The sequence below is a fragment of the Podarcis erhardii genome, assembly GCF_964252035.2.
Source record: "Podarcis erhardii genome assembly, chromosome: 13".
In the NCBI taxonomy this organism is placed as follows: domain Eukaryota; kingdom Metazoa; phylum Chordata; class Lepidosauria; order Squamata; family Lacertidae; genus Podarcis; species Podarcis erhardii.
In genome coordinates, this window is record NC_138502.1 from 37,359,488 (window position 1) to 37,585,804 (window position 226,317).

The following is a 226,317-nucleotide window of genomic DNA, read 5'->3' on the forward strand; positions in this document are numbered from 1 at the left end:
CCTGATTACTTGATACATGAAGTATTTACAAGGTATTAAGAAGCTGATGGGTGGTTAGTCTTTCTGTGAAGTCTACTTTGTCAAAATTGGTAAAGAGGTGAGAAGCAAGTCCGCCAACAATAAGATCACCAGGTTGGTAGTATTCATGTGGAATTCTGGACAGATCATGGATGGTGAGACATGTATGTTTGCACACCATATGAGGCAGATGAAAGAGAAGGGGCACAACAAACAGCAACATACTGAGGCAAATATTCTTTCTCATCCGACACCCTCATTTCCAGCTGGAAAATGAACCTTAGCTTCAGAACCACGCTCAGTACAATATTCTGCCTTGACAGGAACAGCACTTCCCTACCAATTCACAGATTAAAATCCTATTTTACACCTCAACAAAGAGAAATGCAGAAATCCTCCATCTTCCTCTTCCCTCTCCCTTGCTTAGAATGGCAGGAAGGGGTTTTATGCCCATGTTTAGACTCTGGCTGGTATTGTCTGGAAATCTATGGAGACATTATTCATTAGAGACTTAGTCATGGCGAGATTGATAATTACAGCTGTGATGATAACTAGGTCTCTCTACATCAAGAACAACAAAATGACCAGAAAAAAACACCAGCACATGCTTGTGTTATTTCATCAAAAGTGGTTTCTGTCTGTTTATGGGACAACAAAAGAGCATGCAAAAATAACTACAAGGAGGAAGAAAAGAACAGAACAGTGGTCCAGTCTGCTATCAGTGCTGAAAAGCTTCATCTGAACAGGGAAATGATCAGTCTGACCTCCAAATTCCCCCCCTGAACATCTGTTCATTAATTTACTGACAACTATACTAAAACTGAAAAATTGTGAAAGAGATTGAGTTATGACAGATGATTTGTGTAGGTAGCGAGATAAATTAAGTATAAAAAAGGAGAATTCCCTGGATGCCAAGATCCAGGTTTGGGGCAAGTGCTCTTTGTTGAGAGATCCCCAGCAGATATTTTCAATCACAAAATATTCAGCAAAGTAAAGTGTGGAAATATAGGTTGTTAGGTCTTAAAAATATACCCTCACGAGTTCCAAAACTTCCCTCTCCCCTTACCATTGAAAAGGACCACACATCTGGTCAGTGAAAACTGGCTTACTTACAAACTCTTCAAAGGTCAGGTTCATGTGTTTCTCCATACATCAGTCAGAAAACAGAGGCAGTAGCACTTGGCTTAGTTACAGTGGTGAAAGCTCCAAATTATTGGTATAGGAGTCCAAGAGAGGCTTCTTAGAGCCATGGTTTCTGAGCTTGTAGCAACCAGCTAAGACCTTAAATGTTGTGCCTCTTGGGTAGACTGATAGAGAGCAATAGGCCATGCATTTCTGGATAAAGCCTGCTGGCGTGGCCTATGATTCTAAAGGTTCGTAATTATGGTGAGGTATGCTGGCTTTTGCTATTTTGGGGCTCTGCTCAAATTCCAAGAGTGTCTTGGTATCTTCCTTAAATGTAATTATAAGGTAAAATGGTTCTGTTTGGTGCTGCAGTCTCTCAATAACGTATTTGCTTCTATTTGCTGCTTTCACTTCTTATTGTAGGATTTCATCTGAATCTGGTATGTAGCTGCTTGGTTATGGCTATAACTTGTGGGCTTGTGGCTCAGCAGGCAAGCTTTTTGTCTTGGTGAATCCCAAGAATATCCAGCATCCAACCAGAGTTCCATGACCCAGAATTTTGGGTGACTTTGCTGTGGTGCTGTCAGGGTTGGTTTTCCCTGGTTATCCTTTGGTTAAAGGGTGTTGTCAGGAATGAGGTGCAATAACACATCCCAATGCTTTTACCAGCTAGCAAGAATAAAGGAACAAGGTATTAACTACCCAGGGAAGCTAGGATATCCACATTAGCACAAAAGCTTGCTCCAGACCAGCAGTAACATAGAACTTCCTTCTCAAGAATCCATACCAATCATTTGAAGCAAAAGGGATCCAAAGGTCCAAAATAAGTTGACAAATAAATCAACAGTTCAAAAGTATTTGGTGTACATAAAAAGTACACTTACAGATTTTTAAAGACTCTTGCTTAGCCCTAAGAAATACCTGCTCACAAGCCATGACACCCCCCCTGGTTTATGCATGTTCATTATAAGGCAGGTGAAAACAAGAAGGAAAACTGAAAGCCAAGTTGTGAGTGAAGCATGAGGTAGATGGTGGTTTATACCCTTTTTCTGGAACCTGATATAGTATCCCCCAATGAGACTGATGAATCATGACAGTAGCAGTTCCACTGAAACCTTATTTACCAAATAATCACATAGAAAGGAATAAGCAGAAGCTTTTTAAGCATCCCAATATCGGCTTTCTCTCATTCAGCTTCTAATTAACTGTTATCTGGTGTTCTAGTCAGGTCTTAATACTTTGCAGTACCCATGACAGTTTCTTAGTTTTCCAAATGCACCCAAACATTGAAAAAGGTTGAGGACCCCTATCTCAGAGAGACCACAGAGGATTTTTAAAGGAATTGCACATAGGAATTGTAACAGATAAAATATAACATAGTTATAGGATGTAGAAAAGGGGAGATTAATTTACCCATATTCTGATAGAACAAATAAACAGAGATGATAGGTTAATTTGTTATTTCTTCTTTATTAACTTCTCCTTGCTGTTCAGATCAGGTCTCAACACAATGATGTAGCATTTGGGGGCAAAGATGGAACCAAGTAAGCCAGCACTGGAGGCCAAGATAGAGAAGATCTCCACAGCCACCATGTATTTCCCCTTGGTGCTCAGGTACACTGGAAGAAATGAGATCCAAACACTACAAAACAACAACATGCTGAAGGTGATGAATTTGGCCTCATTAAAGCTGTCAGGCAGTTTCCTGGCAAAAAAGGCCACAACAAAGCTGACAATGGCCAAAAAGCCCATGTAGCTCAGGACACAGTAAAACAGGGCAACAGACCCTTCGTTACAGCCTAGAATGATTTCCCTCATCACAGACTGCATGTCAGAATCAGGAAATGGGGGAGAGGTTCCTAACCACACAGCACAAATGCCTGCTTGGATAAGGGAACAAGAAATCACAATGGAGCTTGCCAGTCTTTTCCCCACCCACTTCCTCATTCGGGATCCTGGTTTGGTGGCCACAAAGGCCAGAACCACCGTGACAGTCTTGGCCAGAACACAAGAAACGGTCACTGTGAAAACAAGGCCAAAAGCCATTTGTCGGAGCAGGCAGCTCACTCTTTCTGGAGGGCTGAGGAAGATCAATGGGCAGAGGAAGCAGAGCAGGAGGAAAGTGAGGAGAGTGTAGGTGAGGTCCCGATTGTTTGCTCTGACAAGTGGTGTGTTCTGGTGTTTAATGAAGATGGCAAGGACCACCAGTGTGAGGAGAGAGAGAGAAAGAGCCAACAATGCTAAGCTCATCCCCAGAGGCTCTTTAAAAGACAGGAAGCTGATGGTCTTTGGAATGCATTGCAATTGGTCTCTGTGTGGATAGTAATCTCCGGGGCACCCAACACAGTCATCCATGTCTGGAGAGAAAATAATATATTCAGATTTCAGATGTTCTGGACAGCAACTACAAATGCTACCAGTGTGAAACTCTTAAGGTTAAAACAGAAATATCACAGATGTTTCCTTTATACATTTGAAAAGTACCATGTATATATTGTGTCTCCTACCTTTCTGTGATGAAATCTTGCCTTGAGGACACGGAGCACAATTATAGCAGCAGAATGGCTCCCCCTCCTTCTTTTCCTTCCTGGAACCAGGAGGGCAATTTGAGTTACATACAGAAAGGGGTGGAACCTACCCATTTAAATAAATACATAAAATTGTAGCACAGAGAAATTATTAGCATTTATCCCCACCCACCCCCCAACTAGAAATAGGAAGACATTAAACTACTTATTCCAAACTCGGGGTCAAACTATTCATTTTACTGTTCATGCTTTTTTTTTAAAAAAAAAAAAGTGCGTTCAACCTGACCATCTTTGTGCTCTCTTCAGGCACCCAAAAAGAATGCATGAGGGCTCAAGTTGGGAAGCAAATTCAGAGTTTATTTTCACCAGCCCTGCATCCATTGTACCCATGCACAATGGGAATAACTGGTCCACGCCCGATTTTCTAATCATAGCACATGTTTAAAATTTTGCTTCTTTGAGAGGACAGGCGCATAGTGTCAAGAATGATCTACAAATATTGATAGACGCAAAAGAGGTTTCTCTCTGCTGTATATAACATTATATTACAAAGCATCTTGTTTTTGTTGGTTGAAGGAATGGATGACACTGCAGATTCCACATATCTTAGATTTAGATTTAGATAATATCTATACATTGATTGATTGACTGATTGATTGATTGATTGGTCATGATAATATTTTATGTAGTGCAGAGAAAATATATTGAATCAGGCTGGAAAGCCAGGGATGGGCTGCACCAATGATCTATAAGTGCAAAAACATTCTCTTTTCCCATCTCTCATGGATGTAGGAATTATGCCTCACCTGGTGAAAGCTTTGGTGCCACACCATTCTGTTGTCATCAATGGAAATCAGCTGGCCTGGGACAGCCTCCCCACCCAGTCTTCCAACCTTGACTCTCCTGAAGGAGTTATTTGGAAAAGTGACCAGGTTGGTAATATCAAAGCCAGCTTCTACTTCCCTGCTCTCACTGAAAGATACCGTTTCTCCAGCAGAGTTGTTAAAGGAGACACTCCTAAGGAAGGGATGGAGCTGAATTGGAAGAAAAATAGGAACTATGAAGAAATGCATATGTCTCTCCTTACTGACACTCAGGATGTCTCCAACGTTCAGTACTGGCAGGGATGCTATGCAAGCAGAATCCACTCATTGGAATTAGTTCGTAAGGTGAGCATTCACAGAGAGAGCCAATGATTTCCTTTCTCTCCTATAGGGAAAATCCTAATGCATTCCCAACCAAGAAGAAATGAGAGAAAAATGCATTGTTTTCAGTTCCCACTGCTTGGATATGTCACACCCCACGGAAGAGAATCATAGGATAAACAGCCTCAAATAACCATCATGCAGACATCTAATCAACACATGAAGGGGGCTAATGCCATGGAGTAAGCAGTCCTACCAGGCTTCGTCCATGTCACTTCCCTTCACTTTGGGAGCAAATGGGCAACAAACCAAATTCACATTGTAACTTGCTAAACAGGTGAACTATCTTTCCGAAAGGGAAGTGGAATATTTTGGCGTTCACTGGAAAGAGCACATGTTAGGGTTTTGCAGTCTCTTATCTCCATGCCTTTATTTGCCTTTCTGTCAAATAAATTGTATGTTATGATAGGTATTACCTGCCAAGGCTGCAGTTTCTGAAGCTCCTGCATCCCTCCTTCCACCGCTGCCCTGTATTTGGTCCTTGACAAGAACATGGCATGTAGAGCATGTGCTATGGCATAGACAGCAGTATAGAGACTGTAGCTGTGGCCAGACATGCTCATCTCAAAGCCAGACGAAGGGAGATTCTCCAGCTTCTCCTCTCCAGTGCAGGTTCCACTGTCCTGCTCCTCTGTATTGGAGTTTGGAAATAAACAGAGAAATACCTGTGCCCAGAACTGCTTGACAAAGCCATTTCCATTTTCCTCAAAAGGATTTTGTGCCTGAAGAAAGGATTTGAATCCTTGTACAACATTTGAATGAACTGCAAAGGAGAGGGAACCCTGGAAGACTTGCATACCCATGCTCAGTTGAAAGGTCAGTGCTGGGAAATCCACCAGTGCTGTCAGAATCCACACCTTGCCCAAGGATGTCTTGGTCACATTTTCCAATTCACCAAGAGCTACTATGTCTCTCAAGGCAAGCATAGACTTTGTTTCTCCATAGAAAACCACCACCTTGGCTTTACTTTCCATAATAACTTGATAAATTTGAATCCAGTGCGGATAAAGGTCATAATACTCAGCCAAATATGTCGTTTTCAGGGTTGTCTCTGAGAAAGCCAAGCAAATACCTTTCTGGGAGAGCAGAGGTTTCATGGTCTGAATAAATCTCTCTCCACCTTCACTTTCTCTAGCAAGCAACCCAACCCACGTCCAACCAAAGTGCAGAAGTAACTCAACAATCCCAGTGTACTGATGGGCTTCATTGGGCACCATCTTGTAGAAGGAAGTGGATTGGCTCTGACTACCATCCTCTGGAGAAAAGGAGCCATAAGTGAGCTAGAAGGAAATACAGTAGCATCATGTATTATTGCAGACGGACTGAGTATGTGCATCCAGGGCCTTCCCATCCAGGAGGCAAAATGAGCCAGTTGCCTTAAGAAGGCAGGTTCCAGAAAGCTGGGAGGAGTGGCAGATTGCACCCTGTGTTTCTCAGCTTCCAGCTCCTTCTCCGCCATCCCTGCATGCCCAGTTTCCTGCTCTCCTGCTCTCCTCTCCTCCCTCCTCCTTTTCTTTCTCCCCTTTCTCCTCTATGCCTTCCCAAGCTGCTGCTTTCCTCTCCCCTGTTTCGTTCATGTTGCTTCACCACAACATTTCAGCTCCTGATTTCATGGTGTCTTCCCTTCCTTTCTCAAACCACTAACACACAGAATCCCCATGAAGTGTCACAATACGTGGGCAGCTGACTCCTGGTAGGCAGGCTTCCAGCTTTGCAAGAGAGCAGCTTTTCTCTCCAACCAGTAGGCCATGGAGCAAAGGTGAGAGGGTGTCAGTTGTCGGAAAGGAATTTGGATACATGTTTTTAGGTGTGTGTGGACAAGGAAGTGGTGTGAGAGGCGAACTCTTCTACCATCACATTACCTTGTGAAGGGCAGAATCACTCTCCTTTGTCTCTCACAACTATTTCTATATTAAATAAATCCTTTCTGAATAGAAGATATCATGGTGAATGTGTGAAATCCTCAAGGCAGCATCTTACCTGGGGAATCTTGTAGATCCTCAAGATGTTTGCCAGGTAGATGGAGGTATCCAAGTCCAGCCCCCCAATAACTGCCGCCAGGTGTTTCTGGTTGTTGCACTTGTAGTTGGGCACAAGTATGGAGGGAAGGTTCAGAGCAGCCCAGTAGGTCATCCTTTCATCAAAGTAACTGTCATAGATGCGGAATCCCAGTGTAATATTAGGCAAGATCTTGGCGTTCTCATTGATCTCCTTGACAGAAAGTTCCAAGGCCAGAATATGCTGGTAGTTCTTTGGCACAATACTGCAATGAGAATTTTATGCTGTATCATAGAGAGATATACTATGCATGTTTTTCAGTGGCCTCTTTATGATTCTTGAGTTTTTTATGGTACATTTTGCCCTAAATTACACATATCTGCAGAACAATTTCCCCTAAAAGAGCAGAATTTCAGCTTAAGGTAGGACTCATTCAGACTTTCCCACTCTTGCCATTTTTCTCCAGGAAAATCTGATCTTTACCACTGAACTCTCACCTCCCTCATCACGTCTCCCAACTGACAGTGAACTGACATTTCTTCACTGATCACTATCTTCAGCTGAATACACTTGGAATGTATCTATTCCAGGCCCTGTCTATAAATATTAAAGACAATCGTCTAGCCTGACTTGGATGAGAACCTGAGGGGTTATTCAAGCATCACCTCAAAGGAGAGGTGAGCCTTTAATACCCCCCACACAAGAGTTTCTGAGGTGAATATTAAGAACAGAGAAGGGCTTTCCATCTTAAACTAGGGAGGTTTAATCCTCCTCTTCTTAAACTCTCCTTGGAAGAGATGTGGTGGGATGTGGGGAGGAGAGAACACATCAACAAGACCAGGCTCTCTCATCTCACTCACACATTCAGATCTGCATTTCCCTTCAGTGGAAGTAAATCCCACTGAACTCGGGGGAACCAGCTTCTGAGGAGGCCTGGTTAGAGCTGGGGGATATTTCAGTATCATTTGATTATTTGACATTTGATGTCTTTACTGTGTATTAAGGCGCTGGTGGATAGTTAGTCTTTCTTTGAAGTCTTCTTTGTCAAAAGCAGCAAATAGATGAGAAGCAAGTCCGCCAACAATAAGATGACCAGGTTGGTAGTATTCATGGGGAATTCTGGACAGATCATGGACGGTGCAACTCGTGGTATGTTTGCACACCAGATGTGGCAGATGAAAGAGAAGGGGCACAATAAACAGCAGCATGCTGAAGCACATATTCTTTATCATCAGCCTTATTTCCATCCAGCACATGAAATTTGCTTCACAATCAATCTCAATACAATATTCTGCCTTGTCACCAAAGACACCTCTAAAAATTCACAGATTAAAATCCTATTTTATAACTTGATTAAGAGAAAGGTGAAAATCCTTCCTCTTTCTCTGTCCTCTCCCTTGCTGAGAATGGCAGGAAGAGGTTATAACACCCATGTTTTGATATTGTTAGTATTCTCTGGAAATCTTCTGAGACATTATCCAAGGGAGACATAGACATGCTGAGAGTGATAATTATAGGTGAGAAAATAACAAGCTCTCTTTACCCTGTTTCTGATGGTTTATTCAAAGTTCTTTCAGACTGTTTATGGGACAACAAAAGGGCATGCAGACTTTACAGCTACGAGGAAGAGAAAAAACAGTGGGCCAGGCTCTTGTCAGTGTTGACCAGTGCAAATGATTCATCTGACCTAAGGTTTCCGACCTGACAATTCTGACAATTATACCGAGATGAAAGAATGGTGAGAAGGACACCTATTTGTGTACCCGATGGAAAATAATAATAATAATAATAATAATAATAATAATAATAATAATAATTTATTTATTTATTATTGGTACCCCGCCCATCTGGCTGGGTTTCCCCAGCCACTCTGGGTGGCTTCCAACAGAATATTAAAATACAATAATCTATTAAACATTAAAAGCTTCCTTAAACAGGGCTACCTTCAGATGTCTTCTAAAAGTCTGGTAGTTGTTTTTCTCTTTGACATCTGGTGGGAGGGCATTCCACAGCGCGGGTGCCACTACCGAGAAGGCCCTCTGCCTGGTTCCCTGCAGCTTTGTTTCTCACACTGAGGGAACCGCCAGAAGGCCCTCACAGCTGTACCTCAGTGTCCAGGCAGAATGATGGGAGTGGAGATGCTTCTTCAGGTATATTGGACGGATGCCATTTGGAATTTTAAGGTCAGCACCAACACTTTGAATTGTGGTCGGAAATGTACTGGGAGCCAGTTTAGGTCTTTCAAGAATGGTGTTATTTGGTCTCGGCGGCCCCTCCCATTCACCAGTCTAGCTGCTGCATTCTGGATTAGTTGTATTTTCCAGGTCACCATAAATGCATGGGGAAGAGGACAGAACCCTGAGGCACCCCACAAGTGTGAGCCCAGGGGTCTGAACACTCACCTCCTCCACCACTTTCTGAATATGGCCCAGGAGGAAGGAGCGGAACCACTGTATGACAGTGCCCCCAGCTCCCAGCCCCTCTAGATGGTCCAGAGGGATGTTATGGTTGATGGTGTCAAAAGCCGCTGAGAGATCCAGCAGAACTAGGAAACAGCTCTCACCTTTGTCCCTAGCCCACTGAAGATCATTGATCAGTGCGCCCAAGGCAGTTTCAGTCCCATGATGAGGCCTAAATCCCAACTGGAAGGGATCCAAATGGTCCGCTTCTTCCAGGCGTGCCTGGAGTTGTTCAGCAACCACTCGCTCAATCACCTTGCCCAAGAATGGAAGATTTGAGACTGGGCGATAGTTGACCACATTGGCCAGGTCTAAATACATTTTTTTAAGAAGCAGTTTTATGACAGCCTCTTTCAGTGGGTCTGGGAAAGCTCCCTCATGGAGAAAAGCATTCACCACCCCGCAAAGCCCATCAACCAGCCCTTCCCGCCTAGCTTTTATAAGCCAAGATGGGCAAGGATCAAGGAGACAGGTGGTCGGTTTCACTCGTCCAAACAGCCTGTCCACATCCTTGGAGGAAAAGCACCTCACAACTGGTTGGTGGGAGGGTATATAGAAGTAATAAATAAAAAGTAGTGTGTGGTGGTATTATATTTACTAATAAAATGGAGCTTAATTTCACTCATGTTCAAAATGTTTTACTCCAAAATATTCATTCAGAAGCAGGCTGCCCCATTTTTTAACAATAAACCCATTAAAAAAACCAAAAATTGTTATTCATTGAATTTTAAGTTTAAAAATCCCCACGAGGAACGGTCTAGTGCTTATTGCCCATGACTACAGGAATCCCACACTGTACACAATAAATAAACAAATAATTTAATTAATAGCCAGAAATGGATCGAGAGAGCTGGAGAGTTCTCATGGCTTGTGAGGGCAGAGACTGGAGGTGCAGCAGGGGGTTGTTTTTGCTACTCAGCTCCCCCCCCCCCACGTGACAGCTAATGCACATAGAAGAGCAGCAGAAACAGCAACTTTCCCCACACATCCCCCAGTCAGCCCCCAAAATTCCACATGTGGGTATTTTATGTGCAGTGTTCTTGATCAGGAAAGGAGAGAGAGAAGTATAGAAGACATTCAAAGGGTTTTAGAGGGTGCTCTCCACTTATCCAATCTTCATTTATGTGTGGGGGGGGGGCACTTGAACATAACCCACAAGTAAGTGGGACTCGCTGTACTGAAATCTCTGAGACTGGCTAATCATGACAGTAGCAACTCTACAGAAACTTTGATGAGAGGAAAAAACCTAGAAAGGAATGAGACTTTTAAATAAAAATAACGCCTCTCAATGTATTATTTTTTCTGTTCAGTTTCTAATCAATTACCCTCTGAGGTTCTAGTCAGGTCTGAATATTTTATGGTACTGATGGCAGTTTTTTGGTTTCCAAATAATGCTTAAGGTTAAAACAAGATAAGGGGCTCCTGTTACAGAGAGACCATATTTTGGTTTTAAAAGAAATTGCACATAACAATTGTAACATGTAAAATATAACACAATTTAATGGTGTGGATAAAGAGAGATTACATTGCTCATATTTTGGTAGGAAAACCCTGTGATGTTACCATATGTGAGAGAGTGCTGGAGGGGAAATAGTTAAATAGGCTGCACAGACAGGACCCGGGGGGGGGGGGGTGGAGTCAGCGGGCCTATAAAACTAGTTCTGAGAGGAGTTCTAGGGGGAGTTCGTTGGGAGTTGTGGGTGGGTAGTTGGTTGGTTTTTGAGTGGGTTTGCTGGTTGGGAAAGGCAGTTGGTAATAGAGAGACAGTTAGGGCAGTTGGTCGAGTGTGGGGTGGTAGCAGAGATACAGAGAGGAACATAAGACTAAGAAAGTAAAGAGGAACACTGTTTGGAATGCTGTAATAGTTTTGTTTTAAGTCTGAAATAAAATACACTCTTCTTTATGAAATGAAAAGCTGACTGAGACTGAAGTGAATTTTACCAGGAAGGACCTGGTTGGTGGCAGAGGATTAGTGGGGTAAGGGTCACTAGTCTGTGAGACAACTGGGGGCTCCGTACGAACACCACAAAGCCCCCACAAAGATGAAAAGATAATTCATTATTTTCTCTTTATTAACTGCTCCTTGCTGTTCAGTTCAGGCCTCAACAAAATGATGTAGCATTTTGGGGCAAAGATGGAGCCTAGTATCCCAGCACTGGAGGCCAAGATGGAGAAGATCTCCACAGCCACCATGTATTTCCCCTTGGTGCTCAGGTAGACCGGAACAAAGGAGATCCAAACACTACAAAACAAGAACATGCTGAAGGTGATGAATTTGGCCTCATTGAAGCTCTCAGGCAATTTCCTGGCCAAAAAGGCTACAACAAAGCTGATAATGGCCAAAAAGCCCATGTAGCCCAAGACACAGTAAAACAGGGCAACAGACCCTTCGTTGCAGCCTAGAATGATTTCCTTCATCACAGAGTGCATGTCGGAATCAGGGAATGGGGGAGAGGTTCCTAACCACACAGTGCAAATGCCCACTTGGATAAGGGAACAAGAAATCACAATGGAGCTTGCCAGTCTTTTCCCCACCCACTTCCTCATTCGGGATCCTGGTTTGGTGGCCACAAAGGCCAGAACCACCGTGATCGTTTTGGCCAGAACACAAGAAACGGTCACTGTGAAAACAAGGCCAAAAGCCATTTGTCGGAGCAGGCAGCTCACTCTTTCTGGAGGGCTGAGGAAGATCAATGGGCAGAGGAAGCAGAGCAGGAGGAAAGTGAGGAGAGTGTAGGTGAGGTCCCGATTGTTTGCTCTGACAATGGGTGTGTCCCGATGTTTAATGAAGATGACTAGGACCACCAGTGTGAGGAGAGAGAGAGAAAGGGCCAACAATGCTAAGCTCATCCCCAAGGGCTCTTTAAAAGACAGGAAGCTGATGGTCTTTGGAATGCATTTTGATTGTTCCATGTTAGGATAATGATCTTCAGGGCATGCAGCACAGTCATTCATATCTGGAGAGAACATAATACTTTCAGATTTCAGATGTGTTGCAAAGCAGCTACTAATGGTGCTCGGTATGGAACTCATAAGCTTAAATTAGATATATCACAGATATTTCCAGAGTAACCAGATTGAGAGTGATGCATGAGAACCCCACCTCAGCACTTTGTGTTGGGTCATGTGCAGAGGCGGAGCTACTTGCTCTGACACCCAGGGCGGCATGTGGGTGGCACTAGCCAGTCCACAGGGGCAGGGCTAGCAGCCCACATGGCAAGCGTCCCTAGACGCCCTCCGCCCAAGCGGCAAGGGCGCTGCCAGTGCAGCGAGCGTTGGGGGGAGGGTGGCGTGGCGATGTCAGCCCACTCAGGGATTACACCCAGGGCGGTCCACACACCATGCACCCTCCTTCCTCTTCCACTGGTTGTGTGGGGTGTCCTGTGATGGCTTACTAACTCCCCATAAACCATGCTGTGCAGTTTAGATGGACAAAGTTGGTAAGTACAAATACAAATCACCCTCGCATTATAATTGTTCAGAACAGGAACTCAGGAATGTGTCATACCAACTCAGATAACTGGTCCATTCAGCTCAGCATTGTCTGCAGTGTATCATGGGTGACAAATCCTTTTTTTTTTTTCGGTGGGGGGCAAGGGCAACGTCCATATTCCATTATGGGGGCTGTGTGCCAATAGGCATGGAGGAGAAATTTGATTTTGTTGACATTTGGATGGGAAAGTTATTTAAATTGTACTTCTTGAACCAACACAAAGCATAATAGAGTTTCCCCCCAAAATGGTACAGTTCTCCAATCAAACAAAATGTACAAATTGCAAATTTCCATAACTTTCCCATAATTTCTAACATTACTTAGTTTTGAAAAGTATATCCCTTTTGTTTCTTACCTTTCTCAGATGAAATCTTTCCTTGAGGACATGGAGCACAATCATAGCAGCAGAATGGCTCCCCCTCCTTCTTTTCCTTGCTGGAACCAGGAGGACAACTTGGGTTACACACAGAAAGGGGTGGAACCTGCCCATTTAAATAAACACTTAAACATTTTAGCACACAGAAATCATTAGCACTTTTTGTTTCCTTTTTCTACCAGCCAGCAGTAGGAAGACACTAAACTACTTATACGAAACTCAGTGCCAAGCTACACATTTTGTGTTTGAAAAAAATTATACTTCATTATATCACTGTGGAAAAGAGGACTACGAGAAAATGGAATCTTATTTGAGTGATTGTGTTTTTTTTAAAAAAAAAATAATTATTGCTTTTAAACACTACAAAGAAAAAGAAAGAGAAGAGAAGAAAAAAAGAAAACAATACAATACAATATATAAACAATACACAACACAACGCTAACACAATAAACTAAACAAAACCAAACAAAAACAATTTAAAACACACATCTTACCATATCAATATCTTAACTTTCATTCCCTTGTTTCAACGACCTCCTCACACCTCCCTTTTTGTATTCCACTTCTATTAATTGTTTCAGCAAATCCTTTCCATCTTCCTCTATTTCTGTCATATAATTGTCTTAACATATTTTAACCTTATTTTCCCTTTAATACTCTAATAATCTATTTATACTTAATTCCTTATAACATTTCTACTAAAGCCGTATAACTCCATTCCAACATTTTTCTAACACTCATTAATTTTACATTATTTCTATAAATAGTCTTTAAACTTTTTCCAATCTTCTTCCACCGTCTCTTCTCCCTGGTCTCGGATTCTGCCAGTCCTTTCCACCAATTCCATATAGTCCATCAACCTGGTGATCTTCTGTCCAACGCTCTTAACTCTTTTCCAAGTCCCTTGTGCGAGTCTTCTTCGTACTTATACAAGAACTTTGCTTTGTCTTCTACTGATCTTATTTTTATTTTCCTTCTTTTGAAGCTGAAGAGTAGATCTCGGGGAAACTCCCACCTAAAGATGATTTTATTCCTTCTCGACAGGGCAACCAAACCTCTGTAGTTAAACCTAAGATCCAAAAGGTATTTCAGGACGTCTTTAAAAATTTCCTCTCTTGACTGTTGTTCTTCTAAGTTCTTCTGGTAGAGTCTGAAGGCCCTCACAATTTTAGTCTCTTCTTGGCCCAAGTCCAGGTCCCAAAAATCAGCAAATTCCTGTGTGAGAAAGTCCATCAAACCTTCCCTCCCCAGTTCAGGCAGGGCTCTGAGCCTCAAAGTCTGTTTTCCTTTAGATTCAATCGTAACAGGCATCAACTTATGATCGTCAAGTTGCATGTGTGAGGCTGGGACTCTTTCTCTCTCCAATTGTGTTACTTTAGGTTCAACGGCAACAGCTTTCTCCCTAGCCTTCTCCGCAGTTTGCCATGTCAAAGTAGATTCCTGTGTCAATTTCTGGATAGTTTCTGTATTGGTGTTCACCTTTTGTCCCAAATTATTTATACTTACTATAGTTAAATCCACCTTCTTGTGAAGCTGTTCCAATGAATCATTTATCTTACATAATACAGCCACTAAGGCCTCTTCTGTCAACATTCTTAACCGATTCAAGGTCATTCCCAAAGTCTCACAGCTTTATCTTGCAGCTGGAGATTCCCCCAGCTCAACTCTTGTAACAGTTTCTATTTGTATTAGTCCTTTTAAACACAGTTCAAACAATAAAGTTAGTTTCAATTTTCAGTTACTTTTACTCCTTTTTAAGAGCAGACGGAGAGAATAGAAACAATGTATCTCTCTTATTTAGCTAGCTGTCAGCGAACGTTCTATTCACTGTCAACGAACAATCCAAAAACGTCAGTCTTACTAGCAGCCCGTTTCCAGGTTCGGAGCGGTGGTATTTTGAATTTCTTCACTCTCTCCTGCAGGCACACACAATCCAAAACTTCCCCCCTCTTCTCCTGCTTCCAAGGGGGGTTTAGTATTTTCTACCAATGGAAATTTAGTCCTTTACAGTAGGCTTTCCAAGACTTTAGCTTATAGCCTCTTTGCTGCGATCTATTTACAAAAGGGGGAGGCGGACTTCCTGTTTTGAACCTCTCCATTTCGGTGCCAAATTAAGATGTTTGAAAACTCAATTCTCCGCTCTACTCACGGGTAGTTGCTTTAAGATCAAATTGTCCACAGGAAAAAGCGCTCTCCGGCAACAGCTATGCGGCTTCGCTCCGTGGAAGAAGCAGTCAATTCGAAGCACCGCGCCACTCACCCCACGTCGCTCCGGAACCCCGAAACTGGGTTTCCCCGCGAGTGGGGGAGGCGCAAAAGGTGCCAGCCGAATCCCAGGTTCACAGGCTTCACCCGCCTGTGATTTTTAATGGGTCTCCGCCTTCGCCGTGGCAGCCAGACCCAAATTTCCACGAGGCAAATTCCTCCCAATCAGAGGAATTCCGCCATTACCGGAGGCGCCAACCCGGAAGTCCCCTTATTTGAGTGATGGTTACATACCCCGAGTACCCAAAGAAAATTGGCCAGGTTTGAATGCACCTGTATTGATATTTGAATTACAAATGGCAATTGTCAGGGGACTGCCATCGGAAAGGGGGAGGGAGGCAGGGGGATACAGAGAGCCTCCAGTGATTCTGAGAAGCAGCTCCTTGTCTGGCAGTGGAGAAAACTATAACTCCAGCGGACCCGGGGGGGGGGGGAGTAGCCAGGTGAAGGGAGGGCTCAAAGATGCTACAGAGAGCCCAAGCGCCTCACCTAGCCCGGCCGGCCAGGAGGCACACACGCCGCTTCCATCACCCTGCTTGCGCAGAGGGGTGAAAGGTAAGGAGGGAAGGTAGAGATTTGGGGTCTCTAAGTTCTTATGCTGGGGGAGAAACAGGAAAGGGGCACTCTTGGAATCTGCAAGTGACTAAGACAGACATGAACTTTGGAGTTGTGCACCATAAATGTTGTTGTTTAGTCATTTAGTTGTGTCCGACTCTTCGTGACCCCATGGACCAGAGCACGCCAGGCACTCCTGTCTTCCACTGCCTCCCGCAGTTTGGTCAGACTCATGTTTGTAGCTTCGAGAACACTGTCCAACCATCTTGTCCTCTGTCGTCACCTTCTCCTTGTGCCCTCAATCTTTCCCAACATCAGGGTTTTTTCCAGGGAGTCTTCTCTTCTCATGAGGTGGCCAAAGTACTGGAGCCTCAGCTTCACGATCTGTCCTTCCAGTGAGCACTCAGGGCTGATTTCCTTAAGAATGGATAGGTTTGATCTTCTTGCAGTCCATGGGACTCTCAAGAGTCTCCTCCAGCCCCATAATTCAAAAGCATCAATTCTTCGGCGATCAGCCCTCTTTATGGTCTAGCTCTCACTTCCATACATCACTACTGGGAAAACCATGGCTTTAACTATACGAACCTTTGTTGGCAAGGTGATGTCTCTGCTTTTTAAGATGCTGTCTAGGTTTGCCACCACCTTTCTCCCAAGGAGAGGCGTCTTTTAATTTCGTGACTGCTGTCACCATCTGCAGTGATAATGGAGCCTAAGAAAGTAAAATCTCTCACTGCCTCCATTTCTTCCCCTTCTACTTGCCAGGAGGTGATGGGCCCAGTGGCCATGATCTTCATTTTTTTGATGTTGAGCTTCAGACCATATTTTGCGCTCTCCTCTTTCACCCTCATTAAAAGGTTCTTTAATTCCTCCTCGCTTTCTGACATCAAGGTTGTGTCATCTGCATATCTGAGGTTGTTGATATTTCTTCCGGCGATCTTAATTCCGGCTTGGGATTCATCCAGCCCAGCCTTTCGCATGATGAATTCTGCATATAAGTTAAATAAGCAGGGAGACAATATACAGCCTTGTCATACTCCTTTCCCAATTTTGAACCAATCAGTTGTTCCATATCCAGTTCTAACTGTAGCTTCTTGTCACACGTAGAGATTTCTCAGGAGACAGATGAGGTGATCAGGCACTCCCATTTCTTTAAGAACTTGCCATAGTTTGCTGTGGTCGACACAGTCAAATGCTTTTGCATAGTCAATGAAGTAGAAGTAGATGTCTTTCTGGAATTCTCTAGCTTTCTCCATAATCCAGTGCATGTTTACAATTTGGTCTCTGGTTCCTCTGCCCCTTCAAAATCCAGCTTGCACTTCTGGGAGTTCTCGGTCCACATACTGCTTAAGCCTGCCTTGTAGAATTTTAAGCTTGCTTAACCTTGCTAGTGTGTGAAATGAGTGCAATTGTGCGGTAGTTGGAGCATTCTTTGGCACTGCCCTTCTTTGGGATTGGGATGTAGACTAATCCTCTCCAACCCACTGGCCACTGCTGAATTTTCCAAACTAGCTGGCATATTGAGTGTAGCACCTTAACAACACCATCTTTTAAAATTTTAAATAGTTCAGCTGGAATATCATCACTTCCACTGGCCTTGTTATTAGCAGTGCTTTCTAAGGCTCATTTGATGTCTGGCTCAAGGTCAGCAACCACACTCCAATTTTCTTGAACAGATCTCTGGTTTTTCCGATTCTATTGTTTTCCTCTATTTCGTTACATCGCTCGTTTAATTTTGATGCTGCCCTTCTGGTGATGTCCATGTGTAGAGTTGTCTCTTGTGTTGTTGGAAAAGAGTGTTTATGATGACCAGCTTGTTCTCTTGACAGAACTCTATTAGCCTTTGCCCTGCTTTGTTTTGAACTCCAAGGCCAAAATTGCCAGTTGTTCCTTTTATCTCTTGACTCCCTACTTTAGCATTCCAATCCCCTATAATGAGAAGAGCATCCTTCTTTGGTGTCATTTCTAGAAGGTGTTGTAAGTCTTCATAGAATTGGTCAATTTCAGTTTCTTCAGCACCAGTAGTTGGTGCATAAACTTGGATTACTGTGATGTTAAATGGTCTGCCTTGGTTTTGTATCGAGATCATTCTATCATTTTTGAGATTGCATCCCAGTACAGCTTTTGCCCCTCTTTTCTTGACTATGAGGGCCACTCCATTTCTTCTACAGGATTCTTGCCCACAGTAGTAGATACGATGGTCAGCTGAACTGAATTTGCCCATTCCTGTCCATTTTAGTTCACTGATGCCCAGGATGTCAATATTTATTCTTGCCATCTCATTTTTGACCACATCCAGCTTACCAAGGTTCATGGTTCTTACATTCCAGGTTCCTATGCAATATTTTTCTTTACAGCATTGGACTTTCCTTTCACTTCCAGGCATATCTGCAACTGAGCGTCCTTTCGGCTTTGGCCCAGCCGCTTCATCAGCTCTGCATCTACTTGTTCTTGTCATCTGCTCTTCCTCAGTAGCATGTTGGACACCTTCCGACCTGAGCGGCTCATCTTCCAGCATCATAACTTTTATATGCTGGTTCTTTTTGTCCATGGAATTTTCCAGGTTGTGGGACATTGAACGCCAGGAACTAACAGCAGCAGCAAAGAAAACATGCTCCCCTCTTAACTTTCAGCTTTCTTGGGCACATGAAATTAACCACAATTATCTTGAATTTTTGCTCAATCCGCAAGAAAGAAGGGCATTTTCGCTGGCCAGGTTTAATTCAAATCCTTCAAACCTCCTATGGGGAAGCTTCTTGAGAATGGTGGAAGGAGAAAGAATTTGCACATGTGAAGACCATCAGGTGGAAACTCTTAAACATATTGTTCTTAAATGTAAACTATATGTTGATCTCCGCCAGCAGTTCCTAGGTATCTGAAGAAGTGTGCATGCACACAAAAACTCATACCAATAAAAAACTTAGTTGGTCTATAAGGTGCTACTGGAAGGAATTTTTTTTATTTTGTTTTGACTATAGCAGACCAACACAGCTACCTACCTGTACCTTACATGGTAACAACCAAAAGAATATCAACCCTAGATCAAAAGGCGAGAGATATTTTAATCTGACAACAAACTGGGAGAAGAGGTATGTTTTCACCTGGCGCCTAAAGATATGTAGGGAAGAGAGCCTCTTTGGAGGGGGACAGACTGATTTTTAAAAAATTCTTTGGCCCCCATTGTTTGAGTCTTCCTAAATCTAAGAAGTCCATTTCCTCATTGCACTGTTGGTGAGAAAAACAGCTACCCACAAATTCCATAGTCCCTGCTTCCTTCCCATCAGAGCAACCAACACCTCATTCTTGACAAGAGACTCATGAAATACCCTGGGATAGAGAGACACACAAGGTAACAGTCACTTGTACACCATATCCAGATGCAGGACAAGACTGGCCATGGGTGTTATCCTGGACAAGATGGGCCATTGGACTGATCCAGCAAGCTCATCTTAGGTTCTTATGTAGTGCAGCAGAGGAAAATCTAAAAATGCAATAATATTGTTTTCCTATATTTCATGGAAGTAATAATAATAATAATAATAATATTTTTTTATTTATACCCCACCCTCCCCAGCCAAGGCCGGGCTCAGAGCGGCTTACAAGCAATAATAAAAACAAGATGAATGATTACAAACTTAAAAACAAAAATAAAATACAACATTAAAATACAGTGGTGCCCCGCAAGACGAACGCCTCGCAAGACGGAAAACCCACTAGACGAAAGGGTTTTCCGTTTTGGAGGCGCTTCGCAAAACGAATTTCCCTATGGGGTTGCTTCGCAAGACGAAAATGTCTTGCGAGTTCCCGCAGGTTTTTTTCGCTTTTTTCGCCCTTTTCCTAAGTCGCTAAGCCGCTTATCAGCTGCTCCGCTGATAAGCCGCTTCTCAGCTGATCGCTAAAAGCCGCTAGACCACTAATAGCGCTAATCCGCTAAGCTGTCAATGGGCTTGCTTCGCAAGACGAAAAAACTGCTAGACGAAGAGAATCGCGGAACGGATTCTTTTCGTCTTGTGAGGCACCACTGTAATGGAACATTAAAATATTAAAATGTAGCCTCATCGCAGGAGGAGAAGGAAAAGAAAAGAAAAAAAGTAGGAATTATGCCCCACCTGGTGAAAGCTTCTGTGCCAAACCATTCTGTTGTCATCAATGGAAAGTTGCTGGCCTGGGGTGGCTTGCACATCCACCCTTCCAACCTTGACCCCCACGAAGGAATTATTTGGAAAAGTGACCAGGTTGGTAATATCAAAGCCAGCTTCTACTTCCCTGTTCTCACCAAAAGATACAGTTTCTCCAGCAGAGTTGTTGAAGGAGACAGTCCTGAGGAAGGGATGGAGCTGCATTGGAAGAAAAATAGGAACTGTGAAGTAATGCATATGTCTCTCCTTATTGGCACTCACGATGCCTCCTGTTTGTCTGCACTCTGTTTCTATACCACTATTTTAGGAACTGTAGCCATTTTTGTAACCGAGCTATGTTTGACTGCCTGCACAACTGACTGCTGTATGGAAAAGCACATGAATCTGACCTTTGAAGAGCTTTGCAAGTAAACAATGTATAACTTATTAATGATGCGACCTGTCTTTGTGCTAAGGAAGTGGGATGTTTTGGGATCAACTAGAAGGGGTACATTCTAAGGTTTTAATGCCTACATTTCATGCCTTTATTTGCTGCATGAGTTGCCATATTAAATCTCTTCTAGGGTTCTCTCACCAAAGAGTCCAACAAGAATGATATTGTTTAGCAAGCTCAGCAAAAACCTAAAAAAACAGGTTTTAAATCCTCTCCCTTACTGTTCCCCATCCCACTTCCCCATCCACAGCTACATTTTTCTCCAGGTCCACCGGCCTCTCCCTGCCAGCTCTCTCCTATTCATCTCAGTATAGGCACGGATCCTCCATGTAACTTGTATGCAGAGGGTCCGCCTTCACTAACAGGTTCTCTGCATGCAAAGGCTCACACAAAAAATGGGACAGGTCTGGTACTTCACTGTCTTACTCCATGAGTAGCTTTTCTGCACACAAGGGGAGAATGTGCTCTTACACAGGAGCTTGAAATTTTTCAGGGTGCTGTTTTACATATCACTGCCTACGTCTAATAAAGTATATCCCATGATAGGCATTACCTGCCAAGGCCAAAGCTCCTGCATTTCTCCTTCCACCACAGATTTGTATTTGGTCCTGGACAAGAACATGGCATGTAAAACATGTGCCGTTGCATAGACAGCATTATAAAGACTGTAGCTGTGGCCAGACATGGTCATCTCAAAAGCAGACGAAATTAGATTCTCCAGCTTCTCCTCTCCAGTGCAGGTTCTACTGGCCTCCTCCTCTGTACTGGAGTTTGGAAATAAACAGAGAAATACCTCTGCCCAGAACTGCTTGACAAAGCCATTTCCATTTGCCTCAAAAGGATTTTGTGCCTCAAGAAAGGATTTGAATCCTTGTACCACATTTGAATGAACTGTAAAGCGGAGAGAACCATGGAAGACTTGCATATCCTGGTTCATTTGATAGGTCGTAGCCGCGAAATCTAGCTGTGCTGTCAGAATCCACACCTTGCCCACAGATGTCTTGGTCACATTTTCCAATTCACCAAGAGCTACTATGTTTCTCAAGGGAAGCATGGACTTTGTTCCTCCATAGTAAACCACCACCTTGGCTTTACTTTCCATAATAGCTTGATAAATTTGGATCCAGTGGGGAAACATGTCATAATACTCAGCCAAAGATGTCGTTTTCTGGGTTGTCTCTGAGAAGGCCAAGCAAATGCCTTTCTGGAAGAACAGAGGTTTCAGCGTCTGAATAAATCTCTCTCCACCTTCTGCAGCAAGCAATCCAACCCACGTCCAACTAAAGTGCAGAAGTAACTCAACAATCCCAGTGTACTGATGGGCTTCATTGGGCACCATCCTGTAGAAGGAAGTGGATTGGCTTTGACCAGCATCTTCTGGGGCAAAGGAGCCATAAGTGAGCTAAAGGGAAATAAAGGAGCATCATCTACAAAAGCAGAAGGACTGGGTATGTGCATCCAGGGCCTTCCCACCCAGGAGGCAAAATGAGCCAGTTGCCTTAAGAAGGCAGGTTCCAGAAAGCTGGGAGGGGTGGCAGATTGCACCCTGTGTTTCTCAGCCTCCCCCGCCTTCTCTGCCACCCCTGCGTGCCCAGTTTCCAGCTCTCCTGCTCTCCTCTCCTTCCCTCTCCCTTTTTCTTTATCAACTGTGATCTCTCGGCTTTTAGAAGCTGCTGCTTTCTTCTCCTGTTTCTTTCATGTTGCTTCACCACAACATTTCAACTACTAATTTCATAGCATCTTCCCTTCCTCTATCAAACCACAAACACACAGAATTTGCATCAAGTGCCACAATGTGTGGGCAGCTGACTCCTGATAGGCAGGCTTCCAGCTTTGCAAGAGAGCAGCTTCAGTCTCCAACCAGTAGGCCATGGAGCAAAGGTGAGAGGGTCTCAGTCAGCAGAATGGAATTTTGAATACGTGTTTCTAGGTGTGTGTGGACAAGGAACTGGGGTGAGATGAGCAATCCTCTACCATCACATTACCTGGTGAATGGCAGGATCACTCTCCTTTGTCTGTCACTACTATTTCTATATTATACAAATCCTTTTTGGATAGAAAATATCATGGTGAATGTGTATGAAACCCCTAGCGCAGCATCTTACCTGGGGAATCTTGTAGATGCCCAAGATGTTTGCCAGGTAGACAGAGGTACCCAAGTCCAGTCCCCCAATAACTGCCACCAGGTTTTTCTGGGTGTCGCACTTGTAGTTGGGTCTAAGTGTGGAGGGAAGATTCAGAGCAGCCCGATAGGTCATCCTTTCATCGAAGTAACTGTCATAGATGTGGAATCCCAAGGTGATATTAGGTAAGATCTTGGGGTTCTCATTGATCTCCTTGACAGCAAATTCCAAGGCCAGAATATGCTGGTAGTTCTTTGGCACAATACTGCAATGAGAATTTTATGCTGTATCATTGAGAGATATGCTATGCATGTTGTTCAGGGGCCTCTCTATGATTTTTGAGTATTTTAGTGTAAATTTTGCACTAAATTGCACATACCTGCAGAACAATTTCCCTTAAAAGAGCAGAATTTCAGCTTAATGTAGGACTCATTCAGACTTCCCCACTCCTGTCATTTTTCTGCAGGAAAATCTGATCTTTACCACTCAATTGGAACTCAAACTTGCCTCATCACGTCTCCCAACTGACAGTTAACTGACATTTCTTCACTGACCACTACCTTCAGCTGAATACAGTTGGAATGTATCTATTCCAGGCCCTGTCTATAGCTATTAAAGACAATCATCTAGCCTGACTTGGATGAGAAGCTGACGGGTTATTCGAGCATCACCTCAAAGGAGAGGCGAGCCTTTAAGACACTTCACAAGAGAGTTTCTGAGAGGAAGATTCAGAACAGAGAAGGGCTTTCCATCTGAAACTAGCAAAGGTTAAACTTTGAGTCCTCCTCTTGTTAAACTCTCCTTGGAAGAGATTTGGTGGAATGCGGGGAGGAGAGAACACATCAACAAGTCCAGGCTCTCTCATCTCACTGACACATTCAGATCTGCATTTCCCTTCAGTGGAAGTAAATCCCACTGAACTCGGGGGAACCAGCTTCTGAGGAGGCCTGGTTAGAGCTGGGGGATATTTCAGTATCATTTGATTATTTGACATTTGATGTCTTTACTGTGTATTAAGGCGCTGATGGATAGTTAGCCTTTCTTTGAAGTCTTCTTTGTCAAAAGCAGCAAATAGATGAGAAGCAAGTCCGCCAACAATAAGATCACCAGGTTGGTAGTATTCATGGGGAATTCTGGACAGATCATGGACGGTGCAACTCATGGTATGTTTGCACACCAAATGTAGCAGATGAAAGAGAAGGGGCACAATAAACAGCAGCATGCTGAAGCACATATTCTTTCTCATCAGCCTTATTTCCATTCAGCACATGAACTTTGCTTCACAATCAATATCAATACAATATTCTGCCTTGTCACCAAAGACACCTCTAAAAATTCACAGATTAAAATCCTATTTTATAACTTGATTAAGAGAAAGGTAAAGATCCTTCTTCTTCCTCTGTCCTCTCCCTTGCAAAGAATGGCAGGAAGAGGTTATAATACCCATGTTTCGACATTGGTTAGTATTCTCTGGAAATCTGCTGAGACGTTATCAAAGTGATACTTAGCCATGCTGAGAGTGATAATTATAGGTGAGATAATAACAAGCTCTCTTTACATCAGGAACATCAGAAAATGCCCAATAATAATAATAATAACCCTGTTTCTGATGTTTCATTCAAAGTTCTTTCTGTTTATGGGATGACAAAAGGGCACGCAGAATTAACAGCAATGAGGAAGAGAAAAACAGTGGGCCAATCTCTTATCAGTGCTGACCAGTAGAAATGATTAATCTGACCTCCTAACATTTCCCACCTGAACACAAGCTCATTAGTTTTCTGACAATTATACCGAGACGAAGGAATGGTGAGAAGGACAACTATTTGTGTTCCTGATAGAAAAGTACCTCACAACTAATTGGAGGGAGTAATATATGGAAGTAATAAAAAAAAAAGAGTAGTGAATGGTGGTATTATATTTTCTGATAAAATGGAGCTTAATTTCACTCCTGTTCAAAATGCTTTTACTCCAAAATATTCATTCAGAAGCATTCTGCCCATCGTATTACAATAAACCCATTAAAAATACCAAAATCGTTATTCATTGAATTTTAAGTTTAAAACCCCCACACCAGGAACGGTCTAGCATATATTGCCCATGACCACAGGCATCCCCCACTGCACATGATGAATAACCAAATAATTTAATTAATACCCAGAAATGAAGGGAGAGAGCTGGAGAGTTCTCATGGCTTGTGAGGGCAGAGACTGGAGGTGCAGCAGGGGGATGTTTATGCTACTCAGTCCCCCCCCCCCACCTGACAGCTAATGTGCATAGAAGAGCAGCAGAAGCAGCAACTTTTCCACACATCCCCCAGTCAGCCCCCAAAATTCCAGATGTGGGTATTTTAGGTGCAGTATTTTTTATCCGGAATGGAGGGAGAGCAGCAGAGAAGACATCCAAAGGGTTTTAGATGGTGCTCCCCACTTATCCAATCTTCATTTATGAACGTGGGCCACTTGAACATAACCCCCAAGTAAGTGGGACTCGCTGTACTGAAATCTCTGAGACTGGATAATCATGACAGTAGCAACTCTACTGAAACCTTACTGATAGGGAAAAAACCTAGAAAGGAATGATAATTTTTTTTAAAAAAAATGTTGCTCAGTGTATTGTTTTTTCTTGTTCAGTTTCTAATCAATTACCCTCTGAATTTCTAGTCAGGTCTCAATATTTTATGGTACTGATGGTTTCTAAAATAATGCTTAGGGTTAAAACAAGATAAGAGGCTCCTGTCTCAGAGAGACCATATTTTGGTTTTAAAAGAAATCACACATAACAATTGCAACATGTAAAATATAACAGAGTTTAATGGTGTGGATACAGAGAGATTACATTGCTCATATTTTGGTGGAAAAAAACGAGAGATGTTAGATTAATTTGTTACTTCTTATTTATTAACTTCTCCTTGCTGTTCAGATCAGGTCTCAACACAATGATGTAGCATTTGGGAGCAAATATGGAGCCCAGTAAGCCAGCACTGGAGGCCAAGATGGAGAAGATCTCCACAGCCACCATATATTTCCCCTTGGTGCTCAGATACACTGGAACAAACGAGATCCAAACACTACAAAACAACAACATGCTGAAGGTGATGAATTTGGCTTCATTAAAGCTGTCAGGCAGTTTCCTGGCAAAAAAGGCCACAACAAAGCTGACAATGGCCAAAAAGCCCATATAGCCCAGGACACAGTAAAACAGGGCAACTGACCCTTCGTGGCAGCTTAGAATGATTTCCCTCATCACAGAGTGCATGTCGGAATGAAGGGATGGTGGAGAGGTTCCTAACCATACAGTGCAAATGCCTGTTTGGATAAGGGAACAAGAAATCACAATGGAGCTTGCCAGTCTTTTCCCCACCCACTTCCTCATTCGAGATCCTGGTTTGGTGGCCACAAAGGCAAGAACCACTGTGATCGTTTTGGCCAGAACACAAGAAACAGTCACTGTGAAAACAAGGCCAAAAGCCATTTGTCGGAGCAGGCAGCTCACTCTTTCTGGAGGGCTGAGGAAGATCAATGGGCAGAGAAAGCAGAGCAGGAGGAAAGTGAGGAGAGTGTAGGTGAGGTCCCGATTGTTTGCTCTGACAATGGGTGTGTCCTGATGTTTAATGAAGATGACTAGGACCACCACTGTGAGGAGAGAAAGAGAAAGAGCAAACAATGCTAAGCTCATCCCCAGAGGCTCTTTAAAGGACAGGAAGCTGATGGTCTTTGGAATGCATTGTGATTGGTCTCTGTGTGGATAGTGGTCCTTTGGGCACGCAACACAGTCTACCATGTCTGGAAAGAAAATAATACATTCAGATTTTGGATGTGTTGGAGAGCAACTGCTAACGGTGCGAGTATGGAACTGATAATGTTAAATTAGAAGTATCACACATATTTCAAGAATAACCAGAATGAACGTGATGCATGAGAACTCCACCTCAACACTTTGTGTTGGGTTATGTGGGGTATCCTGTAATGGCTTGCTAACTCCACATAACCCACATTGTTATTGTTCAGAACAGGTACAGTCCATGACCATTTTGCACAGGGGTTCCATTCCCAGCCCTGTTCACCCCCACGCCTATGCTGACCCCATTCCACCCTGCCCAGGTGTGCGATCACACATTAATCAGAGGCATGTGTGTTTGTTATTGCCTGAACTAAGACAGGTGTCTCCTACCAAGTCATATCACTGGTGCATTGAATTCAAAATTGCCAGCTGTATTTTAACCTGTGACAAAGATTAGATCATGGGTGACAAACAGATTCTTCTTAGGTCCATAATCCTTTATGGGAGGCTGTCTGCCAATAGGTATGGAGGAGAAATTTGGTTTTTATGCCACTTGAATGGGAAAGTTATCTAAATTGAACTCCTTGTAACAACACGTTAATCAAAGTACAGATGTCCTTAAAATGTGTACTTCTCTAAACATTTGGGATGAAAAACCTTAGATCCGGCAAAACATACAGTACTACACAGTCAAGAAGGGCTTCAATAGTAGGAGCAGCTGCAGCCCCGCAAACAAAACCTAAAGCTATGTCTACAGAAGACGCTTTGACAAAGGTTCTCGGGAAAATAAATGAATCTCTGGAATTTTTAACAAAGCAAGGGACTGACACAAGTAAACAAGTAGCTGAGATCTCAAAAAAATTGGATTTAAACACTTCTAGTTTAAAAGAACTGGGAACTCAAGTTTCTGCCAATGCTGAAAATATTGGAAAGCTTCTTGAGGAATCACCTACTACACGAAAGATTGCTGAGGAGGCAAGAGAGATTGCAACTGAAACACAGGGAAAAATACCACCGGTTGAAAAGAAACTGGCGGACCATGACTTATCTTTTGCGATGATAGATCTTCAAAGGAGGGATCGTAACTTAAGATTAAGGTTTGTCCCAGAAAGTGAACAGGACAACTTGGCGGACTTTATCACAAAAGAATTTTTTGATTATTGGCAAGAAGGCCTGCAGGGGGAGCAGCTTAAGATCATAAGTGCATTCAGACTCGGAATAAGACAGAAAAAGAATAAACCAAGAGACTGTTTGATTACATTGGGATCAAAAGAAGAAAGAGATAAAATTTTAAATCTACACTATCAAAATACATTGCAAATTGAAGACTCTTATGTGGAGATTTTTAAAGATATCCCGAAGGCCATTTTGGATGCTAGAGAGGATTATAAAGAATTGGTTGTACTACTGAAAAAAAGTAGAATTTTCTTCAGGTGGGAATTCCCCCAAGGCCTATCTTTTAAGTACAGAGGAAAGAAGGTCAGAATAAAGACACCAAGTGACAAAGATAAATTCTTGAGAGACTACGGAGAAGACCTAGTGAAGGAAGCAGAACTTGGAGAAGAGCCAGCAACATCAGGAAAAGGACTACTGGACGTGGCAAATTTATCGTTTGGACTACAGCTACCAACGGACGAAGAGCAAAAATTGGGAGCAGTAGGAGGAACAAGTAAATAATCTCATTATGGCCCTGCGAGTGCTGAGTTGGAACTGTAATGGTTTGAACATTCCTCGCAAGAGGAAGAACGTTTTTCATATTCTACAAAAACAACAATTGGATTTGATTTGCCTACAAGAGACTCATGTGACAAGAGCACATAGGAAACTACTCATCAATAAAAAATTAGGACACGAATTTATCTCATCAGACAGAGTGAAAAAAAGAGGAGTGGTTATATATGCAAAGGATAGATTGATGCCGAAACAGTTATTTAAAGATGAACAAGGAAGATATCTGGCAATTGAAATTCAGTTACAAGGTCAGAAATTTTTGATTTTAGGAATTTACGCACCAAATGAAGGCAAATCTGAATTCTTTAAAAAGCTACATGAGATTTTACTGGATTACCTGGACTCAAACATAATCTTGATGGGAGATATGAATGGAGTTGTATCCACAAACATGGACAAAGCGCAAAGACAAGCAATCTCTAAAGATGGGAGGTTACCAAAAGTATTTTTTGAAATGACTGACAATATGGACTTAGTTGATATATGGAGACTAAAAAACCCCCTTGAAAGAGAAGGAACCTTTTTCTCTGAAGCTAAAATGACTTAGACTAGAATTGACCAAATATGGGTCACTAGAGGATTGGCAACGAAGGTTAAAAAAGTAGAAATCTGCCCAAAGACTTGCTCCGACCATAATGCCGTGAAGATGGAAATGAATCAAACAACAGCTGGCACATTTAGATGGAGAATGAATGACTCTTTATTTAGAGATAAAGAATTTTGCAAAAAGGCCCAAAAAACATTAAGAGACTATTTTGAAATTAATATGAGGACAAATGTGGAAAAAAGAATAATCTGGGACGCAAGCAAAGCAGTTATGAGAGGCTTCTTGATTCAACAAAATGCAATAAAGAAGAAAAGCCAAAATGAGAAAAAGGATAAGATTTTAGAAAAAATCAAAGAAGGTGAAAAGAAATTGAGATTAAAACCAAAGTCTCAGGAGATTTTGCGAGAAATTAAATTATATCAAACCCAATATATGGAATTGATGAACCAAGAGATAGAATGGAAAATTAAACAAATGAGACAGAAAACGTTTGAATCTGCGGATAAATGTGGGAAATTTTTGGCTTGGCAATTGAAGAAGAGACAAAAATTGAACACAGTAACAAATTTAGAAGTGGACGGAAAGAACATCAACAATCCAAAGGAAATCAGATGCTGCTTCCAGAGATATTTTAAGCAATTATATGCACAAGGGCCAGAAAAAGAGACTGACATAGAACAATTTTTGAAGAAAAATGGGATGAAGGAAATTTCAAGTCAAGACAAAATATTTTTGAATCAGAAAATAGTTGAACAAGAGATAGAAGACGCCATTCAAAATATGAAACTAGGCAAATCTCCGGGACCTGATGGACTGACTTCCAAATATTACAAGACTTTAAAAGAATGGTTAATACAACCACTGAAGGAAGTCTGTAATGAAATTCTTGAAGGGAAAGAAGCACCTGATACGTGGAAAGAGGCTTATATAACGCTTATACCGAAGACAGAGATTGAAAAGACTCAACTGAAGAACTACCGCCCAATATCTCTATTAAATGTGGATTACAAAATTTTTGCTGACATCCTAGCTAAAAGATTGAAAAAAGTTTTGATGGGGGAGATTCACAGGGACCAATCGGGCTTTCTCCCGAAAAGGCATCTATCAGACAATGTAAGGAACATAATAGACATTTTGGAAATGCTAGAAGTTAATATAAATACAAAAGCTGTTCTGATATTTGTGGACGCGGAGAAAGCCTTTGACAATATTTCTTGGGCATTTATGAAGAAGAATCTCCATGGGATGGGGGTAGGTCAAGGTTTTGAAAATGGTATAGGCGCTATTTATTCTGAACAAAGAGCAAAGCTAATTGTAAATAATGTTATTACAGAAGAACTTAAGATAGAAAAAGGGACACGTCAGGGGTGCCCAATTTCCCCACTGTTGTTTATTTTGGTCCTGGAGGTTTTGCTGAATATGATAAGAAAAGACCAGCTGGTTAAAGGGGTTCAGGTCGGAGCGAGACAATATAAACTGAGAGCTTTTGCAGATGACTTGGTACTTACATTGCAAGAGCCAGAATCTAGTACGAAAAGGGTTTTGGAATTAATTCAAGAGTTTGGTCAAGTGGCAGGATTTAAATTAAACAAATTAAAAACTAAGGTACTAGAGAAAAATCTAACAGTAAGAGAGAAGGAAAAGTTTCAGGAGGAAACAGGTCTAACTGTGGTTAAGAATGTCAAATATCTGGGGATTAATATGACGGCTAAAAATGTGAACTTATTTAAAGACAACTATGAGAAATGTTGGAATCAAGTGAAAAAAGATTTAGAAATTTGGGCTAACATGAAACTTTCTTTGTCTGGCCGAATAGCAGCAATTAAGATGAATGTATTGCCTAGAATGTTATTTCTGTTTCAAACATTGCAAATCGTTGACAAGACAGAGTGTTTTAAGAGATGGCAGCGAGACATTTCCAAATTTGTCTGGCAGGGCAAAAAGCCCAGAATAAAATTTAAGATCTTAACTGATGCAAAGGAAAGGGGGGGATTTGCCCTGCCAGACTTAAAGCTATATTATGAGTCAGCAGCTTTCTGCTGGCTGAAGGATTGGCTGCTTCTCACAAACACAGACATTTTAGATTTGGAAGGTTTTAACAACTTTTTTGGGTGGCATGCATATTTGTGGTACGACAAAGTTAAGGTTCATAAAGGTTTTAAAAGTCATATTGTCAGGAAAGCATTGTTTAATGTGTGGATCAGATATAAAGATCTATTGGAGAATAAAACTCCAAGATGGCTTTCGCCAATGGAGGCAAAAGCTTTGAAAAAACTCAATATGGAGTCCACATGGCCGAGGTACTGGGAAATTTTAGAACAGGAGGGTAGCAATGTTAAATTGAAGAGTTTTGAGAAATTAAAGGATAAAGTCAGAGATTGGCTTCATTATTTTCAAATAATGGAGGCTTATAAGATGGATAAGAAAATTGGCTTCCAGGTGGAGAAATCTAAATTGGAGACAGAACTGTTAGAATCCAATACTAAGAATTTATCTAAAATGTACAACTTGCTGTTGAAATGGAATACGGAAGATGAAATTGTTAAATCAGCTATGATCAAGTGGGCGCAAGATATAGGTCACAATATTATGTTTGCTGACTGGGAAAGGTTGTGGACCACAGGCATCAAATTTACGGCATGTAATGCCTTGAGAGAAAATATTATGAAAATGATATATAGGTGGTACATGACCCCAGTCAAGCTTGCAAAAATTAACCACTTGTCAGATAACAAATGTTGGAAATGTAAAGAGAATGAAGGTACTTTTTTTCACCTTTGGTGGACATGCCCAAGGATTAAGGCTTTCTGGGAAATGATATATAATGAAATGAAAAAGATGTTTAAATACACTTTCCTGAAGAAACCAGAGGCCTTCCTCCTGGGTATGGTAAGCCATGTGGTGTTAAAAAAGGACAGAACGTTGTTTTTGTATGCTACAACAGCAGCAAGAATCCTTATCGCAAAGTATTGGAAGACGCCAGATCTACCCACTCTGGAAGAATGGCAGATGAAGATGACGGACTACATGGGACTCGCAGAGATGACGGGCAGAATCCGAGACCAGGAGAAGGAGACAGTGGAAGAAGATTGGAAGAAATTCAAGGACTATTTAAATAAATACTATAAGATTGAAGAATGTTAGTTTGACAAGGATTTAAAAAATATATTGGTTTTCAGAGACATTAGCGTAAGAAAAGAAATGGAACTAGTAAAATTATATGGTGAAATAAGGGAAGGGACTTGCTGATGGAATAATGAAACTAGAATACAAAATGGTGAGGTATGAGGAAGTCGGGGAAATAAGGTCAAGAAATAAGGTTTTGAAATTATTCTTGTTGTTTTTTGTTGTTGTTTGTGTTTGTCTTTATTGTAGTTGTTTTGTATTGGTATGTTTTATTGGAAAATTTAATAAATATTATTATAAAAAAAAAAAAAAACATTTGGGATGTAGTTCTCCAATCAAACAATATATACAAAAATGCACACGTTACCACAGATTTATTTATCTTTTTCCTCAACTGCTAACATGACTTATTTCTGAAAAACATATATCCTGATTCTCTTACCCTTCTGGGTCGAAATCTTGCCTTGAGGACATGGAGCACAATTATAGCAGCAGAATGGCTCCCCCTCCTTCTTTTCCTTCCTGGAACCAGGGGGACAACTTGGGTTGCACACAGAAAGGGGTGGCATCTCCCCATTGAAATAAACACATAAACATTTTAGCACCCAGAAATTATTAGCACTTTTTGTTTCCTTTTTCTTCCAACCAACGGTAGGAAGACACTAAACTACTGTACTTATTCCGGACTCAGTGCCAGCTACTGATTTCTTTTTCATTGGTTTAAAATAAAAATAAAAATAAAAAATGTTGAAACTTACCATGTTGGAGCCCCTTTCAGGCATTCAGGAAGAATGCATGAGGATGCAAAGGGGAAGAGGATTGGGGATTCTCCTTCACCAGCACTGCCCCTATTGTCCCCATACAAAATATAATACCTGTTCCACCCCCTATTTTCCAGTCATAGCATGTATAAAACAATTGTGCTTCTTGGAGAGGACAGAAACATACTGTATTTTTCGCACCATAGGGCGCACCTAGTTTTTAGATGGGGAAATCAATAAAAAAAATATCCCCCCCCCCAGCCCCAAAGAGCAGCTTACAGGCTGCACAGAACCTCTCCCTGCCGGAGGGGTGGCGCGGCTATGGCACAAGCCAAGGCAGATAGCGAGATGGATCGCGCTGGCTGTTTTGGCTTTCTCTTTAGCCCCACGCAATCTCTCCCTGCCGGGAGAGGCTGCGCAGGGCTAAAGAAGCCATAGCTCCATAGCTCCATAGCTCCTGCCATAGGGGTTGTGCGTGCCTATGGCACAAGCCAAGGCAGCGAGCGGGATGGATCCCGCTGGCTGCTTTTGGCTTCCTCTTTAGCCCTGCACAATCTCTCCCTGCCAGGAGAGGATGCATGGGGCTAAAGAAGCCATAGCCCCATGCAGCCTCTCCCTGCCGGAGGGGTTGCGCGCGGCTATGGCACAAGGCTGCATTCGCTCCATAGGACGCACACACATTTCCCCTCAATTATTGGAGGGGAAAAACTGCGTCCAATGGAGCGAAAAATACGGTACTCCAAAGAATGAGCTACAAACTTGGAGACTGTGTGGAGAGTGATCTTGTACTCAGGTCTAACTTGTAGGTTTCCCACAGGGTCATTTTCTGTATAAAACCACAAATATCTACCTTATACAGTAACAACCGAAACAATATCACCGCCAGTTCTAAAGGCCAGAGATACTTTAATCTGACAAAAAACTGGGGGAAGAGGAATGTTTTCACCTGGCACCTAAAGAGATTTAGGTTTGAGTCTTCCTCAATCTAAGAAATCAATTTCCTCATTGCACTGTTGGTGAGAAAAACAGCTGCCCACAAACTCCATAGTCCCTGCTTCCTTCCCATCAGAGCAACCAACACCTCATTCTTGACAAGAGACTCATGAAATACCCTGGGATAAAGAGACACACAAGGTAACAGTCACTTGTACACCATATCCAGGTGCAGGACAAGACTGGCCATGGGTGTTATCCTGGACAAGATGGGCCATTGGCCTGATCCAGCAAGCTCATCGTAGGTTCTTATGTAGTGCAGAGGAAAATCTAAAAGTGCAATACCATTGTTTTCCTATATCTCATGGATGTAGGAAGTATGCCCCACCTGGTGAAAGCTTCTGTGCCAAACCATTCTGTTGTCATCAATGAAAATTTGCTGGCCTGGGATGTCTTCCACATCCACCCTTCCAACCTTGACCCTCACAAAGGAGTTATTTGGAAAAGTGACCAGGTTGGTAATATCAAAGCCAGCTTCTACTTCCCTGTTCTCACCAAAAGATACAGTTTCCCCAGCAGAGTTGTTGAAGGAGACAGTCCTGAGGAAGGGATGGAGCTGCATTGGAAGAAAAATAGGAACTGTGAAGTAATGCATATGTCTCTCCTTACTGACACTCAGGATGCCTCCAGTCTGTCTATACATGCAGGAATTGCTATAAAAACCTAATCTGTTCCTGAGAAATAATTCGTAAGGCAAGCATTTGCCTTCTTGGGTGATGATTTCTATCGTTTCTTTGGGGAAAATCCCAATACATTACTCACTAAAATAAAAAAACAGCATCCTTTCTGTTCCCACTGCTTGGATATGTCCTGCTTCTAAGGAAACAGTAGGGTAATCAGTACACTTGAGACTAATTAATGCAGAAGGTGCTTGGTGCCATAGAGGAAGTTCTTCTGGCAGGCTTGGCCAATGTCACTTCCCCTCACCTTGGGAGGAAATGGGCAATAAAACCTTTGGCTCCACTCAGCCTACATTTGAATGATGTTCCTGTGGAGCTCTGAGCTGCTCCTACCAACCAGCTTGCTATGTTTCAGAGAAGAATGGAGTTGGAAACCAGTGTTTTCTATACCAATATTTTAGGACCTTTAACATTTTTGTAACTGAGCTATGTTTGACTGCTGTATGGAAAGCACATGAATCTGACCTTTGAAGAGTTTTGTATGTAAACAATATATAACTTACTAATTGTGTGGTCTATCCTTGTGCTAAGTAAATGGGATGTTTTGGGATTGACTTAAAGGGGACATTTTAAGGTTTTAACGCATAAGTTTCATGCCTTTATTTGCTGCATGAGTTGCCATATTAAATCTCTTTTGAGGTTCTCTCACCAAAGAGTCCAACAAGAATGATATTGTTTAGCAAGCTCACAAAAACTAATAGAAAGGTTTAAAGTCCTCTTCCTTGCTATTCCCAATCCCATTTCCCCAGCCACAGCTACATTTTTCTCCAGCTCCACCTGCCAGCCCTCTCCTTCTCTTCTCAGTCTAGGCTGGGACCCTCCCTGTAACTTGTGTGCAGTGAAGCTGCTTTGGAAGTAGCAGCACAGTGCAGGATTGTATCTGCACAGTGCAGGATTGGGTCGGTCTTCACTAACCGGTTCTCTGCATGCAAAGGAATTTGCTCACACAAAAAGGGGACAGGTCTGCTACTTCACTGTCTTACTCCATGAGTAGCTTTTCTGCACACTAGGGGAGAATGTGCTCTTACACTGGAGCTTGAAATTTTTCAGGGTACGGTTTGCATATCACAGCCTATGTCAAATAAATTACATATTATGAGAGGCATTACCTGCCAAGGCCAAAGCTCCTGCATTTCTCCTTCCACCACAGATTTGTATTTGGTCCTGGACAAGAACATGGCATGTAAAGCATGTGCCGTTGCATAGACAGCATTATAGAGACTGTAGCTGTGGCCAGACATGGTCATCTCAAAAGCAGATGAAATGAGATTCTCCAGCTTCTCCTCTCCGGTGCAGGTTCCACTGGCCTGCTCCTCTGTACCGGAGTTTGGAAATAAACAGAGAAATACCTGTGCCCAGAACTGCTTGACAAAGCCATTTCCATTTACCTCAAAAGGATTTTGTGCCTCAAGAAACGATTTGAATCCTTGCACCACATTTGAATGAACTGTAAAGCAGAGGGAACCATGGAAGACTTGCATGCCCATGCTCATTTGAAAGGTCCGTGCTGTGAAATCCAGCTGTGCTGTCAGAATCCACACCTTGCCTACAGATGTCTTGGTCACATTTTCCAATTCACCAATTGCTACTATTTCTCTCATGGTAAGCATGGACTTTATTCCCCCATAGAAAACCACCACCTTGGCTTTACTTTCCATAATAACTTGATAAATCTGAATCCAGTGGGGAAACATGTCATAATACTCAGTCAAATGTGTCATTTTCAGGGTTGTCTCTGAGAAGGCCAAGCAAATGCCTTTCTGGAAGAACAGAGGTTTCAGGGTCTGAATAAATCTCTCTCCACTTTCTGCAGCAAGCAACCCAACCCATGTCCAGCCAAAGTGCAAAAGTAACTCAACAATCCCAGTGTGCTGATGGGCTTCATTGGGCACCATCTTGTAGAAGGAAGTGGATTGGCTTTGACCAGCATCCTCTGGAGAAAAGGAGCCATAAGTGAGCTAAAGGGAAATAAAGGAGCATCATGTACAATTGCAGAAGGACTGGGTATGTGCACCCAGGGCCTGCCCACCCAGGAGGCAAAATGAGCCAGTTGCCTTAAGAAGGCAGGTTCCAGAAAGATGGGAGGAGTGGCAGATGGCACCATGTGTTTCTTTGTCTCCACCTCCTTCTCTGCCACCCCTGCATGCCCAGTTTCCTGAACTCCTGGTTCCCTCTCCTCCACCCTCCTTTTTTTATCCACTCTGATCTCTAGGCTTTTTCTTTACTGCTCCTTTTCTTTACCCTGTTTCTTTCATGTTGCTTCAACACAACATTTCAGCTCCTGATTTCATGGCGTCTTGCCTTCCTCTCTCAAGCCACTAACACACAGAATCCGCATCAAGTCCCAGAATGTGTGGGCAGCTGACTCCTGATAGGCAGGCTTCCAGCTTTGCAAGAGAGCAGCTTTTGTCTCCAACCAGTAGGCCATGGAGCAAAGGTGAGAGGGTGTCAGCTGGCAGCATGGAATTTGGATATGTGCTTTTAGGTGTGTTTCGACAATGAACTGGAGTAAGATGAGAACTCTTCCACCATCACCTTACCTTGTGAAGGGCAGGATCACTCTCCTTCGTCTTTCACAACTGTTTCTATATTAAACAAATCCTTTCTGGATAGAAGAAATCATGGTGAATGTGTGAAATCCACAATGTAACATCTTACCTGGGGAATCTTGTAGATGCCCAAGATGCTTGCCAGGTAGATTGAGGTATCAAAGTCCAGTCCCCCAATAACTGCCATCAGGTGTTTCTGAGTGTTGCACTTGTAGTTGGGCATAAATGTGGAGGGAAGGTTCAGAGCAGCCCAGTAGGTCATCCTTTCATCGAAGTAACTGTCATAGATGTGGAATCCCAAGGTGATATTAGGCAAGATCTTGGGGTTCTCATTGATCTCCTTGACAGCAAATACCAAGGCCAGAATATGCTGGTAGTTCTTTGGCACAATACTGCAACAATAATTTTATGCTGTATCATTGAGAGATATACTATGCATGTTTTTCAGTGGCCTCTTTATGATTCTTGAGTTTTTTACTGTCAATTTTGCCCTAAATTACACATATCTGCAGAATACTTTCCCCTAAAAGAGCAGAATTTCAGCTTAATGCAGGGCTCATTCAGACTGTCCCAATCCTGCCATTTTCCTCCCCAAAATCTGATCCTTACCGCTGAACTGGAACTCACACCTCCCTCAGAACTTCTCCCAACTAACGGTTAACTGACATTTCTTCACTGATCACTACCTTCAGCTGAATATAGTCAGAATGTATCTAATCCAGGCACTGTCTATAAAGATTAAAGACAATCATCTAGCCTGACTTGGATGAGAACATCAGGGGTTATTCGAGCATCACCTCAAAGGAGAGGTGAGCCTTTAATACCCCTCACACAAGAGTTTCTCAGGTGAAGATTAAGAACAGAGAAGGGCTTTCCATCTTAGACTAAGGTTTAATCTTTGAGTCCTCCTCTTGTTAAACTCTCCTTGGAAGAGATTTGGTGGGATGTGGGGAGGAGAGAACACATCAACAAGACCAGGCTCTCTCATCTCACTGACACATCCAGATCTGCATTTCCCTTCAGTGGAAGTAAATCCTACTGAAATCCGTGGAACTAGCTTCTGATTAGGCCTGGTTAGAGCTGGGGGATATTTCAGTATCATTTGACATTTGATGTCTTTACTGGGTATTAAGGCGCCGGTGGATAGTTAGCCTTTCTTTGAAGTCTTCTTTGTCAAAAGCAGCAAATAGATGAGAAGCAAGTCCGCCAACAATAAGATCACCAGGTTGGTAGTATTCATGGGGAATGCTGGACAGATCATGGACGGCGCAACTCGTGGTATGTTTGCACACCAGATGTGGCAGATGAAAGAGAAGGGGCACAATAAACAGCAGCATGCTGAAGCAAATATTATTTCTCATCAAACAATCTTATTTCCATCCAGCAAATGAACCTTGCTTCACAACCAACCACAGTACAATATTCTGCCTTATGATGAACAGCACTTCTCTAACAATTCACAGATTAATATCCTATTTTATAACTTGATTAAGAAAATAGTTAAACTCCTTCCTCTTCCTCTGTCCTCTCCCTTGCAAAGAATGGCAGGAAGAGGTTATAATACCCATGTTTTGGTTAGTATTCTCTGGAAATCTACTGAGACATTATCCAAGGGATACTTAGCCATGTTGAGAGTGATGATTATAGGTGAGGTAATAACAAGCTCTCTTTACATCAGGAAAATCAGAAAATGTCCCCCCAAAATAATAATAACCCTGTTTCTGATGTTTCATTCAAAGTGGTTTCTGGCTGTTTATGGGACAACAAAGGGCTTGCAGAATTAACAGCAACAAGGAAAAGAAAAATAGTGGGCCGGTCTCTTATCAGGGCTGACCAGTGGAAATGATTACTCTGACCTCCTAAAATTTCCCACCTGAACACCAGTTCATTAGTTTTCTGACAATTATACTGAGACGAAGGAATGGTGAAAAGGACAACTATTTGTTTTCCTGATAGAAAAGCACCTCACAACTATTTGGTGGGAGTAATATATAGAAGTAATAAGTAGTGAATGGTGATATTGTATTTTCTAATAAAATGGTACTTAATTTCACTTACGTTCAAAATGCTTTTACTCCAAGATATTCATTCAGAAGCATTCTGCCCATTGTATAACAATAAACCCATTAAAAATACCAAAATCGCTATTCATTGAATTTTAAGATTAAAACCCCCACACCAGGAACGGTCTAGCATATATTGCCCATGACCACAGGCATCCCCCACTGCACATAATAAATAACCAAATAATTTAATTAATATCCAGAAATGGAGGGTGAGAGCTGGAGAGTTCTCATAGCTTGTGAGGGCAGAGATTGGAGGTGCAGCAGGGGGTTGTTTACGCTATTCAGCCCCCCCACCTGACAGCTAATGTGCATAGAAGAGCAGCAGAAGGAGCACCATTCCCACACATCCCCCAGTCAGCCCCCCAAATTCCAGATGTGGGTATTTTAGGTGCAGTATTTTTTATCCGGAATGGAGGGAGAGCAGCAGAGAAGACATCTAAAGGGTATTAGATGGTGCTCCCCACTTCTCCAATCTTCATTTATGAATGTGGGCCACTTGAACATAACCCCCCAGTAAGTGGGACTCGCTGTATTGAAATCTCTGAGACTGGTTAATCATGGACTTCCAGGTTAGCGCCTCCGGCAATAGCAGAGCTCCTCCGATCGGGAGGAATTTGCTCCATGGAAAGTAGGGTCTGAACCGCCACGGCGAAGGCGGAGACCCACTGAAATCACAGGCAGAAGAAGCCTGTGAACTTGGGATTCAGCTGGCACCCTTTGCGCCTCCCCTACTCACGGGAAAACCCTTTTTTGGGGATCCGGAGTGACGTGGGGTGAGCGGCGCGGTGCTTTGAATCGACTGCTTCTTTCACGGAGTGAAGCCGCATTGCTGCTGCCGGAGAGCGCTGACTTTTTCCTGTGGACAATTGGATTTTAAACAACAACCCGTGAGTAGTACGGAAAATTGGATCTTTAAATATCTTAATATGACATCGAACGGGGAAGGTTCAAAACAGGAAGTCCGCCTTCCCCTTTTGTAAATAGACTGAAGCAAAGAGCTTACAAGTTAAGGTCTTGGAAAGTCTTATGTAAAGGATTAAACTTCCATCAATTGAAATTATTAGACCCCCCTTGGAAGCAGGAGAAGAGGGGGGGAAATTTTGGACCGTGTATCCTGCAGGAGAGAGTGATTAGAATTAAATTGCCACTGCTCTGAACCTGGGAACGGACTGACAGTGATTGACGTTTTGGGAGAGTTCATTGACAGCGAAGAGAACGGATGTTGACAGTCGGTTGAATAAGAGAAATACATTGTTTCAGTTAAAACAAAATAAAAAAATTCCTTCCAGTAGCACCTTAAAGACCAACTAAGTTAGTTCTAGGTATGAGCTTTCGTGTGCATGCACACTTCTTCAGATACACAGTTGTCTGCTTCTGCGTTTAAAAGGGAGGAAAAGTAACTGAAAATTGAAACCAACATTACTTTTTGAACTTTCTTTGAAAGGATTGATACAAGTGGAGACTGTTCCCCTCTAGAGGGAGCTTTTGAAACTGTTACAAGAGTGGAGCTGGGAAATCTCCAGCTGCTTGATAAGAATTGTGGGAACTAGAGATTAACCTTGGACATTCGAGAATGTCAACAGAAGAAGCCTTGGTAACTGCATTTTGCAAGATAAACTACTTGTTGGAACAGCTTCATAAAAAAATGGATGTTATGACTACTAAAACTGACAGTTTGGGACTAAAAGTGAGTACCAATACAGAAATTATTCAGGATTTGGCACAGGAATCTATTTTAACAGGACAAATTGTTGAAAAGGAGAAGGAGAAAGTTGCTATTGTCGAACCTAAAGCAATACAAGGGGGAGCCTTAGTCTTACAGAGGCAAATTGAAGACTACAAGTTGAGGCCCTTTATGATTGAAACTAGGAAAAGTCAGACCCTGAAGATCGGAGCCCGGCCTGGACTGGAAAAGGAAAGTTGGAAAGATCCCTCTATGCAGGGATTAACTGACTTTTGGAATATGGACTTGGGTCAGGAGGAGATTGGAGCTCGGGGGGCCTTTGGAGTTGGAGGAATTTTGAAATATGCCTTGAAATACTTTATGGATCCTAGCTTTAATTATGGAAATTTGGCTGACCTGTCGAGAAGGAATAGAAGTATCGTTGGATTGGAGTTTCCCCGAGATCTGCTCTTTAGCATCAAAGAATATGAAGAAGACTTGCAGAAGGGACATGGGAAAGAGTTAAGAGCCTCGGACATAAGATCTCCAGGTTGATGGACTGTATGGAGTGGACGGAAGTGTCTGGCAGAGTCCGAGACCAGGGAGAGGAGATAGTAGAAGAAGATTGGAAGATTTAAAGTCTATATATAGAAATATTGTAAAATTAATGAGTGACAGGAAAATGTTGGAATGAAATTTTATGGCCTTAGTAGAAATGCTATAAGGAGTTAAGCTTAAATAAGTATATTAATTTTAATGGAAATAAGATTAAAAATATGTTAAGACATTTATATGATAGAAAATGGAGAAAGGTGGAAAGGAATTGCTGAAACAATTAATGGAAGTGGAATACAATGAGGGAGGTGAGAGGATGTCGATGATATAAGGGAATGAAAGATAGAATATGGAAAAGATATTATGTATGTTTTTAAATTGTTTTTGTTTTGTTTTGTTTAGTTCATTGTGTTAGATAATGTGTTTTGTATGGTTTACATATTGTATTGTTTTATTTTTTCTTGTTCTTCTTGTTCTTTTTCTTCTCTCTTGTCTCTTTTTTCTTTTAAAAAAAGTAATATTTTTTTTATTTTATTTTTAAAGAGACTGGTTCATCATGACAGTAGCAAAGCCACTTCCGACCTCGGGAGGAGGTGGTATTGCAGGCATCACGCAACCAACACGTGCACAGAGGATGGCTCCCAGCCCCGCGCGATCTGGGAAATCCTCAGCCGTGTCATCCCCGGCCAGCCAATCGGCTGGCCCAGGGTGTGTGGCTTGCCTCATTTAAGGCAAGCGCAGCCGGAAATCTCCCTCTTTGGCCTCTCAGCTGCGTTTGTTTCCCACCCGCCCGCCCTTCAAGGTTCCTCTTTTGACTTTGCTATGGACCTCAGTTGGTCATCGTTAAGGGGCCTGGTAGGAATTTTTTCCACTTGGCAAATTGGCACCAGCCCTCTGGTTTTTTGCCTACCCCGTAACAAATCGTCACAACTTTCTTGGCTTTGGCGGTTAGGCATTGGTATGGATATTGTTATGTAGATGTATGGGAGGGGAGCACCATCACCTCCCCCGGATATTGAAGGGTAGTCCAGTAAAGGATTCCGGGGGGATTGGCCCCATCCGAAGCCTATGGAAGCCAGGGCCCAAGGTACGCCCCCCGAGCGGTGACCCCGGGGGAGTGCCTAGTTGATGTGCATCAGCAGGGCTCCCCTGCTGGTGTTAACCCTTCGAGGTATTCAAGCAAACAGACTGAAGCCGGATAGGACCAATGCCGATAGGACCAATGCCTAAGCCAATACCACTTATCACCGGTAACCAATAAATTTGTGGCTTAATTTTAGCCCATTAACCTAAATTACTGTGTCCTGTGTCTTTATTTCTACTGGTGGGAGGCGGGATCTCGCCACGCAACTCTACTGAAACTTTAGTGAGAGGAAAAAACCTAGAAAAGAACAAGCCTTTAAAAAAAATACCTCTCAGTGTATTGTTTTTTCTTGTTCAGTCTCTAAGCAATTATCCGCTGAATTTCTAGTCAGGTCTCAAATAAGGCTTAGGGTTAAAACAAGATGAGGGGCTCCTGTCTCAGAGAAACCACAGGGGATTTTAAAAGAAATTGCACACAGGAAGTGCAACATGTAAAATACAACCTAATTGAATGGTGTGGATAAAGAGAGATTAAGTTGCTCATAGTTTGGTGGAAAGAACCCAAAAGCTGATGGTATAATTTATTATTTCCTTTTTATTAACTGCTCCTTGCTGTTCAGATCAGGCCTTAACAAAATGATGTAGCATTTGGAGGCAAAGATGGAGCCAAGTAAGCCAGCACTGGAGGCCAAGATGGAGAAGATCTCCACAGCCACCATGTATTTCCCCTTGGTGCTCAGGTACACTGGAACAAAGGAGATCCAAACACTACAAAACAAGAACATGCTGAAGGTGATGAATTTGGCCTCATTAAAACTGTCAGGCAGTTTCCTGGCAAAAAAGGCCACAACAAAGCTGAGAATGGCCAAAAAGCCCATGTAGCCCAGGACACAGTAAAATAGGGCAACTGACCCTTCGTTGCAGCCTAGAATGATTTCTCTCCTCATAGAGTGCATGTCAAAATCAGGGGATGGGGGAGAGGTTCCTAACCACACACTGCAAATGCCCACTTGGATAAGGGAACAGGAAATCACAATAGCGCTTGCCAGTCTTTTCCCCACCCACTTCCTCATTCTGGATCCTGGTTTGGTGGCCACAAAGGCCAGAACCACCGTGATCGTTTTGGCCAGAACACAAGAAACGGTCACTGTGAAAACAAGGCCAAAAGCCATTTGTCGGAGCAGGCAGCTCACTCTTTCTGGAGGGCTGAGGAAGATCAATGAGCAGAGGAAGCAGAGCAAGAGGAAAGTGAGGAGAGTGTAGGTGAGGTCCCGATTGTTCGCTTTCACAATGGGTGTGTCCTGATGTTTAATAAAGATGGCAAGGACTAATATTGTGAGGAGAGAGAGAGAAAGAGCCAACAATGCTAAGCTCAAACCCAGAGGCTCTTTAACAGACAGGAAGCTGATGGTCTTTGGAATACATTGTGATTGGTCTCTGTTTGGATAGTGGTCCTTTGGGCATGCAGCACAGTCAACCATGTCTGGAAAGAAAATAAAAGATTCAGATTTTGGATGTGTTGGAGAGCAACTGTTAATGATTTGAGTATGGAACTGTTAATGTTAAATTAGAGATATCACACATATTTGCAGAGTAGCCAGAATGAACGTGATGCATGAGAACCCCACCTCAGCCTATTTGTTGGGTTATGTGGGCTGTCCTGTGATGGCTTGCTAACTCCACATAAACCACATTGTTGTTGTTCAGAACAGGTACAGTCCATGACCTTTTTGCACAGGGGTTCCATTCTCAGCCCCGTTCCACCCCCACGCCCTAGGCTGACCCCATTCCACCCCACCCGGGTGTACGATCGTGCTTCAGTCAGACACATGTTTATTTGTTATTACCTGAACTAAGACAGGTGTCTCCTACCAAGTCATATCACTTATGCATTTAATTCAAAATTGCCTGCTGTATTTTAACCTGCGACAAAGATTACAAGATGGGTGACAAATGGATTCTTTTTAGGAGTGGGTCCATAATCCTTTATGGGGGCTGTCTGCCAATCGGTATGGAGGAGAAATTTGGTTTTTATTCCCCTTGAATGAGAAAGATATCTAAATTGCACTCCTTGAATCAAAATGTAAACCAAAGTAGATTTTCCCTTAAAAATGTGTACTTCTGTAAGCATTTGTGATGCAGTTCTCCAATCAAACAATATGTACAAAAATGCACACGTTCTACTGATTTATTTATTCTTTTCCTCAACTTTTAAAATGACATACACTTTGAAAATTATATATCCTGTGTCTCTTACCCTTTTCGGATGAAATCTTGCCTTGAGGACATGGAGCACAATCATAGCAGCAGAATGGCTCCCCCTCCTTCTTCTCCTTCCTGGAACCAGGAGGGCAACTTGGGTTACATACCGAAAGGGGTGGCACCTGTTCATTTAAAGAAACAGATAAAAAGTTTAGTACCCAGAAGTAAGTAGCACTTTTGGTTTCTTTTTTCTTCCAGCTGGCTGTAGGAAGACACCAAACATAGTATATTCGAAACACAGTGCCAGGTTCCTCATTTGGCACTTCATGGTTGTTTTTGTAATAATAATAATAATAATAATGCATAAACTGACCATGTTTGAGCCCCTTTCTGGCATTCAGAAAGAATGCATGACTGCTGAAATAGGGAAGGGGATTGGGGGTTCATCTTTGCCAGCCATGCCTCCTTTTGTCCCCATATATAAAGTAATACCTTTCACACCTCCAATTTTCTAATCCTAGCAAGTGTCAAAATAATAATCATGCTTTGTGAAGATGACAGACGTGTAATGCTGAAAATGATCTACAAATGTGGAGACTTTGTGGTGTGTGGTCTCACCAGCTCTGCCCATATTGTTCCCATAGCTGTTCCACCAATCATCTTTGCATGCTAAGCAGAAAGCTCTGACAGGCTGAACACACTGTGAAGCCTCCCTGTAGGGTGTTCCGTACGACTGAGCTGTAATGGCTCTCCTCCTCCTCGTTCTCCGGAATCCATCTAGACACTCCTCCGACGATGATTATCGACCTAAGCCTTTGATGAGGCTCAGGCACGCTCGCCCATTATGCAGAGTATCCGAACAGCTGAAGGAGCCGTAATATGTGCTACATTGCTACATTTATTCCTAACTACGCAGGATAGAAAAGAATATGCGACTACTCTCTCTGTTAAAGACAGTGAACAACAGGAAACAAAGAAAGAGGAAACCAGTAACATCAACACCCGTCTCCCGTCTTCTGTGAGATTTCCAGCAATCTGGAATGTCAATAGAGTCTTGTGACTTCAAAAACTGCACAGTGGCACAACAGAAACCTAACTCTCCTTGTGATTTGGAATTTTGTGTTCTTTCTCGGTCCCCAAATATGAGTCTTCTAAAGGGGTTCAGCCAAATATTCTTAGAAGCCCCCTTCACACTCCCTGCCATGCATTTTATCTTAACAGATGCAATTTCAAGTGTATTTTATCCTACCAGACGTATTGTTCAAACCATTTTGGTCCTTTTTTGAGCTGAGAATGTACCACAAGATCCACAAAAATGTGAAACCTGAAGGATAAGCAATGATGTTCCAATACAGTGGTGCCTCGCAAGACAAAATTAATCCGTTCCGCGAGTCTCTTCATCTTGCGGTTTTTTCGTCTTGCGAAGCACGGCTAGTAGCGGCTTAGCGGCTTAGCGGCTATTAGCGGCTTAGCGGCTATTAACGGCTTAGCGGCTTTAAGAAAAAAGAAACAAACTCACAAGAACTCGCAAGACGTTTTGTCTTGCGAAGCAAGCCCATAGGGAAATACGTCTTGCGAAGCACCTCAAAAATTGGAAAACTCTTTCGTCTAGCGAGTTTTTCGTCTTGAGAGGCATTCGTCTTGTGGGGCACCACTGTATGTGTACTAGTCTGAGAGTTTCCATAAAATTGTAGACAATATGAAATTCTCCTCCATCCTTGCCTACAGTTCCTTTTCCCTTAGGATACAAGTGGCTAGCATAAGCACACGAGTAACCCACCCATAACCATTACACGTGGGATTCTGGCATTTTTGTAAAAAATAAAAAGAAAGAATTCAACAACTTTCAGGGTGTCCAGCAATATGTTATCCCTAGTATCACTGAAAGGTGTGATAGTTTCGGTGTGATTTCCCCTCCATTAAGTCAATGTAAGAAATGCATTAGAGGAATGTTTTCGGCTGGTGCCTAAAGATACAAAAGGAGGTGCCTGGCAAGCCATCTTGGGGAGGGCTGATTCTTCTCCAATCTAGAAGCCCCTTTCCTCATTCTACACTTGGTGACAAATAGCTACTCACAAACCTCCACAGCCCCTACTTCCTTCTCAACCATCAGTATTTGAACTGAAAGCAACAAACCCCTTCTTCTTCCCAGGAGACTCATGAAATACACTGGGATGAAAAGAGCCCCAAGCTGAAAGCCACATGCCATATCCAGATGCTGGACCACACTGGTCATTGGCATTATCCTACACAAGTTGGGCATTAATCTGAGCCAGCAAGATCTTATGTTGTGATTCCTGTATCACAGGCCAAATAGCTGTTGTGATGACTTCCAACTTAAAATTTTACTGGGCAGAGAGAAAAAAATCTAGACCTGGACTGATGGCCTTGCAAGTACAATATCATTCTCTTTTCCTATCTCTCATAGATGTAGGAATTATGCCTCACCTGGTGAAAGCTTCTGTGCCACACTATTCTGTTGTCATCAAGGGTGAATGGCTGGTCAGGTGTAGCCTCCACACCAACCCTTCCAACCTTGACTCTCATGAAGGAGTTATTTGGAAAAGTGGCCAGGTTGGTGATATCAAAGCCAGCTTCTACTTCCCTGTTCGCACTGAAAGATACCGTTTCCCCGGCAGAGTTGTTAAAGGACACAGTCCTAAGAAAGGGGTGGAGCTGCATGGAAAGAAAAAGAGTAACTTTGAAGTAATGAAAATGTCTCTCCTTTCTCACATGCAGGATGCCTTCAGACTGTCAACACAGGGAGGTAGTGCCATGCAAATATAATCTGTTTTCTGAGAAATGGTTTGTAGGGCGAGCATTCACATATTGAGCCAATGATCTCCATTGTTTTCTATGGGGAAAATTCCAATGCGTGTCTGACCATGCTTGGATATCTACACACACGCACACACACACACACACTGCCCAACAATCCTCATATAACCAGCATAAAGGTAAAGGTCCAGTTGTGACCGACTCTGGGGTTGCAGCGCTCATCTCGATGTATAGCCCGGGAGCCAGCGCTTGTCCACAGACAGCTCCATGTCACGTGGCCAGCGTGACTAAGCCGCTTCTGGCGAAGCAGAGCAGCACACAGAAACGCCATTTACCTTCCCGCCAGGAAGCAGTCCCTATTTATCTACTTGCACTTTGCGGTGCTTTTGAACTGCTAGGTTGACAGGAGCTGGGACCAAACAACGGGATTCGAACCGCCAACCTTCCGATCGGCAAGTCCTAGGCTTCGTGGTTTAACCCACAGCACCACCCGCATCCCTATATAACCAGCATGCTTGAGTCTAATAAATACATAGAGGGTTTAATGCATGAGTCAGCAAACCTTTTCAGCAGGGGCCAGTCCACTGTCCCTCAGACCTTGGGGGCAGACTATATTTTTAAAAAAATAAATGAATGAATTTCTATGCCCTACAAATAACCCAGAGATGCATTTTAAATAAAAGCACACATCCTACTCATGTAAATACACCAGGCAGGCCCCACAAATAACTCAGAGATGCACTTTAAATAAATAAAATAACTAAATAAAAGGACACATTCTACTCATGTAAGAACACGCTGATTCCTGGACCGTCTGCGGGTTGGATTTAGAAGGCAATTGGGCCAGATCCAGACCCCGGGCCTTAGTTTGCCTACCCATGGTTTAATGTCATAGAATTAGGTGTTCTGACAGACTTGGTCAATGTCCCTTCTCCTTACCTTGGGAAGAAATGGGCAACAAAGCCTATTGTTCTGCTCACTCTATATGTGAATTTAGTGCACGGGGAGTTCTGAACTGCAACTTACAGCCACATGGAATTAAGAAGCCTATATTTTTCAGACAAGAATTTAATCTGAAACTACCATTTTCTATACCAATAAAACGCTTAGGAACTTTTACCATTTTGTCTTCTACGTCTGCAACATTTTTCTGAGTGCTGTGTTCCAAAAAACTTTTGAACTTAGAAGAGTTTTGTAAGTAAACCACATTACGACCTGCTAAGCTTGTGGTCTATTTTTGTGCTAGGAAAGTGGGATCTTCTGGAATTCACTGGAAAGGGCATATTTTAAGATTTTACATCCTGTATTTCCATGCTTCTGATTGCTGCATGTTTTCCCATGCACACAAAGGAAGTTGCTCACAAAAAAACTGGACAGTGCAGGATTGGATCTTCCTGCTTAAGAGCTGTAAGCAGAACAGTCTGATTCTTCACTGAGCTAGTCCTCAATGAGCAGCTTCTCTGCACACAAATGGAGACTGTGGAGCTTCAAATTTTTTCAGGGTTCTGTTTTACATATCACTGCCTATGTCTAATAAATTATATCTCATGACACACATTACCTGCCAAGGCTGAAACTCCTGCATCTCTCCTTCCACCATTCTCCTATATTTGGCTCCAGGCAGGAACATGGCATGTAGAGCATTTGCTATGGCATAGACAGCAGTATAGAGACTGTAGCTGTGGCCAGACATGGTCATCTCAAAAACAGACAAAGGGAGATTCTCCAGCTTCTCCTCTCCAGTGCAGGTTTCACTGGCCTGCTCCTCTGTATTGGAGTTTGGAAATAAACAGAGAAATACTTCTCCCCAAAACTGCTTGACAAAGCCATTTCCATTTTCCTCAAAAGGATTTTGTGCCTCAAGAAAGGCTTTGAATCCTTGTACCACATTTGAATGAACTGAAAAGGAGAGGGAACCCTGGGAAGTTTGCATATCCAGGCTCATTCGCAAGGGCGGTGCTGTGAAATCCAGTTGTGCCGTCAAAATCCACACTTTGCCATCAGATGTCTTAGTCACATTTTCCATTTCACCGAATACTATCATTGTCTGCAAGGCAAGCATGGACTTTGTTCCTCCATAGACAACCACCACCTTGGCTTTACTTTCCATAGTAGCTTGATAAATCTGGATCCAGTGGGAAAACATGTCATAATACTCAGCCAAATATGCCATGTTCAGGGTTGTCTCTGAGAAGGCCAAGCAAATGCCTTTCTGGGAGAGCAGAGGTTTCAGCGTCTGAATAAATCTCTCTCCACCTTCACTTTCTCTAGCAAGCAATCCAACCCACGTCCAACCAAAGTGCAGAAGTAACTTAACAATCCCAGTGTACTGATGGGCTTCATTGGGCACCATCTTGTAGAAGGAAGTGGATTGGCTTTGACCAGGATCTTCTGGAGCAAAGGAGCCATAAGTGAGCTAAAAGGAAATAAAGGAGCATCATCTGTAATTGCAGAAGGACTGGGTATGTGCACCCAGGACCTGCCCACCCAGGAGGCAAAATGAAGCAGTTGCCTTAAGGCAGGTAGGTTCCAGAAAGCTGGGAGGAGTGGCAGATTGCACCCTGTGTTTCTCAGCTTCCACCTCCTTCTCTGCCATTCCTCCATGCCCAGTTTCCTGCACTCCTGCTTTCCTCTTCAACATCCACCTTTTCTTTCTACACTTTTCCCTCTATGCCTTCCTGTGTTGCTTCTTTCCTCTCCCCTGTATTTTCCACTTTGCTTCACCACAACCTTCCAGCTCCTGATTTCATGACGTCTTCCCTTCCCTTCCCTTCATCTCTCAAGCCACTAGCACACAGAATCCCCATCAAGTGCCACAATGTGTGTGCAGCTGACTCCTGATAGCCAGGCTTCCAGCTTTGCAAGAGAGCAGCTTTTGACTCCAACCGGTAGGCCATGCAGCAAAGGTAAGAGGATGTCAGTTGGCAGAATGGAATTGGGATACATGTTTTTAGGTGTGTATGGACAAGGAAGTGGGGTGAGATGAGAACTTTTCTATCATCACCTTACCTTGTGAAGGGCAGGATCACTCTTCGTCTCTCACAACTATTTCTATATTATACAAATCGTTTCTTGATAGAAGACATCATGGTGGATGTGTGAAATCCCCTACGCAGCATCTTACCTGGGGAATCTTGTAGATGCCCAAGATGTTTGCCAGGTAGATGGAGATATCCAAGTCCAGTCCCCCAATAACTGCCGCCAGGTGTTTCTGGTTCTTGCACTTGTAGTTGGGTCTAAGTGTGGAGGGAAGGTTGATAGCAGCCCAGTAGGTCATCCTTTCATCGAAGTAACTGTCATAGATGTGGAATCCCAGTGTAATATTAGGCAAGATCTTGGGGTTCTCATTGATCTCCTTGACAGCAAATACCAAGGCCAGAATATGCTGGTAGTTCTTTGGCACAATACTGCAACAAGAATTTTATGCTGTATCATTGAGAGATATACTATGCATGTTGTTCAGGGGGCTCTTGGTAATTTTGCCCTAAATTACACATATCTGCAGAACAATTTCCCCTAAAAGAGCAGAATTTCAGCTTAATGTAGGGCTCATTCAGACTTTCCCACTCCTGCCATTTTCCTCCAGGAAAATCAGATCTTTACCGCTGAACTACAACTCACACCTCCCTCATAACGTCTCCCAACTGACAGTTAACTGACATTTATTCACAGATCACTACCTTCAGCTGAATAAAGTCAGAATGTATCTAATCCAGGCCCTGTCTATAACTCTTAAAGACAATCGTCCAGCCTGACTTGGATGAGAACATCAGGGGTTATTCGAGCATCACCTCAAAGGAGAGGTGAGCCTTGTGTAAGACATTTCAAACGAGAGTTTCTGTGGTGAAGATTAAGAACATCTTAAACTAGGGAGGTTCAATCTTTGAGTCCTCCTCTTCTTAAACTCTCCTTGGAAGAGATTTGGTGGGATGTGGGGAGGAGAGAACACATCAACAAGACCAGGCTCTCTCATCTCACTGACACATTCAGATCTGCATTTCCCTTCAGTGGAAGTAAATCCCACTGAAATCAGGGGAACCCGCTTCTGAGGAGGCCTGGTTAGAGCTGGGGGATATTTCAGTATCATCTGATTATTTGACATTTGATGTATTTACTGTGTATTAAGACGCTGATGGATAGTTAGCCTTTCTTTGAAGTCCTCTTTGTCAAAAACAGCAAATAGATGAGAAGCAAGTCCGCCAACAATAAGATGACCAGGTTGGTAGTATTCATGGGGAATTCTGGACAGATCATTGATGGTGCAACTTGTGGTCTGATTGCACACCAAATGTGGCAGATGAAAGAGAAGGGGCACAATAAACAGCAGTATATTGAAGCACATATTCTTTCCCATCAAACAGCCTTATTTCCATCCAGCACACAAACTTTGCATCACAACCAATATCAATACAATATTCTGCCTTGTCACCAAAGACACTTCTCTAAATATTCACAGATTAAAATCCTATTTTATAACTTGATTAAGAGAAAGGTGAAAATCCTTCCTCTTTCTCTGTCCTCTCCCTTGCTTAGAATGGCAGGAAGAGGTTATAATACCCATGTTTTGACATTGGTTAGTATTCTCTGGAAATCTACTGAGACATTATCCAAGGGAGACGTAGACATGCTGAGAGTGATAATTATAGGCAAGATAATAACAAGCTCTCTTTACATCAGGAACATCAGAAAATGCCCAATAATAATAATAATAATAACAACCCTGTTTCTGATGGTTCATTCAAAGTTCTTTCTGACTGTTTATGGGACAACAAAAGGGCATGCAGAATTAACAGCCACGATGAAGCGAAAAATAGTGAGCCAGTCCGTTATCAGTGCTGACCAGTGCAAATGATTCATCTGACCTAAAGTTTCCCACCTGAGCACCACTTCATTAGTGTGCTGACAATAATACCAAGACGAAATAATGGTGAAAAGGACAACTATTTGTGTTCCTGACAGAAATAACAACAACAACAACAACAACAACAACAACAACAACAACAACAACAACAATTTATTATTTATACCCCACCCATCTGGCTGGGGTTCCCCAGCCACTCTGGGTGGCTTCCAACAGAATATTAAAATACAATAATCTATTAAACATTAAAAGCTTCCCTAAACAGGGCTGCCTTCAGATGTCTTCTAAAAGTCTGGTAGTGTAGTTGTTTTTCTCTTTGACATCTGGTGGGAGGGCATTCCACAGGGCGGGTACCACTACCAAGAAGGCTCTCTGCCTGGTTCCCTGTAGCTTTGCTTCTCACACTAAGGGAACCACCAGAAGGCCCTCAGAGCTGGACCTCAGTGTCCGGGCAGAACGATGGGAGTGGAGACGCTTCTTCAGGTATACTGGATGGATGCCATTTAAGATTTTAAGGTCAACACCAACACTTTGAATTGTGGTCGGAAACGTACTGGGACCCAGTTTAGGTCTTTCAAGAACGGTGTTATGTGGTCTCGGTGGCCGCTCCCATTCACCAGTCTAGCTGCTGCATTCTGGATTAGTTGTAGTTTCCAGGTCACTATAAATTCATGGGGAAGAGGACAGAACCCTGAGGCACCCCACAAGTGTGAGCTCAGGGGTCTGAACACTCACCTCCCCCATCACTTTCTGAACATGGCCCAGGAGGAAGGAGCGGAACCACTGTATGACAGTGCCCCCAGCTCCCAGCCCCTCTAGATGGTCCAGAGGGATGTTATGGTTGATGGTGTCAAAAGCCACTGAGAGATCCAGCAGAACTAGGAAACAGCTCTCACCTTTGTCCCTAGCCCACTGAAGATCATCGACCAGTGCGCCCAAGGCAGTTTCAGTCCCATGATGAGGCTTGAATCCCAACAGGAAGGGATCCAAATGGTCCGCTTCTTCCAGGCGAGCCTGGAGTTGTTCAGCAACCACTCGCTCAATCACCTTGCCCAAGAATGGAAGATTTGAGACTGAGCGATAGTTGACCATATTGGCCAGGTCTAAATACGTTTTTTTAAGAAGCGGTTTAATGACAGCCTTTTTCAGCGGGTCTGGGAAGGCTCCCTCACAGAGAGAAGCAAAGCCCAACACCCAGCCCTTCCCGTCTAGCTTTTATAAGCCAAGATGGGCAAGGATCAAGGAGACAGGTGGTCAGTTTCACTCGTCTAAACAGCCTGTCCACATCCTTGGAGGAAAAGCACCTCACAACTGGTTGGTGGGAGAGTATATAGAAGTAATAAATAAAAAGTAGTGTGTGGTGATATTATATTTACTAATAAAATGGAGCTTAATTTCACTCATGTTCAAAATGCTTTTACTCCAAAATATTCATTCACAAGCATTCTGCCCCATTTTTTAACAATAAACCCATTTATTGAATTTTAAGTTTAAAAATTTCATTGAATTATAAGTTTAAAAATCCCCATGGGGAACGGTCTAGTGTATATTGCCCATTACCACAGGCATCCCTCACTGCACACAATAAATAACCAAATAATTTAATTAATAGCCAGAAATGGATCGAGAGAGCTGGAGAGTTCTCATGGCTTGTGAGGGCAGAGACTGGAGGTGCAGCAGGGGTTTTTTTATGCTGCTCAGCCCCCCCCCCACCTGACAGCTAATGTGCATAGAAGAGCAGCAGAAGCAGCAACTTTCCCCACACATCCTCCAGTCAGCCCTCAAAATTCCAGATATGGGTATTTTAGGTGCAGTATTCTTGATCTGGAATGGAGGGAGAGCAGCAGAGAAGACATTCATAGGGATTTAGATGGTGCTCCCCACTTATCCAATCTTCATTTATGTGGGGGGGGCACTTGAACATAACCCCCAAGTAAGTGGGACTCGCTGTACTGAGACTGGCTAATCTCTGAGACTGGCTAATCATGACAGTAGAAACTCTACAGAAACTTTAATGAGAGGAAAAAACTTAGAAAGGAATGAGACTTCATAATAATAATAATAATAATAATAATAATAATGCCTCTCAATGTATTTTTTTTTCTGTTCAGTTTCTAATCAATTACCCTCTGAGGTTCTAGTCAGGTCTCAATATTTTATGGTACTTGTAATGGGAATTGGGGTTGCTTGTGCGTAAGCCGCAACTGCTGCAGACTGTCGGGCTAAACCTTTCCCTGGCTGGACAGCCCTTACTCCGTGGCTGTCCTAGTCACTGGCAGAATCCGTCAGTGGGCGTTTCCTGAACTTCTTCAACATAAAAGTTCTTTGACACCAAGTCTCCGCCTAGCCTCCCTGCGCGGAAGCTTCCGGGTCTTGGGGGGTCTTCCATTCCAGCACCGCCTGCACCTTGCTTGGGTCCATGGCTAAGCCCTTGTCTGACAACCTGTATCCCAGGAACTCGACCTCTCGGGCATGGAACTGGCACTTCTCCAGTTTGACCCACAACTGGTGCTCCTGTAGCCTCTTTAGCACTTCCCGGCGCATCTCTGACATGTTGCTCCTCGTTCTCCGAATAGATTAACACGTCATCTAAAAAGGCCACACAATTCTTAGAAACCAGTGGCATTTCTCCTGGGCATGGTCGGCCAGTTGGTGTCAAGGAAGGATAGAACGTTTTTTATGTACGCTACCACAGCAGCAAGGATTCTTTTAGCAAAGTATTGGAAGACACAAGAACTACCTACGCTGGAAGAATGGCAGACGAAGGTGATTGACTATATGGGATTGGCCGAGATGACTGGCAGAATCCGTGACCAAGAAAAAGAGACGGTGGAAGAAGACTGGAAGAAATTCAAAGTATATCTTAAGAACTGCTGCAAAATTAATGAGGGCTAAAATGTCAAGGGAAAGGAAAATATAGAATTACAGCTGTAACTGATTAAGTATGAGAATGAAACTAAAAAAAGAAAATGTTATTAATTGATTGGCGTGAGGGGTGGCTGAAAAAAAGTTTAAAACAAGGATGCAGAAAAGGGGAGGCAAGGGGAAGTCGGGGAAGCAAGGTTTATGAAAAAGAGGCTTTGAAATTATACATGTTTATATGTTTTTGTTTGTTTTTCTGTTTGTGTTGTTTTGTTTATAATTTGTGTTGGAAAATCAATAAAAAAAATATTATAAAAAGGCCACACAATTCTTGTACAGTAGGGATCCCAACACGTGGTGCATGAAAGATTGAAAACAGGCAGAGCCTGATTGTAATCCGAAAGGCATAACCAAGTACTCAAAGGCTCCCAGAGAGGTGAACATTGTGGGTTTCCATTCATCCTCCTCCCTCATCCTCATCAAATTGTACGCCCCCCGAAGGTCCAACTTGGTAAAAATTTTCCCCTTCCTTACCCTGGTTAAAATAACGTCAATCCGGGGCATTGGGAAGGTCACGGGTTCCGATACCAGGTTTAGGGCCCTGAAATCCACGATTAATCTAGGCTGTTTGGAGTCCTTTTTGTCCACAAAGAACACCGGACTGCCCCCCACCACCCTTGATTCTCTTATGAAACCTCTCTTAAGGTTCTTGTCAATAAACTCCCGCAACTCCTGCATCTCTCTGTCCGACATGGCATACAGCTTACCCACTGGCAGCTGAGCCCCTGGGAGTAGGTTGATTTGACAGTCAAAGGGCCTATGAGGGGGTAGTCTATCAGCCTCCTTCTCACTGAAGACATCCTCCATGTCAGCGTATTGCGGTGGTACCTTCCCCTTTTCCCCTACCGCCATCCCTGCCACCCTGGCTACGGCCATCCTCGGGGTTTCCCCCCCGTGGCAGTGTTCCAAGCAGTGAGCTGACCCAAAAGTGACTGTCCGCTGGTGCCATGCCACTACCGGATCATGCAGTGCCAGCCAGCTCATCCCCAGTATGATTGGTGGTCCGGCCAGTGTGGCAACGTGAAAGGCATTGGTCTCAGTGTGTCTGGAGACCCTCATTTTCATGGGAGGAGTCTGGTGGGTCACCTCCCCTCCCAGGAGTTCTCTGCCATCAATGGTCGTTACTTGTAAGGGATGCTCTAGAGGCACAACGTGGAGCTGGTGCTCTAGTGCAAAATCCCTGCTAAAAAAGTTGCAAGAACTGCCTGAATCCAGCAGTGCCTTCACCTTGATTGGGTCTCTGTTAGGGAGTTCTAGTACCACCTCTATGGCTATGGCTGCTCGGGGGGGGGGGTCTGGCTTGGGCACGTTTACTGGTTGCTGGCCTGGCTGCTTTGCCCGCTCATCTGCAGCCAAGCGCTGGTGTTTCCCTGCTCTTTATTATTCCCCTCCTCCTCACTACCAGCCGCCCCCACCATTCCTTGCCATGCCTTTCTCTGAGGGCAAACCCTGGCAAAATGTCCTGGCTGATGGCAGAGAAAACACTTCTTGGTCGTTTTCCCCTCCTTTTTGTGCACCTCGCTGGAGTTTGAAACCCCGCGTGCGCGCGCGCCCCTCCAATCTCCATTGGCTCCGCTGGCTGAGAAGGTTGCTCTGGCATTTCAGGAATGCGGTTGTCATGCCAACGCTCTGCTCTCCCTTCCCGCTTCTCTAGAGCACGCGCCTCTTGGCGTACTCCAACAGCAAGCACCATTTTAGTCAGCTGATCCATCGATTGCGGGTGGGGCGAGTGGGAAAGTTCGTCCTTTACTGAAGGGGCTAAGCCTTCCTTAAATAGCATCCGCACTGGTTCTGAACCCAGTTCCCACCCATGTTTGTGGATAAGCATCGCAAACCGTGACCAGTACTCTCTAACTGATTGGCTCCCTTGTTTGCACGCCATCAGTTCCCTGCGAGTCACGCTCTGCTCCACTTGACTGGAAAACATGAGGTCCATGGCGCCCAAAAATTTCCTAATGTCCTTTAAGGCAGCATTCTCCGATGCCATTAAGGGTCTGACCCATTCTCTGGCAGCGTCTTGAAGATGCCCTATCACATAGGCTACCCTTGCCCCATCATCCACAAAGTCATCATACTGCAGGTCCAGCGTGTACTGCACCTCCGTCTTGAATGCATTATAATCTCTGGGATTGCCCCCAAACTTATGCACCAGTCCCGGTACCTTCCTGGCGATGGGGGTGAGTTTCCCCTGGGCATCCTGTGTCCGCCTTTCATCTAGCCGCGCCGCTAGTAGAGCCAGCTGCTGTTCCAAATCTCTGTTTCTCTCCTCCAGAGTTGGTCCTCCCTGTGTTCCCTCTCCGGCCCCTGCTCCTCCGGTCTGACTCATGGTGCTGCCTGTCCTGCTTTGCGCACAAGCAACGTCAAGGACTGACGGATTGCTGTAATGGGAATTGGGGTTGCTTGTGCGTAAGCCGCAACTGCTGCAGACTGCGTTGTCCGGCTAAACCTTTCCCTGGCTGGACAGCCCTTACTCCGTGGCTGTCCTAGTCACTGGCAGAATCCGTCAGTGGGCGTTTCCTGAACTTCTTCCAACATAAAAGTTCTTTGACACCAAGTCTCCGCCTAGCCTCCCTGCATGGAAGCTTTCTGCTCAGAGTGGGCATCCCTAGCGGAGGTCCGGTGCTCTCCCCACCGGTCTCGGTGGAAGAGTCTCAGAGCCCTCCCTCCGAAGCCCTCTCCGACTCCCCTTTCTTCCTGGCGTCACACTGATTTCCTTCTGCAGAGGAAGTGCTCTCTCTCCCCCTGCTGGTCCCCTCTCCTGCGTCATTGTGGAGCCTTACCTCCACTCTTGGCTCTGATGGCAGTTCCCTGACAGTACTGATGGCAGTTTTTTGGTTTCCAAATAATGCTTAAGGTTAAAACAAGATCAGGGGCTCCTGTTTAAGAGAGACCATATTTTGGTTTTAAAAGAAATTGCACATAACAATTGTAAGACGTAAAATATAACACAATTTAATGGTGCGGATAAAGAGAGATTACATTGCTCATATTTTGGTAGGAAAAACCCCACAAAGATGAAAAGATAATTCATTATTTTCTCTTTATTAACTGCTCCTTGCTGTTCAGTTCAGGCCTCAACACAATGATGTAGCATTTGGGGGCAAAGATGGAACCAAGTAAACCAGCACTGGAGGCCAAGATGGAGAAGATCTCCACAGCCACCATGTATTTCCCCTTGGTGCTCAGGTAGACTGGAACAAAGGAGATCCAAACACTACAAAACAACAACATGCTGAAGGTGATGAATTTGGCCTCATTGAAGCTCTCAGGCAGTTTCCTGGCCAAAAAGGCCACAACAAAGCTGACAATGGCCAAAAAGCCCATGTAGCCCAGGACACAGTAAAACAGGGCAACTGACCCTTCGTTGCAGCCTAGAATGATTTCCCTCATCATTGAGTGCATGTCAGAATCAGGGAATGGGGGAGAGGTTCCTAACCACACAGTGCAAATTCCTGCTTGGATAATGGTACATGACAACACAATGGAGCTTGCCAGTCTTTTCCCCACCCACTTCCTCATTCGGGATCCTGGTTTGGTGGCCACAAAGGCCAGAACCACCGTGATCGTTTTGGCCAGAACACAAGAAACGGTCACTGTGAAAACAAGGCCAAAAGCCATTTGTCGGAGCAGGCAGCTCACTCTTTCTGGAGGGCTGAGGAAGATCAATGGGCAGAGGAAGCAGAGCAGGAGGAAAGTGAGGAGAGTGTAGGTGTGAGATCCCGATTGTTTGCTCTGACAATGGGTGTGTCCTGATGTTTAATGAAGATGGCAAGGACTAATATTGTGAGGAGAGATAGAGAAAGAGCCAACAATGCTAAGCTCATCCCCAGAGGCTCTTTAAAAGACAGGAAGCTGATGGTCTTTGGAACGCATTGTGATTGGTTCCTGTGTGGATAGTGGTCCTTTGGGCATGCAGCACAGTCAACCATGTCTGGAAAGAAAATAAAAGATTCAGATTTTGGATGTGTTGGAGAGCAACTGCTAACGCTGCCAGTATGGAACTGATAATGTTAAATTAGAGGTATCACACATATTTCCAGAGTAACCTGATTGAAAGTCATGCATGAGAACCCCACCTCAGAACATAGCTGTCAACGTTTCCCTTTTTGTAAGGGAAATTCCCTTATTCCGAATAGAATTCCTCGCAAGAAAAGGGAAAAGTTGACAGCTATGCCTCAGAACTTTGTGTTGGGTTATGTGCATGGCTGTCAACCTTCCCTTCTTTTGCGGGAAATTCCCTTATTCCAGCACCGCTTCCTGCTGCTTCCCGTAGACTGTTCCCAGGACAGGTGAGGCTGCTGATCCGTTATTTTCGAGGCTGCTGATCCCTTATTTTCAAATGTGAAAGTTGACAGCTATGGTTATGTGGGGTGTCCTGTAATGGCTTGCTAACTCCACAGAAACACATTGTTCTTGCTCAAAACAGGTACAGTCCGTGACCATTTTGCACAGGGGTTCCATTCTCAGCCCCTTCCACCAGCACGTCCTATGCTGAACCCATTCCAACTCCCTCGGGTGCACGGTCACGTATCAATCAGACGCATGTTTATTTGTTATTGCCTGAATTAAGGAAGGTGTCTCATACTAAGTCATATCACTGGTGCATTTAATTCAGAATTGCCTGCAGCATTTTAACCTGTGACAAAGATTTCATCATGGGTGACAAACCCATTCTTTTTAGGAGTGGGTCCCTAATCCTTTATGGGGGCTACCTGTCAATAGGTATGGAGGAGAAATTTGGTTTTTATTCCACTTGAATGAGAAAGATATCTAAATTGCACTCCTTGAATCATTATATATCCTGTGTCTCTTACCCTTTTCGGATGAAATCTTGCCTTGAGGACATGGAGCACAACCATAGCAGCAGAATGGCTCCCCCTCCTTCCTCTCCTTCCTGGAACCAGGAGGGCAATTTGGGTTACATACCGAAAGGGGTGGACCCTGCTCATTTAAAGAAACAGATAAACCGTTTAGCACAAAGAAGTAAGTAGCTGTCAGGGGCTCAGGAGCAGAGGCACAGGAGAGGGAGGAAATGGAGAGCGAGGGGGAGGAATCCGAGGGGAGTGTAGGCGGTGACAGTGGTCAGAGGGATTCCATGAGCCTCTCCAGCGAATTGGAAGATTCACAGAAGGGAGCGCCGATGGCCAGGGCAAGGGGGGTGCCAAGGGGGAAACCCCAGAAGGAAGGGGCCAGCGGGGACTCCCAGAGCAGCAGTTGGAAATCAGGACCAGCTTCCCCACCAGAGCGCAGTGGGGGGGAGGAGTCCCAGGCATCGGGACCAGTGTTCTCACCACCAGCGAGAGGAGATGAGTCAGGATTGACCACGCCTCCATCGGAGAGCGGGGAAACGGTCAAGAGGAAAGTTACCGGCTGGGCGTGCGCGCCAAGTTCAAATGTACAGGCGAGCGGCACAGCAGGTAGCCCGGATAGGGAACCAGGTCCTAAAGCCCGCCGGAAGGAGGGGCAAGACTCAGGGGGGTCAGCGTCAGAAGAGTCCAGAAAGGAGGAAACCCCAGGGGGCAGAAGGACCCAGAGGAGGAAAGAACAACGGAAGAGGTGGAGTAAGGCTAGAGTCTTAAACTGGTGTCTAGGGGGCGGAGACTCAGATGGAGCTTCGCCGGTCTAGGTTCTAAGACGTGGAGTTGCACGCTGCGGTTTGGAAATGGAAACTAATCTTCAATAAAGACTTTTATACGTTATTACTGACCAGCGTTGGTCCTCTGTGAGCTGGGACCTAGAGGCAACTCTGACAGTAGCACTTTTGGTTTCTTTTTTCTTCCAGCTGGCAGTAGGAAGACACCAAACTACTTATTCAAAGCACAGTGCCAGGCTACTCATTTGGCTCTTCATGGTTCAACAACTTTCAGGGCGTTGCCTTATTAGACTTTACCGATTGGTTGGGTGAGCGTTGCTCTCAGAGAGGGAGGAAAGAGTCAAAAGACACCGAGGTTGCTTCAGAGGAAGAGTTCTTTATTTCTGCTCTCCGGAGCACCAGAAAGGCACTTGCGTGGTCAGTTCACAGCAAGAGCACTTAAAAAGCAGTTACACACAGCTTATATACCCTTTCTGGTCCCCTTGCCCCCTCCCCAGGAATCCAGCCACATCAGCTTATACACATAAGTTGAAATCCATGATCACAAACAGATGTTCCTGTACTCTTGTCCATAAAAGGATGTTCCTATTCCTGTATTCCTTATCTTGGGGTAAGAAGGTCACTATCTCTAAGAGCACTCCTGGCGCCATCCCCAAGTGCGGGGGTGTCATGCAAGCTCTGTGCGTCAGTGTGTCAGGATATTTACAACCCACAAGATAAGATAAGCCCCAGCTCGGCCATCCTGTCTCCACTTTGGAACCCTAGTATAATTGAAAAGTTTGGTAGTTTGGGTGTGATTCACCCCCCCCCCAATTAAGTCTAAGAAATGCATTAGAGGAATGTTTTCGGCTGGTGCCTAAAGATACAAAGGGAGGTGCCTGGCAAGCCATCTTGGGGAGAGGTAAATCTTCCCCATATCTAATAAGCCCCCTTCCTCATTCTACACTTGGTGACAAAGAACAGCTACCCACAAACTTCCACAGCCCCTACTTCCTTCTCAACCAACAGCATTCAACTGCAAAAAGCAAATCCCTTCTTCTTCCCAAGAGACTCATGAAATACACTGGGATGGCCAATTCTGCACTAGTTGGGCATTGATCTGAGCCAGCAAGATCTTATGTTGTGATTCCTGCATCGCCGACCACATGACTTCCAACTCCAAGATTCTATGATTCTTGCACAGTGTAGAGAAAAAGTGTTTAGAATCTGGCTGGAAAGGCAGGTATGTGCTGGACTGATGATCTGTAAGTAGAACAACATTCTCTTTTCCTATCTCTCATAACTGTAGGAATTATGCCTCACCTGGTGAAAGCTTCTGTGCCACACCATTCTGTTGTCATCAAGGGTGAATTCCTGGCCTGCAGCAGCCTCCCCGCCTACCCTTCCAACCTTGAGTCTCATGAAGGAGTTATTTGGGAAAGTGACCATGTTGGTAATATCAAAGCCAGCTTCTACTTCCCAGTTCTCACTGAAAGATACTGTTTCCCCAGCAGAGTTGTTAAAGGACACACTCCTAAGAAAGGGGTGGAGCTGCATGGAAAGAAAAAGAGTAACTTTGAAGCAATGCAAATGTCTCTCCTTTCTCACATTCAGGATGCCTCCAGACTGTCAACACAGAGAGGTGGTGCCATGCAAATATAATCTGTTTTCTGAGAAATGGTTTGTAGGACGAGCATGCACACATTGAGCCAATGATCTCCATTGTTTCCTATGGGGAAAATCCCAAGGAATGACTGACCATGCTTGGATATCTACACACACACACACACACACACACACACTGCCTAACTAGCCTCATATAACCTTCATTCTTGTGTCTAACAAATACATAAAGGGTTTAATGTCATTTGAAAAAGGTGTTCTGACAGACTTGGCCTATGTCCCAGCCCCTTACCTTGGGAAGAAATGGGCAACAAAGCCATTTGTTCTGCTCACTCTATATGTGAATTTCGTGCATGGGAGTTCTGAACTGCTCCCTATAGCTTCATGGAATTAAGAAGCCTGTTTTTCATATAAGAATGTAATCTGAAACTACCATTTTCTATACCAATAAAAAGTTTAGGAACTTTTACCATTTTGTCTTCTACTTCTGCAACATTTTTATGAGTGCTGTGTTCAAAAAAACCTTTGAACTTAGAAGAGTTTTGTAAGTAAACCACATTATGACCTGCTAAGCATGTGATCTATTTATGTGCTCGGAAAGTGGGATCTTCTGGAATTAACAGGAAAGGGCATATTTTAAGGTTTTACATCCTGTATTTCCATGCTTCTGTTTGCTGCATGTTTTCCCATGCACACGAAGGAAGTTGCCCACAAAAAAACTGGAGAGTGCAGGATTGGGTCCTCCTGCTTAACGCTGTAAGCAGAACAGTCTGATTCTTCACTGAGCTGGTCCTGAATGAACAGCTTCTCTGCACACAAATGTAGAATGTGGAGATTAAAATTTTTCAGGGCATTTTTTTGCATATCACTGCCTATGTTAAATAAATTATATCTCATAATAGGAATTACCTGCCAAGGCCGAAACTCCTGCATCTCTCCTTCCACCATTCTCCTATATTTGGCTCCGGGCAGAAACATGGCATGTAGAGCATCTGCTCTATGGCATAGACAGCAGTATAGAGACTGTAGCTGTGACCAGACATGGTCATCTCAAAAACAGACAAAGGGAGATTCTCCAGCTTCTCCTCTCCAGTGCAGGTTTCACTGGCCTGCTCCTTTGTACTGGAGTATGGAAATAAACAGAGGAAGACTTGTGCCCAGAACTGCTTGACAAAGCCATTTCCATTTGCCTCAAAAGGATTTTGTGCCTGAAGAAAGGCTTTGAATCCTTGTACCACATTTGAATGAACTGCAAAGGAGAGGGAACCCTGGAAGATTTGCATATCCAGGCTCATTTGCAAGGGCGGTGCTGTGAAATCCAGTTGTGCCGTCAAAATCCACACCATGCCATCAGATGTCTTGGTCACATTTTCCATTTCACCTAGTGCTATCATTGTCTGCAATACAATCATGGACTTTGTTCCTCCATAGACAACCACCACCTTGGCTTTACTTTCCAGAATAGCTTGATAAATTTGGATCCAGTGGAAATACATGACATAGTACTCAGCCAAATATGTTGTTTTCAGGTTTGTCTCTGAGAAGGCCAAGCAAATACCTTTCTGGGAGAGCAGAGGTTTCAGCGTCTGAATAAATCTCTCTCCACTTTCTGCAGCAAGCAACCCAACCCACGTCCAACCAAAGTGCAGAAGTAACTCAACAATCCCAGTGTACTGATGGGCTTCATTGGGCACCATCTTGTAGAAGGAAGTAGATTGGCTTTGACCAGGATCTTCTGGAGCAAAGGAGCCATAAGTTACCTAGAAGGAAATAAAGGAGCATCATCTATAATTGCAGAAGGACTGGGCATGTGCATACAGAGCCTGCCCACCCAGGAGGCAAGATGAGCAAGTTGCCTCAAAAAAGCAGTTTCCAGAAAGCAGGGAGGGGTGTGTGGAATAATAAATAAATAAATAAATAAATAAATAAATAAATAAAAGCAGGAACGACCATGCCTGCCATGAGACGCTGAGGTTCTGTTTTTAAACTCTTTGCCCACAAGAGATTCGCAAAGGGAACCTTCTGTAGAACTTCTTATCTGTGCAAAATAATGTATTACAACCTGAGTTTAATTGCTGGAGACACTTAAAAGGAGACATAGCAGCTGTGAGGAGTAAACAGGCTAGCTGAATTGGATAATCCTCCCAAAGAGGCTCCTTTCCTTGTTAAAGTTGCCATTAGATGGCTAGGAACAGCGTTATCTGTGAAAGAATGTATTAGAAGCCCACACTGACCCTGGAGAGTTGATAGATGTATAGGGTCTGGGTGACTCAGAATGGCAGAGAATAGTTAAGAGAGCATTGTGCATGCTTAAAAGCTTCATGAATATTAGTAAGCACGCCCCAGGCGGAGATACAGCTTAATCGTGTGCTCCCTTAAAGAGGGCATGTGTTGCAGTGAGACCTGGAATCCGATCCCCTGTGTTGTGGGTGGGTTAGATTGGTCAGCCACAGCACCCAGTTGGTAGGTCCCTCGGTGCTGGGTTCAATTTGGCCAATGGGGCGCAGTCCAAGCAGATCGAGGGACCTATATATGCCTATGCACATGACCCAGAGCTTCCTCTTTGGGTGCATGCATTCGGAACACCCGCCCACCTCTTCCTACTTTAGGGCTTGTTGACCTTGCTATGCCGCCGTGTGTCGTCTGTCATTGGGACAGGGGCACGGCAGGAATTTTCCCCACTTGGCTGATTGGCTGTTGTCATTTGGGTTTCGCCTCCCACGTAGCAAATTGTCACAACTTGTAAGGTTGTGGATAGGCTCTGGTTCAGGTGATAGGGATGGGGGAACGCTCTCGCCATCCCTATGTGAAGGGTATTCTGTTAAAGGAATCCAGGGACTCAAATGGTTTGGTCAACCCCTGTGAGGGGGTTGTGTCCGTGCCTGAGTCCAGGGGGACATCTGGGTGGCAGACATAGTCCATTCCTGACCTTTTGCCTATCCAGGTGTTCACCCTTGGCTGACCTATGCTGGAACCCTGGGTCAGCGCTACCTGCATGGCAGGGAGCTAGTCCAACCAGAGCCTATGCAACCACTCACTTTCTGTAATCAATAAAGCTGAGACCTAAATTTTGCCCAAAACCAAAATTTGAGTCAAGTGTGAATTTATTTAGGGGGGAGGTTTCTGGGTCTGAACACTCAATTTATATGAACATGGGATGTATGTAAATGGACATGGGATGTATGTAACAGTTGGGAGCACATATCAAGAAGAAGACATCAAGAAGGCATATCAGAAAAGTATGTAACTACAGTTTCCTGACCAATAGGATACTGCAGGAAGGAATTTCAGACTGGTTAGGACTGGGGTAGACAACCTAAGGCCCGGGGGCCAGATGTGGCCCAATCACCTTCTAAATCAGGCCCACGGAATCAGCGTGTTTTTACATGAGTAGAATGTGTCCTTTTAATTAAAATGCATGTCTGGGTTATTTGTGGGGCATAGGAATTCGCAGGCTTCCAGCTTTGCAAGAGATCAGCTTCCATCTCCAACCAGTAGGCCATGAAGCAAAAGTGAGAGGGTGTCAGTCAGCAGCATGGAATTTCAATACATGTTTTTAGGTGTGTGTGGATAAGGAAGTGAGGTGAGATGAGCACTCTTCCATCATCACATTACCTTCTCTCCATCCAAAGACACTTTTCAGTCAGTAAAAAAACAAGCTGCCAAACTCACTCAAGGGGTTGGGAGAGCAGGACTGGAGAGTGTTTTGAGGGCTACATTTTGTTCCTGAATCGGATATTCCTAATCCATGCTCTAACTCAGCAGCATTAGCAAACTGCAGTTCCACTGGGGTATCATTTGCTGGTTCACCTCAGGCAGCAAAGGGTCTTGGGCTGGCCCTTGTGCATTTCTAATGCCTGTGGTGGTAAAAATAAATATGTTGGCAGGGTGGATGGGAGGGAGGGAGATATCTTCACTTCACTCTCCCCTTCTCCATGGCATTTGGTGTGCTGCTACAGCATTCTCCTGTGGAAAAAGCACTTGAGAAAAACCACATTCCTGCAGCTCTCTGGCATGCATTACAGTGGCAGACCCTCCTAGTGTCCCTATTTTCCAAGGACAGTCCCAGATTTACAGAAGCAGTCCCAGTTTCTGATTTGATCCCCCAATGCCCCATTTTTCTTAGGATGTCCTTCTTTTCATCAGAAATGTTGGAGGGTATGGAGTTATCCAATCCCCGAGCCATCTGAAGACAATCCCATGTAAGGAAGTTTTTTTATGTTTAATATTTTATTATGTTTTTACATATGATGGAAGCCACTCATAATGGCTGGGCAACCCAGTAAAACGGGTGGGGTATAAACAGTAACATTATTATTATGCAATAGGATATCCCTATGGAGGGGCTGCATCATCAGCTGAACCTGAGACACCAAGCTAGATGGACGTAGCATTCACTTCTCAGACCTCCATCAGAGAGAAATGGTCAGTGTGCCTAAGAATGGGGGAGAGGAATGGCCGCCTAGAGCAGACATGTTTTTATTATGCTGATAGCTTAATGTCACCTGGCAGCTTGATGCTACGCATTCTATTTAATTGTGCAAAGCACAATGGGAACACTTTTTGTGAAGGACAGGATCACCCTCCTTTGTCTCTCACAACTATTTCTCTAATATGCAAATCCTTTCTAGATAGAAAAGATCGTGATGAATGAGTGTGGAAACCCCCAAGGGTATTTTACCTGGGGAATCTTGTAGATGCCCAAGATGTTTGCCAGGTAGACGGAGGTATCCAAGTCCAGTCCCCCAATAACTGCCACCAGGTCTTTCTGGATGTTGCACTTGTAGTTGGGACTAAGTATGGAGGGAAGGTTCAGAGCTGCCCGGTACGTCATCCTTTCATCAAAATAATTGTCATAGATGTGGAATCCCAGTGTAATATTAGGTAAGATCATGGGGTTCTCATTGATCTCCTTGACAGCAAATACCAAGGCCAGAATATGCTGGTAGTTCTTTGGCACAATTCTGCACTGAGAATTTTATGCTGTATCATTGCGAGATAGGCTATGCATTTTTTTCCCCTAAGGGGTCTTTTTATGATTCTTCAAACTGCAGAAGTTTGAATTTCAAATGATTTTGAAATATATTGGTTTAGATATATTTTTAAGAGTAATTTTTTTGGTAGCTTCCCATTTACAGTAAATATGAACTAAATTGAATTCCCCCAATATTGATATTTACTTTGGGGTTCATTATATACTTGACAACACTTTTTGAACATCCAAGAGATGCTCTTGTTGACACCAGCCTCTAACGCCTTTTCTCTCATACCAACTTCCCTAAGCCTCAACTCCTGTCCAGTTCACATACAGATTAGTTTAGCAGCTAGGTACAATCTGCCACTGACTGTCAAACTCCTCAGATTATATTCTTGGCTGCTTGGACAGCTGAGCTCATTTAAGAAATGTGCTTTTATAATGTTCTTCTAATAAGAAGTGAGCAGCATTTTAACTTAATATAGGGCTCCTTCAGACTTCCCCAAGTCCTGCCATTTTCCTCCAGGAAAACCTGATCTTTACCACTGTATTGGAACTGACACATCCCTTAGAACTTCTCCCAAGTGACTGTTAAGTGACATTTCTTCACTGATCACTACCTTCAGCTGAATACAGTCTGAATGTTTCTAATCCAGGCCCTGTCTAGAAATATTAAACACAATCGTTAAAATAGGTGAACCATTTAACTTTATTCACCTCAGGCAGCAATGGGTTTTGGGCTGGCCCTGTGTGTGTCTCTAATGGCTCTTGTGGTAAAAACAAATACGTTGGCAGGGTGGGTGGGAGGGAGGGAGGGAGGGAGAGATCTTCACTTCACTCTCCCTTTCTCCTTTAATAGAGGTGAACCATTAAGACCACTCACAGGAGAGTTTCTGAGGTGAAAGATTAAGAACAGAGAAGGGCTTTCCATTTTAAACTAGGAAGGTTTGGTCTGTGAGTCCTCCCCTAGTTAAACTCTCCTTGGAAGAGATTTTGTGGGTTGTGAGGAGGAGAGCACATAATGTCACATAGCGGAGGGAGAAAGGTTGTTTTCTGTTGCTCCAGAGAAGCGGACATGGAGCAATGGTTCCAAACTACAAGAAAGAAGATTCCACCTAAACATTAGGAAGAACTTCCTGACAGTAAGAGCTGTTCGACAGTGGAATTTGCTACCAAGGAGTGTGGTGGAGTCTCCTTCTTTGGAGGTCTTTAAGCAGAGGCTTGACAACCATATGTCAGGAGTGCTCTGATGGTGTTTCCTGCTTGGCAGGCGTTTGGACTCGATGGCCCTTGTGGTCTCTTCCAACTCTATGATTCTATGATTCTATGATTCTATCTCACTGACACATTCAGATCTGCATCTCCCTTCTTCCAAGCCAACTCTTCAGCTTTGGAAATGCCCCCCTCCATCTGCCTAGATATAAATCCCACTTAAATCCATGGAACTAGCTTCTGAGTAAGCCTGGTTAGAGCTAGGGGGGATTTCAGTATCATCTGATTATTCGACATTTGAAGTGTTTACAAGGTATTAAGAAGCTGATGGGTAGTTAGCCTTTCTTTGAAGTTTTCTTCATCAAAAGCAGTAAGGAGGTGAGAAGCAAGTCCGCCAACAATAAGATGACCAGGTTGGTAGTATTCATGTGGAATTCTGGACAGATCATGGACGGTGCAACTTGTGGTATGTTTGCACACCAGATGTGGCAGACGAAAGAGAAGGGGCACAATAAACAGCAGCATGCTGAAGCAAATATTCTTTCTCATCAAACCGTCTTATTTCCATCCAGCACATAAATCTTGCTTCACAACCACCCTCACTACAATATTCTGCCTTATCATGAACATCACTTCTCTATCAATTCACAGAATAAAATCCTATTTTACAACTTGAAGAAGAGAAAAGTGAAAATCCTTTCTCTTCTATCTCTTGCTTAAAATGGCAAGAAGATGTTATAATACCCATGTTTTCACATTGGTTAGTATTCTCTTGAAATCTACTGAGACATTATCCAAGGGAGACTTAGCTATGCGGAGAGTGATAATTACAGCTGTGATGATAACAAGCTCTCTTTACATCAGGAACATCAGAAAATGACCAAAAAACAAACAAACCCCTGCTTCTGATTTTTCATCCAAAGTGGTTTCTGTCTGTTTATGGGACGACAAAAGAGCATGCAGAATTAACAGCAATGAGGAAGAGAAGAACAGTGGGCTAGTCTCTTATCAATGCTGACCAGTGCAAATAATTAAACTGGCCTCCCAAAATTTCCCAACTGAACACCAGTTCATTAGTTTTCAAGAATTACCTTGAGAACAGTTGCTGTAATTTAAATTCGGTAGCAGCCTTTGAACAACCTCTGTAAAAAATTCATGCAAAAGGAAAAAGACATGGATATTTTTACTTTATTACTAAACGAGTAGACAAGCTTATGCAATAGGTTTAAAATGAATGAAATATGGAAAGGACAGAAAGTCAGGCGCTTTGGATGAAAATTTATTTAATAGTTGTGATGAGATATGGGGCTACTTGTGTGTGAGCGCTTACACTCTCAGAGTTTTGTAATCAGTTTCAAAACTGTCCCTCTCCGCGCAGCCATCGGTGCATGGCTGCCTTAATCGCTGGCAGAATACGTCAGTGGGCGTTTCCGGAATTTCCTCCAACATAAGAGTTCTTTGACAGAAACTCTACTCCTTGATTCTCTACGTGACAGCTTCCTGCGCAAAGTAGGCGTCCCAAGGGGAGGTCCTGAGCTCTCCCCGCTGTTCTCACTGGAAGCGTCTCGGAGCCGTTCCTCCGACTCTGTTTCCGCTGAAACTCTCCCTCTCTCCCTGCTGGTTCCCTCCTCAGCATCCGAGGGTCTCCTAGCATCCTGGAGCCCCTCCACCACTTGGAGCTCCGATGGCAGTTCCCTGACATCCACCTCCCCTCCAGGACCCCCCTCACCCCCCGTTCTCCCCCTTTCTCTGAGTGGTGAAGCTGGGAACCCCCGGAAAGAATCTCCCCCGTCTTTGGATGACTCGAAAACTGCTCTCCACCTACTACTATCCCTTCTTCCCGAATAATCTTCCCCATCTGATTCTTCTTCCTCTTCCTGTCCTGATTCTGGGAACCCCTCAAACTCCTCTTCCTCGTCGATGGTGCTGAATTGCTCCTCCCAGAACCTAGCTACGGGCTGGGGCCTCCTTGGGAACCGGCGGTGAAACTCTCCTACAATAAACTCATCCTGGACGGTTTCTGCGGGTACCCAAGCATTCTCAGACTCCGGTTCCCCTCCCCATGCCACTAAGTACTCCACCTGTTTACCCTTCCACCGAGAGTCGAGTATTTCTGCTACATGACTGCTGCGCTCCTATTAGTAGATGTCGCCAGCGTCGAAATGCTTCATAAATGGCCAGCAGTTCCCTGTCGTATACCGTGTAATTCCTTTCGGACTTATTCAACTTCCGCGAGAAGAAAGCGCACGGCCTCCAGTCTGAGGGATCCTTTCCCGGCTGGAGCAGCACCGCCCCTACTGCTCGGTCTGATGCATCGGTCTCCACCCTCATTGGTTTCTGCAGATCCACGTGCAAGAGCTGTTCTTCCGAAGAGAACGCCTTCTTTAGGCGGTCAAACGCTTGCTGCGCCTCTTCCGTCCACACAAATTTCTTCTTACTGCTGAGGCAATCGGTGATGGGTGCCGTTAAATGGGCAAAGTTTTTGATGAACTTCTGATAGAAATTTCCAAACCCCAGGAATCTCTGCACGTCCTTCCTGGTTCGAGGTGTCTTCCATTCCAGTACCGCCTGTACTTTGCTTGGATCCATTGATAATCCCTGGTCTGACAAACGGTACCCCAGGAATTCCACCTCTCTTGTATGGAACTGGCACTTCTCCAGTTTGACCCATAGCTGGTTTGCTTGTAACCGGCTTAGTACTTCCCGGACATCTCTGACATGCTGCTCCTTGTCCTCTGAGTAGACCAGCATGTCGTCTAAGAAGGCTACACAGTTCTTGTACAGCAAGGGTCCTAGAACGTGGTGCATGAAGGATTAAAAGCATGCTGAGCCCTCTTGTAATCCAAAGGGCATAACGAGATACTCGAAGGCCCCCAGTGGGGTGAACATGGTGGTTTTCCATTCGTCCCCTTCTCTCATTCGTATCAGGTTGTACGCCCCCCTTAGGTCCAGCTTGGTAAAAATCTTTCCCTTCCTAACCCTGGTCAAAATGTCGTCAATTCTGGGCATGGGAAAGGCTACTGGTTCCGACACTGAGTTGACGGCCCTAAAGTCCACTACAAGCCTAGGCTTATTAGTGTCTTTTTTGTCCACAAAAAACACTAGACTGCCCCCCACCGCTCTCGACTCCCTTATGAAACCTCTCTTTAGGTTTTTGTCTATGAATTCCCTTAACTCCTGCAGCTCTCTGTCCGACATGGCGTACAGTTTGCCCACTGGTAGCTGGGCTCCCGGGAGTAGGTTGATTTGACAGTCAAAGGATCTATGAGGGGGTAGTCTATCTCCTTCCTTCTCACTGAAGACGTCACTCAGGTCGGCGTATTGCCGGGGTATTTCTCCCTTTTCCCCCACCTCCATCCCTGCCAAACTTGCCATGGCCAACCCAGGGTTTCCTCTTCCCTTGCAGTGTTCCAAGCAATGAGCTGACCCGAAAGAGACCGTCCGCTGGTGCCATCCCACTAGCGGGTCATGTAGCGCCAGCCAGCTCATTCCCAATATGAGGGGAGGTCCCGCTAGTGTGGCTACATGAAACGCAATGGCTTCCACGTGCCTTGCCACCCTCATAGTCATAGGCACCATCTGTTGGGTTACTTCTCCTCCCAGAAGTTCCCTCCCATCAATCGTAGTGACCTGCAAAGGACGACTTAAGGGCAGCGTCTGTATCTGGTGCTCTGATGCAAATTCTTTACTCATGAAATTGCAAGAGCTGCCTGAGTCTAACAAGGCTTTGATCGTGAGTGGATGTCCGTTGGGTAGCTCTAGCACCATCTCTATGGCGAGGGATGCTGGGGGGGGGGTTCAGGCTTGGGCACATTCACTGCTCCTTGGCCTGGCTGCTGTGCCCTGTCGCTGGCAGACAGGCGTTGGCTTTTACCTGCTCCTTCGCCCCCTCCTCCTCACTCCCAACAGCCCCCACCATTCCTTGCCATGCCTTCCTTTGAGGGCAGACCCTGGCAAAATGTCCTGGCTGTTGGCAGAGGAAGCACCTTTTGGCGCCCTTTCCCTCCTTCTTCCGCCAAAGCCCTCGCCTCTTGGCGCGCACCAATCGTAAGCGCCGCTTTGGTCAGCTGATCCATGGACTCCGGACGGGGCGCGTGGGAAAGTTCATCTTTCACCGCTGGGGCTAGGCCTTCTTCAAACAACATTTGTATCGGGTCTGAAGCCAGGTCTCAACCCAGTTTGTGTATGAGCATGGTAAATTGTGCCCAATACTCTCGGACTGATTGATTTCCCTGTTTGCACGCCATCAACTGCCTGCGTACCATGCCCTGTTCAATCTGGCTGGAAAACATCAAGTCCATCGCGATAAAGAATTTCCTCAAGTCTTTCAAGGTGTCATTATTTGATGCCATCAGGGGTCGAACCCAGTCTCTAGCCCCTCCCTCGAGGTGTCCAATCACAAAAGCCACTCTCGCCTCCTCATCGGCAAAGTCATCATACTGCAGGTTCAGGGCATACTGCATCTCTGTCTTAAAAGCTTGGTAGTTCCTTGGGTCACCCCCGAATTTCTTCACCAACCCCGGTACCTTCCTTGCAATGGGGGTGGGTTTCCCCTGTGCATCCTGAGCTCTCCTTTCATCGAGCCGCGCCGTTAGCAGAGCCAGCTGGCCTTCCAAATCTCTGTTTCTCTCCTCCAGAGTTGGTCCTCCTCCAGCTCCTCCCGCTCCTCCGGCTCCGGTTGGGTTGCTCATGATGCCTTCCTTCGCACAAGTAGCGTCAGGGACTGACGGATTGCTGTGATGAGATATGGGGCTACTTGTGTGTGAGCGCTTACACTCTCAGAGTTTTGTAATCAGTTTCAAAACTGTCCCTCTCTGCGCAGCCATCGGTGCATGGCTGCCTTAATCGCTGGCAGAATCCGTCAGTGGGCGTTTCCGGAATTTCTTCCAACATAAGAGTTCTTTGACAGAAACTCTACGCCTTGATTCTCTACGTGACAGCTTCCTGCACAAAGTGGGCGTCCCAAGGGGAGGTCCTGAGCTCTCCCCGCTGTTCTCACTAGAAGCATCTCGGAGCCGTTCCTCCAACTCTGTTTCCGCTGAAACTCTCCCTCTCCCCCTGCTGGTTCCCTCCTCAGCATCCGAGGGTCTCCTAGCATCCTGGAGCCCCTCCACCACTTGGAGCTCCGATGGCAGTTCCCTGACAATAGTGTTCGTATTTTATCCGATTTTTGATTATTCGGTTTACTGACAACAATGAATTTAGGTTTATGTTGTACAGATGTAAGTAAGTATAATAAAGCATAATTTAAAAGCAAAAAAAGAGTTTTGTAGGTGGTTTGCATTGGTAGAAAGGAAAAATAGGAATCAAAAAAGGAGAATGCTCTGGATTCCAAGATCCAGGTTTGGGGAACGAACATTTTGGTGAGAGATTCCCACAAACAACTATTTGTGTTCCTGGCAGAAAAGCACCTCACAACTAGTCAGTGAGACACTATATAGAAGTAATAAACAAAAAGTAGTGTGTGGTGGTATTATATTTTCTAATAAAATGGAGCTTAATTTCACTCATGTTCAAAATGCATTTACTCCAAAATATTCATTTAGAAGCATTCTGCCCTTGCCGATCAGAAGGTCGCTCGTGAGGGGTGAGCTCCTGTTGTTTGGTGCCTGCTCCTGCCCACCTAGCAGTTGAAAAATGCATCAAAGTGCAAGTAGATCAATAGGTACCGCTCTGGCAGGAAGGTAAACGGCGTTTCCGTGTGCTGCTCTGGTCCACCATAAGTGGCTTAGTCATGACCACATGACTGGCCACATGACCTGGAAGCTGTCTGCAGACAAACGCAGGCCTATAGAGAGAGATGAGTGTGCAATCCCAGAGTCGTTCGTGACTGGACCAGTGAGTTTAAATAAACCCACCAGGAACAGTCCAGCATATCAAAATAAATAAATTAATACCCAGTTATGGAGGGAGAGCGCTGGAGAGTTCTCATGGCTTGTGAGGTCAGAGACTAGAGGTGCAGCAGGGGGTTGTTTACGCTACTCAGCCCCCACTCTCACCTGACAGCTAATGTGCATAGAAGAGCAGCAGAAGCAGCAACTTTTCCACACATCCCCCAGTCAGCCCGCAAAATTCCAGATGTGGGTATTTTAGGTGCAGTATTCTTGATCTGGGATGGAGAGAGAGAAGTATAGAAGACATTCAAAAGGATTTAGATGGTGCTCCCCACTTGAACATAACCCCCAAGTAAGTGGGACTTGCTGTACTGAAATCTATGAGACTGGTTCATCATAACAGTAGCAACTCTACTGAAACCTTACTGAGGGGAAAAAGCCTAGAAATGAACTAGCCTTCTTAAAAAATGCCTTCTTAAAAAATGTGTATTGATTTTTCTTGTTCAGTTTCTAATCAATTATCCTCTGAGGTTCTAGTCAGGTCTTAATATTTTATGGTACTCATAAAAGTTTTTTGGTTTCCAAATAAACCTTAGGGTTAAAACAAGATGAGGGCTCCTGTCTCAGAGAAACCATAGGGGATTTTAACATAGCAATTGCAACACATAAAACACAACATAATTTAATGATGTGGATAAAGATAGATTATATTGCTCATAGGTAAAGGTAAAGGTACCCCTGCCCGTACGGGCCAGTCGTGTCCGACTCTAGGGTTGTGCGCCCATCTCACTTAAGAGGCCAGGGGCCAGCGCTGTCCGGAGACACTTCCGGGTCACGTGGCCAGCGTGATGAAGCTGCTCTGGCGAGCCAGCACCAGCGCAGCACACGGAAACGCCGTTTATGTTCCCGCTAGAAAGCGGTACCTATTTATCTACTTGCACTTTAGTGGTGCTTTCGAACTGCTAGGTGGGCAGGAGCTGGGACCGCAGACGGGAGCTCACCCCGCCGTGGGGATTCAAACCGCTGACCATGCAATCGGCAAGCCCTAGGCGCTGAGGATTCACCCACAGCGCCACCCGCGTCCCATATATTGCTCATAGTTTGGTGGAAAAAAACAAAAAGATGGTGGTATAATTTATTGTTATTGTTATTTAGTCGTGACCCCATGGACCAGAGCATGCCAGGCACTCCTGTCTTCCACTGCCTCCCGCAGTTTGGTCAAACTCATGCTGGTAGCTTCGAGAACACTGTCCAACCATCTCGTCCTCTGTCGTCCCCTCCTCCTTGTGCCCTCCATCTTTCCCAACATCAGGGTCTTTTCCAGGGAGTCTTCTCTTCTCATGAGGTGGCCAAATTATTTCCTCTTTATTAACTGATCCTTGCTGTTCAGATCAGGCCTCAACACAATGATGTAGCATTTGGGAGCAAAGATGGAGCCCAGTATCCCAGCACTGGAGGCTAAGATGGAGAAGATCTCCACAGCCACCATGTATTTCCCCTTGGTGCTCAGGTACACTGGAACAAAGGAGATCCAAACACTACAAAACAAGAACATGCTGAAGGTGATGAATTTGGCTTCATTGAAGCTCTCAGGCAGTTTCCGGGCTAAAAAAGCCACTACAAAGCTAACAATGGCCAAAAAGCCCATGTAGCCCAGGACACAGTAAAACAGGGCAACAGACCCTTCGTTGCAGCCTAGAATGATTTCCTTCATCACAGAGTGCATGTCAGAATCAGGGAATGGGGGAAGGATTCCTAACCACACAGTGCAAATGCCCACTTGGATAAGGGAACAAGAAAACACAATGGCACCTCCAAGTCTTTTCCCCACCCATTTCCTCATTCTGGATCCTGGTTTGGTGGCAACAAAGGCAAGAACCACCATGATGGTTTTGGCCAGAACACAAGAAATGGTCACTGTGAAAACAAGGCCAAAAGCCATTTGTCGGAGCAGGCAGCTCACTCTTTCTGGAGGGCTGAGGAAGATCAATGGGCAGAGGAAGCAGAGCAGGAGGGAAGTGAGGAGAGTGTAGGTGAGGTCCCGATTGTTTGCTCTGACAATGGGTGTGTCCCGATGTTTAATGAAGATGACTAGGACCACCAGTGTGAGGAGAGAGAGAGAAAGGGCCAACAATGCTAAGCTCATCCCCAAGGGCTCTTTAAAAGACAGGAAGCTGATGGTCTTTGGAATGCATTTTGATTGTTCCATGTTAGGATAATGATCTTCAGGGCATGCAGCACAGTCATTCATATCTGGAGAGAACATAATACATTCAGATTTCAGATGTGTTGCAAAGCAACTACTAATGGTGCTCGGTATGGAACTCATAATAAGATATATCACAGGTATTTCCAGAGTAACCAGGTTGAGAGTGATACATGAGAACCCCACCTCAGCACTTTGTGTTGGGTCATGTGCAGAGGCGGAGCTACTTGCTCTGACACCCAGAGCGGCATGGGGGTGGGGCTATCTGGCCCACAGGGGCTGGGCTAGCCGCCCGCATGGCAAGCGTCCCTAGACGCCCTCCGCCCAAGTGGCAAGTGGGGGGCGCTGCTAGCTGCCCGTGTGGCAAGCCTCTGAGGGCGCTGCCAGCGCAGTGAGTGTTGAGGTGGGTGGTGGGTGGTGTGGCCATGTCAGCCTGCTCAGAGATTACACCCAGGGTGGTCCGCACCCTCCTTCCTCTTCCACTGGTTGTGTGGGGTGTCCTGTGATGGCTTACTAACTCCCCATAAACCATCTTGTGCAGTTTAGACGGACAAAGTTGGTAAGTACAAATACAAATCAGCCTTGCATTATAATTGTTCAGAACAGGAACTCAGGAATGTGTCATACCAACTCAGATAACTGGTCCATTCAGCTCAGCATTGTCTGCAGTGTATCATGGGTGACAAATCTTTTTTTGGGGGGGGGGCGAGGACAACGTCCATATTCCTTTATGGGGGCTGTGGGCCAATAGGGATGGAGGAGAAATTTGAATTTGTTGACATTTGGATGGGAAAGTTATGTAAATCGTACTTCTTTAACCAACACAAAGCATAATAGAGTTTTCCCCAAAAATGGTACAGATCTCCAATCAAACAAAATGTACAAAAATGCATATTTCCATAACTTTTCCATAATTTCTAACATTACTGATGTTTGAAAAGTATATCTTTTGTGTTTCTTACCCTTCTGGATTGAAATCTTGCCTTGAGGACATAGAACGCAATCATAGCAGCAGAATGGCTCCCCCTCCTCCTTTTCCTTGCTGGAACCAGGAGGACAACTTGGGTTACACACAGAAAGGGGTGGAACCTGCCCATTTAAAGAAACACTTAAACATTTTAGCACACAGAAACCATTAGCACTTTTTGTTTCCATTCTCTTCCAACCAGCAGTAGGAAGACACTAAACTACTCATTCAAAACTCGGTGCCAAGCTACTCATTTTCTTTTTCATGTGTTTTTTTTTAAAAAAAAATACACACAATTTTTGATGTTAGTTAATCAAAGGTTTGAACAGAAAATTAAAGTAATGAAACATACTTTTTAAAATTTGCCAATAAGCCTGGTAAACTGTTGGCATGGCAACTTAAAAAAGAAGGAATGAATCAGACAATAAATAATATCATGGATGGGGATAAATATTTGATTAACCCAAAAGAAGTAAGGAAAGTGTTTGGAAAAAAATTATACTTCATTATATCACTGTGGAAAAGAGGACTGCGAGAAAATGGAATCTTATTTGAGTGATTGTAACATACCCTGAGTACCCAAAGAAAATCGGCCAGGTTTGAATGCACCCGTATTTATTACCCTGATCACTAAACAAGATAGTGACTTAGCAAAGACAAAAAATTACAGACCTATTTCTTTATTGAACTGTGACTATAAACTATTTGCTACAATTGTAGCTAACAGACTAAAAAAGACATTGACTGAGTCAGTCCACGGAGACCAAGCTGGGTTCCTACCAGGCCAACAAATGAAGGACAATGTAAGAAATGCAATTAAGTTAAGAGAGTATGTGGAAGTGAGAAATGAACAACAGGCCACATTAATATTCTTAGATGCAGAGAAAGCCTTTGATTATATTTAATGGTCATTTTTTTATTAAAGTATTAGAGAAAATGGTAATTCTTTCCTGGCTGCAATTAAAGTGATCTATACCGATCAATCCGCAAAAAATTTAATAAATAATATTCCTTTATGCAAATGCAAAATAGAAAAAGGAACAGGACAAGGAGAACCTGAGCTTACCGGGTTAAACAGCTCAGAGTGTACACCCTGCCTACTTTTGGGAGGGGGGAGATTTCGTCATTTCCGAGAGTCTCCAGCTTTTCTTTTTCTCTACTTTCGCTTTTGAGGAGAGAGGACTTTTTTCACAATGCTGTTCGCTGTGATAGATAATGGATAGTCTGCTGTAAATAAAACTGCTTTTAGCTGCTGAGATCCTGTGTGGACTTTGTTTGGGCACACTGAAGAAAGCACTGGAAGTTTTGCAGCTTTCTCTGGCCGCTGCTGAAACTCTGCTGTTGCTCAGAGCCTTTGGAATGTGGCCTTTGAAGTCTGGAGGCCTGTCTGTGCAGCCGAAGCGGGCTGGACGCCAGGATTTATCTGAGCAATAAATCTTTCCTTAACAGCTGTCTAGGTTTGTCATAGAATCATAGAATCATAGAGTTGGAAGAGACCACAAGGGCCATCTAGTCCAAACCCCTGCCAAGCATTGCATTGCATTGCATTGTCATTGCTTTTCTCCCAAGAAGCAGGTGTCTTTTAGTTTCGTAACTGCTGTCACCATTTGCAGTGATCACGCTGACTGTATAGAGCTTCTCCATCTTTGGCTGCAGAGAATATAATCAATTTGATTTTGATGATGCCCATCTGGTGATATCCATGTGCAGAGTCATCTCTTGTGTTGTTGGAAAAGAGTGTTTGTGATAACCAGCTTGTTCTCTTGACAGAACTCTATTAGCCTTTGCTCTGCTTCGTTTTGAAATCCAAGGTCAAACTTGCCAGTTGTTCCTTTTGTCTCTTTACTCCGTACTTCAGCATTCCAATCCCCTATAATGAGAAGAACATCCTTCTTTGGTGTCATTTTTAGAAGGTGTTGTAAGTCTTCATAGTCCCAAGAATGAGCTACAAATCTGGAGACTGTGTGGAGAGTGATCTTGTGCTCAAATCCAACCTGTAGGTTTCCCACAGGTATCTAGTTGGCTACTCTGACAACCAGGATTGTTTGTTTGTTTGTTTTATATACCTCCTTTCCTCTGATCACAGGGTCATTTTCTGTATAAAACCATAAATATCTACCTTACATGAAACAAAATTTAAAAAAACCATTCCAGTAGAACCTTAGAGACCAACTAAGTTTGTTATTGATATGAGCTTTTGTGTGCATGCACACTTCTTCAGATTTTGTTTCGACTATGGCAGACCAACAAGGCTACCTACCTGTACCTTACATGGTAACAAACAATATCAACCGCAGATCAAAAGGCCAGAGATACTTTAATTTGACAACAAACTGGGAGAAGAGGTATGTTTTCATCTGGCGCCTAAAGATATGTAGGGAAGAGAGCCTCTTGGGGGGGGACTGATTTTTAAAAAAATTCTTTGGCCCCCATTGTTTGAGTCTTCCTCAGTCTAAGAAATCAATTTCCTCATTCCACTGTTGGTGAGAAAAACAGCTGCCGACCAACTCCATAGTACCTGCTTCCTTCCCATCGGAGCAACAAACCCCTTATTCTTGACAAGATATTCATGAAGTACCCTGAGATAGAGAGACACACAAGCTAACAGTCACATGCATGCCATATCCAGATGCAGGACAAGACTGGCCATGGGTGTTATCCTGGTCAAGATGGGCCATTGGACTGATCCAGCAAGCTCACATTATGTTCTTATGTAGTGCAGAGCAAAATCTAAAAGTGCAATACCATTGTTTTCCTATATCTCATGGATGTAGGAATTATGGCCCACCTGGTGAAAGCTTCTGTGCCAAATCATTCTGTTGTCATCAAGGGTGAATGGCTGGTCAGGTGTAGCCTCTACACCCACCCTTCCAACCTTGACCCTCACAAAGGAGTTATTTGGAAAAGTGACCATGTTGGTAATATCAAAGCCAGCTTCTACTTCCCTGTTCTCACCAAAAGATACTGTTTCTCCAGCAGAGTTGTTGAAGGAGACAGTCCTGAGGAAGGGATGGAGCTGCATTGGAAGAAAAATAGGAACTGTGAGGTAATGAATATGTCTCTCCTTTTTGGCACTCACGATGCCTCAAGTCTGTCTGTACAGTGTTTTCTATACCAATATTTTAGGAACTGTAGCCATTTTTGTTCCAAGCTATGTTTGACTGCCTGCACAACTGACTGCTGTATGGAAAAGCACATGAATCTGACCTTTGAAGAGCTTTGCAAGTAAACAATGTACAACCTATTAATTACCTGTCTTTGTGCTAAGGAATTGGTGTATTTTGGGATCAACTAGAAGGGGTACATTTTAAGGTTTTAACACCTAAATTTCATGCCTTTATTTGCTGCATGAGTTGCCATGTTAAATCTCTTCTGGGGTTCTCTCACCAAAGAGTCCAACAAGAATGATATTGTTTAGCAAGCTCAGCAAAAACTAAAAAACAGGTTTAAAATCCTCTTCCTTGCTGTTCCCCATCCCATTTCCCCAGCCACAGCTACCTTTTTCTCCAGCTCCACCTGCCAGCTGTCTCCTACTCGTCTCAGTCTAGGCTGGGATCTCCCTGTAACTTCTGTGCAGTGATGCTGCTTTGGAAGTAGCAGCACAGTGCAGGATTGTATCTGCACAGTGCAGGGTTGGGTCGGTTGTATTCCAAGACCCCACTAACAGGTTCTCTGCATGCAAAGGAAGTTGCTCACACAAAAATGGGACAGGTCTGGCACTTCACTGTCTTTCTCCATGAGTAGCTTTTCTGCACACAAGGGGAGAATCTGCTCTTACACTAGAGCTTGAAATTTTTCCAGATGGTGGATAATTTTGACCTCTATGACTCATGGAGAATTAAACACCCTAATGGGAAAGATATTACACACTTCTCGGAAGCTAAAAAATCAGGGGGGAGGTTAGATGCTATCTGGATTTCTAAAGGGCTGACCCTCTTCTTAGAAAAAGCAGAAATTCTGGGAAGAACTATATCAGACCATAATCCAGTAACAATACATATGGAAATTAAAAAGCAAACAAAGGGAAGGTGGAGGATGAACAATGAGATATGGAGAGACGACCAATGGGTGACGCAAGCAAAAATAAAGTTAGCGGAATTTTTCGGAGATAAATGGGAAACAAAATACAGATATAAATGTAGTTTGGGACGCAAGTAAAGCATACATGAGGGGGCTTGGAATACAACAAATGGCTAGACTGAAGAGGATAAAAGACAATAATATCCAAGATCTAACTAAACAGATAAGAATTAATGAAAAAGAGTTGATCAAAAATCCAAAAAGTCATGAAATATTACCAAAAAAAGATATTGCAATCCCATATCTCTAGTATATTAAATAAGGAAGTAGAAAATAAAATTAAATGGGCAAAACAAAGGTATTTTGAATCTGCCAATAAGCCCAGTAAGTTGTTAGCATGGATGATAAAGGAAAAGCAAACAAAAAAAGTTATAAATAAAATTTTGGACCAAGGGGAGGAAATAACAGACCAAGTAAAAATAAAAATAAAATTCTTAAACTTTTATAAAGATTTGTATAAACAAGAACAATTAGAGGTTAATAAAATGGAAGAGTTTTTACAACAAAATAAATTACCAATAATTGAAAAAGAAGAAGTTGAGGCCCTAAACTCCAATATAGAAATAGATGAAATAGCACAAGTAATAAAAAAAAAAAAATGAAGAGTGGCAAATCGCCAGGTCTTGACAGAATCACATTAATGTACTATAAGAACCTGGAAGAAGTAATCCTGCCTATATTACAAAGAATAATGAATAATATACTGGGAGGGAAAGATATACCACAATCATGGAAAGAAGCACTGATCACTCTAATCCCAAAACAGGGAGTGGAGTTGACAGACATGAAAAATTATAGACCAATCTTCCTGTTGAATACAGACTATAAAATCTATGCTGGGGTGATGGCTAATAGATTAAAAAAGACTCTAAACAAAATAATCAGCAGAGATCAGGCGGGCTTCTTACCGGATAGACATATAAAAGACAATACAGGAATAATAATTGACCTGCTGGAGTATGTGGAAATGAAACCAAGTAAAAAGATGGCCATGTTATTGGTTGATGCAGAAAAAGCTTTTGATAGAGTATCATGGAATTTCCTATTGGAAACTTTCAAAGGTCTGGACATAGGGGAGAAAATAATTAATGGAATTAGGGCGATATATGATAACCAAAAAGCAAAATTGCTAATAAATAACGAGATCACCGAAGAGTTCAGCATCGAAAGGGGGACAACCAGGGGTGCCCTCTCTCCTCACTTCTTTTTATTTCCACCTTGGAACCACTTTTAATAGCAATAAGAAAGGATAAAAACATAAGAGGAATTAACCTAGGAACTTGATACTATAAAATTAAAGCCTTTGCAGATGATGTAATCGTAACCACTGAAAACCCAGTGTAAAGTATCCAAAAAACGCTTGCACAACTGGAAGAATTTGGGAAGGTCTCGGGGTTCAAACTGAATAAAGGAAAATCCAAATTATTAACGAAAAATTTACGTAAGTTGGAACAAGAGGAACTGGAAAATACAACAGGTTTAAAGGTAGTCAATAAGGTAAATTATTTAGGGGTTTGGATCACCAATAAGAATATAAACTTATATAAGGACAATTATGAGAAGAAGTGGAAGGAAATAAAAAAAGAATTAGAGACTTGTGGAAAATTAAATTTGTCCCTGTGGGGGAGAATATATCCACAGTTATAAAGATGATTTTTATGTTCCAAACAATACCTATAATTAGAGGCATAAAGTGTTTTAAGGAATGGCAGAAAGACCTTGCCAAGTTTTTTGGCAAGGGAAAAAAACCATGCATGAAATTTAAGCTACTAACAGAGTTGAAGGAAAAAGGAGATTTCGCGGTCCCTGACCTTAAATTGTACTTTGAGGCAGCGTGCTGGACATGGATTAAGGACTGGATATTAATTAAAAACATGGAAGTCCTAGATCTGGAGGGATGGGATATTGTGTATGACAAGGTTACATCCCACAAAGGATTTTTAAATCATATTATGAGAAGGGCATTATATGAAGTATGGGAGAGGAGTAAAAAATCAGTAGTTTTGCATATCACTGCCTATGTCAGATAAATTACATCTTATGAGAGGCATTACCTGCCAAGGCCAAAGCTCCTGCATCTCTCCTTCCACCACAGATTTGTATTTGGTCCTGGACAAGAACATGGCATGTAAAGCATGTGCCGTTGCATAGACAGCATTGTAAAGACTGTAGCTGTGGCCAGACATGGTCATCACAAATGCAGATGAAGGGAGATCTTCCAGCTTCTCCTCTCCGGTGCAGGTTCCACTGGCCTGCTCCTCTGTACCGGAGTTTGGAAATAAACAGAGAAATACCTGTGCCCAGAACTGCTTGACAAAGCCATTTCCATTTGCCTCAAAAGGATTTTGTGCCTCAAGGAAGGATTTGAATCCTTGTACCACATTTGAATGAACTGTAAAGCAGAGGGAACCATGGAAGACTTGCATATCCAGGTTCATTTGATAGGTCAATGCCGTGAAATCCAGTTGTGCTGTCAGAATCCACACCTTGCCCACAGATGTCTTGGCCACATATTCCAATTCAACTAGTGCTACCATGGATCTCAAGATAAGCATGGACTTTGTTCCTCCATAGACAACCACCACTTTAGCTTCACTTTCCATAATAGCTTGATAAATTTGGATCCAGTAGGGATACATGACATAATACTCAGCCAAATATGTCATTTTCAGGTTTGTCTCTGTGAAGGCCAAGCAAATGCCTTTCTGAGACAACAGAGGTTTCAGGGCCTGAATAAATCTCTCTCCACTGTTACTTTCTCTAGCAAGCAAACCAACCCACATCCATCCAAAGTGCAGAAGCAACTCAATAATCCCAGCGTGCTGATGGGCTTCATTGGGCACCATCTTGTAGAAGGAAGTGGATTGGCTTGGACCAGCATCCTCTGGGGCAAAGGAGCCATAAGTGAGCTAAAAGGAAACACAGTAGCATCATGTATTATTGTAGAAGGCCTGGGTATGTGCATCGAAGGCATATCCACATAGGAGGCAGAGTGAGCCAGTTGCCTTAAGAAGGCAGGTTCCAGAAAGCTGGGAGGAGTGGCAGATTGCACCCTGTGTTTCTCTGCCTCCAGCGTCTTCTCTGCCATCCCTGCATGCCCAGTTTCCTGCGCTCCTGCTTTCTTCTCCTCCTTTGTTTCACCACAGCATTTCAGCACCTGCTCTCATGGCGTCTTCCCTTCCCTTCCTCTCTTAAACTAATTATATTGAGAATTCACATCAAGTGCCACAATGTGTGGGCAGCTGACTCCTGATAGGCAGGCTTCCAGCTTTGCAAGAGAGCAGCTTCAGTCTCCAACCGGTAGGCCATGGAGCAAAGGTGAGAGGGTGTCAGTCAACAGAATGGAATTTGGATACATGTTTTTAGGTGTGTGTGGATAAGGAAGTGGGGTGAGATGAGCACTCTTCCATCATCACATTACCTTCTCTCCATCCATAGACACTGACAGTTTGATGCTACACATTCTATTTAACTGTGCAAAGCACACTGGGAACACTTTTTGTGAAGGGCAGGATCACTCTCCTTTGTCACTCACAACTATTTCTATATTAAACAAATACTTTCTGGATAGAAAGGATCATGAAATCTTGATAGAAAGGATCTTGAAATCCCCAAGGCAGTATCTTACCTGGGGAATCTTGTAGATCCTCAAGATGTTTTCCAGGTAGACAGAGGTATCAAAGTCCAGTCCCCCAATAACTGCCACCAGGTGTTTCTGGATTTTGCACTCGTAATTGGGCATAAGTGTGGAGGGAAAGTTCATAGCAGCCCGGTAGGTCATCCTTTCATCAAAATAATTGTCATAGATGTGGAATCCCAGTGTAATATTAGGTAAGATCCTGGGGTTCTCATTGATCTCCTTGACAGCAAATACCAAGGCCAGAATATGCTGGTAGTTCTTTGGCACAACGCTGCAACAAGAATTTTTTTTGCTGTATCATTGGGAGATATGCTATACATGTTTTAAACGGGCCTCTTTATGATTCTTCAGTATTTTAGTGGAAATAGTGCCCTAATATACAGTGGTACCTCGGGTTAAGAACTTAATTCATTCTGGAGGTCCATTCTTAACCTGAAACTGCTCTTAACCTGAGGTACCACTTTAGCTAATGGGGCCTCCTGCTGCAGCCACGCCACTGTCGCACAATTTCTGTTCTCATCCTGAAGTAAAGTTCTTAACCAGAGGTACTACTTCTGGGTTAGCAGAGTCTGTAACCTGAAGTGTCTGTAACCTGAAGCATCTGTATCTCGATGCATTGTATTCCCCTTTTATTGCACTTGCACCAATATATTCATTTTTATGGACACTTTACGTCCATATATTCATTTTTGTTTACATTGTTTGGTTGGAGAACTGTACTGAACAATTTGGAGAAGTGTGAATTTCAAATGATGGTTATGTTTTAGTTTTGATATATTTTTAAAGCAAACAAATTTTGGTAGCTTCACCTTTAAATATGAACAGATTTGAATTCCCCACTTCACAATAAACAATATTGATATTAACTTTGGGGTCCATCATATACAGGGTGAGTCTTTTAAAAGAGGCCCCATGGAGCATGTGTGTTCTGTATCCACGGGGCCTCTTTTAAAGGACTCACCCTGTACTTGACAACACTTTTTGAAGATCCAAAAGATCCTGCTGCTGACACCAGCATCTAAATACTTTTCTCTCATACCAACTTCCCTAAGACTAGGCTCCTGTCCAGTTCACACACAGATTGGTTTAGCAGCTAGGTACAATCTGCCTCTGACTGTCAAACTCCTCAGATTATGTTCCTGGCTGTTTGGACAGCTGAGCTCCTTTAAAAATGTGCTTTTATAATTTTCTCCTGGTATGAACTGGGCAGAATTTTAGCTTAATGTAGGGCTCATTCAGACTTCCCCTAGTCCTGCCATTTACCTCTGGAAAAATCTGTTCTTTACCACTTAACTGGAACTCATACCTCCCTCAACACTTCTCCCAACTGACAGTTAACTGACATTTCTTCAGTGATCACTACCTTCAGCTAAATAAAGTCTGAATGTATCTGATTCAGTCTAAAATATTACATTCATCTAGCCTGACTTGGATCTTTGAGTGCCATCTTAAAATGGAGGTGAGCCCTTAAGACCCCTCACATGAGAGTTTCTGAGGTGAAGATTAAGAACAGAGAAGGGCTTTCCATCTTAAACTAGGGAGGTTTAATCTGTAAGTCCTCCTCTTGTCATAATCTCCTTGGAAGAGATTTGGTGGGATGTGGGGAGGAGAGAACACATCAACAAGACCAGGCTCTCTCATCTCACTGACACATACAGATCTGCATCTCCCTTCTTCCAAGCCAACTCTTCAGCTTTGGAAATGCCCCCCACCATCTGCCAGGATGTAAGTCCCCCTGAAATCAGTGGAACTAGCTTCTGAATAGAGCAGGTTAGAGCTGCGGGATATTTCAGTATCATTTGGTTATTGGACATTTCAGTTATTTACAAGGTATTAAGAAGTTGATGGGTAGTTAGCCTTTCTTTGAAGTCTTCTTCGTCAAAAGCAGCAAAGAGGTGAGAAGCAAGTCCGCCAACAATAAGATGACCACGTTGGTAGTATTCATGTGGAATGCTGGACAGATCATGGACGGTGCAACTCGTGGTCTGATTGCACACCAGATGTGGCAGATGAAAGAGAAGGGGCACAATAAACAGCAGCATACTGAAGAAAATATTCTTTCTCATCAAACACCCTTATTTCCATCCAGCACATGAACCTTGCTTCACATCCAACCTCAGTACAATATTCTGCCTCATCACGAACAGCACTTCTCTAACAATTCACAGATTAAAATCCTATTTTATAACTTGATTAAGAAAATAGTTAAAATCCTTCCTCTTCCTCTGTCCTCTCCCTTGTAAAGAATGGCAAGAAGCTACTATAATACCCATGTTTTGACATTGGTTAGTATTCTCTGGAAATCTACTGAGACATTATCCAAGGGAGACTGAGTGTGATAATTATAGGTGAGATAATAACAAGCTCTCTTTACATCAGGAACATCAGAAAATAACCAAACATAATAACAACAACTCTGTTTCTGATGTTTCATTCAAGGTGGTTTCTGACTGTTTATGGGACAACAAAGGGCTTGCAGAATTAAGAGCAACGAGGAAGAGAAGAACAGTGGCCAGTCTCTTATCAGTGATGACCAGTGCAAATGATTAACATGACTTCCTAAAATTTCTCACCTGAACACCAGTTCATTAGTTTTCTGACAATTATACCGAGACGAAAGATTGGTGAAAAGAATGAGTTTTGTAGGTGGTTTGCGTTGGTAGCAAGGAAAAATAGGAATCAAAAAAAGAAGACTGCTCTGGATGCCAAGATCCATTTGGGGGGCACAAACTCTTCGTTGAGAGATTCCCACAAACAACTATTTGTGTTCCTGATAGAAAAGCACCCCACAACTAGTTGGAGGGAGAAATATATAGAATAAATAAAAAGTAGTGAATGGTAGTATTTTCTAATAAAATGTAGCTTAATTTCACTCAAGTTCAAAATGCTTTTACTCCAAAATATTCATTCAGAAGCATTCTGCCCATTAAAAGTACCAAAATTGGTATTTATTGAATTCTAAGTTTATTGAATTCTAAGTTTAAAAAACCCTCCAGGGATGGTTTAGCACATATTGCCCATGACTACAGGCATCCCCCACAGCACATGAATAATATTGAAATAATTTAATTAATACCCAGTTATGGAGGGAGAGAGCTGGAGAGTTCTCATGGCTTGTGAGGGCAGAGACTGGAGGTGCAGCAGGGAGATGTTTATGCTTCTCAGCCCCCCCCCCACCTGACAGCTAATGTGCATAGAAGAGCAGCAGAAGCAGCAACTTTTCCACACATCTCCCAGCCTGCCCCCAAAATTCCAGATGTGGGTATTTTAGATGCAGTATTTTTTATCTGGAAAGGAGAGAGAACAGTAGAGAAAATATTCAAAAGGTTTTAGAGGGTGCTCCCCACTTATCCGATCTTCATTTATGTGTGGGGGCACTTGAACATAACCACCAGGTAAGTGGGGACCTCAGAGAATGGCTAATCATGACAGTAGCAACTCTACTGAAACCTTACACAGAGGAAAATAACCTAGAAAGGAATGAGACTTTTTTTAAAAAAAGAAATTGCCTCTCAATGTATTATTTCTTCCTATTCAGTTTCTAATCAATTACCCTCTGAAGTTCTAGTCAGGTCTCAATATTTTATGGTACTCATGACAGTTTTTTGGTTTCCAAATAAGCCTTAGGGTTAAAACAAGATGAGGGGCTCCTGTCTCAGAGAGACCACAGGGGATTTTAAAAGAAATTGCACATAGGAATTGCAACATGTAAAATACAACAAAATTGAATGGTGTGGATAAAGAGAGATTAAATTTCCATAAATTGCAAGGTAATTGTATGATGTAGGTGCCCATATTATCATAGAACAAAAAACAGAGAGGACATGCTAATTTTCTATTTCCTCTTTATTAACTGCTCTTTGCTGTTCAGATCAGGCCTCAACACAATGATGTAGCATTTGGGAGCAAAGATGGAGCCCAGTATCCCAGCACTGGAGGCTAAGATGGAGAAGATCTCCACAGCCACCATGTATTTCCCCTTGGTGCCCAGGTAGACCGGAACAAAGGAGATCCAAACACTACAAAACAAGAACATGCTGAAGGTGATGAATTTGGCCTCATTGAAGCTCTCAGGCAATTTCCTGGCAAAAAAGGCCACAACAAAGCTGACAATGGCCAAAAAGCCCATGTAGCCCAGGACACAGTAAAACAGGGCAACTGACCCTTCGTGGCAGCCTAGAATGATTTCTCTCATCACAGAGTGCATGTCAGAATCAGGAAATGGGGGAGAGGTTCCCAACCACACAGCACAAATGCCTGCTTGGATAAGGGAACAAGAAAACACAATGGAGCTTGCCAGTCTTTTCCCCACCCACTTCCTCATTCGGGATCCTGGTTTGGTGGCCACAAAGGCCAGAACCACCGTGATCGTTTTGGCCAGAACACAAGAAACGGTCACTGTGAAAACAAGGCCAAAAGCCATTTGTCGGAGCAGGCAGCTCACTCTTTCTGGTGGGCTGAGGAAGATCAATGGGCAGAGGAAGCAGAGCAGGAGGAAAGTGAGGAGAGTGTAGGTGAGGTCCCGATTGTTTGCTCTGACAAGTGGTGTGTCCTGGTGTTTAATGAAGATGGCTAGGACCACCACTGTGAGGAGAGAGAGAGAAAGAGCCAACAATGCTAAGCTCATCCCCAGAGGCTCTTTAAAGGACAGGAAGGTGATGGTCTTTGGAATGCATTGTGATTGGTTCCTGTGTGGATAATGATCTTCGGGGCATGCAACACAGTCAACAATGTCTGGAAAGAAAATAATACATTCCGATTTTACTTTTTAGATACTTTTTAGATTTTAGATTAGAGCAACTGCTAATGCTGCAAGTATGGAACTCACAGAGGTATCACAGATATTTCCAGAATAACCAGATTGAAAGCGATGCATGAGAATCCCACCTCAGCCGTTGTGTTGGGTTATGTGGGGTGTCCTGTGATGGCTTGCTAACTTCTCATAAACCACATTTTTTATTGTCCAGAACAGGCACAGTCCATGACCATTTCCACAGAGGTTCCATTCCCAGCCCTGTTCCACACCGTTTGCTGAACCCATTACACCCTGCCCAGGTGTGTGATCGCGAATCAATCAGACACATGTTTGTTTGTTATTGCCTTAATTAAGATAGGTGTCTCATACCAAGTGATATCACTGGTGCATTTAATTCAAAATTGCCTGCTGTATTTTCACCTGTGACAATGATTACATCATGGGTGGCAAACCTATTCTTTTTAGGGGTGGGTCCCTAATCCTTTATGGGGGCTATCTAGCAATTGGTATGGAGACAATTTGGTTTTTATGCCACTTGAATGAGAAATATTTTTTCCTTAAAATTTGTACTTCTCTAAACATTTGCGATGCAGTTCTCCAATCAAACAATATGTACAAAAATGCAAATGTTACCAATTCTTTATTTATCCTTTTCCGCAACTTCTAACATGCCTTATTTTTGAAAATCGTATATCCTCTTACCCTTCTGGGACGAAATCTTGCCTTGAGGACATGGAGCACAACCATAGCAGCAGAATGGCTCCCCCTCCTTCTTCTCCTTCCTGGAACCAGGAGGGCAATTTGGGTTACATACAGAAATAGGTGGAACCTGCTCATTTAAAGAAACAGATAAACCGTTTAGCACAGAGAAGTAAGTAGCACTTTTGGTTTCTTTTTTCTTCCAGCTGGCAGTAGGAAGACACCAAACTACTTATTCGAAACACAGTGCCAGGCTACTCATTTGGTTCTTCATGGTTTTTTTAAAAAATAATAAACCAAAATAATGCTGAAACTGACCATGTTTGAGTCCCTTTCTGGCATTCAGAAAGAATGCATGATAGCTGAAATAGGGAAGGGGATTCGGGGTTCATCTTTGCCAGCCCTGTCCCCTTTTGTCCCCATATATAAAGTAATACCTTTTACACCTCCAATTTTCCAATCGCAGCAAGTGTAAAAAATAATAATTATGCTTTGTGAAGATGACAGAAGCGTAATGCCAAAAATGATCTACTAATGTGGAGACCTTGTGGAGTGTGGTCTCACCAGCTCTGCCCAAATTGTTCCCATAGCTGTTCCACCAATCATCTCTGCATACTAAGCAGAAAGCTCTGACAGGCTGAACACACTGAGAAGCCTCCCTGTTATTTGGAATTTTCTGTTCTTATCTCAGTCCCCAAATATAAGGAGTCATCGAAACAAGTTCAGCCAAATGTTCTTAGAAGCCCCCTTCACAGCCATGCATTTTATCTTAACAGATGCATTTTCAAGTGTATTTAATCCTACCAGATGTATTGTTCAAACAATATTGGGACTTTTTTGAGGTGAGACTATACCACAAGATCCACAGAAATTTGAAACCTGTTCTAATATGTGTACTAGTCTGAGAGATATAAAATTGTAGACAATATGAAATTCTCCTCCACCCATGCCTACAGTTCCTTTTTCCTTAGGATACAAGTGGCTAGCATAAGCACACTTCTTGTTTTTTTTAAAAAGGAACATGAATAATGGAATGTGTGGTTTGTCTTAAAGGTAAAGGGACCCCTGACCATTAGGTCCAGTCGTGACCGACTCTCAGGTTGTGGCGCTCATCTCACTTTATTGGCCAAGTGAGCTGGCGTACAGCTTCCAGGTCATGTGGCCAGCATGACTAAGCCGCTTCTGGAGAACCAGAGCAGCGCACGGAAACAGTGTTTACCTTCCCGCCGAAGCGGTACCTATTTTCTATTTGCACTTTGACGTGCTTTCAAACTGCTAGGTTGGCAGGAGCAGGGACCAAGCAACGGGAGCTCACCCCGTCACAGGGATTCGAACCATTGACCTTCTGATCAGCAAGTCCTAGGCTCTGTGGTTTAACCCACAGCGCCACCCACGTCCTGTGGTTTGTTTTAGGTGTCTCAATAAAATTAGGGCTGCCATATGTCCGGGATTTCAAAGGCAGAAGCGACGTCCTGGGGAAAGTTCTGGAAGGTGGAGGTTTGTCCTGGATCTTTGGCAAGTAAAACAAAAATAGTGGGATTTTGGCATGTTTGTCGAGGGAGATTCAGGGGGTCCTGAAATAGGTCAACCCTAGTATAATTGAAAGGTGTGGTAGCTTGGGTGTGATACACACACACCCACACACCCATTATGTCTAAGAAATTCATTAGAGGTTTTCGGCTGGTCCTCTTCTTCTTCCCAAGAGACTCATGAAATGCACTTGGACAAAAAGAGCCCCAAGCCAAAAGCCATATGCCATATCCAGATGCTGGACTAGATTGGCCAATGGCATTATTCTGCACTAGTTGGGCATTGATCTGAGCCAGCAAGATCATCTTATGTTGTGATTCCTGCATCGCAGACCACATGACTTCCAACTCTAAGATTCTATTATTCTTACATAGTGCGGAGAAAAAATGTTTAGAATCTGGCTAGAAAGGCAGGTATGTGCTGGACTGTAAGTAAAATAACATTATCTTTTCCTATCTCTCATAGATGTGGAACTATGCCTCACCTGGTGAAAGCTTCTGTGCCACACCATTCTGTTGTCATCAAGGGTGAATGGCTGGTCAGGTGTAGCCCCCACATCCACCCTTCCAACCTTGACCCTCATGAAGGAGTTATTTGGGAAAGTGACCAGGTTGGTAATATCAAAGCCAGCTTCTACTTCCCTGTTCTCACCAAAAGATACTGTTTCTCCGGCAGAGTTGTTGAAGGAGACACTCCTAAGAAAGGGATGGAGCTGCATTGAAATAAAAATAGTAACTGTGAGGTAATGGATATGTCTCTCCTTTTTGGCACTCACGATGCCTCCAGTCTGTCTGTGCAGTGTTTTCTATACCAATATTTTAGGAACTGTAGCCATTATTGTAACCAAGCTATGTTTGACTGCCTGCACAACTGACTGCTGTATGGAAAAGCACATGAATCAGACCTTTGAAGAGCTTTGCAAGTAAACAATGTATACCCTATTAATTATGTGACCTGTCTTTGTGGTAAGGAAGTGGGATATTTTGGGATCAGCTAGAAGGGGTACATTTTAAGGTTTAAACGCCTACATTTCATGCCTTTATTTGCTGCATGAGTTGCCATTTTAATTCTCTTCTGGGGTTCTCTCACCAAAGAGTGCAGCAAGAATGATATTGCTTAGCAAGCTCAGCAAAAACTTTAAAAAAATGGTTGAAAGTCCTCTTCCTTGCTGTTCCCCATCCCATTTCCCCAGCCACAGCTACATTTTTCTCCAGGTCCACCTGCCTCTCCCTGCCAGCTCTCTCCTACTCATCTCAGTCCAGGCTGGGATCCTCCCTGTAACTTGTGTGCAGTGAAGCTGCTTTGGAAGTAGCAGCACAGCGCCGGATTGGATCCGCCTTCACTAACAGGTTCTCTGTACGCAAAGGAAGTTGCCCACAAAAAAGCAGGACAGAGCAGAATAGGATCCTCCTGCTTCACAGCTGTAAGCAGGATGGCCTGACACTTCCCTGTGCTAGTTCTTAATGAGCAGCTTCTCTGCACACAAGGGGAGAATGTGGTCTAGTAGTGAGAGCTTGCAATTTTTCAGGGTACTGTTTTGCATATCATTGCCTATGTCAGATTATAACTCATGAGGCATTACCTGCCAAGGCCAAACCCCCTGCATCCCTCCTTCCACCGCTGCCCTGTATTTGGTCCTGGACAAGAACATGGCATGTAAAGCATGTGCCGTTGCATAGACAGCATTATAAAGACTGTAGCTGTGGCCAGACATGGTCATCACAAATGCAGATGAAGGGAGATCTTCCAGCTTCTCCTCTCCGGTGCAGGTTCCACTGGCCTGCTCCTCTGTACCAGAGTTTGGAAATAAACAGAGAAATACCTGTGCCCAGAACTGCTTGACAAAGCCATTTCCATTTGCCTCAAAAGGATTTTGTGCCTGAAGAAAGGCTTTGAATCCTTGTACCACATTTGAATGAACTTTAAAGGAGAGGGAACCCTGGAAGACTTGCATATCCACGTTCATTTGATAGGTCAATGCTTTGAAATCCAGCTGTGCCGTCAGAATCCACACCTTGCCTACAGACGTCTTGGTCACATTTTCCAATTCACCAAGAGCTACTATGTCTCTCATGGCAAGCATGTACTTTGTTTCTCCATAGAAAACCACCACCTTGGCTTTACTTTCCATAATAACTTGATAAATTTGGACCCAGTGGGGATACATGTCATAATACTCAGCCATATATGTCGTTTTCAGGGTTGTCTCTGAGAAGGCCAAGCAAATGCCTTTCTGGGAGAGCAGAGGTTTCAGGGTCTGAATAAACCTCTCTCCACTGTCTCCACTAGCAAGCAACCCAACCCATGTCCAGCCAAAGTGCAAAAGTAACTCAACAATCCCAGTGTACTGATGGGCTTCATTGGGCACCATCTTGTAGAAGGAAGTGGATTGGCTTTCACCAGCATGCTCTGGAGCAAAGGAGCCATAAGTGATCTAAAGGGAAATAAAGGAGCATTATTTATAAATGCAGAAGGACTGGGTATTTGAACCCAGGGGGCAAAATGAGCCAGTTGCCTTAAGAAGGCAGGTTCCACAAAGTTCCTCTGCCCTCCTTTTCTTTATCCACTGTGATCTCTAGGCTTTTTCTCTACTGCTGCTTTTCTCTCCCCTGTTTCTTTCATATTGCTTCACCACAACATTTCAGCTCCTGATTTCATGGCGTCTTCCCTTCCCTTCCCTTCCCTTCCTCTCTCAAGCCACTAACACACAAAATCCCTATTAAGTCCCAGAATGTGTGGGCAGCTGATTTCTGATCGGCAGGCTTCCAGCTTTGCAAGTGAGCAGCTTCAGTCTCCAACCAGTAGGCCATGGAGCAAAGGTGAGAGGGTGTCAGTTGGAAGAATGGAATTTGGATACATGTTTTTAGGTGTGTGTGGACAAGGAAGTGGGGTGAGAGGAGCACTCTTCCACCATCCCATTACCTTCTCTTTATCCATAGACACTGACAGTCTGATGCTTGGTGGAGAGGAATGGCCACCTAGAGCAGACATGTTTTTATTATGCTGATAGCTTAATGTCACCTGACAGCTTGATGCTATGCATTCTATTTAATTGCGCAAAGCACACTGGGAACACTTTTTGTGAAAGGCAGAATCACTCTCCTTTGTCTCTCACAACTATTTCTATATTAAACAAATCCTTTCTGAATAGAAAACATCATGGTGAATGAGTGTGGAAACCCCAAGACTGTATCTTACCTGGGGAATCTTGTAGATGCCCAAGATGTTTGCCATGTAGACAGAGGTATCCAAGTCCAGTCCCCCAATAACTGCCACCAGGTGTTTCTGGTTGTTGCACTTGTAGTTTGGTAGAAGGGTGGAGAGAAGGTTCAGAGCAGCCCAGTAGGTCATCCTTTCATCGAAGTAACTGTCATAGATGTGGAATCCTAAGGTGATATTAGGTAAGATCTTGGGGTTCTCATTAATCTCCTTGACAGCAAATACCAAGGCCAGAATATGCTGGTAGTTCTTTGGCACAATACTGCAACAAGAATTTTATGCTTTATCAGTGGGAAATATCCTATGTTGTTGTTTTTTAATCTGCTTCTTAATGATTCTTTAATATTTTAGTGCAAATTGTGCCCCAATATACTCATATCTACAGAACATTTCCCACTGAAATAATGCATTGTATTCCAATTCTATTCCAGTTACACTAATATATGAATTTTTATGCACACTTTGCCTACATATATTCATTTTTGTTTACATTGTTTGGGTGGAGAACTGTTTGGAACAATTTGGAGAAATGTGAATTTTGGTTTTTATAACTATTTAGAGCAAAGAAAGTTTGGTAGGTTCACCTTCAAATATGAACTGATTTGAATTGCCTCCTTCCCAAGAATGGAATACTGATGTTTACTTTGGGGTCCATCATATACTTGACAACACTTTTTGAAGACCCAAGAGATGCTGCGGCTGACAGAAGCATCTAAAGCCTTTTATCTCATACCAACTTCCCTAAGCCTCCATTCCTGTTCAGTTCACTCACATATTAGTTGAGCAGCTAGGTACAGTCTGCCTCTGACTGGCAAACTCCTCAGGTTATATTCTTGGCTGCTTGGACATCCAAGCTCCTTTAAGAAATCTGTGTTTCTAATGTTCTTCTGGTATGAACTGAGCAGAATTTTGGCTTAATGTAGGGTTCATTCAAACTTCCCCTAGTCCTGCCATTTCCCTCAGGGAATACCTGATCTTTACTGCTCAGTTGGAACTCACACCTCCCTCAGAACATCTCCTAACTGGCAGTTAACTGACATTTATTCACCGATCACTACCTTCAGCTGAATACAGCCTGAATGTATCTGATCCAGGCCCTGCCTATAAATATCAAACGCAATTGTCTAGCCTGACTTGGACGAGAACATCAGGCATTATTCGAGCATCGGGAGTTATTCAAAGGAGAGGTGAGACTTTAAGACACTTCACAAAAGAGTTTCTGAGGTGAAGATTGAGAACAGAGAAGGGCTTTCCATCTTAAACTAGGGAGGTTCAATCTTTGAGTCCTCCTCTTCTTAAACTCTCCTTGGAAGAGATTTGGTGGGATGTGGGGAGGAGAGAACACATCAACAAGACCAGGCTCTCTCATCTCACTGACACATTCAGATCTGCATTTCCCTTCAGTGGAAGTAAATCCCACTGAAATCAGGGGAACTAGCTTCTGAGGAAGCCTGGTTAGAGTTGGGGGATATTTCAGTATCATTTGTCATTTGATGTCTTTACTGGGTATTAAGGCGCCGGTGGATAGTTAGCCTTTCTTTGAAGTCCTCTTTGTCAAAAGCAGCAAAGAGATGAGAAGCAAGTCCGCCAACAATAAGATGACCAGGTTGGTAGTATTCATGGGGAATGCTGGACAGATCATGGACGGCGCAACTCGTGGCATGTTTGCACACCAGATGTGGCAGATGAAAGAGAAGGGGCACAATAAACTTCAGCATACTGAAGAAAATATTCTTTCTCATCAAACACCCTTATTTCCATCCAGCACATGAACCTTGCTTCACAACCAACCTCACTACAATATTCTGCCTTATCACGAACAGCACTTCTCTAACAATTCACAGATTAAAATCCTATTTTACAACTTGATTAAGAAAATAGTTAAAATCCTTCCTCTTCTCTGTCCTCTCCTTGTAAAGAATGGCAGGAAGAGGTTATAATACCCATGTTTTGACATTGGTTAGTATTTTCTGGAAATCTACTGAGACATTATCCAAGGGAGACTGAGTGTGATAATTATAGGTGAGATAATAACAAGCTCTCTTTACATCAGGAACATCTGAAAATGCCCAATAATAATAATAATAACCCTGTTTCTGATGTTTCATTCTTGTTCTTTCTGACTGTTTTATGGCTCAACAATAGGGCATGCAGAATTAACAGCAATGAAAAGAGAAGAACAGTGGGCCAGTCTCTTATCAGTGTCAACCAGTGGAAAAGATTAATCTGACCTCCTAACATTTCCCACCTGAACACCACTTCATTAGTTTTCTAACAATTATACTGAGATGAAACAATGGTGAAAAGGACAGAGTTTTGTAGGTGGTTTCGTTGGAAGCATGAAAAAAATAGGAATCAAAAAAGGAGAATGCTCTGGATGCCAAGATCCGGGTTGGGGGCACAAACTCTTGGTTGAGAGATTCCCACAAACAACTCTTTATGTTCCTGATAGAAAAGCCCCTCACTACTAGTTGGAGGGAGTAATATATGGAAGTAATAACTAAAAAGTAGTGAATGGTGGTATTATATTTTCTAATAAAATGGAGCTTAATTTCACTCCTGTTCAAAATGCTTTTACTTCAAAATATTCATTCAAAAGCATTCTGCCTTAAACCCATTAAAAATACCAAAATTGTTATTCATTGAATTCTAAGTTTAAAAACCCCTCCAGGAATGGTCTAGCATATATTGCCCATAACCATGGGCATCCCCCACTGCACACGAATAATAACTAAATACTTAATTAATACCCAGATATGGAGGAAGAGAGCTGGAGAGTTCTCATGGCTTGTGAGGGCAGAGACTGGAGGTGCAGCAGGGGGTTCTTTACGCTACTCAGCCCCCCCCACCTGACAGCTAATGTGCATAGAAGAGCAGCAGAAGCAGCAACATTTCCACACATCCTCCAGTCAGCTCCCAAAATAACAGATGTGGGTATTTTAGGTGTAGTATTCTTGATCTGGGATGGAGAGAGAGAAGTATAGAAGACATTCAAAGGGTTTAGATGGTGCTTCCCACTTATCAAATCTTCATTTATGGGTGGGCACTTGAACATAACCCCAAGTAAGTGGGCATTCACTGTTCTGAAATCTCTGAGACAGTAGCAACTCTACTGAAACCTTACTGAGAGGAAAATAACCTACAAAGGATCAAGCTTAAAAAAAAAAAAATGCCTCTCAGTGTGTTGGTTTTTTTGTTCGGTTTCTAATCATTTACCTGTCAGGGAACTGCCATCGGAGAGACAGGTGGTGGACAGGCTCCAGGAGAATAGGAGAGAATCTGCAGCAGAAGAGGGAACCAGCAGGGGGAGTGCAGGAGTCACAGCGGAGGGGAGGCTCTGGGATGCTTCCAGTGAGAGTAGTGGAGAGGTAACGGGACCCCCGTTGGGAACTCCCACCCTTCGCCGGAAACTGTCACGCAGAGAGTCACGAAGGCGCATGTCCGTCAAACAGCTTTTATGTTGGCGTAAATTCCGTAGACGCCCACTGTCAGATTCTACCAGCGACTGACGGAGTCATGCTTTGGAGGCTCCGTTAGTGCATCGGTTTGGATGACCAGCCAAACCCCAGAGGGATCAAGCTTTTACGCACAAGCAGCTCATTATCCCATCACAGCAATCTGACAGTCTTTGAAAGCAGCTTGTGCAAGCAGAAGGCATCATGAGCGAACCAGCCGGAACCGGAGGAGCAGGAGCTGGAGCTGGAGCAGGTCCAAGCCTGGAACAAAGGTACAGGGCGTTGGAGGTCCAGCTGGCGCTGCAAACGGCGAGGCTCGAGGAGAGGAGGGCTCAAGATGCAGATAAGGGGAAGACCACCCCACTTGCCAGACGGGTGCCTGGACTGGTGCAGAAATTTGGGGGGGATCCCTGGAACTATCAAGCCTTTAGGACAGAGATGCAATATGCTCTCAATCTACTGTTTGATGACTTCCCCGACGAGAACTCTAGAGTGGCGTACGTGATTGGCCATCTAGAGGGAGGGGCGAGGGACTGGATTCGGCCCCTGATGGCAGCCAATAATGAAATCTTAAAGGACACAATGAAGTTTTTCCGCGCCATGGACTTGATGTTTTCCAGCGAGATCGAGCAGGGAGTGGTGCGCAGGCAGTTAATGGCGTGTAAACAGGGGAGCCGATCTGTACGTGAGTACTGGACTGAGTTCACCATGCTGATTCATAGACTTGGGTGGGACCTTGCTAGTGAACCTATTCAAATGCTGTTTGAAGAAGGTCTCTCTCCGGCAGTGAAAGATGAACTTTCCCGGGCGCCTAGGGCGGAGTCTATAGATCAGCTGACTAAATCAGCGCTGTCCATAGGAGCACGCCAGGAAGCTAGAGCTATGGAAAAGCGGGAAGGAAAGGGGGAACGTTGGAAGGACTTCCGCATTCCAGAGATTCCGGAGCAGCCTTTCCCGCCAGCAGAGCCGATGGAACTTGGAACAGCGCGCGCGCGCGCAGTTTCAAACACCGGTGAAGGGCGGAAGAAGGAGGGAAAGAGCGGCAAGAGATGCTATCTCTGCCAACAGCCAGGTCACTTTGCCAGAGTCTGTCCGCAAAGGAAGGAATGGCAAGGGATGGCGGGAACTGTTGGGGGGAAGGAGGAAGAAGAAATCACGGAGCAAGTAAAAGCCAACGCCTGGTTGCCAACATCAGGGCACAGCAGCCAGGCCAGGGAGTAATGAATGTGCCCACGCCAGAACCTCCAAGACCAGCGCTTGTGATAGAGGTGTTGCTGGAACTGGCAAACGGACACCCACTGAAGATAAAAGCGCTATTGGATTCAGGTAGCTCATGTAATTTCATGAGCAAAGAGTTTGCAGCTGAACACCAGATACAGACTATCCCATTGAGTAAGCCTTTGCAGGTTACCACGATTGATGGGAGGGAGCTGTTGGGAGGAGAAGTGAGCCAACAGACTGTACCAATGATAATGAGGGTGGCACGACACACCGAACTGATAGCGTTTAACGTAGCCACCTTGGGAGGAGCTCCTATTATCTTGGGTATGAGCTGGCTGGCGCTACACGATCCGCTAGTAGGCTGGCATCAGAGAGTGGTTTCCTTTGGATCAGCACATTGCCTAGAACACTGCAAGGAGGGAGAGGCTCAGGCAGGCGCCAGGGCCACTCTAGCAGGGATGGAAGTGATGGACAAGGGGAGGGTGCCACCACAATACGCTGACTTGATTGACGTATTCAGCGAAAAAGAAGCAGATAAACTGCCCCCGCACAGACCCTTTGATTGTCAAATTACCTTACTCCCAGGAGCACAATTGCCAGTGGGCAAGCTGTATGCAATGTCAGACAGTGAGATGCAGGAGTTAAGGGAGTTCATTGACAAGAATCTCAAGCGAAGTTTCATCAGAGAGTCAGGAGCGGTGGGGGGCAGCCCAGTGTTCTTTGTGGACAAAAAAAACCACGGGCAAGCCCAGGCTTGTATGTGATTTCAGGGCCCTAAATGCAGTGTCAGAACCAGTGACTTTCCCTATGCCTAGAATTGATGACATTCTAACACAGGTGAGAAAAGGGAAAATTTTTACCAAGCTGGACCTTAGGGGGGCATATAACTTGATACATGTGAGAAAGGGGGATGAGTGGAAGACCACTATGTTCACCCCCTTGGGGGCCTTTGAGTACCTCGTTATGCCTTTCGGATTACAAGCGGGCTCCGCCTGCTTTCAATCATTCATGAATCACGTCCTGGGGCCACTGCTCTACAAGAACTGCGTAGCGTTCTTAGATGACGTCCTGGTGTACTCAGACAATGAGGAGCAGCATGTGCGAGATGTAAGAGAGGTACTGAGCAAGCTGCGAGAAAACCGGCTGTGGGTGAAACTGGAGAAGTGTCAGTTTCATACCAAGGAGGTGGAATTCCTGGGGTACCGGTTGTCTGACAAGGGATTGGCCATGGATCCCAGCAAGGTTCAAGCGGTACTGGAATGGAAAACACCAAAGACCAAGAAGGACGTGCAAAGGTTCCTGGGCTTCGGAAACTTCTATAGGAAGTTCATCAAAAACTTTGCCCATTTAACAGCGCCCATCACGGATTGTCTTAGTAGCAAAAAGAAATTTGTTTGGACGGGAGAAGCGCAGAGGGCGTTCGAACGCTTAAAGCAGGCGTTTGCGTCGGAAGAGCAACTTTTGCACGTGGATCTACAACAACCAATGAGAGTGGAGACTGACGCGTCAGACCGAGCGGTGGGGGCCGTTCTTCTCCAGCCGGGAAAGGATACGTCTGAATGGAGACCGTGTGCATTCTTCTCGCGGAAGTTGAACAAATCCGAGAGGAACTACACAGTGTACGACCGAGAACTGCTCGCCATTCATGAAGCATTCCGGAAATGGCAGCACTTGCTGATTGGGGCACAGCACAAGGTTCAAGTCCGAACTGACCACAAAAATCTGGAATACTGGAGAACAGCCCGAGTGCTGAACCAGAGACAAGTGCGATGGGCCCAGGAGTTCTCCAAATTCCACTTTGAGATTCGTTACGTGCCCGGCTCCGAGAACGTGAGGGCGGACGCTCTTTCCAGGAAACCTGAGTACTTAGAGGGGGAGGGAGCGCCTGAGGCAAGGCATGTAATCCCTGAAGACCGCTGGGTGTGTGGGGCGGCATTGGTGGGGCAGAGGGAACTGATAGAGGGTACGGAGAACGATGAATACGCCCAAGAGAAACTCAGAGAGCTCTGGAGGACAGAGGAGAACACAGGGGGGTTCGAAGAAAAGAACGGGGCGTTGTATTACAAAGGGGCACTGTACATACCCGACGGGGAACTGAGGGGCAGAGTACTCAAGCAGTTGCATGACAGCCCCACAGCGGGACATTTTGGACAGCACAAAACCATGTGGTTGGTTACCAGGGAGTTTTGGTGGCCCAAGGTGAGGGAGGACGTACGGGAATATGTCAGGGGTTGCGACAGGTGCCAGCGAGCGAAAGGAGAGAGGGTGGCACCAGCGGGGCTATTACAACCCTTACCCACGCCCGAAAGGCCATGGGAGGCAGTATCCATAGATTTTATGACGGACCTGCCAAAATCCAAAGGCAAAACAGCTGTCATGGTGGTGGTAGATCAATTAACCAAGATGTGTCATTTTATAGCTTGTTCACATGCAGTCACAGCGGAGGAAACCGCCAAGTTGTTTGTAGAACATATTTTTAAGTTGCATGGCGCCCCCTTAAGGGTTTTAAGCGATAGAGGGAAACAATTTACTTCCAGGTTCTGGAGGAAACTTATGAGCTTACTGCACGTAGAACTCAATTTCTCAACTGCCCGGCACCCAGAAACCAATGGGCAAGCGGAAAGGGCAAATGGGATTTTACAACAATACCTGAGGTGTTATGTAAAAGACAGAGAAAATGATTGGGTGGATAAGTTACCTCTAGCAGAATTTGCCTACAACAACGCGGAGAACGTGTCCACAGGGATGAGTCCCTTCCTGGCAAATTATGGGTGTCACCCCCGGGCATTCCCAGGAGAGGGAGGGGAGAGGTGGAGCGTGCCGGCGGCGGAATATTTTTTTGAAGAGATGGAGGCGATCCACCGTCAGCTTCAACTAAACTTAGAGAAAGCCAAGAAAGAATATAAGAAGCAAGCAGACAGAAATAGGAGGGAAGGTGAAACTATAAGGGTGGGGGACCGGGTGTGGTTGTCCACCCAAGGGCTACCGTTCAAGGGCGGGAGTAAGAAATTGAGGCCCAAAAGATTGGGACCCTTTGAGGTCATACAGCAGGTCAACCCAGTGGCATTCAAACTCAGGCTGCCCAGTCACATGAAATTACACCCAGTATTTCACAGGTCATTACTGTCGCCGTACCGAGAGGGACGTGAGTGGGGGGAGCGTGTGAGAGAGGCCACCCAAACGCCCGTGATAGAAGAGAGAGAGCGCGACATGAACGTGGCAGGAATCATTGATTCCAGGTGGAAGGGGAATCAGGTGGAATATCTGGTAGAATGGGAGGGGGAAGCAGAGTCGGAAAACACTTGGGTACCAGCAGAGGTAGTCAATGACGAGGTTTTAATAGAAACATTTCATCAGCGTTTCCCAAGAAAACCGCAACCCGTGGCTCGATTTAGAAGGGAACACTTTGGGACCACCGATGAGGAAGGAGAGTTTGAAGGGTTCCCAGAGTCAGGGGTGGGTGAAGAAGCCGACTCCGACGAAGAAGAGGAAGACGGGGAGAGAGACGGTACGCCGTGGCTAGAAGTGTTAGAATCCTCGGACGATGAGGAGAGTTCCTTCAGGGGCTTTCCGCCCTCACCGCCAGTGGGAGAGGAGGCGGGAGGGGGTGAAGGGGGCCCTGGGGGGGAGGTGGATGTCAGGGAACTGCCATCGGAGAGACAGGTGGTGGACAGGCTCCAGGAGAATAGGAGAGAATCTGCAGCAGAAGAGGGAACCAGCAGGGGGAGTGCAGGAGTCACAGCGGAGGGGAGGCTCTGGGATGCTTCCAGTGAGAGTAGTGGAGAGGTAACGGGACCCCCGTTGGGAACTCCCACCCTTCACCGGAAACTGTCACGCAGACAGTCACGAAGGCGCATGTCCGTCAAACAGCTTTTATGTTGGCGTAAATTCCGTAGACGCCCACTGTCAGATTCTACCAGCGACTGACGGAGTCATGCTTTGGAGGCTCTGTTAGTGCATCGGTTTGGATGACCAGCCAAACCCCAGAGGGATCAAGCTTTTACGCACAAGCAGCTCATTATCCCATCACAATTACCCTTTGAGGTTCTAGTCAGGCCCCAATATTTTGTGGTACTCATAACAGTTTATTGGTTTTCCAGATAAGCCTTAGGTTTAAAACAAGATCAGGGGCTCCTATCTCAGAGGGACCACAGTGAATTTTGTTAAAGAAATTGCACATAGCAATTGCAACACATAAAATACAAGATAATTTAATGATGTCGATAAAGAGAATTATATTGCTCATATTTTGGTAGAAAAAACGTACGAAAATGATAGGATTTTTTATTGCCTCTTTATTAATTGTTCCTTGCTGTTCAGATCAGGCCTCAACACAATGATGTAGCATTTTGGGAAAAAGATAGAACCCAATATGCCAGCACTGGAGGCCAAGATGGAGAAGATCTCCACAGCCACCATGTATTTCCCCTTGGTGCTCAGGTAGACCGGAACAAAGGAGATCCAAACACTACAAAACAAGAACATGCTGAAGGTGATGAATTTGGCCTCATTGAAGCTCTCAGGAAGTTTCCTAGCAAAAAAGGCCACAACAAAGCTGACAATGGCCAAAAAGCCCATGTAGCCCAGGACACAGTAAAACAGGGCAACTGACCCATCGTTGCAGCCTAAAATGATTTTCCTCATCACAGAGTGCATGTCAGAATCAGGGAGTGGGGGAGAGGTTCCTAACCACACAATGCAAATGGCACCTTGGATAAGTGAACAAGAAATCACAATGACGCTTGCCAGCCTTTTCCCCACCCACTTCCTCATCCTAGATCCTGGTTTGATGGCCACAAAGGCCAGAACCACCATGATTGTTTTGGCCAGAACACAAGAAACAGTTACTGTGAAAACAAGGCCAAAAGCCATTTGTCGGAGCAGGCAGCTCACTCTTTCTGGAGGGCTGAGGAAGATCAATGGGCAGAGAAAGCAGAGCAGGAGGGAAGTGAGGAGAGTGTAGGTGAGGTCCCGATTGTTTGCTCTAACAATGGGTGTGTCCTGATGTTTAATGAAGATGGCAAGGATCACCACTGTGAGGAAAGAGAGGGAAAGAGCAAACATTGCTAAGCTCATCCCCAGGGGCTCTTTAAAAGACAGGAAGCTGATGGTCTTTGGAATACATTGTGCTTGATCTCTGTTTGGATAGTGGTCTTCAGGGCACCCAACACAATCTTCCATGTCTGGAAAGAAAACAATACTTTCAGATTTCAGATGTGTTGGAGAGCAACTACTAATGGTGTCAGTATGGAACTCATAAGGTTAAATTACAATTTTTGCAGCTATTTCCAGACAAACCTGAGTGTAAGTGTGAATGAATGAGAATCCCAGTTTAGCACTCTGTTCTGGGCCATTCAGCATACCCTGTGATGTCACACTAACTCCTCAGTTTAGATGGATAAGGGTGGTAACTACAAATAAATATCATGCTTGTCTTAATTACTCAAGTGTGGTACATTATTGGAATCAATCCATCAAATCATGTTTTGCTAGACAGGCACACGAAGTGGCTAAGGTCGCAGAACTTTCCTGTAAATTTTGCTGCAGAGGACTCTGTGAGATCACTTCCTTTGTTTGCCTTGGCAGGCAGCTATAACACTACTCCGTCCTGCTTGGGCATCTCCCTCTTTTTCTTCGTCATGCCTCAGATTTTGTACTTTTGTAATTTATCAGTTAGAAACCTGCCTTCATTTTGCTACTGTAACTGCTGCTTCGAAAACTAGATTATGTAAATACTACTTTTATTTCTTTACAAAACAAAGTGTACATGATTGTTCTTTTTAAGGAGGAGAAAAGGGGTAATATGAGGGAAAATCCAGTTTGCCACCAAGCATCCTGGATTATTTCTAGAAGGTTAAATCAATGTTATTTTAGCTTCCAAGTTTAAAGTTGCAAAGGGTGATACCCTCCTGATCTCACTCCTGTGAGCAAGGGATTATAATGACTAAATTATATATCCTCTCCTTGTAGCTAATTCTAGTCCTACGTTCAGAACAGCAACTAAGGAAGGTGTCTTATGGCAAGTCAGATCACTGGCCCAGCTAGTTCAGTATCGCCTGCCGTACTTTAGCCTCTGACAAAGATTAGATCATGGGTAACTAACCTTTCCTTTTTTAAGACAAGGTTCATTCCTTGGGGGGGGGGCTCTCTGCCAATATGGATCAAGGTGAAAATTACTTTTGTTGATATTTCAGTGGGAAAGTTACCAAAATGGCACTCTTTGAACCAACACATGAACCAAAGTATTGTTACCCTGCAAAATGTGTACATCTCCAAAATTTGTGATGCAGTTTTCTAATCAAGTGATATGTACAGAAATGCAACATATTCCCATTTATTTATTTATTTATTTATTTACTTACTTACTTATTTTCTTCCACAGTTTCTAACATGACATTTTATTTATTCATCTATCTATTTATTAAATTTGCATACCACCTTTCACCCAAAAGTAACATCACTGGCCCACTTAGCTCAGTATTGCCTGCTGTATTATAAACTCTGACAAATAATAGAACATAGGTGACAAAACATTTCTTTTTAGGACAAAGTCCATTTTTTTTTTAATGGGGCTGTCTTCCAATAAGGATGGAGGAGAAATTTGGTTTTGTTGCCATTTGAATGGGAAAGATCTAAATTGCACTCCTTGAACTAACACATGAACCAAAAGATAGTTGTCCCGAAAGATATGTGCTTATCTTCAAGCTTGCAATACAGTTTTCTGAACAAACAATATGTACAAAAATGCACATATTACTAATTAAAGTGGAACCTGGGTTTTAAAATTTCTCAATTGACAAAGGTTTTGGAACTCGAATGCTGAAAACGCAAAAGTAAATGGCTTCTGTTGAGATACCACTGTATTTTTCTCAATTTTCTCTGTAAATTTGCAGACTGCCCTTTGTGCCACAGTTTTTGAACGTTTTGGAAGTCAAATGGTCTTCTGGAATGGATTACAATCGAAAACTAAGGTTCCATTGTATTTACTTAACTTCCCCCACAACTGCTAATATGACTTAAGTTTGAAAGGTTTATATCCTGGGTCAGTCTGGGATGAAATCTTGCATTGAGGAAATGGAACACCTGACATTTTTAACATGACATTTCATTTCATTTTCCTTATTTTTCTTATTTACTAAGTTTGTATACTACCCTTCATGCGAAGATCTCAGGGTGATTCACAGCATAACAAATGTTATAAAATAATACAGCATGATATATGTTTGAAAAGCACCATATATATATATATATATATATGCAGGTTTTGGTGTCCTCGGGTGTCTTCCCGTGTAAAAGTTGGGGTGTCTAGGCGACGTCTAGACACCCCAACTTTTACACGGGAAGACACCCGAGGACACCAAAACCTGCATTCCTGTACCCGTGAAAATCTACGAAAGCAAATATATATATATATATATATATATAGGGTCTCCTACCTTTCTGGGATGAAATCTTGCCTTGAGGACATGGGGCACAATCATAGCAGCAGAATGGCTCCCCCTCCTTCTTTTCCTTGCTGGAACCAGGAGGGCAACTTGGGTTACATACAGAAAGGGGTGGAACCTGCCCATTTAAATAAACACATAAACAGTTTAGCACACAGAAATTAGCTAGAACTTGGAAGCACTGAACAACATATTCCAAAATCAGGGTCAAATTACCCTTTCTGCTTTCCATGGTTTTAAAACAGAATGCTGAAACTGACCATCCTTGAGCCCCGTTCTGCACAGAATGCATGAGGACTCAATTTGGGAAGAGGATTGGAGGCTTATCTTCATAAGCTCTGCCCCCATTATCCCCATATACAAAAAGAATACCTGTTCCACCCCCAATTTTTCATTCTTAGCACATGTAAAAGTTTATGCCTTCAGGAGAGGACAGTAGTGTAGTGCCAATTGTTGTTTAGTCATTTAGTCGTGTCCAACTCTTCGTGACCCCATGGACCAGAGCACGCCAGGCACTCCTGTCTTCCACTGCCTCCCTCAGCTTGGTCAAACTCATGTTGGTAGCTTCAAGAACACTGTCCACCCATCTCATCCTCTGTTGTCCCCTCGTGCCCTCAATCTTTCCCAACATCAGGGTCTTTTCCAGGGAGTCTTCTCTTCTCATGAGGTGGCCAAAGTATTGGAGTCTCAGCTTCACGATCTGTCCTTCCAGTGAGCACTCAGGAGAGGTTTCAGAATGGAGAGGTTTGATCTTCTTGCAGTCCATGGGACTGTAGTGCCAATAATGATCTAAAAATGTGGAGAATGTGTGGAATGTGGTCTTGTGGTCAGATCCTGCTTGCAAGTTTCCTACAGACATCTGGTTGACCAGTTTGAGAACCAGGTTTATTATTTATTTGTTTTCTATACCTCCTTTCATCAGAAGATTGCAGGACAGTTTACAGTACAGTCGTACCTCGGAAGTCGAACGGATTCAGTTCAGGAAGTCCGTTCGACTTCCAAAACATTCAGAAACCAAGAACATTTGCAAACCGGAACACTCACTTCCAGGTTTGCGGCATTCAGAAGTCAAAACGTTCGAATTGCAAGACGTTCTTCAACCAAGGGATGACTGTATAAAATATACGAAAATGCAGAACACAGTAACAAACAAAGCAATACCTGCCTCTGCCTCCACCCCTGGTTTAAAAGGCCATAGACAGTTTAATCTGCAAATGGCCTAGGTGAAGAAGAATATTTTCATCTCACACCTAAAGATATGTAGAGAAGGGGCCAGACGAGCCTTCCTTGGGAGAGTTGATTTTCTATACCTTTGCCCTCATTTATTGTTTGATTCTTCCCCAATCTAAGAAGCCCCTTTCCTCATTCCACAGTTGGGGACAAAGAACAGTTGTGCACAAATTTCTGTGGCCCCTGCTTCCTACTCAACCATTAGCATTTGATCTCCAAGGAACCTTCTTCTTGCCAACAAAGTCATGAAGTACATTGATACAGAAAGAGCCCCAAGCTCCATGCATGTCATATCCAGATGCTGGACAAGACTGGCCATTGGTGTTACCCTGGACTAGATGGGCCGTGGGTGTGACCCAGCAAGCTCATCTTATGTTCCCATGTAGTGTAGAAGAAAATGTTTTGAATACAGCTGGAGAGCCACATATGTGCTGGACTGATGATCTATAAGTGCAAGAACATTCTGTTTTCCTATCTCTCGTAGGTATAGGAATTATGCCCCACCTGGTAAAAGCTGCTGTGCCACACCATTCTGTTGTCATCAATGGATGTTTTCTTTCCCGGGGCAGCTTCCACATCCACCCTTCCAACCTTGACCCTCACAAAGGAGTTATTTGGAAAAGTGACCAGGTTGGTAATATCAAAGCCAGTATCTACTTCCCCATTCTCACTAAAAGATAAAGTTTCTCCAGCAGAGCTGTTAAACGTGACACTTCTAAGGAAGGGATGGAGCTGCATTGAAATAAAAATAGTAATTATGAATAATGCAAATCTCTCTCCATACTGGCACCCAGGATGCAGGTCGTGCAATGCAAACATAATGCATTCCTTAGAAATAATTCACAAGCTGAGCATTTTCATAGGGAGCTAATGTTTTCCATTATTTCCTGGGGGGAAATTTCAATGCATTCCCAACCAAGAAACAATGAGGAAAAAAATCCAAGGCTTTCAGGTCTCATTGCCTGGATATCTCCCCTCTTTCAAGAGAATGGTAGGGTAACCAGCCTCATATAAACAGCATAGGTAAAGGTAAAGGGACCCCTGACCATTAGGTCCAGTCATGGCTGACTCTGGGGTTGCGGCGCTCATCTCGCTTTATTGGCTGAGGGAGCCGGCGTACAGCTTCCAGGTCATGTGGCCAGCATGACTAAGCCGCTTCTGGCAAACCAGAGCAGCGCACGGAAACGCCGTTTACTTTCCCGCCGGAGCGGTACCTATTTATCTACTTGCACTTTTACGTGCTTTTGAACTGCTAGGTTGGCAGGAGCAGGGACTGAGCAACGGGAGCTCACCATACTTGAGTCTAATTAATTCACACAGAGGTTAATGCCATAGAGTAAGCTACCTTGCCAGGCTCACTTCCCCTCACCTTGGGAGAAAATGGCAGCAAAGCCTTTTGTTCTACTCAGTCCACATCTTAATTTGGTGCATGCGGAGCTCTGAGCTGTTCCCTCCAGCCATATGGATTTACCCAGTCTCTTTTGTTACAGACAAGAGTATGAAACAACCTATATTTCCATGCTTTTGTTTGCTGCATGCTTTGCTGCGTTAAACCTCTGGTGGGGTTCTTGCACTAAAGAGTACTTCCCTAGCTCTGCTCACTGTTCCCAATCCCCGTTCCTCAGCCTCAGCTACATTCTTCTCTAGCTCTGGCTGCCTCTCCCTGCCAGCTCTCCCTTTCTCCTCTTAGTGTAGGCTCGGATCCTTCTTTTAACTCGAGTGCAGAGGTGCTGCTTGTGAAGGACCAGCACAGTGCAGGATTGGATCATTCTGCTTAACAGCTGTAAGCAAGGCGGTCTGAACCTGCACTGTGCAACTCCTCCACAAGCAGCTTCTCTACACAGCAAGAGAGAATCTGATCATACTGTCCTACATATGGATTTGGATTTGATATCCCGCCTTTCACTCCCCTTCAGGAGTCTCAAAGCGGCTAACATTCTCCTTTGCCTTCCTCCCCCACAACAAACACTCTGTGAGGTGAGTGGGGCTGAGAGACTTCACAGAAGTGTGACTGGCCCAAGGTCACCCAGCAGCTGCATGTGGAGGAGCGGAGACTCGAACCCGGTTCCCCAGATTACAAGACTACCGCTCTTAACCACTACACCACACTGGCCAGGTGTGTGTGTGTGTGTGTGTGTGTAGGCATTACCTGCCAAGGCTGTAGCATTAGAAGCTCCTGCATCCCTCCTTGCACCACTGCTCCGTATTTGGTCCTGGACAAGAACATGGCATGTAAAGCATGTGCCGTTGCATAGACAGCATTATAGAGACTGTAGCTGTGGCCAGTTATGCTCATCTCAAAACCAGACGAAGGGAGATCTTCCAGCTTTTCATCTCCGGTGCAAGCTTCACTGGCCTGTTTCCCTGTATTGGAGTTTGTAAATAAACAGACAAAGGCTTGTGCCCAGAACTGCTTGAGAAAGCCATTTCCATTCACTTCAAAAGGATTTTGTGCCTGAAGAAAAGCTTTGAATCCTTGCACCACATTTGAATGAACTGTAAAGGAGAGGGAACCATGAAAGACTTGCATATCCATGCTCATTTGATAGGTCATTGCTGTGAAATCCAGCTGTGCTGTCAGAATCCACACCTTGCCCACAGTTGTCTTAGTCACATTTTCCAATTCACCTAGTGCTACCATTGATCGCAAGATAAGCATAGACTTTGTTCCTCCATAGACAACAACAACATTGGCTTTACTTTCCATAATAACTTGATAGATTTGGATCCAGTCAGAATACATGATATAATACTCAGTCAAATATGTGGTTTTCAGGTTTGTGTCTGAGAAGGCCAAGCATATGCCTTTCTGGGAGAGCAGAGGTTTCAGGGCCTGAATAAATCTCTCTCCACTGTCATTATCTCCAGCAAGCAACCCAACCCACGTCCAACCAAAGTGAAGAAGTAACTCAACAATCCCAGTGTACTGATGGGCTTCATTGGGCACCATCCTATAGAAGGAAGTAGATTGCCTTTGACTAGCATCCTCTGGGGCAAAGGAGCCATAAGTGAGCTAAAAGGAAATAAAGGAGCATATTCAGTAAGAGTAGACAAGCTGTATATGTCCTTTGTCGGCCTGCCAACACAGAAGGCCAGATGAGCCAGTTGCCTCGGGAAGGCAGACTACAGAAAGCTGGGAGGAGTGGCAGATCTGGCCTCCATTAAGTCCACCCCATGCTTGTTGACTACCTTCTCTGCCATCCCTGCATGCCCAGTTTCCTGCGCTGAAACCCCTGAATGCCTGCTTTCCCCCCTCCTTATATTTCTTGAGCTTGAACGTCTTGCTTTTCTACTCTGTTACTTTCCTCTCCTGCATCAACCTTGCTTCCCCACAGCATTTCAGTTCCTCATTGCATGGTGTCTTAACTTCCCTTCCTCCCCACATCTCTATCAAACCACTATTGCACAGAATCTCGCTCAAGTGCCACAATGCATGGGCAGCTACCAGCTTTGCAGGAGAGCAGCTTCAGTCTCCAGTCATTAAGGTATGGGTCAAAGTTAAGAGAGACACTAGTTAGCAGAATATAAAGTGGAAGCGTGTTTTGGAGTGGTGAGGAAGCAGGGATGAGTTAGTGCTCTCTCATTATCACAGTACCTTCTGTCCATCCCAATACTCTCTATCTTTATTTCACTCTCCCCTTCCTTCTCCATTGCATTTCACTGGAAACACTTTTTGTGGAGGGAAGGACTACTCAGTGTCAATCACAACTATTTTTCTACTATACAAAACCTTTCTGGATACAAAATATGATGGTAAATGAGTATGAAGTCCCCAAGGTGGTATCTTACCTGGGGGATCTTGTAGATGTCCAAGATGTCTGCCATTTGGAGGGAGGTATCAAAGTCCAGTCCCCCAACAGCTGTCATCAGATGTTTCTGGGTGTTGCACTTGTAGTTAGGTAGAAGTGTGGAGGTAAGCTTCAGAGTGACCCGGTAGGTCATCCTTTCATTGAAGTAACTGTCATAGATGTGGAATCCCAATGTGTTATTAGGCAAGATCTTGGGGTTCTCATTGATCTCCTTGACAGCAAAGGCCAAGGCCAGAATATGCTGGTAGTTCTTTGGCACAACACTGCAATGAGAATTTCATGCTGTATACTAGGGAGATACATTATGCAATATTCTTTTAAAAAAAATAGGACCTCACGAGAATTCTTCAACGTCTTATTGCAAATTGTGCTTTAAGATACAGGTATCTGCAAATCAATTTCCTCTTAAAGGATGCCTTTTTCTACTTGTATACTTCTATACCACTTTCACTGATACTTACATTACTCAATTATATTTCAGGCTGCTTGGATAATTCATGTCATTTAAGAAATCTGCTTTTATGACACTCTTCTGATAGAAACTGGGCAGATTCTTAGCCTAAAAAAGACACCAGCCCACTGGTTCTGATATTCAGCACAAAATTCACCATTAAGTTTGTAAGGTTTAATGTTTTATTATGTTTTTGTATATGCTGGAAACCACCCAGAATGGGCGTGGTACTATTACTACTATTACTACCATTACTACTAGTATATTGTTAACAAATAGCTTAACCTTAGCTGTCGACTTTCTCTGGACTTTACCACCCACCGCCCTATTTACTCCTCTCCCAAGTGACTGTTAACTGCAATTTCTTCACTGATCAGAAACTTCCACTGATCACAATCTGTTCTTGCCCAGACTAATAAAAATGAATATGCATTATCCAGGGCTGTCTATAAATATTAAACACAATTCTCTCTTCCCCCCATCACCAAGCAGCTTTCACCAAAGATGCATGCACCGCATTAACAGCACAGGGTTTCAAACTTTGACAGTAACACACAAATATCAACAGAGACGATGAAAATATTTTGAAAGCACAAAACATAGACATACATTTATCTACTGGTACTGATCTGATGCAACAAAAAACCTGCATCAGAATACAGAGAAGTAGGTAGCCTAGCTTAATGGATAACTTCTCATCATTTTCAGACCTGTGACAGGTCTCATCGTTTTCAGACCTGTTAACTAGGAGTGTTATTTGAGTCAAGCCTGACATGGATGCAAACACCTGGGGCTCTTAGAACTCCACATTCTAAGAGGTGAGCTTTTAAGACCCCTAACCCCAAACTTTCAGAGGTGAACTTCAATATTCAGAACAGAAAGACCTTTGCCTCTTAAACTAGGCAAGTTTAAGATGTGTCTTCTTTTTAAACTATTCTTGAAAGAAATATGGGGGGGGGCAGAGAGCACATCAGCAAATCAAGACTCTCTCATCTCAGTGACACATTCAGATCCCCATCTCTCTCTTCCCAAGCCAACTCGAGCTTGCCCCTCTACCTCTGCCTGGAAGTAAATAAGTTGAACTGGCTTCTAAGTAAGCATGTTCAGCACTTGGCGATGTTTTGGTATCATCTGATTACAGAGTGGCTGGGGGGACTCAGCCAGATGGGTGGGGTATAAATAAATTATTATTATTATTATTATTATTATTATTATTATTATTATTATTACTTGACAAATGAAGTCTTTACAAGATATTAAGAAGTTGATGGGTAGTTAGTCTTTCTTTGAAGTCCTCTTTGTCAAAAGCAGAATGGAGGTGAGAAGCAAGTCCGCCAACAATAAGATCACCAGGTTGGTAGTATTCATGTGGAATTCTGGACAGATCATGGATGATGCAACTCGTGGCATGTTTGCACACCATAAGTGGCAGATAAAAGAGAATGGGCACAATAAATAACAGCATGCTGAGGCAAATATTATTCCCTATCAGACACCCTCATTTCTATCTAGAAAATGAACCTTAGCTTCAGAACCATCCTCCGTTCTATATTCTGTTTTGACATGAACAACACTTCCCTACCAATTCACAGATTAAGATCCTATCCTATAACTCAACAGCAGAAATCATTCCTCTACCTCTGTGCTTTCCTATGCTTAGAATGGCAAGAAGGGTTTTTTATACCCATGTTTAGACTTTGGATTGTATTCTCTGGAAATCTATTGAGACATTACCCAAGGGACACTTAGTAATTACAAGAATGATTATTACAGATGAGATTGTAACTAGCTCTCTTTACACCAGGAACATCAGAAAATGACGAAACAAAAACTTTCTCTTTATGAGAGAACAGAAGGACATTCAGAAGGTTGGACGAGGAAGAAAACAACAGTGAGCCAATCTGTTATCCTGAAATGCTTCATCTGATTAATCTAATCTCCTAAAATTAGTTTACTGACAATTATACCAAGACAGATTAAAGAATGATAAAAGGTGGCTTGTGTTTGTTTTAAGCTTTTAGAAGTTTAAAATATATTCTCTTGAGTCCAAAACATCCCACTTCCCCTAGCATAGAAAAAGGACACACATCATCCAGAAAACACAGGCAGTAAAACTTGGCTTAGTTACAGTGGAGGAAGTTCCATATTATTGGTACAGGAATATATGAGAGACTTGTTAGAATCATGCAGTCTGTGCTTGGAGGAACCAGCACAGATCTCACATGTTCTGCTTCTTAGGTGGAGTGATTGCCTAGTCACTCCTAAGGCAAGCTAAGCCTGGCACAACAGCTTACTCTGTGGTCTTAACCCCATCATGCATTAACTCAGACTGAAGCATGTTGGTTAGATGAGACTGGTTCCATGAGACTAGTTGGAAGAGCAGGCTTAAATGTGGGAGGTGGCCTTGGAGATATTCCAGTAAATGGTGAAGACCATGTTTTCGTTTTGACTGGTTTCAATTGACTTGGAATCAGCTGAGCTATGTCCTACTTTTGTAGGAGAAAATGGAAATTGCTTGGCTTTTTCTGAGCCAATGGAGACTGAGATTGGGAGGATTTTCTCCACAAGATGGATCACAGGTCTGCTTGTGTATTTTAGGGACCCCCTTTTTAAAGCCTGCTGAAGGTATCATATAAGGAGGAGAAATAAAGATTTCTGCTGGGATGGGGGAGACATTCAATTCAGTTCCTGTTTAAAATGGAAACAATCATGTTTGTTCTTTCTGAATATCAGAAGCAAACAAATAGTGCATAGTGAAAACAACATTACCACACAGCTTGCAAAAATGCCGACACTGCATAGAAAAATGTGTTTATTGAAGAACTACCGACAAAAGAGGAATGGCAGATAAAATTGATGGACTACGCAGAATTGGATAAGATGACAGGGAGAATTCGAAACCAGTGGGACCAGAAATTCTTGAAAGACTGGAGTAAATATGCAAGTTATTTAAAAGACAATTGTAACCAACTGACTATGCTTGTAGGACTACAAGAAGTTTTGTAAGGAGACCTATATGAAATATGCAGAAAAGATTTATGAGAATGGATTTTAAGTTATGGGTTATTAAAAGTAATAGGTAGGATAATAAATGTAAGATTAAGAGATGAGGTTGGAAAATCATTAGACGCGGTTGATGGGAGTCTCAGGCTAAAACTGCCAAAATGTTGTATAAGATGAGATGAGATGATATGTTCTGTTTGGAAAATATATGTAAAAACTAATAAAAATGTATATTAAAAAAGTAAAGAAAAATGTGCTTATTGGTAGAAATTGACACAACAATGCTTAAGAATTTTCATGAGGATATTTTTAAATAAAAAAACATGCAGAAATATGGAGAACTGAATTTAACATGAACAAAATGAAAATCTGGTAAAATCAAAATTGGCAGGATCTTCCATCCCTATTGACTACTAATTCAGATAGTACCTCTACTTACGAGCACCTCTGGTTATGTATCCTTCGGAATACGCATGCAGCAAACCCGGAAATATTTTTCCAGGTTTCACCATGCATGCATGCGCAGAAGCGCCCTACTGCACCACACGCATGTGCGGAAAAGGCACCTCCGGTTGTGAAAACCTCGGGATCCGACCGGAGCTCTGGAATGGATTCCGTCCGCAACCGGAGGTACCATTGTACTTTTAATTTACCTCGTCAATTACATACACAAATGACATGTATATGTTACACCTAATGAGTTCTGATTTCCAAGATTTGGGGCCTAGAACCAATGGGGTGGTGCAGATTGCACACACATTATTTTTATGTTGCATAGTTCCCATTCATTAGTGATATTAATAAATCTTGTAGTCCTCCTAGCAACCTGCATCCCATAGAGCAATATGGTGGGCCTACTTTCAGTACGCCCACAATCAGCCCACGTCTTCAGCGCCTGCATGGGCTGGGCTACCGGAGCACCTTCTCTGACCTTCCGATCATAGGAACACAGGAACACTAACGCAGCATTCCCGAGGAGCAGGTCCTTGTGCTGTGGACTCATCTGCTCATGTGAGCCCCCAAACTCAGCAGAGTAAACAGAAGCAAAGCTGTGGAGGTATTGCAGCATACCTAATTTATTTCTACCAATTAATCAAATAAAAGAACATAATTATGTATGAGAGGAGCAGCACTCATACAGTCATCCTTTCTCTTCGCAAGACAGATCAAAGAAAAAGAACAACAGTACCAGAGATGGAAGTCTCGAAGAATAGCTTCTGCCCCCTCCTTTCTCACAGTATGAAAGTAAAACAATAGGATCAGGTGATCCTTGCAATGGGAGGGATGAAAATACTGATATCTTATAACAATATGCCCATTAAAAATACCACAATTGTTACACATTGAGTTTTAAGTAAACACTAATCCCTGAAATAGCAACTATTGCCCACAACTATTGACATGACAGAAGCAAGTGTTATTTTTCTAGAAAAAGATGTGCCAGAACACATCATGAATACCTTCCCATTCTATTATAATGGCAATAGTGCCTATGTGAAAGATGCCAGAACTGAGTTCTCGTGAATTCTGGCTGAAAATATGTAGCAGCTCAACTGAAACTTTACTTACTAGAGAATCACCCAGAAAGCAATGAGAAGCTAGCTATAACTAAATAAATATACAAGACTCCCAATAAACGGTATTCTTACATTTAATTTCTAATTAATTACACTTTGGTGTTCTAGTTAGGCCTAAATATTATGTGGTATCAATGACAAGGTTGGGGACCCCTGTCTCAGAGACTCCAAAGGATTTTTAAAGGACCTGCAGGTAGGAATTGTAACAGATGAAATGCAACATAATTATATGATAAGAATGAAGAGGGATTATTTTGATTTATATAATGGTACAAAAAACAAAACAAAGATGATGATATAATTTACAACTTCCTTTTTATTAACTGTTCCTTGCTGTTCAGATCAGGCCTTAACAAAATGATGTAGCATTTGGGAGCAAAGATGGAGCCCAGTAAGCCAGCACTGGAGGCCAAGATGGAGAAGATCTCCACAGCCACCATGTATTTCCCCTTGGTGCTCAGGTAGACCGGAACAAAGGAGATCCAAACACTACAAAACAACAACATGCTAAAGGTGATGAATTTGGCCTCATTGAAGCTCTCAGGCAGTTTCCTGGCAAAAAATGCCACAACAAAGCTGATAATGGCCAAAAAGCCCATGTAGCCCAGGACACAGTAAAACAGGGCAACTGACCCTTCGTGGCAGCCTAGAATGATTTCTCTCATCATTGAGTGCATGTCAGAATCAGGAAATGGGGGAAAGATTCCTAACCACACACTGCAAATACCTGCTTGGATAAGGGAACAAGAAATCACAATGGAGCTTGCCAGTCTTTTCCCCACCCACTTCCTCATTTGGGATCCTGGTTTGGTGGCCACAAAGGCCAGAACCACCATGATAGTCTTGGCCAGAACACAAGAAACGGTCACTGTGAAAACAAGGCCAAAAGCCATTTGTCGGAGCAGGCAGCTCACTCTTTCTGGAGGGCTGAGGAAGATCAATGGGCAGAGAAAGCAGAGCAGGAGGAAAGTGAGGAGAGTGTAGGTGAGGTCCCGATTGTTTGCTCTGACAATGGGTGTGTCCTGATGTTTAATGAAGATGGCAAGGACTAATATTGTGAAGAGAAAGAGAGAAAGAGCAAACAATGTTAAGCTCATCCCCAGAGGCTCTTTAACAGACAGGAAGCTGATGGTCTTTGGAATGCATTGCGATTGGTCTCTGTGTGGATAGTGATCTTCGGGGCACCCAACGCAATCTTCCATGTCTGGAAAGAAGGTAATGTGTTTAGATTTCAGTTGTTAGGATAGTAACAACATGCTGTGAGTATGGAATACTTAATGTTAAATTAGAGTTATCACAGATATTTCCATAGTAACCAAATTGAAAGTGATGCCTAAGAACCCTACCTCAACCTTTGTGTTGGATTATGTGCGGTGTCCTGTGATGGCTTGCTAACTTCCCATAAACCACATTGTTATTGTTCAGAACAGGTACAGTCCATGACCATTTTACACAGGGGTTCCATTCCAAGCCCCATTACACCCCCACATACTAGGTTGAACACATTCCACCGCGCCCGGGTGTATGATCACGTATCATTCATAGACATGTTTATTTGTTATTGCCTGAATTAAAGAAGGTGTATCATACGAAGTCATATCACTGGTGCATTGAGTTCAAAATTCCCTGCTATATTTTAACCTGTAACCAAGATTAGATCATAGGTCACAAACCAATTCTTTTTAGGAGATGGTCCATATTCCTTTATGGGGGCTATCTGTCAATAGGTATGGAGGAGAAAATTGGTTTTTATGCCACTTGAATGAGAAGGCTATCTACATTGCCCTCCTTGAACCAACACATTGACTAAAGTACAGATGCCCTTAAAAATGTGAACTTCTCTAAACATTTGTAATGCAGTTCTCCATTCAAACAATACATTAAAAAACGCACATATCACCATTGATTGATTTATCCTTCTCCTCAACTTCTAACATGACATACGGTTGGAAAATTATATATCCTGTGTCTCTTACCCTTCTGGGATGAAATCTTGCCTTGAGGACATGGAGCACAACCATAGCAGCAGAATGGCTCCCCCTCCTTCTTCTCCTTCCTGGAACCAGGAGGGCAACTTGGGTTACATAGCGAAAGGGGTGAAACCTGCTCATGTAAATAATGGGGAAGAGGGTAAGGAAAAGCTTTTTCTCCCTCTGTCATAATACTAGAACTCAGAGATAAAAAATGAAGTTAATTTTTGATTGATGGGGGCACCTTTTCACACAGTATAGCTAAAACTATGAGATGGAATTCTACAAGAGAAAGTGATGGGCATCAACTTGGCTGACTTTAAAAGATGATTGGAAAAACTAATGGAAGAGAAGCCTATCAGAGGCTACCATCCTTGGTGGAGGGAATGCTTTGGTGGAGGAAGTATGGTGCTGAATGCCAGTTGTTGGAAACCACAAAAGGGGAGAGAGGTCTTATGATCATGTCCTCTTTGTGGGTTTCCTACAAGCATCTGGTTGGCCACTTTCAGAACCTTATTTATTTATTATACCATCCCACAGGGCAGTTTACATTATAAAAACATAAAAAGGGAAAGCATGACAAACACAATCAGTAGCATCCCAGTTTGAAAGACCATAAATAGTTTAATTCACTAATGGCTTGGAAGAAGAGGAATATTTTTGCCTGGTGCCTATAGATATGTAGGGAGGTGCCAGGCAAGCCTTCTTGGGGAGGGCTGATTCTTCTCCAATCTAAGAAGCCCCTTTCCTCATTCTACACTTGGTGACAAAGAATAGCTACCCACAAACCTTCACAGCCCCTACTTCCTTCTCAACCATAACGCATTTGAACTGCAAGGATCAAACACCTTCTTCTTCCCAAGAGACTCATGAAATGCACTTGGATGAAAAGAGCCCCAAGCCAAAAGCCCCATGTCATATCCAGATGCTGGACAAGATTGGCCAATGGCATTATTCTGCACTAGTTGGGCATTGATCTGAGCCAGCAAGATCATCTTATGTTGAGATTCCTGTATCCCGGACCACATGACCTTTGGGATGACTTCCAACTCTAAGATTCTATTATTCTTAAGCAGTGCAGAGGAAAATGTTTAGAATCTGGTAGGAAAGGCAGGTATGTGCTGGACTGATGATATGTAAGTAGAATAACATTCTCTTTTCCTGTCTCTCATGGATGTAGGAATTATGCCTCACCTGGTGAAACCTTCTGTGCCACACCATTCTGTTGTCATCAAGGGTGAATTCCTGGCCTGCGGCAGCCTCCCCGTCTACCCTTCCAACCTTGACTCTCATGAAGGAGTTATTTGGGAAAGTGACCAGGTTGGTGATATCAAAGCCAGCTTCTACTTCCCTGTTCGCACTAAAAGATACCGTTTCCCCAGCTGAGTTGTTGAAGGAGACACTCCTAAGAAAGGGGTGGAGCTGCATTGAAAGAAATAGAGTAACTTTGAAGTAATGCAAATGTCTTGTAATACGTACATAAAGGCTTTAATGCTGTAGAATAAGGGGTCCTGACCGGCTTGGCCTATGTCACTTCCTCTTATCTTGGGAGTAAATGGGCAACAAAGCCATTTGTTCTGCTCACTCTAAATGTGAATTTGGTGTGTGTGGAGTTCTGACCTGATCCCTACAGCCACATGGATTTAAGAAAAAAAACAGAGATACAACTTAGGACACTTTTGGACCATAACCCAAACCAGGGAAATTGCTGGCATGGCAGTTAAAGAAAAAAGAGAGAACATTTAATAAATAAACTGAAAGCAGAAGGGAAAATAGTAGACAATCCAAAAGATATAAGGAAACAGTTTGTTATTACACAGAGCTATATTGAGCTGGTGAGGAACACAGATTAAAAATAGGTTATTTAAAGCAGAACAATTGACCAAAAATTCCGAAGGAGAAGATCAGTTCTTTGAATGCACCAGTAACAATCATGGAGATGCAACAGGGAATAGGCCAGGCTAAAGCTGGTAAATCGCCAGGGCCTGATGGACTATCAGCTAAGTATTATAAGAAATTACCGTATTGGCCTGAATATAAGCTCCACCTTTTCCCCAAATTCAGACTGTGAAAAGTTAATGTGGGGCTTATATTTGCGACCTTATGCTATGTAGCCAGGAGTGTGGGGCAAACAGTGCCAGGAGCGTGGCAAAGCAGTGCCTGCCCACGTCTTCTCCCCCAAGGCCGGGAAGGGATAAGGCTGCCAGCAATGCAGATCAGCACCCCCCCCCCCACCACCCCCAGTATGCAGCCAGGGGCAGCGAGGAATGAAGCGGCTTATATTCAGATATTTTTTCTTTTTCTCTTCTCCCTCCTCTCCAATCTTAAAGGTACAGCTTATATTTGGGTGCAGCTTATATTCAGGCCAATACAGTACAAGATTTTCTGGCACAACCACTTAAGGATATAATGAATGGAATATTAAATACAGAGAAACTGCCAGAATCTCGGAAAAAGGCATATATTACATTGATTCTGAAATAAGATACAGATTTATTGTCAGTTAAAAATTGCAGGCCAATCTCTTTGTGAAATAATGACTACAAACTATTCGCCAATATTTGGCAAATAGAATGAAAAGGATTTCATCCATCAAGATTAAGCCAGCTTTCTTCTTGGTTGGCAGATGAAGGATAACATGAGAAATATAATTGATTTGATAGAATATCTGGAGGCCAGGAATGATAAGCAAGCAGCATTAATATATATAGATGCAAAAAAATAAGTGCACTCTATAGGGCGAAAAATACGGTATATGATACTTGAAAGACCACTGTAAACGCTTGAACTCATTGGCAGATTTTAAATAACTCTTGCAATGATACATAGGACTTGGATACAATGAATGGTGATAAATTAGATGGATTTATAATATGCAATTTAAAAAGTTATTTAAAGAACCCATGGAGGGGAGGAGGGAAATCTTGAGATTCAGAAGAATCATGTGCAAGTTTTAATATCTGTAATAATACTATGTAAGTGAATGAATTTGTAAAAAAAAAAAAAATTGTTTTTTTAAAAGCAAGATGGCCTGATACTTCACTGTGCTAGTCTTTAATGAGCAGCTTCCCTGCACAGAAGCAGAGAATGTGGAGTTTGAATTTTTTCAGGGTACTGTTTTACATATCACTGCCTACGTCTAATAAAGTATATCCCATGATAGGCATTACCTGCCAAGGCTGAGGCTCCTGCATCTCTCCTTCCACCGCTGCCCTGTATTTGGTCCTGGACAAGAACATGGCATGTAGAGCATGTGCTATGGCATAGACAGCAGTATAGAGACTGTAGCTGTGGCCAGACATGGTCATCTCAAAAGCAGACGAAGGGAGATTCTCCAGCTTCTCCTCTCCAGTGCAGGTTCCACTGGCCTGCTCATCTGTACTGGAGTTTGGAAATGAACAGAGAAAGACTTGTGCCCAAATCTGCTTAACAAAGCCATTTCCATTTGCCTCAAAAGGATTTTGTGCCTCAAGAAAGAATTTGAATCCTTGTACCACATTTGAATGAACTGCAAAGGAGAGGGAACCCTGGAAGGCTTGCATATCCCAGTTCATTTGATGGCTCAATGCTGTGAAATCCAGCTGTGCCGTCAGAATCCACACCTTGCCGACAGATATCTTGGTCACGATTTCCATTTCACCTAGTGCTACCATTGTTCGCAATGTAAGCATGGACTTGGTTCCTCCATAGACAACCACCACCTTGGCTTTACTTTCCAGAATAGCTTGATAAATTTGGATCAACTGGAAATACATGGCATAGTACGCAGCCAAATGTGTCGTTTTCAGGTTTGTCTCTGAGAAGGCCAAGCAAATGCCTTTCTGGGAGAGCAGAGGTTTCAGGGTCTGAATAAATCTCTCTCCACTTTCTGCAGCAAGCAACCCAACCCATGTCCAACCAAAGTGCAGAAGTAACTCAACAATCCCAGTGTGCTGATGGGCTTCATTGGGCACCATCTTGTAGAAGGAAGTAGACTGGCTTTGACCAGGATCTTCTTGGGCAAAGGAGCCATAAGTGAGCTAAAGGGAAATAAAGGAGCATCATCTATTACTGCAAATAGACTAGGTATGTGCATCCAGGGCCTTCCCATCCAGGAGGCAAAATTAGCCACTTGCCTTAAGAAGGCAGGTTCCAGAAAGCTGGGGAGGTGGCAGATTGCACCCTGTGTTTCTCAGCCTCCACCTCCTTCTCTGCCACCCCTGCATGCCCAGTTTCCTGCTTTCCTCTCCTCCATCCTCCTTTTCTTTCTCCACTTTTACCTCTATGCCTTCCTATGTTGCTGCTTTCTTCTCCCCTGTTTCTTTTGCTTTGCTTCATCGCAGCATTTCAGCTCTTGCTCTCATGGTGTCCTCCCTTCCTCTCTCAAATCACTAAGACACAGAATCCCCATCAAGTGCCACAATGTGTGGGCAGCTGACTCCTGATTGTCAGGCTTCCAGCTTTGCAAGAGAGCAGTTTCAGTCTCCAACCAGTAGGCCATGGAGCAAAGGTGAGAGGGTGTCAGTTGGAAGAATGGAATTTGGATACATGTTTTTAGGTGTGTGTGGAGAAGGAAGTGGGGTGAGATCTCTTCCACCATTCCATTAGCTTCTCTTCACCCATAGACACTGACAGTTCGATGCTACGCATTCTATTTAACTGTGCAAAGCACACTGGGAACACTTTTTGTGAAGGGCAGAATCACTCTCCTTTGTCTCTCACAACTATTTCTCTATTATACAAATCCTTTCTGGATAGAAAATATCATGGTGACTGAGTGTGAAATGCCCAAGGCACTATCTTACCTGGGGAATCTTGTAGGTGCCCAAGATGTTTGCCAGGTAGACAGAGGTATCAAAGTCCAGTCCCCCAATAACTGCCACCAGGTGTCTCTGGATGTTGCACTTGTAATTGGGCACAATTGTGGAGGGAAGTTTCAGAGCAGCCCAGTAGGTCATCCTTTCATCAAAGTAATTGTCATAGATGTGGAATCCCAGTGTAATATTGGGTAAGATCTTGGGGTTCTCATTGATCTCCTTGACAGCAAATACCAAGGCCAGAATATGCTGATAGTTCTTTGGCACAATACTGCAATGAGAATTTTATGCTATATCATTGGGGGCTATCCTATGAACTATTCTTTAAAAATCGGCTTCTGTATGAATCTTCAGTATCTTAGTGCAAATTGTACCCTAATATCTGCATATCTGCAGAAGAATTTCCCCACAGGAATGCATTGTATTCCACTTGTATTCCACTTACACTAATATATGCGTTTTTAGGGACACTTTAGGGACCTCCAGATATTCATTTTTGTTTATATTGTTTAGCTGGAGAACTGCATTAAACAATTCGGAGAAGTGTGAATTTCAAATGATGGCTGTGTTTTATTTCTGATATATTTTTAGAACATCTCTCTTTTTTCTTTTTTCTTTTTTCTTTTTGGTAGTTTCACATTTAAATATGAACTGATTAGAATCCCCCCCCCTTTCCAATAATAAAATATTGATGTTTACTTTGGGGTTCATCATATACTTGACAACGCTTCTTGAAGATAGAAGAGATATTCTTGCTGACACCAGCATCGAAATATTTTTCTCATACAAACATCACTAAGCCTCCACTCCTGACCAATTCACTCACAAATTGGTTTAGCAGCTAGGTACAATCTGCCTCTGACTGGCAAACTCATCAGATTATGTTCCTGCCTGCTTGGATCATTTAAGAAATCTGCTTTTATAATATTCTTCTGGTATGAACTGAGCAGCATTTTAGCTTAATATAGGGCTCATTCAGACTTCCCCTAGTCCTGCCATTTTCCTCCAGGAAAACCTGATCTTTACTGCTCAATTGGAACTCAGACCTTCCGCAGAACTTCTCCCAACTGACAGTTAACTGACATTTATTCACTACCTTCACCTGAATACAGTCTGAATATATCTGATCCAGGCCCTGTCTATAAATTATAAACACAATTGTCTAGCTTGATATAGATGAGAACATCAGGGGCTCTTTGAGTGCAACCTCAAAGGAGAAGTGAGCCCTTAAGAGCCCTCACATGAGACTTTCTGAGGTGAGCATTAGGAACAGAGAAGGGCTTTCCATCTTAAACTAGGGAGGTTTAATCTGTGAGTTCTCTTGTTAACCTCTACTTCGAAGAGGTTTGGTGGGATGTGGGGAGGAGAGCACACATCAACAAGACCAGGCTCTCTCATCTCTCTGTCACATTCAGATCTGCATCTCCCTTCTTCCAAGCCAACTCCTCAGCTTTGTAAATACACCCCCCCCATCTGCCTGGATGTAAATCCCACTGAAGTCAGTGGAACTAGGTTCTAAATAGGCCTGGTTAGAGCTGGGGGGTATTTCAGTATCAGCTGATTATTTGACATTTGAATTCTTTACAAGTTATTAAGAAGTTGATGGATAGTTAGCCTCTCTTCGAAGTTTTCTTCATCAAAAGCAGTAAGGAGGTGGGAAGCAAGTCCGCCAACAATAAGATGACCAGGCTGGTAGTATTCATGTGGAATTCTGGACAGATCATGGACGGTGCAACTCGTGGTCTGATTGCACACCAATTGTAGCAGATGAAAGAGAAGGGGCACAATAAACAGCAGCATACTGAAGCAAATATTCTTTCTAATAGAACACCCTTATTTCCATCCAGCACATGAACCTTGCTTAACAACCAATCAGTACAATATTCTGCCTTGTCGTGAACAGCACTTCTCTAACAATGCACAAATTAAAATCCTATTTTACAAGTTGATTAAAAGAAAAGTGAAAATCCTTCCTCTTTCTCTGTCCTCTCCCTTGCTTAGAATGGCAGGAAGAGGTTATAATACCCATGTTTTGACATTGGTTAGTATTCCCTGGAAATCTACTGAGACATTATCCAAGGGAGGCTTAGCCATGATGAAAGTGATAATTACAGATGAGGTAATAACAACCTCTCAGAAAATGCTTAAAAAAAACCCTGCTTCTGATTTTTCATCCAAAGTGCTTTCTGTCTGTTTATGGGACAACAAAAGGGCTTGCAGAATTAACAGCAATGAGGAAGAGAAGAACAGTTAGCCAGTCTCTTATTAATGCCGACCAGTGGAAATAATTAATCTGACCTCCCAAAATTTCCCACCTGAACACCAGTTCATTAGTTTTCTGACAATTATGCCAAGACAAAAGAATGGTGAAAAGGCCTGAGTTTTGTACGTTGTTTGCATTGGAAGGAAGTAAAAATAGGTATCAACAAAGGAGAATGCTCTGGATGCCAAGATCCAGGTTTGGGGCACAAACTCTTTGGTGAGAGATTTCCACCTGAGATTTTAAATCACAAAATATGCAACAAATTAAAGTGGGGAAATATAGTTTGCTAGACCTTTAAAATATGACCTCCATCTTCCCTTAGCATAGAATAAGACCACACATTTGTTAAGAACTGGTAATACTTATAAACTCTTCAAAGGCAAGGTTCATGTGCTTTCCCACACAAGTCAGAAAACACAGGCAGCAAAACCAGGCTTATTTACAATGCTGAAAGTTCCAAATTCTTGGTATAGGAATGCAAGGGAGGCTTCTAAGAACCAGGTGGTCTGAGTATGAGGAAACCAGCTCAGACCTAAAATGTGCTTCTCAGGTAAAGCGAAGGAAAGCAAGAGGCCTGATTACCAATTCCCTCCCAAAGTGAGCTATGCCTGGCACAACATAATTGAATGGTGTGGATAAAGAGAGATTACATTGCTCATATTTTGGTAGGAAAACCCCCACAAAGATGATGGTATAATTTATTATTTCCTCTTTATTAACTGCTCCTTGCTGTTCAGATCCGGCCTCAACACAATGGTGTAGCATTTGGGAGCAAAGATGGAGCCCAGTATCCCAGCACTGGAGGCCAAGATGGAGAAGATCTCCACAGCCACCATGTATTTCCCCTTGGTGCTCAGGTAGACCGGAACAAAGGAGATCCAAACACTACAAAACAAGAACATGCTGAAGGTGATGAATTTGGCCTCATTGAAACTCTCAGGCAGTTTCCTGGCAAAAAAGGCCACAACAAAGCTGACAATGGCCAAAAAGCCCATGTAGCCCAGGACACAGTAAAACAGGGCAACTGACCCTTCGTTGCAGCCTAGAATGATTTCTCTCTTCACTGAGTGCATGTCAGAATCAGGGAATGGGGGAGAGGTTCCTAACCACACAGTGCAAATTCCTGCTTGGATAATGGTACATGACAACACAATGGAGCTTGCCAGTCTTTTCCCCACCCACTTCCTCATTCAGGATCCTGGTTTTGTGGCCACAAAGGCCAGAACCACCGTGATCGTTTTGGCCAGAACACAAGAAACGGTCACTGTGAAAACAAGGCCAAAAGCCATTTGTCGGAGCAGGCAGCTCACTCTTTCTGGAGGGCTGAGGAAGATCAATGGGCAGAGGAAGCAGAGCAGGAGGAAAGTGAGGAGAGTGTAGGTGAGGTCCCGATTGTTTGCTCTGACAATGGGTGTGTCCCAATGTTTAATGAAGATGACTAGGACCACCATGGTCAGGAGAGAGAGAGAAAGAGCCAACAATGCTAAGCTCATTCCTAGAGGCTCTATAAAGGACAGGAAGCTGATGGTCTTTGGAATGCATTGCGATTGTTCCATGTTTGGATAGTGGTCTTTGGGGCACCCAACGCAATCTTCCATGTCTGGGAAAAAAGTAATGCATTTTTATTTCAGACGTTAGGATAGTGACAACTACTGCTGTGAGTATGGAACACATAAGGTTAAATTGTAGTTATCACAGATATTTCCAGAGTAACCAGATTGAAAGTGATGCATCAGAATCCCACCTCAACCTTTGTGTTGGGTTATGTGGGGTGTCCTGTGATGGCTTGCTAACTCCACATAAACCACATTGTTATTGTTCAGAACAGGTACAGTCCATGACCATTTTACACAAGGGTTCCATTCCCAGCCCCATTCTACACCCACATACTAGGTTGAACGCATTCCACCGCACCCGGGTGTACAATCACGCATCATTCATAGACATGTTTATTTGTTATTGCCTGAATTAGAGAAGGTGTCTCATACGAACTCGTATCACTGGTGCATTTAGTTCAAAATTGCCTGCTGTATCTTACCCTGTAACAAAAATTAGATAATGGGCGTCAAACCATTCCTTTTTTTTGGAGAAGGTCCATATTCCTTTGTGGGGGCTATCTGTCAATAGGGATGGAGGGGATTTTTTTTTAATGCCACTTGAATGAGAAGGCTATCTACCTTGCACTCCTTGAACCAACACATTGACTAAAGTACAGATGCCCTTAAAAATGTGAACTTCTCTAAACATTTGTAATGCAGTTCTCCAGTCAAACAATATGTACAAAAATGCACACTTCACTAATTTGTTTATCCTTTTCCTCAACTTCTAACATGACATACGGTTTGAAAATTATATATCCTGTGTCTCTTACCCTTCTGGAATGAAATCTTGCCTTGAGGACATGGAACACAATCATAGCAGCAGAATGGCTCCCCCTCAATTTTTTCCTTCCTGGAACCAGGAGGGCAACTTGGGTTACATACCGAAAGGGGCGAAACCTGCTCATGTAAATAATGGGGAAGAGGGTAAGGAAAAGCTTTTTCTCCCTCTCATAATACGAGAAATCAGAGATATCCAATGAAGCTAAATGGATTGATTAGGCACACTTTTTCATACAATATAGCTAAAACTATGAGATTCAATTCTACAGGAGACATTGATGGGCATCAACTTGGCTGAATTTAAAAGATGATTAGAAAAACTAGTGGAGGAGAAACCTATCAGAGGCTACCACCCCTTGGTGGAGGGAATGATTTTACTCAATGGTCAGAGGCAGTATGGTGCTGGATACCAGCTGCTGGAAATCGCAAAAGGGGAAAGTGGTCTTGTGATCATGTCCTGTTTGTGGGTTTCCCACAAGGGTCTGGTTGGCCACTTTTAGAACCTTATTTATTTATTTATTTATTTATTTTACCACAGGGCAGTTTGCATTATAAAAACACAAAAGGCATAACATGCACAAAAATAATAACAGCCCAGAGAAATGCTTTCGCCTGGTGCCTAAAGATACAAAGGGAGGTGCCAGGCAAGCCTTCTTGGGGAGGGCTGATTCTTCTCCAATCTAAGAAACCCCTTTCCTCCTTCTACACTTGGTGACAAAGAATAGCTACCCACAAACCTTCACAGCACCTACTTCCTTCTCAACCATCATGCATTTGAACTGCAAGCAGGAAACACCTGCTTCTTCTTCCCAAGAGACTCATGAAATGCACTTGGACGAAAAGAGCCCCAAGCCAAAAGCCATATGCCATATCCAGATGCTGGACAAGATTGGCCAATGGCATTATTCTGCACTGGTTGGGCATTGATCTGAGCCAGCAAGATCATCTTACGTTGAGATTCCTGTATCCTGGAACACATGACCTTCGGGATGACTTCCAACTCTAAGATTCTATTATTCTTAAGCAGTGCAGAGGAAAATGTTTAGAATCTGGCTGGAAAGGCATGTATGTGCTGGACTGATGATATGTAAGTAGAATAACATTCTCTTTTCCTGTCTCTCATGGATGTAGGAATTATGCCTCACCTGGTGAAAGCTTCTGTGCCACACCATTCTGTTGTCATCAAGGGTGAATTCCTGGCCTGCGGCAGCCTCCCCACATACCCTTCCAACCTTGACTCTCATGAAGGAGTTATTTGGGAAAGTGACCAGGTTGGTGATATCAAAGCCAGCTTCTACTTCCCTGTTCGTACTAAAAGATACCGTTTCCCCAGCAGAGTTGTTAAAGGAGACACTCCTAAGAAAGGGGTGGAGCTGCATTGAAAGAAAAAGAGTAACTTTGAGGTAATGTAAATGTCTTGTAATACATACCTAAAGGGTTTAATGCTGTAAAGTGTCCTGACAGGCTTGGCCTATGTCACTTCCCCTTAGCTTGGGAAGAAATGGGCAACAAAGCCTTCTGTTCTGCTTATTCTGTGTTTGAATTTGGTTTGAATGGAGTTCTGAGCTGCTCCTTACAGCCACATGGATTTAAGAAGCCGCTTATTTCAGAGAAGAACGTAGTCTGAAACTACCACTTTCTATACCAATAACAAGTTTAGGAACTTTTACTATTTTGTAACCAAGCTATGTCTTCTGCAACTTTTTTCTGAGTGCTGTGTTCCAAAAATCTTTGAACTTTGAAGAGTTCTGTAAGTAAATCGTGTAGGACCTGCTAAGCATGTGATCTATTTTTGTGCTAGTGAAGTGGGATATTCTGGAATTCACAGGAAAGGGCATATTTTAAGGTTTTACAGTATGTATTTCCATACTTCTGGTTGCTGCATGTTTTGCCATGCACACAAAGGAAGTTGCTCACAAAAAACCAGGATAGTGCAGGATTGGGTCCTCCTGCTTAACAGCTGTAAGCAAGGTGGCCTGATATTTCACTATGCTAGTCCTTAATGAGCAGCTTCTCTGCAAACAAGGAGAGAATATGGTCTTACATTGAAGCTTGATTTTTTTCAGGGTACAGTGGTACCTCAGGTTACATGCACTTCAGGTTACAGACTCTGCTAACCCAGAAATATTACCTGGGTTAAGAACTCCGGCGGCGCGGCATCAGCAGGAGGCCAGATTAGCTAAAGTGCTGCTTCAGGTTAAGAACAGTTTTCAGGTTAAGTACGGACCTCCGGAACAAATTAAGGACTTAACCTGAGGTACCACTGTACTGTTTTATGTATCATGTATTATGTATCACTGCCCAGGTCAAATAAAATGTATCTCATGAAAAGAATTACCTGCCAAGGCTGGAATTTCTGAAGCTCCTGCATCCCTCCTTCCACTGCTGCCCTGTATTTGGTCCTGGACAAGGACATGACATGTAGAGCATGTGCTGTGGCATAGACAGCATTATAGAGACTGTAGCTGTGGCCAGTTATGCTCATCACAAATGCAGATGAAGGGAGATCTTCCAGTTTCTCCTCTCCAGTGCAGGTTCCACTGGCCTGCTCTTGTGTATTGGAGTTTGGAAATAAACAGAGAAATACTTGTGCCCAGAACTGCTTGACAAAGCCATTTCCATCTTCCTCAAAAGGATTTTGTGCCTGAAGAAAGGCTTTGAAACCTTGCACCACATTTGAATGAACTGTAAAGGAGAGGGAACCATGAAAGACTTGCATATCCATGCTCATTTGATAGGTCATTGCTGTGAAATCCAGCTGTGCTGTCAGAATCCACACCTTGCCCTCAGAGGTTTTGGTCACATTTTCCAGTAAACCTAGTGCTACCATTGATCGCAAGGCAAGCATGGACCTTGTTCCTCCATAGACAACCACCACCTTGGCTTTACTTTCCATAATAGCTTGATAAATTTGGACCCAGTGGAAATACATGACATAGTACTCAGCCAAATATGTCGTTTTCAGGGTTGTCTCTGAGAAGGCCAAGCAAATACCTTTCTGGTAGAGCAGAGGTTTCAGCGTCTGAATAAATCTCTCTCCACTGTCTCCACTAGCAAGCAACCCAACCCATGTCCAGCCAAAGTGCAAAAGTAACTCAACAATCCCAGTGTACTGATGGGCTTCATTGGGCACCATCTTGTAGAAGGAAGTGGATTGGCTTTCACCAGCATGCTCTGGGCCAAAGGAGCCATAAGTGAGCTAGAAGGAAATAAAGAAGCATAATCTGTAAATGTGGAAGACAGACTGCCTATGTCCATTGAGGGCCTGACCACACAGAAGGTGAAATGAGCCAGTTGCCTTAAGAAGGCAGGTTCCAGAAAGCTGGGAAGGGCAGCAGATCTTGCCTCCATGGAGCTTCTCAGCTTCTGCCTAATCCTCTGCCACCCCGCATACCCACTTCCTTGCATTCCTTTTTACCTCTCCCCGCCCCCTTTTCCTTCTTAAGTTTGTAGTCCTTGGTTTCCTGCACTGCTACTTTCCTCTCCTCCATTTCTTTTCTCCATTTCCTCCCTTTTTCTTCATCACTGCATTTCAGCTTCTCATTTCATGGTGTCTTAACCTCCCTTCCTTTCCACACATCACTCAAGTGCCACAATGTGTGCACAACTGCCTCCTGTTGTCTGAGTCCCAGCTTTGAGGATAGCAGCTTCAGTCTTCAGTCAGTAAGCTATGGGGCAAAGGTGGGAGCACTGGCGGAGGAAGAGGGGTGCGGGGGGAGCACACCGCCCCTGGCAGCGCGATCCCAGTGGGGTGCCATTGTGGCTCCCCCCCCCCGCCCGTGCTGGGTGCCACGCCCCCAGGATGTGCGCCACACCGCTGTGGGCGGTGTGCCATGCCCCCAGGACGCACGCCAGCCCCGCCCCCACCTGCTCTCCATCCCCCAGTGCCAGAGCATGAAACTCCACCACTGGGTGAGAGAGGCACCAGTTGGCAGAATGAAAAGTGGAAGCATGGTTTTTTTTGCTCTCCCACTACCACAGTACCTTCTCTCCATTCAAAGACTATCTATTTTTACTTCACTCTTCCCTTCCTCCTGCATGGCATTTGGAATGCTGCTGTAGCGCTCCCCCTTGGACAAGGAATGAGAAGCCATCAGCCAGTGGCCTCATGGCATTTCCGGGTTTTCTGTTTATTCATTATGGACCCTGATTTATTTCTACAAAGTTTGCAGAGAGGTTGAATGGTTTGTGAGGTGCCTAGACAATGTTGCATCTAGCAAATGTTATCCGGCACTTTCCAGTGCATTTCCCAATTGCTTTTTGGAAGGAAGCCGTTTCCCCATCACTTTTTGGAGTATGTTTATGTGTGTGTAGTTTTGCTCACAAAAGCACCAGTTCACCCATGCAGAATCATACAATCATAGAATTGTAGAGTTGGAAGGAATCTCAACTAAAGCATCCATGACAGATGACCATCCAACCTCTGCTTAAAAACCTCCAGTGAAGGCATAGGTACTCAAGGGAGGTGAGTGGCTGAATCCTACACAAAACTAGCGACAGCCTGGAGGGATCCTGAGATTTGCAGAGGTCACAACAATTCTAGCTCAAGTACTCCATCCATGATGCTGCCTGCCCCCAGCCCACTACGGCTGCTGCCTCCTCCTGCTACTGCTAGGAAGGAAAACATCCCACAGCTAAATGCCTCAGATGGAAGCAGGACTAGATGCAGGAAGGTGACTACTACTGAGTTAGACCACTGATCCATCTATCTCAGTATTGTCTAGATGGAGTGGCAGGAGACCTTTACAGACCTACCCAGAGATGCCAGGGATTAATCCTAGGGCTTTCTACATTCATTGTAGGTGCTCTGCTAACCCTTTCAATGGTGTGATGACTTGCCAGTGGATAAGACTAAATAGGAGAATACTATTTCCTAGCCCATGACAGACACCCATACATTCAAAAGAAGTTCACCACAAGATTGTGGATTGAGCTCTAGGGTTGCAGAGATGTTCCACCAATCCATGCAGCATCCCTTCCAGTTGGATTATATAGTTTAAGCCTGTATTGGGGGGGGATGTGTGGGGAGATTCAGATGGTACAGAAGACAGCTGCCAGGATATTGCCAGATTGTTTCCAGTCTCAATTAAAGCCCTAGAAATTGTCTGAAACTCATATATCTAAAGAGCTACCTTCTCCCATACCATTCACACTTGGGTGAGGTCAGGTCTGGCCAAAGACATTCTGCAGCCTGAGATGGAAACTGATTGCACCTGCCATTGAATCTTCCTGCAACATTGTCAATGAGATGGCATCATCTACTGAACTTGAGACACCAAGCTAGTTAGAGGAGTCAGGGGAGGCCTGCAGCATACACTACTCATACCTCCAGTAAATAAAAATGGCCAGTGTGCTTAAGAAGGGAGAAAGGAATGCCCAACTTGAGCAGACATGTTTAAATGCTGCTGATGGCTCAATACTATATGACAGGGTGTGTGTTTTGGTGGCATTTAATTTAATTGAGCAAAGCGCACTGGAAACACTTTTTGTGGATGGAAGGACTACCCTCCTTTGTCAGTCACAACTCCTCTACTGTACAAAACCCTTCTGGATAGAAAATAGGATAGTAAACAAGTATGAAGTCGCCAAGGTGGTATCTTACCTGGGGGATCTTGTAAATGTCCAAAATGTCTGCCATTTGGAGGGAGGTATCAAAGTCCAATCCCCCAATAGCTGCCATCAGATATTTCTCGGTGTGGCAATTGTAGTTGGGTATAAGTGTGGAGGGAAGGTTCAGAGCAGCCCTGTAAGTCATCCTTTCACTGAAGTAACTGTCATAGATGTGGAATCCCAGGGTGATATTAGGCAAAATCTTGGGGTTCTCATTGATCTCCTTGACAGCAAACACCAAAGCTAGAATATGCTGGTAGTTCCTTGCCACCACACTGCAAAGAGAATTTTATGCTGAACCCTTGGAAAATATGCTATGCAATTTTTAAAAAGGGCTTCAGAATCATCCTTCTGTATTTCACTGCAAATAGTTCCCTAGTATACACATATCTGCAAAGCAATTTTCCCTAAAATAATGCATTGTATAAATTTCAAATGATAGTTGTATTTTGGTTTTGTTATCTTTTTAGAGCATGCTAATTTGGGTAGGTTCACATTTAAATGTGAACTAATTTGAATCCTGCCTCTATCTCGAATAAGGGAGTACTGATACTTACTTTCGGGTCCTACATATACTTGACAACGGTATCTAAAGATTCAAGAGATGCTGTTAAGAATAATAATTTATTATTTATACCCTTCCCATCTGGCTGGGTTTTCCCAGCCACTCTTTAAAAACACAATACAGCATTAAACATTGGAAACCTCCCTAAACATGGTTGCCTTCAGATGTCTTTTTAAAAGTAAGATAGTTGCTTATTGCCTTGACATCCACTGGGAGGGCATTCCACAGGGCAGGTGCCACCACTAACAGATTGTACCTAGCAGCTGAACCAATCTGCCTCTGACTTCAGCATTCAGCCATTTGGATTTCTGGCTGCTTGAACAGTTGAGCTCTTAAGAAACCTGCTTTTATGGCATTCTTCTGGTAAGAAATGGGAACCTTCCTAGCCGAAAAGACATACCAGCTCACTTGCTCTGATCTCCACTACAACAAGTCTTGACAAACTGGGGATAAATACCTAACTATTTAAGTCTCAGTTGTCCACTTTTACCTCAGCTATCTCTTGACTTTGCCTCACACCTCAACTCATTACTTCTCCCAACTGACAGTTAACTGCCATTTCTTCAATGTTCAGAACCTTCAACCAATCACTGTCTTTCGTTCCCAAGGCCAATCAGAATGAATGTGAGTGTTCCAGGCCCTGCCTATAAATATTATATGCCATTGAATCTCTTTCCCCTTCCTGTCTTCCTATCACCAAGTAGCTATAACTGAACAGCTCTGCACAACATTAAGAGCACAAAGCATCAAACTTTGACACTCACACACTGACATAAACAGAGACCTTCAACAGAGGATATAAAGCATTTTTAAACCACAAAGCACAGAAATATACAGGTACTGATTTGATCCAATTAAAAACGTGTTTCAAAATGCAGAGAAGTAGGTAGCCTAGCTTAATGGAGTAGTTCTCATAATTTCCAAACCTGTGACATATTTTTAACTAGGAGTATCCTATAAGCCTTGCCTCACTTGGATGTGAACATCTGGGGGTCTTGGAACCCCACCTCTTAAGAGCTCTTAGCCCAAACTTCCTGAGGTGAAGTTCAATATTCAGAACAGAGAAGGGCTTTCCATCTTAACTAGGGAACTCTTCAGCTTAGCAATAGTTCCCCACCACCACCACCTCTGCCTGGAAGTAAATCCCACTGAAACCTTTGGCACTTGCTTCTGAGTAAGCCTGGTTAGAGCTTAAGAATGTTTCTGTATTATCTGACATATGAAGTCTTTACAAGGTATTAAGAAGTTGACGGGTAGTTAGCCTTTCTTTGAAGTCTTCTTTGTCAAAAGCAGAAAAAAGGTGAGAAGCAAGGCTGCCAACAATAAGATCACCAGGTTGGTAGTATTCATGTGGAATTCTGGACAGATCATGGACGGTGCAACTCGTGGTATGTTTGCACACCAAATGTGGCAGAAGAAAGAGAAGGGGCACAATAAAGAATAGCATGCTGAGGCAAATATTCTTTCTCCTCCTCAAACACCCTTACTTCCATGTGAAACATGAACCTTAGTTTCAATACAACCCTCAGCACAATATTCCGCCTTGACAGGAACCACACTACACTACCAATTCACAGATCAAGATCCTATTCTACAACTCAACATAGACAACAGTAGAAATCCTTCCCCTTCCTCTGTCCTCTCCCTTGCATAGAATCACAAGAAGGGTTTTTATATTCTAATGTTTAGACTTTGACTTTTATTCTCTGTAAATCTATTGAGACATTATCCAAGAGATAGTTAGTAATTATGAGAGTAATAATTTCAGATGAGATAATAACTAGCTCTCTTTACATCAGGAAAATGAAACAGATGACAAAAACACACACACACCATGTTTGTGATGTTTCATTCAAAGTGGCTTCTGTCCCTTTATGGGACAACAGAAGGGCATGTAGAATAAACTGCCATCAATGCTGAAATGCCTCACTTGACTGTGGAAATGATTAATCGGACCTAAAATTTCACACCTGAACATCTGTTCATTAATTTAATGACATTTATACTAAGACAGGCTAAAGAATGGGGTGAGATTCTCTTGGCAAATCTTATTCAGTTTCTAATCAATCACCATTGGATGGTCTAGTCAGGCCTGCATATTTTGTGGTACCTATTAGATATTTTTAGTGTTCCAAAGCCTCCAGCCTCGATCCAGCCCCCAAAATTTTAGATGTGTTTATTTTTTGTGCAGTATTTTTGATCTGGAATAGAGAAAGAGCAGCAGATGTTCACTGATGTTCAGAACATTGCCCCCAATTAAGCGTGGAGTGGCTGTACTGAAATCACTGGCACTGGTTAATCATGAAGGCAGCAACTCTACTGAAACCTTACTTATAGGAAAATAACCTAGAAAGTAATGAGACGTGTTTGTTTGTTTTTTAATTGCCTCTCAATATATTGGGAGGTTATATTTGCTATTTCCTAATTATTAACTGCTCCTTGCTGTTCAGATCAGGCCTCAACACAATGATGTAGCATTTGGGAGCAAAGATGGAGCCCAGTAAGCCAGCACTGGAGGCCAAGATGGAGAAGATCTCCACAGCCACCATGTATTTCCCCTTGGTGCTCAGGTAGACTGGAACAAAGGAGATCCAAACACTACAAAACAAGAACATGCTGAAGGTGATGAATTTGGCCTCATTGAAGCTCTCAGGCAGTTTCCTGGCAAAAAAGGCCACAACAAAGCTGACAATGGCCAAAAAGCCCATATAGCCCAGGACACAGTAAAACAGGGCAACTGACCCTTCGTTGCAGCCTAAAATGATTTCTCTCATCACAGAGTGCATGTCAGAATCAGGGGATGGGGGAGAGGTTCCTAACCACACAGCACAAATGCCCACTTGGATAAGGGAACAAGAAATCACAATAGCGCTTGCCAGTCTTTTCCCCACCCACTTCCTCATTCGGGATCCTGGTTTGGTGGCCACAAAGGCCAGAACCACCGTGATTGTTTTGGCCAGAACACAAGAAACGGTCACTGTGAAAACAAGGCCAAAAGCCATTTGTCGGAGCAGGCAGCTCACTCTTTCTGGAGGGCTGAGGAAGATCAATGGGCAGAGGAAGCAGAGCAGGAGGAAAGTGAGGAGAGTGTAGGTGAGGTCCCGATTGTTTGCTCTGACAATGGGTGTGTCCTGATGTTTAATGAAAATGGCTAGGACCACCAGTGTGAGGAGAGAGAAATAAAGAGCCAACAATGCTAAGCTCATTCCCAGAGGCTCTTGAGCAGACAGGAAGCTGATGGTCTTTGGAATGCATTGTGATTGGTTCCTGTGTGGATAGTGGTCCTTTGGGCATGCAACACAGTCAACCATGTCTGGAAAGAAAATAATATATTCAGATTTTGGATGTGTTGGAGAGCAACTACTAATACTGCGAGTATGGAACTCATAATGTTAAATTAGAAGTATCACAGATATTTCCAGATAAACCAGATTCAAAGTGATGCCTAAGAACCCTACCTCAGCACTGTGTGTTAGGCTTTTTGGGGTGCAGTTTAGACGGACAAGAGTGGCAACTACAAATAAATACCATCCGTATAATTGTTCAGAATAAGAATTAAGGAAGGCATCTTATACTCAATCAGATCAATGGTCCATTTATCTCATGGGTAACAAACCTTGTCTTTTTAGGACAATGTCCATATTCCTGTATGGGGGCTGTCTGCCAATAGAGACGGAGGAGAAATTTGGTTTTGTTGACATTCGAATGGGAAAGTTTTCCAAACTGCACTCCTTGAACCAACACATCAACCAAAATACAGTTGCCCCCCCAAAAATGTGTACTGTTCTAAAAAAAAATGTGGTTCTCCAAACAAACAATATGTTACCAATTATTTACTTAACCTTTTCCACAATTTCTAACATGAATTATGTTTGAAATGTATATATCTTATGTCACTTACCTTTCTGGGATGAAATCTTTCCTTGAGGACATAGAGCACAATCATAGCAGCAGAATGGCTCCCCCTCCTTCTTCTCCTTGCTGGAACCAGGAGGGCAATTTGGGTTACACTCAGAAAGGGGTGGAACCTGCCCATTTAAATGAACACACAAACAGTTTAACTCACAGAAATTAGTAGCGCTTTTGACTTCCTTTCCCCACTCTGTAGGAAAATACTAAACTACTTATTCCAAACTCAAAGACAAACCAACTACTGTATTTTTCAGTGTATAAGACTAGGTCCCCCCCCCCCAAAAAAAACAATGTCTTCAATTTGGGGGCATCTTATACATGGGGGCCATCTCCCCCCATTTTCTTAAATCGGAGTCCCCAAAAACAGGTGGTGTCTTTTACACTGGGGAGTCTTATAGACGGAAAAATACGGTACTTACCTATTTGTGTTTTTTAAAAACAATGCTGAAACTCATCATCTTTGAGGCCGCTTCAGGCATTCAGAAAAATTGCATGAGGGCTCAAATTAGGAAGGGGATGGGGGTAATTTTCACTAGCCCTGCCCCCATTGTCTCCATTCATAAGGGAATACCCATTCCATCCTCCATTTTCCTATCATAGCACATGTAAAAAAATAATGCTTGCATGCTCCAATGCAAGAGGCATGCGGACTTGTGAAGGGGGTGACCCATGTTCAATGAGAACCAGGACATCGGTATTGGGATGAAATAGGCCACAACTTTATTGTTTTAGCGAAGGAATTGGGTTTGGCTCCTAAATCAAGCAACTGATCCGCTGGTTAATACTGGTTGGGTCAACCGTGGGAAAAGAGGTCACCCCCCCCCACCTGTAACATACACTGAGTGTGACACTCCCTCCAGGGCTGCCTCCTGAAGGGGTGCTGTGGCCCATCAGCCCCCATATGGGCTCCCAGAGAGTAATAGCTCTTCCCCAACCCCTTTAGCAAGGTGCCCAGTTCTTAAAGATACGGACCCTGTGCCTTAATGGTCAAGTTGTGACAATATGAGGCAGGTGACGGGCCAGTAAGTCTGCAGGAAAAATTTCGCCCTGGCCCCAAATACAGTTACAGAGTATTCCCAAGTGAGGTCTTATTGCATTCTAGCCTGCTCAACTTCAGGTGAGATGACTAACACAGTAAGGTGGTAGAGGGAATAATTCCACACTCAGTGCCTCCTGCCCTCTTCTAATTGGCCCGTGGTAAGAGCCTAGTAATAATAAGCAGAAGAAAAATTGTTTGTTTGTTTGTTTGTTTGTTTGTTTGTTTGTTTGTTTATATCCCGCCCATCTGACTGGGTCACCCCAGCAACTCTGGGCAACTTCAAACTTCATAAAAACACAGCAAAACGTCAAACATTTAAACCCTCCCATTAAAAAGGCTGCCTTCAGAATGTGCAAAAACATTCTATTTTCTAATATCTCATGGATGTAGGAATCATGGCCCACCTGGTGAAAGCTTCTGTGCCACACCATTCGGTTGTCTTCAATGGAGAATTTCTGGCTTGGGGTAGCCTCCAGACCCACCCTTCCAACCTTGACTCTCACAAAGGAATCATTTAGAAAAGCGACCATGTTGGTAATATCAAAGCCAGCATCTACTTCTCCATTCTCACTAATAGAGACAGTTTCTCCAGCAGAGTTGTTAAAGGAGACAGTCCTAAGGAAGGGATGGAGCTGCGTTGGAAGAAAAATAGTCACTATGACTATGACTGCCACTATGGCTGTGGCCCCGGGTGCAGAATCTTGGGGGGGGGGTGAACCAGGCCCCCAGGCCCCTACAAAGATCCCTGCACCCTGCCAGGCTCGGGGGGGGGGGCTTGGTGAGAGTGCAAGGTGAAGAGCACCCTGCATGCCATGCCCCCAGCCAGCGTGTGAACGCCCACCCAGTGGGGGGGGGGGAGGGCTAGGCAAGCACGCTCCACCCACACTTGGCATCCGTGCACCTGCCCTGGACACCAGCAAGCAATGCTACGCCCCTGCTCAGGATGCCTGCAGGCTGTCAATATATGCTATGCGAACATAATCCATTCCTGAGAAATGGTTCAGAAGGGATTTGCCTAGTGAGCCGATGACTTCCATTAATTCCCATGGAGAAAATCCCAATGCATTCCTGACCAAGAAGAAATGGAGGGGGGACCCCCCCCAAACCCCATGGCTTTCAAGTCCAACGTTTGCATCTTAACTCAACAAGAGAATTGTAGGGTAACCAGCCCCATGTAACCAGCATGCTTACCCGAAGGGTTCCTAACGAACCACCCCTTCGGGGAACAGACAAGGCGAAACAGAATATATAAGTACACACGATCACAGTGTGACCTTATGACCTTTGACAACTTCACACTTGTCCTTTTAATTATCCCAGTGATTTTAAGTGTTCTATACTGTGATGCCAATAAAGCTATTTGTTATTTGATTTTATATTTAGCCAGCATGCTTGAGTCTAATTAATGCTTTAAGCCTGTCTGGACAGGCTTGGCCTATGTCACTTCTGCTCACCTAGTGAGGAAAGGGGCAACAGAGTCTTATGTTCTGCTCAGAATTCTCTGTGTGTGGAGCTCTGAGCTGCTCCCTTTAGCCACAAAGATTTATTCAGTTTAGGAACTTTTGCCATGTGGTAACCAAACTATGTCATACTGCCTATTCAGCTTTTTTCTTACTGCTGGATGGAAAAAGCACACAAATATGACTTTTCAAGAATATTGCAAGTAAAACAATTGATAACTTACTGAACCTGTGTATTAGGAAAGTGGGATAGTTTGGGATTCACTGGAAAGGGAAGGTTTTAAGGTTATATAGCCTATATTTAAATGCTTTTATTTGCTGCATGTTTTGCCATTGTTAAATGCCTGCTAGGGTAATTTGCCCAAACTTCTTGCAACAAGAAAGAAGAGAGAGAGCTAAACTCTTGAGAGTCCCATGGACTGCAAGAAGATCAAACCTATCCATTCTTAAGGGAATCAGCCCTGAGTGCTCACTGGAAGGACAGATCCTGAAGCTGAGGCTCCAATACTTTGGCCACCTCATGAGAAGAGAAGACTTCCTGGAAAAGACCCTGATGTTGGGAAAGATGGAGGGCACAAGGAGGAGGGGACGAGATGATTGGACAGTGTTCTCGAAGCTATCAACATGAGTCTGACCAAACTGCGGGAGGCAGTGGAAGACAGGAGTGTCTGGCATGCTCTGGTCCATGGGGTCACAAAGAGTCAGACATAACTGAATGACTAAACAACAACAAAGTCCTCTTGTTTGTTGTTTAGTGGTCAGGGACAACCATTGTGAGTGCTGCACTTGCTGTTCCCCAGCTGCTTTCCTCAGCTCCAGACACATTTTGTCCCAGCTCCGGCTGCCTCCTCCTGCCAACTCCCCCTTTCTCCTCTTAGCAGACCTGTGCAAAGTTTCTCTGAGGCCCAGGGCAGTTGAGAGGCACAGGGCATTCTTGGCATGATAGCTTGAGTCCAGCAGGCCCCTAATGGGGCCACACAACCACCTTAGATGTCCTATTCCCAGGGCAAGTGTACCTAGCTACCCAGAGCTCTGCACAGGCCTGCCTTTCAGTGGAGGATCAAATCCTCCTTCATGAGCTCCTTCTCTGCACACAAGGGGAGAATCTGATCCTAGACTAAGTGCTCAGAAATTTTTGGGATACTGTTCTACATATCACTGCCCAGGTCAAATAAAATGTATCTCATGAAAGGAATTACCTGCCAAGACTGCAGCTTCTGAAGCTCCTGCACCCCTCCTTCCATATCTCCCCTATATTTGGTTCTGGACAAAAACAATTTCCAGGGCACAGTTCATGTTAAATAAATTGTATTTCATGAAAAGGCATTACCTGCCAAGACTGCAGCATTTGAAGCTCCTGCATCCCTCCTTCCACCGCTGCCCTGTATTTTGTCCTGTGCAAGAGCATGCCATGTAGAGCATGTGCTATGGCATAGACAGCATTATAGAGACTGTAGCTGTGGCCAGTTATGCTCATCTCAAAACCAGACGAAGGGAGATCTTCCAACTTTTCATCTCCAGTGCAGGTTCCACTGGCCTGCTCCTCTGTATTGGAGCTTGGAAATAAACAGAGAAATACTTGTGCCCAGAACTGCTTGAGAAAGCCATTTCCATTTGCCTCAAAAGGATTTTGGACCTGAAGAAAGGCTTTGAAACCTTGTACCACATTTGAATGAACTGCAAAGGAGAGGGAACCATGGAAGACTTGCATATCCCAGCTCATTTGATAAGTTAATGCTGCAAAATCCAGCTGTGCTGTCAGAATCCACACCTTGCCCTCAGGTGTCATGGTCACATTTTCCAATTCACCAAGTGCTACGATTTCTCTTAAGTCAATCATAGACTTTGTTTCTCCATAGAAAACAACAGCCTTTGCTTTACTTTTCATAATAACTTGATAGATTTGGATGAAGTCAGATTGCACATCATAAAAGTCTGCCAAATATGTGGTTTTCGGGGTTTTCTCACAGAAGGCCAAACAAATGCCTTTTTGGGAGAGCAGAGGTTTCAGGTCCTGGATAAATCTCTCTCCACTGTCATTATCTCCAGCAAGCAACCCAACCCACGTCCAACCAAAGTGCAGAAGTAACTCAACAATCGCAGTGTACTGTTGGGCTTCATTGGGCACCATCTTGTAGAAGGGAGTGGATTGGCTTTGACCAGCATCCTCTGGAGCAAAGGAGCCATAAGTGAGCTATAAGGAAATAACGGGGCAGAGTTTGTAAATGTGCATTCATTGCCTGCTCATCTGGAAGGCAAGATCAGACTGTTTCCTCAGGGAGGCAAGCTCCAGAAAGCTGGGAGAGGTGCACATTTAGCCTCTGTGGATAATGAATACTCAATAAATAGCTGATGTCATGATTCTCTTGTGAGGTGCTTAGACAATGTTGCATCAAGCAAATGTTATCCCACATTTCCCGCTGATTTTCCCATCTTTTTTTGGGGGGGGGGGAGTAGTTTGGCTCACAAATTCTGAATCACTTTTAACTGCAGAACCGGAATTTGCTGATATGCAATTGAAATAGTGACAAAGATCTTGATTGTAGCTCAGGCACTCAGTGGATGGTGCTGTCCTCTCCCCGCATACAATGGCTCCTACCTCCCCCTCCTACTGCTGGGAATGAAAGCATCCCACAGCTAAATACCTCATATGGAAGCAGGACAACCTCCCCTGTTTCAGGAAATTGACTGCCAGTTGGTTCATTCTCCAGCCAGAAAAGTGGAGGGAAAGACAGACACAGCATGGTGTCTACAACTACGTCAGAACACTGATTGATCTAGCTCAGCTTTGTTAACACTGAGTGGAAAGACACATTCAATGACCTACCTAGAGATGTCAGGGATCGAGCCCAGGAACTTCTCCATTCATTGCAGGTGCTCTATAGTCCTTTCTGTGGTGTGGTGATTTGCCATTGAGTAAGAATGAATAGGATAATGCTATTTTCTGGCACTTGACAGGCACCCATTCATTCACAAGAAATTCACCACAAGATTATTGATGGCTCTCTGGTTCCCTTTTAATATTTTCTTGATATGCACCCCAATTTACAGTGGGTTGCGGAAAGGTCCCACAAGTCTATCAGTATCTCCTGCAGGTGAATTAAATGTTTTAAGCCTGTATTGGGAGGAGGGGCAGAAAGCTGTCAGGATTTTATCAAACTGCTTCCAATCTCAATTCAAAGTCCTAGTATTGGCCTTTTAAAGCCCTGAATTTTCAGGAACTCATTTATATAAAGGACCACCTTCTCCCATACCATTCACACTTTTTGGACCATTGAGTGAGGCCAAGCCCAGTCAAAGACATTCTGCTGCCTGAGATAGAAACCAGCTCAAGTATATCATCCACTGCACTTGAGACACCAGACTAGTTAGAGGGGTCAGGGGAGGCATGGAACATACACTACTCATTTCTCCAGCAGAGAAAAATTGCCAATGTGCTTAATAAGGGGGGAGAGGAAAGCCCACCTAGAGCAGAGATATTTAAATGCTGCTGAAGGCTCATTATTACCTGACAATTTGGGATTGTCCATTAGTTAATGAATTCTGGAAACAGATTGGTATAGAAATATCAGGAATTGTGGGTAGGAAGGTGGAAATATCTAAATTAATGGTTCTTATTAGCCTGAGTAGAACTGAGTTAGAAACAAAAGAGGAACGTAAATAGGTAAAAATGATGGTAATTGCAGCCAGACAGGTTATAGTGAGTAGTTGGGGAAATGCAGAAGAGCTAGGAGTGAACCAATGGAGGGGGAAATTGAAAAATATTATAATCTTAGAATATCTAACTGTGAAGATACATAAAATGAAAGGGCTTAAGGTCAGTGAGAAGGAGGAAGATTGGTTTGAGAAAATATTGAATTATTTGGGCAGGTTTGAACAATTTTGGGCAATTAAAATATTAAAAGTTAAATAAATCTTGTGGAGGGAGGAGTGTTAAGGTATATAGAATTGTACATATGGTTGATTTGAATATGTTACTATTGATTATGTATAACTGATTATGTATCAGCCGCCTGGGGGTTTTCACTGTTTGTTTTCACTGTTTGTGTTTTGGTTGTTGGTAAAAAAAAGAGAATACTACCTGACAATTTTATGCTACACGTTTTAATAAATGGTGCAAAGCATACTGGACACTTTTTGTGAAAAGCAGGGCCACCCTCTTTTGTCAGTCACAACTATTTCTCTATAGTACAAAACCTTTCTGCATAGAAAAGATCATGTTGAATGAGTATGAAGTCTCCAAGGCAGTATCTTACCTGAGGGATCTTGTAGATGCCCAAGATGTTTGCCATTTGGAGGGAGGTATCAAAGTCCAGTCCCCCAATAACTGCAACCAGGTATTTCTGGGTGTTGCACTTGTAGTTGGGCATAAATGTGGAGGGAAGGTTCAGAGCAGCCCGGTAGGTCATCCTTTCATTGAAGTAACTGTCATAGATGTGGAATCCTAAGGTGATATTAGGTAAGATCTTGGGGTTCTCATTGATCTCCTTGACAGCAAATGCCAAGGCCAGAATATGCTGGTAGTTCTTTGGCACAACACTGCAATGAGAATTTTATGCTGATTTCTTGGGAGATATGCTATGCAATTTTATTTTTAAAAAAATAGGACCTCATGACAATTCTTCAACGTTTTCATGCAAATTGTGCTCTAACACAATTTAACACAAATCTACAAAACCATTTCCCCTAAAAGAGTGCATTGTATTCCACTTGTATACTTCTATACCACTTTCACTTATATATGCATTTTTTGGACACTTTATCCCAGTGTATGTATTTTTGGATACATTTCGTGACTGAAGAACTGCACTGCAAAATTTGGAGAAGTGTGAATGGCAAATGATAGCTGTGTTTCATCATCTCTTTAGGCAGATTTTAGTAGGTGCATGTTTAAATATGAACTGATTTGAATTCCCTCCCTTTCTTCAATAAGGGAATACTGATACTTACTTTGGGTAAGTAAGTACGTACATGTACTTGTTGACAGTTTCTAAAGATTCCAGAGATGCTGTTGCTGACGCCAGTCTCTGAAGGCTTTTACCTCAGACCAGATTCCCTATTCCGCCACTCCTGCCCAATTCAATCAAAAATTGTAACTAGCAGCTGAACTAATCTGTCTCTGACCTCAAAGTTCATCCAGTTGTATTTCTGGCTGCTTGGACAGTTGAGCTCATTTAAAAAATCTGCTTTTATGACATTCATCTGGTAAGAACTGAACAGCCTAAAATAGACACCAGCTCACTTGTTCTAATCTTCACCACAAGATATTATTAACACACTGGGGATAATTGGCTTAATACTGATACCTTCTTTGTCCACTTTCACCTCAGCTTTCTCTGGTATTTACCTCAAACCTCACTCATTACTTGTACCAACTGACAGTTAACTGTCATTCTTCAGCCTGTTACAGTCTGTTGTTGCTCAGGCTATTGAGAATGAATGTACCTGATCCACACTCTTTCTATAAATATGAAACACAATTGTCTCTCTTCCCCTGTCACCAAGTAGCAATCACCAAACAGACCCGCACCACAGTAACAGCACAACTTTGACAGCCACACACTGACATCAATAGAGACCTTTAAAATCTTTTGAAAGCGCATAGCATAGACATATACGCAACATTTATATACAGTTACTGATTTGATCCAACAGAAAAGCTGTATTGTAGCCTAACTGAATGGAGTAGTTCTCATCATTTTCAGACCTGTGACACATTTTCAACTAGAAGTTTCCTGTAAATCTTGCCTGACATGGATAAGAACATCTGGGGCTCTTAGAAATCCACCTCAGAAGGAGAGACAAGATTTTAAGAGCCCTCATCCCAAATTTTCTGAGGTGAAGTTCAATATTCAGAACTAGATTACCAATTTACACACACACACACACACACCCTGCCTGGAAGTAAATCCCACTAAAATCAATGGAGCTTGCTTTTGCGTAAGCAAGGTTAAAGCTGGGGAATGTTTCTGTTCCAGATGATTATTTGAGATATGCAATATTTACATGGTATTAAGAAGTTGATGGGTAGTTAGCCTTTCTTTGAAGTCTTCTTTGTCAAAAGCAGAAAAGAGGTGAGAAGCAAGTCCGCCAACAATAAGATCACCAGGTTGGTAATATTCATGTGGGATTCTGGAAAGATCATCAATGGTGCAACTCGTGGTATGTTTGCACACCAAATGTGGTAGATGAAAGAGAATTGGCACAAGAAAAAACAACAACATACTGGGGCAAATATTCTTTCTAATCAGACACCCTCATTTCCATCTAGAACATAAACCTTAGCTTCAGTACAATATTCTACCTTGACAGAAACAGAACTTGACTACCAATTCACAGATTAAAATTCTATCTTACAACTTGACAATGTGAGAAGCAAAAATCCTGCCTCTTTCTCTGCCCTCTCCCTTGCTTAGAATCACAAGTAGGGTTTTTTATATTCTCATGTTTAGACTTTGGCTGATATTCTCTGCAAATCTATTGAGACATTAGCCAAGAGAGAATTAGTCATGACAAAAGTGATAATTACAGATTAGATAATAACTATCTCTCTTTGCATCAAAAAAATCCAACAGATGACAAAAAAACATGTTTGTGGTGTTTCATTTGAAGTGGTTTCTGTCCCTTTATGGGACAACAAAGTGCATGCAGAATTAACTGCAATGAGGAAGAAAATAAGAGTGGGTCAGTCTGTTATCAGTGCCGAAATGCTTCATCTGACCAGTGCAAATGATTAATCTAACGTCCTTAAATTTTCCACCTGACCATTTGTTTATTAGTTTACTGACAATTATACCAAGACAAAAGGATGGTGAAGGGCACTGAGTTTTGTAGATGGTTTGTGTTGGTGACAAGAAAAAATAGTTATAAAATAAAAAGAATTCCCTGTATGCCAAGATCCAGATTTGTAGGAAGTACTCTTTGGTGAGAGAACCCCAGCAGAGATTTTAAATCACAAATCATGTACCAAAATAAATCATAGACATATAGGCTGTTAGACCTTTAAAATATGACCTTGTATGTTCCAAAAAAACACTTTCCCCTTAGCATACAAAAAGACCACACATCTGGTAGGTTAAGAACTGGTTTACTTACAAACTCTTCAAAGGTCAAGTTCATGTGTTTTTCCATACATCAGTCAAAAAACACAGGCAGAAAAACTTGGCTATAGTGATGAAAATTCCAAATTATTGGTATAGGAATGCAAGAGAGGTTTGTGAGTGCCATGTGGTCTGAGCTTGGAGCAACCATCTTAGACTTCACATGTTGTGTTTCTTGGGTACACTGGAGGGAAACAACAGGCCTCATTGCTTGGCCCCTCCCAAAGTGAGCTAAACCTGCCAAGACAGGTAATCCTGTCATGTGTTAATTAGACTTCAGCACATTGGTTATATGAAGACTGGTTATCCCATAGTTTGACGAGCAGGCTTAGATGTGGGAGGTGGTCTTGAAGACTTTCAGGTAAATGGTGGGGACTATGTTTGGGTCTCAATTTGTGTCAGTTGACTTGGAATAAGCTGAGCATTTTTTTTATTTTGTAGGAGGAAGGGGAAATTGCTTGGTTTATTCTGAGCCAATGCATACAAGAGATTGGGAGCATTTTCTTAAGAATTTTCATGGGGATATTTTTAAATAAAAAAAGAATTACAAATTGTTGCCAAAATGTGGAGAACTGAATTTAAGATAGGCAAAATGAGAAACTGGTAAAATAAAAACAGGTTCTATTGACTTCTAATGGAGACAGTTTAATTTACCTCTTAATGCACACATGCAAATGCACATAAATAACATATGTGCCACCAAAAGAGGTGTAATTTCCAAGGTTTTGCACCTGGAGCTGTGGGGTGCAGGGCGGAGGAGAAAGAGATTACAACCCCTTCACAGGATCGAAAATACAGATCCTTTATTGTGAAGTTATGGACCTAAACAGAGTAAAAACAAAAACAGTTGGTGGGATGGGGGGAATAACATAACAAGAATAAAAATTGCCAACCAAATTCTTTACTTATATCTCATTCTAGCCCTCTTATCAGTTGGAAGTGGCAATAATCGTGGAATTCAATACAGAGGATTATTATTTGTCTTACTGGCTACAGTATGGCTGGAACTAGCTAGTATTTGAAAGTGGTGGTTCTGTGCGCACAAAGGAGGGAAGGTACAACATCTTTTGGAGCTTAGCGTTATCTAAGCATCTGACCCAACATATGTGAATCATTGAGGCTATAGAGAAATGGGATAGTTTTTATGTTACATGGTATCCATCTGTTACTTGTATTACTAAATCCCATTGTCCTCCTATGCCACCTATATCCCAAACAGCAGTCTGGTGGGGCTACCTCTAATATTGAGAATAACTTCAAAATAACTCTTTTTATGTTTATAGATAATGAGAACAGTCAAACAAGATAGGTTTAATCAGGGAATATTTCCCAGGATTGAAAATAGGAATGGAGTACTCATAGCAGCTGAATATGCATTTATTTATTATACATATAGACACAGCCTAAAGCTTTACTAGATCCAACCCCCATTCATTTATGTTCATAGATATACCTGCATGTCATCAATTAGTGCAGCTTACCACCTGAGTGTCTGGTGCATGTTTGCATCAAGGTCACAGTGATTGCACAGAAATCCACGTACTTAGCTGCATGGGTTCAAGGATGAACAATGGTCTTGTGCTGTGGGAAATAGGCCCTAAGGCCTGATTGGCTTAAGCACGGTGGTCCAAAGTGTGGCCCCGCCAGCCTTCTTCCACCCCTTCCCAAAGCATAAGGACAAAAAGCTTTTTCTGTTGAAGATTTTTGAAGACAATCTCTTATTTTTGGCATTTTCCCTGCCATATTTTAATTCTCTTTGGGGGTTTTCCCTGTTTACAATGTATTGAAAGGAGAGCAGTCTCTAACCAGTACTGAAAAACCAATGGCTCAAACTATATGTCCTGCTCAAAGACGAAAAATCAAAGCTCAATACATAACAGTTAATTGTTTCAGCTGTAACAAAGGACATAAATTAAAATCTTTGAAGATTTCCAGAAAATACCAGGCAATACCAAACATAAAATACAACATGATATGATGTGGAGAAAGAGACTATATTGTCCATATTCTGGTAAAATGAAAAACAGAGATGATAGGATAATTTACTATTTCCTTTTTATTAATTGCTCCTTGCTGTTCAGATCCGGTCTTAACACAATGATGTAGCATTTTGGGGAAAAGATGGAACCCATTAAGCCAGCACTGGAGGCTAAGATGGAGAAGATCTCCACAGCCACCATGTATTTCCCCTTGGTGCTCAGGTACACTGGAACAAAGGAGATCCAAACAGTACAAAACAGGAACATGCTGAAGGTGATGAATTTGGCCTCATTGAAACTCTCAGGCAGTTTCCTGGCAAAAAAGGCCACTACAAAGCTGATAATGGCCAAAAAGCCCATGTAGCCCAGGACACAGTAAAACAGGGCAACTGACCCTTCGTGGCAGCCTAGAATGATTTCCCTCATCACAGAGTGCATGTCAGAATCAGGGAATGGGGGAGAGGTTCCTAACCACACAGTGCAAATTCCCGCTTGGATAAGGGAACAAGAAATCACAATGGAGCTTGCCAGTCTTTTCCCCACCCACTTCCTCATTTGGGATCCTGGTTTGGTGGCCACAAAGGCCAGAACCACCGTGATCGTTTTGGCCAGAACACAAGAAACAGTCACTGTGAAAACAAGGCCAAAAGCCATTTGTCGGAGCAGGCAGCTCACTCTTTCTGGAGGGCTGAGGAAGATCAATGGGCAGAGGAAGCAGAGCAGGAGGAAAGTGAGGAGAGTGTAGGTGAGGTCCCGATTGTTTGCTCTGACAATGGGTGTGTCCCGATGTTTAATGAAAATGGCAAGGACCACCACTGTGAGGAAAGAGAGAGAAAGAGCCAACAATGCTAAGCTCATCCCCAGAGGCTCTTTAAAGGACAGGAAGCTGATGGTCTTTGGAATGCATTGTGATTGTTCCATGTTAGGATAGTGATCTTCGGGGCACCCAACACAATCATCCATATCTGGAGAGGAAATAATTATTTCAGAGTTCAGATGTGTTGGCGAGTTTCCAATTCTGCTAGTATGGAGCTTTTAGGGTTAAAGATGTTTCCAGACAAACCAGATTGAAAGTGATGCATGAGAACCCCACCTCAGCATTGTGTGCTATGCTATATGGGGTGTCCCCATAAGATACATTGTGCAGTTTAAATGGAAAACAGTGGTAACCACAAATACAATTCTTCCTTGTAGTACCGTATTTTTCACTCTATAGGATGTACTTTTCCCCCTCCAAAAATGAAGGGAAAATGTGTGTGCATCCTACGGAGCGAATGCAGGCTCCTTGGCTTCAGCGATAGCAACACGAAGCCTCCGAAAGGCAGAGGGAGTGCTCCCTCCGTGCTCCAGAGGCTATGCATTGCTTTCACGGACATTATGGGATCAAATCAGAAACCAGGACGGCTTCTCTAACTCAGGAACATCCCTGGAAAATAGGGACACTTGGAGGGTCTGCCATATTAGCAATTATTTACCTATTTACTTAACTTTTCCAACAACTTCTAACGTGACATATGTTTGAAAACTACATATCTCGTGTCTCTTACCCTTCTGGGACGAAATCTTGCCTTGAGGACATGGAGCACAATCATAGCAGCAGAATGGTCCCCCCTCCTTCTTTTTCTTGCTGGAACCAGGAGGGCAGTTTGGGTTACACTCAGAAAGGGGTGGAACCTGCCCATTTAAAGAAACACATAAACATTTTAGCACAGAGAAATTATTAATGCTTTGGGCTTCATTTTTCCCCCAAGCCAGCAGTAGGAAGACACTAAACTACTGAGGACCAAACTATTTGTTTTGCTATTTGTAGTTTTAAAAAAGAATGCTGAAACTGACCGTCTGTGAAAAGAATGCCTGAAGGCTTAAACTGGGAAGGGAATTGGGAGTTCATTTTCACCAGCCCTCATCCCCATACATAAAATGAATACTTGTTCACCACCAACCTTCCCATACTGAGCAGAAAGTATTAAAAAGGCTGAACATGCTTTGAAGCCTCCCTATAATTTGGAACTTTTGTGACGATATACTGCTCTGCCTCCTTTCTTTTAGCAAATGTTTTGTGCCACTGGGGAAGTGATAATTCTGTATTGATTTGTTTTGGATGTTTGTATGTGATGCCAATAAAAGGCTTGATGATGATGAATTTGGAACTTTGTGTTGTTATCTTGGTCCCCAAATATGATGAAACTGTAAAGGAGTTCAGCCAAATGCTCTTAGAAGCCCTCTTCACACTTCCTGCCATGCTTTTTGTCTTAATTGATGCATCTTCAAACATATTTTGTACTTCAATGTGTATTTTTCAAATGATTTTGGTCCATTTTTGAGCTGAGAACTAACCACAGAATTCATAGAAACCTGAAGGATAATTAACGATCCTTCCATCTGTGTACCAAGATACGAAGTCAATCAGTTTTCATTAAATTGTTGTGACATGAAATTCTCCTCCATCCTTAGGATACAAGTGGCTAATTTAAGCACAACACACACACCTGAATTTGCCTTTTATGTCTCAGTAAAATTATAAAGAATCTAATGCCAAAGCTATGGTAATTTAAGGAATATGGGTGGCACTGTGGTCTAAACCACAGAGCCTAGGGCTTGCCAATCAGAAGGTCGGCGGTTCGAATCCCTGTGACGGGGTGAGCTCCCGTTGTTCAGTCCCTGCTCCTGCCCACCTAGCAGTTCGAAAGCACGTCAAAGTGCAAGTAGATAAACAGGTACCGCTCCGTCGGGAAGGTAAACAGCGTTTCCATGCGCTGCTCTGGTTCGCCAGAAGCGGCTTAGTCATGCTGGCCACATGACCTGGAAGCTGTACGCCGGCTCCCTTGGCCAATAAAGCGAGATGAGCGCCGCAACCCCAGAGTCGTCTGCGACTGGACCTAACAATCCCTTTACCTTTACCTATGGTAACTTAGGTGGGATTTTTTTTTCAGCGTGGAAGGAACTAAAACTGGTCCTCCTGGCACAAATTGTTTGAAACAGCCTTGAAAAAAAGAGGTAATATTTGAAGAAAAAAGTATTTCCTGCAAAACCTAAAAGGGCATTTAAGCTCCTCTCTAGAAAACATCAAGATGTGAGGTGGGTAGTAACAAGGGATAAGTGACGTGAGGAAGAAAAGTTTTTATCCCTCTCTCATAACTCTAGAACTCAGTGACCTCCAATGACATCTATTGGAAGATTCAGGTCAAATAAAAGAAAGTGTTTCTTCATGCAGTATATTTAAAACTATGGAACTCACTCCAAAAGGAGGCGGTGAAGGCCACCAAGCTGGATGGCTTTAACAGAGAATTAGAAAAATTAATGGAGGATAAGTCTGTCAGTAGAGGAGAAACCATCAATGGGTACTAGCCTTGAGGGAGGTTATGTTTCCATAGTCATAGGCAGTATGCTGCTGAATACCAGATGATGGAAACCACAAAAGAGGAGAGTGGTCTTCTGATCAGGGTTTCCCACAAGCATCTCTCTAGCCATTCTGAGAACCATATTTTTATTTATTTTTTTCATTTATTTATTTTCTGTACAACCCTCCATCCAAAGTCACTTTACAATATACAGTGGTACCTCGGGTTACAGGCGCTTCAGGTTACATACGCTTCAGGTTACATACGCTTCAGGTTACGGATTCCGCTAACCCAGAAATAGTACCTCAGGTTAAGAACTTTGCTTCAGGATGAGAACAGAAATCATGTGGCGGCAGCGGGAGGCCCCATTAGCTAAAGTGGTACTTCAGGTTAAGAACAGTTTCAGGTTAAGAATGGACCTCCAGAACGAATTAAGTTCTTAACACGAGGTACCACAGTTTGGTACCTTTTTTTAAAAAAAAATACAAAAATGCACAACATAATAACAATTGAAACAAACAAACAAACAAAAACAGGTTAAAAGGCCATAGATGGTTTAATCTACCAACGGCCTGGGAGGAATGTTTTCACTTGGTGCTTAAAGATATGTAGGGAGATGCCAGGTGAGCATCCCTGGGGAGAGCTGATTCTTCCCCAATCTAAGAAACCTCTTTCCTCATTCTACAGTTGGTGACAAAGAACAGCTGCCCACCAACCTCCATGTCACCTGCTTCCTTCTCACCAAACAGCATTTGATCCACAAACACCTTATTTTTGTCAAGAGACTCATGAAGTTCCCTGGGACAGAAAGAGCCCAAGCCAACAGCCACATGCCATGTCCAGATACTGGACAAGACTGGCCATTGGCATTATCCTGGACTTGTTAGGCAAGGGCCTTATCCAGCAAGCTCGTCTTATGTTGAGTTTCCTGCATCACCGAGTGTTGGACTACATAACTTCCGGGATGACTTCCAAATCTATGATTCTACTATTCCCAAGCAGTGTAGAGGAAAATGTTTTGATTCTGGCTGGAAAGGCAGGTATGTGCTGGACTGATGATATGTAAGTACAATATCATTCTCTTTTCCTATCTCTCATAGATGTAGAATTAGGCCTCACCAGGTGAAAGCTTCTGTGCCACACCATTCTGTTGTCATCAAGGGTGAATTCCTGGCCTGGAACAGCCTCCCCACCCAGTCTTCCAACCTTGACTCTCATGAAGGAGTTATTTGGGAAAGTGACCAGGTTGGTGATATCAAAGCCAGCTTCTACTTCCCTGTTCGCACTAAAAGATACCATTTCCCCAGCAGAGTTGTTAAAGGAGACACGGCTAAGAAAGGGGTGGAGCTGCATTGAAAGGAAAATAGAAATCATAAAGTAATGTTAATGTCTCTCCTTATTGGCACTCAGGATGCCTCCAGACTGTAAGTACATGAAGGTAGTACTATGCAAACATAAACCATTCCTGAGAGTGTTGACATAACAAGCTGACGATTTCCATTGTTTTCTATGGGGAAAATCCCAATGTATTCCCAAAAAAGAGGAAATGAGGGGGGGGGGAATCCATGCATTTTAGGTCCCACTGCTTGTATACAGTCGTACCTTGTTTTGCAACCGGGATCCATTCCGGAGCCCCGGCCGCTAGCCGAAAAAGACGCAGGGCAAAGTACCGTGTCTGCGCACACACACGGAGTGGTTTGCGCTTCTGCACATGCACAAAGCTCGACTTAGTGCTTCTGCACATTCGCAAGTGGAAAACCTGGAAGTAACCCGTTATGGTACTTCCGGGTTTGCTGTGGACGTTCACCGGAATGGACGCTAGACGAGGCAGACATTTGCAGAGGTATTACTGTATCCCCTCCCAAAGGAATTGTAGGATAACCAGCCTCATGTAACCAGCATGCTTGAGTCTGATTAGTGCACAAAGTGGTTAATGCCATAGAGTAAACTGTCCTACCAAACTTAGCCTAGTCACTTTCCTTCACCTTGGGAGGAAATGGGTAACAAAGTCTTTTGTTCTACTCAGTCTACATGTGAATTCTGTGTGTGAACTACTCCCTCTAGCCACATATTTTAACCAACCTCCTTTGTTTCTGACAAGAATGGAGTCTGAGTCTAGTGTTTCTATACCACTAGTTTAGGAAATTTTACCATTTTGTGACTGCTATATAGAAAAGCACATGAATCTGATTGTTGTGACTTACTAAATGTGTGGTCCATCTTTGTGCTAGGGAAGTGGAGAGTTTGGGGGTTTAGTGGAAAAGACACATCTGCGGTTTTACAATCTAGATTTCCACACTTTTATTTTGCCATGTTAAATCTCTGCTGGGGTTCTCTCACCAAAGAGTACTTGCCCAGAAACTGGGTCTTGGCTTCCCAGGATTTCTAACAAAGATGACTTCAATTAACAATTTCAGTAAGTAAGTAAGTAAGTACGTACGTACGTACATAAATAAATGTTTAAAACCCTCCCCCCCTTTTATGCTGGTCATGGACAGCCATTTTAGGGGTCTTTCCCACCTCCTTTCCTCAGCCACAGCTACATTTTTTCAGCTTTGTCTGCCACTCTCAGCCAGCTCTCACCTCTCCTCTCAGTGTGGGATCAGATCTGCCTCTTAACTTGTGTGCAGAGAAGTTGTGTGGGAAGGAGCGGCACAGTGCAGGATTATATCCTCCTGCTTCCCTGCACACAAGTTACGGAGGGGATATGATCCTGCACTGAGTGCTCGGAAATGTTCAGGGTACTGTGCTACATATCATTGCCAAGGTCTAATAAATTGTACCATGGGATAGGTGTTACCTGCCAAGGCTTTAGCTTCTGAAACTCTTGCATCCCTCCTTTCACCACTGCCTTGAATTTGGTCCTGGACAAGAACATGGCATGTAGAGCATGTGCTACGGCATAGACAGCATTATAGACACTGTAGCTGTGGCCAGTCATGCTCATCTCAAAACCAGATGATGGGAGATCTTCCAGCTTCTCCTCTCCGGTGCAGGTTCCACTGGCCTGCTCCTCTGTATTGGAGCTTGGAAATAAACAGAGAAATACTTGTGCCCAGAACTGCTTGACAAACCCATTTCCATTTGCCTCAAATGGATTTTGGACCCGAAGAAAGGCTTTGAATCCTTGTACAACATTTGAATGAACTCTAAAGGAGAGGGAACCCTGGAAGAGTTGCATATCCCAGTTCATTTGAAAGGTCAGTGCTTTGAAGTCCAGTTGTGCTGTCAGAATCCACACCTTGCCCTCAGATGTCTTGGTTCCATTGTCCACTGCACCAAGTGCTACCATTATTCGCAAGCTAAGCATGGACTCTGTTTCTCCATAGACAACAACAACCTTGGCTTTATTTTCCGTAACTGCTTGATAAATTTGGATCCATTGGGAGTACATGTCATAATACTCAGCCAAGTATGCCGTTTTCACGGTTCTCTCTGAGAAGGCCAAGCAAATGCCTTTCTGGGAAAGCAGAGTTTTCAGGGTGTGAATAAATCTCTCTCCACTGACGTTACCTGCAGCAAGCAACCCAACCCACGTCCAACCAAAATGCAGAAGTAACTCAACAATCCCAGTGTATTGATGGGCTTCATTGGGCGCCATCCTATAGAAGGAAGTGGATTGGCTTTGACCAGCATCCTCTGGAGCAAAGGAGCCATATGTGAGCTAAAAGGAAATAAAGGTGCAAAATCCATAAATGTAGAAGGACTGGGTATGTGCTTCCAGGGCCAGCCTGCCCAGAAGTGAGATGAGGTGGTAGCCTCAGGGAGGGGGGCTCCAAAAAGCTGGGGGCAGTCACAGATCTAGCCTCCATAGAGTACACACTGTGCTTGTAGGCTGTCCCCCTCCTTCTCTGCCACTGCTGCATGCCAGTTTTCCTACAATCCTGCAATGCAGCTTCCCTTCCCTTTCCCCTCCTCTTCCTTCCCCATTTCATCCCCCTTGCTTTACTAGAGCAATTGGTTATAGATATAGGTATTTGGTTTCAAATAATCACCTTGATATGCGCTGAGAAATTAATGGAATAATGAATTAGGGGTACATATTTTACCTGAACAGTGGGACAACGTTTTAGCTTCTGTAACAAATGTGTCACTAGATTATAAGCTATTTCTTATATATCAAAAGATAAAATTTAGAATATACTGGACCCCGCCACATTGGTACAGAAGGGAATTCCATATCTACAATGCCATCGTGCTGGAGAATAAATAAGGATAATGCTTCTTTGAAACACATGTTTATGCGATGTCCAACACTTCTGATTTTTGGAGGAAAGTATTAGGATGAATACTAATATTTGAGGGGAAATAAAATCGTGAGATGATCATGGAGAATGAGTGTGAAGTCCCCAAGACAGCATCTTACCTGAGGAATCTTGTAGATGCCCAAGATACTTGCCATTTGGAGAGAGGAATCAAAGTCCAGTCCCCCAATAACTGCCACCAGGTGTTTCTGAATGTTGCGCTTGTAGTTGGGCATAAGTGTGGAGGGAAGATTCAGAGCAGCCCGGTAGGTCATCCTTTCATTGAAGTAACTGTCATAGATGTGGAATCCTAAGGTGATATTACGTAAGATCTTGGGGTTCTCATTGATCTCCTTGACAGCAAATACCAAGGCCAGGATATGCTGGTAGTTCTTTGGTAAAACACTGCAATGAGAATTTTATGCTGTATACTTGGGATATATGCTATGCAATTTTCTTTTATAGAAATTAGGACCTCATGACAATTCTTCAACATTTTCATGCAAATTGTGCTCTGACATGCACATATCTGCAAAGCAATTTCCCCTTAAAGAATTCATTGCATTCCACTTGTATACTTGTATACCACTTCCATTAATATATGCATATATATTTTTTTACATTTTACCCCAGTATATGCATTTTGTATACATTGCTTGACTGGAACACTGCACTGCAACATTTGGTGAAATGTGAAAGCGCAAAACATACACATGCATTCATCTACTGGTACTGATCAAATGAGCTGCATCAAAATGCAGAGAAGTAGATAGCCTAGCTTAATGCAGTAGTTCTCATCACTTGGTGGGATATGGGGAGCAGAGAGCACACCAAGAGGCAGCCTCTTCTCACTGACACATTCAGATCTCCATTTCCCTCCTTCCAAGCCAACGCCTCAGCTATGCAAAAGTCCCCCCCCCACACACACACCATTTATGCCTAGAAGGAAATCCCGCTGAAATCAGTGGAACTTGCTTTTGAGTAAGCCCGGTTAGAGCTGGGGAATGTTTTTGTATCATCTGATTACTTAACACATGAAGTATTTACAAGATATCAAGAAGTTGATGGATAGGTAGCCTTTCTGTGAAGTCTTCTTCGCCAAAAGAAGTAAAGAGGTGAGAAGCAAGTCCGCCAATAATAAGATGACCAGGTTGGTAGTATTCATGTGGAATTCTGGACAGATCTTGGATGGTGCAACGAGTGGTATGTTTGCACACCATATGTGGCAGATGAAAGAGAAGAGGCACAATAAACAACAGCATACTGAGGCAAATACTATTTCTTTTCAGAAACACTCATTTCCATCTAGAACATATTTTCAATATTCTGCCTTGTCACGAACAGCACTTCTCTAACAATTCACAGATTAAAATCCTATTTTGCAACTCGACAAATAGAAAAGCAGAAATCCTTCCTCTGCCTCTGACCTCCCCCTTGCTTAGAATATCAGGAAGGGGTTTTTATACCCTTGTTTAGACTTTGGCTGGTATTCTCTGGAAATCCATTGAGACATTATCCAAGGGAGATTTATTTATGACAAGACTGGTAATTACTGATGAGGTAATAACTAGCTCTCATTACATCAGGAAAATCGAACAACTGGCAAAAAACATGTTGTTATAGACCTGAACAGAATAAAAACAAAAACGGTACAAGTAAAATATTATAATATACACATTAAGGTGGGTTGTAAGAAAGAAAGTATATAAAATATCAGGAATATTTAAAATATTTTAAGCTAAGATATACAACATGATATGTTGAAATGCTGAAGTTATGAATGAGTTGGTGGGCTGGGGAAATAACATAACAAGAATAAAAATTACCAGCCAAATTCTCTGCTTAGATCTGATTCTAACACTCAGTCAGAAGTGGTAATGATAATGGAATTCAATATCCCACAAAAAAGGGACGGTACAATTTTGGTGGGACACTGGATTATCTGAACATTTGACCCAAATTTTTATTTTTATTTTCACAATTAATTTCTACAACTAACTACCAAAAAAACCCCACAAATTCTTCCCCTTGTCCCCATTCACAAAAACATTTCAATACCTTATCTTGAGGTTCTTTAAACCTCATGACTTCCATTACCTCTTCTGGTTCCTTATATTAACAAAAGTCTTCTGCATTTCCATACGCATATTTCATCAATTCTTCTTCTAATTTTAACAAAATTCATCTGCATTTCCATACGCATACTTCATCAACTCTTCTTCTTCTAATATTATCTAATTTTTGCTCATTGCAACTGTGTAGTCTGAGCCTGCCAATGTATCAATTTATTTACATTATTTTGCACATATACAACAAGTGTTTTCCATTCTTTTTCCTAACTTTGGCATATTTAAATTTCACAGGAAGGTGACTATCAGTTAAGTCAGATTTAAAATCCTGCTCACCTTCCTCACGGTCTCCTCTTACTCTCAGAGGCTATAATTTTTGCCTTATTTCAGCCACCAAGGCATTCCCAAATATTTCCTGCCTACCCCCCATGCCATCCATATCTGCCCTAAGTATCTCCTGGTATTTCTTCATTTCAATCACAGTTTCCATTTTTCTAAAAAGTTCCTCCAGCATCAAGACCTCCACCGCTTCTGTTTTCTTTGTCACTGGTTCTCTTTTAATAATCAGTTCTGTCACCATTTCAGTATTTTTGTCCATTTGGGCTATAAGTTTATCTGCTGTCTTATCCAAATTTTCCTTTATCTCCTTCATCAACTCATTTCTCAATTCATAAAAGAATTCCACCCATTCACCATAAGGCTTATTCCCTGTGTCCTTCTGTCCAAACTTGGGGTTGGTTGCTTTTCAATTGCTATGTTCAATAAGTTACTATTAAAACAATCAAAAAAGGTCCAAACAGAGTTAAAATATCCAATACTCCTTCTACTTGATTCACTCTGCCCTTGCCAATATTCTCTTTCCCTTGTTCTCAAAACAACCAATTTTCCAGCCATACCTTATCAGTTTCGTCAAGGCCACCAAGTAACATTTTCCCAAGAAACACGGTCTTTTGTACTCTGGTGTTCCGATTTCTGGCACTGCATTCCCTGTCGATATTCAGCCTCTATGGCCAGTTTCAAGCTTTAAAGATCCAATTTATCTTTTAACAAAACAAAAAACTTTAGAAGCAAGCTCAGTCTTCTTTAAATCACTCCAACCAAAATGTGCCTTGCAAAGCCCATAGAATCTTCCATACACTCACCCCCACAGAGTACTTCAATAGTCTTGTTTCAAGCGTTCTTGGCTGGGCTCAAATTCACCTACGGCTTTACTGCAAGGTCCTCTCCACAATTCCCCATTATAAATCCAATAAAAGGTAGTAAAGAATCAGCTTCAGTTGCTTTTAATCCATCTTTCCCATTGGCAGACATACATCTAAATAGAGTCACATAAAATTGATACCATTCTCACTTGCAAGTTGTTTCCATGCAGTGATAATTAACCAGAAGACGGGGATGGACTTCCTTTTTACTCCTCCGTCTAGCACCGAATTCAGCCGAATTAGATCCAATAATTAATCTTCTTTACGTTTCCGTCGGCTTAAATGTAGTTTTCGGAAAATCTCTGCTGCAGGTAGGAGTTTGAGGCTTCGCTCCCGCGGAGTTGTGATACTGCCATGTTCGCAGGCTCAATCTTCAGTTCTCACCCCCCACTCTCCCTTCCTCTCAGAGCAGGGGTTTGAGGGTCGCAGGAGAACCCCTTTGCGGACTGCTGGACCTCTTGACACCTTGAGAACCCTCTCAAAGCTTTTTTGGGGGGTGTCTCGCCATGGCACTTCCCCCTGTATCTCCACAGGCTTGAGTCCGTCAGACGATCAGACTAGCACTCCTTTTCACCATTCACAGAAACTGGAAGTCCCTATTCATTAGTTATATTAATTAATATTGTTGTTGTCTTTGTCTTTGTCCATGAGTTTTATTGGCAGGGATACTGGAGTGGCTTGCCAGTTCCTCCTCCAGGTAGATCACGTTTGGTCAAAACTCTCCACTATGACCTGTCCATCTTGGATGCCCTGCTTGGCATAGTTCATAGCTTCTCTGAGTTATTCAAGCCCCTTCACCACAGCAAGGCAGTGATCCAGGAAGGGGGGTCACAAAGCGGGAGGCAGTGGAAGACAGAAGTGCCTGGTGTGCTCTGGTCCATGGGGTCACGAAGAGTCGGACACAACTAAACAAGTAAACAACAACAACAATATTGTTGTCCTCCTAGGCAACCTGCATCCCATACAGCAATCTGGCCGGGCTACCTCTAATAATGGGAATCACTACAGAAGAACTTTTCTATGTTCATGGATAATTTATTTTATTCAGCAGACGTGCATGATACCAGCAGCTCCTTAGGTTTTATGTAGATTTGTTCTGTCTTGTTCACTGAAATCATCTAATGTACTTCTACAAAAATTCAATAAACTTTTCTCCAAACAAATAATGTAAAGTATGAGATCAGCAGCCAGGCAGGAAAGGTTTAATCGGGGAAAATTTCATAGGCTTGAAAATAGGAATAGAGCACTCACAGCAACAGAACACTGACTCCAGAATGTGTGTTTATATTGTCATAGAATTGGGAGGGGGACCGCTTGCTAAAGTGTAGAAATTAATAAATGGTACGATTTTGATTATTTTGAATGTGAAGGGAGAAAATACAAGCCACAAAGGAATTCCTGGACTAGCCTATGCAAAACTCCCAGGCCAAACTAGGGCCATTAAGAAACAATACAAGGTCACTGAGGGCCATTGGCAATGCAAAAGAACTGTCCTTCCCCCTTGCCCCAAGGTGTGAACAGAGACAAGGGTTTGAAAGGTTGCCAGGGTAACTGGATGTGAGGTGATAGGGAGTCACAAGCAAGGGTTGCTGGGAAGAATGTTGTGCTTACACAAACACACACACACAGAGACACACGGTGAGGCAAGGCTGTGTGAGGCCTGCGGGTTCCATGTTGAAGTACTCTTGCAGCCAACTTGGTATAAAAAGTTGGACCACCCTGGGCTAAACAAAAATCTACCTTCTTGAATCCAGGCCTTTCTGTCTTTACAATGGTCTTTGATCTAGGTCTAATGGTCCCCATTCAGAACAGCCATGTATGCTTGGATAAAGCTTCTGGGGGGGCCTGTGCCTCTAATTGTTGGGATTAGGGCAAGAAAAGCCAGCTCCTGTTATTTTCAGTCTGTACTCAACGTACCAAAGGTGTATTTGTATTTTTTTTAACTGTAATTTTAAGGTAAAATTGTTCTGTTTTGTAATCTCCTAATAAAGTATTTGCTTCTATTTGCTTTTGTGGCTTCTTATTGTAAGCTTTTGCTCTGAATCTGGTGCCTGGCAGTTTGCTTATGGCTACTGAGTGGGTTTGTGGCTGAGACGACAAAGAGTGGACCTTTGCTTTTCGTCCCGGGGAGAGTCATTGGATGTTCAGGAAAAAACTTGAGTACCCTGAATCAGAATTTTGGGTGACTTCGCAGGGTTGCTGGCAGGGTTGGTTTTCCCTGGGTATCGTTTGGTTAGAGCAGCCTTTCTCAAACTTGGGTCTCCAGATGTTTTTGGCCTACAACTCCCATCATCCCTGACCACTGGTCCTGTGAGCTAGGGATCATGGGAAGTGTAGGCCAAAAACATCTGGGGACCCAAGGTTGAGAACCACTGGGTTAGAGGACATTGTCAGAAATGAATGTCTAAGTCAGTTAAAGACCCACTTGGCTACAATACCACCTCCTGCTGCTTTTACCAGGTAGTGAGGATAAAGGAACAACATGCTAACTCCCAGGGAAGTTCAGACATTCACATGTGCCTAAGCACGGGTCTCTATACCTACGGCTTCCTTAGTGAAAAGAAAACAGAACAAATGTCTCTTCCAGTTTGCTCCATGACCAGCAATGGAATTGGACTTCCTTCCCAAGACCTACACCAATGATTTAAAGCAAAATAGATCCTAAGACCCAGTAGTCATATAAGTTGACAAATAAAATCAAACAACATTTTAAAAGCGTTTAGAATAGAAAAGACTCAATATGGAGGCCGAATGGCCGAAGTATTGGGAAATATTAGAAAAAGATGGAGATAATTGGAAATTGCAGAGTATGGAGAAAATGAAAGGTAAAGTGCGAGATTAGTTACATTACGCTCAGATTAAAGAAGTTTTTAAACTTGACAAAAAGTTAGGATTCCAGGTGGAAAAATCGAAGTTGGAAACGGAATTGTTAGAGCCTAAGACTAAGGTACTTTCAAGAATGTATAACTTGCTGTTAAAATGGAACACACAAGATGAAACGGTCAAATCGGCTATGATAAAGTGGGCACAGGACATTGGGTATAATATCATGTTTGAGGACTGGGAAAGGTTGTGGACCATTGGGCTGAATTTCACTGCATGTAATGCTTTGAAAGAAAATGTTATGAAAATGATATATAGATGGTACATGACCCCAGTCAAACTTGCAAAAATATACCATTTGTCTGATAACAAATGTTGGAAATGTAAAGAAAACGAAGGAACGTTCTTTCACCTCTGGTTGACCTGCCCGAGAGTGAAGGCTTTCTGGGAAATGATATATAATGAGCTGAAGAAGGTATTTAAGTATACCTTTCCTAAGAAACCAGAGGCCTTCCTTCTGGGTATTGTCGGCCAGAGGGTGTTAAAGAAAGACCGAACATTTTTTATGTATGCAACAACAGCAGCAAGGATACTTGTCGCTAAGCACTGGAAAACCCAAGATTTACCCACACTGGAAGAATGGCAGATGCAACTGATAGACTATATGGAACTGGCCGAGATGACTGGCAGAATCCGAGACCTGGGAGAGGAGACGGTAGAAGAAGACTGGAAGAAATTTAAGACCTACCTACAGAAACATTGTAAATTGTATGAATGTTAAGAAGGATGCTAGATTATAAATAACTTGGCACCATTAAGCTAGATGAAGTGAAATATGAAGATAACTTAAATTTAAGAAAAGACAAATTTTGGATAACTATTAGGCTAAATCTAAATTTTTAAAGTTTGAATAAATGATATCTAAAACTAGAGATACAACTGGAAAATTAGAAAACAAGATTGGAAATAAGGTGATAAATTGCTGGGTAAAATTTTATATTAAGGAACGCAGGAGCGGGAGATGTGAGGGAGTCCAAAGAAGTTAAGAAAATATGTTAAGATATGTGTTATATTGTTTTTCTGTATTGTAATTATAAAAAAAAACTGTCAATAAACATTTTTTTTAAAAAGCGTTTAGAATAAAGAACATAGCGCGCACACAAATAAAAAGGACTCTTAGCTAGCCTTACCAAATACCTCCTCCCCTGTCCCCATCTCCAAGGCAAAAGGGTGTTCACACACCTTCATTGTAAAAGCAGGCCAAAGGAAAACAAGAGGGATAGCAGAAAGACAAGGGTGAGGGGAATCCTATGAAACAGGCCTCAATATTTTGTGGTATCTATTACAGCTTCTTTGTTTTCCAAATGCACCATGAAGTCCAAAAAGATTGTGGAAAACTGTCTCACAGTGACCACAGAGAATTCTCAAATAAATTGCACATAGCAATTGCAACTAAACAAAAAATTTATATAATCATACAATAAGGATAATGAGAGATTATATTGCCCACATTCTACTAAAACAAAAAACAAAGATGATAGGATAATTTATTATTTCCTCTTTATTAACTTCTCCTTGCTGTTCAGATCAGGTCTCAACACAATGATGTAGCACTTTGGGAAAAAGATGGAGCCCAGTAAACCAGCACTGGAGGCCAAGATGGAGAAGATCTCCACAGCCACCATGTATTTCCCCTTGGTGCTCAGGTACACTGGAACAAAGGAGATCCAAACACTACAAAACAAGAACATGCTGAAGGTGATGAATCTGGCCTCATTGAAGCTCTCAGGCAGTTTCCGGGCAAAAAATGCTACAACAAAGCTGATAATGGCCAAAAAGCCCATGTAAGCCAGAACACAGTAAAACAGGGCAACTGACCCTTCGTTGCAGCCTAGAATGATTTCTCTCATCACAGAGTGCATGTCGGAATCAGGGAATGGGGGAGAGATTCCTAACCACACAGTGCAAATGCCCACTTGGATAAGGGAACAGGAAATCACAATAGCGCTTGCCAGTCTTTTCCCCACCCACTTCCTCATTCGGGATCCTGGTTTGGTTGCCACAAAGGCCAGAACCACCGTGATCGTTTTGGCCAGAACACAAGAAACAGTCACTGTGAAAACAAGGCCAAAAGCCATTTGTCGGAGCAGGCAGCTCACTCTTTCTGGAGGGCTGAGGAAGATCAATGGGCAGAGGAAGCAGAGCAGGAGGAAAGTGAGGAGAGTGTAGGTGAGGTCCCGATTGTTTGCTCTGACAATGGGTGTGTCCTGGTGTTTAATGAAGATGGCTTGGACCACCACTGTGAGGAGAGAGAGAGAAAGAGAAAAACATGCTAAGCTTATCCCCAGAGGCTCTTTAAAAGACAGGAAGCTGATTGCCTTTGGAATGCATTGTGATTGGTCCCTGTTTGGATAATGATCTTCAGGGCATGCAACACAGTCATCCATGTCTGGAGAGAGAGAAAATACACTCAGATTTCAGATATGTTGCCAATATGGAACCACATTCTGCAATTTAGTTGGACAATGGTGGTAACTACAAATAGAAATCATCCTTGTATCAACTGTTCAGAACAGGAACTAAGGAATGTATCTTATACCAAGTCACTTGTCCATTTAGCTCAGTATTGCCTGCTGTATTTTAACCTGACAAAGATGAGATCATGGGTTATAAACCTTTTCTTGCGAGGAAAGGTCCATATTCCTTTATGTCTGCCAATAAGAATGGATAACTTTGGTTTTGTTGCCCTTGGTATGGAAAGATTACCCAAATTGCACTCCTTTCACCAATACATGAATCAAAATACAGTTGCCCTGAAAAATGAGTACTTCTCTAAAAATTTGTGATGCCATTCTCCAATCTAACAATGCGTACCAATTATTTGCTTGATCTTTTCAACAACTTCTAAGACGATATATAGTTTGCAAAGCAAGCCACTCCCGAACTAAGGAGGGGGGGTTGCGGGCTCACGCCCCCATCCACATTCTCGCGGGGCTGGCGTCAGCCCCGCGGGATTCAGGGTTGCCCATTAGTATTCATCTTCCACAGCGCCAGCCAATAGGGGCGGGCCTATCTAAGGGCACTTAAGGTCAGGGCAACCCTGGCTCGCCCCTTTTCCTTCTTGTATACCTAACGTGACATATGTTTGAAAACTCATGTCTCTTACCCTTTTGGGATGAAATCTTGCCTTGAGGACATGGAGCACAACCATAGCAGCAGAATGGCTCCCCCTCCTTCTTCTCCTTGCTGGAACCAGGAGGACAACTTGGGTTGCACACAGAAAGAGGTGGAACCTGCCCATTTAACCAAATACTTTAAAATTTTAGCACACAGAAATTCATAGCATGTTTGCCTTCTGTTTTCCAACCCACAGCTAGAAGTAAGAAGACACTAAACTACTTATTCCAAAGGCAGGACCAAACTGACCATCTTTGAGCCCCCTTCAGGCATTCAAAAAGTAGCCTTGCCCATTTTGTCTCCATACATAAAGAGAATACCTCTAGCACCAACAATTTTACCATACTGAATGGGAAGGTCTGAAACACTGGACATGCTTAGAAGTCTCCTTGTGATTTGTAACTTTGTGTTATTATCATGGTTCCCAAATATGAGGAGGCGGCTTCTAAAGGAGTTCAGCCAAATGCAGTTAGAAGTCCCCTTCACACTTGCTGCCATGCACAGGAAGGCATTGTGGGTGCAGTTTATGCACTGAGCATGCACAGCCTTTCTTAGTTTGAACCCTCACAAGTTCTTTTGGGAATACTTGAGAAGGGCTTTTATTTTTAAGATAAAGCATGCTCCTGATCTGTCCTGGGGGACCAGGCTGGGTTGCTGCTTAAAGATGGCTGCTATTTGTCCCTAAAGATGCTGTTTTCTATAAACTAAACCTTAAAGGGCAAATAGTATATGGGGTAGAGGACTGGCAGGAAATTGTGGTACTTCTTTTATTTTATTTAGAGGTGCAGGGTGCGGCATTTTGGAAAGGAAAAATCAGTATATTTCCTGTCTATATAAATTTCATATGTTTAATCAGTCCTTTTTCTGGGGGGGATGCAGGAGTACGCATACCTGTACCTCTAAACATTTTGTGAATCTTTGTACCTTTGTCCATTTACTGTATTTATTTTCCTCGATTTGAACTATAAAATGGTGATTTTGAGTCAAAATGAGAGTACCCCTAAACATTTTTTTAGAAAAAAGCACTGGGTTTAATAATAAATTCACTACATCCCATTTCCACGTTAATCCACAACTAAATTCACATTTTAATATTTATCTTATCTAGATATTTGCATTTCTAAGTTTCTTTTATCTTACAATATGCATTTTTCATTTTTTTATATATATATAATTTTTTATTAATTTTCCAATTTTTAACACTAAACAGCAACAACACACAAACATCAACAAATACAAACACACCCAAAAAATATCATTTCTTAACCTCATTTTCATACACCTCGTTTCTCGGACTTCCCCGTACCTCACCCTTTTTGCATCCTTATTTTGCAGTTTTTCAACAACCCCTTTTGCCAATTAAATTTTAAATTTAAACTCATTGTCATTCTCAATTTCACCTTAAATCATCAAAAAGTTTTAGCTGCAATTCTACATCTTCCTTCCCCTTGACATTTTATCACTCCTCTATTTTACAACAATTCTTAAGATATACTTTAAACTTCTTCCAATCTTCCTCCACTGTCTCTTTCTCTTGGTCGCGGATTCTGCCGGTCATTTCTGCCAATCCCATAAAGTCAATCACTTTCGTCTGCCATTCTTCCAGTGTGGGAAAGTGCTTCACACAGGCAATCCGTTCCCAAAATCAGAGACAGCAGGAGTTTTCACTTAGTTTTTCCTCTCATGCAGGTTAAAATTACTTCTCTTTCATCCCCCCCTGCTCCTGCTTGCTGGGGGGGGGGTAGTTCAAGTTCAATGTCTAGGTTAAACAGTTCAAACAATTCAAAATTACTTTTCTTTCAATTGCAGCTTCTCATGCCGTTGCTTTAAAAGTTCATGCAGTCCGGGGGAGGCAGACTTCCTTTATTTACCATCCCCGCTTTCAGCCAAATTTCAATTATTTTAAAGTCCCAATAAGTTTTCCAATCCTACTTACGGGTATTTCAATTTCAGTCCAAATTTCAGGAAGGAATCGGCGCTCTCCGCTAATGGCGACGCGGCTTCACTCCACGGGCTGGGTAGCGACTCTCAGCACCGCACGATCCCCCGATGCTCCTCCGGAGCCTTTAAAAAGGCTCTTTTGCAGTAAAGGGGGGCGCAAATGGTGCCCGCCGAGTCTCCTTGTTCACAGGCTTCCGCGCCTGTGATTTTAGGGGTCCCCGCTTCGCCGTAGCGGTCAGACCCGAACTCGTGAAGCAGCCCTCTCTCCGGAGCTCGGAGAGAAAGCCGCCATCAAGCGCTGGCGCCGACCGGAAGCGCTGGCGCCGACAATATGCATTTTTCAAACCATGTTGGTCCTTTCTTGAGCTGAGAAATGTATCACAAAATTCAGAGAAATGTGAAACTTAAAGGATAATTAATGGTGTTCTGATCTGAGTACTAATATGAGAGGCATGAATTCTGCCAGTTTCCATAAAACTGTAAACCATATGAAATTATCCTCCATCCCTAGCCCACAGTTTCTTTTTCCTTAGGATAAAGGTGGGTAGTGACTTTGGTGTCTCAGTTAAATTCTAAGGCTTCTGAAGCCAAAACTATGGTAACTTAAGTGTGATTCCCCACCCCAAGTAGAAGAACTAAAATTGAACATTAGAGAACAATTTTTTAAAAAATACACTTGAAAAATTGGGGGGGGGGGGAGTTGGAATATTTGGGGGGGAATGTATTGCCTGCAAGATTTGAAAGGGTATTAAACTGCTAAAAGCTCCGTTGTAATTTGCGGCAATGTGTCTAGTCCATTTACAGCTCTTCATGCAGTATAGTTAAACTATGGAACTCATTCCCAAAGGAGGCCGTAATAGCCACCAACTGGGATGTTTTAAAAGAGGATTTGAAAAATTCATGGAGGATAGGTCTATTAGTGGCTATTAGCCATGAGGGAGGTTATGCTCTGTCTTCATGGTCAGAGACACTGTTAGGATATTCATGTTCTGTTCTACCTTAACAGATGTGTGGAGTTGTTGTATGTCACATGTCTGTTTACGTTCCAGCACAGCTTGCTGGGAACTTCCGTTGTGTGTAGAGCTTTTGCTTTATTGCTTCTAGCTCTTGGACATGAAGGAGAGCAGACATGTTTTCTTTGTCCTGATCTATGCCGAATAAAGTGCTTGTAAATATGTTTTACATATGCCTCTGTCTGCCCTTCTGTCGCAAAGAGTTTGTTATCTCTGCTGGCTTGCGTGCTCAGCATCTGAAGCTCTGAGTCGCAGATTGATGCAAAACCAAGGACTGGAGTTCGACCGGCAACCGGCCGGTGGGCTGGAGCCATCTGGGGGCCTGCCAATTGTCCCCGTTCCCTTGGATGCATCACAACAGTTGAACACTATCTTATGGAAACCACAAAAGTAGGGAGCGCTCTTGGGCCCAGTTCCTGCTTGTGGATTTTCCATAAACATCTGGTTTGCCAATCTGAGGAAAAAATGGTGCAGAAGGTAGGCCATTGGCCTGATCCAGCAAGCTCATCGAATGTAATGCAGAAGAGAATGTTTTGAATAAGGCTAGAAAACCAGGTATGTGCTGGGCTGATGATTGATAAGTGCGTAATATTTTGTTTTCCTATATCTCATGGATGTTGGAATTATGCCCCACCTGGTGAAAACTTCTGTGCCAAATCATTCTGTTGAAATCCTGACCTGGGGCAGCCTCCACACCAACCCTTCCAACCTTGACTCTCAGGAAGGAGTTATTTGGAAAAGTGACCATGTTGGTAATATCAAAGCCAGCTTCTACTTCCCAGTTCTCACCAAAAGATACTGTTTCTCCAGCAGAGTTGTTGAAGGAGACAGTCCTAAGGAAGGGATGGAGCTGCATTGAAAGAAAAGAGAAATGATGAAGTAATGCCTCCAAATGGTCAGTATTTTCTGGGGTGAAATTCTGCACATACTATGCACATGCCAGAATACAGTGATACCTCAGGTTACATACACTTCAGGTTACATACACTTCAGGTTACAGACTCCGCTAACCCAGAAATAGTGCTTCAGGTTAAGAACTTTGCTTCAGGATGAGAACAGAAATCATGCTCCGGCGGCCCAGCAGCAGCTGGAGGCCCCATTAGCTAAAGTGGTGCTTCAGGTTAAGAACAGTTTCAGGTTAAGTACGGACCTTCGGAACGAATTGAGTACTTAACCCGAGGTACCACTGTATTAGGTTTGCACAAATAAAGTGGGGTTAAAACGCTCTGTCACACTATTGCAACAAATCCATTTTTCTCAATTCCTTCTCAAACTTTCCCTCCCTCAAGCCATAATTTCTCATGCCCTCCCCTTTTTGGAGTGTCCATAGAATAAGAAAGTTCAGACTGAGGGAGAGAGAAGTGTGGGAAGAGAGTGATTTGGAGGAGAACGCCATATGGGCAGTGTGGGTGAGTTCTGTGCTGTAGGGAGTGATTACTTTTGATTTGATTTAATATATGTATTCCAACTCCCAAAAAACAAGTGTTGAGCTCAAGGTAGCATAAAATAATGTTTTCCGATCCAATGTCCTTTTTACTGCCATGCAGCATGAATGGACAAATTAAATGGCAATTCTGGGTTGTTTTTTTGTTTTATGAATTTATTAAATTATAGCAATGAAGGAGTAAAAGCATGAGAAAGGAGTTCAGATGACTGCTAAGAGGACTGCTGGGAGATAATTTACACTAATTTCCAGGGCACAGTTCATGTTAAATAAATTGTATTTCATGAAAAGGCATTACCTGCCAAGACTGCAGCATTTGAAGCTCCTGCATCCCTCCTTCCACCGCTGCCCTGTATTTTGTCCTGGGCAAGAGCATGCCATGTAGAGCATGTGCTATGGCATAGACGGCATTATAGAGACTGTAGCTGTGGCCAGACATGTTCATCTCAAAAGCAGATGAAATTAGATCTTCCAGCTTCTCCTCTCCAGTGCAGGTTCCACTGGCCTGCACCTCTGTATTGGAGTTTGGAAATAAACAGAGAAATACTTGTGCCCAGAACTGCTTGACAAAGCCATTTCCATTTGCCTCAAAAGGATTTTGGACCTGAAGAAAGGCTTTGAATCCTTGTACCACATTTGAATGAATTGCAAGGGAGAGGGAACCCTGGAAGACTTGCATATCCATGCTCATTTGAAAGGCCAATGCTGTGAAATCCAGCTGTGCTGTCAGAATCCACACCTTGCCCACAGATGTTTTGGTCACATTTTCCAATTTGCCTAGTGCTACCATTGTTCGCAAGCCAAGCATGGACTTTGTTTCTCCATAGAAAACAACAACATTGGCTTTACTTTCCATAATAAAATGATAGATTTGGATCCATTGGGAATACATGGCATAATACTCAGTCAAATATGTGGTTTTCAGGGTTTTCTCTGAGAAGGCCAAGCAAATACCTTTCTGGGACAGCAGAGGTTTCAGGGTCTGAACAAATCTCTCTCCACTGTGATTATCTCCACTGAGCAACCCAACCCACGTCCAACCAAAGTGCAAAAGCAGCTCAACAATCCCAGTGTACTGATGGGCTTCGTTTGGCACCATCCGGTAAAAGGGAATGGACTGGCTTTCATCGGTATACTCTAGAGCAAAGGAACCATAAGTGAGCTAGAAGGAAATAAAGGGACATAATATAGTAGAAGGAATTGGTATGTGCATCTGTAGCAGCTGTTGTGGCAATGACAGTTGTAATGACAGTAGGCATTTACCTCACTCTCCCATCGACAAGGGAGTCAAACAAAAGCATCTTCCCTAGACTCTCTGGCCCAGGAGGCAGTGACATAGCTGCATGCCAGGGAGGGGAAAGGATTCATTCATGGTGAATGAATGTGAAACCTCGAAGGCATCTTACCTGAGGAATCTTGTAGATGCCCAGTATGTCTGCCATTTGAAGGGAGGAATCCATGTCAAGTCCCCCAATAACTGCCATCAAATGTTTCTGAGTGTCACACTTGTAGTTGGGTAGAAGTGTTGATGGAAGGTTCAAAGCAGCCTGGTAGGTCATCCTTTGATTGAAGTAACTGTCATAGATATGGAATCCCAGTGTAATATTAGGCAAGATCTTGGGGTTCTCATTGATCTCCTTGACAGCAAATACCAAGGCCAGAATATGCTGGTAGTTCTTTGGCACAACACTGCAATGAGAATTTTATGCTGATTTCTTGGGAGATATGTTATGCAATTATTATTATTATTTAAATGATATGCTGTGCAATTTTTCAAGCATCTCGTGATTATTCTTCAGCGTTTTTGTGCGCAGTGTGCCCTATTATACAGATATCTGGAAACCAATTTCTTCTAAAAGAATGCATTGTAGTCCACTTGAAGACTTCTATACCACATTCACTAATATATGCATTTTTTTATAAATACTTTACCCCAGTGTATGAATTTTTGTATACATTGCTCGGCTAGAGAAGTGCAGTGCAAAATTTAGAGAAGTGTGAATTTCAAATAATGGCTCCATTTTGGGATTTCATATTTCTTTTGAGCAAGCCAATTCTGGAAGGTTTACGTTTAAATGTGAACTGATTTCAATACCGCCCCATCCCTAATAAGGCAATACTTATATTTATTTTGGAGTCCTACATGTACTTGACATCACTTAAAGATTTAAGAGATACTGATCAACAGTAACCTCTACAAGGCTTTTACCCCAGACCAAATTCCCTAAACAGACACCTGCCCAGTTCACTCACAAATTGATTCAACTGCTAGGTGCCATCTGCTTTTGGCCTGCAAAGCTCCACAGGTCCTATTTCTGGCTGCTTGGACAGTTGAGCTCATTTAAGAAATCTGCTTTTATGGCATTTTTCTGCTAAGAACTGGGGAGCTTCTTAGCCTAAAATACACACCAGCTCACTTGTTCTAATCTTCGCCAAAAAAATATTGTTAACAAACTGGGTTTAGGGAGCTTAAGCCTTATTTGTCTGCTTTCATCTCAGCTTCTCCCAACTGACAGTTAACTGCCGTTTCATCACGGTTCAGAACCTTCAGCCAATCACTGACTGTTGTTCCCAAAGACAAACAAAATGAATGTACCTGATCCAGGCTCTTTCTATAAATATTAAACACAATTGAATCTCTTTCCCCTTCCTGTCTTACTGTCACTAAGTAACTGAACAGGTCTGCACCACATTAAGAGCACAAGGCATCAAACTTTGACACTCACACACTGACATCAACAGAAAGCACAAAGCACAAACATACAAAACATTTATCTGCAGGTACTGATTTGATCTAACAAAAAGTTGTGTCGAAATGCTGAGAAGTAGGTAGCCTAGCTTAATGGAGTAGTTCTCATCATTTTCTGACCTGTGACACATTTTTAACTAGGAGAATCCTATAAATCTTGTCTGAGTTTGATGAGAACATCTAGGGCTCTTAGATTCTTCACCTCAAAGGAGAGGTGAGCTTTTAAGACCCCTCCCCCCAAACTTTCTAAGTTCAATATTCAGAATAGAGAAGGGCTTTCCATCTTAAACTAGGTAAATTTAAGCATGTTCAGGTTTGGGGGATGTTTCTGTACCAGCTGATTCTTTGACATGTCCTTACAAGGTATTAAGAAGCTGATGGGTAGTTAGCCTTTCTCTGAAGTCTTCTTTGTCAAAAGCAGTAAAGAGATGGGAAGCAACTCCGCCAATCATAAGATCACCAGGTTGGTAGTATTCATGTGGAATTCTGGACAGATCATGGACGGTGCAATCCATGGTATGTTTGCACACCAAATGCGGCAGATGAAAGAGAACGGACACAATAAACAACAGCATACTGAGGCAAATATTCTTCGTCATCAGACACCCTTATTTCTGTCTAGAACATGAACCTTAGTTTCAGAACCACCCTCAGTAGAATATTTTGCCTTGACAGGAACAGCATTTCCCCACCAATTCACAGATTAAGATCCTATCCTGTTGTTGTTTAGTCATTTAGTCATGTCCAACTCTTCGTGACCCCATGGACCAGAGCACACCAGGCACTCCTGTCTTCCACTGTCTCCCGCAGCTTGGTCAGACTCGTTGGTAGCTTCAAGAACACTGTCCAACCATCTCCTCCTCTGTCGTCCCCTTCTCCTTGTGCCCTCAATCTTTCCCAACATCAGGGTCTTTTCCGGGGAATCTTCTCTTCTCATGAGGTGGCCAAAGTATTGGAGCCTCAGCTTCAGGATCTGTCCTTCCAGTGAGCAATCAGGGCTGATTTCCATGGACAAACTCCATGGACAAAGACAACAAGATCCTATTCTACAACTTGAAAAAGACAACAGCAGAAATCCTTCCTCTTCCTCTGGCCTCTCCCTTGTTTAGAATCACAAGAAGGGTTTTTTTATATTCTCATGTTTAGACTTTGGCTGGTATTCTGTGGAAATCTATTGAGACATTATCCAAGGGAGACTTAGTCATGACCAGAGTGATAATTACAGGTGAGGCAATAACTAGGTCTCTTTACATCAGGAGCATCAAACAAATGACGAAAAAAACATGTTTCTGATGTTTCATTCAAAGCGGTTTCTGTCCCTTTACAGGACAAAAAAAGTGCCCCTTCTTCTCTGGCATTGGGGGAGGCATTTTGTAGTTCACTTTGGGTGCCAAAATGTCTTGAACCAGTCCACCTGAACGTCTATTTTTGTAGACGCTTATTCTCAACCAATGTATATTGATATTGGGAGGGTGAATCGCACATCTGGATGTATATTTTAAAGATTCCCATTAATATGCTTCCTGAAAGTATCATATAAAGAAAAGAAGTAAATAAATAGGTTATTTGACTACAAAGAATTCAGGGCAGGGGGCATTCAATTCAGTTTGCATTTAAAACCAAGACGATCTGATTTGTACTTTCTGAAACAATATGAGAATCGAAACACAACCCTCCTTAGAAATCTGCACTTAACTAAAAATTATGATGTTGTTCTTCAACCAATGTTTACAAAAATGAATATTTTACGGGTAGAGGCACCAACATCACGTGTGCCGTGAGGAGGCCACAAGGCCTGGGAAGGGGCCCTCTGCCCAGCAGGACCTTTCCATAGCTGTCAACATTTCCCTTTTCTTGCGAGGAATCCTATTTGGAATAAGGGAATTTGCCTTTAAAAAAGGGGAAAGTTGACAGCTATGCCTTTGACACAGCAGGGAAGCCTGATGGGAACCTACGCCATTGTGGAGAGGCCTGCCAGGGAGGCCTGTCAGGGCTCAGCCCCTCAAGATTGAGGGCTCAGCCCTGTCCCCACATACTGGGGGGGGGGGCTGAGCTGTCCTCAGCCCCATAGAGTTAGCCAGTATCGTTGGGGAAAGTGTCAAAAAATGCATAGTGAACACTTGCAAAAGTGTTGTGAGTTTATTGAAAAATGTGTTTACTAGGAGAAATTGACACTAAAATGCTTCAGAGTTTTCATGAGGATTTTTAAAATAAAAAGAATCATGGATTGCTGCAAAAACTGTGCAGAACTGAATTTAAGATGGAAAGAATGAGATACTGGTAAAGTCAAAATTGACAGCTTCTTTCAACCCTCTTTACTGCAAATGCAGATACTTTTTAATATACCACTTCAATCACACACTCAAACGCAAATAGAAGTGTGTCTGTGTGCATGTTTGTGTGCATGCGCACCACCAAAAGGTGTGATTTCCACAATTTTCGGCCTAGAGCCAGAGGGGAGGGACAAATTACACACTCTTTACAGGATTGAAAATACAGGTCCTTTATTATGCAGTTATAGACCCGAACAGAATAAAAAGAAAAATGGTAAAATTAAAATATCATAATATACTGTAATATGAAGGTGGGCTGCATTCATAAACGATATAAAATATCAGGGATTAAATAAATAAATAATATTTTTATTAATTTTCTAAATGATTACAAATGGAAGCAAATTATTTAAATTTAATACAATTTCTTAAAATCAGGTTTCCTGCTCCTGTTGCAACCATATTCCCCTTTAGCTGCTTCCTTTCTTATTTCGTCTCCAGTTGACATCCTTCACTTGTCATTAAGCTGTTCTTCCAGCTGTCTAATTTTCACCTTACAAACAGCAACCTCGGTTACATCTTACATATTTATAATGCATTTGTACTCTTTCATCTTCATTTTTGTTCCAGACCTGCTGTGTTGAAAGAGTTCAGTTGTTTCTCTTCTTGTTCCTTTTTTGCAGTATTTGTCTGAATGATACAAAGTCACATTCCATTCCATTCCATTCTGCTGTTATCAAACTAACATGTGAACCGCAGCCATAAATAACTCGCAGAGTGAACTTTCCAGACTTCCGCCATTAAGTTCCCCTCTGCAATTCCTTCTTGGCACACAACACACAGCAAAATCTTTCCTCATATTCAGCCTCCCTTCAACAACTGCCCAGCTTTGGGTCATTTTTTCTTTTCCCCACTGCATTCCCCCAGCAACACCCCCATTTAGAAGTGGTCATAAATAAAATCCATTCACCCTCAGATGAGGGGGGCAGCACAGCAAAACCTTATTAAATTCCTTGCAGAGAATAAATCGGAACCCCCCTTTTTTTTCAAAGTAGCAGCTACACACACCTCTTCATTGTGTAGAGGAGGACAGGAGAACAAAAAGAAAACCATAAGAAAGTGCAAAGCACCTTTTCCTCCCCCTTTCCTTTCACGGCTGTTGTAAGGATTCTCAAGCTTCAGAAAACCATTCAAAATACCTTCCCAGTTCTTTGGGCAGCTGATTAATTGCAGCCCATTTGCATATGTTGCTTCAGGAACACCTCTTGATTATTGCCAATTATCCAGATTAAGGAGGAACCTTCCACAAAGCATGCCGGTAACAGAGGATTGTCCATGGCAAGGACACACTTCTAGATCACTCCCGTTCTGCCTTCTAAATTGGCAGACACAGAATTGCACAACACTGCAGGATGCAGTGAACTCCCCAAACTCCACTGGAGTGCATCGAGAGGATTTATGCCTCATTTCCTACCTCTCCCATGCCTGAACTTCTTCACAACACCTGGAGGCCTGCAAACAACCGCCATTGATCGTGGGCGTGGCCAGAAACCTACCATCTTATAAATATAAGGCCATTAAAAACCCTAACTTTTTTATCTACTAAACTTTAAGTAAAAATGAACCCCACAAATGGTCTAGCAAATATTATCTGCAGCTACTGAAATAAATGAGACTTGTTTATCATGATACTAGCAGCTCAACTGAAACCTTACTTACTTTAAAAAGGATTTGGAAGGAACGAAGAGATGGATCTTTTTTATTTAAAAAAAAATGCCTCCCAATATATTGTTTTCTCGTTTGGTTTCTAATCAATCATTCTCTCATATTCTAGTCAGGCCTCAATATTTTGTGGTATCCATTACAGCTTGTTTTCCAAATGCACCACGGAGTCCAAAAATATTAGGGAACTCTGTCTCACAGAGATCACAGAGAATTGTTAAAGAAATTGCACATAGCAACTGAAGCTAAAAACACACACAATATAATTATATAAGAAGGATCATGAGAAATTATATTGCCCATTTTCTACTAGAATAAAAAACAGAGATGATAGGATAATTTATTATTTTCTCTTTATTAAGCACTCCTTGCTGTTAAGATCAGGTCTCAACAAAATGATGTAGCATTTTGGGAAAAAGATGGAGCCCAGTAAGCCAGCACTAGAGGCCAAGATGGAGAAGATCTCCACAGCCACCATGTATTTCCCCTTGGTGCTCAGGTACACTGGAACAAAGGAGATCCAAACACTACAAAACAACACCATGCTGAAGGTGATGAATTTGGCCTCATTAAAGCTGTCAGGCAGTTTCCTGGCAAAAAAGGCCACAACAAAGCTGAGAATGGCCAAAAAGCCCATGTAGCCCAGGACACAGTAAAACAGGGCAACTAATCCTTCGTTACAGCCTAAAATGATTTCCCTCATCACAGAGTGCATGTCAGAATCAGGGAATGGGGGAGAGATTCCTAACCACACAGTGCAAATGCCTGCTTGTATAAGGGAACAAGAAATCACAATGGAGCTTGCCAGTCTTTTCCCCACCCACTTCCTCATTCGGGATCCTGGTTTGTTGGCCACAAAGGCCAGAACCACCGTGATCGTTTTGGCCAGAACACAAGAAACGGTCACTGTGAAAACAAGGCCAAAAGCCATTTGTCGGAGCAGGCAGCTCACTCTTTCTGGAGGGCTGAGGAAGATCAATGGGCAGAGGAAGCAGAGCAGGAGAAAAGTGAGGAGAGTGTAGGTGAGGTCCCGATTGTTTGCTCTGACAAGTGGTGTGTCCTGATGTTTAGTGAAGATGGCTTGGACCACCAATGTGAGGAAAGAGAGAAAAAGAGAAAAACATGCTAAGCTTATCCCCAGAGGTGTTTTAAAAGACAGGAAGCTGATTGTTTTTGGAATGCATTGTGATTGGTCCCTATTTGGATAGTGATCTTCACGGCATGCAACACATTCATCCATGTCTGGAGAGAGAGGAAAAACACTCAGATTTCAGATATGTTGAAAAGCAGCTACTAATGTTGGCAGTATCTCTTCAGGTTAGATTAGGAGTATCACAGAAGATTCCAAACAGGCTACATTCAAAGTGATGCACAAGAAACCCACCTCAGCGCTGTGTGATGGGTTATGTGGGGTGTTCTGTACTGGCTTGCTAACTCCCTAGAAGCTGTGGGATAACCAGTCAGGCTTAAGTCTAATTAATGAATGAAGGGGTTAAGACCATAGAGTAAGCTGTCCTGCCAGGCTTAGCTCATCTTGGGAGGTACTAGGTAATCAAGCCTCCGAGTCCTAAGTCTACATTAGAAGCTCAGAGTTTGATGATGTCTGAACTACTTGCTCCAAGCTCAGACTGCATGGCTGTTACAAGCCATTCTTGTGCTCCTTATACCAATAATTTAGGTACTTTTATTATTGTAGCTAATCCAAGTTTTACCGCCTGGGTTTTCTTACTGATGTGTGGAAATGCACATGAACTTGATATTTTAATAGTAGTAACCCAATTTTTAACTTACTAATGTGTGGTCTTTTGGAAAGAACTTAGAAGGGCATATTTTAAAGCTCTAACAGCTTATATTGCCATGCTTTACTTTTCTTAATATTTTTGAATATTTGAATATTTAAAACTCTGCTGGGATTCTCTAACCAAAGAGTACTTGCCCCATACCTGAATCTTGGCATTCTCCTTTATATACCTGTTTTTTCCTTGTCACCAACATAAACTACATTGTGCACTTTACTTGGTCAATGGGGCTAACAATAAATAGAAACCATCCTTCTATGAATTGTTCAGCACAAGAGCTAAGGAAAGTGTCTTATTCTCAGTTCACTGCTCCATGTACCTCAGTACTGATTGCTGCATTTTAATCTCTGACAAAGATGAGATCTTGGTTTATAAAACTTTTCTTGTTATGAAAGGTCCATATTCCTTTATGGGGGCTGTCTGCCAATAGGGATGGAGGAGAAATTTCATTTCGTTGCCCTTTGAATGGGAAGGTTATCTAAATTTCACTCCTTTCACCAACAAATGAAGACAAATACTGTTGCCCTGAAGTATGTGTAGTTCTCTAAAAATGTGTGCTGCCATTCTCCAATCAAATAATATGTACCAATTATTTGCTTAATCTTTTCAACAACTTCTAACATGACGTATAGTTTGAAAGGTATACCTCTTGTGTCTCTTACCCTTTTGGGATGAAATCTTGCCTTGAGGACATGGAGCACAATCATAGCAGCAGAATGGCTCCCCCTCCTTCTTTTCCTTGCTGGAACCAGGAGGACAACTTGGGTTGCACACAGAAAGAGGTGGAACCTGCACATTTAACCAAATACTTTAAAATTTTAGCACACAGAAATTCATAGCATGTTTGCCTTCTGTTTTCCAAGCCACAGCTGGAAGTAAGAAGACACTAAACTACTTATTCCAAAGGCAGGACCAAACTGACCATCTTTGAGCCCCCTTCAGGCACCCGAGAAACCATAAGAGGAAAACCACAAGAGGAAAGAGAGCTTTTGTACTCAGTTCCTGCTTGCAGATTTACCACAGACAGCCATTGGCCTGATCCAGGAAGCTCATCAAATGTAATGCAGAAAATGTTTTGAACCATGCTGGAAAACCAGGTATGTGCTGGGCTGATGATTGATAAGTGTGTAATATTTTGTTTTCCTATATCTCATGGATGTTGGAATTATGCTCCACCTGGTGAAAACTTCTGTGCCACACCATTCGGTTGTCATCAATGGAGAATTCCTGACCTGGGGCAGCCTCCAAATCCACCCTTCCAACCTTGACTCTCACGAAGGAGTTATTTGGAAAAGTGGCCATGTTAGTAATATCAAAGCCAGCTTGTACTTCCTTATTCTCAGCAAAAGATACTGTTTCTCCAGCAGAGTTGTTGAAGGAGACACTCCTAAGGAAGGGATGGAGCTGCATTGGAAGGAAAACAGAAACTATGAAGTAATGCCTCCAAATGGTCAGTATTTTCTGGGGTGAATTTCTCCCCATACTATGCACATGCCAGAATATTAGGTTTGCAGAAATAAAAGCGCTTTGTAGCATGTTTTGGGGTTTTGAAAATGGTAGTGGAAGTGACCAACATGTAAGCTTTGTGCAAGCAAATTTCAGAAAAAGTGAGAATCTAAAGGTACCCAAAGCTACACTCCTCAAAATCACTACCACCTTCAACTTTCCCTCCCTCAATCCAGAATTTCTCATGCCGTTTTCTTTTTGACGAATCCATAGAATGAGAACGTCCAGACTGATGGAGGGAAGTGTGGGAAGCAGTGGCGTAGCGTGGGGGGTGCCAGGGGTGCCGGCCGCACCGGGCGCAACTTGGGCGGGGGGCGCACTCGCACTAGCAGCTCTCTGCCCCTACTAAAATCCACGGGTTAGGGAGCCCGCGCTCGCTCGGCTTGGCGAGGAGGTCGCAGAAGGGGGAGAGCAAAGCCTTCTGCCACGGGCAAAAAAAGGAGAGGAAGCCGGGCTGGCTGGCTGGCTGGCGGGGGTCTGGCTGCGCCTGCTGCTGCCGTTGCCGCTGCTGCTGGGCTTTGACAGCTTGGCGAAGCGGAGGGAGAGGAGCTTTATGGTAATTGCGGCTCTCTCTCCACTGGCCTGCCTTCTGGGTAGCGAGCCGAGCCGAGCAGGGAGTCTGGCAAGGGGGCGGGAAGAGACTTTCCCCCCTTTTTTCCACCTCGCCTGGTCAAAAAGGAGAGCGGAGTCTCCTCAGGGCGCCCTCAGGCAGGGCAGGGCAGGGCAAGGCAAGCAGAGCGAGGAGGAGAGAGAGGGGAAGGGGGGGGAAAGCAGCCAGGAAACGCCGTGGTGTGGAGGGGGAATCGTTTAAGGAGAGAAAGCGAAAAGCCTTGGAGAAAGGGAAAAAAGGAAACAAAAGAGGCAGCTCCGGGAGAGCGCGGGGGAAAGAGAAGCCTCACTGCTGCTGCTTGGGAGAGTAAATTACTGTACTTGCCTTGCCCCGGGTTAGGGGGCGCAAATTACTTGCCTTGCCCCGGGTTAGGGGGCGCAAATTACTTGCCTTGCCCCGGGTGCTGATAACCCACGCTACGCCGCTGGTGGGAAGACAGTGATTTGAAGACTGTCATATGGATAGCAGAGAATGAATGGAGGTATAGGAAGGTTACTATCTACATTACATGGCAGTATGGATGAGTCCTGTGTTGCAAGGGGTAATTACTTTTGATTTAATAATTGTATTAGTTTTGTCACTTTCCAAAAGCAAATGTTGAGCGCAACGTAGCTTAAAGTAATGTTTTCCTATCCAATGTCTTTTTTTTAACCAACATCCAGCATGGAAGGACAAATTAAATGTCAATTCTGGGGTGTTTACATTTTTTATCATTTATTTTACCCGATCAGAGTGCTGGACGGTAATCTACACTAATTTCCAGGTCACTGTCCATGTCAAGTACCGTAAATTGTATCTCATTGAAGGCATTACCTGCCAAGGCTGTAGCATTTGAAGATCCTGCCTCCCTCCTTCCACCGCTGCCCTGTATTTGGGCAACAGCATGGCATGTAGAGCATGTGCTGTTGCATAGACAGCATTATAGACACTGTAGCTGTGGCCAGTTATGCTCATCTCAAAACCAGACGAAGGGAGATCTTCCAGCTTTTCATCTCCAGTGCAGGTTCCACTGGCCTGCTCCTCTGTATTGGAGTTTGGAAATAAACAGAGAAATACTTCTGCCCAGAACTGGTTGACAAAGCCATTTCCATTTGCCTCAAAAGGATTATGGACCCGAAGAAAGGCTTTGAATCCTTGTACCACATTGGAATGAACTGTAAAGGAGAGGGAACCCTGGAAGACTTGCATATCCAGGCTCATTTGATAGGCCAATGCTGTGAAATCCAGCTGTGCTGTCAGAATCCACACCTTGCCCACAGATGTCTTGGTCACACTTTCCAATTCGCCTAGTGCTACCATTATTCGCAAGCCAAGCATGGACTTTGTTTCTCCATAGAAAACAACAACTTTGGCTTTACTTTCCATAACAACATGATAGATTTGGATCCATTGGGAATACATGGCATAATACTCAGTCAAATATGTGGTTTTCAGGGTTTTCTCTGAGAAGGCCAAGCAAATAGCTTTCTGGGACAGCAGAGGTTTCAGGGTCTGAACAAATCTCTCTCCACTGTCATTATCTCCACTGAGCAACCCAACCCACGTCCAACCAAAGTGCAAAAGTAGCTCAACAATCCCAGTGTACTGATGGGCTTCGTTTGGCACCATCCGGTAAAAGGGAGTGGACTGGGTTTGTTCAGCATACTGTAGAGCAAAGGAACCATAAGTGAGCTAGAAGGAAATAAAGGGATATAAATATAGTACAAGGAATTGGTATGTGCATCTCTAGTGGGTGTCGTGGCAAAGACAGTTATTGAATATTCACCATGATTTGTTTTCACAAAGTTTGTGGGCGGTTAGATGACGTCAGCTATTTATTTATCATTCATTCTAATTTATTTGCAAGGTGGCTAGGCAAGTCCACTTACATACATTGCAGCCTGGCCATTGCCCCATATCAATAATCTGGAGGCCTCCTGTGGAGAATTGCAGGCCTGCCTGAAGATTGGCCCAATGGCAGGCAGGCCTGGGTCCAGGGATTTCCCAGGGGGCAGGCCTAACCAGCCAATAAGTATTGCAGAAACCCAGTTCTGAGCTGCGCACTTTAGAGAGATAGGGCAGGTGGTACAGGGGAACTGAGGTAGAGGGTGCTGCCAGAGAACCGCACAGCTGAGGGAAAGTGGGCTGGGTATACCCCAATTAATGATAGGTTGCAGAAATGTTCTGCCAATCCATGCAGTACTCCCTGAGTTGTATTAAATTGCTCGAGCCTGATTTTCATTTCGGTTAGGGGACCCCGGCATGTAACCTGGTACAGAGACAGCTGGCACAATTTTGACATATGGTCCAAATTCCAGATTCAGTTCGAAGTCCTGATATTGACTTTTAAAGCCCTGAATCCAGACACTGAACAAACTGCCCTCCTTTGTAAGTCATAACTATTTCTCTATTGCACAAAACCTATTGTACAGAACCTCTGGATAGAAAAGATCATGGTGGATGTATGTGAAATCCCCAAGGCAGTATCTTACCTGTGGGATCTTGTAGACGCCCAAGATGTCTGCCAAGTAGATAGAGGTATCAAAGTCAAGTCCCCCAATAACTGCCATCAGATGTTTCTGGGTGTTGCACTTGTAGTTGGGTACAATTGTGGAGGGAAGTTTCAGAGCAGCAGAGTAGGTCATCCTTTGATTGAAGTAACTGTCATAGATGTGGAATCCCAATGTGATGTTAGGCAAGATCTTGGGGTTCTCATTAATCTCCTTGACAGCAAAGGCCAAGGCCAGAATATGCTGGTAGTTCTTTGGCACAACACTGCAATGAGAATTTTATGCTGTATCCTTCGGAGATATGCTATGATTTTTTTTTTAAGGCCTCGTGAAGATTCTTCAGCATTTTAATGCAATTTTCTCCTAATACACACATTTTATGCAATTTTGCCTAATATACACATATTTACATGTTGACACAAAAACAATGTGGTTTTTGCGTGCTACTTTTACTAATATATGCATTTTGTGGACACTTTACCCCAGTATATGCATTTTTATATACATTACTTGCCTTGAGAACCACATTGCAAAATTTAGATAAGTGTGAATTTTGAAGGGTGGCTGTATTTTGGTTCTTGCATTGTTTTGGAGCATGCAGATTTTGGCAGGTTCATGTTTAAATGTGAGCTGAATATAATTTCTCTCCCACCCTACCCCATTTCTCCCCCACCCCTAATAAGGCAATACTGATATTTTCATTGGGGTCTTACATGTGCTTGATGACACTTTCTAAAAACTCATCATTTTCAGTTCATGTGACATATTTTTAACCAGGACTTTGTTCTAAGCCTGACTTAAATAAGAACACCTGGGATGAAGAAGAAGAAGAAGAAGAAGAAGAAGAAGAAGAAGAAGAAGAAGAAGAAGAAGAAGAGAAGAGTTTGGATTTGATATCCCGCTTTATCACTACCCGAAGGAGTCTCAAAGCGGCTAATATTCTCCTTTCCCTTCCTCCCCCACAACAAACACTCTGTGGGGTGAGTGGGGCTGAGAGACTTCAGAGAAGTGTGACTAGCCCAAGGTCACCCAGCAGCTGCATGTGGAGGAGCGGAGACGCGAACCCGGTTCACCAGATTACGAGTCTATCGCTCTTAACCACTATACCACACTGGCTCTCATTTGGACTAAATCCAGAACTAAATAGGCCAGAAGAAGAGGAGGAGGAAGAAGTCCACCTCAGAGGAGAGGTGGGCTTTTAAGAATCTTCATTTCAAACCCTTTTGAGGTGCAATTCAATATTCAGAGCAAAGAAGGGCTTCCTATCGCATCGCTAATGCATTCTTTTCTTTACACACTTTTGAATCAGGATGGAATAATGCTAGCAGGGCTTAAAGAAGAACACAGAGACAGGAGGATTTCTGTTTCCTTCTCCACCCCTACCTATCACCCCAGCACACTGTGGAGCAGGTCAGGGCTTCCAGAGAACATGAAAGCAAGAAGAATCCTGCTGTACCATTACAAAGGCCTATTTAGTCCTGCATTCTGTCCTCTAAGTGGCCAACCAGATAATTATGAGAAGCCCAAAAGGAGGATCTGAGTGCAGCAATGCTCTACCCACATACAATTTCTAACAACTTGTAGAGAGATGCACATAGTCTCCAACAACGGAGACTGTGTATGCAGCAATCATAACTAGTATGCAGCAATCATAACTAGCAGCCACTGATAGTCCTATTCTGCATGGCTTTGCCTAATCTTCTTTTAGGGCCATGCCAGTTGGACACCACTTGGACACCACCACCACAACTGGTATCAACACATCCCATAATTTAACTGTGCATTGTGTGAAGAAGCACTTTCTTTTCTCAGTCCTGATTCTTTCACCATTCAGCTTCACGGAACGACAAAAAAAAATCTAGTCATATGAAAGAGGAAGGAAAATTCCCTCTATTTACTTTCTCCACAGCAGGTATCATTTTATACGCTTCTATCATATCTCCTTTTACTCGCCATTTCTCTACACTAAAAAGTCTCAAATGTTGTGACCTTTCCTTATAGGAGAGTGCCTTCAACCCCTTCACTATTTTGGCTGTTCTTTCCAGACATGGAACTTTAGAAAATTCAGGGCAAAATTAAGTGTGAATGAGCCCTTTTCACTCTTCTCTTGATGCCTCTCCCCCCTCTCCACTCACAGATCTCTGTCACTTTCCTCCTCATCTCCTCTCAGCCAACCCCAACATTAAGCTGCATGTAGCTTTGCACAGAAGAGGGTTGTAATTTATTTTCCTTATTCTCCTTTTTTTGCTCTCCCTCCCCATATTTTTTTACCTTATCATCATCACCACCATTATTATCATTTTCTCTGGCACTTGCAGGCAATGGGCATTGATCTTCAATCAGGAAGGTGTAGAGGTTGAGAGACACTTCAGTTTTTCCTAGAGCAGCAAAACATCCAGGGCCAGCTCCTCCCTCAACTACTGAAAATGTTTTCCCCACATGCACACCTCTGCCTGGAAGTAAATCCCACTTAAATCAGTGGAACTTGCTTTGGAGCAAATATACTTAGAGTTGGGGAATGATTCTGTACCGTCTGGTGATTTGATATTTGAAGTTCTTACAGGAGATTAAGCAGTTGATGTGTGGCTAGCATTTCAATGAAGTCTTCTTTATCCAAAGCGACAAAGAGGTGAGAGGTAAGTCCACCAATGATGACGTCACCAGGCCAGTAGTATTCATGTGGAATCCTAAGCATATAACTGATGGTGCAACTAGTCGTATGTTTGCACACTGTATGTGGCAAAAGGAAGAGAATGGGCAGAATAAACATCAGCATACTGAGGCAAATGTTTTCTCTTTTCTGACACCCTTATTTCCATCTGGAAAATGGCCATTTGCTTCACAACCAGCCTCACTACAATATTCTGCCTTGGCGTAAACAGCACTTATCTACCAACAAGCAGATTAAAATCCTGTCTTACAACTCTTTCAGAGAAAAGCAGAAATCTAGTTTTTTTACTCTTCCCTCACCCTTTGTTTGGAATGGCAGGAAGGGTTTTTCTACCCAGTTAAAGACTTTTGCTTGTGTTCTCTGAAAATCTATGGGGACCTTATCCAAAGGAGATTTGGTCATGACAAATGTGATAATTACATATGAGGTAATAACTAGGTCCCTTTGTGTGAGGAACAGCAACAGAATGGAGTAAAGCATGTTTGTGACATTTCATCAAAAGCAGCCTGTACTGGATAGATCAGAGGTGGAACCACTGGATACTAACCCTGCTCATCCCAGCAGACTTTGCTATGGAATTGCTCATTAAGTCTCTATCATAAGATACAGCATTCTGTTTCTTTATAGTAAGCAGCAGACAATATTGTCATGGTTTACCACATTACATAATTTTCTCGTGTGTGTGTTGATTATTGTACTCACTGGTTTAGCAATTTAAAAAGAAAAATATATACCTTAAATTTTACAGTGGTGCCTCGCAAGATGAAATTAATCCGTTCCGTGAGGCTCTTCGTATAGCGGTTTTTTCATCTTGCGAAGCAAGCCCATTGACAGCTTAGCGGATTAGCGCTATTAGCGGTTTAACGGCTTTTAGCGGATCAGCTGATAAACGGCTTATCAGCGGATCAGCTGATAAGCGGCTTAGGGCTTAGGAAAGGGGGGGAGGGGGAAAAAACCCGCAGGAACTCGCAAGACATTTTCATCTTGCGCAGCAAGCCCATAGGGAAATTCATTTTGCGAAGCGCCTCCAAAACGGAAAACCCTTTCGTCTAGCAGGTTTTCCGTCTTGCGAGGCGTTCATCTTGCGGGGCACCACTGTATTCTATTATCCCTTCTGATTTAGGAGTGAGGTGTCTTGTTTGCTGAAGTTCATTGATCAGTATGTTCTCAATTTTTCTCATAATTCTCATTACTTTTATTGTGCATTACTATTGTGAGAAAGCTTTTACACTTCCTTTCAAGCTTCATGATCCCATTCATTAAACTTCCTATTATTCCCTGATGTCAGAGAGCCCTCAGAGTACTCTGAGCTCCCTGCCATGAGCCCCACCAGCGATGCTGAGCTAGAGGAAAGGCTGGAGGCTGAGAGTGAAGAAGAAGGCTCTGTAGAGGAAGGAGGAAAGGGAGACAATAGGAGAGGTTTGCATTCCCAGCCCACGGAAGGGGAGGAGGACCTTGTCTGAGAAAGAATGCAGAAGGAGGGAGGACAGGGAGCAGAACAGGCAGAGTCAGAACAACTGGAAGGGTTAAGTTCAGGCTCGGAGACGGAGAGGGCCCAGGAGTCTCCGTATGCAAGTCGTTTCGGGAGATTAATGGAACGTCATAAGAAGGTCGTAAAAGCACCTCGATTTCTGTGTTTTTCCAGGAAGCAGCAATTAGCAGCGCCAACTGAGAGTTCCAGGGAGGACTGATTTACGAGGGCTCTCGGAAGGTTTGTGTAAATCGTAATAAACTAAAGATTATAAAACTGCAGAGAGATCCAGTCACACTTCCCTCACAGTTGCTTCTTTTTACATGACAGAAATCAATAGGCCTCATACTTGTGCTGACATACCATTCTTGCTGATATGTCAGCAGCATTCTTTTTATAGCACTTCCTGCTCTGTAAGTATAGGAGGTCTAAAACTGGACATGAATGTTTCTATACTGTTTATGACATAATAAACCTAGAAAAATACTTAGAAAGGGATGATTGGAAGATGGCTTTATTTATTTTTTGAAACAATATTGCTTTCTCTCATTCACTTTATAATTAAATGCTCTCTGATATTCTGGTCAGGTCTCAGCATAATAATGTAGCATTTGGGAGCAAAGATGGAACACAATATCCCATCCCAAGATGGAGAAGATCTCCACAGCCACCATGTATTTCCCCTTAGTGCTCAGGTACACTGGAACAAAGGAGATCCAAACACTACAAAACAAGAACATGCTGAAGGTGATGAATTTGGCCTCATTGAAGCTGTCAGGTAGTTTCCTGGCAAAAAAAGGCCATAACAAAGCTGATAATGGCCAAAAAGCCCATGTAGCCCAGGACACAGTAAAACAGGGCAACTGACTCTTCGTTGCAGCCTAGAATGATTTCTCTCATCATTGAGTGCATGTCAGAATCAGGGAATGGGGGAGAGGTTCCTAACCACACAGTGCAAATGCCTGCTTGGATAAGGGAGCAAGAAGAAACAATGAAACTAGCCAGTCTTTTCCCCACCCATTTCCTCATTCTGGATCCTGGTTTGGTGGCCACAAAGGCCACAGCCACTGTGATAGTTTTGGCAAGCACACAAGAAATGGTCACTGTGAAAACAAAGCCAAAAGCCATTTGTTGGAGCAGGCAGCTCACTCTTTCTGGTGGGCTGAGGAAGATCAATGGGCAGAGGAAGCAGAGCAGGAGGAAAGTGAGGAGACTGCCTCCCCCCCCAAAAAAAAACCCAAAATGGTTGAAAAGGGCCCTTTACCAAAATACGCATTTCCAAAGAAGATTGGGTTTGAACACAACAAACTATTTGGATCATTATAGTTTAATCTTAAGACTACATCAAAATTTTGTTCTGGGAATATATGGGAGATTTAAGGAATCTATATAAAGTTAATGTACTAGCAGAGTTTTATTTATAGGATAATTCCTAGCCTTTGACAGCCTTACACCTCAAGAAAGGACAACAACAACAACAACAACAACAACAACACAAAGGACACAAAATAATTACAACCAAATAATACAAAATATAACAGACAGCAAAGAAATAAATACTATATTAACTATAGTGTGGTATGAAAGAAAAGACAGACACACTAGAATATATTACAGTTTCCTCTTTATTAACTGCTTTTTGTTGTTCAAATTGGGCCTCAGCAAAATAATGTAGCATTTGGGGCCAAAGATGGAACCCAGTAAACCAGTACCAGAGGCCAAGATGGAGAAGATCTCCACAGCCACCATGTGTTTCCCCTTGGTGCTCAGGTACACTGGAACAAAGGAGATCCAAACACTACAAAACAACAACATGCTGAAGGTGATGAATTTGGCTTCATTAAAGCTATCAGGCAGCTTCCTGGCAAAAAAGGCCACAGCAAAGCTGACAATGGCCAGAAAGCTCATGTAGCCCAGGGCACAGTAAAACATGACAACTGATCCTTCGTTACATTCTAGTATTATTTCTCCCATCACAGAGTGCATGTCAGTATCTGGGAATGGTGGAGAAGCTCCTAACCACACACTGCAAATACCAACCTGAATAAGGGAACAAGAAAACACAATGGAGCTTGCCAGTCTTTTCCCCACCCATTTCTTCATTCTGGATCCTGGTTTGGTGGCCACAAAGGCAAGGACTACCGTGATGGTCTTGGCCAGCACACAAGAAATGACCACTGTAAAAACAAGGCCAAAAGCCATTTGTCGGAGCAGGCAGCTCACTCTTTCTGGAGGGCTGAAGAAGATCAATGGGCAGAGAAAGCAAAGCAGGAGAAAAGTGAGGAGAGTGTAGGTGAGGTCCCGATTGTTTGCTCTGACAATGGGTGTGTCCTGGTGCTTAATAAAAATAGCTATGACCAATATTGTTAGCAGAGACAAGAAAAGAACAAAAACTGTCAAGCTCATCCCCAGAGGTTCTTTAAGAGACAAGAAGCTTATTGTCTTTGGAATGCATTGTGATTGGTCCTTGTTTGGATAACAATCATCTGGGCACTCGACACAGTCATTCATATCTGCAGAGAAAATAAAACATTCAGATTTGGTATTCATCGGAGAGCAACTTCAAATGCTGCCAATATGGAACGCTTAGGATTAAACTGGAAGTATCCCAGGTAGAGGGACGCGGGTGGCGCTGTGGGTTAAACCACAGAGCCTAGGACTTGCTGATCAGAAGGTCGGCATTTCGAATCGCTGCAACAGGGTGAGCTCCCATTGCTCGATCCCTGCTCCTGCCAACCTAGCAGTTCAAAAGAACATCAAAGTGCAAGTAGATAAATAGGTACCGCTCCGGCAGGAAGGTAAACGGCGTTTCCATGCGCTGCTCTGGTTCACCAGAAGCGGCTTAGTCATGCTGGCCACATGACCCGGAAGCTGGCTCCCTCGGCCAATAAAGTGAGATGAGCGCCACAACCCCAGAGTCGGTCACAACTGGACCTAATGGTCAGGGGTCCCTTTACCTATCCCAGGTACACCAGATACAATGTGATGCATGTGAACCCCACCTCAGCAATGTGTGTTGGGGTATTAGAAAATCATTATGCTGGCTTGCTAACTTCCCATAAATCACGTTGTGTGGTGTAGGTAGGCAAAACCCATACCTTGTAGGCTTACATCACATGGACAGGGGTGGCAGCAACAAATACATCTTCAATCTTCCTAGTATTGATTATCCAGATCAGGAACAAAGGACATTGTCTTAGACTAAGTGAAACTATCAATGCATTTTTATTTTTATTTTACTTGAAGGACCATGTACCTTTATCGGTATGCATCTGGGGGCTGTGTTTCCATAGGGGGGGGGGTGAGAATTTGGTTTTGTTTGACCTAATTTGTGCTTGTTATATGAACACTTGAACCAAAACAGTTACCCTTCAAAATTCACACTTTTTGTGATGAAGTTCTTCAACAAAACAATGTATACAAAGGTGCATATATTATTGGAAATACACGCAATATATAGGCAAATGTTAGTTAAAATGATATACAAAATGCATTATATAAGGGAACGCTGCTTGCAAAAATGTGTATGTTAGTGAAATGTTTGCAGCGTTTGAGACTTTTTAGAGAAAAGGCTAGAAAAAGGTTACATGGTAAAAGTTTGGATAACCATGCATGGCATGGAGAAATTTGTGGACACCCAAAAGCTATTGTTGGAAGAAGCAAATGTTGAAAGATTCAAGGATAAAATAAAGTACTTACTCGTGGAGTGCTTGGTGGAACTTTTTCCTACAGGAAGCAATGATGGCCACCAACTTAAATGGTTTTAAAAGTATATTAGACAAACTCATAGACAAGCCTTTAAATACCATTTACTGGAAGTCACAAGTGGGCAGAGTGATGTTGTGCTCATGACCAACTTGCGGGGTTGCCACAGGCATCTGGTTGGCCATTTTGTGAACAGCATGCTATCATCATCACCATCACCATCATCATCATCAAATTTCTATACCACTTTTTATTTTAAAGGGAGGGAAATCTAAGTGGCTTGCAACCTGCTTTAAAACATCGCCACAACACCTGCTCACTATGGGCCCCAATAAAGCAAACAGTCTAATTGGTCAACGTCTAAAAGATATCGAGCATCAGGACAACCTGGCCACTATAAGGAAATTCTGCCCTTGGTATGCTCATTTTCCACCTCCCCATTTTGATTCTCTGGCCCCATAGCTGCACAAACTTATTATCCCAAAATACAGACATGCTTTTACACTTGCAAAACCGGATGTTTTGTCACCTGCAGTACTTGAGGGTCAATTCCAAAAGATCCTGCCTGAGAAACGCCTTTGCCCCTGTGGAGATAGTAGCACCGAAACAGCGGCACACGGCCTCCTGTCTTGTACTCTCTACAAAGACCTCAGGAACGAGATAATCATCCCACTGGGACTTCCGGTGGAGCGCGACTCTCCCGCAAGCGGGGATTCTACCGCAAGGTGAATCCCGTGCTATTTTGGATAAAAAGAGGTGCTACAGGGCACAGTAGCCCCCAAATTTAACTTACATGAGACATTACATTTTGTTTTTCAAGTTTTCCTTTGTTGTTGTTTTTTGGGAGAGACATAACATCTGAAAGTGACAAGTGCCTCTTCAGTTATAGAAATCAGTAACTTTTTTTTTTCTTCTGCATTTACGAACTTTGCTTCTGGATATTGGACACCTAGATAAATTTTGGAAAGAGTTGACAATTGGATATAATTTTGGACTAAGATATTTTTCTCTCTTTTGGAACTCCTTTTTCGTTGGGCGGATTTAATTTGACTTTTAGCTACTCTTCCTTGAAGACAGTTGTGGATTAATTTGCAAAAATCTATTTGGAGATAGCCTAATTGGTGGCAAGAAGATTAATATCGTCTTACATTATTCTGCTTGGTCTATACCCGAACTAATCATCTGGTGGAATAGCCTAATTGGTGGCAAGAAGATTGTTTCTGTTTTAAGTTATTAATTTGACTATATTTTATATTTTATACTAAGTTGGTTAAATATAAAATCTGAAAAATGTCACACCAGCAAAAGAAGGGAGCAGATGGGGGGACACTTGCAGAGAGGAAAGGGTCTAAACAAGAAGCAGAGTTTAAAGCAGAAATTTTGAGGATGTTTGCTGAAATAAAACAGAGTGAAAAAAATTGAGAATCAAAATTAGAATCAGTGGACAATAAAATTGGGGAAATGGATAAAAAAAATTGATGAGACAGTTAATGAACTGAAAGGGCAAATAAAAGAGGTATCTAAGAGAACTCATTCACTGGAGGAGGACTTTAAGAGGACGAAACAAGAAATGAAGGAAGTGAAGCAAGAGGAAGAGAGGATCAGAGTGAAGATGATGGAACTAAACAAATCTCAAGAAGAAATTAAAGATTTGATTGCTATGAATGAACTGAGACAGAGGGAAATTAATCTGAGGCTGAGAGCCGTCCCGGAAATACAGAATGAAAATATCAAAGAAAGATTGATAACAGAATTAGCCCAATGGATGGAGTTACCATTAGAAGAGGTAGCTAAAACAGTACAAAATGCATTTAGAATGAGAGTAAGAACATCCAAAACAAGAAAACTTCCAGGAGACTGCTTAATTACTTTTAAGGATAGAGAAATGAGAAATTGTCGGGATCTATGCACCTAATGGAAATAAGACTGATTTTTACAAAATACTAGAAGAATTTTATCATAAGCATAGAAGTCTTCCAGGACTCAAAGCCTAGATGCTGGACTAAATGGGCCATTGGCCTCCCTCAACAGACTCATGTTCTTAAAACTGCATACAAAAATTGGTTTAGCGGGGGGGGGGGAGGTTATACTGACAAATGCTGACAAATATTCATGAGAATATTTTTAAAAATATATTCAAAAGTTGTTATAGAAATGCGGAAAATTGAACTTAAAACTGCAAAAAATTATAGCCTTTATTTAAATAATAAATATATACATAACGATAAATAAATAACAAGTACTTTTGACTTCTTCCACTCCGTCTAATATAACAAATGTTTGAAAAGTATATATCTTGTGTCACTTACCCTTCTGGGGTGATATCTTGTCTTGGGGACATGGAGCACAGTCATAGCAGCAGAATTTTCCCCCTTCCTTCTTTTTCTTGTGGGATCCTGGAGGACAACTGGGGTTACATACAGATAAAGGTGGAACCTGCCCATTGGAGGAAACACAGAAACAATTTCGCACAGCCATTCACTTCAGTTTCTTTTCAGGCAGAATTCGGAAGACATGAAACTACAGTGGTACCTCAAGTTAAGAACTTAATCCGTTCTGGAGGTCTGTTCTTAACCTGAAACTGTTCTTAACCTGAGGTACCACTTTAGCTAATGGGGCCTCCCGCTTTGTGTTCTCATCCTGAAGCAAAGTTGTTAACCTGAGGTACTATTTCTGGGTTAGCGGAGTCTGTAACCTGAAGCGTCTGTAACCTGAGGTACCACTGTACTCATTCAAAACTCAGGATCAAATGACTCATTCCTAGTCACCTTTTATTTTTTTTAGCATGCTTACAATGTCCATCTTTTTGTGCAAAGCAGTGACACAGCCCAAATAAAATACCATGCATTGCTAGATAATCAAAGTGTTAAGACACATGGAGTCTTCCTGTAAATGCATGGAAAGGGCACTCAGTAGGGTCATATTCCTGGCTTTCCCTGGTGGGAAAAATTATGATAGGAAAATAATCCTTACTACTTCCTGCTCAGAGCTCAGTCTCTTTCTATGTCACGTAGCCAATGAGAAAGGTTGCTAGTTCTGTGTTCTCCAGATTCTGGCTGTCTTGTTTTTCATTGCTGCTTACTGCTCCGTCAAGTCTGAAGCTTTATGTAGGCAAACAATAATTTTATTCTTCCATTTCAGACTTCTGTGCTTATTTTGTTCCAAGGGATAACAAAGGGAAGAACCAGTCTGCTGGAGCATCCTGGATAATTGCTAGCAAGGTTAAGCAACCTTTGTCCCAGAAGTTATCACATTTTATGCTGCAAAGGTATAGTAAATTTCAAACTCTGCTAACTGGAAATTAAACTCACACAGGTGAGTAAGAGAAAGGATAATTAATAAATAATATCCTATCCTGCCCTCCAAAACCACCCAACACTTCTGAGACCTTTCAGAGAGTCAGGGCTTGTCCACACTCCCTCTTCTCCTGCTGCTTTCCCCTGGATTGATTGATTGATTGATTGATTAATTGATACCCCACCCATCTGGCTGGGCTTCCCCAGCCACTCTGGGCGGCTCCCAACAGAATATTAAAAACATGATAAAAGATCAAACATTAAAAACTTCCCTAAACAGGGCTGCCTTCAGATGTCTTCTAAAAGTCAGATAGTTGTTTATTTCCTTGACATCTGATGGGAGGGCGTTCCACAGGGCAGGTGCCACCACCAAGAAGGCCCTCTGCCTGGTTCCCTGTAACCTCACTTCTCGCAGGGAGGGAACCGCCAGAAGGCCCTCGGAGCTGGACCTCTGTGCCCGGGCTGAATGATGGTGGTGGAGACGCACCTTCGGGTATACTGGGCTGAAGCCGTTTAGGGCTTTAAAGATCAGCACCAAAACCTGCTCTATTGCTGAATTGGAGCAAACATAAATTGAGTTTTCTACCGATTGATGCTTGCTCCAATTCAGTGTGTTTTGCTGGGGAAAACAGCGGAGCAAATGGAAAACCTCTCAGACCCATTCCTAGGAAGCATGGCACAAGCAGAAAACATCTTGGGCCCGTGCTTTTTAGACACGGGAAAAGTGAATGAGCTCTAAGCATGAGGGCTGAAATTGAGCAGCAGGGTTCAAGGGTTTGTATTCACTAGCCTTGCCCCCAATGTCCTCATACATGCTGAGTGCTCCTGTTCCAGCTCTGCTCTTTCTGGGTGAGAGGCCCCCGAGTCCTAATAAAACAAAAATGTGAACTATAGGTTCCAAGTTCTACACCAGGGGTCAGCAAACTTTTTCAGCTGGGGGCCAGTCCACTGTCCCTCAGACCTTGTTGGGGGCCAGACTATATTTATATTTGCCCCACAAATAACCCAGAGATGCATTTTAAATACAGTGGCACCTCGAGTTAAGAACTTAATTCGTTCCGGAGGTCCGTTCTTAACCTGAAACTGTTCTTAACCTGAGGTACCACTTTAGCTAATGGGGCCTCCTGCTGCCGCTGTGCTGCCACTGCACAATTTTTGTTCTCATCCTGAAGCAAAGTTCTTAACCCGAGGTACTATTTCTGGATTAGCGGAGTCTGTAACCTGAAGCGATGTAACCTGAGGTACCACTGTAAAAGCACACATTCTACTCGTGTAAAAACACCAAGCAGGCCCCACAAATAACCCAGAGATGCATTTTAAATAAAAGGACACACTCTAGTCATGTAAAAACATGCTGATTCCCGGACGGTCCGAGGGCTGGATTTAGAAGGCAATTGGGCTGGATCCGACCCCCGGGCCTTGGTTTGCCTACCCATGTTCTACACATGTTTCAAAGATGTACCACACTTGGTTTGGAACACACTGGGCTGATGATCTAGATTATACTATAATATGGTGCTTTCCGGTATATTGTGGGTGTGGAAATTATGTTGTACCTGGGGAAAGTTTCTGTGCCACACTATTTTGTCGCCATCAATGGAAAATTCCTGACCTGGGGCAGCCTCCAGATCTACCCTTCCAACCTTGACTCTCACGAAGGAGTTATTTGGAAAAGTAATCATGCTGGTAATATCAAATCCAGCTTCAACTTCCCTGCTCTCACCAAAAGAAACTGTTTCTCCAGCACTGTTGTTAAATGAGACCCTCTTTAGGAAGGGGTGAAGCTGCACTGAAAGAAAAGCAGAAAGAATTCTGTCAAATTACTATTAGAATCATAAAGGACCCGAGGGTCATCTAGTCCAACCCCCTGCAATGGAGGAATCTCAACCAAAACATCCATGGCAGGTGGCCATCAAGCATCCGTTTAATATATCTTTTAAATAAGATTAAATAAACAGCCATATGAGAAATATGTAAAATAACTAAGCAAGTATTGGAAATCACCCCAGAATTGGCCTTACTAAACATCTTCCAAGACAATAATGCCCATTTACACCACAAAGAACTCAAATTATATAGCCAAGAAAACCACCAACTGTAAAGGAGATGAATTTATTTGACCCTATCTACATCAAGCTATATTCTACAGTGGTACCTCGCAAGACGAAATTAATTCGTTCTGCGAGTTTTTTCGTCTTGCGAAGCACGGATTTTGGAAAAGCTTCAAAAATCACCAAAGTCTTCAAAAACCTCAAAAAAGGCTACCACACCACGTGCTATGAGTTGCTCCTCGAAGTCAAGTCGCAACTGCACCCCCTGAATGCACGGTTTTAAGAAAAAGGAAACAAACTTGCAAGACAAAGGAAACAAACTTGCAAGACGTTTTCGTCTTGTGAAGCAAGCCCATAGGGAAATCCGTCTTGCGAAGCAACTCAAAAAACGAAAAACTCTTTCGTCTTGCGAGTTTTTTGTCTTACGAGGCATTCGTCTTGCGAGGTACCACTGTATCTTTATCACCAAACTCCAAATATAATTGCACATTGTATTAATTAACTTTTTTTTTAATATATTAGTGGTCATGTGATGATTTTAGCCTCTAAATTTTATTGTTTAATGTCTTACCCTGTATATTAAGGTACTTTTATAGCTCTGTTTAGAGTAGGTAATGTCTTGATAATATATATATATATATATATATATATTGGTATTAATCCAGTGTATTTTCTTTTAATTGTTGAATGATTCTGTGTACATTGCGGCAGCCTTTGGCTATGTGCAATAAAACTGACTGACTGACACAAAAAACTCATAACCCACCTACTTTCAACGGCCAGAAACATCATAACCAGACATTGGAGAGACCTGTCAGGAGTAAGCATGGACCAATGGTAACAAATAGTATGGGAAACAGCCTTACTAGAAAAGTTAACCAATAAACTGAAACTGACATGGGGGCAAATAGAAGAAGACGCTTTCACCCCTGTATGGCTCCCCTTTATCACATACACAGCCCAACAAGACAATGACAAAAATCCACCAACAGCATACAAATCAATATGGCTGACCTGATCCAAAACACCCACCCACCCCACTCACACATGAAAACAATGATCACCACAGCCAACCACAAACAAACAACTTCACCCTAGGCCAACCCCAACCTCTCTCACCACCAAAGAAACACAAGTGAATAGCAGAGAGCCTGCACAAACGACGCTGACACAAAACCCCACATATATTAAGTAAAATAGAAACATTGCCACCCGACCCCACCCCCACTCACCTTTTCCCCCTTCACCTCTTTCCCCCTTTTCTTCCTAATGTCTCAGCAAATGAAACTGATAAAAAACAAATGAAACTGTAAAAAAAATGTTGCTTGAAAAGACAGAGAGAGACATTGCACATACTTTTGTAAACCAAGAAAATCTTTAATAAATAAGATTAAATAAATGGTCCCGTAGAATAGGAAACTATTACAAGGCCAAGAGTCAGAAGGTTGAAGCTTTTAGTTAAAGACACAATAGCTCCCAAAGTCCAAATAAAAGCTTACATTCCTGAACAAATACTCTAGCACTACTTTGGTTTTATAATTTGCTGCAAGCCTCCCAGTCAGATGGGTGGCACATTTTATGTTGTTGTGGTGGTGGTTGTGGTGGTGGTGGTGGTGGTGGTTGTCTTAATAAATTGCACTACAAAAAAATGAGACACCACACACAAACAGGAAGGCAGCAGACATGAACACAAAGATTGTGTAGGGAAACAATGAGTGAACAAAGGATAGCAATTGCAGAAGAAATGGTTAGCTTGGAAGCTGATTTGGAATCTATGAAGAAAATGCACCAGAGCTAAAATGAGCATTTGTTGCACTGAATAATGAAGGGAATCAGAAAGGAGTTGACCGACAAAAGTGCTGGATCATAATCAACAGTGATTTCCAGAGCATGTTTTACACACTGCTGGGTGTAATTTTCCTGCTCATGTCAAACAAATTGTATTTCATCAAAGGCATTACCTGCCAAGACTGCAGTTTCTGAAGCTCCTGCACCCCTCCTTCCATCACTCCCCTATATTTGGTCCTGGACAAGAACATGGCATGTAGAGCATGTGCTATGGCATAAACAGCATTATAGAGACTGTAGCTGTGGCCAGTCATGCTCATCTCAAAACCAGATGAAGGGAGATCTTCCAGCTTCTCCTCTCCGGTGCAAGCTTCACTGGCCTTCTCCTCTGTATTAAAACCTGGAAATAAACAGAAAAATACCTCTTCCCAGAACTCCCTGAGAAAGCCATTTCCATTTGCCTCAAAAGGATTCTGGAGCTGAAGAAAGCTTTTGAATCCTTGTACCTCATTTGAATGAACAGCAAAGGAGAGGGAACCATGGAAGACTTCCATGTCCCACATTAGTTGGAAGTTCAATGCTGTGAAATCCAGCTGTGCTGTCAGAATCCACACTTTACCTTCCGGTGTCTTTTTCACATCTTCCATTTCACCTAGTGCTACCATGGTTCGAAAGTCAAGCATGGACTTAGTTTCTCCATAGACAATGACGACCTTGGCTTTACTTTCCATAATTACTTGAAAGATTCGGATCCAGTGATGGTGCATGTTAAAATAATCGTTAAAATGTTTAGTTTTCTGAGTTCTCTCTGAGAAGGCCAAGCAAATGCCTCTCTGGGAAAACAGATGTTGCAAGGTCTGCACAAATCTTTCTCCGCTCTCATTATCTCCAGCAAGCAACCCAACCCACGTCCAACCAAAGTGGAGAAGTAACTCAATAATCCCAGTGCACTGGTGGGCTTCATTTGGCACCATCCAGTAGAAGGAAGTGGATTGGCTTTGACCAGGATCCTCTGGGGCAAAGGAGCCATAAGTGAGCTGAAAGGAAAAGAAGAGGCATGTTCCTTAACTAGTAAAAAAAACTGGTATGTGCATCTGGAGTTGCAGTGGCAGCAATAAGGTGTCGACATGCAGAGGGCCAGCTGGCTAGCCCCAGCTGGGCTGTCTCCTTCCAGCCGTCCCACTGCAAAGACCCATCGGCCTCTGCTCCAACGTAAATCAGCGACCCAGGCTTCATAGCCAGGGCACACTATCAGCAGATCGAACTGTGCACACAGAATAGGCGTGAGGCTTGTGAAAGCATACTATAACTACAGATTTACTAATCATAAATCAGGACAAAGAAACATGTCGTCTCTCTCTTCGTCTTCTCAGAGAGACAGAGAAAAGCAAAAGCAATACACCCAACAGAAGTTCCCAGCAAGCTGTGCTGGAATGTAAACAGACATGTGAAATGCAACAGTTCCACACATCTGCTCCTTAAGGTGGAATGGAAATTCTCAACGTAAGGTTGGGGATTATTATTTTTCATTCAGTTCATATTGAAAGGCAAATCTAACTAGGTTACATTTCCCAAACAATTTTTAAACTGATAAACAGCTATCCTTTGATATTCACACTTCTCCCAGATTTGCAATGCATTGCAGACCCACCCACAGCACACACACCCCAGGTCAAAACCAAGACAACCTCAGGAATAAACACACCAGATAGGACCACGTTCTGGGATTATCCTTTCACACCAGTCACATATTTCTCCCAGCTGTACAAAACCTTTTGAGGAGGAAAAGATAATAATGGTGAAACAGTTGTGACACCCTCAAGTCAGTATCTTACCTGGGGAATCTTGTAGATGTCCAAGATGGTTGCCATGTCGAGGGAGGTATCAAAGTCAAGCCCTCCAATCATTGCCATCAGATTTTTCTGGATGTCACACTTGTAGTTGGGTATGTGTGTGGAAGGAAGGCCCAGAGTGGCCTGGTAAGTCAACCTCCGATTGAAGTAACTGTCATAGATGTGGAATCCCAATGTGATATTAGGCAAGATCTTGGAATTCTCATTTATCTCCTTGACAGCAAACACCAAGGCCAGAAGGTGTTGGTAGTTCTTTGATACAACACTGCAATGAGAATGTTATGGTGTATCCTTCATCAGGGATACACTATGCTTCATGAGAATATTTCCGCACTATTCTGCTGCTCTTCCAAGAATATCTGCTGAATAGGATGATACCCTTTTCCCATCAAAATTATATTGATAACCTAGGAAACTGTAGGGAAATATTCTCTTCACTGCCACCGCCATAGGGAAACAGCTCCTTCAGTCCCATTGTGTATAAGCACAAGTTTGGATGTTTGTGCTTCTTTAATCTTCATGTTTCAAAGTCTATGGAACTCTGAACCACAAGAAGTCTTAAATGTGACCCTTTTCCGCTGCCTTACATTTCCCTAAGAATTCTTTCAAGCCTCCCAGAAGTTTGGCATGGCAAACCTGGGAATGGCATTGATACCAACAATGGAGATAGAATCAATTATTAACTAATATTATTTATTAAATGGGATGCGGGTGGCGCTGTGGGTTAAGCCACAGAGGCTAGGACTTGCCGATCAGAAGCTCAGCGGTTCGAATCCCCGCGATGGGGTGAGCTCCTGTTGCTCAGTCCCTGCTCCTGCCCACCTAGCAGTTTGAAAGCACGTCAAAGTGCAAGTAGATAAATAGGTACCGCTCTGGCGGGAAGGTAAACGTAGTTTCTGTGCGCTGCTCTGGTTCGCCAGAAGCCGCTTAGTCATGCTGGCCACATGACCCAGAAGCTGTACGCCGGTTCCCTTGGCCAATAAAGCAAGATGAGCGCCACAACCCCAGAGTCGGTCACAACTGGACCAAATGGTCAGGGGTCCCTTTACCTTTACCTTTTTATTATTTATTAAAATGTTATTTTGTACTTCAGGTATACCAATGGGCACATCTCTCAGTTTGGGCTGCTCTCTGTTTCTCCATTTTTCCAATCTAAAGTTGAGTTCTCCACATTTCCACATCAGTTGGCATTTTTTTAAAAAAAAATGTCACGAAAATCCACCAGCATTTTCATATGAACGTCTCCTAATATCCATGTTTGTATGCAATTTACCTAATGTACCCATTTTTGTAAAGTGATTTCCCATAATATAATGCAATTTGGTATTTTACTTCACTAATTATGCATTTCTTTTGGAGACTTTATTCCAGTACAGTATATGCATTTTAAAAAATCTCTGGTTTTTATGCATTACTTGTATGGAAACCTGCATTTAGAGAAATGCTCGCTTCAAAAGATGGCTGTGTTTTTGTTCTCATATTATTTCAGAAAATGCAGATTAAGTAGGTTTACCTTAAATGTGAACTGATTCAAATCCCACCCCAGTCCCTAATAAGGTTATAGTGATATTACTTTAGGGTCATACATGTGCTTGAAGACACTTTCTAAAGACTCAAGTGATGCTCTTATTGACATTAGCCTCTGAAAGGCTTCTATCTCAGACCAAATTCTCTAAACCTCTATCCCTGCCAAATTCACCCACAAACTGGTCCAGTTAATCCTTCTCCTGCTAAAGAACTGGACAGCATCTTAGCTGACCATAGCCTCTGGCTCACTCGTTCTGATCTTCAGCACAAAATATTGTCAACATGCTGGGGTTAAGCAGCTGAATATTCAGGCCTTGGCTGTCCACATTCACCTCAGCTTTCTCTGGTCTTTGCCTTACACCTCCCTCATCATTTCTCCTAACTGATAGTTAAGTCCCAAAACAGAAAACACAAACCGACATATGCAAAACCTTTCTCAACAGAGGCAGCTTTTTTCATTGGTTCAAAGCAGTATTGAAACGAAGAGAAAGGGGTAGGCTACCTTAAGTGAGTCGTCCTCAACCTTCTCAAGCCGGCAGCGTTATCAGGCTGGCTGTGCCAGTTTCTCCTAGCCTCAGGCTGTTAGTTTTCTACCTCAATGGAGAGGTGAGCTTTTAAGACTACCCCTCGAACAATTCTGAGGCGCAGTTCAATATTCAAAACAGAGAAGGGCCCCACACCTCATCTACAATGTATTATCCCATTCACTCACTCTTAAATCAAGATAGGTCAGTGAGTTGTCCTCAGGGTGTAGCGCTGAGGAAGGGGGAAGATCCTCCAGGTGAGAGCTGGGGAATGTTGTGTTTTAATGTGATTATTAATGGTGTTATTCTTAATGTTCCTTATCTCTCTGCTTCCTCTCTTCTTCTTCTTTTTACTCTTTCTCTATCTTTTCTTTTCTTTTCTCATAGCTTTCCTTTTTGTCTTTTGATTTCCGTTTGTCCAAGATAGCATTTTACTATATTTTATATGCTGTATTAGTTTACTGTTGTTAGCCGCTCTGAGCCCAGCTTCGGCTGGGGAGGACGGGATATAAATAAAAATTTATTATCATTTTATTATTGTGAAAATTTTAATAAAATATTTAGGGGTGGGGGAAAATAAATTAAGGGGACACCATTGTAGAGGTGCTGAAAGAAGAGCACAGAGCGGTTGATTTTGTCTTCTCTTTCCAATCCCCCCTGAAACCCTGTGAAGATGGTTAGGGCTTCCAGACAACCGGGAGATGAGAAGAGTCCTGCTGAATCATGTCAAAGGCCCACTGACTTCAGCATCCTGTCCTGTCAACGGCAAACCAGATGCCTCTAGGAAGCCTGCTCTAGGAAGACCTGAGGGGCAACAGTGTTCTCCCCAATTGCAGTTCTCAGCAACTGGCATTCAGAGGCATAGGCGTTCTGCCTTGAACAGCAGAGGCAAATCATAGCCATAGTGGATAGTAGCCATTAATAGCTTTTCTGTGAGAACAGGATGCTGGACTACATGAGCCATAGGCTTGATCCAGCAGGATATTCTAAAGTTGCTAGCTATATCCTCCACAAATATGTCCACGGTAAAAGATAAAGGACCCCTGGACGGTTAAGTCCAGTCAAAGGCGACTATGGGGTTGCGGCGCTCATCTCACTTTTCAGGCCGAGGGAGCCGCCTTTTGTCCGCAGACAGCTTTCTGGGTCATGTGGCCAGCATGACTAAACCGCTTCTGGCGCAATGGGACACTGTGACGGAAGCCAGAACGCATGGAAATGCCATTTACCTTCCCGCCGCAGTGGTACCTATTTATCTACTTGCACTGGCATGCTTTTGAACTGCTAGGTTGGCAGGAGCTGGGGCAGAGCAATGGGAGCTCACCCCGTCGCGGGGATTTGAACCGCCGACCTTCTGATCAGCAAGCCCAAAAGGCTCAGTGGTTTAGACCACAGTGCCACCCGTGTCCCTCTAATATGTCTAATCCTCTTTTAAAGCCATCCAATTTTTTTGCCCATCTTATGGGAACAAATTCCATCGTTTTACTATATACTGTGTGAACAACATTCTTTTGTCCTTCCTGAATCTACCATTATTCTACATAGGAGGACCCAAGTTCTAGTATTATCAGAGACAGATCAACTTTCTTTACACGAGGAATATTTTTAAACAGCTTTCTCCTGGCCCCCTTATTTGCCTTTTGTCTGAACACTTTTGCCTGTTTGTTCTCTATCTCCCTCACTCCACGCTTACTCTTTAGTTTTGCAGATATCTTTCCCACCTCTGCCTGAAAGTAATCCTGCTGAAATCCCTGGGACTAGCTTCTGAGTGACCATGGATGGGATTGGGAAATGAGTCAGAATCCTATGGCTACTTGATGTACGGAGTCCTTACAAGAGATTAGGGAGCTGATGGGTAGTTAAGATTCCACGGAAGTCTTCTTTGTTCAGAGCAACAAAGATGTGAGACACAAGAGCACCAACGATGAGGTCCCCAGGCTGGTAGTATTCATGTGGGATCCTGAGCAGATAATTGAAAGTACAACTAGTGGTGTGTCTGCACACCATATGTGGCAAAAGGAAGAGAATGGACACAATAAACACCAGCATACTGAGGCAATTTTTTTTCCTAGTCAGACTCTCTTAATCTCATTTATGTCAGATCATCTACAACATGATCATTAGCTTCAGAACTCTTCAACAGAGTTCAGCTCTCCCAGAGAAAAGTGGAATTCCAGCCTCTACCTCTGCCCTCTCCCTTGCTTGAAATGGCAGGAAGGGATTTTTAAATACCCATTTTTAGACTTTGGCTGGTATTCTCTAGAGATCTATAGGGAGCTTATCCACAGTCATGACAGTGTAATAATTATAGATGAGATAATAACTGGGTGACTTTATTGCCAACAAGATCAAAAGAATGAAGGAAAACTTGTTTGTGATGTTTCATCCAAAGCCATTTTGGTCACTTCACGGGGCCACAAAAGTACGCGCAGAGTAAACTACAAGGAGTAAGGAAAGATCAGTGAGTCTGTCTGCTTTAAAATTCAGAAATGCTTGTTCAAAGTTACGATATAAATCAGATAAATAAATAAAAAATCTGAAAGACTACCAGAGATGGAAGGATCTGTCAATTTCAGTTCACTTGGTTTCTCATATTTCACATCTTAAATTCAGCTCTCCACATTTTTGTAGCGATCTACCATTTTTATTTTAAATCATGATTCCCCCCCCATCATTTTAGTGTGAACTTCTGATAAATGTGGGATGTTAGCACCCAGAATGCATATTTAAAGGGTTGACTGCAAAAGCTGTAGAACTCTGAGATGTCATAAACTCTGTAGCAGTTATTTTCAGTTGGAACACTTATGGAAGTTAGTGAACAGCCTTAACAGTTAGAACAGCAGGTATGGACCGTTGTGCTGTTTTCTGCCTCAGAATATTAATCAATCTGTAAATGTTAGTCAGTCTTGGATACAAATCTATGTAAGATGTTTTAGCAATTTAAGTATCACCAACCTGCATTGTATATTTAATCTGCAACTGCAAGTAAAAGTAATTTGTTCTTTAAACTTCAATATAGGGTGTCTTGGGAAAAGAGAACTACTGTATTTTTCCATGTATAAGACGCCCCCGTGTATAAGACGCCCCCTACTTTTGGGGACCCCAAATTAAGAAAATGGAGGGAGATGGCCCAGAGTTGTTGAGCTGTTTTTTGGAGGGGAATGCCCCGAAAATCACTCACCCTATGCTCCCAATCGCGCACGATGCAGAATAAAACAAACATCTGCCCGCTGCAGCCAGCGGCAGCCAATCGCACACACAATTGCCGCAGAGGCAGCCAATCCTCAGCAGCCCTTCACACAACCGCCAATCACCCACCCAATCACAGGACCATCAGCCAATCCTAAGCAGCCCTTGCACCAGCCACCAATCACCCACCCAATCACCACTGACAAACTCCTGCTCACAGCTGCAACCAATCACCCGCCCTGCATATGCACTGTCCGTGTATAAGATGTCCCCCAATTTTTAACCTTATTTTTGAGTAAAAACCCCCTCATCTTATACACGAAAATTACGGTAATTAAAGGGTCAAATGACTCAGGCACGTCTTACATAAACTCTGCAGATGGAAACTAGAGTCTGAACACATTTTTGTATGCAGTTTCGACTAATATACACATTTTTTCATGCAATTTCTCATAATATTATGGCTTTAATATGTTTTTTTCACTTGCAGTCTTTTTTTGCACGATTCCCCCTAATCTACACATTTTTGTAAACATGGTTAGGGAATGGAATTGCAGATTTAGATAAGTGTGAATTTTGAAGGATCGCTCTGAGAGAGAGAGAGAGAGAGAGAGAGAGAGAGAGAGATTGAACATTATGCAGCATCAGTGCATGGGTGTAGCCAAGAGATCAAGGAAAACAACAGAAATACTTAACAAACTGACCAATCATGTCGGTTCTGCCCTCCTAACAAAAGTCCTGCCCCCCTCCCCAACAAAAATCCTGGATATGCCCATGCATCAGTGCAGACTTGGAACATGAATGCAGCATATATTGTTGTGATTTGACAAATACTTCTGTGTATTTGGAAAAGGAAATTCCATGGTGATTACAAATATTCTGAACACATGGCAGATCAAACCATGTTGATCTCAATTCCTTTGATTTCTTATCACGCATACACCATATGACTAGATATATTATAAGAATAAAATATGGTAAAATAGGTTAAATAAAACAAAAGGGGTATGTATGTGTTGTATCTTATTGACAGCATATTCATGTAGCTCATACAATGTCTTTATGCTGTCATAGTGACCTGGCCTCATGGCTGAGGAAAAGGATTTGGAAATAGAACAAACATTTGTGAACGTCACTTTGAAATAAATCTCCTCTTGCTAAATGTTGGGTAATACAAATATGTCGTGAGTAAATATTGTGTGTACAATGTATACTAGAATATTTTATTAAAACTGCAATCCCATATACACATACTGAACTGCAGTAACTTCCATGGATATTATTGCCAATTAATTGTAAAACTGTAGCCTGAGATGGTCTGTGAAAGGACAGCAATGTTCCGGTACCATTTGTGAAGTATCAACCACGACACAACAAACCTGGGGAACCATCAAGAAAGGGAAGAAAATGGGTTGGTTGGTTGGTTGGTTGGTTGGTTGGTTGGTTGGTTGGTTTTAAATGCCCCGCCTCTAAAAAAAAAAACAACAATTCTCTAATTCAATTTCTCATTAATTGCTCTCTGATGTTTAGGTCAGGTCTCAACATAATAATGTAGCATTTGGGGGCAAAGATGGAACCCATTAAGCCAGCACTGGAGGCCAAGATGGAGAAGATCTCCACAGCCACCATGTGTTTTCCCTTGGTGCTCAGGTACACTGGAACAAAGGAGATCCAAACACTACAAAACAACAGCATGCTGAAGGTGATAAATTTGGCCTCATTAAAGCTGTCAGGCAGTTTTCTGGCTAAAAATGCTACAACAAAACTGACAATGGCCAGGAAGCCCATGTAGCCTAAGACACAGTAAAACAGGGTAGCTGATCCTTCATTACATTCCAGAATGATTTCTCCCGTCACATAATACTTGTCAAAATGGGGAAATGGGGGAGAGGTTCCCAACCACACAGTGCAAATACCAGCTTGGATAATAGTACAAGTCAACACAATGGCACTTGCCAGTGTTTTCCCCACCCATTTCCTCATTCTGGAACCTGGTTTGGTGGCCACAAAGGCCAAAACAACGGTGACGGTTTTAGCCAACACACAAGAAACAGTCACAGTGAAAACGAGACCAAAAGTCATTTGTCGGAGCAGGCAGCTCACTCTCTCTGGTTGGCTGAGGAAGATGAAGGGGCAGAGAAAGCAAAGGAGGAGAGACGTGAGGAGAGTGTAGGTCAGATCTCGATTGTTGGCCCTGACGAGGGGTGTGTCTTGATGCTTAGCAAACATTACTAGGACCAAAAGTGTGAGCAGAAAGAAAAGCAGAGAGAGAAATGCTATGCAGATCCCGAGTGGTTCTCCAAAAGTCAGGAAGCTGATTGTCTTTGGAATGCATTGTGTTTGGTCCTTGTTTGGGTAGTGATCTTCTGAGCATCCAATACAGTCATTCATGTCTGAGGTCAAAAAGAAAAGATTAGATGCAGACTCATCATGTCTTAAAGAGCAACTACAAATTTCTCCAATACGGACCTCTTAGGATGAAATCGGAAATATCTTAGGTATTTCCCAACAAACCAGACACAGTGTAATGTGTTTGAACCCCAAGCCAACTAGCATGTGCAGCTACTGGTGCCTCTTACCAGCTTCATCTGATATGTCAACTGTGGAGATATTTGGATCGGGGTGGCCTGGGCACTGTAGTGGGGGGGGGGGGAGTTGTGACTCTTACCCTTCTGGGAAGCTATCCTTCCTTGGGGACATGGAGCACAATCATAGCAGCAGAATTTCTCCCCCTCTTTCTTTTTCTTTCTGGATCCAGGAGGGCAACTTGGGCTACACACAGAATGGGGTGGAACCTGTCCATTGGAATAAGCGTGGGAACAGTTTAGCACATATAGCTGTATAGGATCTTTGCCTCCCATTATCTCAGCTACAATTAGGAACGCATGACATTCCAAGAATTCTCACTATTGTATGCGCAGTGGGATTTTAGTATTGACTAAGAGGTGCGAATGATCTCCTTAGAACCAGCTCAGGGTGAAAAATACCACTATCCACAATTGGGGGATTTGTTGTTGTTGTTTAGTCGTTTAGTCGTGTCCGACTCTTCGTGACCCCATGGACCAGAGCACGCCAGGCACTCCTGTCTTCCACTGCCTCCCGCAGTTTGGTCAGACTCATGTTTGTAGCTTCGAGAACACTGTCCAACCATCTCGTCCTCTGTCGTCCCCTTCTCCTTGTGCCCTCCATCTTTCCCAACATCAGGGTCTTTTCCAGGGAGTCTTCTCTTCTCATGAGGTGGCCAAAGTATTGGAGCCTCAGCTTCACTATCTGTCCTTCCAGTGAGCAGTCAGGGCTGATTTCCTTCAGAATGGATAGGTTTGATCTTCTTGCAGTCCATGGGACTCTCAAGAGTCTCCTCCAGCACCATAATTCAAATGTATCAGTTCTTTGGCGATCAGCCTTCTTGATGGTCCAGCTCTCACTTCCATACAACACTAGTGGGAAAACCATGGCTTTAACTATACGGACCTTTGTTGGCAAGGTGATGTCTCTGCTTTTTAAGACGCTGTCTAGGTTTGCCATCGCCTTTCTCCCAAGGAGCAGGCGTCTTTTAATTTCGTGACTGCTGTCACCATCTGCAGTGATCATGGAGCCCAAGAAAGTGAAATGTCTCACTGCCTCCATTTCTTCCCCTTCTATTTGCCAGGAGGTGATGGCCCCAGTGGCCATTTGATCTGCGTTTTTTTGATGTTGAGCTTCAGACCATATTTTGCGCTCTCCTCTTTCACCCTCATTAAAAGGTTCTTTAATTCCTCCTCACTTTCTGCCATCAAGGTTGTGTCATCTGCATATCTGAGGTTGTTGATATTTCTTCCGGCAATCTTAATTCCGGCTTGGGATTCATCCAGCCCAGCCTTTCGCATGATGAATTCTGCATATAAGTTAAATAAGCAGGGAGACAATATGCAGCCTTGCCGTACTCCTTTCCCAATTTTGAACCAATCAGTTGTTCCATATCCAGTTCTAACTGTAGCTGCTTGTCCCACATAGAGATTTCTCAGGAGACAGATGAGGTGATCAGGCACTCCCATTTCTTTAAGAACTTGCCATAGTTTGCTGTGGTCGACACAGTCAAAGGCTTTTGCATAGTCAATGAAGCAGAAGTAGATGTCTTTCTAGAACTCTCTAGCTTTCTCCATAATCCAGCGCATGTTTGCAATTTGGTCTCTGGTTCCTCTGCCCCTTCGAAATCCAGCTTGCACTTCTGGGAGTTTTCGGTCCACATACTGCTTGAGCCTTCCTTGTAGAATTTTAAGCATAACCTTGCTAGCATGTGAAATGAGTGCAATTGTGCGGTAGTTGGAGCATTCTTTGGCACTGCCCTTCTTTGGGATTGGGATGTAGACTGATCTTCTCCAATCCTCTGGCCACTGCTGAGTTTTCCAAACTTGCTGGCATATTGAGTGTAGCACCTTAACAGCATCATCTTTTAAAATTTTAAATAGTTCAGCTGGAATATCATCACTTCCACTGGCCTTGTTATTTGCAGTGCTTTCTAAGGCCCATTTGACTTCACTCTCCAGTATGTCTGGCTCAAGGTCAGCAACCACACTACCTGGGGTGTACGAGCCATCCATATCTTTCTGGTATAATTACTCTGTGTATTCTTGCCACCTCTTCTTGATGTCTTCTGCTTCTGTTAGGTCCTTACCACTTTTGTCCTTTATTATGGTAATCTTTCTACGAAATGTTCCTTTCATATCTCCAATTTTCTTGAACAGATCTCTGGTTCTTCCCATTCTGTTGTTTTCCTCTATTTCTTTGCATTGCTCGTTTAAGAAGGCCTTCTTGTCTCTCCTTGCTATTTTTTGGAAATCTGCATTCAATTTCCTGTATCTTTCACTATCTCCCTCGCATTTTGCTTGCCTTCTCTCCCCTGCTATTTGTAAGGCCTCGTTGGACAGCCACTTTGCTTTCTTGCATTTCCTTTTCATTGGGATGGTTTTCGTTGCTGCCTCTTGTATAATAATAATAATAATAATAATAATTTATTATTTGTACCCCGCCCATCTGGCTGGGTCTCCCCAGCCACTCTGGGCGGCTTCCAACAGAGATAAAAAACACACTAAAATGTCACATATTAAAAACTTCCCTGAACAGGGCTGCCTTCAGATGTCTTCTGAATGTCAGGTAGTTGTCCATCGCCTTGACATCCGATGGGAGGGCATTCCACAGGGCGGGCGCCACCACCGAGAAGGCCCTCTGCCTGGTTCCCTGCAACTTGGCCTCTCGCAGTGAGGGAACCGCCAGAAGGCCCTCGGAGCTGGACCTCAGTGTCCGGGCAGAACGATGGGGGAGGAGACGCTCCTTCAGATATACTGGACCGAGGCCATTTAGGGCTTTAAAGGTCAGCACCAACACTTTGAATTGTGCTCGGAAACGTACTGGGAGCCAATGTAGGTCTTTCAAGACCGGTGTTATATGGTCTCGGCGGCCGCTCCCAGTCACCAGTCTAGCTGCCGCATTCTGTATTAGTTGTAGTTTCCGGGTCACCTTCAAAGGTAGCCCCACGTAGAGCGCATTGCAGTAGTCCAAGCGGGAGATAACCAGAGCATGTACCACTCTGGCGAGACAGTCCGCAGGCAGATAGGGTCTCAGCCTACGTACCAGATGGAGCTGGTAAACAGCTGCCCTGGATACAGATTTGACCTGTGCCTCCATGGACAGCTGTGAGTCCAAAATGACTCCCAGGCTGCGCACCTGGTCCTTCAGGGGCACAGTTACCGCATTCAGGACCAGGGAATCCTCCACACCTGCCCGCCTCCTGTCCCCCAAAAACAGTACTTCTGTCTTGTCAGGATTCAACCTCAATCTGTTAGCCGCCATCCATCCTCCAACCGCCTCCAGACACTCACACAGGACCTTTACTGCCTTCACTGGTTCTGATTTAAAAGAGAGGTAGAGCTGGGTATCATCTGCATACTGATGAACACCCAGCCCAAACCTCCTGATGATCGCTCCCAGCGGCTGCATGTAGATGTTGAAAAGCATGGGGGAGAGGACAGAACCCTGAGGCACCCCACAAGTGAGCGGCCAGGGGTCTGAACACTCATCCCCCACCACCACTTTCTGAACACGGCCCAGGAGGAAGGAGCGGAACCACTGTATGACAGTGCCCCCAGCTCCCAGCCCCTCAAGACGGTCCAGAAGGATGTCATGGTCGATGGTATCAAACGCCGCTGAGAGATCCAGCAGAACTAGGAAACAGCTCTCACCTTTGTCCCTAGCCCGCCGGAGATCATCAACCAGTGCGACCAAGGCAGTTTCAGTCCCATGATGAGGCCTGAATCCCGACTGGAAGGGATCCAAATGGTCCGCTTCTTCCAGGCGTGCCTGGAGTTGTTCAGCAACCACTCGCTCAATCACCTTGCCCAAGAATGGGAGGTTTGAGACTGGGCGATAATTGGCCATCGTGGCCGCATCTAAAGATGGTTTTTTAAGAAGCGGTTTAATAACCGCCTCTTTCAGCGGGTCTGGGAAGGCTCCCTCACGGAGGGAAGCATTCACCACCCCACGAAGCCCATCGCCCAGTCCTTCCCGGCTAGCTTTTATAAGCCAGGATGGGCAAGGATCCAGGAGACAGGTGGTTGGCTTCACTCGTCCAAGCAGCCTGTCCACATCCTCGGAGGTAACAGATTGAAATTGATCCCACACAACTTGACCAGACAGGACTCTAGCACTCTCCCGCCCCGGCCCTGCTCCCACGGTGGAGTCTACTTCTTCCCGAATCTGAGCGATTTTATCTGCAAAAAAATTTGCAAAATCATTGCAGGAGAACATGTGGCCCGTACTGGGCCCCGATGTTACAGGTGGTTCCGCTAAATTGCGAACCACCTGAAAGAGTCTCCTGCTGCTGTTTTCTGCAGATGCAATAGAGGCGGTGAAGAAAGTCTTCTTCGCCGTCGCTATCGCCACTTGGTAGGCTCGACGTTGAGCTCTAACCCGTGTCCGGTCAGATTCAGAATGAGTTATCCGCCACCGGCGCTCTAGCCGTCTCAACGATTGTTTCATTGCCCTCAGATCCGTGGAAAACCACGGGGCTCTCCGGGCTTCATGCAATCGGAGAGGGCGCTTCGGAGCCAAACAGTCAATAGCCCTGGTTAACTCCACATTCCAGCGGGCCACCAGGGAATCGGCTGAAAGGCCATCAACATGGGATAAAGCATCCCCAACCACTCTCTGGAAACCATTTGGATCCATTAAGTGGCGGGGGCGGACCATCCGAATCGGTCCCACCTCCCTGCAGAGGGGAAGGGTCGCGGAGAAGTCCAGTTGCACCAGGAAGTGATCTGACCATGGCACTTCTTTCGTTTCGCTTTTACTTAGTGTCAGATCACCAACATCCGTAGAGGTAAACACCAGGTCCAAGGCATGTCCGCGGCTATGGGTTGGGCCAGACTTATTCAGGGACAGCCCCATGGAGGCCATGCTTTCCACGAAGTCCCGAGCGGCCCCTTGTAAGGTCGTGTCGGCATGGATGTTAAAATCCCCTAGGACGACCAAGCTAGGTGTCTCCAGGAGAACATCCGCCACGACCTGAAGCAGCTCGGGCAGGGAATCCTTGGTGCAGCGGGGAGGTCGGTACACCAAAAGGAATCCTGTACTGCCCCTATTGCCCAACTTCCAGAACATGCACTCAGAAAACTGGGTCTTCCCAATAGGACGCCTGGTGCAAACTAATGACTTCCTAAAAATCACTGCAACCCCCCCTCCCCGCCCACATGACCTGGGTTGCTGTGCGTAAGAGAAACCTGGTGGACAAGCAGCGGCAAGGACAGGCCCATCTGCTTCATCCAACCAAGTCTCTGTTACACATGCCAGGTCAAGTCCTCCATCCATGATCAAGTCATGGATGGCAGTGGTCTTATGAATCATTGACCTGGCATTGCACAGCAACACTTTCAGGTCATGTGGGTATCCCTTGCTGATTCTAGTATTCATCCGGTCAGGACCAGACCCAGAGGCAGGGATAGTCCTCAGACAACGACTAAACCTGCCTCCTCTGTAATGACATGGTCTGGTCTTAGCGTAACTCCTCCTCCTACCCGTGATCACTGAGATCGGTTGTCCCAGTGCATTCCCCCCTGTGAAGCATATCCCAGCCATTTTATGGGCTGGGGCCCATTCCCCGGCAGCCCTGACCCCTCCCCTTAAGAACAAAATAACCCCTTTAAGAAACAAAAAAAAAAAAAAAAAAAACACAAATAAGACAATATAAACAAAAAACAATAGAAATTACAAAAATTACAAAAACATAAAATCAAACAAATTCCCAGGCCCAATAAACATCCACCGCACCCCCCCCCACATACAAAAAATTCAAAATAAAAATTTTAAAACATTTTAAAAGCACTCTGCACCCCTCCGGCAGTAACAGCAACTGTTCCAGTGAGGCCCGTCAGGCCCTGCCCCAGGCCAGATGGTGAGTGGCAGGAAGGAGCAGGGCCCTCAGACACTCACATGCAGGAGAGTCCTCCTGGGCAGCAGAGTCCAGCAGTCCTTTATGAGGCTTCAGGCCCCGCCCCAGGCCAGATGGTGAGTGGCAGGAAGGAGCAGGGCCCTCAGACACTCACATGCAGGAGAGTCCTCCCGGGCAGCAGAGTCCAGCAGTCCTTTATGAGGCTTCAGGCCCCGCCCCAGGCCAGATGGTGAGTGGCAGGAAGGAGCAGGGCCCTCAGACACTCACATACAGGAGAGTCCTCCCGGGCAGCAGAGTCCAGCAGTCCTTTATGAGGCTTCAGGCCCCGCCCCAGGCCAGATGGTGAGTGGCAGGAAGGAGCAGGGCCCTCAGACACTCACATGCAGGAGAGTCCTCCTGGGCAGCAGAGTCCAGCAGTCCTTTATGAGGCTTCAGGCCCCGCCCCAGGCCAGATGGTGAGTGGCAGGAAGGAGCAGGGCCCTCAGACACTCACATGCAGGAGAGTCCTCCTGGGCAGCAGAGTCCAGCAGTCCTTTATGAGGCTTCAGGCCCCGCCCCAGGCCAGATGGTGAGTGGCAGGAAGGAGCAGGGCCCTCAGACACTCACATGCAGGAGAGTCCTCCCGGGCAGCAGAGTCCAGCAGTCCTTTATGAGGCTTCAGGCCCCGCCCCAGGCCAGATGGTGAGTGGCAGGAAGGAGCAGGGCCCTCAGACACTCACATACAGGAGAGTCCTCCCGGGCAGCAGAGTCCAGCAGTCCTTTATGAGGCTTCAGGCCCCGCCCCAGGCCAGATGGTGAGTGGCAGGAAGGAGCAGGGCCCTCAGACACTCACATGCAGGAGAGTCCTCCTGGGCAGCAGAGTCCAGCAGTCCTTTATGAGGCTTCAGGCCCCGCCCCAGGCCAGATGGTGAGTGGCAGGAAGGAGCAGGGCCCTCAGACACTCACATACAGGAGAGTCCTCCACCCATAGTTCTTCAGGCACTCTGTCCAGCAAATCTAAATCCTTAAACCTGTTCCACACTTCCACTGTGTATTCATAAGGGATTTGATTCAGATTGTATCTTACCGGCCCAGTGGTTTTTCCTACTTTCTTCAGTTTAAGCTGGAATTTTGCTATAAGAAGCTGATGATCTGAGCCACAGTCAGCTCCAGGTCTTGTTTTTGCTGACTGTATAGAGCTTCTCCATCTTTGGCTGCAGAGAATATAATCAATCTGATTTCGATGCTGCCCATCTGGTGATGTCCACGTGTAGAGTTGTCTCTTGTGTTGTTGGAAAAGCGTGTTTGTGATGACCAGCTTGTTCTCTTGACAGGACTCTATTAGCCTTTGCCCTGCTTCGTTTTGATCTCCAAGGCCAAACTTGCCAGTTGTTCCTTTTATCTCTTGATTCCCTACTTTAGCATTCCAATCCCCTATAATGAGAAGAACATCCTTCTTTGGTGTCACTTCTATAAGGTCTTGTAAGTCTTCATAGAATTTGTCAATTTCAGTTTCTTCAGCACCAGTAGTTGGTGCATAAACTTGGATTACTGTGATGTTAAAAGGTCTGCCTTGGATTCGTATCGAGATCATTCTATCATTTTTGGGATTGCATCCCAGTACAGCTTTCGCCACTCTTTTGTTGACTATGAGGGCCACTCCATTTCTTTTACGGGTTTCTTGCCCACAGTAGTAGATATGATGGTCATCCGAACTGAATTCACCCATTCCCGTCCATTTTAGTTCACTGATGCCCAGGATGTCAATATTTATTCTTGCCATCTCATTTTTGACCACATCCAACTTACCCAGGTTCATGGTTCTTACATTCCAGGTTCCTATGCAATATTTTTCTTTACAGCATTGGACTTTCCTTTCGCTTCCAGGCATATCCGCAGCTGAGCGTCCTTTCGGCTTTGGCCCAGCCACTTCATCAGCTCTGGATCTACTTGTACTTGTCCTCCGCTCTTCCCCAGTAGCATGTTGGATGCCTTCCGACCTGAGGGGCTCATCTTCCAGCGTCATAACTTTTATATGCCTGTTGTCTTTGTCCATGGAGTTTTCTTGGCAGGGATACTGGAGTGGCTTGCCGGTTCCTCCACCAGGTAGATCACATTTGGTCAAAACTCTCCACTATGACCTGTTCATCTTGGGTGCTCTGCTCGGCATAGTTCATAGCTTCTCTGAGTTATTCAAGCCCCTTCGCCACGGCAAGGCAGTGATCCATGAAGGGGATTGGGGGATGGGGAGGTGCTTAAAATGGCTTTCTTTTGAGCCTCCTTCAGGCACTACAAAAAATGCACGGGGGCTCAGACTGAGGAGTGGCTGAATATTCACCAACCCTGCACCCAATGTCCAGAGACATCCTTGCTGTACTTGTTCCCCCTCTGATCTTCCTTTGCTAAGTAGATAGGTGTAAGGAGCAGTCTAACACACATGTCTGAACATGCTTAGATGCCTCTCTGGGATTTGGAACATTGTGTTATTATCACATTTCCCAACTGAAAAGAGGCTTCAGCTGACTCCTTTTAAAAGCTTCCTTCATATCTTCCTAACAAAGACAAGGAGCAATCAGGGGTGTAGTATGAAGACCTGGAAAACATACTGGGTAACGGGTCCTAAAAAAATAAAAAAATAAAAAAGCAAAATAAGGATTCCATGTTCCACATGTGCTTCAAGAGATGTACCACACTTTGATAGGAACACACTTGACTCATGATCTGCAATGCAATAATATTTGGTTTACACACATCTCATGGACATTGCTGTCATTCCTCACCTGGAGAAAACTTTTATGCCACACCATTTTGTCCTCATGAATGGAAAATTGCTTTCCTGGGGGAGCCTCCAGATCTATCCTCCCAACCTTGATTCTCACATAGGAGTTATTTGGGAAAATGACCAAGTTCATAATATCAAATCCAGTTTCTAATTCCCTGTTTTCACCAAAAGATACTTTTTCTCCAGCACTGTTGTTAAATGAGACACTCCTAAGAAAGGGGTAAAGCTGCATTGAAAGGAAAACAAAGGAGCACTGAATTAAAGCCCGAATGTCACTCCTTACTGAACTCAGTTTGGGGCAGAGTCTGCCTGTAAATGACAGGGATTTTAAAGCTCAGACTAGAGCTTTAAATCTTTTGAAGGGTGGTTTATACACCTTTTAAATAAGCTAAAGCACATAGTTCCCTGCTGAACAAGAAACAATGACAAGGGCTGAAGCCACAGGGTGGAAGCTTTTGATTGCAGATGCAGTAGCCCCAAAAAGTCTCAATAACATCTTGCCATTCCACTCTGGACCGTCTTGCACAACAAATTCATCATCAAAGGCACTGAATTCATTGTTGCCCACTTCACTACAAGAAACACTGGTGGCTACAACTCTCCCCTTCCTCCCCTCTACCTGGTCGGAAGAACCACAGAGCAATTGGAGAAGCCACCAGAATTGCTGGCTTGGTAGGACTTTTCCAGCTTACCAATAAGTGTCTTAAAGGCCCCCAATAGCAGCGTAAGGGGATCAGAGCTTGTAAAAGGGAAAGAGCAATGGAGGACCTCACTCCCCCAGCCCCTAAACTGTGAGATGAAAGCATCCAAAATGCTAAGGAAAGGCTTAATGCTCACAAGGGCTAGAGAACTCTGTGATGTCCTTTGCGGAAGGCACTTATTTCAGTTGGTACAATTATGGCAGTTATGAACAGTCTTAACAGAGCAGCAGTTATGCTGCTCCCTGTCTCAGAGTTAGTCAGTCTGTAGCAGTTTTTGTCTTAGATTCAAATCAATGTAAGAAGTATTGGTAACATAAGGAACACCTGCCTGTTTGGTATATTTAATCTAACCCGTACAAGTACATTGAATAAAAGTTATTCTCTGTTTAAAATGTAAAAGAGAGTCCATTGCATAGTTTTTATAGGAGGGGAAAGGGAACTACTTAAAGGGTCAAACAACCCAAGCTCTCTTCCACATAACTCTGTAAATAGGAACTAGTGTTTAATTCCTACATAAACGATCAGAGAATGAGGTCTATTTCCTGGCAAATGATATCTTCCCTTTTCAAATCCCTGTCTGCAATGGCTTTGCAGTTCTGGCAGACACCGTGGGCAATGAGGAAAGATGGGATCTCACCCACAACCTCGGCCCTCCAGATGTTTTGAGACTACAGTTCCCATCATCCCTGACCACTGGTCCTGCTAGCTAGGGATCATGGGAGTTCTAGGCCAAAAACATATGGAGGGCCGAGGTTGAGGAAGCCTGACTTAGACAGTCACTTCCAATATATTGCCTCTTGGAAAAACCATCAAATTTATTTCTCAAATTCTCTATAGGGAAAATGAACAGGAGCCACACTTGAGTGTTAATTGCACAGAAGGAAGGAATTAATAATAGAAGAGACTGAAGTTGAATGAGAGAAATGCTATATGGTTATCTATACTAATTTTCAGGGCACTGTTGCACATACCCCTGGACATCATGATCCTGCCCATGTCAAATGGTAACCAGTACCTGCCAAGACTGCAGTTTTGGTAGCTCCTGCATCTCTCCTTCCATCACTGCCTTCTGCTTGGACCTGTGCAACAATGTGTTATGTAAAGCATGTGCCATGGCATAGACAGCATTATAGACACTGTAGCTGTGGGCAGTCATGCTCATCTCAAAATCAGATGAAGGGAGATCCTCCAGCTTCTCCTCTCCGGTGCAGCTTCCATTGGGCTTCTCCTCCGTGTTGGAGTTTGGAAATAAACAGCGAAAAACCAGGGTCCAGAACTGCTTGAGAAAACCATCTCCATTTTCCTCAAAGGGGTTTAGGAGCTGAAGAAAGGCTCTGAATCTTTGCACCTCATTGGAATGAACTGTAAAGGAGATGGAACCATGGAAGACTTGCATATCCCATCTTTTTGGATAAGTGGTTCCTATGAAATCAAGCTGAGCAGTCAGAATCCACACTTTCCTCATGGGTGTCCCAGCCGCATTTCCCCCTTCCCATTGTGCTAACATTGGTTGTAAGGCAAGTATGGATGCAGAATTCCCGCAGAAAATAACAGCACTGGCTTTGCTCTTCACAATTACTTGATTCACTTGGAGATACAGTAAATGAACGTTATTATACTCATAACTAGCTTGGGGAGTTCTCTCTAAGAAGGCTAAGCAAATATGTTTCCTGGAAAGCAGAGGTTGCAGCGTCTGCATACACTTCTCTCCACTCTCATTATTGCCAGCAAGTAATCCGACCCACGTCCATGAAAAGTGGACAAGTAACTCAACAATCCCAGTGTACTGATGGTCATCGCTGGGCACCATCCGGTAGAAGGGAGTGTGTCGGCTTTCATCCATGTTCTGTGGAGCAAAGGAGCCATAACTGAGCTGAAAGGAAATGAAGAAATATAAATTGATTCATGGATGTAGTAGAAGGAACTCATATGTGGTGTCTGTTCTGTCAAAAAAGTGGGAGAGAAAATTGCATTTCCCGAGACAGAGACCAGAGAGGCTGTGTTGCATACATAGCTCCAACCTCCAAGAAAGAGTCATAGACACTGGATTGTAGAAGGAGGAGTAACCTCATACCCAGGGCCTTATGTTGCCCTCGGGATACTCTACAGAGCTTACCCCCAGGACACGTCTCACTCATCCTGTGCCACACACCCCTCCAGTTCAGATACTTGGCTATTATGTCTCTCTCAACAGTAATACTGCCTCTTGCTTGCCTGGATAGAGAGAGGTTGATTTGGAAACATCTGGCGTTTGCATGGCTGCAGCCTACAGAACTAGAGGGATGTCTCTTGCTCCAACTACCATCGACATGTGCCCCCTAAAAGCTCACACATGTGGGAACCCAGCCCCTAGCACTGATTTAAGAAGAACGGTGTGCTGGTCCCGTGGGTTAACCGTGAGGCGAGGTCCAAGTCCCGTCCGAGGTCGAGGGTGCAGTATGGAGGCAGTCCGTCAAAGCTGAAGCTGGGTCCCAGGCAGGGAGTCGGGTGAGGTCAGAAGCTCTGGCAGACAAGCAGGACAGGGTCAGGCAGGAACTAGGTACCAACAATGTTGCTCCCACAACTTGGGATTGGGGCTGGCTGGCTTTTATCTGCCCCGAGGCATAGGGTGGCCCCAGTCCACAGGTGACTCGCCTCTCCTGGCCTGGAGGCAAGCACTCCTCTTGCATGAACTTAGTTCCCTCCGCCTCTCTGCCCTGAACCTCTGCAGCTCAGGAGAGGCTGGAGGGTTACCAGACCCAGAGGCCACCTCAGCTTCCCCTGACGGGGCTGAGAGTGGAGCACCTGCAGGCAATGGGTCCTCCATCACCTCAGGAGCCAGAGCAGACTCAGCTGGTACCTGCACATGAGAATACAGCACAGGTGAGGACCCTTCAGGCTGAAGCCTCAGCCCTGGCTCAGCTGGTTCTGGAGGCGGGGAATCCTGTGCAGGCTGGGATTCCTCAGGTTCAGCCTCCGAGTCCGAATCCCAGGCCATCACAAACGGCCTGATATGGTTGTTCACTTGATACTATGGTAGGGACGGCCCTGGCAGAGGCTATGTTGACATTTTCATTCCACCTTATGGAACAGACATGGGATTGTCACGTATCACATGTCTGTTTACATTCCAGCACAGTATGCTGGGAACTTCCGTTGTGTGTATTGCTTTTGCTTTTGCTGTTCTCTCTGAGACAACATGCAAGAGAGAGATGACATGTTTCTTTGTCCTGATTTATGATTAATAAATCTTTAGTTGTAGTATGCTTCCACAAGCCTCAGACCTATTCCATGTGCAAGGTTTGATCTGCTGATAGTGTGCCCTGCCTGTGAATCCCAGGTCACTGATTTATGTCGGAGCAGAGGCGATGGTATTCGCACCAGGCCACTGGAAGGAAACGGCCCAGCCGGGGCTAGCCAGCTGGCCTCCCGGCCCTCTGCATGTCGACAGGCTATTCTCTCTCTTTCCTCCTCAAGGAAAGTGTTAAAGGTGACATCAGAGACAACCTTTTGGTCACAGCAACCCATTTGTTGCTCACCAGGCACCAATAATGTTTTCTTTCAGATACAAGGTAAACTTATAAAAAAAAAAAAAATAGCTATTTATATTTTTTTTATATCTAAATCCTTTAAATATAGAAATCCTCCTAAAGTGACTATTAAATTACGTCTTTAAAACCCAGTGTTATTTTTCTAGAAAAAGAGGTGCTGGAGCCCACCATGAACTTCTGAACTATGTTCTCATAGAATGGCAATGGTGCCCAACTGAGAGGTGCCTGCGCTGAGCTATGGCGAAGACTGGGTGAACACTGGTTAAAGGTAAAAGGTAAAGGGACCCCTGACCATCAGGTCCAGTCATGACCGACTCTGGGGTTGTGGCGCTCATCTCGCTTTATTGGCCAACTGAGCCGGCATACAGCTTCTGGGTCATGTGGCCAGCAGGACTCTTCTGGTGAACCAGAGCAGCGCACGGAAACGCCGAAGACTGGTTAGGAAAGATAATAATAAGTGAGCTGCGAAGAGCCCAAATCAGTATTTTACCTGGGGAATCTTGTAGACACCCAATATGGTTGCTATGTAGAGGGATGTTCCAAAGTCAAGTCCCCCAATGACAGCCATCAGATTTTTTTCGATTCCGCACCTGTAGTTGGCTACATATCTGGGATGCATGGAGATAAGGTCCAGAATGGCCCGATAGGTCATCCTATTATTGGTGTAACTGTCATAGATGTGGAATCCCAAGGTGATATTAGGCAAGATCGTGGGGTTCTCATTGATCTCCTTGACCGCAAACACCAAAGCCAGAATATGCTGATAGTTCTTAGGCATAATACTGTAATGGATAATTTTATGGTGTATAACTGAGAGATGTGCAAGACATTGGAAAATTGTTCCTAGGCTAGAATGCTGCTGCTCCTCCAATACGATCTGCTGCTTAGGATGCCCCCCCCCCCTTTAAGAGCTTTGTATCAATCTTAGCAGAGAACTCTTTTGTTGGTTCAGATCCGTTTGAAAATGAGGAGAGAGAGGTAGGATAGTAACCAACATTTCTAGACCCATGAAACATTTTCAACTTGACATATTTTCAACTTGGGTGCCTTGTGAGTTTGTCATACCCTGGCTTGGAGGAGAACAAATGGGGCTCTAAGAACCCCACTTCAAAGGCAAGATGAGCTTTTAAGATTCCTCACCAGAAACTCTTCTCCGGCTTGGTTTAATATTTAGAAGGGTTCACACCTCTTCTCCAACATTCTATCCCTTGGTAACCTATTCCTATTCTGTAGTGCAGCTGCTCTTAAAAGAGTTTCTACTGAATTGGTTGCCACCCGTTACCCCATTAATAAAAGGCCAATGCGGTCTAATTTCCATGCAAGCTAACCTGGATGAATGCTAAATAAACATGCCATCTGAATGACTCTAGTCTCCAACTGCAGGAAGGGGTCGCACATTAGAAGGTCAGATTCCTGAGTAAGACTAAAGCTTGGCCCCTCTTAACTAAACACTACCTGGAAAAAAATTGTGAAGAGGAGTGAGGTGACGGGGGAAATCAAGACGAGGCTGTCTCACCTTACCAGCAGTTTCAGATCACCATTTCCCTTCCACTAAGCTAACTCCTCAGTTTTGCAACTAAATCTTATTTCTGCCTTCGCTAGGGAAAAGAAATCCCACTGAAATCATGGGGGCTTGTTTCTGAGTAAGCATGGTTAGCATTTGGGAATCAGAATCGAATGATTCCTTCATGTGTACTTGATTACTACTTACAAGAAAGTACGGACTTGATGGGTGATAAGGATTTCTCTGAAGTCTTCTTTAGCAAAAGAGCCAAAGATATGAGAAGCAAGTCCACCAATTATAAAATCACCAGGCTGATAGAATTCATGTGGAATCCTGAGCAGATGATTGGTGGTGCAACGTTTGTTATATTTGCCCACCACATGTGGCAGAAAGGAGAGAATGGACACAATAATCAGCAGCATACTGAGGCAAATGTTCCTTCTAGTCACACACCTTTACTTCCATCGAGAACATGCCTGTTAGCTTCAGAACCAATCTCACTAGAATCGTTTGCCCTCACACAAATGCCATGTCATTCCACCAATCCACAGATTAAAAGACTGTCTTACAACTCTCCAAGTGAAAAATGAAAATCCTGCCTCTTCCTCTGCCCTCCCCATTGTTTGAAATGGCAGGAAGAGATTTTTTATTACTAAACTTTGACTAGTATTCTCTCCAAATCTATGAGGACCTTATCCAAAGGAGATTCAGTGATGACAAGTGTGATAATTACCAATGAGATAATAACTAGGTGCTATTATTGCCGGGAAGATCGGAAGAATGGAGGAAAACATGTTTTGTGATGTTTCATGAAAAGCCATTTCCATCACACCCCCTGCCCCACAACCATTCAAGTTCACACCTATGTCTTTATGGTGCCATAGTGGCCTTCCTCAGACCATCCTCAAAGTTTCATGGCTGAGCAAAGGTTTAGGAAATAGAACAAACAGTTGTGAACTTCACTTCTCGGTAAATCTCCTCTTGCCAAGCTTTAGGTAGCACACTGTGTTGTCAGCAAATATCCGTGTGCAAGAATGTTCCTAACAAAGGCAATGTCAAGATGCATTTGGGACTATCTTACAGTATTTCAAAGTACTGAAACACATTTTTGTATAGCCATTGACTTGGCTTTTTTGTTCTATTACATCGTATTGGTGGTGGCCCTTTTAGCAAGGCTATGAACACATGTCTTCTTGTTCTAAGTGCAATATTCTAACCACTGCACCACATGGGCACAAAGCTAAACTTGATATTTGCATTAGCAATGTCCATTCCATGGTATTTATCGCTGCTGGAGCCAGGCAAGGTGCGACAGGGATCTCTGCAGGCGGTGCCTATTTCGCTCCCCTCCCCGATTATGTGCCTGGGGCAACAGCCCCCAGGACACACACACCCCTTGCTACACCACTGTCTAGTGGGTCTCTGGTCTCGCTGAGAAATCCCTGCTGCAGCCAAGCTCTCATCATCAGCTCAGCTACAGATATGCCAGCAAATTTTCCCCATCGTTCCTCAGCCAGAACCCAGCCAGCTGAGCCATGTCCAATAATTTTTAAGCCAGTATAAAACCTGGAAAGGGGGCATTCCAAGAGCAGGTCCAGGAATAGAACCAGAGTACAGTGGTACCTCGGGTTAAGTACTTAATTCATTCCGGAGGTCTATTCTTAACCTGAAACTGTTCTTAACCTGAAGCACCACTTTAACTAATGGGGCCTCCAGCTGATGCCACACCGCCGGAGAACGATTTCTGTTCTCATTTTGAAGCAAAGTTCTTAACCCGAGGTAATATTTCTGGGTTCGTGGAGTCTGTAACCTGAAGCATATGTAACCTGAAGCGTATGTAACCCGAGGTACCACTGTAGAGGGAGATAGGCTAAATAAGTAAATAAATGTCCTGCTGAATTGGGCTTGCATCTGGAGTAGTTTACACTGGTATATCTTATGCTGGACTTGCTTTACGCCATCTTCTTTTGTATGTGATTGCTTCCTTTGCATACTAGAATATTTTATTAAAACATTAATCCTAGATACACATAGTGAATTTCATTAATTTCAATGGAGATAATTCGCAAGTAATTGTAAGACTACAACCTGAGGTGTTCTGTGATAGGAAATGAATGTTCTGGTACCATTTGTGAAGTATCATCCATTAAGCAACAGACCTGGAACACCACCAAAAAGGGAACACCTGTAAAATGGTGAACTTAACATCTAAGAAGGTGAACTTATTTAAAGATAATTATGAGAAATGTTGGTTGGAAGTGAAGAAAGATTTCGATATATGGTCTAGGCTGAGACTTTCCTTGTTAGGCCGAATTGCTGTCATCAAGATGAATGT

The 226,317-nt window shown here is 43.4% G+C and overlaps 8 protein-coding genes and 4 long non-coding RNA genes across 18 annotated transcripts; 4 read left to right on the forward strand and 8 right to left on the reverse strand.

Moving 5' to 3' along the window:
• Window positions 1-2,593: 2,593 nt before the first annotated feature.
• Window positions 2,594-23,157, reverse strand: LOC309328017 (vomeronasal type-2 receptor 26-like). Of its 2 annotated transcripts, none has more exons than XM_081837837.1 (6): window positions 23,094-23,157; window positions 6,857-7,139; window positions 5,293-6,156; window positions 4,478-4,705; window positions 3,651-3,777; window positions 2,594-3,500 (listed from the first exon to the last, which is right to left on the reverse strand). In XM_081837837.1, exons 2-6 carry the CDS (start codon window positions 7,007-7,009, stop codon window positions 2,602-2,604), a joined length of 2,271 nt encoding a protein of 756 aa, XP_081693963.1. In that variant the 5' UTR covers window positions 7,010-7,139; window positions 23,094-23,157; the 3' UTR covers window positions 2,594-2,601. The 2 variants fall into 2 exon arrangements, with proteins under 2 accessions (XP_081693963.1, XP_081693964.1); XM_081837838.1 differs by lacking the exon at window positions 23,094-23,157 and adding an exon at window positions 7,868-8,275.
• LOC309327988 (vomeronasal type-2 receptor 26-like) lies at window positions 11,392-23,956 on the reverse strand (the record flags this gene model as incomplete). Of its 2 annotated transcripts, XM_081837737.1 has the most annotated exons (6): window positions 23,722-23,956; window positions 22,697-22,979; window positions 21,145-21,993; window positions 20,129-20,356; window positions 13,182-13,308; window positions 11,392-12,290 (listed from the first exon to the last, which is right to left on the reverse strand). In XM_081837737.1, the coding sequence occupies exons 1-6, from the start codon at window positions 23,946-23,948 to the stop codon at window positions 11,392-11,394; spliced, it is 2,613 nt and encodes an 870-aa protein (XP_081693863.1). In that variant the 5' UTR covers window positions 23,949-23,956. The 2 variants fall into 2 exon arrangements, with proteins under 2 accessions (XP_081693863.1, XP_081693864.1); XM_081837738.1 differs by lacking the exon at window positions 21,145-21,993.
• Window positions 23,391-49,565, forward strand: LOC309328331. The gene is made up of 4 exons (XR_014150784.1): window positions 23,391-23,481; window positions 37,771-38,106; window positions 46,879-47,024; window positions 49,500-49,565. It is a non-coding gene; the product is annotated as an uncharacterized lncRNA (long non-coding RNA).
• On the reverse strand, window positions 25,502-41,744 carry LOC309327985 (vomeronasal type-2 receptor 26-like). Of its 2 annotated transcripts, XM_081837730.1 has the most exons (7): window positions 41,727-41,744; window positions 38,004-39,509; window positions 36,991-37,273; window positions 35,442-36,290; window positions 33,981-34,208; window positions 32,341-32,467; window positions 25,502-26,496 (listed from the first exon to the last, which is right to left on the reverse strand). In XM_081837730.1, exons 2-7 carry the CDS (start codon window positions 38,240-38,242, stop codon window positions 25,598-25,600), a joined length of 2,625 nt encoding a protein of 874 aa, XP_081693856.1. In that variant the 5' UTR covers window positions 38,243-39,509; window positions 41,727-41,744; the 3' UTR covers window positions 25,502-25,597. The 2 variants fall into 2 exon arrangements, with proteins under 2 accessions (XP_081693856.1, XP_081693857.1); XM_081837731.1 differs by lacking the exons at window positions 35,442-36,290; window positions 41,727-41,744.
• Window positions 42,768-175,896, reverse strand: LOC309327923 (uncharacterized protein). Its single transcript, XM_081837536.1, is given in 26 exon segments — window positions 42,768-43,731; window positions 44,506-44,632; window positions 46,899-47,126; window positions 48,790-49,644; window positions 50,353-50,635; window positions 59,826-59,905; window positions 61,907-62,134; window positions 63,116-63,205; window positions 63,208-63,966; window positions 66,888-67,170; window positions 90,579-90,658; window positions 92,590-92,817; window positions 93,928-94,539; window positions 95,304-95,491; window positions 107,437-107,563; window positions 112,465-112,747; window positions 119,492-119,571; window positions 130,071-130,298; window positions 156,732-157,595; window positions 158,298-158,580; window positions 159,223-159,358; window positions 167,436-167,562; window positions 171,035-171,250; window positions 172,143-173,006; window positions 173,251-173,533; window positions 174,954-175,896. Coding segments are annotated over 26 exon segments (8,670 nt in total). The 5' UTR covers window positions 175,193-175,896; the 3' UTR covers window positions 42,768-42,832.
• Window positions 51,092-75,664, forward strand: LOC309328321. The gene is made up of 3 exons (XR_014150772.1): window positions 51,092-51,241; window positions 68,558-68,806; window positions 75,618-75,664. It is a non-coding gene; the product is annotated as an uncharacterized lncRNA (long non-coding RNA).
• Window positions 96,296-111,558, forward strand: LOC309328323. Of its 2 annotated transcripts, none has more exons than XR_014150774.1 (3): window positions 96,296-96,511; window positions 109,160-109,305; window positions 111,452-111,558. It is a non-coding gene; the product is annotated as an uncharacterized lncRNA (long non-coding RNA). The 2 variants fall into 2 exon arrangements; XR_014150775.1 differs by lacking the exon at window positions 96,296-96,511 and adding an exon at window positions 107,572-108,189.
• On the forward strand, window positions 124,931-131,989 carry LOC309328335. 2 transcript variants are annotated; one of them, XR_014150788.1, is made up of 3 exons: window positions 124,931-125,537; window positions 130,057-130,196; window positions 131,891-131,989. It is a non-coding gene; the product is annotated as an uncharacterized lncRNA (long non-coding RNA). The 2 variants fall into 2 exon arrangements; XR_014150789.1 differs by lacking the exon at window positions 124,931-125,537 and adding an exon at window positions 125,870-125,976.
• LOC309328096 (vomeronasal type-2 receptor 26-like) lies at window positions 137,510-144,394 on the reverse strand. The gene is made up of 5 exons (XM_081838033.1): window positions 144,339-144,394; window positions 142,711-142,774; window positions 140,456-140,683; window positions 139,002-139,128; window positions 137,510-138,413 (listed from the first exon to the last, which is right to left on the reverse strand). The coding sequence occupies exons 1-5, from the start codon at window positions 144,374-144,376 to the stop codon at window positions 137,515-137,517; spliced, it is 1,356 nt and encodes a 451-aa protein (XP_081694159.1). The 5' UTR covers window positions 144,377-144,394; the 3' UTR covers window positions 137,510-137,514.
• Window positions 175,897-178,920: 3,024 nt separating the features above from the next.
• LOC309328269 (vomeronasal type-2 receptor 26-like) lies at window positions 178,921-187,786 on the reverse strand. Its single transcript, XM_081838350.1, has 6 exons — window positions 187,554-187,786; window positions 184,975-185,257; window positions 183,317-184,174; window positions 181,564-181,791; window positions 181,050-181,176; window positions 178,921-179,830 (listed from the first exon to the last, which is right to left on the reverse strand). Exons 1-6 carry the CDS (start codon window positions 187,766-187,768, stop codon window positions 178,932-178,934), a joined length of 2,610 nt encoding a protein of 869 aa, XP_081694476.1. The 5' UTR covers window positions 187,769-187,786; the 3' UTR covers window positions 178,921-178,931.
• A 2,955-nt stretch (window positions 187,787-190,741) lies between these two features.
• LOC309328268 (vomeronasal type-2 receptor 26-like) lies at window positions 190,742-205,927 on the reverse strand. The gene is made up of 6 exons (XM_081838349.1): window positions 205,710-205,927; window positions 201,810-202,092; window positions 200,148-201,011; window positions 197,692-197,919; window positions 195,149-195,275; window positions 190,742-191,647 (listed from the first exon to the last, which is right to left on the reverse strand). Exons 1-6 carry the CDS (start codon window positions 205,922-205,924, stop codon window positions 190,746-190,748), a joined length of 2,619 nt encoding a protein of 872 aa, XP_081694475.1. The 5' UTR covers window positions 205,925-205,927; the 3' UTR covers window positions 190,742-190,745.
• A 1,734-nt stretch (window positions 205,928-207,661) lies between these two features.
• Window positions 207,662-224,811, reverse strand: LOC309327986 (vomeronasal type-2 receptor 26-like). 2 transcript variants are annotated; one of them, XM_081837733.1, is made up of 7 exons: window positions 224,716-224,811; window positions 224,190-224,315; window positions 222,969-223,260; window positions 219,964-220,821; window positions 218,246-218,473; window positions 209,733-209,859; window positions 207,662-209,457 (listed from the first exon to the last, which is right to left on the reverse strand). In XM_081837733.1, exons 3-7 carry the CDS (start codon window positions 223,254-223,256, stop codon window positions 208,562-208,564), a joined length of 2,397 nt encoding a protein of 798 aa, XP_081693859.1. In that variant the 5' UTR covers window positions 223,257-223,260; window positions 224,190-224,315; window positions 224,716-224,811; the 3' UTR covers window positions 207,662-208,561. The 2 variants fall into 2 exon arrangements, with proteins under 2 accessions (XP_081693859.1, XP_081693858.1); XM_081837732.1 differs by having other exon boundaries at window positions 224,190-224,800.
• Between the last annotated feature and the right edge of the window lie 1,506 nt (window positions 224,812-226,317).

Coding starts and splice junctions, on each gene's coding strand:
- LOC309327986 (XM_081837732.1), bottom strand. CDS start 224,404: ATGCTGCTGATTATTGTGTCCATTCTCTCCTTTCTGCCACATGTGGTG. Junction 223,261..224,189: donor CATCAAGTCCGTACTTTCTT/GTAAGTAGTAAT, acceptor TATCCATTACAG/TATTATGCCTAAGAACTATC. Junction 209,458..209,732: donor AAGGATAGCTTCCCAGAAGG/GTAAGAGTCACA, acceptor TTTTGACCTCAG/ACATGAATGACTGTATTGGA.
- LOC309327985 (XM_081837730.1), bottom strand. CDS start 38,242: ATGAGAAATAATATTTGCTTCAGCATGCTGCTGTTTATTGTGCCCCTT. Junction 36,291..36,990: donor GCATCTACAAGATTCCCCAG/GTAAGATGTTAC, acceptor ATTTCCCTTTAG/CTCACTTATGGCTCCTTTTC. Junction 34,209..35,441: donor AGGAGCTTTGGCCTTGGCAG/GTAATGCCTCTC, acceptor CTTCCAATGCAG/CTCCATCCCTTCCTCAGGAC.
- LOC309328268 (XM_081838349.1), bottom strand. CDS start 205,924: ATGCTGGTGTTTATTGTGTCCATTCTCTTCCTTTTGCCACATATGGTG. Junction 195,276..197,691: donor GGCACAGAAACTTTCCCCAG/GTACAACATAAT, acceptor TCCAATGGGCAG/GTTCCACCTTTATCTGTATG. Junction 191,648..195,148: donor CAAGATATCACCCCAGAAGG/GTAAGTGACACA, acceptor TTTTCTCTGCAG/ATATGAATGACTGTGTCGAG.
- LOC309328017 (XM_081837838.1), bottom strand. CDS start 8,130: ATGTGCTGGATGGAAATAAGGCTGATGATAAAGAATATGTGCTTCAGC. Junction 4,706..5,292: donor AGAAACTGCAGCCTTGGCAG/GTAATACCTATC, acceptor CTTCCAATTCAG/CTCCATCCCTTCCTTAGGAG. Junction 3,501..3,650: donor CAAGATTTCATCACAGAAAG/GTAGGAGACACA, acceptor TTTTCTCTCCAG/ACATGGATGACTGTGTTGGG.
- LOC309328096 (XM_081838033.1), bottom strand. CDS start 144,376: ATGGAGAAGTTCCTGGGCTCGATCCCTGACATCTCTAG. Junction 142,775..144,338: donor TCGATCCCTGACATCTCTAG/GTAGGTCATTGA, acceptor GTTTTTGTCCAG/AACCAAATATAGGGGAGATA. Junction 138,414..139,001: donor AAAGATTTCATCCCAGAAAG/GTAAGTGACATA, acceptor TTTTCTTTCCAG/ACATGGTTGACTGTGTTGCA.
- LOC309328269 (XM_081838350.1), bottom strand. CDS start 187,768: ATGCTGATGTTTATTCTGCCCATTCTCTTCCTTTTGCCACATACAGTG. Junction 185,258..187,553: donor CATCAACTGCTTAATCTCCT/GTAAGAACTTCA, acceptor TTCTCATTGCAG/TGTTGTGCCAAAGAACTACC. Junction 181,792..183,316: donor AAATGCTACAGCCTTGGCAG/GTAATGCCTTCA, acceptor CTTCCAATGCAG/CTCCATCCCTTCCTTAGGAG.